Source organism: Grampus griseus, assembly GCF_964374135.1.
Source record: "Grampus griseus genome assembly, chromosome: 10".
In the NCBI taxonomy this organism is placed as follows: Eukaryota; Metazoa; Chordata; class Mammalia; order Artiodactyla; family Delphinidae; genus Grampus; species Grampus griseus.
In genome coordinates, this window is record NC_139004.1 from 13572109 (window position 1) to 13860466 (window position 288358).

Below are 288358 nucleotides of genomic sequence, written 5' to 3' on the forward strand. Positions count from 1 at the left end.
AATATACATATATTTGCCCCAAATAGAAGGCATTATATTTAGGAAAGTGAATAAGCGAGCTAGGCTCAGAGACTGCATCCACAAAGTAGAGAGATTGTAAGAGCTGACTGTTAGAAAGATCTTGGTGATCACGTGGTCCAGCCCTCATTCAACGGACAAGACAGGGGTCCAGAGAATTCAGGTGGCATACTGGAGGACACTAAGCTGCACAGTCAAAGCCAGGACTATAACCCAGCTTTTCTATAAGAGTTCAAACAAGTAACCAAATGATTAGGGAGAAAATCTACTGTGAAGAAACATAGGCTTAATGTTCCATTTGAGACAATTGGTTTGAAAGCTTATAAATAACTTCGGAGTCAAACAGACTTAATTTAAAATCTATAACTTACTAGCTGTGTAGCCTTGGGGAAGTTACTGATCCTCTTTCTAAGCTTCAGTTTCCTCATCTGCAAATAGAATGAATATTAACCTCAACAGGTTGGTGGTTCTGCTGAAGGGATTTATGTATCTCTGTATAGTTCATAATAAATGCTTAGATACAAAGCATCTAATATCATCCAGTTATCAGATACAAATAACTAACTTCAAGACTTTTATACCATCTCTACCACCAAACTTCACTCCAATATTCCAATCACTATATAAATCATGTAAGTCAAAAGGTGAAGCCAGGGCTTCCGGGGTGGCGCAGTGGTTGAGAGTCCGCCTGCCGATGCAGGGGACACGGGTTCGTGCCACGGTCCAGGAAGATCCCACATGCCACGGAGCGGCTGGGCCCGTGAGCCATGGCCGCTGAGCCTGCGCGTCCGGAGCCTGTGCGCCGCAACGGGAGAGGCCACAACAGTGACAGGCCCGCGTACCGCAAAAAAAAAAAAAAAAAAGGTGAAGCCAAACTTACAGTACCTTGGAATTTGTAGTACCTTCCAGCACCTAAGGAATCATGCCCTATAAGGCATAGGTTTACAGAACAAATGGCACCTCTGACCATAACCACCAAGACTATAAAAAGTTCCCAAATAGGATAGACAAAATTAATTACCTCCTTTTGTGCTTCAGTGTCCCCCTTCCACCACTAACTCCCCACTAGACTCTCCAGGTATACAAGCTCTTCGCCCTGAAGCACTTCATCCTTCTTCAATACAGTTGTCTTTCATGATTCTTAGCTAGGTATGTGACAAGCAGAGTAAGGTAATTCGTAATAAGCCAATTCCCAGGAAAGATCTGTACCTGAATCTCTAATTACACTTCATATATAGGAGACTGAACTGTAGCCACATACCATTTGCCCTTTTCACCCTACCAAACTCAAAATTTCCAGCACAGGAGAATAAACTGTGGCTCAAAAATCATTCCTTTCTTGGGGGCTGTTATTTGGTGTATGAGACAGCATTCATATCCGAGCTCTGAAAGGAAAGGACATGCGAAAGAGCTGGACCACACTCAGATAAAACTTCAGAATAGAAGATTAGTAGGATTCAGGGAGATAAGGAAAAATCCACATCCTCCTTTAGCCTTGATCTCAGTTGTTTAACTCATTTTATGATTATTTCTTTGAGGTAAAATAAATGTGAGGGAACAATAATACTTTAGTCCCACATTCAGGTAACTGAGTTATTGGAAACTTTACCAATCTTGACAGCAGAGAAGGAATAAGAAGCAAGAAGAAATCTGCATCCTAAACTTTCCACTGACTAATTTTACCCTGAAATAGTATCAGCCTCGCTATGGGATGAAATAACTTCTTGTACATAGTTTGAGATTCTAAAATAATATGGTGTCTGTGCTAAAATTCAGTTTGGAGTTACAAATCACCAAATCTAGAATTCTTCACACACTTTTTGGTACAGAACTCATGGTTCAGTTAGGAATTACTAGTAGTTGAATGGGTTATAATAAGTTATTCTGATTATAAAACTTAATCTGCCACCTTCAAACATACAAATAATTACTGAATATTTCTCTAAGAGATACTATATATAAGTTGGGAAAAATATCAAATGGCATGGAATAATAATATGTATTCTTGAAATCCTTCCAGCCATATTAAGAGTTGTTTTGGGGGAAGGGAATAATATGTATTATTTAGTACGTGTAAGTAAGCAATTTCTATAAATGATACAATTTAATCCCTACAAAACCTATGATATTCTGTAGTTCACAGAATTGGAAGCTATCACTTGCAGATTTTCTATTATAAAATGGTTATCTTCTTTATTCATCCTTTATTCATTATTTCTATTCCCATCAGTCTTTAGGTCTAGACAAAATTGAAATAACTCTGAGAAGTGATCTTGTGTTTTGGGTTGTTTCACTGGGAGTATTTTAATAGAAACTAATTTCTCCCCTAATAGGTTTTAAACACCAAGATTTTTCTCCTCACTGCTATAATCTGAGCACATAGAACAGTATTGACACATAGCAGTAGCTCTACATATACTTTAGCTCATTTGCCCAACATCCAATTACTACCAATGCCAACTGTTTCCATTTTATTGCAATAAATAATACAATGATGAATACAGCTGAACTACTTTATATAACCTTTCCTAGCTTGCATACATTCATTTTCTATACTGCATAACAAATTAATATTTCTCAAATTCATTTATTCATGATACAGCATTCATTAGCATTGTAAACAGATCCCTATGAAAATATTATGCAGGAATTATTATCCTCTTACCTTTGCCATCACTCTGCCATTTTTGTAGCCAATTTAGGAACCTAACTACCACTTAAACATTTTTTTAAAAAAGTTTTTTTTCCAGTTCAGTGGAGAACTCCACACTTTAGAAATCTCTCTCTGTGATAGCCTTCATGTTGACTAAAATGTTGAGATCCTAGTACTGTCTTACTGCATAGTGAGCATAGACATTTGCCAGCTGTATGATATGATAGCCATTGGAAAGACTAGACTCAAACAGCTGGCTTAGGATCACCTGGGAATTCCAGGACTCCCATCATGGCATGGGGATATGAGGATATGTTGAAGGATGGGAGTGAAGAGTACATCAACAGGTGCATTTGGGTGGAAAGGATATTGTACATCAGACCTCCAAATCACAGAGAGAAGCCGTGTTAGCAAAATCAATAGAATTCAATGTATTTGTCTCTATGAGGATAAGGGAAAAAAGACAGCTATTCATATTCAGATCAAGTGGCAGAAATGGACACAAAACACAGAAGGACAGAAATTCCGTCTCAATAAGTTGAAAAAAGAAATTAGACCAACTTCACTTAAACGTGGATCCAGTTTTTTTCAGCCAAAACAGATGGTGTATTGGAAGAGATCTTAATTTATGAAAAGACTGTTACTACTAAAGTCCCTCCCCACAAAGAAACATCTTTATTTTTCCCCATATAATATGGTATTCATCTGACAATTATAAATTAGCAAATAGAGAGGCTTCGACCTTTCTTTAGAGATAAGGAATATCCACCAATTACAAGTGAAATACAATTTGGTCTACACCCAACCTGGATTGAAAAACAGCCTTTATATCTTCTTCAAAAGGTAAGACAATTCTGGCCAAAGGAGTATTTAGAGATGACAATTACAAGAAGTTAGAAAGGTATGTATTTACCCTACCTACACAAAATGAGGTATCTGCTATGATGTGTATTGAAGCAAATTATTTTATTGAGAGTAGTTTTAGACAGATCTCCTTGATCTTCCAACAGACATTTCTATGTGATAATTATTACCAAGCATTTCATTAGATAGAAAAATAAGGTTAAACTAGTGTTTTTTTAAAAAAAAAAATGTATTATAATGATATAATGAACTTCAATCTCAGCTGGAAAAACTCAAAGTGGGGTTGGGATTCTAGAAAAGTATTGGGGTTTTTGTCTGTATTTTAGGGACAGAGAGGCCACAGCATCGGGAAGATATTTAAAGATGTACATCATTATACTCTCATTAACTTACTGTGTTCTCTGACTTTTGGGAATAAAGTAATACTTAAGACTAAATGAATTAACTAATATAATCAAATTTTGATTAACTATATATATCACTTAATTCCAACATGCCATATAACATTTTTCTTCTTCCTGACTGCGTATGTCAATATATAGTAGCTTTTGGCATATATGTGTTTATGTACCTTCCATTATAATTGAAGGCACATTTTAAATTCATCAATCCTAAATGGAAATTCAGTTTTACTGAATGAAATAATAACCAAATTCAGGAAGACCAGTCCCATCCTAATATTTAAGACAGTTAATGAATCGACAAAGATTAAACATATATTAGCCTATAGGCAAAATGTAAACTAGGATAAACATAAACAATTGAGATCAAGGCTAAAGGAGGATATAGATATTTATAAACAATTTACAAACATAATCTAAACATTAACACCTACTGTGTTGAACCTACTATGTGTTGATTTCTAATCTCAGCATTTAGTATATATGTCAGTGTACAAAACATTAAAACAAGCTCTGTCCACATAGTGCATTATACTTTATCATTTTACTGAATTCTCTTAAAGTTTACTGTATTATGCTCTTATTAACCCCTAGCACGTAACACTAATAATTACTCCCAAATTCTACTTTCTAGATTCGAAACACCTGCTATTGAATTCATCCCATACAATAAATCTAATGGCTTAGTTTATTTTTTTTAATATAATTCCTCAGTTTCATTAGAAAACTGGCCTCATCATTAAGGTTCCAATCTATGTAAAACTATAACGTTTGCAAAATTCAATTTGCTCACAGTGAGACCAAGCATTTTCATTTTTTAAAAGCATTTGTAGAGAATGCTGGAATTTATTAGACCCTAACTTATTAAGACTTCTTTTCAAGAGCATTCTACTAACTAACATGTTAACAACCCTACTGTACACATCACCCCACCACCACCAGAAAGGTACAACCTACTTAGCTTAAAGGGTGTCTTTTGGAGCCCTCGCTCCTCAGGGGCTAGCAGCACCAGTCCTTGGGAGCTTGTTAGAATAAAGATCATCCCAGGCCTACTTAATCAGAATCTGCATTTCAACAAGATCGCCAGGTGATTCCTATGCACAGGACATCTGAGAAGCACTGTTTTAAGAATTAACCATGCTGTAGAATTCATAAAGCACATCTGAAATGTTAACAGTCTGAAACTAAACATCAGTTATGAAATACACTTGAGCACTTTAAAGAGCACTTTGCTAATTCCCAACTATCCTTCTTTATTTATACAAATTTTCTTTTAGAATTAATTCACAAGAAACAAAAGACATGGATGGAGAATAAACCACCTCACAATCCCAGAAGCTGTGAGCAGAGAGAAGTTCTGAAAAGAAATATCAGACTACTTCCTTAGAATTGCTGTGGCTTTTCTCTTTTCCAAACACTCACAAAACCAATGTTAAGGTAGGAACTCTTGAGGGGGAATATTCTTGGTACTGGGTTAGCAACTAATATCTAAAATGTTGGATAAGAAGTCAGGCAACTTGGAGTAAAATCTATAGATTTTTTCACTTTCCTAAACTGTCAGGACACGAATGACGGCAGCTTTCTACTTAACAAATTATAAAAGCAATTACATAGATTACCTACTAATAGCCTGACCTCCTACGCAGGTGCTATGAAGTCAAGACAAAATTCAGATACAGTATTTTCTCCAAAAATTACTTCTGGAAAAAAATTAAATAGTAATGGATCTTTAGAGTAAAAATTCCTTCCCTGACATTGGTCATCAAAAGTATTCTTTCCACAGCACACCTATAGCTCTTAACTCTTACAATAGGGAAGGCCTAAAAAGTTGTGAAACACAAGAAATGAAAAATCGTTTTTAAAAGGCTCACACATACCTCCCCTCCTATAGGCCAAATATAAACACATTTGTTCATATGAACACTTACACATCAAGACATCAACGTATTGAAGTTAACCAAAGTTTCTGTAAAGAGCAGGCTTAGGAATCCCTGTTCTTTATTAGTCTCCAATCAACAATTTAAGTAAGAGTTGATGAACCTGCAGCTTATAGTGCATGTAGATTTTCCCCCCTCTTATTTAACATTTGGTACATTTCACCTTTACCACAATGTGAGCAGAAATGGAATTAAACATTTTTAATTCTCATTAGCTTCTTCTTCCAAAGGAAGCTAGACTATTACCTGAAATGAAATTCTGGATTTAGTACTTTTTGAGTGTCTATTATCGCAGATAGCAGAGCTGATTTAACAGAGCAACTAACCAAACATAACGGTTAACAAGATGATTTTAAACCCAGTACCTATAACCCACGGCCTGTCTTCAAACTATCTCACCTTGTTTGGGTCCATTATAAGGACAACAGCATATCATGAGTCCCCACAAACATGATTCTTCAAAACCAAAAAGCAAAAAGAACTCTACAAATATTCTCCAAAGCAAATATGAGTGAAGTTATACTATTCTACGTGTAATATTAAATAGGCAGTGTTGCCAAACAAAGGCAACTCTGCAGACATGGAGCAAAGCCTGTTAAACAGACCACCTCCGGTTAGAGAAAGCTACCTCTGCCCACAAAGGTTTAGATTCAGAATTAAAACATCAAGGCACGCCAAAAGTCTCCGCAGAGGCCCTAACCAAGCAACGCACAGCTTCTACCAGCCACGATTAAATCCAAGCCCCAACTTAGATGCTTTAAATTAGTAATAGTTAAACCAGCTCTTTTTCACTTGTGTGGTCATAAAATCTTGCCCCTTCTGCGAGGCAGCAGTAACTAAGCACTTACTATAAGAAGCACCTGCTTTTAGGCCCATGTCTTCCAGCTGAGGTGCAGAGATCAATGACCTTAGCTTCGTGCCTGCTCACATTGGAGTATAATCCCTTGTCTCTCCCAGATTAGATGGAGCCATGCAGAACGGCAGTTACTCTGCAAACAGATGGTGAGGACGCAGACCTGCAAAAGGCCACTAGGAGCAGACAGTTAAGAAGGAAAAGCCATTTTTCTCTTTTCACTGCTGGCCCTTGTGACCATGCCTCTCCTTAACTCATCATCTGGGCCTACCCTTTGCAGCTACGCTTCCTCAGATAACAGCCTCTTCCTTTTCTCAAGGTTTGCTTTGAGTTTACTAACAAAAAGGAGCTGACTTTTCCCCTTCATTTGCTCCATCGTTAACTTTAGAACGGGATTTTTTGAAAAGTCTTAAAGACTGAGATGGAGAAAAAAAAATGCAATAGGTCTTAGAAACTTTCTGTCCTAAATTCAAACTAAGGAAAATAAAAGTACAGCGGCCAGTTCTACATCAAGTCGAAACAAGACAAGATCATTTGTTTAGATTTTTTTCAGCAACTTTCACTGACAACTTCCTACCCATGCCAGCAATATGGAAAAAGAAAGGGGAAATGTTTAAGGGGTGACATAAGAGAGAAGAAGGGAGGGCTGAGGAGAGAAAGGAAGAGCAAATTTTAAATTCTGACAAATAGTCACGATGAGCAATTCCTGAAAACTCAGTCAAAACTTCTGCCAGGTCCACAGCCGACCTGAACTCACCTTTGGTGGATTGACCCTTCGTAACTCAGTCTCCTGAGTCTAGACTGGCTCCTTGTTGATCCAAATTCACACGCTGTAAAATAAACGAAGGAGGGATGAGGGGTACTTTGCAGGAATGGTGCTACAGACGTGCAGAGTATCACTTACTAACGTCGTAAATAATGAAGGACTAATAAATAATACATTAGAAAGAAAAGACCCTCGTTATTGCCACATCATGGTTTCCTAACATTTTATACCCAGAGTACCAGGTGCAAATTGGATAAATGTTTACTAGATGGCTGAATGCATATTCAGAGGTTCGTTATTTCAATTTGTAATTTCCCTCAACCACTTTTATGTGATGGAATTATTTTTCTCTGTATTTCAAAAATACTTTAGTTTGTTAAAATAATCTTTTATTATTAAAACACTTTTAATCCCCCCTTTCTTTTTAAACACAGTTTACCTTAGACCATGTACTACTTGCTGTGTCAGACGTAAACAGAAAAAAATCACTTTTATGTAATCGGATGAAGATAGTGCTTTCCCTCAGGGATTATACCAAAATAGGAACTACAGCAGGAGGATATATCCTTTCAAACCAGACCTTTGGAATACTATGCAACAAATATTTACTACATTCTTAGCCATATGTTCAGCAGATAGAAACTTGATGACAACATAGGGCCTGCCGTTTAGGGACAAGTAGAAATGGTTATACTTTTACTTTAAGTGTTTTGAATAAATACTTAATGCAGATAAATTTCCTTTTGGAAATATGTATTGCATAAATGGCTGTAAGTTTATATTCTTTAAACAATTCACCTAAACCAGCTTTGTCCCCATACCCTGGGCTCAGTGGAATTGTGATCAGGATGTTCAACTAAGAAATGAGTTGAGTATGCTATTCCTTTATTTATTTATTTTTTAAAATTAACCATTTAATTAATTAATTTATTTATTAATTTATTTATTTATGGCCACACGGCTTGTGGGATCCCAGTTCCCCAACCAGGGATCAAACCCAGGCCCCCTGCAGTGAAAGCACAGAGTCCTAACTGCTGGACTGCCAAGGAATTCCCTAGCCCTTTGTTTAGATGTAAATAAATTCTTTAGTATAAAAGAACAGGGTAAAAGAAAATACTGTAAAATGTAAACTCTAGACAGAGATACATAGCCCTGAGTTTGCAACGGGACAAATTGTGTCCCCAAGTAATTGCAATATCCAAGTAGGATCTTCCAGAGGAAAGGAAGAGACCAAGGAATATGATTTAAAGTTTCCCACACTCTTATTTAGTAATTAATTGCATGAAATAATAGCACTAAGGGGAGACTTCCCTGGTGGCGCAGTGGTTAAGAATCCGCCTGCCAATGCAAGGGACACCGGTTCAAGCCCTGGTCTGGAAAGATCCCTCATGCCACAGAGCAGCTAAGCCCGTGCGCCACAACTACTGAAGCCTGCGAGCCTAGAGCCCGTGCTCCGCAACGATGAGAAGCCCACGCACCACAACGAGAAGTAGCCCCGCTTGCTGCAACTACAAAAGCCCGCACGCGGCAGTGAAGGCCCAATGCAGCCAGAAATAAATTTATTAAAAAAAAATAGCACTAAGGGGTATCTACTGTGAGCCATGCACTTCGCTGTGTGCTTTACATGCACTCTTTTTCATTCTTTTTCATCCTTAAAACGTCTTTTAGGGAGTTGTCTAAAAGAGAAGGGTTAAGGAGTTCACTCAAGGTCACACGCTTGGTAGTTGACATGATGGGCTCTGAACTCACATCTAATTTCAAAACCTGTGTTCCTTTCTTTAAGCCAGGCACCATTCTAGAACTTGCCACAGCCAATGGGCGGGTGCAGGGAGTGGAGTCTGAGATGTTTACGGAAGCTGCTCAGCCCACTGACATTCCGGCCTCTTCTCACCGAGGTTTGTCCAGCTGCTTCTCAGCCAGGGCCTTGGCAGGGTTTCTGGAGTGGAGTAAGGGCTCTGCTAAACAGGTCGGGGACAGTGGGAGATGTCTTATTGGGCCCCCTCACCTGTGAGTTCCCCTGTTCGTAGGGTTGCCAGACAACCTAGAAGACACCCAGCTAAATGTGCGTTTCAGAAAAGCAACGAATAATTTTTGAGTATAACAACGTCCCCAGCTGTGCAAATAATGCAGAGACAACTTCTTTGCTAAATCTGGCCACCCTGCTTCTTGGCACTATTTCAGAATGTCTTGGATTAGAATTAGAGAGAGTTGCATGCATGCTGGAGTAATTTACCACTCTTCCCGTGATCGTTAGCTTAGAATGAAGATATCCTGGCTATTGACCGGAAATGGAGGAAACTCAACTGCAAGCACACCATCCCTACCCCATACCTACCCAGGCTGTTCCGTGGTTTATCATGGGATGCTGCCGTTATTCATTTGATTAGCTTCTAGTGCAGCAGACATGTCTTGACATGAGCAGACATGAGTGTCCATGACTCAGGTATTCAAGAAATGTAAATTCCTATTTCTTTAACTCAGCAGAATTTCTGTTCCAAAACCCCATTTTTTAGAGGTAGCAGAAACATAAACGATGTCAAGTCAGGTCTCAGCACCCCGCCTCTTCCTCGAGTCTTTCCTAGGGTGCACGTCACGCTGTGGGGAGGGATGTGTTTCTTGATGTTCCCTGTGCCTGCAACTTGTTGCCAAGGCACCTCGCCTTCCTGGCCCTCTGCCCCCTTCAGTCCAGGCCTTTGCATTCCTCCTGGTCCTCCTGGGCTGAGATGCACGGTGTAGCCCTTCCCTCTCCAGGGTCTCCTTGCACTCCAGGCCTCTGCTTTGGGGAGTGAAGCCTGAGGCTTTTCGCCATTGAATCCTACTGTCTCAGGTGGGAAGGGCACGTAGTTCCTCTGGAGGACTCCAGGCACCTGTGTCCTCTCTGTTCCCCTCCCCTCTCTAAATACCCTCTGCCTAGACAATCTTTCTCAATCTTTTATTTATTTATTTTTTTAATCTTTTTCTGGGCATGGCCTCACCCTCCAGCTCTCAAATATCTTTCCTGTGTATCCAATTCCCCTAAGGATCTTAGGTTTTTGGAAGGTTATTCCTTTTCACCCTGGCTTATTCTCCCCACCCTCACCCCCTGCCAGGCAATGAATACGAAACAGTTTTCTTGATAGGGGGAGAGAGAATAAGGCGAGAATAAAGGAAAGTATCCTAACCAACTGACTTTAAACATCCTCAGGCCCCATCCCTCCCTTTTTTTTTCCCCAATGTCAAAGCTAAAAGAATTAGATCCTGGTTAGTTTTAGGCACAAACTTTGCTTTTCCACAGTAGTCCCCAAATCTGGCATCAGCAGCAGATGGGAAGCATTTAAAACATGGATTGCCAGGGCCCCAACCAGATCTATAGAATCTCTAGGGTTGCATCTAGGAATGCACTTGTCCTCTGGCCTGCTTCTGAGAATGACTCCCCTTTTCTTTCCCACATCTTCGGCCTTCTTTCCCTTTCTTTCTTATCCCTGGAGTGGCAACATCCAGTTAAATGTTCCTTGCACAAAACCAACATCTAGTGTGGAGTTCCGTATCCATCTTTCAAAGGGAAGATGACCTGGAGGGCGAGAGGATGTTCCAGAGTCTCATCTCCTCTTATCTCTTACCTCACTTTTCTCATCCTTCAGTGTCCTGTCCACATTCCAAGAAGAAAACCTCAGTCTAACCCATCAAACAGGACCATCCAGCAACATATCTCCATCCTGTGTCAAATGCAAAACTATTTCCCAGAGACCTAAATGCTGCTTGGTTCTTAGGAAGAATCAGCAGCAGATCTAAGCATCCCAGTTTTTCAAGGCTTGGGAATACTTCCAGAGGAAAGGCCTAAGCAATTAAGATATATTCCCAACATGTGTAAATTACAAAGTAAGATTCTTAAAAATCGCTTGCATTGATTTGCTTACATTATTGTTAAACACCCTCTTAATTTATTTAGAGAGGCCAGTTCACCTTTTTTAAAAGTTAATATGGGGTTTCCCTGGTGGCGCAGTGGTTGAGAGTCCGCCTGCCGATGCGGGGCACACGGGTTCGTGCCCCGGTCCGGGAGGATCCCACATGCCGCGGAGCGGCTGGGCCCGTGAGCCATGGCCGCTGAGCCTGCGCGTCCGGAGCCTGTGCTCCGCAACGGGAGAGGCCACAACAGTGAGAGGCCCGCGTACCGCAAAAAAAAAAAAAGTGAATATGGCTAGGTAGGACATGTCAGGCTGGCAATACCATTGGCCTATTTTATTCTAAAATGAGGTTAGGAGTACTGAGCTAAATTGGGGCTTTTAAAGGATTACGTCCTAGGGAGTGATGAAAATCATTCGCAAGTAATGATTGGAAAGACTCAGCCCCTGGGATGGTAGTTGATATTTATAAAAGTCAGCTATGCTTATTGACTTAACAAAAAGTCATGTATTATTATTATGACATCAGAATACTACTCCATAGTAAGTAACAGGGCAAAGGGCCTGAAAAATTAGGGAGTGGGCAGGCTGAACAGGAGCAGAGAAGTGAATGCAGCCTGAGCAGCTTTCAATAATTCCTTTTTCTTTCTTTTTTTTTTTTTTGGCTGCACCTCGCGGCTTGTGGGATCTAGTTCCCCGACCAGGGTTCAAACCCAGGCCCCCTGCATTGGGAGCGCAGAGTCTTAACCACTGGCCTGCCAGGGAAGTCCCTTTTTTTCTTAGGAAAGTAAATTTACACTGAATATCTCACTCCAGGCTTAATTATTGAGAAATATATCTTTCTCTTTGAAGTTGATTAAGCAGGGACAGAGAAAGACAAATATTGTATGATTTCAATTTCAAGTGTAATCTAAAACATAAAACAAATGAATATAACAAAACAGAAACAGAGTTTTATATAACAGAGAACAAACAGGTGGTTGCCGGAAGGGAGGGAGGCGGGGGGGGGGGGGAGAAAGAAATAGATGGAGGAGATTAAGAGGGACAAACTTCCAGTTGCAAAATATGTGGGTCCAGGGTATGACATGTACAATGTGGGGAATATAGTCAATAACTGAGTAATATCTTTGTATGGTGACATATTGTAAGCAGACTTACGGTGGTGACCATTTTGACATGTACAGAAAAAAATCACTATATTGTGTAACAGGAACTAACATAGTATTGTAGGTCAAGCATACTTCAAAAACAAATATACATACAAACTCATAGAAAAAGGGATCAGATTTGTGGTCACTAGGGGGTGGGGGAATGGAGGGAGGGGGAATTGGATTAAGGTGGTCAAAGGACACCCTAAACTTCCAATTATAAGATAAATAAGTCCTAGGGATGTAGTGTACAACATGATAAATATAGATAACATGGCTGTATGTTACATATGAAAGTTAGGAGAGTAAATCCTAAGAGCTGTCATCACACACACAAATTTTTTTTCTATTTCTTTATTTTTGTATCTATACGGGATGATGGATGTTCACTAAACTTATTGTGATAATCATTTCATGAGTATGTAAGTCAAATCATGCTGTACACCTTAAACTTAGACAGTACTGTGTATCAATTATAACTCAATAAAATTGGAAGGAAATTGATTGATCAGGAAATATTATAACAGATGCCGACCGTCTACAGAGCACTCCGCTAGATGCTGTAAATAAAGAAAACTAGTTTTCCTGCACAGTGTCCTTTTCTCCTGAAAGGTTGACACAGGCATGGAGTTGAGAACCAAAAAATCAGACTTCACAGGTTGAAACGAATTATAAAGTTCTGCTAAGCCAGTCCCACAACTAACGCGTGAGTGACTTTTTCAACTTTGTAAGTATCCATTGTGTTGGGGCTTTATTGTCTACAGAAATGAAGATCCGTGCTTCCTGAGGGGTGGAGAGTGGTCCTGGCAGGTGACAGCTGTTATCTCCGGGACCTGCTCTGGGACTCAGCCTGGATGGAGCTAATCCCTGGGGAGACTTCATCAGCGAGTCTTGCCAATAAGTGCTCTCTTGGCCGAAAGCTGATTTTCTCTCAATACTTGTGTTGTTTTATATATTTGTACTTTAGATAATAACCTTGCTCTTTGTGATGGTTTGTCAGATTGTGAAGCATTTTTTCCATTTGTTACTAATTCGTTCATTTAATAAATTTTTATTGTTACTGTTGTGTTTCATTATAGGAAACTGAAGTCCAGAGTGCTTAGGCTATATACTCAAAGTCACAACTTTGTGACAGTAATAGAACAGATATCTCCTGACTCAAATTCCAGTGAGTTTTACCCTATTTGGGATGTGTTCTTTGTTTTCATTGACAGCATTGGTAAGTTTAGAGTAGTTACGATTATCGTGGTTATGGATTTACTTAGATTTGCCTTTTTTTTTTTTTTTTTTTTTTTGCGGTACGCGGGCCTCTCACTGCTGCGGCCTCTCCCGTTGCGGAGCACAGGCTCCGGATGCGCAGGCTCAGCGGCCACGGCTCACGGGCCCAGCCGCCCCGCGGCATGTGGGATCCTCCCGGACCAGGGCACGAACCCGTGTCCCCTGCATCGGCAGGCAGACCGTCAACCGCTGCGCCACCAGGGAAGCCCTAGATTGGCTTTTATCTTCGTATTTTGTTCATTCTGTCCACCCTGTTTTTTGTTTTTTTTGGCCGTGCCTCGCAGCTTACAGGATCTTAGTTCCCCGACCAGGGATCGAACACATTCCCCCTGCAGTGGAAGCGCGGAGTCTTAACCACTGGACTGCCAGGGAAGTCCTACCCTGTTTTTTTCTATGTTGCCTTCCCCTTCCTTTCTTGCCTACTAATGGTTAATGGTTTTGTTGTCCCTGCCTTTCCTCCCTTTCTGTTGGTTATGAAGCTGTAACACTTCCTTTCTTCCTTCCTTCCATTTTAACATGAATCGTCTAAAATTGATCAGCCTCTCTCCTCTTCCAGAACACTATAGAATGCTTTCTAGTCCAATCCCTCATCCTCTCAACTGTTGACCATATTTTTGTCCCACGTCATTTTCACACTTACACACAAGTTTTGTTCTGTTGATGCTTGTTTAGATTTAACCATATATCGACTGATTTCTTTGCTCACCACTCTTTCTTGGCTTTTATTCCTTCCATCTGCATTTAGTTTTCTTCTTCTTGAAGTACTTCTTTTAATAGTCTTTTAGTGGGATAGGTGGTAAAGTCTTTGTCTCTGCCTAAAATGTTATTTACCCTCATTCTGGAATTATTAACAAACCAGAAACTGAAGTACTGATTGACTTTCTCTCAGAATTTTGGAACTATTCCATTGGCCTCTTGATGGGAGAGCATGAGTCTTGGAGATACAGATAAGCATGGTTCGGATAGATGTTAAACATAGTACAGGGATCCTGGAGCAAGGGTATGACCAGTGAGAAGTAGACCTGGAAAGGTGCTTGGAGTCAGGTCAGCAGGATTAACCTGGTTCGATAGAAAGACGTCAGGCCTGGAGCTGCCCTTCATCTGCTGTCTGACCTTGAGCGATTTTAAACTAGAATAAGTTTGTCACTTCACGTTTTTTTTAAGTTGTTGGTTTTTTATTTTTTGAAGAATGATCCAACCTATCCCTTTACAGAATCCATATCACGGATGCCCCAACCTTTAGTTAAGGGCTATATTTCATTTCCTTAGAGGCTGGAGATCCCCCAAATGAAGGCAGTACGGACAGCAGAGTCTCTGAGCTAGGAGAAAGGAGGAATGCCTCTGCCTGCAGCTTTCCCTTCTCTGCTAGAAATCCAAAGAAGCTAAGAGTCAAGCGTAACAGCTGCAACCACTGAACAGGATTTTGAGACTGACAGACTGATTATGATCATCTTGCTGGATTTGAAGCTCAGCTCCATCATTTTCTGGCCCTTATGCTCTTGATAATCCTTAAACTAAGACTGTGCTTTTTCATCTACAAAGAGGGGGTAATGACAGTATCTACCTCACAGCGTTGTTGAAATGATTTCAGGAGACAGTGCATACGAAATCCTGTACACCCAATAATGATGCAATGGGGTATTTGTTAATATTAAACCTATGTATCATTTTGCCTACAAATCATGTTACTCTCTTTGTGTCAGTTCCACATCTTCCGTCACAGAGTGGTGGGTACTATCTTGAGCACAGCTTAGCTTTCAGACCTCACCTAGGTAATAAGTAACCTTGAGAGCCATGTTTTGTTGAATGAGAAAAGTGTTGTTTTGATTCCAAGAGCCTTCCTTTACATATTCAAGCAAAGTTTGGAAGTCTGAGCATTTTGTTAAGAGTCAGAGTATAGAGAGACCGGCTCTACGGTATAAAGGTGGTTCCTGTGAGACAGGAAGGGAAGGAGAAAGATGGAATCAAGAAAGGGGATGAGGGCTTCCCTGGTGGCGCAGTGGTTGAGAGTCCGCCTGCCGATGCAGGGGACGCGGGCTCGTGTCCCGGTCCGGGAAGATCCCACATGCCGCAGAGCGGCTGGGCCCGTGAGCCATGGCCGTTGAGCCTGCGCGTCCGGAGCCTGTGCTCCGCAACGGGAGAGGCCACAGCAGTGAGAGGCCCGTGTACCGCAAAAAATAAATAAATAAATAAAAATAAAGGGGATGAGAGAAGAGATAGAGACATTCAGAGGTTGAGACCATGGTGGGGATGCTTCCTGGTCTGTAAGAGGAGACCTAGTCCACCATGTCTTTGGGATAAGATGTTGGGAAAACCATTAGAAGCTAAGACAGCTTGAGAGGGAATTTGAGTCCGCCTAGGCTGAGGTCTGCTTCTCCCTGTCGGCATCCTCCCAGCCTTGCTTTGGTGGGATGGAGGGAAGGGATGGGCTCCAGAAAGCATCCACCTTGTCCCTCTTGTGGCACGGATAAGTTCTTGAGAGACACCATGAATGACGCAGAAGAATTAACAGCTGAGAATTAAGTCACCGTGACTGTTCAGGGTTTGCCACGCATGGGCACTCCTGTACGGAGTGCCACGGCAGGGGCTGCACTGCAGAGAGCCCAGATCTGCGGCAGGAAGAGCTGAGCCTCACAAGTACCAGTGCGAGGCCAGCAGGGAAAGCTGGTCAGCAGAGGACGCTTGCCAGGTTTGCTGGGAGCAACTGTCCTCAAAAAGTTTCTCAGAGGACAGACCATCACTGACATCAGTGGTAGTTGAAGACAGAAGTCTGTGCCCAAAAATGAGATGAGAAAAGCTACTCCTCAACCGGGGTCAGCAGGAGGCAGCAGAGGGCAACAGATTACGGGCACCTCTCCTGGCTGACGGGGACAACTAAAGGTGCCTTCTAGACCCATCCTGGGAGGCGAGGAGGAACAGAGAGGGGAAGAGCGCCCCAACGCTGAGTTTGAGTTGACTGAATATTTACCTGAGTCTAATTCTTTTAAAATTTATTTTTATTTATTTTATTTATTTATATTTATATTTATTTTTTCTTTGCGGTACGCGGGCCTCTCACTGTTATGGCCTCTCCCGTTGCAGAGCACAGGCTCCGGACGCGCAGGCTCAGCGGCCATGGCTCACGGGCCCAGCCGCTCCACAGCATGTGGGATCTTCCCGGACCGGGGCACGAACCCGTGTGCCCCGCATCGGCAGGCGGACTCTCAACCACTGCGCCACCAGGGAAGCCCATATTTATTTTATTTTTGGCTGCGTTGGATCTTCGTTGCTGTGCGCTGGCTTTTCTCTAGTTGCGGCGAGCGGGGGCTACTCTTCGTTGCAGTGCACGGGCTTCTCATTGTGGTGGCTTCTCTTGTTGCAGAGCACGGGCTCTAGGCGCAGTGGCTTCAGTAGTTGTGGCTCGCAGGTTCTAGAGCGCAGGCTCAGTAGTTGTGGTGCACGGGCTTAGCTGCTCCGCAGCATGTGGGATCTTCCAGGACCAGGGCTTGAACCCGTGTGCCCAGCATTGGCAGGCGGATTCTCAACCACTATGCCACCAGGGAAGCCCCCCGAGTCTAATTTTAGACAGGAAGAAACAACCCAGGAATCCTTTTCTACATATCTGCACCATGTTTTGTTCGCCTACTTTTACTTTATTTTTTAACCTGTTTTTCTCTTTTAAACTTTCTGTAAAAATCCCTTTATTTAGAAGTTTTTTCCAGTCATCCTCTTTTGGATTTAGAGTTTTATTTTACAAGCTTCAAGAGCCTTGAACCAACCCTTTTGCATAGTTCCAAACATTTGGATGTGTATGGCATTTTAATAGTAAAATAATCCTTTGTCAGTGTCTTCATTAAAAAAAATCCTATATTCATAAACTCTTCTTTTGTTGGCAGTTTTATTTCTAAAGCTAATCATTAATATTGCTTGCCTTAATAAGAAATGATGTGTTTGAATTTCCTAAGTTTCATTTTCTATTTTGCGCGAAGCCATCAAATCTATTCATCGTACCTCTAATGAACCAAATCTGAAAAGAATCAAATGTGAAAATATAACTATAAATAGAAGCATAGTTAATAGTTCCCAATCATTTGCCTCTACCAGAAATATTAGTGCAGTATGATTATTGGCTATAACTCACATATTCAGATAATCCTAGTATTTTCACTTTTTATTCCATGGAAATGTGGCTTTCCTTTTGACCTTACTGTTTGAGTTGGATTTCTACCTTCACTCATAGGTTCCAGTTAGCTTTGCTTTGGCCCATGGCCTCAGCCCTATAACTCCTAACAAATTACAGTCGTTTTAAAATATGTCTACAAATTCTTAGATGTTCTCTTTTCAAAAGGAAGAGCCCAATTCCCTCCCCTGCATTCCTGACTCACTTCTAATGAATAGAACATGGTGGAAGTGACAAAGTGTGACGTCTGAGATGAGGTCATACAAGGCTTTGTGGCTTGCGTTTACTCTCCAGAGCCGCTCACCCGGGGGAAGCCAACCATCATGTCACGAGGACACTCAAGCAGCACAGAGAGGTCTGCATGGCGAGGAAGCACCAGCTCACCAGCTGTGTGACGGAACCACCCGCAAAGTGGGTCCTCCCAGCTCCAGTCAAGCCTTCAGATAACTGCGGCTCTGGCTGATATCCTGACTGCAGCCTCATGAGCAGCTGGAGGCAGAAGTGCCTAGAACTGTCCACGCCGGAATTCTGGACCTGCAGAAATTGTGAGATAATAAATGTTTACTGTTGCTTTAAGCTGCTGCGTTTAAGGGTAGTTTATTTTGCAATAGGTAACTAATATTAATGCACTGGCTTTCTCACACATATATACCGCTACACATAAAAGGACCAGGAAATAAACGTTGGTGACTTGGCATTCTCATATCATCATTAAGACACCCCTGGATGCCAGTGGTACTGAGGTTAGATCTTAAATCATCATTCTCGGTGAATTGCTCTTTTCTTGGCTTTTGCTGTGATTAAGTATTTTAACTCTGGTGTTTCTAAGTAGCTTGTTTCTAAGTGGCTTATCTGTGGTTGGTATATATGCTTGGTAAAGATTATGCTGATTCAACAAGTGGACTACTCAATTACGTGAAGGTGTGGCACGCTAGACTAAGAAAAGACAAACAATAACAAAGAAACCTAAGAACATCTCTATATGATTTGGTTCAGGCAGATAAAGTTGTTATAAACACCAGTGTCTTCTGGTTTTAAAATGTAAATAGTTACCAGCGTTTTAGGTATCGTGAAAGGGTCAAGTTGGTTTGTACTACTCTTCCCCAAACCAAACTGGACCCCTTTCTGAGTTGATCTTCTTTCACAGACTCCAATTCTGACTTACCTTTTTCTTTGTGAAACATTCATTGTTCTATTAATCAGCCTCTCAATGTCTTCATAAATAGGGTCCCACAAAGATTCGAGAGTTCCTTTCTCAAGGACACAATCTGGCAACGAGAAACCTACAATAATCAGCTCAAAGATGGCGGCTGTTGCCAACTGGGCTCAGATTACAGTGACTGAGGCACTCCAAGCATCTTCTCGAGCTACAGTCTTCTAACTGAATGCAATGATACAGGCACCCCTCACAAAGGAGAGAATAACTTGTTTTTCCAAAAATACACAGCGGTGAGTGTGTGTCCCAGAACCTCAGAAAGATGAAGACTGAGTTTTATTTCAACTTAAATTAACTCACAGTGTCCGAGAAAAAAAAAAGACCATTAAGTGGCCCTCAAATCTACAATTATCTTTCCCCTCAGCTCAGGGGATTAGAAACAAATGACAAGCAGGTTAAATAGAAGACTCTGGGATTTTTCCACTCCTGTCAGCTCCAGTTCATAATGTATTAAAGGGGAGAACTTGTCTCCTGGCATTCTCGAGGAGTCTTCCATATTCCAGGTTCCCCCGCCAGCAGGATGCTGTCCACCCCCAGATGTCTGGGCATGAGAACAGACTGCCTTTCCCACAGGTTAGGAGAAAACCTGAGACAAACTGCTACGAATTACAGACTGACTTCCTGTTGCTGTTTTCTAATTTAGGAGGTAGGCGCAATATTACAGAAAGACACCTGTCCTAGTGTTAGTGCAGTAAGTTCAAGGCTGAAAACAAAAATCTCTCTACGTGGTTGTGTACTGGTAGCATCCTTTTCTATTGTTAGCTCTTGGTCTAGAAAAGAAAGCAAAAACTCTTATTCCATTACATCTTCTTTCAAGACTTCAAATTTACATGACTGGAAAGCTTTACTTTTTAAAGATTAATCATGTAACTAGTTATCTTTTTTCTCTCCAACATAGTTCTAAAGCTTGAATATTGTAACTTTCAAAATAAGTATTGGCTAGAGAAGGATTTTTGGAAGATCGTATCTGGCCCTTACCTACCCTGAAGGTATTTTTTATGAACAGTTTTTCTACCCTAGAAACGCACGGCTAAATTTTTGCTATGATAAACTGTGTGTCCAAATAATGATAAACAAATGCGATGACAGCAGTAATACCATACTTTGGAAATTAACTGGTAAACACACGCCTATATTTAACTATCCAGTATGTTCTAAAACCAGTGTGCTCTCCCATAGTCAATGACAAATGACAATGCCCATGACCAAATACCACTGATCTCATACTAGTAAAGGGAATAACAATTTGCTCATTTTGTCTTAAACTATATTTGTGGTTGTCATGATTTATTTAAACATTAAATAGCTGCTTTCCTGCCCCAACTCCCATTCCATAAAATTCAAATAATTTGGGTTTTTCCCCCACCTACTTTTTCCTGGAAGTCTATGTAAGTCACTCTCTTTCGAGAACAGGCTAGACCTAGTTCCTGACCACATCAGAAAGGCTCTTGTGAATCTTTTCTGAAAAGATTCTGGAAAACCATTTTTCGATAACTCTTTCACATTAAGCTACCTTAAGCCACTGTTTCCAGGGTGGCAGGCCCTGCTCCTTCCTCTAAAGAAGTTTTTGATTGTCATGACCACGTGTAACCCACCTCAGCCTGTCTGCTGTAGGTGCTCCCCGCTAATGTCAGTCAGTCTGGACTTGGGACACTCACCACCGCCTTCCGCTCTCTGAAGGCGCCCGGTCCTCCCTTAAGAGGCCTATCCCTCCATGACGCGTCACCAGACAGAACACCAGGAGACACTGACGGAAGCGTGGGCTGAATCCTGGCTCTGCCGCCTGCTGCCTGTCACCAACCACTCCACCTTCGTTTTCCTTTCGTCCAACACTTAATAACAACAGAACCTATGGCATCCGCTGCTGTGAGGATTAAGCGAAATCTATATCAAAAGTTGGGAACAGTGCCTAGTACACAGTAAACCCTCAGTGAATGTTTGCTGTTACTATTATTGTTTAAGCTACAGGGACACGCATATGAACAAATATGGAAAATTGATCTGAAACTAGTGGCAGAGTAATTAAAGACACACAACAGATGTTTTAAAATCGGAATTAGACAGTCTGTATTCTAAAACACACACACACAATCTGTACCAATTAAATACAATAAAGTTGAAAGGGACATAAATTACAGTTTTTCTTTTTTTTAAACAGACAATAGTAAAATACTACAGTCAGCTCACTATACACAAAAATCACAAACAGCAGCTTTGCATTAAAATCTCCAATATCTTACTCATTTACTGATGCTAAGAACTTAAAGGGAAAAGGTACAGCAGGCTGTACACACTCTCTCCCTCCCACGACACATTTATTGCTGTACATCCGGACCAACTGTACAGGCATCTACACAATAGGTACAGAAAGTACTTTTGTAAAAACTTCCACACACATAATCCTTCAGCGTCTCCATCGGTAACAGAATTTTACAAATGAAGACACGGACAGCAGGGTCATCTGTATTCAATCATCTCCTGCGAACACGGTGAAGTGGGCACCTGTGAACTTTACAGCTCATTTCATCTCTTCAGCATTTTTCAAAATTGAAGTAAAACAACAATGGCAAAACCACACCACAACAAAACCACAAAGAGACGAAAATCAACACCCCCTCCCCGCAACCCAACTCTTGGTTTGTCCCTGTGTTGTTTTACAGTAATACTGCTCTCTGCATCCCACCTGCCTGGATGGCCTGGACCAAGGGACCAGAAACGCTGGGGTCAGAGCCCCAGTCACTGTCAACGGTTCCAATTCCACGGCAAGTCAGCAGGCGGCGGGCCAGGTGGAAGACCAAAGAACGGAGCTGTGAGATTTTTCAGTGTGCTTACGAAACAGGACAGAGAACGGCAGCACGTGGCCTGGGAGCCAAGGGGCGTATGGCACCGAACTTGCAGTCAAACACGTATGTACACATAAGACAAGAGTGGACAGCAAAAACATTCAGTCTTATGTAAGTTCTTTGGTTATAAAGAACGGCATTCTGTAACCTTTGCTGCAAAGAGGGATTTACAACCTCATTCTTAGGCAACACAATCTTTTTCATCTGCTCCTGTTCTGAGAGATCGCCCAAGCTGCTTTGGAACGAAGTCCAGTACCTTCCAATTTTCTACAAACCACTTTTCTCCCCCTTTTAGTGTGCGGACTTGTCTGTCTCCAGACATACTATAGATACCATTTCATATACATAACATTTACTATTTATAAAAAAAATTAGAGCGTTGACTCCAGATTCTACAGTAAGAACTGATTAAAATTGTACAAGAATAAAGTTTGTTTGAATCTGTGGAGGTTTCTACACAGTGTGGGTGTGTAGTGAGTGCACACAAAAATACTGCCACTTCATTAAGCCGGGATTTTCGGTTCTCTGGAAGAAAGCAGAGGCTGCCGATGCAGCCGAGTGACAAAGCGCGGCTTCTGCCGGCTCGGGAGGGGAAAGGAGGTGGCTCCCGAAGCCACGGCTTCTCTGCGCTGGTGTGAGGTCCGGCTGGGCCGCAGCACGTTTTAAAGATGGGCTGGTGCTCTGGCTTGCTGCCTCTCACGGAGTGGTCGTGCTCCCCTGGAACACAGAGGCTGGTGAGTGCAGGCTCCTGTCCCTGCCCTCCCCACCCACGGAGACCATCCCCCACGAGGGGCTCTTCCTAGAGGGACCTGCAGGATCTGGCTGACTACGGGATCCAGTTCTAGAATGTACTCTACACAAGGGACGAACCCAGCTCCAAGGCTGAAGATTCTAAGAAAAGTAATGACAGACAGCAAGACCTAAAGTTAAAGTAAAAAAAAAAAAAATGTTATTGCTGGGTCTACACTCTAAGTCATACCAGGGTGAGAACAAAAGTCAAACCTGAGTGCTTAAAAAGTGCTCAGACTTTTAACACTGTCAAAACAAATTAAAACCAAGATAACAAAAATACGAAAGCAATTTTTAAAAAAAGAAAAAACCCACCATAGTCCCACATTACCCTGATACAACAAACGTTTTTTGCAAACTCCACTTTTAAACCAAGACCTTTGGCAGGGACACACTATTCTATTCTGGAACCTTTCGAAAGCAAAAATCAGGTAGTGTTCCTGTTACTGGGTTCTAAATAATCCAGGCAACGAAACAAGGCAGGGGTGAGGGGGAGTTTGCTGCCCCTCTTCCCCCTTTTGCGGGCCAGGCCGTGCTTCTAACAGGGCAGCCCTCAGACACTCTACCCTGTATCCCTTCAGCAGAGGGGTTTGTGAAAACCTTATCCCCACACCACCCCTCGCCCCGCTCCAACAGGGACTGAAGCAAAACCTTAGGTGTGCAGGGCAGCGACTCCTGGGAATTTGTATTTTTAAGAGGCATCTTCTCCCAACACCCCCCAGTGGGTCTATTGCACATTTAGGTTTGAGAAGCACTGTTCCAGGGTGAAGAATTAACCCCTGGACCACATTCTTCCTGGACTTCTTGGAAGAAGGACTAAAAAGCTCATGTAGGCCAGCAAAGCAGATTCTGCTTAAAATCAGTGTAAAGGAAGCTGAAGACTTTTAAACAAATGACTGTTTAGCTTGCAAGAACAGTAATGAGTAACTTTATTTTATTCTTATGTTGGGGGAAGAAGTCTTTTCTGAGTTGTAAGAGACCCCACTATTTGTTTTTTGCAGTTTATTTGTGAATATGCTGTATAAATGACCACACACTGAAATTTTAAGGGCTAGTATGGAAGACTTGGGGGAAGAAGCCAGCAAACTGGGATGATAACTTCCTCAGCAAAACAGGGAGGGAGACGCAAGAGGGAAGAGATATGGGAACATATGTATATGTATAACTGATTCACTTTGTTATAAAGCAGAAACTAACACACCATTGTAAAGCAATTATACTCCAATAGAGATGTTAAAAACAAAACAAAACAAAAAAACCCCAGAGAGACAGACAGCAGGCTGATTATCTGCTCCTTCACTGAGCTGCTTTCTAATTCTGTCAGCTCTTTGTTTTGCTAAGACTGGCGCTCCCATACTCCTTACACAGCTATGGCTGGGGTGTGGGATCAAAACAGTGACACTGAATGGGAAGAGATGGTGGTACTCTTAATTATATAATTCACTATATTCCTTAGGAATATTAGCAAAAACCCACTTTGTTCCAATACGAAAATTAAACACTGTAATAAACCAACTGGGTAACTTCCAAAGCCCACACTTAAATTGCTCAGGGAATTCACCTATGCTTCCCCAAAGCATTTTTTATCCTATGGGCACCAAATGGATGTATTTTCTCAAATCTGCGATGCATCTCTCCCTCACCACCACCCTGTGCTTTTTAACATCTCTGAAACTGCTGATATGATATAGTTTAATTGGAAGTATTTGCTTTAATGATACATAAAATAATAGCGTATCTAATAATCAAAGAAATCACAGATGTGATGAAATATGGTAGATGCTACCAGGATACCTTGGGAGAGCTCGTAATTAAACATCTTGGGGAGTGAACACGAGATTGACTGATCCTTAACGAGGTGAACACTTAATTCAACATGAACCCATATGCTGGTCCTACATATGTCATAACCCCACTCGGAAACTATGACAGCAGACTTGCTCCGCCATAGCCAGCCAGCTGGGCAGCATGTGAACTTGGTTCCCAAGTGGGCCCATTGTCCCTGTCAGAAACATCTGAATGAATCTCTCCTACTAAGTCACTGTGATGAAGGGCCTCTGGCAGTTGGGGCACAATTAGGTGCGCTCATTGATAGCACAGGACCCGAAAGACTGCCCCTGGAATTTATCACCTGGTCACTCTTTGCTGAGGAACACAGCTGGCCAGGGTCCTGTGGCCCATCTGAGACACTCTTACTGTCCATTGTATTTGGTAGGTTCCTCCTACTCGGAAGTTCTCCAGCAGAAGGATCTGTCAAACCATCAAAATCTCTCCCATCTGACACACCCATAAACTCTGTGAAAGAATGGTCCTCGAGGATGTTTGTGGTGTGTTCTATGGTCACCTCCCTGGGGCAGAATTCCCTGGCCGGCTGGCCATTTTTGCTGGAGCAGGCATCTTGTTCTGAACATGAGCTGGTCCTACAGCAGGTTTTGGAGTTTTTCTCAGGGATGCTTTGGGATGATGGGCTCCCTTTGGCTAAGGCACTGTTTTCCTTGAGTGGCACCATAGTTATCTTATCCTTTACCAAGCCTCTTTCTAGTTCTGTCAACTCTTTGTTTGAGGATGGTCTGAAGTCATGCACAAGTGATGCTCCGGGATGCTCACTGGAGTCTGCATCCTTTGTCTGAAGGGCCAGCTGATCTGAGCTGTCACTAGAAGGGACCACCATGTCAGACAGGGTGGCATTGGAGGCACTGTGGGAAAAGTAGCCACTGGTGATGCTGCTGGTGGTGGGGCTGCAGGACACTTCTTTCTCCAGGACCTTTGAGTTCGTCAAATCGACTTTAGAAGAAAACCACTCTCTGTTCTCCAAGCTGGCATTGTAAACGCTGAAGTCGGCAAACTCCACAGGTACGTAAGGCTGTGAACTTATCAGCTTCCGGTTAAGAGCTTCTAGATCGTTTTCCTCCTCTTCAGAGTCCTACAGAAATGAAGCAAAAGTCAGCCACGAGCTTCTTACAGCAACTGCATTGTTGAGACAGGCTGTAAACACTTTACTGTTAAAGGCATTCACCTTCACATGTTTCTAGTGTTTTTTGTTTTTGTTTTCTGAGTTTGGTTAAACCTTGTCAACTGTCCTGGACAAAGGTACATTATCCTCAGAGATCTGTGAGCATGAACCCATTACCATCCAAGATGAAAAGATTTATTTCTTCTGTGCTCACTCACTAATAATTAGAAACCTTTCCTCCCCTGGTTTAAAGGAAAGGATGGAAGGAAGTGCAGTAGACTTTTAATTAGTTCCTCATGATTAGTTTTCAGTTGGAGATGTTCTCTTTTCTAATTAAATGAGTAGAGGGACAGCCAGAGGCAGAGAAGAGCTGCTGTTTCATATGTTCTTACAATCCTCACCTTGGGGAGCAAAGTGCAGATAAACACGATGATTTGCAAAACGTTTCTGAGCTATTTTATGGGGAGGGAGGGCCGTAAATAAAGATTCCCCAATGGCAAAAGGGAAAAGAACGCGATTTCAACATCCATTCTCAGTATTACACTAAATATTGTAAGTCTGTAAAATACTGAATTAATCTGACAATTACTATTTTCTAGCATTTTTGAGAAGCATGGAAGAGGATTTGACTAGAAAGTGAGGAAGATAGTGAGAGTTAAATGAAAATCTCTTTTGTCAAATAGCTTTAGGATTCTGTTTATAAAGATTGGTAAATATGCAAGAGTGGCTGTTATCATCTTCCAATCTCTCTCCCTGAGTGCATGATTCTTTTAAATTTGGTGGAAAACAATATAAAACACATGGGCATTTTATTTTCAAATAAAAATAAATGATATTACTATCTAGTCATTTCTAATTAACCTCATATACATCTGATGACATTGCAACTATTCCTTTTCTCTTTTAAAACCTGACTTTCATTCAACAATATTCATCAAGCATCCTCTACATGCCAGTCATTGTCCTAAGAACTGGGAATACCAATGCTGAGCAAAGACAGGCATGGTCCCTACCCTTGGGGAGTTACGACTGTGGTCCTTGCTCGAAGGATAACCCTGGACACTGCTGGGTGGATGAAATTTCCATCAGTATAACAACAGAGTAACTGTAAAGACCTGGAACCAAAACATTAACATTACTCATTTCGAGAGAGAGAGAGAGAGAGAGAAAAAGAGAGAGAAGAGGTGAGAAAGAAAGAAGGATTGGGGAGGGTGAGGAAAAGCACGCTCCACGGATAGAGCAGATGGGAGTTTACGAATGAACATAAATTTCATCTGCTGAATTTTACAGCAATATTTTCTTTTCTATCTCATAAGATGCTAAATACCTAAAAAATAGCTTAATACTCTTTTTAGATTTTAAAATAGCTTGAATATAAATTAGTTAAAAGCAACAGTAGTCTTAATTCCTTGTCTATTAATTAAAGGTGACTATCAAATATCAGTGATAAAATTCCAGAAATCAGCAAAACAAAATTTTTGGCAACACTAACCTCTCTGTCTTATCTTTAGCTGTATTCTAATTAAATAGCACTGTTAAAAAGGGGGTGGGGTAGAGAGATCTCTCCCTAATGTTGAGAGGAAACGTTTAGTAAAGGAGCAAAAATTGGACAGAACTGTCGGAATCAGTAACCTGCGCTATATTTTCTAGATTCTCTATCTGACTTGTTTAGACTCAAAATTGGATTTCAGGTGTTTGTTTCTCTTATATTTCCTTCTAATTTAAGCTGGCAAAGAAACATAATCCCCAAGCCCAAGAGTCTCTGATGCAATTAATTACTAAAAAGTTAGCTGTTGCAAGGAAAACCAAATTTGAAGATGAGAATTTATAATTTGGGGCCTCCTTTTATGCCTGAAGTTACTTCTTCCTAACACTGAGGACAGGTCTGTCATCCTAAAATACAACTTTGCTGAGTGAAATGTTCAAGCATGAGTTTAATGTGTAGAAATAGGTATACACTAAAGGATTAGAATGACCTTAGTAAAACTGAAGAGTCTACAAAAACAAATAGGGATCAGTACCTAGTTATGCACTTGGGGTGGGGTTAAGGTTAGGGCAGTGACCGAAAGAGAAAGGCTAAAGGAGTGGGGACAACTAGTTCCAGAAGAAAGAAAACTGAGTAGAGATGAATCATGTTCCAACATGTAAACGGAGATGGAAAGTTTATGAAGTTATGCCTTCCAAGGAGAAAAGAGGACTTACTTGGCTTAAATTGCATTTTAAGGGAATTTGGTTAGATTTTTTTGGGGGGGATGGGGGGAGACAGTATCGCTTGGTTCTGTACCTTTTATTTATTATTATTTAAAAAAAATTTTTTTTCTAAAAATAAATTTATTTATTTATTTATTTTTGGCTGTGTTGGGTCTTCATTGCTGCACATGGCGAGCGGGGGCTACTCTTTGTTGCGGTGCGTGGTCTTCTCACTGCAGTGGCTTCTCTTGTTGCAGAGCACGGGCTCTAGGGCTTCAGTAGTTGTGGCTTGCAGGCTAGAGCACAGGCTCAGTAGTTGTGGTGCACGGGCTTAGTTGCTCCACGGCATGTGGGATCTTCCTGGACCAGGACTTGAACCCGTGTCCCCTGCACTGGCAGGTGGATTCTCAACCACTGCGCCACCAGGGAAGCCCCATTTTATTTATTTTTTAATTGAAGTGTAGTTGATTTACAACGTTCTGTTAGTTTCTGTTGTACAGCAAAGTGATTCAGTTATACAGTATATACTCTTTTTCAGATTCTTTTCCACTATAGGTTATCCCAAGGTATTGCATATAGTTCCCTGTGCTATACAGTAGGACCTTGCTGTTTATCTATTTTATATATTAGATAAACATTTTATACCAGAAACATTATTTATCATTTTACTTTAAAGGAGACTAAACTAAGAACCTTCCTACTGTGTCTTAAGGACAAAAAGAATGAAAACTCTTCCTAAAAGTGGGACATGGAGTCAAGTTCTCAAGCTTCTCTACAGCTACAATATTCATGATTTGATTTTTGAGATTTAGTTTATGCAGCTGATATTTACCTATAGACAAAACACCTTGATTTTAAGAAGGAATCAAAACCCACATTAAAACAGTGACCTTCTGGACTTCCCTGGTGGCGCAGTGGTTAAGAGTCCTCCTGCCAATGCAGGGGACACGGGTTCAAGCCCTGGTCTGGGAAGATCCCACATGCTGCAGAGCAACTAAGCCCGTGAGCCACAACTGCTGAGCCTGTGCTCTAGAGCCCGCGAGCCACAACTACTGAGCCCGCGAGCCACAACTACTGAGCCCGCAAGCCACAACTACTGAAGCCCACGCGCCTAGAGCCCGTGCTCTGCAACAAGAAAAGCCACCGCAATGAGAAGCCCACACTCCGCAACGAAGAGTAGCCCCCGCTCACCACAACTAGAGAAAGCCCGTGCACAGCAATGCAGACCCAACGCAGCCAAAAATAAAATAAATAAATTTTTTAAAAATTAAAAATACCCAAAAAAACAGTGACCTTCTGAGTGACTTTCACCTGATTAAAGTCATTTTCACTCCCACTCTAATCAGTTGTCCCTCAGAGAGACGGTCTGTTTTCAAAAAGACTCCATCAGCCAAGGGTCTCCAGTACTTCTGTCCATGGTACTAAGGGGAGGGCAGCCCCTTTTTAGAAACAGCAGCAGCAGGTAATGAAACTGCACTATCTTTGGGAGCCTCTGGAGTCAGCCCAATTCTGCCAAGGGATGGGGTTTTTGTTCTGATGCTCTCGTTAAGTGTGAGACCTTGGGCAAATCACTCAACAAGTCTCGTGTTTCCTATTCTGTAAAACGAGAGACAAAAACCATATGCTGTCTATGCAAGACCCAAGAGAGGGAGAACTGACTTTCTTTCTGCTCTTCTGTCTGCATCATGACTTAAAAAGAGAGACTCCAAAGGCATACTGTTGCTTTTATCTTATTCACAGAAGACACAAAGTGTATTTATCTATCTTCCCAAATTGATGAGACAACAAAGGAAAAAAAAAAAAAGACTCTTTTCAGACATCTGCCGCAGAGCTACATGAGAATAAATGTGTGTAGTTTTAAGCCCCCCCCCAAAAAAAAAAGTTAAGCACAGCTATATTTACTGTATTTTATGTGAAACGATAGGTTTCTTTGGTAACTAGATGGGCTGCAAAATAAAAGGAACAATGTCCCAATATCACTTCTCAAAAATGATTGCAAACTCCTTTGATCAGACTGAACCATTGATTCGCCCTCTAAGTTTCCAAGAGTGGAAAAGGAAAGAAAGTGAATAGGGAACACAGGAATAAAGCAGTTTATACCCATTTGTAAGAAGAGAAATAAAATGAAATCTTCCAAAAGATAGACTAGAGCCTCAGATCAAGCAAGTAATATTCTTATAATCTACCAAAACATCCTGGAAAAGCTGCTATCTGCAATAAATCAGACAGTTCAATAGTTTCAGAGATGAAGAGTGTGCAGTGCACTAGATTTCTACGGAGAGTAGAGGCAGGTCTCTCAAGTAAGATCGCAGCAGGAAAAATGGTTCCATCAAACCCTGCTTAGTGGGTTTCATGTTGTGTCTGATCACACAGAATCTAACTGCTGCTCAAAACTTCCTGGGTTTTTCCAAGAGAATCTGGTTCCATTCTACCCTCTGCTAGCTAAAAGTCGTGAGATGGGTTTTATTTTAAAATAATAAAAGGAAAGTAAAGAAAATAACTATAATGCAAATTGTGAACAGTGAGACTAGCTGCTGGGCAGCCCCAGAAGGGCCATCCAGCAGTCCCTTGACGGTGTGCTCTAGCAAAAGGTACTGTTAAAATAGGTTAAAATTTAGTGCCCGTGCAACATGGTGATGGGTACCACGTCAATAAACAGGCAGAATCAACCAGCCAGAGAATGGAAGGGGTAATAGATTAGCCACCTGGCCTTTTTAGCCCATGCCGAAGCCTTTATTAATTAAGCAGGGGGAGGTCACGTATGTGACTGAAGAGCTCACTAAGATTGGGGGTGGTGAGGGGCAGCTGTTGGCATGTAGGCTCTTCTCCAGCAGGGATTGGGGGGCGAGGGGGACTTTGGGAGAGAAGGACAGGGAGGACACAGAGACAGTGTGGGGGAGATGATGACTTTCCTTCTTTCCTCCATGGACAGGAAGACTGAGAAGGTCATTTCTTAAGATCCCCTAGTGCTCCAAGCATGCAGGAGCCTGGCCAGCTACATGTCCGGGTCAAGTTCTAGTCAGCTTCACACAGTGTGCATTTGCAGCATATTCTAGAACCTAGAGGTTAAAAGACCTCATGCTGATGACCCTTTGGAATGAGTCTGACATGGTGCAGCTGGGAAAGGAAAGGGCCCACACTCTGCCCACAGAGCAGACTGCATGCGGGTGTGAACACCAAGCAGCCCACTTCAGCTCCAAGCTGCACCCAAAGCGTAGGAAAGCACATGAGAGGGAAAGCGTAGGAAAGCACAGGAGAGGGAAAGCGTAGGAAAGCACAGGAGAGGGAAAGCGTAGGAAAGCACAGGAGAGGGAAAGCATAGGAAACCACAGGAGAGGGAAAGCGTAGGAAACCACAGGAGAGGGAAAGCGTAGGAAACCACAGGAGACGGAAAGCGTAGGAAACCACAGGAGAGGGAAAGCGTAGGAAACCACAGGAGAGGGAAAGCGTAGGAAACCACAGGAGAGGGAAAGCTGAGACACAGAATCAGAGAGTTCTTTCCAGGCATGAGAATACACACTTGCATTTTTGAACTGAGGTATCGCTTATGATCCCAAGTGCCTGGTACATAGTGTTTTAAAAACTCTCCAATTTGAAATGTGAAAACCCAGTGCTAGGGAATGAGGTTTTTCAGGTAGAGTTTCAACCTACCAGTGGTAAAATACAGGTAAGCCCTCCTGAAAGCAGGACTGACACCGAGGGAGCTGGAATCTAGTTTGCCAGCAAATTAAAAGAGGCTACCTGAGAGGTACAGATGATGAGGATGGGCAGTGATGGATGGTGGAGAGGCTACAAACTACAGGGTAATCTTGACAATAGCATCAGGCAACACAAAAAAGCTCTCAAACACCCACAGCTAAACGAAAGAATACTTACTCCAAGTAAGTGCAATTCCTCTATGTAGATTAACTTCAGAATCTGGGCAATATGCACAGGCTCATTAGAAAGATTCATTATTAGTTAAAGTGATCTCTGTGTTACGCTTTTTAAAGATAAGAATCATTAAAAGTGGCTTTTTCCTTTACACTAAGCAAAATAATAGTAAGTAAATAAATAGAAGGAACACTTAGAAAAATCACAGGTCACGGCCACAACCATGCAAAATTTCATTACCGATGATCACGTGTTTTAAAAAAAAAAGCCAAGACTCAATACAGATCTTAATTTCTTAAGTATTTGGATGACTGTCTGTGAAAGGGCCTTAAACCCACCACCAGGCAATATGACAGAAATGGTTCCAGGACTTACAATCTTCTTCCCACGTTTGCTATTGTGTTCTACAGGCATGCTGCTGCCATTGCTTCCCGAGGGCACAATGCAGCCAGGGTTATGTGCCTGAGGTGGAGACATGCTCTGCAAAGGTTAAGACACACAGATGCATCACACACAGAAGACAACGACGGCCGACATACACGTTAAGTACGTGCACGTTAGAAAAGCAATGCAAACACTTGTATTACATGTGAGTAGTGCAGCCAACAACTGTGCAGGCTTGAGTCAAACTACTGATGAAATCTGACAAGACTACACAAATTCTATGGCAAATAGCATAACCAAATTTATCAAATCAAAAAAAATGCCTTTCATATTTTCAAAACACCTAGGAGACATCTCTTTCTCACTTGAAATAAATACTCTGAAAAAAGCCATAAACACAAAGAAAACAACAGCAGTAACAACAAACAAAACACTCTACCATGACCCTGTGTGCTTGAGAAAGAGATGTTTACTCCAGAACAGGAACCATGGAGTGATAGCCCACACATGTCAACACGTGGCATCTGACTTTGTTAATGCACAGCGTTCCTTCTCCACAGGCATAACACGTCTATTCTATTGTACATGGTACAGACAAGTCAAGCATTTACCTCCTGGCTTAGAAGAGGCCTTGCTTCAAGCGCCATCCTTTTCTTATGCTCTTCTTTTACAGGCATTAAGGGCTTGAAAAACTTTGGTGGCTGAGGTGAGAATGCTTTAAAAGGGCTGACTGTTAAGGCATGAGGATTCTCTGACGTACAACCTGGGGAAGACAAAAGGCATGGGTTGACGGGCACAGGGCACCAACACACAAGAAGCGAGGCAGTGACCAAGCCAGAGGAATATCTGGCGTAACAAAGAGATTAGTATGTGAGTACAGTTGACCCTTGAACATCTCAGGTTTGAACTGCGTGGGTCCACTTATATGCTGTTCATGCTATGCTTTCTGAATGAAATGCTCTCTCTGCTTTTCCTTTTTTTCAATAAATCTACAGTCGGCACTCCATAGTCTCGGGGTGTTTTGGTATACACGGGGGCTCCTGGAACCAGTCCCCCGTGGATCCTCAGAGATGACTGTACTTGGCTGAGCATAAAACGGAGGTAGGCAAAAATGCAGATGTATCTACAAAGTTACAAAGAGTCATCAAAGGGCTGGACAGCAGCAAAGAAATCAGAAACCAAATTTTCTACCTTCTTTTCAAGATCCAGCTTAAGCATTACTTAACAGACCAATTTCAACTCATGCTGATTTTCTTTTTTTAAAAACTTTTTATTTATTAGTTTGTTTATTTATTTATGGCTGCGTTGGGTCTTTGTTGCTGCGTGTGGGCTTTCTCTAGTTGCGGCGAGCGGGGGCTTCTCTTGTTGCAGAGCACGGGCTCTAGGCACATGGGCTTCAGTAGTTGTGGCATGCAGGCTCATCAGTTGTGGCTCACGGGCTCTAGAGCACAGGCTCAGTAGTTGTGGCGCATGGGCTTAGCTGCTCTGCGGCATGTGGGATCTTCCCGGACCAGGGCTCGAACCCGTGTCCTCTGCACTGGCAGGCGGATTCCCAACCACTGCGCCACCAGGGAAGCCCCCATGCTGATTCTCTATCTCTCTGAATTCTCAGAGCCCTTATAAACTATACATGCATTTTGGCATTTTATCATTTCCTAACTTATTATTTTCTATGTACATGTCCACAGTTGGATTTTAAGATCTCGGCATCTGTCACTGCATACAGCAAGGACAGGCTCAATACATACCCAGTGAGTGAGCACTGTGTAAGTCTTCTTGCAAGTCACTTTTCCCTCAAGCCACCCTGCTCCATATGGCTAAGAAGGACGATTCTTCTTTCTTGCTTTTACTCATTTCTTACCTTTTTGGGCTTCTCTTTCTCCTTCTATATTTTCTCCTCAATTCACTGGTACAATGGCACACAGTAGGTAAAATATAAGGGATAAGTAAGGTAACAGAGCCGATTTACATATCCTAAGAATGCTGTTCCCTTCAGGGCATTGGGAGATTATATATTATATTTAGGTAATAATGTTGTCATCAAATTCATTTCTGGTATCAGTTTTGAAATTTCCTTAGGGACCAGAGACATGTTCTCCTAAAATATACTTTGATTCCAGCACAAAAACATGACGGAGGTGGATATTCTTTTGGTAAAGAATGAAATCTAACCATAACGTAATAAGATATGTGTGTCTCAAAACTGACTTCAAAATCAGGAAATGATACATGAAATGTGATTTGAAAATTACAAGTGTTGCACAAAAAGCCTATTATTAATTGGATGATATAATGTATACAAAGCGAAACAAAAAAGTGAACAGGATATGTTCTATTCAAGAAGACAGTTTTGGATCATCTAGCAAACTAGAATTTCAGTTTCCTACCATATTATATGTCATCTATAAAAAAATTTCCCCCCATGCCTTTCCTAAGAAATTATAAAGAAATAACATGGAAAAAATCTCACTACTACCTTCTTTACTCCTTCGAGGTGAATCCCTGGGCAAAGTTCCATAACACGATACATCCTGGTAACTGGGGCTGTAGTCAGACATGTCTAACTGGTTCTCTGGCCAACCCTACAAGGTAGAAACATGGGTTAACCGTAATTAAGTCCCTCTAAAATGAGAAATGGGGACTTCCCTGGTGGTCCAGTGGTTAAGACTCTGCACTCCCAATGCAGGGGATACAGGTTTGATGCCTGGTCAGGGAACTAAGATCCCATGTGCCAGGCAGTGCACCAAAAAGAGAGAGAGAGAGAGAGAGAGAGAGAGAGAGAGAGGGAGAGAGAGAGAGAGAGAGAGAGAGAAATGAAGCCTGATTTGAGGGTTGTTTTCTATTTTTTAATGGCAGTATGTGCTCTTCATTCATTTTTATTATTAAATAGATCTAACATGTAGAAAAGTACTGAACAATATGACAAGTGCTATCATACCCAAGGTATACCTGGAGTGAATAAATAATTTAAAGACCAAACAACAACACTTTTGAGAGTAAAACAGTTCCACCGATATTTTTCCTGGGTAGTAGGCATAAGCTTGAACTTCCCCAGGCAAACCTGGTGGTACGATTACTCTACATATACTTGAGATTTAAAAGTTTCAAGCTGGCATAAGATATTGGTATAGTAAAGGGAGAAACCTCCTCCTTTATATCATATAAACTTAGTTAATCCTACTCCAACTTCTCAGGAGATGTCTATCTCCAAGGACAAGATTTTAAACTTCTTGAAGACATAATCTGTGTTTATACTTTTTGAATCATCTACTGTCCCTAGAATAGTAATTTACATACAATATATGTTAAAGAAATATTTGAATATGAGAACACTGTAAAATGTCCTTAATTTCAAGGTCCTAATTTTCTGCATTTGAAATAATTTTGATTTTGCTGTGGTGGATGTAATACCTTCTTAGGTCATTTAGAGTTAGACCCATAAACACACAGATATTTATTCAATTATGTGTCATATGATCCTGATATGAAAGGTGTCATGCTAAGTAACAATGTAACACTCAGAGTGCACAGCAATTTCACATCCAGTATTTGAACTTGGAAATGGACATGTAGAGACAATGATCTGCATCAGGTTAAGGTGGGAAGTCCAGAGATCTTAAAAACACCAATATATCCTAACTTTCCAGACTCAGATTCTACTAATAACCTGGCCATGCCCACGGGTACACACCTTATCATCATCGTCAAAGCCAGAAAGGTCTGGTCGACTAGAAGAGACCTGTAAGGGATGAATGGTTTTATCAATGTGGTTTATATATTTAAGGTAACTAACTAAATAAAATATCACACATACAGTTGAAGGCTGTTATGACCTTCTCCTTCCCTCTTTCTTTCTTCTAATATTTATTATTTCCTTATTTATTTGAATTTATTATAATTCTGCTCTAATATTTATCATTACCCTCTTTAAAAATATTCTGATTTTCTTTTTCTAACTTAAAATATTTTTATCCATAAATATTTCTTTATGAATCTCTAAAAGATAAGAAATTCCTACGCCCTTTTTAAAACCGTAATACCATTATCACATCTTAAAAAAATTAAGTGATTCCTAAATAGCATCAGATGTCCCATTAGTGGTCAAATGTCTATAAACATTATCACAGTTAATTTTGAATCAGGATCAAGATAGTTAATATACTGCAACTGGATGATATATCTTGTAAGTCATTTTTAATTTACGAGCTTTCCCTTTTCTCTAGATCATTTTTTTCCTGTAACGTTTCCCACAGTCTGGATTTTGTTAAATGAATCCCTGTGGTATCACTTAACATTTTCCTCTGTCCCCTGTAAATATTAGTAGTTAGATCTACAGTCTTGACCACACTTAGGTTCAATTTTTTTGGAGGGGTAGAATACTTCATAGGTGGTGTTTCCTTACTTTTAAAAATATATGTTTTCCTCATTATTTTTAATATAATTAATATTTTAATAACATTTATAATATAAGATCTATAAATTTCCTAACAATAGCTCTAGCTCTTTCATTTTCTCTACCATCTAGTATTCTGCAGTATAAATGGAATAACAGGAAACTTAGGGCCAAGGATTTCCCTCTAAGTACCACTTTAACTGCATCCCTCAACTGTTGATATATGTACCATTTTTTATTATCATTCAGTTCTAAATACATCCTAATTTCCATTATGATCTCTTCTTTGACGCCTAAATTAATTAGAAGACTTTTTTCAATTTACAACTATATGAGTCTCCTATTATCAATTTTAAGAACTGAACTGTGGTCAGAAGTAATCTGCATGAAAGTGATTGTAGGGATTTGCTTTTCGGACTACTGTTAAGACAGCTTTCATAAGCGTTTACTGTGTGTTTAATCATTATCTGACAATTCTTGAGAACGGGAAGGCAAGTAACAGTTTTCCTTGAGAGGATCTGACTTTCTCTCTGCTGCTCCTGGGAAGAGGCTACTTTGCAGTGGTCCGCGTACTGCTCTATCCTTTCTTCCCATGACAACGCTCCCCTCCAGTGGACGTAGCTTCTGTCAGTTGGATTTCCTCTATGGAATGGTTGAGGAAGGTAATCAAAATAAAGACCAGGCGCTATGGAAGGGTCTCTACGGAGGAGTCTGGTGCCCTATCACCCTGATGGGCAGCACAGTAAGATCCACTGGGGCAGCTAGAAGGGGGTATGTAGACAGGCTCAAGAGCAGCACTCAGCAGCTCTGCCAGCAGGTTTCTACCTGACTCGACCATCCCTAAACCAACTACATTCTATTTACATCTCAAAAAACGTCTTTCAAGGACATAACTTTATGGAGAGAAATTTGCAAGATTCCACTAAGAGCCCAGGCACGTGACACGTAAGGGCTCTCTGGAAGCTTCGCTAGAAAAGAGGAGTGGGCCTCTGGCACCTTGGGATGCCCACACTGGTGCCGAATGTTCTATCCCCACCTGTAAACCCCGACCGGAGGTCCCCTGACCTGCTGCACCCCAAACCCTGAGATGCGTCACGCGGGCGGCAGCCCCTCGCGGGTGAGCTCACATTATGAACATTTGGTGTGCTGAGGCTTCGCCGCAGGTGCCGAGCTTTGGTGGAAAGCGCTTCTTTGACCGTGACTGCCTGCAAATTTGAAAAGGACATTTATTTTTCTTCCTCTGATGACAAAAGTAATATATGTTTATTGTGGAGGATTTAGAAAGTATAGAAATAAAGATCGTTTCAATCCTGCACTCCCTCTCCCCCCATATTTACAAAACTGTAATTGTATTGTATCTTTTTTTTTTTTTTTTTTGCTTAATTTATCAAAAGCATTCCTCATAACTAAAACCAGGAAAACTGCAGAACTAAAGACATTTATGGTGTGGACTTTTATATAGGTGGGCAGAGAAAACATGGATGAAATACCACTAACTATATATCTCACTTGGGAAATTACAATCAACTTTTATGCTGCTTGTGTTTCACTCGTGCAGCAGTTTAGGTGGGACTAAAGGAAGATTCTTCTGACAAACGCCAATCTTAGTCCTCTTGTTGTTCAAAGCACACTTTCCATTAACTTCAGCTACTGCCTCGACTGAATGACATCTCCTGTGCAGTTCCACTACCTAGTGGATTATTTTCACCTGAATATCCTGCTTTTGCCACAGAAGTTAATCTGGGTCCAAAAATTAGGGAGAGAATATGTGGTTAAGCACGTGGGCTTTGGAGTCAAGCTTTCTGGGTTTACATCCAACTTTGTACCCTTCTTAGCTGGGTCACCTTGGGCAGGTTGGCTAACTTCTGTCAGCCTCAGTTTTCTCATTTACAAATGGGAATTATGACAGTATTTACCTTGTAGGGTTATCTTGAAGATTAAATGAAATAATGTATCAATATTACTTAGGCGGTATTCAATAAAAGGTAGTCATTTGAATTTGTGTTACTATTTTGTCAAAGTAACTATTTTGTCTAATGAGAGGGCTACTCTCTACCAGTTTTTCTTCTCTGATAGATTGAGAGAGAAAGTGTTTGGGAAATACATTCATCTTTGTCCATTTGGGGTGAAGGCTGGTGATCTCACCCTCTGGTCCAGATGCTGCAGTTACTTGCCTGCCGGAGCCGTTCCAGGCTCAGGATGTTCTCCACCTGCAGCACGCCTCGCGTATACTTCTCGATGTACGTCTCCCCGTCTGCTGTGCCTTCGTTCTCACTCCTCGCTGCCAGGAGAGCCAGAGTCTCCCGGTCCTCAATCTCCTCTGTTGCCTAACGAGACAAGAAGGCAATTAGAATACTTTTACCTGAACAACATTTTTCTCAAAACGGTGGTGAGAAAATGATTTAAACGTTTTGAGATTTAACGCATTCTCCAAAACTCACATTTTGATATTTTTTAAAAGTAATACATACTTTACCTTTGGTATGTTGGATACTATTTCATAGGTTACACCACAGGAATAAAATATATTCTTCAGTGATATTCTCCTCTTTAAACTCTGGGTGAAACTCTGGTAGAAAAGGAAAGCTGAATTAAGCGATGTGGAAAACAGAAGTTATTTAGTATTTTACAAATTGTAACAGCATCATCAATTACTACGTTTTTGATATACACACAACACTTAGTAAAACAGAAAAAAACTGAATGGAAAAATCCTTGTCTCCAATCCTGAAGGACAATAACGTCCAGCTGTTATTTAGGGATCAGACTGCAGGATTTGCAGCCGATCCAGGGTTTTTCTGTGGTTGCTCCTTTTTCCCACTTGCCGTCTTTCTACTTGATCTTGTCAGGGTTTAATGAATCTATCCTGGCACAGTCAGAAGTCAACTCAGAGGATAAGTTTTGCTGACAGCACCTCTGAGATGAGATCGGGGGAAGCACTAGGATAGAGATTTATTGGGAGCCTACCTTTGTCCTGGTTTTGTCACTAACCCTCTTGGACCAGGCGCTTAACCTTTTTCAAACAATAAAATGTCATAACTCCACTGCCTCCTAAGATTATGGGCCACAAATCGGTCAAGGTGGAAAAGTCCTTTGGTGGATGACATTTACCCCTGCTATCCTCATACCCTGTTATCTTGGATAAATGAGAATCAGATTATAACCTGGTAGCGATTTGCACAGCCACTGTATTAACACCCCAAAACACTACTTTGTGATAGAGAGAAGGAAAAAACTCTGTGCTCATGTACGAAACGGCACAATCGGGCCCCGCTACTACCTGTTTGTTGTAAATATTGGCTGCAATCCGCTTCCGTAACACCAGCTCCATAGCAGCCGGGTGGCTGAGCTGGACTGTGGTCTTCACTATCAGGTAAATCCGTTCATTTTGTGGGGTGACCCTATTCAAGTGAACGGAGTCATGCACCGAGGAGTCCCAGGAGGCTGTGGCTGAAACCTAGGGATGGGGGAAGGATGGGGACATGGAAACAAGACAACTCAGGTGGAGCAGTTTTATGTCATGCACTAGAAAGAAAATAAATGCCACTCTACATTGAATCACAGAGGTTTTTCCTCGCCTTTTTAAAAAAGATATTTATTTATTATTTATTTTGGCTGCGAGGAGGGGTCTTAGTTGCAGCATGCAGGATCTTTAGTTGCAGCACGCGGGATCTTTAGCTGTGGCACATGGGCTTCTTAGTTGCGGCATGCATGCGGGATCTAGTTCCCCAACCCGGTATCGAACCCAGGCCCCCTGCATTGGAAGCACGGAGTCTTACCCACTGGACCACCAGGTAAGTCCCTCCTTGCCTTTTTGACAACACACACATTCTATTTTTTAAAGTTCCCAGTCCTCTTTCCCAAAGTCCAGACCACAGCAGTTTAATGGGCAGAGAGGCCCATAGGCATGTGCATTAATCTGAAGCCCTTTAAGAGATTCTTAAAGGTCAGTTACCTCCTCATCACTGTGCTTTATGATGGGCAGGTAGAAAAACTGGCTGCCATGCTCCTTGGGGAGGATGGAGTTCACGCCCGATGCATGGGGGCCCACAAGCTGCTCATTGGCACTGAGGTCATCCGCTGACCAAGTCCAGGGCACAGAAGCAAAAGTGGGGGAAACAGATTTTTTAAGCAAGCATCCAAAATTTTTAAATATGCTTTTTACAGATGAAGTTTACATGTAATGCAATTTTATTGAGTTTTTCATTCCTGCAGTTGAAACAGCAACTCCACTAACTACAACAGCTTCTATCCTTTACAGAAACAACTCCAGGAGCCAAAAAGGTGCCTTTGTGACTCTCCTATAAATGGACTGAATATATTCTATATGTAGTCCTGGGAGCAAATATTTTCACTACATAAACACACCTTAGAATTTTGCTGCTTTCTGTCAATTCCTCCTTTAACGTAGTGTTAAGTTTGTGGTCCTACTTACATAACTTACACTAAATTAGAGATGTGAGTGGTTATCGCTTCTCGGCCTTTTGGCTCAGATCAAGTGTAGAGATTCGGATGGTTAAATTATCAATTTAGAAACAAAGTTCTGAGCACTTGGGAGAAATGTGCAGCCCATCTTTTCCCAATGTCCTACCCAGCGTAGGATTCACCCTTCACAAATCTCTGTATATGGTCATCCAGTCTTTGCTTGTATAATGGAGAACCTCCAATAATGGGGAACTCACCACTTCATGAGGCAACGGTCTATTTCTAGGCTTTTAAAAAAACTGTTCATATGAAGAGCCAAAGCCAACCTCCTGTGTCTTCCATTCATCCATTACTGGTCTTCCCTCCAGAAGACAGGTTTTCAGGCTGTGCTTTGAGGATCCCAGGGGCCCTGCAGAAAGGCCTGCCAGAGCCTGCCCATCCCCAAACTCAGCAACTCTGCTTCCGTATTCCACACATGGGGTTCCATTCACAAGTTCATACTGAAAATGGATTTTACTGCTAAAACACATTGAAAACCCTTGTTCTGTATTCGCCCAGGTTCAATCTAATTTCTACAGTAAAGGACAACCCTTCATGCAGGGTTACAGATGATCGTGTTCTAGAAACAAAACAAATGGGGGTGGGGTGGGGAGCAAAGGGCACCAGTCAGAAATGCAGATTCCTGGGCACCTGCAATGCATAAAGATTCAGATCTCTAAGGGTGATTACCTTCTCAAGTAATTTCCATGTCCATTACTGTTTCAGAGCAATAACTGCTCTCATGCCTTTGTATGCAATTCTCAATCTCTCAAGTGCTGTCTTTTTAAGAATAAATTTCCCCATCTGTCTTCTACTGATTCGACATGTCATGGCTTTATATATTTGGTTGGAGTAAAAATGTCACCTAAATATGGCATGTGCGTGATTAGGCAAGTGATTTAATGATCAAAATACTGCAGGTCTGATTAGATTACAAACCTAATGCAATGTGATAAGCCTTGGAATGTCAGGTTCAAACTTACCGTTCAAATCAAGGAAGAGAACAGGTATGTGGGTTTCCATTCCAGGTGGTGGGATCCTAAATTTAATAACAATATTTAATCATAACAAAATATGTGTTTTACATCTTGTTAAATAACCAAACACGACAGAGGCATGAAAGCAGAAGAGAACCACTGTGGAGTCAGATACAGGTTCTACAAATGAGATATTTTCACAGATCTTGTCAGCCTTCTTAACACAAATCATGGGAATTATGTGACTTATATAAAGAATTATAGTCATATGAATTACATGTAATTAATTGAAACACAGATTATTTGAAGCCTTTCTGAGAATAATTCTAGTGATGGGAAGAAGGGTTAGAGGAGGAACAGGGGACGGGATCGATTTGCCTCCAGAGCCCAGGATCCCATGCTGTTTCTTCTGGGCATTAGGACTGACTGATCAATCCATTGACTGACTGATCATTGTGGATGTAGTGCTTAAGTGCTGACTCTCTGTTGAGTCAAAATAAACAGGCAGGAGGGCAAATAAGAAGACATATTTTCTGCCCTTTTCAAGTATGCTCTGGAAACACCCTTCTTTCGACCCAAGATATGAGAATGTCTGGAGAGCAGGTAATCATGTCCAAGGTGCTCATGCCAAGGGCTGGAGGGCTGTCTGTCTGACTCCTGGCCAGTGATAAGTGCTCGCTGGCTTCCTGTGAGTGGAAGATGGTTGCAGTGGGCAAGAAGAAGATGGAGGGGAGTACTAGGGCTGGGTGGCCCTTCCCTGGACAGCTCACAGTACTTAACATTTTCTGTGACAGTCCTGGCAGGTCACTTGCATGACCCGCCACAGACCACGGCACCATCGTCAGGCCTGCCCAGAAGGAAGGGCGGACTCACCAGTCGGCAGGCGCCCCGGGGATCCCGCTGCCCGGCGCAGGCACCAGCACGGCATTCCTCTCCTCTGTCAGCCCCACCCACTGCTCCACCAGACGGGCTTCCCGCTCTACGTCGTCCTCTGTCTTCTCTGTGGGACAAAACGAGGACATGAGCGCCAAGAGGGAGAAAGGACAGTTTCTAAATTTAAATCTATTTGCACTCAGTGGTACCCACAAGTGCCTTAAACATCCACGGTGTCCCAAATAGGGAATTGAGGCTTTGAAGTTTAAGACGGAGCACGCAGACAAGCTCAGAGAGGCTAGGACACTAGCCTAGCAGATCATAAACCCAGGAAGAGTGGAAAGAGCGTTGGAACAGGGATTAGAAGACTTGGGTTATTTTTCTAGTTCTGTAATTTTGGAAGGTCGTTCAACAGATGAGTCTTAGCTTCCTAATTTGTCAAATAGGGTTAATACAAGTCATGTCTACTTCAGGCACCTGTCAGAAGGATCAAGTGCAATAATGGATGTGACATTGCTTTATAAAACCACACATCATTTTATAAGGATAGAGGATTAAAAAACACCATATATTGCACTCTGCAAAACTAACTTGTTTTCCTTCATGCTCGTTATGAAAGGGATTTTATTTGATCTATTTTGCAATCCTCTTAGCCTAGTTCAACTCTGGAGTTACCTGGGCACAGGCAAAGTGAGTTTTCATTAGCAGGTTGAGTACACACATACACACACTGAGGCCAAGAGCAGAACGCGGAGGCAAGATGTTTTATTGGGGAAGGACTTTCGCCGACTTCTGCATGAAGTGGATTCACATTCAGAATATGTCCTTCGGTGGAGAACCAACCACACTGAGTGAATCGTTCACTCAGGATGAGAAACCGGGGTTTTACTTTTTGTTTTTAACTCATTTTTACTTATTTATTTTTGGCCGTGTTGGGTCTTCGTTGAGCTGCACGGCCTTCTCATTGCAGTGGCTTCTCTTATTGTGGAGCACAGGCTCTAGGTGCGCGGGCTCAGTAGTTGTGGCGCACGGGCTTAGCTGCTCTGCGGCATGTGGGATCTTCCCGGACCAGGGCACGAACCTGTGTCCCCTGTATTGGCAGGCGGATTCTCAACCACTGCGCCACCAGGGAAGCCTGAAACCAGGGTTTTAAGAGCAGATTTCTGCTCTAGAATCCAAGTGGCCATTGCCAGCGTAAGCAAACTGAATCCTCGGAGCTGGGTGGTGGCGAGTGGACCTGCAGGCCGGCTTCAGGCCATCCAGAAGGAGCCAAGAGCATGGCTACCACCCAATGGTAGCCACAGCCCACCTGCCAAGTGTCGTGGCTTCACAAGTGACCCTTTAGCTGCTGTCAGTCCCAGGTTCTGAGCCTGGAACACCTCATGGGGAGATGTCGATATTGATGGCATTTGAATTCATCAAAACAAAATCTGAATTTAACGTTTAATGTCAGTTAACTCAAGTAATGAAACATTACTTTCAAATTCAGAGCCTGCTTAAACACTGTACACTAATGATTCACTAATATCTATAATTGTCATGGGGGTCAAAAAGCTAAGACACAGCAGTCCAGCTAAGGGAGGAAAACAGCCTACCACTACTGTCTAGAAGTGAAAAAACTACTCCCAGCCAAGAGTTTAATCTCACATACCTTTTTTTTTTTTTTTTTTTTTGCGGTACGCGGGCCTCTCACCGTTGTGGCCTCTCCCGTTGCGGAGCACAGGCTCCGGACGCGCAGGCCCAGCGGCCATGGCTCACGGGCCCAGCTGCTCCGCGGCACGTGGGATCCTCCCGGACCGGGGCACGAACCCGCGTCCCCTGCATCGGCAGGCGGACTCCCAACCACTGCGCCACCAGGGGAGCCCTCACATACCTTTTTTATTGCTGACTTTTTTAATCTGTTCATCTAGGTATTCTCGCCGTTTAATGAGGGCATCAGACCACCTCTCTCTCACACAGTTTAAGTCTTCTTCCTGGCATCAGGGAGGGAAAACATTTTCCTGTAGAGTACACAGATAACTATTTCTTTTCTTAAAAAAAAAAAAAAGATGTTTAAATTGATTAGGAAACTTTTCATTAGGAAAGGCCATTGAACATTGCCGTGTGATTAATATGCAAGAAAGCAAAGAGCCCTCAGGAACACTGCATGCTGACTGAGGATCCCATGACTCAGAAATCAGAGCCCCTGGATTTCCAAAAAGATAATTATACTTAAAAGCAAGAGAAGCTCAAACTACACCAGCTGTTGGATGAGTCTTATATGGTATGGGCGTGCATGTATGTAAGTTGTAGCTATTCGTTTGAAGGGTTTGTGATTCTAAGCAGAAGGACACCAGAAACACAGCCCGAATCACAAAGCAGCAAATGGAATGGAAAACGACAGGCATTTTCATCATTCAGAGCTCGATGGCTGGATAAGATGTATTTTCTGAAAGGCAAAGAATAGATCAGTGGAGAACTTTTCAAACTTGCTGCAAAGGTTTTACCTCCAACCGCTACCATGAGGCTAACCGAAAACTTCCCATGCAAGAAGCCAACATGCAGTCAGCCATGCTGAGAACTCCCAGAAGCAGCCGCTGGACTCAACTGTGAACCACGTGGCAGCAAGCGCACAGACAGCCACAGGACGTTAGTTAATGGCGTTGCTGAGATCCAAGGGGATACTGGTATCTCCCCTACCATTTGTTTTTACTTGCTTGTTTTCTTTCTTAGTAAAATTATGAGGTGGGAAAGCCACCTACCAATTCTATTCAGGATGCTCTTTGACTTGCCTAATTCCGGCCTAACCCTTAAGACGTTACATTAAGAGCAGACACCTGAGAACTTCTGAGGCTTTACCTACAATGGACCCACATTTTACTTATAGGAAGGCACACCAGGAAAATATGCTTTTAAAATTTATGTAGAGAATCAGTACAAAGACTGGGAACCAACCCAGAAAAGTTCATCTTGGTTTGCCACCTTGACCATTACTGTTATCCCACATTCCATGGACAGTAGGCCAGTCAGCCCTGACTAGGTAAAACTTCACGTTTGCACATATTTTTTCTCCCCTAGATTTCCAAAAAGAGATTAAAGCTCAGAGCTAAATTCTCCAGGTTATGAATAAGATTGGCCTTAAAGAGAGAAGAAAACTGGCTAAACAAAACCATGGGCTTAAAATGTCGTCAGTTTTCCTAACCGGCAAAAGTCTTTAAAGATACAATGGCACGTTAGAACAGTACTACTCTCTTAGATGTAAGGAGCTAACTGCAGGTTCACATAGGAAAGACAGGTCTACTTAAAGGTTATGGATGATAACTACAATTCGTAAGATCACCAATTTAATACAGCGAGAGTGGTCTTATTAGAAAGGCTTTACGAGCCAGCAATTTGAGATGGCGTAGCAGAAGTGCAGCATCTGCTTATAAATTGTGAACTGACGGGGAAATCTATGGAAATAGTATTGTATCCCTGATTACACTGAAAGCAAATCAAAAGCGAGTGAAAACTGCCTATTCTTGCTCTCCGGTCCTCCCTTCCTCCTCCCTGCCCTCGGCTTTGCGAATGCTGGCCATTAGCAGCAGCTGTGCCCCATGCCACAGGATTGACAGCAGCAGGAATACCTGATAACTATCCATATCATCACCATCCTCATCATCTCTCTGGGAGGGAAAAAATAAACACAAAGGACATGCATTTTTTTTTTTCTCAAACAGCACATAAGGAAAATAAGTCTTTAAGCTTAACACACACATTACAATGGATAGCACACACAACATCGGCATAATAAAACATTTAACCGAATCTCAAAAAGCGGATGTAATTCACTTGTCCATAATTACTTAAAGAATTTAAGATTTAATTTTTTTCTTTAATAGAGAAAGCAGTCATTTAAAAATGGGAACGCTCTCAGATTCTCTTAGCTGGGGGTTGGATACAACCCCGCTGGGTCAGGCCTTATGGCACCGTTATGCAAACAGTCGCTATTTGTTTCTGGGTGAGCTATTTGACTGAGATTTAGAATGGGCAGAACTAGAAAGGACTTGAGGGAGTCTCTTGGTCCACCTCCTGGTTTTAGCTGTGAGGCAGCTAAGGCCTGAAGGATGAAATGACTGAAACCAAGGTTCACACAGATAGTGGCAGGGTCAGGACTGGAGGCCAGGTCTGCGCCCTTGTCCCTGCACCACACCACTGTCACTGTGAAATCATCACAGGGGAAGACCCACCGGGAAGCTAAGACTCCACGTACAGTCAGCCCTCCTTATCTGCAGGTTCCACATCTGCAGATTCAACCAACCACAGAACTTTCCTGATCGGAGGGCCGAGTGTACTAGGCCATTTTATATAAGAGACTTGAACATTCTCAGATTTTAGTATCCAAGTGGGGGAGGGTTCTGGAACCAATCCCCCCAGATACCGAGGGAAGACTGTAGAAGGTTCTGTATACTGTACCACCGCAGTAAGAGCACAGCCCAGTATTTTGAATACATGGCTCTATCATTATCCACTGTTGGATATGTCAGTATCCATGCCAATCAGGTGAGAAAAATCAGAACTGTCCTAAACCCATGGCAACATTTTACAATAATTACATAAACTAAACATTTTGGCAAAACATTTGCAAAACAAAATCATTGTGTGGGAATAAAAAAAAAGGGTTTTAGTTGAGACAATTTTCCTTAGAAACAAGAATAAAGAGGGAACTCCCTGGCGGTCCAGTGGTTGGGACTCTGTGCTCTCACTGCGAGGGCCTGGGTTCAATCCTTAGTTGGGGAACTAAAATCCCACAAGCTGTGCAGCCAAAAAAAGAAAAAAAGAAAGAAACAAGAATAAAGAAATCCCCATTTGTAGAGAATATCCATCTCTATGGAGGCAGGTTCTACTCAAAATGAATACTGGGTCATGTAACAACCTTCTTTCATTTTTCTACGGTTATTGGAGGGTTAATATTAAAAAAGGAACTGGAGTGGCCTAGTCAGACAAAAGACAAACTTTTTTTTCAAATGCCTTAAAAAATATAATTACATTATTTTCATATCTAAGTATACTTCAAAATATACTGCCTTTTAAAAGTGCTTTAAAAATACTGTTAAGATTATTCTCTGTGTAGACTTTAAAATAAACTTTAGTTTTAGTTTGGTAACGATCATTTTCATTTGGATAACTCTAACTTCAGTAGTAAGCCCACTACTGAAATAATTTTTCTCAAATTAATTCCTCCTATTAATGAATAAAGTACAAACAGCTCTAATTTATCATTATCTTTTAGGCTAAGAAGATACTTCTATTCATCAAAAACTAGCTTGAGCTTTCACGATGTAGAACTGTTGTGACATCAGCATATTCTGGATTGGCTCAAGCTACTGCATCAAAATAATTCTTTTTTTTTTTTTTTTTGCGGTATGCGGGCCTCTCACTGTTGTGGCCTCTCCCGTCGCGGAGCACAGGCTCCGGACGCGCAGGCTCAGCGGCCACGGCTCACGGGCCCAGCCGCTCCGCAGCACGTGGGATCTTCCCGGACCGGGGCACGAACCCGTGTCCCCTGCATCGGCAGGCGGACTCTCAACCACTGCGCCACCAGGGAGGCCCGCATCAAAATGATTCTGAAGTACTATGTCAACAACAAAAATGGTACTGGACATGACCTTGAGCATGGCAGCAAAGAAAAATAAAAGCTTTAAAACAGTCACAGTTTAAATTTGCATGACAGATACTATAAGAAGAGCATTCAGCACTGGGGGAAGGCAGATATCTGAGAGCTCAAATTTTGACAAAAATCAGTTTTAACTCAAGAGGTATAGCTGTTTTTAAAAGTGCAAATGATCAATCCTTGCAATGTTCATCAAACAGGAATAGTCAGCCAGTTGGCGATCCATGTTCATAGGTCATAATTCACACACACAGATTCAAAGTTTTATCTAAGATCAGAGATTTATTAAGCCACAAAATTTTATGGCAGAAAGGGACCTCAGAGAATTATTACGTCTACCTCATCATTTCAGAGGAAAGAAAAGGGGAACTCGAAGTTTAAATTACTCAGTTAAGTCAAACAAAACTTAAGAACCCAGGTCTCCTCACTCCAAGTCTGTGCTCTCTACCAGGCCCTGCAGTTGCCCCCGGGGCTGATGGCCAAGTCGGGGACAACCCAACTTCCCCTCCACATACAGCGAAAAGTCTGGTGGAGAAGCCTCCCTGGAAACAGCAGACTCCAGCCTCACAACTCCATTCATACTCTTCCCAGGCCTTGAGTCGGAGGCAGTTCTGGCCTGGGATGAGGAAGGCAGTGTCTGACACAGCTGTGCCTGCCTTACGGCCCAACAGTCCAAGCCAATGTTTCAGTAAAGTCTTTGCTGCCATGAAGCCAAAAGGAAACTGAGATGGAAGATGAACCCTTCTCAAGATAGGCTGGGCTTACGCCCAGACTCTACAGAGAAAAGTTTTCTCCCCATCATGACAGGGAGTGTGTTCCCCCTCATGTGTGGCAGTGAGAGAACCGGAATTCAATGGTCTGATTCTTCCCAGTCCCTAATTACATCTGATAGTAAAGTGGGGACTTGGTGAGGCACATGCGTTCTTTCAGGCCCCTGGGGACAAGTTCCTGATCTTACAGTTTATTGTGACTGGTAAATAAGATGAGTTCTTAGCTGGTTCCATCTTTTAATTTTTTTTTTAAGTGAGAAAAGAAGGTTTAGCAAAAGGAGATTTAATGAACAAAAAATGATCATGAGGACAACTTTCAATTAAAAAGTAAAGCTTTCAGAGAGCTGGTTAAGTATGCCAGTGTATGGGGGCAACTTTCTATTAATAAAAGTGGATCAGGCCAAAGCCAGCAATATCAAACACCCAACATAATTTGGGCCAGATATAAAATAAATCCTGCTTAAAGTAAATGAGCACTGTAGCATTGATGTGTGTTTATAAATAAAATTATTATTAATCGGCACTAAGCCAACACAGTAATTTAAACCTAGCAAAAAGGCAACGGACGGAAATATGGATGGGGTGGCGGAGGCCAATACGTGCTTAAGGCAAGGAGTTCAGTTATATTCCTGAACAGGTCTCCGTCACAGATCACTGACCACCTTAATTCTACACTAACCAATCTTTGTTAAATACTGTTTGCAATCTGTTGGTCTCACCTGGTAACTGTCCAGCCCTCTCTGGAGCTTGGTGGACCTGGCGGTCACGCAGCCAATGGAGATGGACAAGATAGCTTCGACCATGAGTGGCAGTGTCCCAGAACGCTGGACAGGCTTCACTGTGACTTGCACTCTCCGGGAATGACCCTGCAGGGGCGGGGGTGTGATGCGGAAATGGGGGCCAGGAATGGGGATGGGGAGGGATGGATGGGGGAAGAGGATCAAGGAAGGGGAAAGAATTAGGGAACAGAGAGGCAAATAACTAGAAAATTCCAGAAACTGTAAGAATGGGACAGAGAGAAAACACAAAACAAGCAAAGACAAACCTAGTACCTGTCTGAGTTGAAAGACACCCCCTGTGTTGACATCTTTTGCCTGGTGAAGCTCCACAGCGGCGTACTCCCCCAGCTCATTCAGCTCTAGTATGGAGATCCACATCTCTATTCTGCGAGTAACCTCGTTCCACCTGCAGAAACACGTTCCAACCAACGACCATGTCACTGTCCGGGACATTATTAGCAACAGGAAGAAGGCCCCAGTCCCTGAGCACTTACTATCCGTAAGGCACTGTGCTATGTGTGTCACATAGATTATTTTCTTGTTTAACACTCAACACAATCCTGTGGTATGGGTTCTTTTCATTTATTTTATTGATATATACCTTATATGCAGTGAACTGTCCCAATCTCAGGCGTAGACTTGGAGGGATGGTGACAAATGCATACACCTGTGCATACACCTGTGCATACACCCGCCATCACCACAGCAGGTCTGCTCAGGCCCCTTCCCACTCAATCCCCACACCACCTGCAGCAGCTGTGTAACCTCACAGACTAGTTTTACCTGCTCTAGAATTTCATAGAGATGGAATCATGCGGTAGTGTACTCTTCTAGGTCTGGCTCCTTTGATTAAGAACAATGTTTGTGAGATTCATACACAATATGGAAGAGTGGGACAGAGTCCTTTTTTATTGTTGAGTAATATTCTATTATATGACTAATAACGCAATTTGTTTATCAAACATTCTCACACTGCAGGACATCGGGTTGTTTACAGTTTGGGGGATATCATGAATAGAACTGCCATAAACATTCATGTACCAGGCTGCTTATGGACTTATGTTTTCATTTTTCTTGGGTAAATACCTAGGAGTGGGATTGCTGGGTCACGGAAGAGGCAAATGGTCAACTTTAAAAGAAGATACCCTTCTGTTTTCTTCTATAAGCTTTATAGTTTTATCTTTTACATTTAAAGTCATGCTCCATCTCAAATTAAGTGTTGTGTCTCCTGTGAATTAAGATCAAGGTTGTTTTCTTCCATAAAGGTACACAGATGTTTCAGTCTCATTTGTTGAAAAGACTTTCCTTTCCCCATCGAATTTTTCCAGGGCCTGGTAGTTCCTTTCACCATTCCCATTCACAAAGGAGGAAACAGGCTCAGAGAGTCCTTGTTCTTCAACCACTGTCCAAGGGTGAGCCTTGACCCTGCGTCTAAAGCCCTCAGCCAAGCACAAACCTGTCATGCAACGTTCTTGTCTTAGCATGAAGGGAATCGACTTCCCAGACAGAGCTGCCGTTCCCGGTGCACCGGTGGCCCCACACTTCGATGGCCAATGCTCCATCTGAAATGAACTCCAGGAATTCTTCCGTTACACTCACCACGTAGTCCTGGGATACGCGGGGGAGAGGAAAGGGTGACAGGAGTTAGGCAGAAAGGAATCTGTGAAATTTCCTTTTTAACTTTCAGCTGTATACAGAGTCATTTCAGAGCACACTAGCCTGATCCCAACCTTAAAACCATTGCTGCTGTTTCACAGAAAACCGCAAAGAAACCAGAATATTAGATGGGAAGTGATATTCTGAGGTAAGTTAACTGAACTCCTTTTTTTTTTTTTTTTTTGCGGTGTGTGGGCCTCTCACTGTTGTGGCCTCCCCCGTTGCGGAGCACAGGCTCCAGACGTGCAGGCTCAGCGGCCGTGGCTCACGGGCCCAGCCGCTCCGCGGCATGTGGGATCTTCCCGGACCGGGGCACGAACCCGTGTCCCCTGCATCGGCAGGTGGACTCTCAACCACTGCGCCACCAGGGAAGCCCTGAACTCCTTTCTTTAATAAATGAGGACACTGAGGAAAGCAGCAGCCCCACATCGCACTGCTTGTTGGCTGCAGAGCTAAATCTGTCCTCCCTTCCTCCTGGTTCACTCTCTTTTCCCTGGGACCACTCTGACTTTCAGACAGAACAGACCAATCAGCACAGCAAAAAAAAAGGAACTTCTGATTGTTCCTTGCTATGGCTTAGAAGATCAAAACGGAATTAAATTTTATACGATTATCTCCAAGATTCTGCACTCTTACTCTTAAACCCTCCCACTCCAACTGTTTGTTGTGAAATACAAACAGATGAGCATGAGGAAACGGGTGCTGAATAGACGGAGCAGTGAGGCATCACCTGGAACAAAGCAGCAGGCGAGGAACCATGTGGACTTCCTTCCCATTAGTGGAATCTCAGGTGACTCTAATTTCTCGAAAGGGCTGCGCTGTATTGGTTTAACCTTATACTACCTAACTTCTTATTTTATTTGGAGACAGAGCCAGAATTTTAAAAGGAAAATAAACTTCACGACCAATTAGCACAAACTACGCATTTTAGAGGTTAAAAAAAACCCCAAAAAGACCCCAAGGTTGGGCTTCCCTGGTGGCGCAGTGGTTGAGAGTCCACCTGCCGATGCAGGGGACGCGGGTTCGTGCCCCGGTCCGGGAAGATCCCACATGTCGCGGAGTGGCTGGGCCCGTGAGCCATGGCCGCTAAGCCTGTGCGTCCGGAGCCTGTGCTCCGCAACGGGAGAGGCCACAGCAGTGAGAGGCCCGCGTACCGCACCAAAAAAAAAACCAAAAACCCAAGGTCACACAGCGAGTCCAAAGCCTCTGAGACTAGCATCTATTAAACCAGTTGTTAACTAGGATGTACTTAAAATCCAGGTTTCATCCTTCTAAATAAGCAGCTTTTTGGATCCAAAGAAAGATGGGGAATATTTAAAAGAGTATTCAGAGAACCATAACGACAACAACAACAACAACAAAAGATTAATAAAGAATTAAGAAACAGACTTGGTGAATACAGGTAAAAATAAAAAGTGGGCTATTCTCATCAAAATAAAGACTTGACAGGGGACTTCCCTGGCAGTCCTGTGGTTAAGACTTCACCCTCCAATGCAGGGGGTGTGGGTCCAATCCCTGGTCGGGGAGCTAAGATCCCACATGCCTTGGGGCCAAAAAACCAAAACATAAAACAGAAGCAATATTGTAATAAATTCAATAAAGACTTTAAGAATGGTCCACATCAAAAAAGATCTTTAAAAAACAAATAAATAAAAACTTGACAGGGACTTCCCCAGTGGCACAGTGGATAAGACTCCATGCTCCCAATGCAGGGGGCCTGGGTTCGATCCCTGGTCAGGGAACTCGACCCCACATGCATGCCACTACTAAGGAGCCTGTGTGCCGCAACTAAGAAGCCCGCCTACCACAACTAAGACCTGGTGCAACCAAATAAATAAATATCTTAAAAAAAGAGAAATCTAGCCTTTCAAAAAAAAACCTTGACAGACTTTACATATGGGAAATTTTATAGGTGGTGATATGGATTTGTCTTCTAACTGTAGAACCAGAAAGAATAGGCACCATTTCGAAAAGAAGGGGTCTTGAATATCTATTGAGAATTGCCCAAAGAAAAACAAAATTACACAGAGGCTAGAGTCTGGCTGTCAGAAATGACTGGTTGGCAGTCTGATATGAAAGACAGGAAGAGTAGCTGATGTCACAAAATAGGTCCAACCAATATTCACCAAATATTTGCCTCTCTCATTTTGTATGATCTTTAAAAGCTCATACGGGACTTTAGAATGCTATGCTTAGAATTCAAAAGAATGAAAGATATCTACAGCAACTTATATGGTTAGATGCTCACGTATATTAAAATAATAAAAGGCAATTCTGCAATCTGTAAAATGTGATCACATTTTTGTAAAAAACTTTTTAAAGTTATGCATGCGTGACGGTAAGAGTGTGTATCTCTGGCCATTTATGTGTATGAACATATGTTTGCACACACATAATATGCAGCAAATTGTCACTGGTCATCACAGATTTCAGGTAGAGGTCTTTCAGAGTTTTTTATTTTATTTATTTATTTATTTTAAATTTTATTTATTTTTTGGCTGCATTGGGTCTTCGTTGCTGCGTGTGGGCTTTCTCTAGTTGCGGTGAGTGGGGGATACTCTTCATTGTGGTGCCTGGGGTTCTTATTGCAGTGGCTTCTCTTGTTGCAGAGCACGGGCTCCAGGTGCATGGGCTTCAGTAGTTGTGGCGCGTGGGCTCAGTAGTTGTGGCACACGGGCTTAGTTGCTCCACAGCATGTGAGATCTTCCTGGATCAGGGCTCGAACCCATGTCCCCGGCATTAGCAGGCGGATTCTTAACCACTGTGCCACTAGGGAAGTCCCCAGATTTTATTTTAAACACTTTCAAACGATCTGAATTTGTATTAAAGTACGTTTTGAGGTTAAAAAGCTCAATAAACCTATTATGTTTATGAAACATTCATATGGGAAAAAACTCTAAGTTACAAGTAGACTTTTGAACTGAGCCGTGGCCGGTTGTCTCCTAAGTAGCTCATTTTGTAATGGCATTTGTACCTTACAGTGAGAGAAGGTCACAGTATACTGGGCATCCTTGGACTGTGGGGAAGGCACCTCTGGGTCCACTACTGGGGCAGCCACTGTGGATTCACACTGGTCCCAGAATGTGTATTGACAGAAGACGAAATTTGAGAGGTTTAAGGGCAGCCCAGTTGCCTCTTTAATTTTTACCTGGAGAGAGAAAAAAATGCAAATGTAACTCTCATAAAGAAAACAAACTATGCATTCTTTTCATATCCAGCTACCTCAAATGTAAGAGTGGGTGATGAAATAAATAAATCAGTCATCCATTTGACAACTGAAAATATTTCATTAAGGGCTACCTACTTGTAATGAAATGTGTGCCACAGCTCCATAACTACAGTGTGTGAGCATGGTGACAAACGCACACACCCCTCTCAAACTTTCCTAATGACCGAGTTTCTGACACAGCTGTGACCTTTACTAGAAAAGCATGATTCACTAAACAATATGCACTCCTTGCATGCCACATACACAGACTTCTGAAATTTCATACAACTGTCATCAGAAAGTGTGCTGCACTTCTGGGAAAAGTACTGTCTGTTATTGTATTTATTGACAGAAAGTTTAACTTTTACCATCTTCTATGAAAAACTCCTAAGATTTTCCATAAAATTGTTTTGAATTGAAAAGGGCATTTATCTGAGCCTTCCCAGCCCTGCCCTCTCACCCGGCATGTCAGTTTTTTGACTCGGTGAATGATTTCCCCGCTGCTGTCTACGACTTCAAGACTCCCGCTTTCACTGGAGTTCTCCGAGGAGTCATCCTCCACCACGCGTTCCGGGACGGCGCCTGTAACTCGCATCACTTCCACATGGAGACGCCCGGCAACCTGGGTCAAGGAACCAGAGTGCCGTGGGGTTAAAAGACATCCCGTGGACAATACTGACCTGAGGTGGAAAGCATGCTACAACATCTCCGGCGAGCAGCTCCACTGTTATTGCTGGGCCACCTCCAGCAACGGGAAGCTCTCAGTACTTCCAGAGCCAGCCCACTCCATCGCCTGCCCTGTAATCACCCTGCCTTACTTTGAGCCAAATTTGCCTTTGTACCTTGCCTCCTGGAGTCATTTTCATTCTTACCCGTCTTCTACAGGATAGCCCATGAACAGCACAAAGGCAGCTATCACATTCTACCTGGAGTTATCTGTTTCCCTCGTTCACATATTCATTCATTTACTCATTTGATCAAATACCTGGCATCATGGGAACACCACGATAAAAAGACACAGGCTCTGCTGTCTGGGGACTCACAGTCAAGTGGGGAAAGACACAGAATTAAAAACGCAGTGTAGGGGGCTTCCCTGGTGGCGCAGTGGTTAAGAATCTGCCTGCCAATGCAAGGGACACGGGTTCGAGCCCTGGTCCAGGAAGATCCCACATGCCACGGAGCAACTAAGCCCGTGTGCCACGACTACTGAGCCTGTGCTCTAGAGCCCGTGAGCCACAACTACTGAGCCCGTGTGCTGCAACTACTGAAGCCCATGTGCTCTAGGGCCCGTGCTCTGCAACAAGAGAAGCCACCGCAATGAGAAGCCCATGCACCGCAATGAAGTGTAGCTCCGTGCGCAGCAACAAAGACCCAAAGCAGCCAATAAATAAATAAACAAACAAATAAGTAAATAAAAACCCAGTGTAAACTAGCTGCTCTAATAGAGATACGTGCAGGTTGTTAGGAGATAAATTTATCCACTCAACAAATATTTACTGAGAGTCGAGTGTGTGCCGGGAACTGTACTAAGTGCTGTGTTTACAACAGTAAACCAAACAGTCATGGCCACTGGGCTCATGGAGCCTCTCCCTTACCCTCTTGGGAGCAGAGAATGAGAATGGAAGTGACCCTAGGGCTGGGAGAAGGGTGAGGGGGTGAGACCTACTCCAGGAGGAGCGACAAAGTCACCAAGTTATAAGGAAATAGTTTCTTTGAGACTGTTTTTCTAAAAAAAAAAAAAAGGGGGGGCGGGAGAACTTAAGTTTCCAGATTATCCTGGTGGTTCTCTGCACTGGTGCTAGTTTAGCAGTGTCTCTCTTATGGCTGGTTTCACAGAACTGATTTAAGGATAGGAATGACCCTGACCTTTGCATTCTCAGAGTGTGGTAACTGGCCAAGTTTTCTTTGGCAACACAGTTTTAGGTCGTAATGAACGGACTTGTGAAGGGGACACATGCTCTGGCACTGCTGTGTCATCTTACATAGTGAGGCTTATTTTTAAAGGTAGCTCAGATCTAACTTCCACAGAGCAATTGGCCCTGACACCCAGGACCTGAGAGAAATTAGTTGAAGGTGTTTGACAAGTGAGACAAATATGGAGGAAGGAGCAAGAGAAGGGAAGAAAGGAAATATGAGAAAACGTTAGAAGACAGTGGCTCTTAAGCTTTTTTTCCCCAACGTTTTTTGAGACCCTAATACATTTTTAGTATAATTTCAGGGGATTAACGAAATACTCAAAGCCCACATGAACCCTAGCTTAAGAAACCCTGACTAGGGACTCAGCCACTAGATCTCTTTGCCATAGGAGTTGTGCCCATTTTTAACACGGGAAAAAGCAACTTAGCCCACTATTTTCCTAGAGCATAATGTCCACAGGTGGGTTACTACATGTGGAATGTGAGCTGTGCACTTACACATCACAGCTGGGAATCTAGGGTCTATTTTCTGGGTTCCCTTTGGGCAGAATGGCACCCTATTCTTAGTCTGTTCTAAGAATCACAAAAAATAACTTAGTATTTCCAAGTTTGCATGTTATTGAAGGATAAGCTAGGAAATAAGGATGTTACTAAATTTAAAATGAAAACATCAGTTGATGAAGTGGATAATATAAAAAAGTTTGAACTTGAACGTTTTCTGAAATGTTTCAGGCTGACAGAAGGCCAATATAATGAAATAAATGAAATATGGGGGCATTTTTTTTAAAAAGAGGAGGTAACAGTGGGATGCTTAAGCTTGTTTTCTTTGAATATTTTAGAATTTCAAAATAATCCTCCCAAGTTGTATGTTGTAAAGACCACTTAGGGCCAGGAAGGAGTTAAAAGTGTACTACAGAGGTGAGAGATTCAAAGAGAAATCAATATGGGGCACAGAGCTGAATCTGGTTTCCAAAAGCTTTCGAATTTGATTAAAACAAAGAAAATACTTGTGAACCACAAATAAAAAACATGTTCTAATAATCTTTTAAAACCATGCCTTAATTTTGATAGTTTCTTTTGATATTAGTAGAGAAAGAAGAATGTGATCCTGATGCTTCACCCTAGTTTCTTGATCCACCTCAAGAACAGAGCTTAAATCGAACTAAAAAATAAAAAATGAACTTGAGCTCGGTGCTTTGTGATGACCTAGAGGGGTGGGATAGGGAGGGTGGGAGGGAGGCTCAGGAAGGAGGGGATATTGGTGGTACATCTATACATATAGCTGATTCACTTCGTTGTACAGCAGAAATTAACACAACATTGTAAAGCAATTATACTCCAATAAAGATGGAAAAAAAAAAAACAAACTTGAACCATGGCCATTTTCTCAGAGGCTGGCTTGTCCTTACCTCCCCCTGCTGGCTGATGATAGGAACTGCATACAGAAGTTTCACATCACAGAACAGACACTCCAAGAACACATTAGCCACGCCAATTAGGTTGTGATTCTCTTGGGCTTCATAGAAAGGGTCACCTCGTTTCCCGTAGAGTCGCTTTGTCTGAATGGTAGGAGAGGTGGGGGGGGAAGGCGAGTAGGAAACAAAACATCAACTTAAACAATACTATTTAAAACCAGTATTTTTAAATGTTTTTAAAAAGAAAGCACTGGGCTTCCCTGGTGGCACAGTGGTTGGGAGTCCGCCTGCCAATGCAGGGGACGCGGGTTCACGCCCTGGTCTGGGTGGATACCACATGCCGCGGAGCGACTGGGCTGGTGAGCCAGGATTACTGAGCCTGCGCGTCTGGAGCCTGTGCTCCGCAATGAGAGGCCGCGGTAGTGAGAGGCCCGCGCACCGCGATGAAGAGTGGTCCCCGTTTGCCACAACTAAAGAAAGCCCTCGCACAGAAACGAAGACTCAACACAGCCATAAATAAATAAATTAAAAAAAAAAAAAGCACTTATCTAAATAAATTAAAAAGAAGTAAAAATAGAATCATGTCACACGAATAAAACAGAACTATCCCACGGGAGGGGCTTGTTAAGTGACATAAGGGCAGGGAGAGCTCTTCTTTGGCTACAGCCCCACCTATCACACACCGTCCTCCCTATCACACCCCACCGGCAAGGTTTCATTCCCTGTGCTTTGCCTCATTTCCTTCACCGAATCTTTTTTTCCATTACTGATGTAGAAAAAATGGATCATGCTTTCTAGAATTATTCTTAGCATCTACCTAGCCATGAACACAGCTAGGGGAGCACGAACACATGCTAATGAATACAAAATCCACACTGGCTCCATTTAAGCTGATTGTTAACAGCATTGACGAAACAGCGCAAGTTCACTTTGTCCTACTTCACTTCACTTGAAATGTAGTAGCAACCCAATAAGAACATGCTATGTGTTCTCTTCATTTAGTTCCTATCTGTGTGGGGATCACATGTTTTATGACCGATCCAACTGATCCTCTCAAGGTCACTTTCACTTTACATTTCTAATATAAACGTCCCAAGTAGCACGACAGATATTCACTGACGCACATATGTGTGTTCTGACGATTAAATCACTTATATTCTTGTCCTTTTAGCACAACCAAAGCTCCTTTACACTTTGTCCCTCTTACCTCAGGAACCTTCTCCTTCCATTCTTGATAAAGGTCTCGCATATCGATTAATTTATTCTCCAGCTTCTCGATGGTCCACACTTGGGTGCTCTTTCCTTTCCTCCTCACTTGAATAGCTGGCTCGCTCACTATGGCTCCTCTCTGCAGAATGAAGGAAAACAAAAACAAAAAACAAACATAACGCATCTTGTTACAACTCTTTTGGATTGTTGAAGCAATATGTATTATCATAAAGTAGAAAGTTTGAAAAGAAAAAACACATAATCTATACAAAAGAAGATGAAACCCTATCACCTAGGGAGTATTCTGGTTTATTTTCAACCTTCTTTGTATACCCATGCACACACAGTTTATTTTTATCACAGTCAGAACCAAACAAATATACAAATTTCCTATCCCAATTCTCTCTCCACAGTTCACCTTCTTGTGTGGTTAAATATTCTTCATAAACATGATTTTTCATAGCAACACAGCCATCCATTATAGGGATGTACCACTCACTTGACTAATTATTCTCTTGGTCAACATCATGGCTGCTTCAAATTTTTGCTATTACACAGGCCACTGTGATAAGTGTCCTGGTACAAAAGCACATAAATGTTTATGAACACGTCTATAAGTACAGATTTAGAATAAATTTCTCAAAGGAGAACTACTTGGTCAAAAGACTAAAATGCAAGAAGACTGACGAGATACTCTCTGACTCGTTTCTGGCTCGCTTGCTGGAGGGAAAAATGAATGGATGAAAAATTATTTCTTCCAAAGTTTCTCCTTAAATGAAAATTTCAAGTTGATCAGACAGGAAACTTCCCAATGGCTGCAAAGAATCCTGCTGTGTATGAAAAACAGGTATCATATGAGTCTTCCTTTCTCGAAGAATTCACTCTCAGAATGGTACTATCACAAAATATACACACATTCCCCCATTTCAGGAGGCATTTATATGAAAGAGAAAACCAGGAGGAATTACTTACATATATTTCTAGTTTCAATGTTTTATTTATTTATTTATTCATTCATTCATTCATTCATTTTTTGGCCATACCAGCGGCTTGTAGGATCTTAGTTCCCCAAACAAAGATTGAACCCGGGACCACAGCAGTGAAAGCACCGAGTCCTAACCATTAGACTACCAGGGAATTCCCCATTTTCACTGTTTTAAAGAAATAATTTATATTAGCAAGGCTTTTAGCCCCCCAAATTCTCATATTCCGATCATAAAATACCCAAAGGCATATATACCCAAGATCTCTAAAGGATGTCTTAAAAAGAACAGACCCTCCGGCTCACGTCAGGGTCTCCTCACGGATGTTCTGTGGATGCCAGGTTTACGTTCCACTTACAGTATCTACTGTTGTACCTCTCGCTCTCATCTTCTTTGAGAACATTCTTACCTTTCTATTGGCACTGAGGTTTGCAGCAGGGATCTGCAGAGTCACCTGGTAGTCGGTGAGTCTGCTCATCTCCTCAGCTAAGAAGTTAGCCTCCCTCACCAAGGTGTTAGCTTTGACCAGCTGCTCCCGCAGTTTTGCCAGGCTTTGGCGGAAGAGTTCATCCCTGTGGCACAGCAGAAAAGGACATGAGAATGTCCAAAAGAAAACGGCAGTCCCGTTTCCAAATAAGTCATGTTGTTAGAAAGTAGTAGAAAACCCCTCTCAAACAACTGTTTTTCAAGCTATTTTTGCCAATTCACCTCTTATCCTCCTCTCTTCCCACCAGGTTTCCGTGAGCTCTCCACTGGTAACCACAGATGAAGAGCAAACATGTGGGGTGACTTAACTTCAAACCATGTTTTAAATTATATAACATTTGAAAACAACTAGATTTTGATATGGTAATGCACACGTACACACAAAACCCAATAAAGCAATCCTTTAGGAAAAAGAAATGATTACGACTTCTGTGTGCTTTGGGGTGGGCGAGATCTGGAGCCAGTAAGGAGAAAGTGTTTTACGTGATTTCTTCAGTTGGTAAAAGGTGAGAAGTAGGGACTTCTGTGGCAGCAGAAATTCGTTTCTCAACTCTACACAATAGCACTTCCTGATAAAAGCTTCTCTAACAGCCTAACTGGGTCCGAACCCTATTATATGTTTTCCCAGCCCCACATCTTTTGCCTCAGTAGCCTTCATCATAGTTACAATTTTTCATTTATTTGTGTAATTATTTGACCAATAATGTCCGTCTCCTCTACGAAGCTGTAAGCACCCCCAGGGCAGGGACCATGGCTTTTTTGCTTGTCACTACACCTAAAGTGCATGGTCCATCATAGGATATGCGAAAATTACCCACTGAATGAAATAAAGGGTACAGCTGACCCTTGAACAACATGGGTTTGAACTGCGCAGGCCCACGGAGATACAGATTTTTTTCACTGTAATCCATGGTTGGTTGAATCTGTGGATGTGGAATGCAGATATCAAGAACCTACTGTAAAGTTATACTCGGATTTTCGACTGCTTGGAGTGTCAGCACGTGCTAAACGCTCAAGACACGTCAGGCGCCATTATTTTTATTACAACACAGGATAATGGGCTATCAACAGACCCGGGTTCAAACCCTGGCCTTTTCATTTACTTAATGGGTGAGTGAGGGAAGGTATTTAAAATGATTGTCCAAGCTACAAGACAGAACGAATAGTTCCCACGGCTTGGTGCCACTGGGAGCATTAAATAAAATAAGCAGCATTCCTAGACTGTGGTAAGACCACAACAGAACTCAGCAATACTTATTGTGGTTGTTTTTGTTACCGTTTCCTCCACCACTACCTCAGTTCTGATATAAATGAAGTCACAAGGTAAAAAAAATTCACATTTAGTAGATTTATTAACATTAAAATTGTATTTAAATGGGTTCCAACATAAGAGAAATAAAAAACAAGAAATGGTTTTATGCTGAAGAACTATTCAAATGTTCTCTACTTTAAGACCAGACCGTGGCATTCTAACTTGGTACCGTTTTTATTAAAGGGTAAGGGGGCAGGTGTAATCTTTAACAACTAACATCACAGTAAACATACTTAGGATAAATAATATCTCTGAAAGGAAAGGCAAGTGCTAACAATCCAGACACGGGAGTAAGATTTCCCTCTTTGCCAGGTCTGTCCCGCTTTGACGTGCCTCACAACCGCCTCGCCCAGGACCCCGAGGCCTTGACTCTGGGCCCCTCCACCCCCATTCCCCTTCGTACCTCTCCTCTGCCCACTGGGTCACTTTCTGCTGAGCTGTCTGGCTGCTATAGGCCAGGCGGTCAGGGCCGCTGCTCTGGGGCCGCCTCTCCGGGGACAGCTGCTGGCGGAGCTGCTCCAGTTCGCGCTCGTACATGAGCCGCTGCTCCTCAAGGGCGCTCCTCTTTTCTTCCAGGTACTGTTTCTCCAGGACCTGAACCACATTTTGAACTGGGTCTGGTGAGCCAAGAGACAAGGCGAGGTGCCTTCAGCGGTGGCTACAACAGGGAGCCCGTGGGTGTTCCTTAGGGCGAAAACCATCCCCGCCCCCAGAATCAAGCCTTTCAATGTGCTGCCTGTGAGCGGCCCGAGAGGCCCGGTGGGATGAAATTCTCTCCACTTCCTTTTCCTTAACATTTTAGATCAATGCCCTGGGGGGAAACATTCCCCACGTCTACTATGTGACTTTCTTCAATTTGATGAGCTCATCCTAATGTTTAGATAGACCACTCAATTGCGAAAAGCAGATGACAGGGGAAAGGGGGTTGGGATTCTATCCACCGAGAAGAAAAACTCAATGAAAGCTAAGACAACTTCAAAGACAGAGCCACATGAGATTTGATTTTTCTGATAGTCACTTTTTAACGCTCTTCTAGCATTGGTTTCAGCACATGGCAAAGGGTCTGTATTTCTGATTTTAGCCACAAATTTATTACTTCTGAATTTCTCTAATGTGAGAGGAAAATTACAGATCACAGCATGTGTTTGAAAACACTGATTGAGTATATGGTCTGGCAATTTCTCAGGTGTTAATAGTCAAGAAAGCAATTCACTTGCAACTATTTCTGATTTTTTGCATTTGCAGATTGAGAGATCACCAACACACAGGTGGGTGAACAGGTATTAGAAATACTAATGGGTCTTGTTGAAAGGGGCCACGACTGTGACGAGTGGTGGCTGTGGTGTAGGCAGGACTCGGTCCTAAAGAGCTCATTGGCTATGGCAGGACATTAGCTTGGTAACAACCAATGGCCTGGATGTAATGGAGAAAGATTAAGGAAGGCACTGACCACACGCACAAAAGAGAAAGTCATGCTGTCTCTAGGGAAACAGTATGTTAGACAATCTGGATGGTAAACAAAGAAATCACCATAATGGTAAATATTTCCCTGAAGTACATGGGACCTAGGAGATGTGTTCGTATTCTCAGACTAGCCTGAGATTCACACACTTGCTTATTACTCAGTGCTGCTCGTGTCGTATTTCTATATATTGACTCTCATTTTAATTTCCAGGATAAGAGAAGGAAATTAAGAGGAATTTTTACATCACCTCATGATAGCTATTGACTGACTTTACCAGAAGACCCTACCAATTTGTGAAATCAGCAGGTAAATTTCAGTAGTTTTCTACATGAGAAGAGGAAAAGAAAATAGCATGTTAGCTTTAAAAACAGGGTTAAATAATACAAAACAGAGTAGAAAGTACTTTTAAAAATCACTAGATACACAGAGTATAGATGAGTTGTTTTAAGAAAAATGACAACCACAGCAGCAATAATAATTCTACTGGCTGCTGGCTATATCTCAGGTAGAGGCACTATACGCTTTGCATGCATCATCTCATGAAAACCTTGCAACAAACTTAAGGGTGGATGGTGTTCCCATTTCAAAGATGAGACAAACTGGGACTCAGAAAGGTTAAGTAGCTGACCTAAGATTGCACAACTAATAAGCAACAGAACTGGGTTCTGAACTCAGATCAGAGCTAATTGTCTGGGGTAGGAAATAAACTTAGTAATAAACTGTACTCTTAGCTCCAATGTTTTCCTCAGAATTAGTACTCTGTTAAAGAGTAGATTTAAAAAAAAAATACTGTTCTTTGCTGATATAAAATTCTCAAATTCATTATTTTTTCAAAGCTGAATACTTTTCTTCATAGAGTCCTGACACAGAGTCCCTGAAATACGTTAACTTGAAAGGCCAATGGAAAATGGACTCTAAAAAAAAACCCTTTTACACAAAGGCAGACCATGGGTGGGTAAGACGTTTTCCACAGTGAAAACTGACATACTCCAAAGGATTAGAACTTCTAACGTAGCCCTAGAACTTCTGGCGGGGGGGGGAGAAAAGAATAATATGGTGATCTTTTTTGAGGGAGTTTAAAGAAATCTTACACGTAAGGGCTAGAGAAGAAAAGTTCTCTTGGAATTAAAAAATATACGTATTTCTCAAACAGTATACATATATTTTTTCTCTATTTAGGCTCTGGGTTTAAAAAAGAAAGGACAGGGTCCTCACCAACCATTTTTAGGGCCCTAACTGAGTGTTTATGAATCTTTTCCAGAGAGAGAAAACTGGGAAACACACCAACTTTTTTATAAAATCATATCCTAGGGTTTTTGCTAAAGGACACTGAATAAGATGTTTAATTCTTATTTCTGCTTGTTGGTCAGTGGTAAGTAGAAACACACATGACCCCAGATGGCTGAGGTAGGGGGTTCCATGCCAATGCAGAGGTAATGTGACTGAGGCCTTTTTAAACTGCTTTAGCAGCTGCCACGACACAGCAACCCTACTACTCACCAGGCTTTCTCAGTGGCCACAAATCACCATGCAGATATGCAAGAGAGAGCAACTCAAAGCATCCCTCCCCAAGCCTGCCACAGACCAGCCTGGGAAGCCTTGCCTGGAGACTCTGGGTCTGGCTATGCTACACACAAACCTGGTAGAGGTACAGGGACTGAGGTTTCTTTTTCTCCTCTGATCCCAACACAAGTCTGGAAACACTTTTCTCTTAGACATATTTGATAACACTTTCTTTTCGAATTAATTAACCTCTTTTAAGCCTTTATCACTATACAACATATTCTTAAAAAGGTCATCCTAATCAGCAAGTCACTCTGACTCTATATGGCATAGGACAGAAGCCGAAGATGATCTGGTCTGTTCTCAAACAACCAACCCACTTTACAAGAGAATGTTCACAGTTTCCTTTTTCTCCCTATCTTCTTTCTTCCTCTTGTATGAACTGTTTTAAAACTCAGTAAGCCTAGAGCCTCAGGCCAAGAAACCAAAGAGGTAAGTGTTTTAGGACGAGAGAAAGGACCCCCTTTCTTTTGGGCATAGTATCCTCTCTTCTTCCTTAGTTTATTCTCTGCCTGGTATGTAACTACACAATGAGCTCAAACTTCCTTATCTGTCCCGAGAATGGAAAAGAGAGAGGGGTAATGGTGTAGAGGTTGAAGGGAATTTATGTGACCCACAGAATTAGAATTAATTCATATCAAGATGCCCAAGGCACTAAATCAAAGGAAAGTAGATCCTTTGGGGGAAAAAGAGAACCTTTTAATCCCAGATGGAATAAGCTCTATGACCCTTCACCAGCCCCTTAATTGCTCTTTACTTTAGAGCTGCCATTGACTCTGTGAAAACAGTTAAATGTCTGATTCCTATTCTGAAGCCTCAGGAAGAACATATTATGGTCTACAGATACTAGGTTTGCTTTTCTTCTTAATTCAAATGAATTGGGAGGCTTCCCTGGTGGCGCAGTGGTTGAGAGTCCACCTGCCGATGCAGGGGACGCGGGTTCGTGCCCCGGTCCGGGAAGATCCCACATGTTGCGGAGCGGCTGGGCCCGTGAGCCATGGCTGCTGAGCCTGCGTGTCCGGAGCCTGTGCTCCGCAATGGGAGAGGCCACAGCAGCGAGAGGCCCACGTACCGCAAAAAAAAAAAAAATGAATTGGGTTTCAGATCATTATTTATTCTAGAGATTTGAAAATCCGTTATTCTAGTCTATTACTGGGATAATGCAGGTGACTATTTACCCAGAAGTACTACGTCCTGAACTGCTGTGCTGTCAACAGAAATAATAGTCGTCAGTATGAGGAGCAATAATACTAGTGACACTTTTGTGCTGTTGGATACACGGGGAAAAGAACAGCCACTGGATTTTAACCACTGGAAGGCAATGGAGTTGGGACATGGGGAGGAAAGGGTCATAATTGAAAAGCGAGCATCCCTCCATCAAGAATTCAGGGCAGGGCTTCCCTGGTGGCGCAGTGGTTGAGAGTCCGCCTGCCGATGCAGGGGACACGGGTTCGTGCCCCGGTCTGGGAAGATCCCACATGCCGCGGAGTGGCTGGGCCCATGAGCCATGGCCGCTGAGCCTGCGCGTCTGGAGCCTGTGCTCCGCAACGGGAGAGGCCACAACAGTGAGAGGCCCGCGTATCGCCAAAAAAAAAAAAAAAAAAGAATTCAAGGCACCTCAGGCAGAAAAGGCCAGGCAGAAAACTTCAGCTTCTTCCCCATCATGTCAGTTAGATTTGGCCAAAGCATGTAGCACAAGCACTGACGAGCAGCACTGCTAAACACCAGCCAAGCTCCCTCATGCTAAAGCCAATCAGTTAACCTTCATCCCAGTGCTTGTGGAGGAGCTCCGTCTGAAACCACATGAGAGGGAAGAAAATCTTCAAATAGGACCACCAAGGGGATGACCACCAGGCAGACAGGCTCATAACCGGGAAGCCACCTAGCAGTAGAGGTGAAGGGCGTGAACTCTGTCCGGCCACCAGCATTTCAGCATCATAACAGAGCACATCTGTGTGCCCCATAGCGGAGCTCCATTTATCAGTGGGATTGAGTAAAGCATAAGGAAGGGGAAACATTACTTTTAAATGGATAAAATCAACACTGGAGAGCAAGGCCTGATCTGGAACACAAACGGATACTCATGTTAACACCATGAGCCAGACCACTGATGATGAACTGCTGTGGCTAAGAAAGCTTGGAGAAATTAACAAATGAGTATTTAGTGAGTGCTAAATACTTACTGGTTATTGAGGGGGGTCATATATATATAAATATTTATATAAATATATTTATATATAAATATTTAGATACATGTTAAGATGGTAGCAATTGGAGAAAATTAGAAATCTGTGATGTGGGATGATACATGATTAAATGGATACCACCTGGATATGCCACAGAGATGTCTAGAATTCTGTAACCTCATCTGAAGAAATAATCTCTCTTCTGATGGGCATTCCTCCACCTGGAGTTTGGAGCTGCACCCTCCTGTCACACCCTGCATCCACGTGGGCTTTCAAAAAATCACTCCCAGGAGAGACTTGTTGCTCAGCCATGTTATTAAATGACCCATTAATGTGATTCTGATGTCTGAGCATCACTTTGGAATGTCTGTCGAGATTCCTCCCAACTTGGTAAGCAAGTAACAGAGGGGGATGAAGTTTGAGTTCCAACTGTGGTCTTCCCTGTGCTGTGCTGTCAAAAGCCCCAGTAGCTAATGTTAATCCCTAATCTTAATGATGTTCTTTTTCGTTGTTATTCTATACTCTTCAGAGTAATACATTACACTTGTTTTTCCATCTGGCCTTTTCTTCATACTTCATTTTTATAATTAAAAAGAGGGGACTTTGAAGCTAAAAATCCAGAGATAGAGATAAATAAAAAGATCAAAATCTTTATTCTTGCAACAGAATCCCCAACTTGATACACCAGAGATCAGACTGACAATTCTCTAGCCATGCTCAAATTCTCCTCAGGTTTATTTAAAGAGTAGAGTAAGAAAGTAAATGCCTAAGGGTCTTACCATTACTATTCAGCGTTTTCATGATAACTTCCATCTGTGCAAATTCATAGTTATAGTCTGGTTCCGAGGAAGCCTCACTGGCTGCATCCAGGTCATGCTCTGGGGGGCCCGTTTCTTTTTCAAAGTCTTTCAACCAATCTCGCCGTTTCCTCTTAGGTAAATTAATTCTGTGGGGTTTTTCACCATTAGAGAAAATCAACGTGTTTTACACTCAGATAAGAGAAAAGGTGTATGAGTGAACATACTAGTGAACACAAGCTGTTACCTGAAGAAGTGGTTATTTCCCCACAGGATTCTGTCCCCGTGCCACAGCTGGGTGGTGCTGCACACGAGGGTGCCGTTTACACAGGACCTGAAGGAACACCAGGGGGGCTACATCAGCTGGATGGTAAAGAGCAATAAACCTAGACCCAGGAGCCAAAGAGATAACTGGGGGAACTTTCTCTTAATAGGCATATTCGACTAATACCTAAAGAAGGAATAACAGAATTGTAAACACTATCAAAATACACGATCTAGGCAAAAATGATCAAGGGATGCTGATATCCCTCAAAGACAGACAAGTGGACATGATGTGCTCCTGATGGAGATGGGCAACAATGCCTATGGAACATTCTTGTCCATATTTGAGTTGAACCTGATCAAGCCTCTATATCTAAAACCAATTTAGGAAATAGAGAGGGCAGCGGAAGATGTTAAATGACGCCATGGGACGCAATGAGCAAAATGCTGACTATGGGAAGCAACTAGGTGCCTGCAGCAAATAAAATGCAAGGAAAAAAAAGTGGGGGAGCAAAGGAGGGGGACCCATGGGCTAAAAGAGTCCCAAGGGACATAACAATCAATGACAATGGTTAAATCTTATTTGGAGCCTGATTTCACGAAACAACTGAAAAAGAACCTTTATAAGACAACTAGGGAAATGTGAACACCGCCTCAATGTATGATGAGTAAGGAATTATTGTTTATTATTTTAGGTGTGATGGTATGGAAGCTGTGTTTAAGGATACTGGTCTTTTAGAGATACAAGTGGAGATATTTATGGATGCAAAGTTACAATATCTGGAATATGTTTAAAATAACCCAGAGGGGAGGGAGGAGGTGATGTGGAGAACATACAAATAAAAAATAAAACTGTCTGTGAGCTGTCATTTTTGAAGCTGGATGATGGCTGTACGGAGGCTTGTTATACCATTCTTTCTACTCTTATGTTTGAAATTTCCCATAATAAAAACTCAGGGAAAACATAAAAAGAATACCAGGTTTAAATCCTAAACAGCTCTACCAACCAAATGGTAAAATCAATCAAGGGGAGGGAGGTGAGGGGATGGGTGAAAAAGTTTAAGAGGGATTAAGAGGTACAAACTCCCAGTTATAGTGACATATAGTAACTACAGTGGTGACCATTATGTAATATCAATATGCTGTATACCTGAAACTAATATAATACTGTAAGTCAGTTACACTTCAATAAAAACAAACAATTAGAGGTGGGGAAGAAAATTCTGATAGTCTTTGTTATACTGTATATATTATACCATAATGATGTACATTGTGTCTGTGGGTTTATGTTGGTCTATGTATCCTGGACTTGCCTGAAACAAATCTTGAAGAAGCAACTGTCCAGCGGACGTTTGCAGGTGGTCTTTCAACAGTGCAGCTTTCCTCACATTGTAACTTTGCTACAGCTTACTGGCTATCAAGGGGCTGTGACATCAGTAGCCTAAATAAGTCACTATAAAAGATTTTGTAGGATTTGCTGCTTATTAGAAGATCTCAACAACCGATCCTTTGATACAGTTAAAGCACTGTCACTGTGAGTTTTTTTAGGGGGAAAGGAAAAGTCCTCCAGAAATTTTAGCATGGACAATTTTAGTCTTCTCATAAATGTTTCCTTTACCTAAAAAAGAGATTTTGCTGGCATTTAATAACAATACTCCCTAACATCATACAGAAAAATAAAGTCAAAATGGATTAAAAACCTAAATGTCAGGCCAGACACTATAAAACTCTTAGAGGAAAACACAGGCAGAACACTCTATGACACAAATCACAGCAAGATCCTTTCTGACCCACCTCCTAGAGAAATGGAAATAAAAACGAAAATCAACAAATGGGACCTAATGAAACTTAAAAGCTTTTGCACAGCAAAGGAAACCATAAACAAGACGAAAAGACAACCCTCAGAATGGGAGAAAATATTTGCAAATGAAGCAACTGACAAGGGATTAATGTCCAAAATTTACAAGCAGCTCAGGCAGCTCATAACAAAAAAACAAACAACCCAATCCAAAAATGGGCAGAAGACCTAAATAGACATTTCTCCAAAGAAGATATACAGATTGCCAACAAACACATGAAAGAATGCTCAACATCATTAATCATTAGCGAAATGGAAATCAAAACCACAATGAGATATCATCTCACATCGGTCAGAATGGCCATCATCAAAAAATCTACAAAGAATAAATGCTGGAGAGGGTGTGGAGAAACAGGAATCCTCTTGCACTGTTGGTGGGAATGTAAATTGATGCAGCCAGTATGGAGGTTCCTTAAAAAACTAAAAATAGAACTACCATAGGACCCAGCAATCCTACTACTGGGCATATACTCTGAGAAAACCAAAATTCAAAGAGTCATGTACCGCAATGTTCACTGCAGCTCTATTTACAATAGCCAGGACATGGAAGCAACCTAAGTGTCCACTGACAGATGAATGGATAAAGAAGATGTGGCACATATATACAATGGAATATTACTCGGAGATAAAAAGAAACGAAATTGAGTTATTTGTAGTGAGATGGATGGACCTAGAGACTGTCATACAGAGTGAAGTAAGTCAGAAAGAGAAAAACAAATACCATATGCTAACACATATATATGGAATCTAAAAAAAAATGGTTCTGAAGAACCTAGGGGCAGGACAGGAATAAAGATGCAGACGTAGAGAATGGACTTGAGGACACGTGGAGGGGGAAGGGTAAACTGGGAAGAAGTGAGAGAGTGGCATGGACATATATACACTACCAAACGTAAAATAGATAGCTAGTGGGAAGCAGCTGCATAGCACAGGGAGATCAGCTTTGTGCTTTGTATCGACCTACAGGGGTGGGATAGGGAGGGTGGGAGGGAGATGCAAGAGGGAGGAGATATGGGGATATATGTATACGTATAGCTGATTCACTTTTTGTACAGCAGAAACTAACACACCATTGTAAAGCAAATATATTCCAATAAAGATGTTAAAAAATTTTTTTAAATAAAAAGAAAACAATAAAAGCAAAACAAAACATTAGGGGGATAGTTAATCAATTAATTAAAGTTTAATTTGCTATAAGGGCTGTCAAGTGAAGTTTGATGGAGAAAAATAATGAGTATCATTTTGAGTTTTAATTTTTCCGTAAGTTACTTTTCTCATATACTCTCATTATCTGCCTCCTAATCTTTAGGGGGACTTTTAAGCTCAAAGTTATGGAATAAGGAAAATTCACAGATGAAAATAATCACTCTTCTGTAGTAATATTTCAAGTCTGGTGGCTAAGTTTTTATTGATAAAAAATACCCTGGAAATACCATCTTAAATGTTTTTAATCTGTCGTACACAAACACAGTAAAGCTTTGGTGTGTATGTTTTACACTAACATGCTCCCTTTATTCTTCAAAATGACTCTCAACATTGTGACTCAAGTTTCAAAAGTCTGTTTCCCATTTATTTGGAAATATGAACTGATTTATTCATCTGCAAAAATGGAAAATGAGATCAGAATATATATGTATATGTACATCTATTGTGAAAGTTAATAAAAGGAAACCTCAACTAAAGTTGGAGTCAAGAGGCCTGAAAAGGGAACTCTCATACCCCAACACTCATCCTCAATTATCCCAAAAAGGAAGATGTCAGTTACCCCAACAGGAAGAGACCTACCTTGCACCCCCAACAGGAAGTGCGACTACTTTACTACCCCAGCAGGAGGAAGGAAGACTTCCTCTGCGCCCAGCAACAAGCCCAGCCAATTAAAAAACACCACAGCTCAGTTAATGAGAAACTGTTGTCACCTAACTTTTACTTTCCTCCAATGAACTTTCATTTTTGTTCCTTGCTGATGACTTCCTTTCCTTGTCCCACCTTCCCTACTATAAAAGCCTTCCATGTTGTGTAACCCCTGATGAGATGCTGCCCAATTCACAAATCATTTAATACAATTACATCTTCAAATTTACTCAAAATTTGTTTGTTAACACTATACATATATAAATATGTACATACATACATACTTTTGCCAAAAAGATGAGTTTTTAAAAAAGTTTTATAGAATACTTATCTCTTCTACCTAAAACACAGACATTCCATAGTCAGTTTTTTTTTGTTTTTATTTTCATTTTGGATGATCTGTCCATTGGTGTAAGTGAGGTGTTAAAGTCCCCCACTATTATTGTGTTACTGTTGATTTCCTCTTTATAGCTGTTAGCAGTTGCCTTATGTATTGAGGTGCTCCTATGTTGGGTGCATATATATTTATAATTGTTATATCTTCTTGGATTGATCCCTTGATCATTATGTAGTTCCTTCCTTGTCTCTTGTAACATTCTTTATTTTAAAGTCTATTTTATCCGATATGAGTATTTCTACTCCAGCTTTCTTTTGATTTCCATTTGCATGGAGTATCTTTTTCCATCCCCTCACTTTCAGTGTGTATGTGTCCTCAGGTCTGAAGTGGGTCTCTTGTAGACAGCATATAGATGGGTCTTGTTTTTGTATCCATTCAGCAAGCCTCTGTCTTTTGGTTGGAGCATTTAATCCATTTAAGGTAATTATCAATATATATGTTCCCATGACCATTTTCTTAATTGTTTTGGGTTTGTTTTTGTAGGTCCTTTTCTTCTCTTGTGTTTCCCACTTAGAGAACTTCCTTTAGCATTTGCTGTAGAGCTGGTTTGGTGGTGCTGAATTCTCTTCGCTTTTGCTTGTCTGTAAAGCTTTTGATTTCTCCATTGAATCTGAATGAGATCCTTGCTGGGTAGAGTAATCTTGGTTGTAGGTTCTTCCCTTTCATCACTTAAGTATATCATGCCACTCCCTTCTGGCTTGTAGAGTTTCTGCTGAGAAATCAGCTGTTAACCTTATGGGAGTTCCCTTGTATGTTATTTGTCAGTTTTCCCTTGCTGCTTTCAATAATTTTTCTTTGTCTTTAATTTTTGCCAATTTGATTACTATGTGTCTCGGCATGTTTCTCCTTGGGTTTATCCTGTATGGGACTTGCTGCACCTCCTGGACTTGGGTGGCTATTTCCTTTCCCATGTTAGGGAAGTTTTCGACTATAATCTCTTCAAATATTTTCTCGGGTCCTTTCTCTCTCTCTCTTCTCCTTCTGGGACCCCTATAATGTGAATGTTGTTGCGTTTAATATCGTCCCACAGGTCTCTTAGGCTGTCTTCATTTCTTTTCATTCTCTTTTCTTTATTCTGTTCCACAGCAGTGAATTCCACCATTCTGTCTTCCAGGTCACTTATCCGTTCTTCTGCCTCAGTTATTCTGCTATTGATTCCTTCTAGTGTAGTTTTCATTTCAGTTATTGTATTGTTCATCTCTGTTTGTTTGTTCTTTAATTCTTCTAGGTCTTTGTTAAACATTTCTTGCATCTTCTCGATCTTTGCCTCCATTCTTTTTTCCGAGGTCCTGGATCATCTTCACTATCATTATTCTGAATTCTTTTTCTGGAAGGTTGCCTATCTCCACTTCATTTAGTTGTTTTTCTGGGGTTTTATCTTGTTCCTTGATCTGGTACATAGCCCTCTGCCTTTTCATCTTGTCTATCTTTCTGTGAATGTGGTTTTTGTTCCATAGGCTGCAGGATTGTAGTTCTTCTTGCTTCTGCTATCTGCCCTCTCAACAGTCAGTTTTTAAGAAATATATTTCCCCATTGTTTATTAAGGCATCTAAAAAGCCCTCCAGAAATTCTAGGAAAAGCAGTATGATCAAGAGTAGAAATGTGTCACTCAGTGTCCCTTATTATTTTAAACTCTGAATTATAATTTAAAAAATTCAGTTCCTCATTCTCACTGGCCATATGTTAATTCTGAAGAACACTATCTCAATAGTGGCTACCAAAATGGTCTTAGCAGATATAGAACTTTTCCACTATCTCAGAAAGTTCTATTGAGCAGCGTTATTCTAAAATAAAACTAAAAACAGTTCCAGAGCAAATCAGAGAGAAATGTAATAAGCTTCATCTCTCTTACTTACTGATTACTTTTGTGATCATCTGTATCTTTAGAGGACCCCTATCTAGGTGCTTACACACACACACACACACACACACACACACACATCTGAACATACATATGAACATATCACTTTGCCGTTTATAGTACACTCTTATTACAATAATATAAAAAAGAAAAACTTATGGAAACTGCCTGGTTTGGTAACATACCCAAGCCAAGAAATTAGCATTAAAAAGTCATTTCTACTTGAACACATGCCTGGGGTACTTGGAAGAAGCAAATATAAAATCTCTTTGCAGGAATTTATGTAGCCTCACCCAAGCCACAAGACTCCTACAGATAAACTGCTGAAGAGGAGCACATCTAAAAAATCATGAACTGCTTCAGGAAGCAAAGTTATCAGCAGATACAACAAATAGTTGGATTGAAGCCCCAGCAACTTCAGAGAACAGAATTTCCAAATAAAGGCAATAAAATAAGTAAAAATAAAATTATTAAAGCATACAATGGAGTAAAAACAAGCCTCTACCAATAGAGACCAGGCATGTCTAAAAAAGGACTTCCTAAACTTCTACAAATGAAAAACAGAGACACTGAAATTAAAACTCAGTAGAATGTGGTTAAGCAGCAGGTAAATCATGACAAGAGAGAACTGGTGGACTTGAGGACAGATCTGAGGAAATACTGACTATCCCTTCACGCCATGCCCCTCTTTTGCTGTGTCTCCAATCCCATTTCGATCTGCACAACCAAGATTCGGCCTGCTTCCTCACCTCCTATTCTTTTTTCTTTGCATTTTTTCCTTCCATACCCACAACTGCATGGTACTTAAACATTCCATGGTTGTCAATGTCTTCCTAACTGCTATGTCCGATAGAAGCTCTTTATCTTCTACTTTGACCTCTTTCTTAAATATTCTCTTCCCTTAGATTCCATCACTGTATCCTGCTGTTGCCTCTGTGCCTCTCTGACTCCCTTGTCTCACCCTACTTCATGGTTTATCTTCAGACCATCCCATAAACATTGGTTTAACCCTTCCACTATTCACTCTAGACCCACTTTCAAGACAGGCAACACTGATTATGCCCCGTCTGTATCTTTAGGGTAGTTCTCCTGCCCTAAATCCAATGTGCAACTGGAAATCTTCACATTGATATCCCAAGGACACCTCAAATTCAAAGTATTCCAAAGTGAACTCATTACCACTCATTGCCTATCATCCTCCAAACCTGTTCTTCCTCTTGTATTTCTTATTTTGATTTAGTAGTGCCACTGTTTATCTCGTCTCCTAAGACAGAAATCTAATATTGCTCACTTCTTTTCTTTTACTAAGTGAGTTCCCATCCTGTCCCCAAGCACATCGCTTAAACGTCGCTGACTCTCAAGTAATTCTGAAATACATTTTGTTCTTCACTTCTTTTGCTACTGCTGTGTTCCCACAACAATATCGCAATAATATCCTAACAGCTCTCCCTACCTCCAGTCCTTCAAACCCCACACACTTTTATAGTGATCAGATTTGCAGGTTATAAAGATCACTTTAGAAGGAGCACTTATTTTCCTCTATAATAACAATTTTTCTATATATTCTCCTCCACCAGGCTTTGAGTTACTATACTTGGGCATTCCCAGTACAGAGCTTAGAGGAAGTATACTGAATGAATGAACCACTGCCCTGAGGTTATAGGAAAGGAGGAGATTGGACAGGGTGGGGAAGGACGAAAAGTAGGATAAAAAGACATGGAAGTAAAATCAGGTATGAGGAAATCTACCAAATAAAATCATTTTCAGATGTAGTGTTAAAAGAGAATATGATCAAATTCTCATGCTGTGTATGTGTGTGTGTGTGTGTGTGTGGTGTGTGTGTGTGTGTATACACACATAATTCTGTCAATTTAAAAAAAAGTATGTAAAAAAAATCCAGAGCTTCTAATAGGGGGATACAGCATGAAGCTAAAATCTATTTGAACTTGGAATAAGTAAAAATTAAGGAATGGTATCATTTCACCATTAAATATCTTAACAATCTATACTATAACAGAAGGCCTACAAAATTCATGAACCATGTATGCTACTATTGCTAGTCTCCGTTTTTCATCACTTAGAAATGTATATGGGTGATATTAACAGAATAATTTGAAATGAATATAGTTTTCTTCATAAAAATGTGTGTTCTGAATATTGTGAGTTAAGGAATACTGTTTTAGGACTTCATTTTACACGTGATTATAAAATAATTCAAGACATCATTTAGTAGAAATTAAAAAGTAAATATATTATCCTGTCAATTCTCAAATTTTTACATATTATAGCCTAGTTTAGGAATTTTTCATATAACGGAGTTATCTGATTAACTGCTTTTCATACAAAGCATTACACTCAGTAATAACAAATAACTTTATTCAATAGTTATGTGTGTCAGGCACTGAGCCAAGTGATTTATATGTTTTGTCTACTATTAGCCTCATTTATCATATGAGGGAATTGCAGATTAGATAAAAGAAGTATCTTATCTGAGATCACCCAGCCCTCAAGGCAGAATCAGCCACCCTGAAGCTGGTGCTCGAAATCTTGCTTACACAGCTCTCTACAAGCAGAAAGCAAAAGCCAGTGTAGCCTTAACTCTGATATAACTAAGCAAACAGACAGAAAGGGTCAGTCTACTCCTAAAAACAAGGCACTTGAGCTACGTTAAGGAGCTGCTTCTTACCTTTAAGGGACATTTCTTACCTTGCATTTTCTTTTGGAGTGAGGGTGACCTCTCCGTCAGAAGCAATATCAATCTCACAGTGCTCAGGCTGAATTCCTATCCCAAAGAGCTGGATGTCCTGAGAGGTATCTGCACCTACCCTGGTATGGTCCTGGCAACAGATCATTAAAGAAAGAAAAACCTACCCTTACAAGTAACTCAGCAAAAGTTCATCACAATCAGTTCGAATAACCCAACAGCACATGCATGACAACATTAGATGAATCAGATGGAAAATGTGAGATCTGGCGCACTGTAGGTCAAAAGCTTACCTTAATACACTAAATGTAAAATATGATTAAACACTATAAAGAAAAAAAACGAAACCCTGACCAACAGTGATTAGCTATTATTTTAGAACGTAAAGAAGTCAGACTTGAGAGCAGAATACCTTGAGCTCCGGTTTTAACTTGACGACTTACTGTCTATGTAACCGTGGGCAAGGCATTTCACTCTCTGAGCCTCAGTTTCTTTTTTCTTTTTTTTTGCAGAACCAGAACAATATTATTAATATGATCTAATGAGCAGGATTCTTTCTCAAGGATCACCTGACTTAACGGTGAAAGTGCTTTGAAAACAGCTCTATAAATTCAAGAATCATTGAAAATAGTTTCATGGAAAGTCATATTTTCAAATATGTAACTTTTAAAGTGATTTAAAAAATAGCTGAGTTTCTAATACCAAATTACAGAGTACTGAAGCCTGTGGATTATACAATGTACAGATTAGCATGATTTTTAAGTCCCTCAAACCTCAGACATGTGAGGACTGTGACCCTTGGTGACTCTGCCCACTGCTCATCCTCTTTGTTTGTTCTATTGCTCTAAAAACCATGCAGTCACTGTGATAATAATACTTCCCTATTCAACAGAGAAACTGCAAGACTTGGTCTTTCAAAATTAAGATTTCAGAAACAATTCCTTACCCCTTCATCATTTCCTAAATGAATAGATCTTAAGTCCATTAGTGGACTCTCAGTAAGTCAGGGGCTATTTGTGCCATATTTGTTTCTGGAAAAAGTAGAATCAAAAGGATGACAGAAGCCTGAGGTTCCTTTCTTCACTTCTAGCTTATTCTCCACTGCCTTCTGTATATTCACGAGGCAGCTCAGAATCCTTAACGAAGCAGTCTGAGAACTGCTGCACTGAGCCCTGCAGCCTGGTCAGTGGCGGTACCCTGAGGCCGAAGCCCCGAACCCAAAAGGCCACGCCCATCTCCACACCTGAAGGTGATCACAGGACCAAGAGTTATGTCCTGAGCATACAGGCTTGGGAGGGATGGAGATGGAAGGACCCTAGCTGTCTAATCTTCCACAAGAGTCTGCTTTAGGCTAGTGATGATCTCGAGATCTCCTTAGAATTACTCAGAAGCATAATGGTGACTCTCCAGAGCCTCTCAGAATCCTGTCACCACAGCCAGGGATCACTGCGACACCTTCCATTGCTCACTTGTGCCCCTCTGATGGAAATCAGCCCAACTGCACAGCCCCAGTACAATGCAATAGAGCTGGTTTTCACTCCTAACGGTAACTTGACTGAACTACCAATCCTCTTACTTTTAATGAGAGCTAAGCTGGATACAAAAAGCAAAATCATGGGGACAGGCACCCAGACTCAAGTGGGAATCGTACGTGACGGAATTGGGATTGCAACTATCTATTAACATACTCTCTTACCTTTAAATAATAAACCAGAAGTTCGTTGAGAGCAGGGTCTGCATTCAGGTTGACTAGGTAGCACTTGTCATCCCCCACCTTGATACCAGACGTCTCCAGGGAAATCCCCATACTTTCAAGTTGTCGTTGCCTCTCCTGTGCACAGACACAGACAAAAGCAGGGAAGCTCTATTTGTTGCTCTAGTCGTGAGATGTATCCGTGGAAAGCTTAAGGCACTATTTCTGGGGACAAGGCCAGTGAAATTACACATTCTAATCAGCTCAACCAAGTTTAGTGAGATCCTAAAACGCATGACTTCTTGTGTCAGTGTTTTAGGGGCACCAAGGATGAACCAGGCACCATCCTGCCCTTAAGGGCTTCCTGTCCAGTGGAGGTGATAAGACCACACAACTAGAAGTAAAAGAGGAGAGCCCTGTGCCATTGGAGAGGAACAATGTGCTGCGGGGCTTCAAAGGAGGGAAATCATGATGGGTTAAGAGTCCAGTAAAGGCTTCAGGAAGAGAATGCATTTGAGATGGTTCTTGAAGCACAAGAAGAATTTCAGTAGGAAGAAATGGGAGAGCAGCAAGATAAGGGCAGAGTGTTCTAGGGGAAGGGCAGAGGAAAGCACAGTAAAGACTCTGGGCGCACTGGATGATTTCAGGTGGGAAAGTCAATGTGGGAAAGTAGTGGGAGATGGGGCTGGAAGAGCAGGCTGGGTCCCTTTTGCAGAGGGCCTCAAATTCATTCAAGTTATTCAAGAAATATTTATGTGTTAGGTACAGATGTAGGGCTGAGCATATAAAAGCAAACAAAACAAAGCTACTCCTTTCATGAAAACTTATATTCTAATAGAAGGAGAGAGACCATGACAAAACAGACAAGTAAAATACAGAATTTCCAAAGGTGATATGGGCTATGAAGAAAAATAAAGCAATGTAGGAGTTATAGAAAGTTAGGTATATGTTTGTGATATCTACAAGACATATAAGCAGCAGGCTGGACTAGGTTCCAGTTACTGATTTCAAGCTACCTGATTGGGATGGTCCAATACTTACAAGTGGTCAATGAGATTAAACTGTTCATGAAATGTACAGTGTAGAGGTTCATCTCTCTCTCATACACACACACTCACAGGATTAGTCCTTGCTTTTTATTTTCTCAAGTAAAGTTCATAACAGCATTTGCTAACAAGCTGAAGAATCAAGCACACTGAAAAAACTACTGATCTGCTGCATGTTGTAAATTCTCTGCCAATCAGGTAGCTGCATGCTTTGCCGGGTGATCTAAAACCACAGAACAGGTTTCTGGTTAAATGTGAAAAGCAGAACGTATTAAAGATGTTTCCTGAACCATGCCTGTACAAATTCAGTGCTCTGCAACACTTCTAGCAAATACAGGGACCAAACGGTAGTTAATGAAAAACAATGAAGCCAGTGTCTAAAGAGGATCTTTGCAGGCTCTAGTTCAGTAGAAAGAGGTCCTTAAAGGACTTTTTGAGGATGATAAGTGGCTATACAGAAAAGACAGCAAATGAAAAAGAATCACTGTAGCACAGGGAAATATATTCAATATCCTGTGATAAAACACAATGGAAAAGAAAATATATATATATAAAAAGAATGTCTACATGTGTATAACTGAGTCACTTTGCTGTACAGCAGAGATTGGCACAGAATTGTAAATCAACTCTACTTCAATTAAAAAATAAAATTAAAAAAAAATCACAATATTTTAGGCCCAAGTTATCAAGCTACCTGTGCAATTTCTTCTGTTTTCCTCAGCTTCTCTTCCCAAGTCACTGTGAGTTCTCTTATCAGCTTTTCAGACTCTTCGAGCTTCTCTTTCAGTTCAGGGGCCTTCATAGCCTTTAAAATGAAAGCAGAGAAATCTGATTTTCTAATTTTTTCCACCCTTGTGTACAAGACAATCCCTTATTGTCCTTCTTAAGCGGTTATCAACTGTCTGTTGGAAGCAATTAAGCCACACACTGTCAGGGGGTTTTAGACCTTTATTAATCAAATGAAGTGAAAGAGTAAATGGCTGCTACTCTTTGAGGGAGAAAGAGAAATTCCAGTGCCCTGAATTAAATTGATACAAATCATCCCAGAGTAATTTTACCCATCGTACTTAAATTTCACATTTAAAGACCTAAAAGATGCTAAAGTTCATCTTCAAAATAGAAAAGTATGAGAACAAATTACTTAAGTAGACTTCTTTTCCAATAAGACAGAGATCAACACACATCACTTATAAACACATTCCAGTTATATTAACCTACCAGGAAAGGTGGCAATTCTTCTCATTTATTTTAAGATTTGAGTCTGGGCCATTTGAACTACTTTTCTTATTGATGGTAATAAACTTAGCATATTTATTACTCACTTGGAAATAGGACTTCTGCTTAAAAGGCAGTCATTTCCCTCTGTGTTTGCTCAGTGAGAATAATTAAGGGGTCTAAATATAGCTATATGCAACTTAAGAAATTTGGGGGGCCTTTACTTGGCCACCACATATGCTTTTTTGACACCCTATAGTCACATGAGCTTCTGCAGAGTATAACCCTATGACCAAGAAAGATGGCAGAGCTCGGACAGGAAGCTGAAGTGGCGATGATGTGGAGGCCGGCTCAGGATGCTTGAGTCTCACTCTGTTAACAGAGCCTGGGAGTGATATTTAGTGCTGGGTCCAAGGGGACACACATGAAAATTCTACATGAACCTGCTGTGGTTCCTCTGCTCTACCCTTTGGCCAGGCATTGTTCTAGCTACCCGCCCTAGATTACATGGTCACAGTGGAAATGCAGATTCACAGAAAAGAGGGAGGATGGAGACCATCCACCTACAGACAAACTCCAGAGCTGTTATACTCTCCTCCTAGGATCATGACTCTCATCAAAGTTTATCAGCATTTTGATTTTTCAGGTGTTCTGCTACCCTTCTTGGCATCGATTTTTAAAAAAATCATGCTTGATGCACTCAATGATGATTATGACGATAATCACAAAAAGAGCAACATTTATCGAGCACTTACCATGGGCAAGTCATTGCGCTAAGTGCTTTCCAGTATCAATGTTGTACTAAGGGTTAGCAAAAAAAAATTAATAAAACACGCCTCTTGCACTTTAGGAGCCCATGGCCAAGAAGACAAGAAAGACATGTAAACAAATAGTTATAATGCAACTCCGTGATCACCAACAGATGGAATATTCAGATCCCTGGCTTTGACTCCCTTTTCTTTGTGGGGTCAGAAGACAGTGGTATGAAGGAATGTGAACTTACAAGCCTTAGGTACACATCTGAACACTGGCACGTGGAAGCATGTGACTGAAGTTAAGGCATTTGACCTTCATCTCAGTCCTGTTACTATTTCAGTGAGACAGTGCCTCTCTGGCAACAGCTATTTGGAAAGGGTTATGGTTATTAAAGTCTGGGTAAAGCCAAGGAAAGATGGTAACAATGCAAAATGATTTTGCTCCCTGTCAGGAGCTGATAAAAAAAGATAAAAGGAGATTTCTGAATTTTTCCTAATGCTAACTATTCTTGACCACCTTGTCCTCCACGACTTAATGAGGAGATGATACAGAACTAACTTCTCTGAAAATGGCAAGGCTGCATGGGAATGTAATCTACAATGTTAATCAAAGCAGCATATTTGGGTCTCAGGATTTCACATTGGAAGAGATCTGGGCTCAAGGGCCACCTGATTGACTGAAGCAAAGAGGCAATAGCAGCACCTCTCTTTCAATTGTCTGCTTCCTTGACTGTCAGTTCATGGGACGGAGCCTTGCATTATACACCTGTGTCTTCACAGTGCTTAGCACGGAGGAGATGCCCATCAACTCAGAACTACTGAACCACATGAGGCGACCCGGAAGTGCAAGTGAGCTCGATCTCGCCTCGCCACTCAGACACCACGAGCCGGGGAGCTTGGATCACAGGGAGAACCGGGCTGACCATACCTCAGCCTGCGAGAGTTGCTCTCGCAGTTTCTCCACTTCCTCCCGCAGTTCCCGGATGACTTTTGCGTTGGGATCCTCATTCACAACGGCATGGTTAACGATCCTTTTGGCTCGATCGGCATATCTTAGTGTGGAGAGGGTCTCTTCGTAGTTGTCTGCTGCTGGGCTAATGGTGGCGATCATAGAGGTCTGGCTGTTGCCCCCCAGATTGTCCTGCAAAATATTTCAAATAGCATCTTAGGAAACAAGGCCCATTCCACGCTCAACGCATGAGGGAAGCAGCACACGTGCACGGATGACCTTCGTGCTGAAGAAAACTCAGTGTGGAAATGGGTTTGTATTTCACAAGTAAGTTTATGACAGATGAAAGTGGTCTCTCTCTATTCACATCAATGCACAATGCCTGTCAAACAGCATTATTAATGGAAAGAAGGCAACAGGAATGAGTTTTCATCCTGCATGTTTAGGAATCAGGATAACAGTATTGTCAGGAGTACGTTGTGTAGTATTTTGCACACACTTCTCAGCTGTCACCACTGAAACAGCCAATTTCTAGTTGGAAAAGAACACGAGAACAATGAATTACCTTAAGAAGCCAAGTGAGGACTGAATCGCGATAAGGCACAAATTTGTTTTTACCCTTGCCAGCTGCCTGGTCAGCCAGCGATGAGATAACCAACCCCAAGGTTGTAAGTGATCTGCCAAGAGAAAAATTTAAAAATTAGTTTTATGGAGTATTTATTTAGTTTTCGTAAAATAATAATCCTTCTAGATAATAAGGATAAAATTATAAGTCCCGGGCTTCCCTGGTGGCGCAGTGGTTGAGAGTCCGCCTGCCGATGCAGGGGACGCAGGTTCGTGCCCCGGCCCGGGAAGATCCCACATGCCGCGGAGCGGCTGGGCCCGTGAGCCATGGCCGCTGAGCCTGCATGTCCGGAGCCTCTGCTCCGCAGCGGGAGAGGCCACAACGGTGAGAGGCCCGCGTACCGCAAAAAAATAAAAAATAAAAAAAAATAAAAGTCCCTAAAGCTGATATCATCAAGTCTACATTCATTTGTTAAGAAACTGAAAAAAAGGAAAACAAAAAGTAACCCCATTAATTTAAAAGAATGAATGTACAATCCCTGTAGAGTCTATTCCGATCAATCACAGAACCTGGAAACATACATTTCAGAACCTGGAAACATACATTTAAAAGATCGCACTAGAGGGCTTCCCTGGTGGCGCAGTGGTTGAGAGTCCGACTGCCGATGCAGGGGACACGGGTTCGTGTCCCGGTCCAGGAAGATCCCACATGCTGCGGAGCAGCTGGGCCCGTGAGCCGTGGCCGCTGGGCCTGCGCATCCAGAGCCTGTGCTCCACAACGGGAGAGTACACAGCAGTGAGAGGCCCACGTACCGCGAAAACAAAACAAAAAACAAAACAAAACAAAAAGATCGCACTAGAGAATTATAACTTACTTCAAATATTACGTTTAAAGTCTCAACCATTTACTCTTTGAGTCTAACTTGGACCACTCTGGCCTCCGATTTTCCCAGAGTAACAATGTAACTTGCAAAGCACCCTTCCACTACAGTTACAAGGTACATCCTGTTCATCTGCTTAAAGCTGGCAAGCTTATTTCAATGTGGAGTTGCTACAGTTTAACAAAGAACTACCCAAGCAGAATCTTGGAAGCCTTCCCGGGCCTGCTGAATCAGAACCAGTTAAAGGCATCTCCAGGTGATTCACATGCGCATTAAATTTTGAGAAGCCCTGGTTGAACAATACCCAAAGTGATACATACATTCAGGTGCCAGGCCTATGAGCCTCAAAAGTGGTCCTGGGACCAGCAGCACCAGCACAACTTGCAGCCTTGTTAGAAATGCACATTCTCAGGCCCCACCACAGACCTACTGAATCAAACATTCATGGTGGGACTCAGAAACCTGAGCTTTCACAAGTCTTCCAGGTGATTCTGATGCAGGTAGAGTTTGAGAACCACTAGTCTAGGCTAATGAGTGTCCTGTGGTGGTTAATACATGTTCTCTGCACTTGGAGAAAACATCACCATAGAAACAACAGATTTGTGGTATTGAGGGATGAAGGACATCCTTGTATCCTAGTTAAGTACCAATTGCTCTTTTAAAAGAAATCAACTGGATTCCAAGTTTAGCAGCCAGAAAAGAGCAGTCTCAGGACATCTCCCGGGACTGCAAGGAAGGTTACATGATATCATAAAGACAAAACCCTTTGTAAATGATTAAAAAATTGAAAGCTACTACGTATTTATAAAAGACAAGGAAGGACACAAATCAGCATGTGACTAGAGCTTAGCAACTGAAAGACTACATAGCTTTCTTTCTAATGTTAACAATAGATTTCCATTAAATAAGTTGAAAGGAGTAAAAGCGTATTTCCCACCACACAATATAATTCTCCAAAGGTGAGTCACTGGAAAAGTCATTGAAACACAAAGCAATTCCAAGAGGCAAAAATGAGTCAGAATTTTAATAACCAACAGCCATTACTGCCAAGTGACATAAATATGTGTATCATAATTGACAAATTTAAAAGTTAAACAAATCCACCCCAAGAGAAATGAAAACATATGTCCAAACAAAAACTTGTATAACAATTTTCATAGCAGCAATATTCACAACAGCCAAAATGTGGAACCAGCCCAAAGGTCCACCGAATGATGAAGGGAAGAATAAAATGTGGCATGTCCTTGCGAAGGAGTATTATTCAGCCATATGAGAGGAACGAAGTTCTGAAACATGCTACAACATGGATGAACCTTGAAAACTTATAAGAGAAAGAAGACGAACACAAAAAGCCACTGGCCTGGGTTGTATAGTGCCCACTCCCCACCCCCAAATTATGTCCACCGGAACCTTAGATGTGACCTCATTTGGAAATAAGGACCTTGCAGATGTAAATAGTTAAGATGAGATCATACTGGCTTAGGGAGGGCTCTGATCCAATGACTGGTGTACGTAAAATAAAGCCATGAGAAGACACAAAGACACACAGGGGAAAACAACTGGTGCAAATGGAGGCAGAGACTGGAGTGATGCATCCACAAGCCAAGGAGTGCCGGCAACCACTAGAAGGTAGGAGAGAGGCATGGAAGAGGTTTTCCCTCTGAGTCCCCAAGAAGGAACCAACCCTGCTAATCCCTTGATTTTGGACCTCTGGCTTTCAGAACTGTGAGAAAATATAGTACTGTTGTTTTAACCCTTCCAGTTTGTGGTAATCTGTTATAACACTAGGAAACTGATACAGCCATATACTGTTTGATTCCATTTATATATGAAACATCCAGAAGAGGCAAACCTATAGAGATGGCAGTCGTGGTTGCCCGGGGCCGGGGAGGTGGGGGGAAGGGGGAATGATCTGGACACCAGGTTTCTTTTGGGGATGATGAAAATATTTTAAAATTAGTTTGTGGTAATGGTTACACAGCTCTATGAATATCATAAAGCTACCGAATTGTACACTTTAAAAGAAATTTTAAGAAAAATGGCATGTGATATATATGAAAAAGAGGGAAAAAGGAGTTCAATATAAGGCAAAAACACATTTCTGCTTTAGATATAGAATACTGGGCATTTTTCATATTTTGCTACTATTGAAATGAAATTTTCATTTGGAAGCAACTCTTTGGACTATCCCCAATTTTTCATACCCAAATGCAGCAGATATTACTTTAATTCATACCAACTACAAAGAGCTCAGCGACTCAAGGGTCAGTATCGGCAATTCTGAGGTTAACAGTGGTCCTACAGCTCTATAACTGATTCAGTTAGAGAAGCTTAACACTTGTAGAAGCCATGCTCTTTACCTAACGGTGTGCATACAGTCAAAACAAGAACTTCATCCGAACCTAATATGGTCCTCTTGGAACAAAAAGAAATAAACTGCAGAATGAGTGGGACTCGGTGATGTCGGAGAGGTCACCAGGTTATCCAGTGACGAGGGGTCCATGCCACCCCCCCCCTTTCTGGGTTCCCCCCTGCAGTGATCCAAGGGCATCTAGGATGCTAAAAACCATTTGAAAGTTCAACGTCTGAAAGCTGAACACCAGGCTTACATATTTTAATAGGAATTTTATTTCCAGGGACCTTAAAAATATAACAAAATAACAAATTATGGACGCTGCTAGCCCTGCTGTTTCAGCCTGGAGGCAATCAGGCAGCTCATGGGTGTCAGAATGGGGTGGGAGTGTTTTGCCAATTTTAGGGGCTGAAAACATTACTCCAGGAATCATTCTCATTCTAGGAAAGCACCGCTCCTTTCCTGAACCTGCTGGAGGTGGAGACAGTGAGGAAGTTCCTAATGGTTAAATCTCTCACCACGAGTCCTGGCGGGGGGGGGGGGGGGGGGGGGGGTCGGGAGGAGAAAGGGGAGGGGCTGGCTGCGGAGGAAGGAAGACTTAGGCCAGGGGATAACATCTATAAACAGACAGCCAGGGGCTTCCCTGGTGGCGCAGTGGTTGAGAGTCCGCCTGCCGATGCAGGGGACACGGGTTCGTGCGCCGGTCCGCTGAACCTGCGCGTCCGGAGCCTGTGCTCCGCAACGGGAGAGGCTACAACAGTGAGAGGCCCGCGTACCGCAAAAAAACAAAAAAAGGACAAAAAAAACAGACAGCCAACTATAACAAGGGAGAATTCGGGATCAGAAAGAGAGTAAATAAAACTCAGGAGGATCAAAAATAAAACTCAGGAGGATCAAAATAAAAGTGGCTTGCTGAAAAAAAAATTGTCATTTATATGTATACATACAGCTGATTCACTTCACTGTACAGCAGAAACCAACACAACATTGTAAAGCAACTATACCCCAATTTAAAAAATTGTCATAATTCAACTTTTTTTTTTTTTGCTTTTCTATACCTTCCTTAAACCTACCTAGTTTCCCTTGAAACTCCAATCACCAGATTCCTTCTCTTAGGAGTAGATATGATGTGATGTGAGTTATCTATAATGTCTAGGATGGATTTCAAATCTATTTTACCTACGTTTCCAGTGATCTTTTTCTAAGATCATAACTGTAGGACTTATTAAACTTTATCAGAGTCAGCCGTGTATGCACTGCTCTTTCTACTTAGACTGTGACCACCGTGGCAGCAGAGACTGCTACGCCTGGCTTACAGAAAGCACGCAGTCAATATTTGCCAAGTTACTACGCTGAGTCTAGAATACAGTGAAGAACAGAAGACGAACCTCTTTCTACAAAGGACTAATTCAAGGCCGGTTTGGGTACACTCTGTGGGTGCTGGCCCAATATCCATTTTCCCCTTTCTTACTTGCTAACGGACACCTGATTTTGCTGGGAAGGATGAACTGAGCTAAAATCTCTACAGAGTCCTCTGCAGCTCGGAGAAGCCATGAAACACAGTTCTGGCCAATGAGATATAGGGAGATATTCCTGGGAGGGGCTTCCGAGCAGGCTATGGTTCTCCTGATAGAAAAGGTACATAGTCAGCTGACAGAAGCCGGTGGTCATTTCCCCATCTTGTTTGGAACACAGATATGGATACAATGCCTGGAATGGTAGAGCTGTCTTGAGGTCATGAGAACCGCATGAACACACACTAAGGTTAGTACATACAGCTGTGTGCCTCATAGCATTTCTGAGGTGCTGGGCCTGCCTCTGACTTCTTGTTAAGCGAGAAAGATGAACTCATCACTTGGTTGTCATTGCAGTGGTTTCTGTTGCTTACAGCATAATGCAATCCTTGGCTTTTACAGAATTAGTCAAAAGATGATGAAGTTAGTGGAACTGAGTTTAGCCCTCTTCCCCAGGAAGTCCCCACTCCTTACAGGAAAGGAGAAATGCAAAGTGGCAATTTATGTGGCAAATTATGGTGAAAGGACAGCACCATCACATGACAGGAGAGGAAAGAAAACAGTTATATCTACAGTATGGGCCTCATTTCCACTCACCACTGTTTTCCAGTGACTAATGCAAATCATTAAACTCAAATGTTCATCTAATGAGTATCATTCCCAATCTCATTTCCATTTCAATTGCTGTGGTATAATAAAAAAGCATATACGAACATTTCCCCCCCCCCCAAAGAAGTTCTTTTGCACATTTGTTCTGGAGACATTAATATATGGTATACCTAGAATTCTGTCATCAAGTAAGCTCAGGGAATCATGAAGTTATATGGGATTCATGACTACAGGATTTCTGAGCGCTTTTAGCACTGGGAATCTCCCAAGGAAGGCTTTATAAGTAACCTTTCTCAAAATTATTTATCCAGGGGTCTTTTTCTCCCCAGAGCCACTTGAGGAACTAGTATTTCACAAGAATGTTTTGGGAAACACTGAAGTAACAATGGCACATGTCCCAAAAGATGTGGCTACTGCATCCTCAGGAGCGAATTTTTGCTCTGTCCCCGTGGGTCTCTTGTGTTAAATACAGAGACATTTATTCAGATTTCTTTCTTCACATATGTGGACCCTGCAATGCACAAGTGGTAAATTAACAAGGACCCCCACCCGCCCCTGAATAATGGACAGAAGGCAGGCCACTTTTATTCTCCCCTGGTACAAGTTCACGTTTAGTTCTGCAGGCAAAACCCACTGAAATGAGGTTTCCGAGGGGAAACGAACAAGAGTCATGGAGGGTGCTCAAGAAGAAAAAAAGGATTGAGTCACATGAAACATTAGAAACATTGTGCTTATAAGTTATTAAAACAAATTATAGGGGCTTCCCTGGTGGCGCAGTGGTTGAGAGTCCGCCTGCCGATGCAGGGGACGCGGGTTCGTGCCCCGGTCCGGGAGGATCCCACGTGCCGCGGAGCGGCTGGGCCCGTGAGCCATGGCCGCTGAGCCTGCGCGTCCGGAGCCTGTGCTCCGCAACGGGAGAGGCCACAGCAGTGAGAGGCCCACGTACCGCAAAAACAAAAACAAAAACAAAAACAAATTATATGACAGAATCCTAGGAGTAACATATTAATATCCCTCAAACAAGTGTTCAGCAGAGCCCATTTTTGGATATGTTTAGTATATACTTTATTATTAACCACAGTGATTGAAATGGAAAGGAGACTGGGGAAGATACTCATTAGATGAATACTGTTGGCATTTAATGGTTGGCCATTGCTGAGAATAGAACAGAACCGTTTTCAATGACATTCCTAGGGGTATTAGAGAGTGTTCCATGATCTAAGTGAGTTCTCAGAGAAGTTGAACCAACCAGTCTCCAGGAGCAGAAAAAGGCTTCGTCCTTCCGCCCTCAGTAGACAGAGGAGCAGCAGACGGATTCCCAGATGCGTCCCCTCTGAAGATGGTCTACAGTTGACCTATCCCTCCCCAGTCCGGAACAGGCCTTGGCGGTACAGCCATACAGTGCCTTAGCTCTCCGCGTGAAGGAATAATGTGTGCTGTAAAGCTCTTAAGAGCTTAAGGAGAGATGAAGCCCCTAAATCCATAGCCCATTAAGCAGACACTAATGTCCGTGTGAAGTCCCTGGCAGGTCTGCTTAAGAGGATTATTAATGTTCCATATAAAGAAGCCCCAGTAGGAGGCTGAGAGAAAGCTTAGGAAACATGTCAGAGATTTCTTTAATTTTAGCCCTCCACTGGGCACTGATTTTAAGGCTTAAAAAAACCATTTGTGGAACTATCAGGCAGCAGTTTCAATACACTATTTATTTTACGAATACACACTTAACATAGAGCTTACTAGGGGTAGGCCTGTTCTAAGCATGCTACAAGTAGTCACTAATTTAATCCTCACAACAGCCTTACTCACAGTGTTTGCTCATCCACATTTTACAGGTGAGGAAACAGAGGCACGGAAAGGTCACACCCCTAGTTTCTGTAACTAAGAAGCTCCCGCGTCTCCTCTGGGAAGCCTCCCGCAAACCTGCCAGCTGTGTTGTCACCCATGTCCCCACCGCACCCTGTGTGTAAGTTTCTATGGCAGTTAACGTATTAATATCACTCCTCCAAAGGTCTCCTTCCCCACTGGACCTTGAATTTCCTGAGGCCAGGGTCTGATCTTACTCACCCCTTTCTTCTTATGCCCAGTCGGTGTTCAACACATATTTGCTAAACGGAACAAAAAAGTGCAGGTCCATTTATCTCTTATTGGATATCCTCGGGGCCACATGTGTTTTGAAATTCAGAATATTTTGGATTTGAGGAAGTTCAGTGCATACACTTACCCATGACCACTGGTGGGATCTGGGACAGCAGCCCATAGTAAAATTCATGAACGTTTCTGCAGCTAAACTTATGAATGGCCACACTAAATGAGTAAATAAAGACCATAAATGAAGATAAAGACCTCATCAGAGTTCAGGTGAGGGTTCACCAACAAGTGAGCTATGAAGAAAATCAGAAAAGCACTTGGTTTTCAGAGCACTTTGGATTTTGGAACTGCAGGTAAAGGACTATGGGCCTCTCCCTCTACAAAGGTCTCTAAGACAGCTGTGCAGACCACGGCATGGTCCTACTGTGAGAAGATGTCCCATCAGTTCAGTGACTAAGTACCAATGACCATGCTGAGAACTTGGAGGACACCTGGTGGAGACCTGGACCCACAGTGGGCTGCCGGCACTTATGCACCAACTCAGGGAGCTGAGAGAGATGTGTGGGGTAAAGAAAAAAGGCCTGGATTAAGGTTCAAGGGAAAGGGTTCAGAGACGGCTCCACTCCCTTCGAGCCAGTTATTTTGGGAAAAGCACAAGACCAACTTGGCAAACATCCACAGGCTGGTCAATGTGTCCTATAAAAACATGCTTCAATGCTGGGTGACGTAGCACTTCTCAACATCACCTGCTCGAGAAAATCCCCCCACCTCCTTTTGCTTTTTCGAATGAAGTAACTTACTGTATCCTAACCTATGTGCTCCTCGAGGGCAGCAATCATGCTGTAACAAGTAACCAGAGACACAGTGGCCTAAAACAACACAACTGTATCATCTTACAGTTCTGGAGGCCAGAAGTCCAGAATGTGCTTCCCTGAGCTAAAACCAAGGTGCCGACAGTGCTACGTGCCTTCGGGAGGCTCGAGGGGAGAACCGTTTCCTCGCCTTTTCCAGGTGCCCACGTCTCTCGGCCCATGGCCCCTTCCTCCATCCTCACGCGAGCAATGGACTGTGAGGTCTTTCTCACCCACGTCACCCTGACGCTGGCTCTGCCACTTCCTTCTTTCACTTATAAGGAGCTTTCTGATTACATCAGACCCACCCGAATCATCTTCTCATCTCAAAATCTTTAACTTAATCACATCTGCAAAATCCCTTTGTGAGGTAAAATGTGCACATGTTTTGGGAATTAGGACCCGGACATATTTGGAGGACAGGCAAGCAATATTCTGTCTACAACAATATCTAAGATCCTCTTGCATCCCCACATCCAAGGCAGTGCCAGACACATAGCAGAGGCTTAATAAACGTCTGCTCAGCTTTTATTCATACTACTTAAATATCTCCAACCTCATCTTTAAACAGAGAAAAAGATACATATAATGAACCTCACATGAAATAATGCATATGAAAGTGCTCCCAAAACTAAAAAGAACCATAAAAATGTAGATATCTCACAGACTAGTAGTAAGGAATACATACATCCATTTGTGAAAGAGCCAGTATATAACTAAGGAAAGATGATAGGAAGCTAAGAGAATGCCATTCAATCCATTAAGTCATAATGGAAAAGAGCCAGTAGCTGGAGTACCTAAATCATGTTATCATGTGGCCTTCAGGTAGTCCAGTTTGAGACACTACATAATTTAGTGTCCAAATTGAAGGGGGCACTATTAATATTTCCTCTGGGACAAAAGTATCAATCAGGACTCTTTCCGGCAAACAGAACACTTGGGCACCCCACTTACAGCAGTGGGGTGAGTCTGGGCTCTCGAGCCAAACTGCCTACAACCAAATCTAAGATCCACGCTTAGAGTTTTGTGACCCTGGATATATTATTCCAGTGCTCTCTGCCTTGCTTTCCTCATCTGTAAAATGGGTGTAATAGACCCATCTCACGATGCTGATGTGAGTTATTACATATAGAGCATTCAGAACAGTGCCTGGCATATAGTAAGAGGTTAAAAGAAACTAGTGATTGTTACACATGAAGGCCAGCCATACTCAAAATTTCCATAAATTCATAGCACAGAATTCCCAGTGGCTTCCCACAAGTGTAGATACAGGCAAAGGGCTGGCATGGCTTAGCACCAGTAAACAAATGTCTAGGAGGGGTGACACTCTTTTCTTTGGTACCTGCATCCTCACACCCTCATTTCTGCTTCCCCATCCTGGTTCTTGCACTCATTTTGGAATGCAGAGCTGTATGCCCGCCTGGGCTCCTATAATGCTTTGTCATGAAATAGAGCAAAATCCTTTGTTATTAGAGCAGGAGACAGAATGACTGGAAGTTAACCCCGTAAAGCAGCAGTTTGTGCAGTGAGCACAGCTCTGTCCATCTGATAGAGGGGGTGATATTTCCCTGCTAATTTTAAACTTTTGTAAACTTTTGTAAAATTACAATGTGCCGGTACCATTTTGAAATGCAAGCTGCACAAACATGTTCCTGACTATATTACCTCTTGTCACCTTCTGTCCTAAACAAAACCCCAAGTTATTATGTCTCAACAGAAAAGTTCAAGTACAAACTAAGCTACTTTCTACTCATGCTGTTTATACAGCTTATAAAAATAATAGCTACAACCGTTAATATTTATTCAGTGTATACTATGTGCCAGGCTTTGTTCTAAGCACATTATGGGCATTTACTGTGCCTTTGCTGTACCCTCTGAGTGAAATGCCTTCATCTCCTCGGCCACCGGGCCAACTCCTACACACCCTGCACCTCGGCTCTCCTCCAGCCTTCACCACATCCCTGGGCATGCTGCAGGCACTCAGGCAGAGTGAGATTTCAGGACGGCAGTTCGTCAATAAATGTTACTTTTTGGGGGGAGATATTGATGTTTAAACCGTATTAGCCTTACAAAGGGATTCGAAGCAGATTTTCTCTTCAGAATAAGCTCCTCGAGTTAAATTTAAGATATGATTTGATTTGCAAAATTGCAACTTGTGTTCACCTAAGACGATATTATACAGTGATACACTGGGTGTTCGTACAATGTTTGAGGCATTTTACTAAACCTCATGCATCTCAATAGAGGCAGGTGAATGTTCTTCTTCAACCCAGTTCATTAAAGCTACACAGACTCTGAACCATCTGTGATCAGAGCCATCTGACCCCTGGTAATGCGACAAGTCCCCCAGGCACACGAGAAGCTGGGTGGGGTGTTCCAGTTTAACGCGGGAGTTGCACCAGCCTCTTACTTGTTAATGTTGCTGCCTTCTTTCAGTCGCTCTCCCGCGGCTCCCGTTTTAGACACTCTCTCGCTACCCGCCAGGTCCACCAAGCTGACCTTGCTCACTTTCTCTCCCGAATTCTAGTCGTGAGAAATGAGAGAAACGACACACATGAGTGCAGAAACCACACAGGCATCTACATATATCTCAGCACCACAACGAAAGCCATCCCGCTGCAACAAGGCATACTCCTCAAGAAGATCTTAAATTGTAAGAAGAGTTCTTGGTCTAGCAGTTTCACGGGCAAAATTTAGGTTGGCGTAGCAGTGTGGCATTTTGTTTTGTAGTTGGGAAGCAAGTGCACTGGGCTTTCCAGAATACAGTCAGAAAGCTGGAGCTTTTATGCACCTATGAGAACATACCAGGACATGAGGATTCCTCCGTATTCAGGTCAAATCCTTCTTTTTTTGAAAAAGCTTTCTTTAGGCTAAATGTTGCGGTTTCCTCTTTAATATCCCTTAATGACCATGAAGTAAACCCAGTTGTTTTTAGGGGAATTTCAGTATGAAAGGATACATAGTAAAAGCTGTATGGTGACATCATCACGTTCTTTAGGGAGTTTATACAAGGAATCCGATTTTTTAAAAAATGTTATATATAAAGTAAGACCTAACAAATTTAATGATGTAAGCAAAGTAGCTCATCTAGTAAGTAGAAGAGCTGGCATAAAGTTCTCAGGAACTGAATCCAGTCACGAAACAGTTCACTCATGAAGGTAGAGCTCCTTCACTGCTACCGAAGGTTCCACCCGATCCCTCACCCCAGACTGTAGGTCATACAGCGTCTGTGTGATGATGATGTTGAACACAGCATGGGAGCGGCTACTTTCTTCATTCATGTTGGTCGCAGCTACCGTCCGAGACTTATTTCCCTCAGACATCAATGACTCGATATCCTAGAGAAAAAGCAGAGGGAAAATATTAGAAGCAAAAAACCCAAGAACAGCATCCTGCCCATCAAGCATATGTGTTAATTATGACGCATCTGTCACCACCCTTCCATATAAACCTCCTGCTTCTCCTCCACAGAGCCTGTTTCGAGCTTCCACTCCCTCAGTGCTTTCTAGTGGATGAAATGTTTCCCCCATTCTTTTTATTTATTTTTAAAAATTTCTATTGGAGTATAGTTGGATTTACAATGTTGTGTTAGCTTTTGCTGTACAGAAAAGTGATTTGGTTATACATATACATACATCCGCTCATTTTTTAGATTCTTTCCCCATAGAGGTCATTACAGAGTATTGAGTAGAATTCCCTGTGCTCAACAGAGGTTTTATTTTACTTTATTTTTTTTAATAGATCTTTATTGGAGTATAATGGCTTCACAATACTGTGTTAGTTTCTGTTGCACAACAAAGCGAATCATCCATATGCATACACATGTCCCCATATCCCCTCCCTCTTGAGCCTCCCTCCCATCCTCCCTATCCCACCCGCTAGGTCATCGCAGAGGACCGAGCAGATCTCCCTGTGCTATGCGGCTGCTTCCCACCAGCCAAATATTTTACATTCGGTAGTGTATTTACATCGATGCTACTCTCACTTCAACCCAGCTTTGCCCTCCAACCCTATGTACTCAAGTCCATTTTCTAGGTCTACTTCTTTATTCCTGCCCTGCAACTAGGTTCATCACTACCAGTTTTTTTCTTTTTTTAATTCCATATATATGCATTAGCATACAGTATTTGTTTTTCTCTTTCTGACTTACTTCACTCTGTAGGACAGATTCTAGGGCCATCTACCTCACTACAGATAACTACAGTTTTCGTTTCTTTTTATGGCTGAGTAATACTCCACTGTATATATATGCCACATCTTTATCCGTTCATCTGTTGATGGACACTTAGCTTGCTTCCATGTCCTGGCTACTGTAAATAGTGCTGCAATGAACATTGTAGTACATGTCTCTTTTTGAATTGTGGTTTTCTCAGGGTATATGCCCAGTAGTGGGATAGCTGGGTCATATGGTAATTCTATTTTTAGTTTTTTAAGGAACCTCCATACCGTTTTCCATAGTGGCTGTATCAATTTACATTCCCACCAACAGTGCAGGAGGGGTCCCTTTTCACCACACCCTTTCCAGCATTTACTGTTTCTGGATTTTTTGATAATGGCCATTCTGAGTGGTGTGAGGTGACAACTCATTGCAGTTTTGATTTGCATTTCTCTAATAATTAGTGATGCTGAGCATCTTTTCATGTGCCTCTTGGCCATATATGTATGTCTTCCTTGGTGAAATGTCTGTTTAGGTCTTCCGCCCATTTTTTAACTGGATTGTTTGTTTTTTTGATATTGAGCTCCATGAGCTGTTTGTATATTTTGTAGACTAATCTGTTGTCTATTGTTTCATTTGCAAATATATTCTCCCATTCTGAGGGCTGTCTTTTTGTCTTGTTTATGGTTTCCTTTGTTGTGCAAAAGCTTTTAAGTTTAATTAAGTCCCATTTGTTTTTGTTTTTATTTCCATTACTCTAGGAAGTGGGTCACAAAAGATCTTGCTGTGGTTTATGTCAAAGAGTGTTTTCTTCTAAGAGTTTTATAGTGTCTGATCTTACATTTAAGTCTTCAATCCATTTGGAGTTTATTTTTCTGTATGGTGTTAGGTAGTGTTCTAAATTCATTCTTTTACATGTAACGGTGGTTTTCCCAGCACCACTTATTGAAGAGGTTGTCTTTTCTCCATTGTATGTTCTTGCCTCCTTTGTCATAAATTAAGTGCCCATATGTGCACGGGTTTACCTCTGGGCATTCTATCCTGCACCATTGATCTATATTTCTGTTTCTGTGCCAGTACAATACTGTCTTGATTACTGTAGCTTTGTGGTATAATTTGAAGTCAGGGAGGCTGATTCCTCCAACTCCATTTTTCTTTCTCAAGTTTGCTTTGGCTATTCGGGGTCTTTTGTGTTTCCATACGAATTGTAAAATTTTTTGTTCTAATTCTGTGAAGAATGCTATTGGTAGTTTGATAGGGATTGCATTGAATCTGTAGATTGCTTTGGGTAGTACAGTCATTTCCACAATATTGATTCTTCTAACCCAAGAACATGGTATATTTCTCCATCTGTTTATGTCATCTTCGATTTCTTTCATCAGTGTTTTATAGTTTTCTGAGTACAAGCCTTTTGCCTCCTTAAGCAGGTTTATTCCTAAGTATTTTATTCTTTCTGTTGCAATGGTAAATGAGAGTGTTTCCTTAATTTCTCTGATTTTTTGTTGTTGGTGTATAGGAATGCCAGAGATTTCTGTGCATTAATTTTGTATCCTGCAACCTTACCAAATTCATTGATTAGTTCTAGTAGTTTTCTGGTAGCACCTTTAGGATTTTCTATGTATACTATCGTGTCATCGGCAGTGACAGTTTTACTTCTTCTTTTCCAATTTGTATTCCTTTTCTTTTTCTTTTTCTTTTCTGACTGCTGAGGCTAGGACTTCCAAACTATGTTGAATAAGAGTGGCGAGAGTGGACATCCTTGTCTTGTTCCTGAACTTAGTGGAAATGCTTTCAGTTTTTCACCATTGAGTATGATGTTTGCTGTGGGTTTGTCATATGTGGCCTTTACTATGTTGAGGGAGGTTCCCTCTATGCCCATTTTCTGGAGAGTTTTTATCATAAACGGGTGTTGAATTTTGTCAAAAGCTTTTTCTGCATCTATTGAGATGATCATATGGTTTTTATTCCTTAACTTGTTAATGTGTTGTATTGATTTGCGTATACTGAACAATCCTTGAATCCCTGGGATAAATCCCAGTTGATCATGGTTTATGATCCCTTTAATGTGCTGTTGGATTCTGTTTGCTAGTATTTTGTTCAGGATTTTTGCATCTATGTTCATCAGTGATACTGGTCTATAATTTTCTTTTTTTGTGACATCTTTTTCTGGTTTTAGTATCAGGGTGATAGTGGCTTTGTGGAATGAATTTGGAAGTGTTTCTCCCTCTGCAATTTTTTGGAAGAGTTTGAGAAGGACTGGTGTTAGCCCTTCTCTAAATGTTTGACAGAATTTGCCTGTGAAGCCATCTGGTCCTGGACTTTTGTTTGTTGGAAGATTTTTAATTACAGTTTCAATTTAATTACTTGTGATAGGTCTGTTTATATTTTCTAATTCTTACTGGTTCAGTCTTGGAAAATTGTACCTTTCCAAGACTTTGTCCATTTCTTCCTGGTTGTCCATTTTATTGGCATATAGTTGTTTGTAGTAGTCTCTTATCATCCTCTGTATTTCTGCAGTGTCAGTTGTGATTTCTCCCTTTTCATGTCTAATTTTATTGATTTGTGTCCTCTCCCTTTTTTTCTTAATGAGTCTGGCTAAGGGTTTATCAATTTTGTTTATCTTCTCAAAGAACCAGCTTTTAGTTTTATTGATCTTTGCTATTATTTTCTTTGTTTCTGTTTCATTTAATTCTGCTCTGATCTTCATTTCTTTCCTTCTACTGACTTTGGGTTTCTTTGTTCTTCTTTCTCTAGTTGTTTTAAGTGTAGGATTAGATTGCTTATTTGAGATTTTTCTTATTTCTTGAGGTGAAACTGTATTGCTCTAAACCTCCCTCTTAGAACTGCTTTTGCTGCGTCCCATAGGTTTTGGGTTGGCGTGTTTTCATTGTCATTTGTTTCTATGAATTTTTTACTTTCTTCTTTGATTTCTTCAGTAATCTCTTGGTTATTTAGTAGTGCACTGTTTAGCCTCCATGTATTTGTGTTTCTTACAGTTTTTTTCCTTTAATCGATTTCCAATCTCATAGCATTGTGGTCAGAAAAGATGCCTGATACAATTTCAATTTTCTTAAATTTTCTGAGGCTTGATTTGTGACCCAAGATGTGATCTATCCTGGAGAATGTTCCATGTGCACTTTAGAAGAAAGTGTATTCTACCACTTTTGGGTGGAATGTTCTATAAACATCAATTAGATCTATCTGGTCTATTGTGTTGTTTAAAGCTTGTGTTTCTTTATTTTCTGTTTGGATGATCTGTCCATTGGTGTAAGTGGAGTGTTAAAGTCCCCTTCTATTATTGTGTTACTGTCGATTTCTCCTTTCACGGTTGTTAGCATTTGCCTTATGTATTGAGGTGTTTTTGTGGGTCTTTTTCTTCTCTTGTCTTTCCTGCTTAGAGAAGTTTCTTTAACATTTGTTGTAAAGCTGGTGTGGTGGTGTTGAATTCTCTTAGCTTTTGCTTGTCTGAAAAGCTTTTGACTTCTCCATCAAATCTGAATGAGATCCTTGCTGGGCAGAGTAATCTTGGTTGTAGGTTCTTCCCTTTCATCCCTCTAAGTATATCCTGCCACTCCCTTCTGGCCTGGAGAGTTTCCACTGAAATATCAGCTGGAACCTTATGGGGAGTCCTTTGTACGTTATTTTTTGTTTTTCCCTTGCTGCTTTTAATATTTTTTCTTTGAATTTAATTTTTGTTAGTTTGATTAATATGTGTCTTGGTGTTTTTCCTAGGGTTTATCCTATATGGGACTCTCTGTGTTTCCTGGACTTGGGTGACTATTTCCTTTCCCATGCTAGGGAAGTTTTCAACTATAATCTCTTCAAATATTTTCTCAGTCCCTTTCTTTTTCTCTTCTTCTTCTGGGATCCCTGTAATTCAAATGTTGCTGCGTCTAGTGTTGTCCCAGAGGTCTCTGAGACTGTCCTCAATTCTTTTCATTCTTTTTTCTTTATTCTGCTCCTCGGCAGTTATTTCCACCGTTTTGTCTTCCAGGTCACTTATTCGTTTTTCTACCTCAGTTATTCTGTTATTGATTCCTTCTAGTGTATTTTTCGTTTCAGTTATTTTGTTGTTTATCTCTGTTTGTTTGGTCTTTAGTTCTTCTAGATCTTTGTTAAACATTTCTTGTATTTTCTCAATCTGTGCCTCCATTTTATTTCCAAGATTCTGGATCATCTTTACTATCGTTACTCTGAATTATTTTTCAGGTAGATTGCATATTTTCTCTTCATGTATTTGGTCTTGTAGGTTTTTACCTTGCTTCTTCATCTCTGACATATTTTTTTGCCGTCTCATTTTGGTTTTGGTTTTTTCTCTTTATGAGTGGGATTGTGTTCTTGTCTTACTGGTTGTTTGGCCTGAGGCTTCCAACACTGGAGTTTGTAGGCTATTGGGTAGAGCTGGGTCTTGGTGCTGAGATGAGGAACTCCGTGAGACCTCACTCCAATGAATATTCCCTGGGGTCTGGGGTTCTCTGTTAGTCCAGTGGTTTGGATTTGGAGCTCCCACCACAGGAGCTTTGGCCTGAACCCAGGCTTGTGAACCAAGATCCCGCAAGCCACCTAGGGCGGCAAAAAAAAAGAGGGGTGGCGGGGGGGGGAGGAAGGCCTTGGCTGTGGAGGGTGAGGCCTAAGCAAGGGCAAGGTTTGGGTGGTGGGTGGGGCCAATGCTCAGGACCCACAGGGCTGGAAAAGGCCCTGGGAGCTGGCGGGGGTGGGGGTGGGGCTTAGGCTCAAGGAACAGAAGGGTCCCAGGCGTGCCCCCACCCCTGGTCTCAGAGGGCAGGGGACCTCACCTGGGAGCCCAGCAGGCTCCCTGTGCCCGAGTGGGAGGAGCAATCGCCCTCCACTCCTCTCCCGCTCCTCCTGGATGGCTCCTCCTGCCTGCCTCTCCTGATCTCCCCAGCCTCAGGGGTGCCAATCCTGTCTGGCCTCTACTTCTCCTCCCCCCTCAGTCCCCCTACATCCTACTGGTTCACTTTGGGGTTCCTCTCATCTCCTTGTGCGTCAGAGTCCCCCACCAGTGGCACACAGGCACCCAAGTTGTGGGGAGACGCTAACTCCACGTCTTCCCACACCACCATCTTGACTCCGCCGCTCCCCCATTCTTTCCATCCTGCAATCGTCTTCTTCCTCTGTTAAGTACCTATTCTTCCCTTTGCAAGTTACTAAGGAGAAAAGAGCTAATATTTATCGAGCATTCCAGATACTCAATAACGGTAGTTACCTTGTTTTATTCTAACTCTCCTGCAAAGCTCTCTACTGCTTGATTATTTGCCTCCCTCCTCCAACACCGTGGCTCTCCCAGGACAGGAAACTTTCCTTCTTCGTCTCTGTACACCTGCTTTAGGACACCCAGAACCTAAGGCTCTTAAACAATTTTTGATGGATTAACTTTATAAAATAAGTATTTTCCTGATTTTACACACAAGGACACTGAAGTTCATGGAGGTCAAATAACTCTTCCCACACCTAATAAGAGGCAGAGCTGAATGCAAATCACAAATTCCTCAGCTCTTACTAACGAGTAACAGGAGGAGACAGACACTGATCCTTATAACACTGAGCTACGAGCCAGGCACCTTAGCAGAAGTGCTGACTTAGCATCTTCATGCCAGAGGGGTCTTCATTCATTTCAGGATCTCAGTGTTTTCAAAGTAATGACTGCACTTTATTTCTGATCTAAGCAATAATAGAACTGTCTATGTTTAAATGGCTGGAGAGAGTTATCTTGCAGATTAATTTTAGTCCTACTGAGCCTGAAATGATGCAAAGATAAACACAACACATAGATGGTACTTCTAAGTGGAAGGATATATTTGCTCATTCATTTATTTATCGGTATTCTTCAGCAACAGACAGCAGTTTCTTTTATGGGATTTCCAAAGTTATGACAATAAAAATAGGGACAAAACATAGAGCCAGGACATGAGAAAGCATAAAAGTCAAGGAGTAGGAAAAGGAAACGGGTCAATGGAGGAAGGATCGATTCAGAAAAATAGAAGAACCCGAAGAGTGAAAAGTAATGGAAACTAAGGCAGGAGACCCTGTCAAAGAGAAAGGGTTGAAATAACTACCAAATACTGTTTACATTTGTCCAGATTTGTCCAGAAGGACGTCACTGGAAACTTCAGGGAGAACTGTTTCAGCAGAGTGCTATGAGTGAAAATATTCAGCAATCGCAAAACACTGGGCCTCCCAACAATACTGCAAACCCCTCACAACCAAGCAGGCTGAAGAGTGTGATTAAAGCCCTTTCTTTCTGTTTGGGGTGGTTAATACTGGGTTTCTGAGACCATGAACGGCGTCAATATGCTATAAAGCGTTCACATAAAAATATATTCAACATTACCTATATACTTCAAGTTACTGTCAGTTTTTAAATGACTTTTTTTTTTAATGGCACTTACCTCAAAACTAGTGACAGCCAGTTGGGATAAACCATCTACATACGGTCCCAAAACTTTATGCTCTCGAACTTTAAGAGACTGTCTACTCCTTTGAGAGAAAGGAAAAAGGAATGAATGAGTCAGACCCAACTTGAGCTTTTCTTTCTAAAAAGAAAGTACTTTTAAAAGTACTCAGAAACTAAGATTGCAATTTCAAAGGAATTTTTTTTTTTAACAATCAAAAAGTATTCTAAAAGCTATTTTATTTGGATTAGCAAAACAGCATTCCTTATGAGGAATGTCTTTTATACTCTGATTTCTATTTAAAGTAACGTATTATTTAAAAAATTCTATCTCTACTCCCAAACTAAACAGCCAGTACACAGAATACTACGTTAGGCCAACTTGCTTTAGTAGATGAACTTGAATTTCATGTGGGAGGAGGGAAAAAAAGGAAATGAAGCAAAGAACATGCCAGAAGTGAACTTAACCTTCAGGCTATTCTATAAATAAGCATATTCTCAGTAAGTAATGTCTTAAGGTTTTGAGCAAGTAGTGAACAATATTAAAGTGTTTTAATTTACCTTTTCAGATCAGCAGCATTGATTTAAGCTGCTTCTGTGCTGACCATTTTATACAGAAAGTAATGTTATAGTACAGTAGCTGTTTGTAGTTACTGATATTTATCCTATATTTAGAACTGGCTCTGCTGGTGAAGATTTTAGGGCTCTTTTGAATTTTTAAATGGCAATCCCGGTTTGGGACCCATGTGAAGAGCTTATCAATAGATAATTGAGATGAAAAGCAAAGCTATAATATACATTATAGCCATATTGTATACGTCACCTTTTTCATCAGATACTAATCACTTTTCAAATCAAGAGTCAATGCTTGGCATCACTCAAGTGTGGAAAAAAGAAACTAAGATGAGCACTTCCCGAAGTCTCGACATTGTTCCCTAAGAACCTCTCAGTTATCTCACTGAATCTTAATCTCACAATTCCACAAAGTAGGTCTTACTAACGTTATTTTAAGGATGAAGAATGCAATGTGACAACAAGCAATTCTGCCGTACTCTAAACAAGGGCAGACCAAGTGCACAGTTTCAAGAGAGCTGATTTGATGCCCAAGGATCCAGAACTCGGCTCAGTCTGTTGGCACAACCAGAGATTCTTTAATGCTATTCATGAGCAAGAAAAAATAAATCTAGCACAATATCAAGTGCTTCTGATGGTGTCTAACATCTGGGATTCTTGTACACTGCTGGTGGGAGTGTAAACTGGTACAACTGTTGCGGAAAACAGGTTTGCAGTACCAAAGCTGAAGATGCTGTAGCTTCTGACCCACAATTCCACTTCTGGATGTATTCCCTAGAAACTCCTGCATTTGTACACCAGGAGGAATGTAGTACAAGAATGCTCAGAGCAGCACAGTAGTGGTAAAAAGTGGAAACCACACAAATGACAGGAGACAGAATAAATAAATTATGGTATAATTATACAGTGGAATACTAAAGAGCAGTAAAAATCAATAAGTTATTACTTCATATATCAGAACGAATGAATCATTGAGGGGAAAAGTAGCAAGTCACTGAAGGACACATGTATTATGACGCCACTTACACACAGTTAAAAATTGTGCAAAATTATGTGTAAACTCTTAAAGAGGAGGAAGATAATGAGAAATATAAAACTCGTAATAGTAAAAAAAAAAAAATTCGTAATAGTAGGAACGGTAGGAGTTGAAACAGTATCAAAGAGGAGTACACAGGTGGCTTCAAAAATATCAGTCATGTTCCATTTATTAAGCCAAACGGTGAGTAGGACAGTCATTGATTTTATTATTCTTTAAACCTTACATATATTGTAAACATTCTTTCATATGCATTAAACAGTTAATAACTAAAACTATTTCTGATGATTGGGTCACTTCCTTTCCATCTATAATTTTTATCTTATGCCTCTAATTATACCCTTGATTATACAGCTGCTAAAAACATTTAAAAATATTTTCATCATGTTATATAAAAAATTCAGGATATTGAATTGTATTTAGAGAAGAACCTAAACACGCATACCACACATCCACCCCATAGATTTGAAACACAGGATCAAAATGCACCAAAGCGTTAACAGCAGTTATTTCTGAGTGATGGAATTATAGGTCATTTTTATTTCTTCTTACATTTACCTACTTTCTAAATTTTTATATATATTATTTTTAAATCAATAAAAATTTTAATTAATAAAAAGGTAAGTGGCCCTCTCCTTCCTCTATGAAACAAACTCATCTGGTTTTTATCACCTAGCTTTTAAAAAATACAGATGCCTGGGTTTCTCCCTGGGTCTACTGAATCATAAGCGCTAGAGCGGGGGCTCAGGCCAGTGTATCCTTAAAAAGCCTCCCAAGTGATTCCAGTGTACATCCCTGGAAAAGAATGACTTGCTTAGGCTGGGTCATTTGAAACCTTCAACCACTTTGCCTCCAATTTAGAGGTGCTACTTTCCAACATAAATGGAAGGACCAATGTGTCATTTTAACTCAATTTTTATGAATAAACCATAGTGGCAAAAATAACAAAATAGTAAAAACATCCTTTTAAATGGCATATGTAAGCAACTTTATACACGAATATAGGATAAACTATGAATACTAGATATACCAACAGGCTTTGAGAAGCTGATGATTTCTCAGTAAATGAACTGAAACTCGAGTACCGACCAAGGGCGCAAATACATATACTCACCTGCAACTTTAACTTCAGGATCACTTAAAATTATTACCCCTACTACAAGGTTAATTTCAGCCACTAACTTACCCTTTGGGGTCTAAAAGATCCCGAACTTTCTCATTATAAATTTCCATATAGGATACTTCAACTTTAAAGGTCTGTGACTCATTTTGCTCCAGAGAGATCCTTTGAAATAAAGCACAGCAGAGCCTTGGAATGAGGCCCCGCTGCTCAGCATTGCCCATCATGGAGAAGGATTTTCCTGAGCCTGGAGAAGGGCAAGCAGAAAGAAAGGAGGATGGAAGAGGAAGCAAACTGTAAAGCTTCAGCTACACAAGTGTTTCATACACAGCAGCCAAGGTCACACAGCAGAAGCGGACAATTTGGCCCCCAAAGGCCAGTCCCTTGGACACCAAGGCTACTATTCTTTCTATTATACTCACGGCCTCCAGTTTGACTTTCACTGTGAGACCCAGAGGGCACCTCTCTTACAGATGGATACGTACAAATGTAAGCACTACAAATATGTAATCTTTAAAAGTACACATGGTAAATATCAAATATCACCATCAAGTAACATTAACAGTATCTTACCCACAAAATATCAATATTTCACATTTGTGAAAGTGCTTTGACATATATTCCCCTAATTGTCCTGTGATGTGACAATAGGCAGTATTGTTATGATTTATTGATTTATTCCAACTTTATAATTGAAATGATGGTGGCTCAGAGGGCTAATGGCTGAGCCACTAGCCTGTTTTTGTTTAACATCCTGGTGAAGTCCTCTAGATGATACTAAGAGGACGATACTAAGAGTTTTTCTACAGTTTTTCACTATAACATTTATACCGAGAAACTGGTAATTATTTTCTTAGTTCAGATACAGGTTAAAACTGTAATTTAGGAAAATGACACTTAATAGTTTAAAACTAGCTTTGCTCATTAACACTAAAATTACTCAGTTACCACAACTGTCAAACCTTCAAAATGAAGATTACTTTTGATCATCTAATTCAGCCAAACCCGTGAAGTCAGAAGCGTTTTTCTATGGTTTCCCAAAGTGTTTTCTATATCTATGTTTTAAGAAATGCACATTTAATATCACTGACTGTAAGTGGCTACTTACCTGTCTGTCCATATGCAAAAATGCAAGCATTATACCCCTGAAAGGCTTTCTCAAGAATTCCTTCCCCAAGGCACTTGAAAACCACTTCTTGACCTAAAAAACAAAACAAACAAAAAAACTAAAAAGACTGATTTTTCTTGACATATTTGTAGTAATAACCGAGCCCCAGTCATTAACACATTCTCTCAATCCAAAAAGACGTTAAGTGTATTGCATATCTACTCTGTGTAGGGCTGTGGATTAAAGAACTTATTGTGTACAATTTTGCTTATCTACTCTTCTACACTATAGCTCAGTACCTGGATCCGTTTATGATTCTACCCACTGTTTCCCTCTAAGACATTTCTCTAGGCCTTCAAGTTTCCTGTCCATTGTCTGTGGGCCGTATGGAAGCATCATTTGAATTTGGTTTAGTTTCTTTTCCTGAGTTAGTAGGAAAGTGTCATTCAACACAAACTGTCTTATCTCCCCATGTGGATTCTGAGCTTCTGATGAGCAGGAACCTCACCATCCCCATCTTGGTATGTGTGTGCACCTCTGCCCCTAGCACGGTGCTAAGTCCGTGCCAGATGCGGAGCAGCTGTTCACCGCTGGTGGAGGGGATGTGCTGAGCACAGGCACCTCTCACCTGTGTTCCCAGCGGGGATTTGGGGACAGGTTCCCGTCTGTGAGCCTGTCTACAGCTCACTGTGGCTCTTGGGGGAGTTCTGTCATGTACCATCTATACTACGGTAGTGCCCAGCTAAAGATCAAGGTGTGAAAATCTTTTTAAACGCTTAACGAGGCATTTACTACCCTTTGAAACTGTTGCCTTTCTAACATTCAGTCCCCACCATTAAGACAATTAAAGTGATTTTCTCCTTCCTCTGTGCAGAAACTACTGCTTTAAGTACCTCTTTCCTCTACTGGAATGAGAAGCCCCTGATGGATGTCAGACTATAATCTGTTTATCTTTGTAATCCTAGTGCCTAGTACAAAATGCTTAATAAATGTTTGTCCAAAAATGAGTCCGTTTAATCTTTTTATCCAAATGACAATTCCTTTTACGTTTGGAAATAAAGCAATAGAACATAAGCTTTTGGGTATATGTTTTTCTTTGATGCATCTGATTTTAGCAGTCTCTTGTTATATTATGACATATCATGGTTGCAGAATGGGACTCTTAAAAGTGTAAACATGAAACAAGTAATAATATTTCCGGGCTTCCCTGGTGGCGCAGTACTTAAGAATCCGCCTGCCGATGCAGGAGACAAGGGTTCGAGCCCTGGTCCGGGAAGATCCCACATGCCGCAGAGCAACTAAGCCCGTGCACCACAACTACTGAGCCCGCACTCTAGAGCCCACGAGCCACAACTACTGAGTCCATGTGCCACAACTACTGAAGCCCGTGCACCTAGAGCCTGTGCTCTGCAAGAGAAGCCACCGCAATGAGAGGCCTGTGTACCGCAACAAAGAGTAGCCCCTGCTCGCCGCAACTGAAAAGAAAGCCCAGGCTCAGCAATGAAGACCCGACACAGCCAAAAATAAATTAATTAATCAATTTAATTTAAAAGAAAAAGAAATAATATTTCCAATCATTAGGTTGGCCAAAAAAAAAAAAAAAAACCTTGACAGTATCAAATATAGCTGGATTGAAGAAATAGGTATTTTCATAAGCTGCTGGTGGGAGAATAAACAAATGCAGCTGTTCCAAGGAAAACCTCACAGCACCAAGAAAAAGGAATATGCCCAGGCTCTCTGACCCACTGTGAGGCATCTGCCCTAGAGACTCACTCCCACAAGAGACCCCTGTAAAAGGATGTTCATGGCAGCATTATTTATAATACTGAAAGCTGGAATCAAGTTAAATGCCCATTAGCAAGGGAGTAGATAAGTAAAATGTATTTTATATGATGGAATATTACACACCATGTTTAAATAAACAAGCAAAACAAATCTATGTGTGTAAACAATGTAGAATTCAGAAACATTGTTGAGTTTTAAAAAAAGTCATGTTCAGACTGTACATATAATGTAAAAATTTATGTCAAATAGTATGTGTAATATCTATGTGTGTTAAAGTAAAAAAAAGAAAAAACTGGATCAGAAGAAAATATACCAAATTTATATAACATTATTTCTCAACTATGGACTTCTACCGAAGAGGCATTTAAAACATGTTAGTGAAATATGTGGATATTTTTAAAAGGGTATAACTGTAAGAGGCTTCCTAAAAATATGGTTTGTTGTGAAGACTACCTAAAGATGTGTGTGTATGTGCACACACACATAAACTCGGAGGATAATAAAGTATTGTCAAAATTCTTATCCACTGAAGACACACCTTCAAAAATGCTTTTATGTGGTGGGAATGTAAATTGGTACAGCCACTACGGAGAACAGTATGGAGGTTCCTTAAAAAAACTAAAAACAGAACTTCCATATGACCCAGCAATCCCACTCCTGGGCATATACCCTGAGAAACCATAATTCAAAAAGATGCATCACAATGTTCACTACAGCACTATTTACAATAGCCAGGACATGGAAGCAACCTAAATGTCTATCAACAGAAGAATGGATAAAGAAGATGTGGTACATGTATACAATGGAATATTACTCAGCCATAAAAAAGAACAAAATAATGCCACTTGCAGCAACATGGATGGACCTAGAGATTGTCATACTGAGTGAAGTAAGTCAGATGCAGAAAGACAAATATCATGATTATCACTTATATGTGGAATCTAAAAAAGGGGGTATAAATGAACTTATTTACAAAACAGAAGTAGAGTCACAGATGTAGAAAACGAACTTATGGTTACCAGGGGATAAAGGGGGGTGAGGGATAAATAGGGAGATTGGAACTGACATATACACACTACAATATATAAAATAGATAACTAATAGAACCTGTTGTATAGCACAGGGAACTCTACTCAATACTCTGTAGTGACCTATATGGGAAAGGAACCTGAAAAAGAATAGATACATGTGTATGTATAACAGAATCACTTTGTTGTACACCTGAAACTAATACAACATTGTAAATCAACTATAGTCCAATAAAAAGATGCTTTTATGTTATAGTTAAGTATGAGAGTCTTGTGCTAAGAAAATATCTGACCCATCCTGTTGCTGATCTTTGATACACATCGATATTCTTTTCTCACGTGTTTTCTCAAAGGACCTTCCTTATTCCACATGTATTCCCAAGGCCTATGCCAAAACACAGGCTTAAATCTGGACCTAAGCCCTGTAGTGCAGAAGATGGGGAATTAAACACAGCCTGTGCTCAGGCTTGTGAGGATTGATGGTGGTCCTCAGCCAGCACCCAAATGCCATCAAAGGCACTGAAAAAACACCACTTTCTTGGCACAAACAGATGAATGGAGCAATCTCGTTTGATCTTCCACACTGGTTAACCAGCCCCCATAAAGGGAGTAGGGTGAGGATGGGGACAAGATGCTTTAAGACTCGGCTAGGTCCAACATCCTGACTGTAATTCATGATTTTGATTCATATTTAGTAACTTGGAAAAAAGCAAGAGCTTGAGTTGATGAAAGGACTCAACTGCAGAGAAGCACTGTGGTCAAAGAGCTTTTCACCCTGGCTTCACAGAGCCTGAAGTCATTAACCAATCAAGGATTTATATCTCTTCTTTTATCAGGTAATGAAATGGATTACTTTCTGGTTTCTGCTTCTGATGCTGAGTAGGCTGGAATTATGAGGAATTATTTTCTCAATGTTTTTGCAAGGGCAAATCACAAGTCTTCTTTTTCCTTGGTAGGAATCATCTTTTAAAACCAAAGATCATTAACTGAAAAAAACCAAGAATGAATGCTATAGAGCTACGTGAAATAGGTTTATGATGTGTCAGGTGAAAAAACCAACACCATCACCAGCCAGGGTGTGTATACTAAAATTGCACGAAAAACAAAAAATGATCAAAGAATGCTCCAGGATATAAAAAATACAAGAATGAATTTCAGCTTGGCCTGTTTCCAAATTATTGCAGATACTAAATAGGATACGAATTAACCTGTTTAACTTGTATACTTTTATTATGTATGCTGCTAAGAAGAAAAAAAGTATTTTTTTGTCAACTGCCCCGTTTGCAGTGCACTTTCCGTATTCTATACTGCTGAATCCTTGCAATGACTTGATATGGACTGTGATCAATAAGGAGATGGGGGGGGTGGTGAGGGCAGCACTCTGAAAGAGTAAGTCATTTGCCCAAGATGGGGCCACCAGCGAGTGGCAGGGCCTGTGGGTGTTGACTCCCAGATGGACTGAGGCCCAACCATAATCAATGATTCAGGCTTCATGACACTGGGAATCAGTTATTCCCACCTCTGGTCTCCGTGGTATGTTTGTTTTTTTTAAAAAAACAAACTCCCAGAACTCAACACACTGCAGTATTTTTTTTTTCCCCATGTCTGTCTCTACCACTGAATTGTGAACTCCTTTGAAAACAGGAGCTGTTGCATCTTAGCAGAGTACCTGGCACACAGTACACACTCTTATTTACTGAATTGCTCTGGTGACACTACTGTTTTTAGACTAATGTGTATTTAATTGGGCGTCCCTTTCCTCATTAGTGATGACGGAGGCGTCAAAATATTGTTGGTTGAACTTAAAAAGTTAATTGTAGGGTTTACACTTTGGATAAAGTATGGCTGTTTTTGAAATTCTAATGAGCCCCTCAAGATTACAATAGTCTTTGTTAAATAAGGCCCTGGGGTGTGAACAGACGTGTCAACATAATATGTAACAACTAATCGAATAACTTTGATAAAAATTACAGATTACACTTTTACTGACATCCATAGTTACCTCCTAGACATTGAAACAAAATATATGTGACTGAAAAAAATAAACCAGTCTCTTTGATTTCCACTAAATGTACAAATATGCTTTCCAAAAAGTCAAGTTCTTTTACTTAGATATTTACGGTTACATTTGACAGACAGAATATAATTGAGATTTACTGTATTTAATAAAGTTTTAGTTGTAACTAGTAAAGGAAAACATTCTGGGAAACACAAAATGGAATATGAAAAAGTAGAGGACAATTATACTGTGTTTCTGGAAAGAATTTTTCTCCTTTCCATCCTTAAATAGCTATCCCAAAACACAATTTATAAAAGGGAAAATACAAAGAATTATATTGTAAAGTTCATGTATTTTTACAAATCTAAGCAAGACTGGATTCTAGAGAGAATGGAATCCATTTTGTCTACGACTTCATGTCTCAAGGGAAATTTATTATCTTTTAAGAAATAATGAATACTTTCCCACCTCTACAAAGATTCATCAACATTAACATTTTTAATAGCTCTGCTTAATTTCCACTGCATACTTAACATGCAATTTATTAACTGATACAACCTATTACAGATACTTAGATTATTTCCTTTTTCTTTTTTTCTGCAATATTTATTCTTACACATTTATCTTTGTACACTTTTCTAATGACTTTACTAGGCAAAACTCCAAAAAAAATCAAATCACTAACTCTCCTAGCAATGCATGAATCTTTTTTCTACACCTTCAACAACACTGGCTATTATCATTCTTCCTGGCTTTGACGAACAGAAAAAAAAAAAAAGGCCTTTTGTTTTGTTAAATTTAAATTTTCCTTTCCTTAGGTTATTGTCCATTTGTATTTACTCTTCAGTAAACTGACTATTTGGGTGCTATGTTTATTTTTATAAATCAATTGGTTTAGTAATTGATTAAGTATTAATTTTAAAATATCCATCATATATTAAGGATATTAACCTTTGGTCTATTATATATTGTACATATTTTTCCCCAATCTGTCATTTACCTTTCAGTCTTATGTTGTTCTTTGTTATACAAAAGCTTTTGGTCTTTCATATTCAAATCTCTCATCTTTTCCTTTATGATTTTCATCTATATGGTGTATGTTATGCTTCCAAAATCATTCTGGATTATTATTACCCCAAATTACATAGTTATTCACCCATACTTTCTTCTAGTTTTGTTTTTGGTTTTTCCAGTTTTATATCCAGATCTGAATTCTACTTCTTATCAGCTATGTAATCTTGGGCAAGATATCCTTCACTAGTAAAACAGGAATAATAGTTGCTCTCTTACTGGGTTGCTGGTATGATTAGATAAGGCAGTACAGTAAAGCACTTGCCATAGTGCGTGGCCATTAAAAGTCTAGAATATATTTTAGCTAATATCCATAATTAATACCATCTCTTAAATCTTTAATCAACTATAATTAATTTTGGTGCAGAAAAGGAGGTAATCATCTAATTATTTTTCCTTCAATAGTTCCTCTAACTTTGCAACAGTTCTGTGAGGCAATCCAATTTTAAAGATAAAAGACACTTACTCTTAGAAAAAAAAATTAAAGGAATCATTTATTGCTATTTCTCTAGCACCTCTAGTGGTCCCACCTTTAAAATTCCACTGACCAAATGTAATGGTGGTATACTCACACGTGACAGAAAGAAGGGTGTGTGTGAATGTGTGTGTATGTGTAGGGGGGGTCATGATGAGAGGAAGAAGGAACAGTATCATTAATTATTATCTGGGCCAGAATACGCCAACCCATGTTGTCCAGTGGAGGAAAAATATTTACCATTTTTTTATAACATTAAGATATCTCAGAAAGGTAGAGGGAAACAAACAACTAAATAAATCATATCAATAAAACTGAATGCAAACAGACTCTATAGAGCTCCCCTTATTTTTTTATTCTGGTGCCTTTGTAGCTCTATGAATCCCTGGCTGGGGTTATACTTAATCAACTCTTTGGTTTGCTGACTTTCAGCCACCACTGGTAAAACAAATGATTATTTGAAAAAAGTGAAGACTGTCAACCAAAGCCTAAAAATGCCCTGTAGACGCTATACGGTCTTCTGCCCTCCTCAGCATAACCAGTTTTCCATGAAACATGAACAGTGGCTACACTTCACTCTGTGATGGACAGAAAATATGAACCATCAAAGACCCTTATACAGTCTATTAAGGAGAGTCTGGTTTATCCAAAAGACTGAAGGTGTTTTTGTTTGTTTATTTGTTTCTTTTTACTTTGTTCCTTTTTATTTTTTAAACACAGCAGTCCCTTTTTTCGGCATAGAAAAAAAGCAATTTGTCAACTGCTTTTAGAAGCTTAGTTCACACACACACACACACACACACACACACACACACACAGAGCTATTTATGCTGGAGAGTGGGAATCAGGGAATCCATAAAAGATGCACTATCCCTACCCTAAATGTTTCCTGACTCCAGTTCACACTCAAATGGGACGAAGTGCCACTCGTCTAGGGAAATACGTACCAGCCCAGAAGGGAAACAGAAGGGCAAGTTCAGAAGTCCTGAGGGGAGCAAGAGGACCTATGAGGATCTGTTTCTATCCCAGACAAACCGCACAAAGGCACAACACAGTCCAACCCAAGAGCCTGTGACTTTTCCGCAGGACCCCTGCCAGAGGGGAGATGGCCACTCTACAGAAGTCAGCTCCACGTGCCTGGCACGGGGAATCCACAGGGTCTCACTTGTTCATAACCATGACCAAGATGCCAATTTCCTCTGTGGGGTTTATGATTAGACTCCTATAGCTGTGTGGACAAATCTTAAAACCCAGGCATGCCCAAAGCAACCACAACACAATGTCAGAACAGTAGAGAAGGTTCCTGTATGGAATTTCTGCAAGCAAAGTCACAGACCTGACCCGCCCAGCCCTGAGTCACACATGATAGAGCTCTCTGAAAAGCTAACACCCTGAGTCTCCACACTTGTGTGTAACCTGTCCCTCCTGGGAATAGCAGCAATGGCCTCAAAGCTACCAGGTGTGTGCATTGGGAGCTCAGTAACCAAGGTGATTCTCTCACTGCAGCAGGGCTCTGATAGCAAAGCACAGAAGAGAAACTAGGGATGGGAGGGAAAGTGCATATCATGCATATGCTGACACCTGACTGCTTACGAGGAACAGGGTGAAACATCACAGTGGGCTATGCTCTAGGAAATGGGAGAACAAAATAAGAGGGCATAACCTTGTTTTATTCACAATCTGCATGAACCAAGGCAGTCTCACATAGATCATGGCTGATCAAAGCACTAAATATGGAGATACGAGACTGGACGTGACATGTGCACAGAATATTTCTAAGGTAGCGGCGTGGAAGAGCAGCCGGGATTTTAACACGATTCTATCATTTTAAACAGAATCCCCAGTTTTCCTTCTTTTCCCCATCTCTTTTTTCACTGGAGTTAAGAGTGAAAAAAAAAAAGGTTAAGCTCAATATTTATGATCTGGAGTTCCTGGGCATGCGCGTCTGGGAGGGTGTTTTTCCACTCCTAACCGGGCTGACAGCACTAGCGACTGTGATGAGTCTGGACTTGGCAGGTGGCCCAGCTCTAAATCCGAGCACCTGGACGGTGCAAGGCCAGTCAGGCACCTCACACATACCTGAAGGGGCGAGGAACGCCGAACCTGGACGAGGTTTCAGGCAATCTCTCCCTCAAACAGTGCAACTCTCAGAAACTGTCACATGTGGTGACTTTAAACCTGGTTTAAGTTAAATGACCCAAAACTACAGAGCTTAGATAAAGGAACTAGGGCTTTAAAGGCTTGACTTGATGATAGGAGATTTAAGTTTTAATAAACTATAGAAGATTGCCATTAAGGGGCTTGGTAAAACGACCCTGAGAACCTGGGCCTGGAGGGTAAAGGTAGACACGGGGCCATTTTCCACAGTGGCATCTGGGAGCTATCAGCACTGCAGTCCTCAGGAGTTTTTCTTGCAGCACGGCCTGGGTGACTCGCCCAGATGGATGTTTCCACCCCCTGACAGCGCTGGGGCCAGTCATGAGCTGGCAGTGAACCTCAGCTCCTTTCTTTGTTGCCGTGTAAAGTGGCTGAGTCACAGAGGAGGGGTCAGGCGTCGGGGCCCCGGATGAAAGAGCTGTGAGGACTGTCTCACAGAGAATGCATTTTGGAGTGATTCAGGAAGGTACTTTCACATATAACAACTGCTGAAAAAGGAGCCGTTCTTCACCTCTACCTGCTCGACAGTGTTTGCCACTGTGTTTCTCTGACACAGAGGCAGACCTGACTCAATATCTCTTCTGGACTGTGGGGTGCACAAGATTGACAGCACTTGAGGGAAGGTGAGAACAAAGCCCAAACCAAACACAGGCATTCAGGACTCTGGAGAACTTCTGACAGGAGGGAGAATGTTAATAGTATTATTCCTGGCTAGCTTCCAAGCCAGAGTACTCCAATAACATGATTCCCTAGGCACAGCCTCTTGTTGGGATGAGAGAGAAGAGAGGAGGGCCTGGGATTGCAGTAGAATCTATAAAATCTTCACACATAACTGTCATTGACCCAAATCCACATTTACCACCGCTTTCAGCTCTCTTACCAGTAGCAGGGCCTCTCTGAACCTCAGTTTCCTCATCTGTAAAATGGGGGCAATATCAGTTTCTACTAATTTGGTGTTTTGACAATTAAATGACCTGCTGCAGATAAAGGGATGAGCACAGTGCTGGGAAACTAGTGCTCAGAACTCCATTGTCTATAGTTGTTATTATTATCCACCCCTCTAAACACACTTAACTAAGTTAAGTGATGTCTCTGGGCGCCAAGAAATACTCTAAGGAATAGATGTCGACAAAGAAAGGAAAGTGGAAGAAGGCAGCGCTGGGTGGGATTAAAAAATCTGGGAGTAGAGGTGAGAAGAAAGAGAAGCATACCCACACACTCTTGTGAAAAATTTAACAGTGTCAGCCTAGCTTACTTTATCTCAGAGAAATTTTTCTTAACTGACCTTCACTTACCCGATTCTCTCAACTAACATTCTCTCTTCCATCTGTAAAATACACTGATGGCTTACTGCACACTAAATCACCCAACTGGTAGACAACTCTCTGGACTCCCACCAGCTGAGTCAGGTTCTCACAAAGGGTCAGTTGTGTTTGCTCCTGAACTGGTTTGTGTCAGTTACACTTCTCTGTAATTACATAACTAACAAATGCAAAAAGAGAGTTGCTGGTTCTACGAAAACTAGTCTGGATGCTGAGGAACAACTGGATAAAGGTGAGCCCCTAAAGGACTGTCAGGTTAGGTATGGGTAAGAATTTGTAAGACTGTAAAAGAGAAAGAAAAATCTAGAAGGATTCTGCAGTCAGTGTTTCATAAATGTCTTTTAAGATGGCATGCACCATTTATAGTGAATCTCTAACAAACTTTTCACATAGTCAACTACTACTGCTTCTCATAACCACAGGGAAAACTTCCACAGTTTTGATAAACTTAACAGCTAACAATTACTGAGTATTTATTCTACACAAGACACTTGCTGAGGTCTTCATATACACTTGAATAGTAAAATAATGAATCAATACAATATGCTCTAACAAATATTTTGGAAGTCTGCTTAAAAAACTGGTTCTATTTTGGCTACTGTCAACTTTTAGAATGTAAATTTTGATGCACAGTTAAACAATATGAAACAGAAACCATTTCTACCTCTGAGCCCATAAACGCTCCCATCATAGGAACAGAAACAAACATGGCTATTCTCCCCACGGCAATAGCCATAGCTAGGAAGCACTCAGCTGTCCCTTCACGGTACAAAGCAACGTTAGCAGAACAAGAATCAGACGTAGAACGTTTCTCCTGAATTGCAGGGTATTACAATGCCTGAAAACACAGGTTTCAGCAAATCTGAGCGACATACCATATGGTGAGAACTGTCATATAATTTGTAAGTCAACAGTTTAGAATCTCTCAGGTCAGGAAATGTTCTTGTCCATATAGATACCCAGATATGCCACCACTAGACTGATTTTTATTTTTGGTATGAAGATTTATAGAAAAACAGGTTTATGAAAAATATTCTCCTGCTAGGAAGAAAAGCAAAACCAAGGTAACTGGAAGTCATTGTTATTTAACCAACATGACACATTTTAGACAGTGATAAAAAATGTATTGATTTATTATCGAGAAGGCCTTAAATGAAATTAGTAGTGATTTAAACATTTTAAAAGGCCTATTATCTGTTATGATGCTCTCAAGTTTATCAGTATTCACTATAATAACATTATAATCCTAAATGTTGATCTACGGGTTTTTTTGTTTGTCTGTTTTTTAGTGGGCCTCTCACTGTTGTGGCCTCTCCCGTTGCGGAGCACAGGCTCCGGACGCGCAGGCTCAGCGGCCATGGCTCACGGGCCCAGCTGCTCCGCGGCATGTGGCATCCTCCCGGACCAGGACACGAACCCGAGTCCCCCGCATCGGCAGGCAGACTCTCAACCACTGCGCCACCAGGGAAGCCCCTGATTTATGTTTATGTGTATGTATATATGGGCTTGGGGAGAGGAAACGGATTTATGTAGAAATCCCATGCTGTGGGTGCCTAATTTTGCAGGTTACTTCTGCTTTTTCTTAGCCCTGGCACAAGGGTTTTTGCTTAAAGATTCAGAATTATGCGCAGACTTGCTAACCGAAAGGTGGTAATAAGAGATAATATATTTAAATTGTGAAATGTCTCAAAGCATGATTCAATGCAATTCAAATGGCTTAACAAACAAGCCTTTGATCTGACTCTGAAAAGTCCACTGCAACAGCTGTGTGGCCAGCATAAAATGTCTGATTCATGTTTAATCTGAGAGCTGGAAGAGATCTGAGATCATTCTAGGCAATATATTCTCCTTCCACAGATGAAGAAACAGACATCCCCAAAGTTTAGCAGTTTGTGACAAAACCAGGTCTCATAAATACCAGCACACACAATGCATTTTCTCTCCAAAGGACTGATGCTACTATCCTTACTACTGCTACAACGTGACAGTGATAAAGATGATGATAAATATTTCTTAAATTTAGTTATTTATTTATTTTTGGCTGCATTGGGTCTTCGTTGCTGCACGCAGGCTTTCTCTAGTTGCGGCGAGCAGGGGCTACTCTTCGCTGCGGGGCGTGGGCTTCTCATTGCAGTGGCTTCTCTTGCTGCGGAGCACAGGCTCTAGAGTGCAGGCTCAGTAGCTGTGGCACACGGGCGTGGCTCCCGGGCTCTAGAGCGTAGGCTCAGTAGTTGTGGCGGAGGGGCTTAGTTGCTCCGCGGCATGTGGGATCTTCCCGGACCAGGGCTTGAACCCATGTCCCCTGCCTTGGCAGGCGGATTCTTAACCACTGCACCACCAGGGAAGCCCCATGATAAATATTAAGTGAGCATTTCCTGTGGTTTAAGTACTTTACATGAACAGGTCATTTAGTCCTCAAATCAACCCTATGAGATCAGAACTATTATCAGCCTTATTTAACCTAAGAGGAAACAAAACTCACCAGACCTTACATAGATAAAAGGTGGGGGAGGCAGGACTGGAACCCAGGCAGTTCAATTAAAAAGCCCACATGCTTCCACCACTCCACCCAACCCAATGCAGTGCCATTACACCTACTATAGAATTATGGGTTTCTAAATCAGTCTGAGAGTGGAAGCTCTTGCTTGCTATAGCTTTTAATGAGTAGAGTAACATAAAACATAATTGAGAATTTAACATTTGACACACCCCATGAAACTGAGAGCCTCTCTTTGCTCTTTCAATCCATGCACTCATCTGTTTCTCTCCCCTCTCCCTCCTCCTCTCTGCTCCCCAAGTTTTGAGAGCTGCCTCAAGAGCTCTGATTCAGTATCAATGATGCCATTATTCATGGAGTCTGACAAATAGGTCAGTTTCAGGAACTATGTGCTTCCCCTTCTCTGTTTCTTCTATGTCCCATCAGAGAATGAATACTTCTATCTTAATGTTTCTATTCACAATTAAGAAGGAATTGCTTTTTTCTTTAATTAAAGAGAAGTTTAATTAAATCAAACTACACTCCAATATAAAATAAAAATTAAATTTAAAAAAAGAGAAAGGAAATCATATTAGTATAGAAACCAATCAACTAATCTACTAGTGATATATTCACTAGGCAAATTATTTACAATGAGTGCAAAAAACTCTGAAAGAATAATAAGCAAGAATTTTACTTTTTGCTGAGGTGGTCACAGAATTTGTACAATAATGGCGATACCTAAAGAGTAAGAAACTGTCTCCTCACCTTTTGTAAACAGACTCTGCTCCATCGACCAAGAGAACCCTATTTCAGGGTTAATACCAGAAACATGGTATTAGATGTGATCACGCAAGCTAAAATTTAGTAAAGTTTAAGCTATCAAAATGTTTAAAAATCATTTTTATCTTTTAAAATACTTCGGCACATACTATTTGTAATGAAGAGCTACAGAAATCGAGTTTCACATTTTAGTTTTATCATCTGTGCTTAATAAAATTATCTCTAGTTAAAAAAAAAAAAGTTTGTCCTACATTCAGAGGTATGAGTGATACACTGCAGAAAGCTAGAATGGTCTCTATGGGCAGTAATGGAGGATGTGATTGTAGAGATATGGAAAAGAAAGAGAAAAACAATCTTCCTAAAGCATTATTTTAACCCCATTACTCCAATAGCCCCTCCCCTATTTTTCACCATATCATCTACATTTCTTAGTCTAGCTTTTAAACTTTCTTATTATTTGGCCTCACTTAACACGTAAAAGTAGGTCTCCCACTGATTCCCCCCCAAAATGCATCTTTTGCTCAGACCAGTGTTATACACCATGCTCACTCCTAATTCTGCATCCTCACTTACAGAAAAGCCAAACGAAGTATCATTTATGGGCACCTTCCACTGGTCAGCTCATTAAGTTACCTACTGAACCCTTATAACAACATGTAAGATAGGTATTATCACTGCCATGTTTCCCATTTTACAGGAAAGAAATTGTAACTCAGAGAGATTAAATTGTCTAAGAGAACCAAAGCAAGCTTCCTGAGACTTAAACCCAGGGTGGAGTTCAGAGTCCGTGTGCTTTCCTTGACACTGTATTGCTTCCTCTCGTCTGGATGCCCTCCATACTGCCCCGTGGCTAAATCTATGCTAAACTTTTATGTCCAGTTTCAGTCCCATCTCCTCTATGATGCCTTCCCAGGCAACTTCAGTCTTTCCACATTTTGCCTCTCCTTGGGTTTTCTGTAGTACTTAAAACCTGTAAAATTTAGAGTTTAAATATCTCAAAATGTTTACTGTTGTTTGTCATGCATTCTTCTGCTTTCCAACTTAGGTTATAATTTCTCAAGGGCTTCCGAGGCTGCACACACAGTAGAAGTTTCATGAATACTTAAGGAACTATTCTGAGACTTTCTGGCTTCCTAGGTTGAATAAAAAGAAACACTGGGCTGGAGCATAGAAGGGGTGGTGGGGAGTCAGGGAGCAGAGGGTGGGGAAGGTAGATGGGGTTATAAAATAAAGGATCTTAAATGTCATCCAAAGAGTACAGATTTTTATCTATAAGGGATGAGGAGTCCTCTGAAGTATCTGACAATTGCCTAAGAGTTCTAATACAGGGAGCTATATCTGACTATATCCTGAATAATATCAACTGAACAGAGTGAGAGATTGGACTTTGTATAGCCATAGCATTTGTCCTCATCTGGTTCTGTCACAGTATGAAGTGTTTTACTTTTGTTTATTTAAATCCAAAAGCACACACCCAGCACAAAATTATACTGTGCTAACAGTCAAGGCCGACTCTCCTAGACTCTGTAGAATTTATTATATAGACTCCCAAAGGACGGATAAAAAGACAAATTAATTACAACCAATATGAAGAACTATTTACTCACATTAATAAAATACATCGCTGAAGTTGCAGGAATGATGTTTGGAAAGAAAGGCTAATTTACCCAATGTGAGCAATGGAAGGAATCTTCCTAGCTCCAGCCATTAACTTTTGAAAAAATTATACATCAAATAATTTCTCAACGGATTTGCTTTATGCCGCAAGGAAAAGGCTATCAATAAACAAAATTTCCTGTAAGCAAGTAACTTCTTTTACCCTCTAATCTTTTAAGATCTACATCCTCTCCATCACCCCCTCACTGTTTTTCTTTCTTCCTTCCTTCCTTCCTTTCTCTTTCTTTCAATATTTCTTTCTCTCTTTCGTAAATGGTAAAGTCATTCAGCTGACATTCTTATAAGTAGAAATAAGGAGAAAATGCTCATTAAGACTATATATCTAAGAAAAAGGGGTCACAGTCAGAAGGGAAGGAACGAAGACTTCCTCCACTAAAACAAATGCTTCCCTCTTGAGCTAAAGTAATTTTAACTCCTAGGAAAGGTGAAGATTCACCTGTGATCACAAATAAAATTCAGTCTTCTGTATCTAATGGAGTAGGGATAAAATGCCTCAAGGAAGGAACAATACCAAAATGTGGGGCCTTGCGGCAACGTTTCCCCGAGGAACGTACGGTTTTAGTTCACATCACCACTGACTACTTCAGAACACTCAGGACGCGAGGGGGCCCTGGAAACCAACAGCATCTGCGCTTTGCTTGCTTAAGCGGAGCAGTGCCTTCCCTGAAAGTTAGAGGCAAGGGAAGGCACAGCACATTAAACCTCCTCTTCGTGTAAGAACCACAACAGCTTCCGCTGACGGCCTGAGGTGGTTCCTCGTTATCTCTAATCCTTGGAACACCTCTGAGGACACTTCATACCCCCTTTACAGGTAAAGAACCTGAAGCTTAATGAGTTTGGGAAAAAACCTGTCCGAGGCTTCTCAGCAAGTAAATGGCTGAACCAGATCCTAAAACCAAACCTTACTGACTTCAAAGCCCACGTGCCAGAATTGGAAAGAATGAGTGCGAATTTTATGGGAAAAACAGAGCTCCAGAATAATTAAAGAAAACAGACATAACGGAAGAAGAGGCCAGAGGCCCAACCGTCAAGTGCAGAGAGAGCGCCAACTTACCAGCATATTTTGTAGTGTTAGATTCATCCATGGACCAAAAGCAATAATCAAACGCAAATACCTGAATGAAAGAACAAAACGTTAAACTTAAAAATTAATTAACTTCCATGAGTAAATCAGACTGAAAAAAAATTCACTGATGAAGATGAGGGTGCCTGATACCGTCTTATTAAAAAAAAACCAAAAAAGCGAAAAAACATCATAGGTTTGATGCTTTATTAACCCTGAAGTTTCTTTCAAACTAAATTGATGGTTATTTTCTTGTATTAGACTCAGTTGCATATAGAAATTGCTACTTATCCATAATTCAAACAAGGAGATATCTTAGCCAAAATTTTTTAATGATACATTTAGTGAGAAAGAATAATGGCTTCTCTCCCAAGTCTATGGTTCCAGCGTCTACTGAAACTCTCCAGCCAGACCTTCCGTGGCTTCACAAGAAACACTAAAGTGATCAACTTTCATTTAAACCAGTTCCTTCTAACTTTCCATGATGCTACCATTTCTAGCATAGCCAAAACTTTGTCAAAACTCCCCACGTTCCCGGAAATCTTGGACTCCCAGTCTTGGGCCAAGTATTGTTAATAAATCAATAATTCTGGGGCTTCCCTAGTGGCGCAGTGGTTGAGAATCCGCCTGCCAATGCAGGGAACACGGGTTCGTGCCCCGGTTCAGGAAGATCCCACATGCCGTGGAGCAGCTGGGCCCGTGAGCCATGGCCGCTGAGCCTGCGCGTCCGGAGCCTGTGCTCCGCAGCAGGAGAGGCCACAACAGTGAGAGGCCCGCGTACCGCAAGAAAAAAAAAATTGAGTAAGATTTTTTTAAAAAAATCAGTAATTCACTCTCGCATGCTTTAGTTTTCTGCAGTAGTTACTGAATGCCTGCTATGCACTAGGAATGGCTGATGCTGCCTCCATAAGGACACACATCTAATGTTTTCCATGCATATGACCACCACTCATGTTCCAGCCATCATTAGCAAATGCGTCGGGCAACGTTCCCCAAAGTGCACACCAAGGAACAGCAGTTTCATGAGACAGTCCATGAAATAAAGATTACATCATCCAGAAATGGTACATATTTTACCCTGCTTAAGATTTTCTATGCGATTCTCAATATTAAAGTCTCTGAAAAGTCCTCCAGCAAATAAACCCATTTAGTTGTGTAACTTTTTTTTTTTTTTTGCGGTACGCAGGCCTCTCACTGTTGTGGCCTCTCCCGTTGCGGAGCACTGGCTCCGGACGCGCAGGCTCAGCGGCCACAGCTCACAGGCCCAGCCGCTCCACAGCATGTGGGATCTTCCCAGACCGGGGCACGAACCTGTGTCCCCTGCATCGGCAGGCGGACTCTCAACCACTGCGCCACCAGGGAAGCCCTATGTAACTTTTTTATTTCTCAATTACTTTTGGTGAGGAGAGTAACACCTATTAACATGCCTTGAAACTAGTGTTTCTCAGCATACTCCTCAAGCAAACTGGCTCAGGTGACTCAGAGGTGACTTTCACAGGCTCCTTGTTACAGCCTTCCCCGCTTGCAACTCTAATGGTAAATTACAATCCTAAAGGGACAGAGACCCTTTAATGCTTAATCATTGCCAAGGGATCGTAAGCACTGAGCAATCAGAATCCAAGCACTTTGACCTGGCACTTGAGACTGGCCATATGAGACCCTTCCAGCCTATGTCCCTGTCCCCCAACTTCCTTAAGCTTCAGCTGAACTTTCCGTACCTTGGAGTTGCTAAGGACAATTCCACCTCTGTCATTTTCTTTATTTCCACCCTTCAGAATGCTTCATACTCCTTAAGGCCCAGTTCAATATATTTTTCTTCCAGGAAGTATTCCTTGGTTAAACCCAAAGGAATTTGCTTTCTCTTCTCTGAACTCTCACAACACTGTTTAATCCTTTTTTGGTGTGACTCCTATCCCGATTATTTTATTTTTCACTTATCATGTATATGATGTGTGCATATGTTTTATCTCCCCTGGTAGACAAAGATCCTTAAAAGCAGGAACAATACCTAATTCATATTTGTATCCTGCAATGTCCATAGTAGTTGCTTTGTAATTATTTATTAAATGATTACTGTCATTGAGAACTTGCAAGAAAGAAGGGACTTTTCACATCATCAAAAGACTAAATTATGCTCTGAATAGTTTCAGCACTACATGTACTTTGATGTTTTTAAAACTGATTCAGGTACACACACAACTTACATCGTCAACGTCAAATCCAAATTCAGTTTTGTTATTTATACAAACATTCACTCTGGTCTTATGACAACCAAGGTTAAAACGAACAGCTATGAAACAATAGTTTCAGCCAACAGAGTGTGAAATATTTACTGCATTCAAGGGCTCTTCCAAAGACTTGAGAGACCACACAGGCGTAATCCAGTTAATCTTCCTGCCTCAAGGCAGGACTGAACTTCAACACTTCTGAGAGATGAAGATCTGTCGTGTTTTTAAACATTTCCAGAAAAGGAGATTCTACAACCTCCCTTTAATGGCATCTTATAACACTTAACTTTCAACCCCAGGACATTTTCCTTTCCTTTTGACCTAAATCAACTTTCCTTACTTTAAATGGCCAACAGAGGCTACTTTCCAATTTCGAGGTATGTTCATTGTTTCCCTCTAAAGTCTTAATGAATTCCTCTTAGTAGTTGCTACATACAGTGAAATAATAATTTATTTCCTGTAGGTTAATTTTTCCTACCTACCTAAAACCTGTATTTACCAGCTTGCTATTTTGCATACAAGCTTAGAAAGCTAGAGGTTTACATTCACAGTAATGTTACTTGAAATAAAATGAAATCCACCCCAAAACTGGGGGGTCTACCCTTAGTAATAATCATTCCAAATTCTGTGCCAACTTTCATTTCTAACAGACGGTTAATAGTCTAAAGTTGTTTTTGCTCGTAAAAAGGAAGATAACAATTTTTCATTTTAGGCATTCACCCTCCCAAATTCAGACAAATGTTAAAACTCTGCAGAGGAGAAAGGGCCCTGATAGTACTGGCAGACATAATTGTTCTTTTCTTGCCAAAAACTGGCCTCTCCCTGAACTGAATTATGTCTCTAATTTCAAAACCTTTGATCACAAGCATTTCAGAATGGTCATCTCCCTCAAACCAGTCATGGAGTACAGGTTATGCTTTTACTCAACATTTATCAGTAAGAAAGTTGAAGACCAGATATCTGAAGGATTTCCCTAAAAACTCAAAGCAACTGAAAAGATTCTTGTTATCATTTTTTTATTTAATGCAGGTTACCAGTGATCCCCCTCCTCCTATGAAATTCCACTGCATTCTATAGCTCCCGTGGCACTAGTTCACATGTGCTCCTGTTTTATGGCTTAGTTCAACTGGTGTGGGTCTCACCTCCACTCAAAGGTGAACCCGTTGGGGGCAGGAGCTTTGTCTCATGCTAGTGCCTGGGTCAGTACCTCATACAGAGCAGCCACTGTATGTAACATTTTTTCAATAAATAAACATAATACCAGGAGAAGAAGTTGGAATGCAGATAAGAACACGGAATGAACATGATAAACTGTTATGAAAACGTAGAAGTTCAAACTGCAAGATAGATTTTTAGTGTTGCATTACTTTCAGATGCACATTTTCGGGAAACTTGATTCCTTCAAGGGTCAAATACAGTTTTGGTCACTAGATGAGTCCTCTTCAGCACCATCATTCCAGGGTTCATGTGGATAAACAAGAATGGCCACATCAAGTATAATTTGTAGTTTGCACAGAATTAGAACAATTATCTGTTGCTAGAATAATTATTTGGTATGACTGTTATGAAAACAGTGTTAAAGATGTTTAAAATAATTTCTTTGTCTTAGGTAGCCCAATCATTTCCCTTGCAATCTTCTTAGTACTATAAACTAGTATTCACAAACTATTATCTTTCTTTTCATGGCTAAAAATTTAATTATAATTTAATCACAAAGATTTGTAACAAAAGAGGACATGATTTTCTTATTTTCTAATACAAAATCATTGACATTTCAAAAGAGATAACAAAACCATTTTCTTGAATTATTCTTTAGAAACTAAACACTTCAAATAAAATAATTTTCTTCAAAGCCAGCACATTATACTAGAGAAATATATTTACTCAAGACTTCTAACTAATTTCATTAGAATTCCTAAATGTTTATTTCACCTATTCATTATGAAGTCACTAGTATCTTAGACTATGGCAGACGAAGGACTTCTTTTTTTTTTTTTTACACATCTTTATTGGAGTATCACTGCTTTACAATGGTGTGTTAGTTTCTGCTGTATAACAAAGTGAATCAGCTATACATATCCTCTTGCGTCACTCTCCCCCCCTCCCTATCCCACCCCTCTGGGGGTCACAAAGCACTGAGCTGATCTCCCTGTGCTATGTGACTGCTTCCCACTAGCTATCTATTTTACATTTGGTAGTATATATAAGTCCCTGCCACTCTCTCACTTCATCCCAGCTTACACTTGCCCCTCCCCGTGTCCTCAAATCCATTCTCTACGTCTGCATCTTTATTCCTGTCCTGCCCCTAGGTTCATCAGAACCATTTATTTTTTTTAGATTCCAATTATATGTGTTAGGATACGGTATTTGTTTTTCTCTTTCTGACTTACTTCACCCTGTAGGACAGACTGTAGGTCCATCCACCTCACTACAAAGAACTCAATTTCGTTTCTTTCTATGGCTGAGTAATATTCCATTGTATATATGTGCCACATCTTCTTTATCCATTTATCTGTGGATGGACACTTAGGTTGCTTCCATGTCCTGGCTATCGTAAATAGAGCTGCAATGAACATTGTGGTACATGACTCTTCTTGAATTATGGTTTTCTCAGGGTATATGCCCAGTAGTGGGATTGCTGGGTCGTATGGTAGTTCTGTTTTTACTAAGGGACCTCCATACTGTTCTCCATAGTGGCTGTATCAATTTACATTCCCACCAAGAGTGCAAGAGGGTTCCCTTTTCTCCACACCCTCTCCAATATTTATTGTTCGTAGATTCTTTGATGATGGACATTCTGACTGGTGTGAGACTGTAGTTTTGATTTGCACTTCTCTAATGATTAGCGATGTTGAGCATTCTTTCATGTGTGTTTGTTGGCAATCTGTATGTCTTCTTGGGAGAAATGTCTATTTAGGTGTGCTGCCCATTTTTGGATTGAGTTGTTTGTTTTTTTGATATTGAGCTACATGAGCTGCTTGTAAATTTTGGACATTAATCCTTTGTCAGTTGCTTCATTTGCAAATATTTTCTCCCATTCTGAGGGCTGTCTTTTCGACTTATGTTTTCCTTTGTTGTGCAAAAGCTTTTAAGTTTCATTAGGTCTCATTTGTTGATATTTGTTTTTATTTCCATTTCTCTAGGAGGTGTGTCAGAAAGGATCTTCCTGTGATTTATGTCACAGAATGTTCTGCCTATGTTTTCCTCTAAGAGTTTTATAGTGTCTGGCCTTACATTTAGGTCTTTAATCCATTTTGAGCTTATTTTTGTGTATGGTGTTACGGAGTGTTCTAATTTCATTCTTTTAAACGTAGCTATCCAGTTTTCCCAGCACCACTTATTGAAGAGGCTGTCTTTTCTCCATTGTATATTCTTGCCTCCTTTACCAAAAATAAGGTGACCATATGTCCGTGGGTTTATCTCTGTGCCTTCTATCCTGTTCCACTGATCTATATTTCTGTTTTGTCCCAGTACCAGACTGTCTTGATTATTGTAGCTTTGTAGTATAGTCTGAAGTCAGGGAGCCTGAATCCTTCAGCTCCGTTCTTCTTTCTCAAGATTGCTTTGGCTATTCGGGGTCTTTTGTGGCTCCAAACAAATTGTGAAATTTTTTGTTCTAGTTCTGTGAAAAATGTCATTCAAAGTTTGATAGGGATTGCATTGAATCTGTATATTGCTTTAGGTAGTATAGTCATTTTCATAATGTTGATTCTTCCAATCCAAGAACATGGTATATCTCTCCATCTGTTTGTATCATCTTTAATTGCTTTCATTAGTGTCTTATAGTTTTCTGCATACAAGTCTTTTGTCTCCTTAGGTAGGTTTATTCCTAGGCATTTTATTCTTTTTGTTGAAGTGGTAAATAGCAGTGTTTCCTTAATTTCTCTTTGAGATGTTTCATCATTAGTGTACAGGAATGCAGGAGATTTCTGTGCATTAATTTTGTATCCTGCTACTTTACCAAATTCACTGATTAGCTCTAGTAGTTTCCTGGTAGAGCCTTTAGGATTCTCTACATATAGCATTATGTCATCTGCAAACAGTGAGAGCTTTACTGCTTCTTTTCTGACTTGGATTCCTTTTATTTCTTTTCCTTCTCTGATTGCTGTGGCTAAAACCTCCAAAACTATGTTGAATAATAGTGGTGAGAGTGGGCAACCTTGTCTAGCTCCTGATCTTAATGGAAATGGTTTCAGGTTTTCACCATTGAGAACGATGTTGGCTGTGGGTTTGTCATATATGGCCTTTATTATGTTGAGGTAGGTTCCCTCTATGCCTACTTTCTGGAGGGTTTTTACCATAAATGGGTGTTGAATTTTGTTGAAAGCTTTTTCTGCATCCATTGAGATAACCATGTGGTTTTTATCCTTCAATCTGGTAATATGGTGTATCACATTGATTGATTTGCATATATTGAAGAATCCTTGCATTCCTGGGATAAACCCCACTTGATCATAGTGTATGATCCTTTTAATATGCTGTTGGATTCTGTTTGCTAGTCCTTTGTTGAGGATTTTTGCATCTATGTTCATCAGTGATATTGGCCTGTAGTTTTCTTTCTTTGTGACATTTTTGTCTGGTTTTGGTGTCAGGGGGATGCTGGTCTCGTATAATGAGTTGGGGAGTGTTCCTCCCTCTGCTATACTTTGGAAGAGTTTGAGAAGGATAGGTGTTAGCTCTTCTCTAAATTTTTGATAGAATTTGCCTGTGAAGCCATCTGGTCCTGGGCTTTTGTTTGTTGGAAGATTTTTAATCACAGTTTCAATTTCAGTGCGTGTGATTGGTCTGTTCATATTTTCTATTTCTTCCTGGTTCAGTCTCGGAAGGTTGTGCTTTTCTAAGAATTTGTCCATTTCTTCCAGGTTGTCCATTTTATTGGCACAGAGTTGCTTGTAGTAATCTCTCATGATCCTTTGTATTTCTGCAGTGTCAGTTGTTACTTCTCCTTTTTCATTTCTAATTCTATTGATTTGAGTCTTCCCTCTTTTTTTCTTGATAAATCTGGCTAATGGTTTATCAATGTTGGTTATTTACTCAAAGAACCAGCTTTTAGCTTTATTGATCTTTGCTATCATTTCCTTCATTTCTTTTTCATTTATTTCTGATCTGATCTTTATGATTTCTTTCCTTCTGCTAACTTTGGGGGTTTTTTGTTCTTCTTTCTCTAATTCCTTTAGGTGTATGGTTAGGTTGTTTATTTGAGCTTTTTCTTGTTTCTTGAGGTAGGATTGTATTGCTATAAACTTCCCTCTTAGAACTGCTTTGGCTGCATCCCATAGGTTTTGGGTCATCATGTTTTCCTTGTCATTTGTTTCTAGATATTTTTTGATTTCCTGTTTGATTTCCTCAGTGATCTCTTGGTTACTTAGTAGTGTACTGTTTAGCCTCCATGTGTTTGTATTTTTTACAGTTTTTTTCCTGTAATTGATATCTAGTCTCATTGCATTGTGGTTGGAAAAGATACTTGATACAATTTCAGTTTTCTTAAATTTACCAAGGCTTGGCTTGTGACCCAAGATATGATCTATCCTGGAGAATGTTCCATGAGCACTTGAGAAGAATATTTATTCTGTTGTTTTTGGATGGAATGTCCTATAAATAACAATTAAGTCCATCTTGTTTAATGTATCATTTAAAGCTTGTGTTTCCTTATTGATTTTTATTGTGGATGATTTGTCCATTGGTGAAAGTGGGGTGTTAAAGTTCCCTACTATGATTGTGTTACTGTCAATTTCCCCTTTTATGGCTGTTAGCATTTGCCTTAAGTATTGAGGTGCTCCTATGTTGGGTGCATAAACATTTACAATTGTTATTATCTTCTTCTTGGATGGATCCCTTGACCATCATGTAGAGTCCTTCTTTGTCTCTTGTAGTAGTCTTTATTTTAAAGTCTATTTTGTCTGATATGAGAATTGCTACTCCAGCTTTCTTTTGATTTCCATTTGCATGGAATATCTTTTTCCATCCCCTTACTTTCAGTCTGTATGTGTCCCTCGGTCTGAAGTGGGTCTCTAGTAGACAGCATATATATGAGTCTTGTTTTTGTATCCATTCAGCCAGTCTATGTCTTTTGGTGGGAGCATTTAATCCATTTACATTTAAGGTAGTTATCAATATGTATGTTCCTATTACCATTTTCTTAATTGTTTTGGGTTTGTTATTGTACGCCTTTTTCTTCTCTTGTGTTTTCTGCCTAGAGAAGTTCCTTTAGCATTTATTGTAAAGCTGGTTTGGTGGTGCTGAATTCTCTTAGCTTTTGCTTGTATGCAAAGGTTTTAAGTTCTCCGTCGAATCTGAATGAGATCCTTGCTGGGTAGAGTAATCTTGGTTGTAGGTTTTTCCCTTTCATCACTTTAAATATGTCCTGCCACTCCCTTCTGGCTTGCAGAGTTTCTGCTGAAAGATCAGCTGTTAACCTTATGGGGATTTCCCTGTATACTTGTTGTTTTTCTCTTGCTGCTTTTATATTTTTTCTTTGTATTTAATTTTTGATAGTTTGATTAATGTGTCTTGGTGTGTTTCTCCTTGGACTTATCCTGCATGGGACTCTCTGTGCTTCCTGGACTTGATTAACTATTTCCTTTCCCATATTAGGGAAGTTTTCAACTATAATCTCTTCAAATATTTTCTCAGTCCCTTTCTTTTTCTCTTCTTCTTTTAGGACCCGTATAATTCGAACGTTGGTCCGTCTAATGTTGTCCCAGAGGTCTCTCAGACTGTCCTCAATTCTTTTCATTCTTTTTTCTTTATTCTGCTCTGCAGTAGTTATTTCACTATTTTATCTTCCAGGTCACTTATCCGTTCTTCTGTCTCAGTTATTCTGCTATTGATCCCTTCTAGAGAATTTTAAATTTCATTTATTGTGTTGTTCATCACTGTTTGTTTGCTCTTTAGCTCTTCTAGGTCCTTGTTAAACATTTCTTGTATTTTCTCCATTCCATCTCCAAGATTTTGGATCATTGTTACTATAATATTCTGAATTCTTTTTCAGGTAGACTGCCTATTTCCTCTTCATTCGTTAGGTCTGATGGGTTTTTGCCTTGCTCCTTCATCTGCTGTGTGTTTCTCTGTCTTCTCATTTTGCTTAACTTACTGTGTTTGGGGTCTCCTTTTCACAGGCTGCAGGTTCGTAGTTCCCGCTGTTTTTGGTGTCTGCCCCCAGTGGGTAAGTTTGGTTCAGTGGGTTGTGTGGGCTTCCTGGTGGAGGGGACTGGTGCCTGTGTTCTGGTGGATGAAGCTGGATCTTTCTGGTGGGCAGGACCGCATCCGATGGTGTGTTTTGGGGTGTCTGTGACCTTATTATGATTTTAAGCAGCCTCTGTGCTAATGGGTGGAGTTGTGTTCCTGTCTTGCTAGTTGTTTGGCACAGGGTGTCCAGCACTGTAGCTTGCTGGTCGTTGAGTGGAGCTGGGTCTTAGTGTTGAGATGGGGATCTCTGGGAAAGATTTCACTGTTTGATACTACGTGGAGCCGGGAGGTCTCTGGTGGACCAATGTCCTGAACTCAGCTCTCCCACCTCAGAGGCACAGGCCTGACCCCCGACCCAGGGAGATCTCCTGGCTGGTACTGTAGGGTCAGACATGAATAGGGAGGTCTCCTGTCTCTCTTGATCCAGTGTTCAGTGTCCTTTCTGGCAGACAGGTGGCTTTGATCTCACCCATCAGGATCTCAAAGGAATCACTCTTCTCAATCTCAACAGGCCCAAAATTTGTTCCACCATTAATCAAGATTAACCCTGTTTCTCTCTCCCAGGCTTCCAGCTCAGTGATGTTCAAGCTGCAATGTTGGCTCTGGTCACAAAGGTGACCCTTTCCTCTACTTTTTAAGTTTCTTCAATAGACATCCATGTTTTGCTAAGCTAGTACAATTCTAAGTCAGCGGAGGATCTTTATGCACATCTCTATAGGAGACAATCTGGGACTCTGAGGTGTCTAGAGAAATCTGTAATGATGGAGAGTGGAGGTGGCTCACCACAGCCAAGGAATGGAGTGGCTTTTGACACTCAGTTTGGATGCTACTTCCAACAACTGAGGGGAACCTGAGGGACTTGGGTCCTGAGCCTATCCTCCCTGTCTCCTGCTTCTCCGATGCTTGCCATGAGTGTGCCGCCACAACGCTTAGTTCCGCAGACCTGCAAAGGGCAAGGGTGGGGGCGGGGAACTTCTTAATGCATACAACTGAGCAAAAAAATAAATCAAATTTGGAAACCAAGTATTTTTCATATTTCATCAATGCCAATCAACATCGTGAGAACTTTTTTTGTAAAGAGACCCACAGCTTCTAAGATCCTTCAACTAGAAAAAGAGCCAAAGGTACAGATGCTCCCCAGTTGTTTTTAAAATCTGAAAGTCATTGTCTTCACTGTTTTCAATAAAATGTAACTCCACCTTCTCAGAATCCCATTCCTTTCTCTCGGTTTCCAACTTGTAAAATTCAGACCAGCACTTAATTCCTTGCAGCTTGCTGTACATATCTGTCCCACCTTCCACACGCTCTTAAAAATGTTAGCTTTGCATCTCTGAACTGCTGAACATCCTGTAAAGTTATCACAAGCTGTTTTTAATAAGGCAAATGTGCTGGGTGATATACACTCTGAGGCAAACGAGCCTCAGGACTTAGGAGCAGGATGCAGCACAGAGAAAGTCCACTCTTATCAGGAAGTCCCATCTCATTGGCATTTCAGCAAAATTCACCTTGCCATTTTTAAAAAGGAAAGAAAGAAAGCATATTCTATATTCCTTGAAGAATAAGAGGGCATTGGTGTTCTAAGAAATGTGATCTGTAATCATTTTCCTGATCCATAAAAACCAAATGTAAAGGTACTTTCAATTGCCTTACCTCTGTATCCTTTCATTCGTCCTTTCTACTTGCACACTTTCACTAACATGTTCTCCAGTTATAAAACATTTCATCCAGAAAGCATTCAACCAATACGTAGTTGCCACCCCCTCTCAGTTTTAGGTACTACAGGGAACTCAAATATGCATTAGGCATGCATTTTTGTCCTCTAGTCACTTTTGGTCTAGTCACAAAGAGAAAACATAAAAGAATTATTCTTGAAAATTAAAAAGCACATTTTTTTCCAAAATCATTTTCATACCCTTCAACTCCTCTCCAGGCAGAAAGTCATTAACCCAATACTTTTCTCAAGATAATTTAATTTTAGGCAAAGAAATATCTACAAACATACACATCAGAGATTTTGCCAAGTGAGTCAAAGACTACTCCCTTTCAAATTTCTCCTTATTAAACTATTTCAGCATCATCTCACATGTCACTCCCTTATGAAACCTTTCTTAAGGACACTACTTCTTACTCTGAATTTCATATCTATCTGACCAGATTGTGTGTGTATGTGCATGAGAAAGAGATAGAGAGACTCCCTTTGCTCTATATAATTAATTCTGAGAGGTCAAGACCTTGGTTTTCCTAATGATTTTATTGCCCATAATTCCACCAAACAAAAATACTCTGAGAATTTACTTTTTAAAGCAACATCATGGTGAATGACCATTCACTGAAACAACCTTGTAAATCTGTGTTATCCCACATGATGGCTGCTTAAAATAGCCCACACGGGTGAGTGTGAATCCTCCCACAGTGCTGCAGGGTAGCAGATAACACAACAGTCCTTGGTCAAAGCCCGTTTCCACTCAACTGTGGAAGTGACAAGACAGGTGTCACCATACAGACAATATTTGTGTGTTTACTGGATTCCCACCCCTTTCCCAAAAGACAGGAGCAAACTCCCCTATTCACCTACATATTATGTCAAGAGTCAACCATCTCTTCAGCTCTGAGAGCTTCCACAAATGACCAAGAAATCCTCTGGTGGGAAGTCCGGGGGAAAAAAGAAAAGAAAATGTAGAAGTCTAAGAAAGTCTCCCCTTCCTGCAGTCCCTGCTTCTCTTCACCTCATTGGCCATTCTTCAAGACCTGCCTAAATGTCACCTCCTCCAACGCTTCCCTGACTTCCCTCCTCTGTGCTGCCTCAGTCAATAGCTTCTCCTCTCGAATACACACTCTACATATGTAATCACATATTTTATATTAAATTAGAACTGTGGGCATTTTAGCAAAGTGTCTACTGATACGATGCTTGGTGCACAGTAAAACTCAGTATGCGGCAGCTACTGTTATCAGTTTTGATGGTATCTACTGAGGGGGTCCTCTCCCCAGTTAACAGTACAGCTGCCATTTATAGAGTGTTTATTATGTACCAGGCACCATCCTAAGTGTGTTAACAGTCTGCTCAAGCTGGGAGGTTTCCCGAGCCAGGGCCTGTGCTAATTCATTTCTTTAATCATTACAGGCATAGACACTGTAGATACGTGCTCAGTATTTGCTGAATCAAATGAAGAAAGAAAAATGAAAAGGCGAAAAGGTTCATATGGCCATGACAAGAGAGTTGCTATAGTTCATTGAGTTCTGTGTCAAAAGGATCAAAACAAAACACACTGTGTACTTCCTAGCCCCCAAATCCAGAATCAAACGGGCTTCCCGTGGGGGAGAAAAGTCCACTCTATGTGGGCTGGCTTTGCTTTGCACGAAGGAGTGTGTCTCTCTGCACTCATGCTATCCTGTCATCCTCTTCTCTGGATACAATTCATCCACTGTTCACATCTGCAGACTCAGCTGCAACTTAACTGCCTGTTCAGGCCACTACTGATTTTGGAAACTGCTCCTGAGATCCCTCTACAAACACTATTTCTCTGGTTTTATAAATGTCGGCGAGCCAATGTCCTGTTGGTGGTTACTTTTCAATTTTGTCCATTTGAAAGAGTACAATTAACATGAAAGACATATGCCAAATGTGGTCATGTGTCCCCACACTGTATTATGAGAACTGAACCAGACCAAAAGGAATTAAAGTCCTACATTTCATGTCACGTCAAAATTTTCCCTTTAACGCCAAGTTTCAACATTTTTTGCTTTTTCATCTCTTTCTCCTAATATCAGAGATGTGAAGCGTCACAAAAAAAGAAGAGTTACGCTTCATTCAACTTGGAGAAGCGGGACTGAAATTGAAAGGAGAGCCTCTGTGATCAGAACTGTCTTCATCACTGCTATTTGCAAAAGCATCTCTGCCAGCGCTAACTCCAGCCTGTATTTGAGCATATCTGCTCCTGGGCATCAAAGAAGGGACACCAGCCAGAATGATCATTCTTATTACTGGTGAGTTCTATTGATGGACACCAACTTCACATTTAAAAAGCTGTCAAGTAACTGCTATCCTTTTGCAAGGTGATCAATCATTTCCTTTACAATTGCCTATATATGCACACCAAACAATGTCAATATTGCCCAACTGTAAAGATGTCAAGCATCTTAAAGACTCAAAGCAAACTGACAGCATCTGTTGCACATCTACCAGCAATGAGGCATGGGTCCTGATCCCAGGGACCTCACAGCTGTAGGAAACAACTATGTCATGGAAAGTACTATTCTATATGGCAGCTCAAATTTCTAAGAGCTCATGAAGCAGTGTGTCTTCAAAGAATTAATTTACCTTTGCGTGCATTTAATAGGCATTTACTGAGTATGTATTATGAGCTAATTGGGACAGAAATAAGAGCCAACTAGTTATCAGGCTCTCAGATTCTTTTAGAGGAAAGTAACCAGGAAAAGGAAAGAGTACAATACGCAGAATAGTTGTCCCTCGATACCCCTGGGCGATTGGTTCTAGGACGGCCATGGATACCAAAATCCAAGGATGCTCAAGTCCCTTACATAAAATGTTGTAGTGTTTGCATACAAGCCATACACATCTTCCCATATACTGTAAATCATCTCTGGATTACTTACAAAACCTAATGCAATATAAATGCTACGTAAACAGTTGCTGGAGTGTGACAAATTCAAGTTTTGCTTTTTGGAACTCCTTGGAATTTTTTTTTTGGCCCTGAAAATTTCAGTCTGCAGTTGGCTGTGGGACCCGTGGACACAGACAGTTGACTGTACAGGGTTTGGCAGGAATACAAAGATGGAATAATTACACTGCGGAGGGGGGGGGGGCGAGGATCAGGAAAGGTTTCCAGAGAAGGCAAAGCCTGAGCTGAATTCTGAAAGACAATTACTGAGAAGACAAGTAGGAAAAGCAGTCCAGGGAAAAGCGGAGCTAGCCAAGCAACAGAGGTAAGGAGCTGGGCGTGATGGGAGTAGTGTGCAAAGAGCAGTTGGGAGGGGAAGAAAGAGAGAAAAACGGGGGCACAGGCTGAGGTCAGTGCATGTACGACTTATGTGCTTTATTATTAAGAAGGCTGGACTTTAGCTTGTTGGCAACTGACAGGATCACATTCTCACTTTGCAATGATCACAGTGGCAGCGACATGGAAGATGGACTGAACTGGTGTAAAACAGGAGAAAAAGAGTCCAGTAAGCAAATCATTGTGATGAAGGTGAAAGCTTCTAATACCCAGGCTCAGTGGGGGCAGAGAGGAGCTGTAGTGAATATAGGCACTCTTTTCTTTAGTCCAGAACCCCACTCCTCATTTATTCTAGAAACAGCACCTTTTCTTTGGAGAATTATACTAACCTGCACTCCAGCCATTTGGTTCCCATGGGTCGTTGCTATATTTTTATATGGCATATAAATTCACACGTTATATATATGATTTCTTGGGGTGGGGGAGGGGAAGGCAGGGAAGACACACGTAGGGGCTCAGGCTGGACCACTCACAGTCCCACGATCCCTTGACCACAGTTAACTGGTCTCAAGTGGGTGCCTGATGGGATTTCTGGATTTGCGACTAAGAAAGTCAAACCAGTCTTTCTTTAATGACTGTAAAATCTTAATGCTGTAAAATCTGGGACATGTCGAGGCCATGTTTCTAACCATGTGGACCAGAAAAGCAGACAGAGCTGGTCTGCAGTGAGAGAGAAAGAAACGAAAGGGACACACATGGGGACAGAGAAGGAGATGGGGAGACAGGAAGAAGTACTTGTATTTGAACGCCAGCCACTTCCTGCCCTTGAGTTCTTTGATGCTTCCGAGAGTCCTTCTAACACATTTATCTTACGGCTCATTTAGTTTGAGTTCCTGTCACTTTCAGCTGAAAGACCCCCAGCTACTGCAGGAAGAAATATATAAATATGAGAGCTGCTAAAGGAAGAAATAACGAGGCTTGATCATCCATTGAATGGATTGAAAGTTATGAATATAAACAGTCCCCTGCACAAAGGCACCCCCGAAAAAGTGCTCTGAAAACCATCCAGAGTTTCAAAAACTTGAAAATAGGAACTAGTTCTCCCAAATCCCATACCAATATTTCGACAGAGCATAGAGCTTCCATTTAGCACTAACTCAACTCCAACTCTTTCAAATACTCCATTCCTTCCACGTTTAATCCTTCATCATTCAGCTTTAAAATCTGCTTCACTGGTTGCTGAGGGGCAAGGGTGGTGGTGTCACAAATACACAATCTGTGGCATTACTTTCATGGTTCTTTCATGCCCTGGTTACTTCTCCTCAGAAAAACTAGCCACCCAAATAACTTCCAACAGCTTATGCAAAAGGTAATTGGGATGTTTTCACACACAGACTATTTCTTCTTCGACAAAAACAAACCAAACAATCAGATGCAGATGTCTAAGCATATACTGTATGATCCTAGATTGTTTCCAATAAATGATTAATGTTGCTCATTAAGAAGGAAAAAAAATTAAACCCAGATCGAATTTGAGTCACCCTGATATCACCTACTACGAGCAATCTCTGGGTCTGGTTCAGAACTTCCAGACCAAGGCCTCACCTCAGCTGCCTACCACCCTCTGCTGGACCAGGCCTGGTGGTCCAGCATGTAGAGGAGGCTGTGCTGACTCCAAGGCCCCAGGTCACAGAAGCACCTGAGGTGGTCCAGGGGTTGCAAACATTTATTGTGCAGTCAGATCAAACTGTAAAGGGTGACAGGGTTCACTGCTGGAGATGATCTGTACTCTACCAAAATTTGCACTTCCCAAGACATCTGTGATGTTATGAGAAATATATGTTTGGTTCCTGACACAGAGCACCTAAAGCTCTTGGACTTTTGTGAGTGATAGGAAGTCTTTTATTCCTGACACTGAGCTCCATTTAGGAGCTCTATCACCTTGGAAGCTCCCAGGTGATAGAAGCCTCTTTTGTTCTAAATAAGGCGACTTATTGCGGAACTGTAGATAACCTCAGGATGGGGGCCAGCTGCCAGAAAGACAAGTCTTGACTAGAAACCTAGAACTGTCAGCCTCACTCCCACCATCTCTAGGAATGGGAGAGGGCTTGGAGACTGAGTTAATAATCGATCGTGCCTCCCTAAAATTCCCTCAGTGAATTTACAATAGCCAGGACATGGAAGCAACCTAAGTGTCCATCCACAGATGAATGGATAAAGAAGATGTGGCACACATATACAATGGAATATTACTCAGCCATAAAAAGAAATGAAATTGAGTTATTTGGAGTGAGGTGGATGGACCTAGAGTCTGTCATACAGAGTGAAGTAAGTCAGAAAGAGAAAAACAAATACCATATGCTAACACATATACATGGAATCTAAAAAAAATGGTTCTGATGAACATAAGGGCAGGACAGGAATAAAGACAGAGATGTAGAGAATGGACCTGAGGACACAGGGCAGGGGAAGGGTAAGCTGGGATGAAGTGAGAGAGTAACATTGACATATATACACTACCAAATGTAAAATACATAGCTAGTGGGAAGCAGCTGCATAGCACAGGGAGATCAGCTCGGTGCTTTGCGACCACCTAGAGGGGTGGGATAGGGAGGGTGGGAGGGAGACAAGAGGGAGGGGATATGGGGATATACATATGCATATAGGTGATTCACTTTGTTATAGAGCAGAAACTTAGATAACATTGTAAAGCAATTACACTCTAATAAAGATGTTAAAAAAAAAAAAATCCACTCAGTGACAAGGTTCAGAGAGCTTCCGGGTTGGTGAACACATCCATGTGCCAGGAAGGTGACGTGACTCCACAAGGACAGGAGCTCCTGTGTTCGGGACACTTCCGGACTTCACCATACATACCTCTTCCTCTGACTGCTCACCTGTACCCTTTCATAAACGAGTAAACCTAAGTAAGTGTTTCCTGAGATTTGTAAGCCATTCTAGCAAATTATCAAACCTGAGGAGGGGGTCTTGGAAAGCCCTGATTTGTAGCAAAATCAGAAGCGTTTAACCTGGAGACCCACTGCTTGCGATCAGTGTCTGAGGGAGCGCAGTCTTGTGGGACTGAGCCCTTTATCTATGGGGTCTGTGCCAGCTCTGGGGAGTTACTGTTAGAACTGAAGTGACTTGTAGGCTACCCAGTTGGTATCCAAAGAGAATTGTTTGGTGTGGAAAACCCATACCTATGGGGTCAGATGTGTTATGAACAGAGAAAGTTTTCCTTTACCATCAATTACTTTGTTTCTGTTCCTGGCACACATCTTGATTCCTATACCACATTTCTGCCTTTTGAAACCTTCCCCATACTTGAAGGCCCTCCTCAAGATCCACTTTTAGCTAGGAAGCTTTTCTTCCTCCGGAGTCACAAAATATTGCAACAATGAATGTTGATGTTTATCATAATCTATTTTCCACTACTTACAGTGCTGTATATGTTTAATCTTCCTCACCACACTGTGAATTCCAGAGAGCAGGAACCACTAGTTGAATCACCTCGAGCCCCACAATACTTCCTGCAAACGTTCTCAATTAATAATTGTCTAATTAATGACCTTTGAATGAATAAAGTAAAAATGCTTCCTAGGGAAAACGCATAGCAGGAAGGCTATGTTGCCATTCACTTCATGCAGCTGCAACACTCACGGACTCAGATATAAAGGCAGAAATGTAAGGGGTGACAGCAGAGCGGCTGTATTTAACAGGGTAAAAGAAATAAACAAAAGCCTCAGGACGGATGCCGAAAAGACATTCCGTACTCAGCCATGTGTTTGGCCTGAAACAGTGCTGCCTGACAGAAATATGATCCAAACTACATATGTCATTTAAATTGTGTCTACAGGCACATGAAAAAGTAAAGAGATAAAACAATTTTAATAATATTTTAATGTACCCTAATACATCTAAAATATTTATCTTTTTTTTTTCTCATACTAATTCTTTGATGTCTGATGTGTATTTTAAACTTACAAAAATCTCAATTTTGACCAGCCACCTAGCACATGCTCAAAAGCCACATGTGGCTAAGAGGCTGCTGTATTGGACAGCGCAGGTCTAGAACTCATCTCGTTTGAGGTCAACACTTAGTTTTCAGAAATGCACAAAGTGAGCGATGAAAATGATGGTGGTCACACACTGTAAAACAAGTCTGAATGAAACTGCCCTTCAGATGGCCCAGGCTGTACAGAGTAAGACTTCCCGCTACTTTTTTCTGAGTAATTTTTGTAAAGGCAGGTTTTTGGTATGGCAGCATGACTCTTTAAAGGAAACTGCCTTCAAAAAGTAACAATTTTATTTTGTTATGATGTCATTTTCTCCTGCTCACAATTTTGCCAACAAATTTATGTAACTAGAAGAGGGATTAAACACCTTGAAGTTCAGCAGTTCCTAACAATGCTTGTAAATAAAATAAAAAACATTTAAAGTGAGTTTAATTAACAAGATCAAATTGTTCAGATGGCTCTTACCCTAGCTTATGGAGATATGAGAACGATGATCATGACTTTAAAAATGAGCAAACTGAGTAAAAAGGGATATGATCCTTAACAAAGTGATCTTGCAGATATTTGCATTTTCCCCAAACTCTCCCTTCTTACTCTTTCCCATTTTCTTTACTGCATAAAACCCAGCAAATAGAAAAAACACTTTACAACCATGTACAGATAGTAGCGGCAATCAGAAGGCCTAGAACTGGGGCCAAAAAGCTCTCTCACTGGATGGTCCTGGCTGATTCATTCCTTAAGCCTCATTCTCCTTGGTCTTAAAGAAGAGGGTCTGAACAGTCTGAGTTCAGAAATTTCTTCCAGCTCCAAACTGCTCACGTGGCACATGGAAGGTGCTCAGTAAACACTGAGGGGTGAAGAAGAAAACAGAAAAAGGAGGAAGAATTCATTTGTTTTTCTCTGCATGTATTTCAGTGTCGCTCTGGGGGAAAGTAAGACACTTGTGCCAGAAATGACAAAAGCAGGAAAAGTGAAGGGTCCTAGAACATGCCTGATATTCTGAGGGCCATCGGGGAAATCCAGAACTGGGCTTCTGAAGGCAAAGCTACGGTGACTGGGACATTTTCCTGTTTTCCATCAATAAAGCATGCGTAACACATAATTAGATAGAGATCTTACACATGTGTCTTCTCCCTCTGTACCACCTCTCTGCCAAAATCCAATGTTTGTGAGAAGAAGGTGGCTAACCAAACAAGCAATGTCCCCTTTTTACCTCCATCTGCAATACCTCTCAGACAAAAACCTTAGACTCAAAACTACAGTCAGACCAATAAGGAAAAACACACCTATTTCAACTCTGAAAATTATGAGAAAAAGGCTCTGCTTTATTTATTTATTTATTTTTGGCTGCATTGGGTCTTCGTTGCTGTGTGCAGGCTTTCTCTAGTTGCAGTGAGTGGGGCCTACTCTTCGTTGCGGTGCACGGGTTTCTTACTGCGGTGGCTTCTCTTGTTGCAGAGCACAGGCTCTAGGCGTGCAGGCTTCAGTAGTTGCAGCACATGGACTCAGTAGTTGTGGCTCATGGGCTCTAGACTGCAGGCTCAGTAGTTGTGGCGCATGGGCTTAGTTGCTCCGTGGCATGTGGGTTCTTCCCGGACCAGGCTCGAACCAGTGTCCCCTGCACTGGCAGGTGGATTCTTAACCACTGCACCATGAGGGAAGTCCCAAGGCTCTTTGTTTTAAACTAACGAGGAGGCATAAAGCAGGTGTCTCCATGTTTGTCTAAAGCTTATTTTTCTTTTTAAGGGAAGTAGAACACACTCCAATAAACACTGCATAATATGCTACTGGTAAAAGGATTAATAGGTATGCACTCAGCCCATGTTAAAATAAATGTTTCTCCGCTCTGGAGTACAAATTTACAAAATGTAACACCAAAGAGAAAAATCCAAATGTATAGTACAAAACAATTTATACAAGGATAAATTTGTGTAAATTTTCCTTTCTATTCTAATATGCTACATATCCATGCAATATAAAAAAATGTTTAATCTCACTTTTAAATGTCAACCAGAAGAATTTTTTTTTCCCTGTCCTAATACAACACTAGAAAAAATAACTTTTAAGAACAAAAGAAACACAATTTGGCGAGTGTACGTATGTGTCCTCAATGCCATCACGGGCAGCAGTACCACATGAGTACCTGCTTTCTCTTCTGAGTTTTCATTGGTTCTTCCCCATCTTTCCATTCCCTAGAGCAGGATGGGTCCCAGGGTGTTAGCCTCTACTCTCAGGTCTTCTATTCCATTTAATCCTTTCTTCCTTGACAACATAATCAATACCTCTTCCTTTACCTCCTATCTCCTTCCCACAAGAATTTACCTGACCTTTCTAGGGCAGACTACAAACCCTGTACAACCTGCTAGGTATCTCTATCAGATGCTTTGCCATCATTTCCAATTCAACCCACTCTAAACCTGAATTCTGACTCCTCTTGCTGTATTGTCTTCTCCCACATGCTATAAGCACCCAAGTCCTGGATACTTTAGTTCTGCAATGTTTTGATCATTCTTCCCTTCCTCTTCTCCAGTCTCATGGCACCGTGCCAGCGCAGGCCCTCATTACCTCCTTCCTGACACATTTTATTGAATACCATCCCAAGCCCACCCACTGACCAAACCCAATTTATTTTATGCTCTGCTTTCAGATTAACCTTCTGAAAGGGAACCTGAACTATGCCATTGCCTTGTTCAAAATAGGCAACAGAGACAGTGAATGTATCAAGGTCCAACCCTGGCGTCAAGGTCTTCCACAGCTGGATTTGGTTTCAACCTCCTTCTTTTTTTCTTTTTTTTTTGGCCACACCACATAGCTTGTTGGATCTTAGTTCGCCGACCAGGGATTGAACCTGGGCCCTTGGCAGTGAAGTGCAGAGTCCTAACAACTGGACTGCCAGGGAATTTCCTCAACCTCCTTCTGGATGTGTCACCCAGGACTCCCCTTCATGTACCAGTAGTCCATCTCTATGCTATGTCATTCTCTGAATACAGTTGATATTTTCTCCATCTCTCGGCACATCTGTCTACAATCCAATGACCAAATGTATGTGGGATGTTAATAAGAAGGTCTTGTGCATTTTTCACTAAGTATATCCATAAGTATTTAATGTTCTCGAAGCTACTGTAATTTATTGGGTTGTTTTAAATTTTTATTTTCTAATTATTCATGCTAGTGTAAAGAAGTACAATTTGTATTTTCACCTTTTTCTTGCCTCGTTGACATTTGTTAAGGTCTAGAAGTTTACTTAGAGATTTCTTAATTTTTTTCAAATATATGACCTTATTATCTACAAATAAAGATGCTTTTGCTTCCTCCTTCCCAATCTGAATTTCTTTTTTTTTTTTACATCTTTATTGGTGAATTTCTTTTTTTTTTCTTGCCTAATTACACTGGCTAAGAACTCCAGTCAGTGTTGCATAGAGGTAGCTAGAGCAATATCCTCGCCTTATTCCCCATCTTGGATAGAAAGTTAAATACGATGACAGCTGAAGATGTGTAATGGATGCCCTTTACCACTTTAATTAAGATTTCTGTCTACTACTAGCTTGCTGCAAGTTTATATCATAAATAAGTGTTGAACTTTGTCAAATGCTTTTTTCTGCATCTACTGAGATGATCACATGGCTTTTCTTTTTTCTTCTATATGAATTACGTTTATTTTTTCATAATAACTTTTTTTTTTCTTCATAATAACTTTTTAAAGGAGTTTAGGTTTACAGAAAAATTGAGCAGCTAGTGCAAAGAGCTTCCATATACTCCCTCTTCTTGAACACCCCCTCGGCAGTTTCCCATTACTAATAACTTGCATTAGTGTGTTGTATTTGTTATAAATAGATAAACCAATATTGATACATTATTAATAACTAAACTCCATACATTAAGGTTCACTCTTTTGAGCTGTACAGTCCTATGAGTTTTGATAAATGCATAATGTCATAATCCACCCTTAAAGTATCATACAGAATAGTTTCACTGCCCTAAAAATCCTGTAATGCACCTATTTATTCATCTCTCCTCTCCTCTCGCTCCTCCTGGCAACTACTGATTTCCTCTCTGAAGGCATCCAAGTATGCACTGAATTTTAATTTGGATTTAAAGTGGATTTGGCAGGGACTCCTCAGGTGGTCCAGTGGTAAAGAGTCTGCCTTCCAATGCACAGGACGCAGGTTTGAGCCCTGGTCGGGGAACTAAGATCCCACATGCCGCAGGGCAACTAAGCCCGTGTGCTGCAAACTACAGAGCCCACGTGCCCTGGAGCCCACACGCCACAACTAGAGAGAGAAAACCCGCACACCACAACTAGAGAGAAACCCAAGCAGACCACGCGCCATAACGAGAAAGTTCCTGCATGCCTCAACAAAGATCCCGTGTGCCAAAACTAAGACTCGACACAGCCAAAAAAGATAAAATAAAATAAAAAATAAAGTGGACCTGGCATATTGTAAGTGCTGAATTAAAGATAGCTATTATTAATTGTAACAATGAAAACAGCATTCTAAGAGTACAGTTCCAGGGATGGATATAAAGAATGTGAGATTTTTTTCCTTCATAACAGTTGGGTAGGAATAGTGATAACTCAACCAAATTTTCAAAATGACAGCCCCTCCTTTCTCCTAATCAGCACTTCTACCTTAGAATATTTTTTAGTAAAATGTACAAAATCCTTACACATAATAGAAACAGTAAATATTGCAGTTAGGTGATGATTATTTACCATCATCATATAATTAGACATAATTTCAACAACTGCCCACACAGAGAATAATGAAAAGATATTCCTTAGGTAAACACATATTAATGACAAGAGAATCCAAGTTGGTGGAGAGATTTGTAAGGTCCAGTGGGCACTTTCCCTTTGGGGTCAGGCCTGAGAAAAGCATCAGGATCATGACCACAGTTTGCTTATCCATTCCCTTACTGAAGGGAATCTTGGATGCTTCCAGTTTTTGGCAATTTTGAATGAAGCTGCTGTAAACACTCATGTGCAGGTTTCTGTATAGACAGAAATTTTCAACTCATTTGAGTAAATACCTAGAAGTATGATTGCTTGGCTGTATGATAAGAATATGTTCAGCATTACAGGAAACTTCCATGTTGTCTTTCTACACTTTCTACACCACTTTCCATTCTCACCAGCAACAGAGAGTGCCACATCCTCACAAGCTTTGGTCTTGACAGATTTTTGGATTTTAGCCATTCTAATAGGTGTGTAGTGGTATCTCAGCGTTGTTTTAATGTGTAATTTCCTTATGACATATGACGTTGAGCATTTTTTCATGTGTGTATTTGCCATCTGTGTATCTTCTTTGATGAAGGGTCTTTTCTGGTCTTTTGCCCATTTTCTTCCGTTGGGTAGTTCACTTTCTTACTGTTGAGTTTTAAGAGTTCTTTGTATATTTTGGATAATTGTCCTTTATCAGATTAGTTTTACAAATATTTTCTCCTAGTCTGTAGCTTTCTTTTTATTCTCTAAACAGTGTCTTTGCAGAGCCGAAGTTTTTACTTTTAATGAAGTCCCATTAATCAATTTTATTTTTATGGATAGGCTTTCGATGTTGTATCTAAAAACTGATCACCAACCCCACGTTTTCCAAGATTTCCCTTATGTTATTTTCTAGAAGTTCTATGGTTTTGCATTTTATATTTAGATCTATGATCCATTTTGAGTTAATTTTTGTGAAGGGTATAAGGTCTAAGTTCATTTCTGTGCATGTGGATGTCCAGTTGTTCCAGCACCATTTGTCTCCTCTGTACTTCATTTTGATATTTTCTGCTAACCTATCTTCTAATTATTTAACTCTCTCTTCAGCTGGACCTATTCTGCTGCTAAACCCTAAGTTCTTAATTTTGGTTTGGGGTTTGTCAGGGTAAGAATTTCTGTTGGGTAATTTTCCAAATTTGTTTTGTCACTTTATATAATTTCCAGTCCTCTAACATTTTAAAATCTTGTCTTTTATCTCTTTGAATATAATAAGCATAGTTATTTTAAAGTTCATGCCTAACAATTTGAATATCTGAAGTATCTGTGATTCTACTTCTTTATTATTTCTGTTAGTTCTTTTTTTCTTTTTTACATCTTTATTGGAGTATAATTGCTTTACAATGTTGTGTTAGTTTCTGCTGTACAACAAAGTGAATCAGCTGTATGCACACATATATCCCCATATTCCCTCCCTCTTAAGCCTCCCTCCCACCCTCCCTATCCCACCTCTCTAGGTCATCACAAAGCACCGAGCTGATCTCCCTGTGCTATGCAGCAGCTTCCCACTAGCTATCTATTTTACATTTGGTAGTGTATATACGTCAATGCTACTCTCTCACTGAGTCCCAGCTTCCCTTTCCCCTCCATGTCCTCAAGTCCATTCTCTATGTCTGCGTCTTTATTTCTGCCCTGGCACTAGGTCCATCAGTACCATTTTTGTAGATTCCATATATATACATTAGCATAGTTCTTGTTCACATTGCCTTACCTTGCAATGCACCTCTATCTTTGATAGGATGCTGCACATTATATTATTTAAATGCCTTGTAGAATCATTAGAGACAGGATTACATTTGCTTTCCTGCCAGGTGAGATGGGGACCTGCATTCTAGGATCACTTTGGTCCATTTTTAGTGCTCAAGACTTCCTGGATCACACAAAGAAACTTGCAATCACACAGCAATCCATGTGAGGACTGGTTTACTTCTGTTTCACCCTTACACCCCACCCAAGGCTGGGTTGCAAACCATGTTGCCAACCAAAACCATAAGAAGTTTGCCAAGGATTCCACCTCTGGAAGACCCTGAATTCCAACACTTTTTCCCCCTAGGTCCCCTAGACCCTACAAGACTGTCAGAAACACAGCTCTGCCTTTAAGCTACTTTTGTCTGAATGGCAAACACCCAAATACCAGATTCACCTCTCTACATTTCCACCTCCTCTTAGATCTTGGTCTGGTAATTGTCCATTAACTTGGTATTTTTCCAGTGTCTACAAGTAGAGGTTTTTAATATTTTGTCCAGTCTTAGCTGCCAGTTCTGCAGAAGTCAGAACAGGACTCTTCATCCTATGAGTTCCACAAATATTTTCCTCTTGTGGCGTTTAACACAACTGATTTTATATTGTGCATATGTTCCTTACCCCAACCGTTTTAGAATGCTAGGATCAGGTCTGATTCATGCAGCACTTGGTCCCTACCCAGAATATTTGTTAAATCGAAACAACCTGTCTTCTTTGATGCTTTTGCTAATTATTCATGTTCAAAATCTCATTGTTTTAAATCAATAAAATTTCATGCTTATATAATCATCATTAAAAATATCTTTCCATTTCCCATTTGCTTTCAATATTTACAGTTTCTGCAAGAAAAGGCCTTATCTATTTTAGTGTCTTTTTTAAAAATCTGACTCTATTATGTCATTTATTTTATTTCAAGATGATCTTTACACTTTCCAGATGTGTCTTATGGCATGCACATACATATTTAAATGTGGTGATTTAACATTCATTTTATTTGGATAATTTCATGACACTTCTTAGGAACTATCAGTAGGATACCTAGTGAAACCACCATACTATAGATACTGGATAGAAAATAACCAGAACATTTTCTGTGTATAAAGCAATTAGCGATTTTTTAGAAAATGTGTTTTTGTGCCTCTTTTTCATTTCACTGTTTCTCCTTCACTAAGTAACCATATGTGGAATTGCTCAGGATTTCATTGCCTTTTTCTGTAGGGAAAGAATGAAATATATCAAAAGGTTGACTGTCTGTTCTGAAACCTCTAGGAACCAACAGCAAGGGAAGGAAGAGCTACTTAAGGGGAGCTCCCATCTTTCTGAGTAGCAGAGACATTTTTGGTTGCAAATTTTAGGGATATATCCACATCAATAATTGCTCAGGGAGAACCTTCCAATCCCCCAGATTTGGCCAGGATGCCAGTGCTGATACTTCTAAACATCATATATTTCCTCTTTCTTAAAAAATTTCGTATTATTTGTTCAATGTATGCCTTCCTTCTTGGAGCTGGAACTCTTAGCGCCAAGGACCATTCCTATACTGCCTTCAATAAACATAAAGGCTAACATTTAGCAATTTCGTGGCTTTCAATACTTCAAAAGCTAAGTTAGATTTTCCTTCATAATCCCAGAGGTAAGTAAACCTAATCTATTCTGGATTTCTTCCCCTCACCCAACATGCCTTAGATTCTGACCAGATAATGTGTGTGGGTGTAGCCTGACTTGATCCCATCTCAAAAAACAAATCTATAACCAGCATCATTGGTCAGGGGCTTGTTGCATTTTTCCTTCCTTTTGGCACCAAGTGTCCCTTGGATACCCAATAAAATACTCACCAGTAATAAAATCAGCCTTCAGTTATTTAGGAGTTGGTCATTCAGATGCCCTGCTTCTCATTTTCTTCTTTTCCTACCTACTCTCTAACTTTTGGGCTTCTCACTGGCACACATGCCATCAAAGGCTGGCCACAACAAGGGGGCTAGCTCTAATGAGTGGACTTTGTGATTGGCTAGAAATTCCAAAAAAAGCACATAAAGTTGGTAGATGGTTGAAACCCTAAAAGTTTGGAGAATTTTTCTGATGATATCAATTATTCTTAGTAGGACCCAGAAAAGATAGTTTGTGCAGTCAATAACCATAGTTACTAACCTATCATTATGTTACCGTTTTTGTTTCTCCATTTTCTAGGTGGTGATATTATCTAGTTCTCTGCTTACCCAATCTGTGAATTGGGACATTTTATTTCATCTCTCTGAGCCTCATTTCATCATCAATAAAATAGAAACAGTAACCAAACAGGTTTGTTCTGACCCAAGCATTAATTCCCAGAATGAAATAATGTATGAAAGTGCTTTGTAAATGTAGAGGACCACTCGCATTTTATATCATTACCAACATTAATTGTTTGCTCACGGTTTAAGTTTTACACTAGAATGCCAATTTGTCTTCTCAAAAGCAGAGGTGTTTCACACAGGTTATTGTGATGGATACAATTCAGGATTTTGGTGCACCTGGCCAGCATGCATGCCAAATTCCGTATCAGTGCTTACCTTGGGAGGTTTCCTGAATGATGGAAACAAAACATTCAGCAGCAGAAGTAGAGCGGGTTGTCAACACAGCAGCCACACGTCAGAAGGAAGCAATGAAAGAGAAAAAAAACAAGGGAAACTCAGCATCTTGATTACGTGATCTGAAAGATATTCTACTTCACAAAGATCTGGAGCCATATTCACTTCACTGCCTGAGGTGATAAACTTTTATATTTGTTCAAAAATATAGTGTGGGCCTCAGTTTCTTTCCTGGTTTAATAGAATGTATCCAGTCATTAAGAGGTATTTTTAATGATTCTTAAAAAGCCAACAAAAAGAGCATCAGAATAAAGAAAGATGCTGCAATCATACTGCATGCGGTCAAATACTTTAAAATCAATTTTCACATTTAAATTTTTGCTAAATTCGCCTTAATATATATGTATATTTCCTTTGAAAAATAATAAATATGGGATTTTTTCCCAATTAAAAACCATGGTTTAGATGACAATTTTCACATATTTCAACCCTGAATAAAAATTTAAAAGCAAGTTACATCCTTCCTTATCATCAACAACACACGCATCCTTTATCATTCTTTTTTTTTTTTTTTTTTTTTGTGGTACGCGGGCCTCTCACTGCTGTGGTCTCTCCTGTTGCGGAGCACAGGCTCCGGACGCGCAGGCCCAGCGGCCATGGCTCACGGGCCCAGACACTCCGCGGCATGTGGGATCCTCCCGGACCGGGGCACAAACCCGTGTCCCCTGCAGTGGCAGGCGGACTCTCAACCACTGCGCCACCAGGGAAGCCCTATCATTCATTTTTTGCATTCAAAAATGACTGAAACTGCATCCAGAAAAAACTCAGAAAAGGAAATAGTTTTCAAAGTAACAAACTGTTAGGCTTACTTGCTTTGTAAATGTTTTGATCATATACAAAATTGAGCTGAACTATGATTTTTATGGTGTGTAATCCTATCACAGGGTCTTGGCCTTCTTGATGTGGTTTATTCTTAATCAACCTCCAGTATCATCAATTCAGAAACTGCAAAATTATTGTTGAATAGAAATGGGGGAATTTTTCCAGTGGCTTTAATCCTTCTTCACAGGGAACAGAATCATGAGAATAAGAAATGGATTTTCCAGGGCAGAGGGCATGGAAACCAAAAGGTACAGGCAAAAACAGCATGGTGCTCTTTCTCCATCATTGTGTCTAACACTCCCCACAGAACTTTGAGGGCCCCCCACAAAACCCAGAGCTCAGAATCAAGGAAAGAAACTCCATGGATTCCACAATCAGGTAGGTAACTCTAACCTTTAAATCTAGGGAAAGAAAATCATGACATTTCTTATAATGATGAAGATAAAAAATTATCTTCTTGAAATTCCATAAATTAGCTAAAAAGTAAATGAGTCCTTATGTTGTGACCCCAGGAAGGCACAACAGGAATGTGATTTTTGTCTTCAGGTTTTAGAGAGAAACTTCCTAGAAAAACTGGTATCTCTGGCTGCTATTAAGCAAGTCTCAACATTCTGTGCATCTGTCCTTTAAAACAAGATAAACATTTATAGATGTTGTTATAAAATTGTACGAGTGTTTTTAATTCTAAGAAAGCCATGGGTCTTTGCTCTGTGCATAAAACTTGAGGTTTCTGCCAAGAAAATGTCCTTAAGCGGAACAACTGCTCTAGAAGGCATCTGTGCTGAGCAGGTAGAACAATGATGAAAACCTCACGCCTTCTCTTATTTTGCTTGCTTGATTTTTTAAAAGCCATTTAAATCATGGCTTTATTTAACAGGGTAAAGAAAAGCCACTTGGCTTGGCTTGCGATAAGGCAACCACATGACACAGCATGGGCCAAATTAATAAAATATATGCTTCGCATTTAGGCTGCAATGAACCAAGTAACCTAATGGGGGTACACGCTAACAGAAATCCCAGGGGTTTCTCCAGGGTTCTCATGTGCTTCAGGACCGTACAATAACCGTCACCGGCGGCACAGAACAAGTGCTGGTTTGTAGCCAGTAGTACACGGACCTCCTTCACTGTCCAATAATAGAGCTATCCTTTCCTTATTGACATTTCAATACAGTTTTCTTTATTCCTATCAGGAAACCAGTCCTATTTCAACATTTTAAGTACTTTGTAAGTGTACGCCTCTTTCTTAGAAAGATAGCACATAATATGGGAATGCCAATGTAATTCTGCTACCTTCTTTTGTGTTTCTAAGGATGGTTTGTTAAGAATAAAGGGAGACTGGGATGTACGGGAAAAAGGCGAGCCACTAAGTGAAACCGCCACTACCCAAATTACTCATCGTTTAGTTGAGAACAAGGATCCTGGCTACAGAAGGAAAAGTAGGTCATTTAGTTGATCACAACTGTACTTCATTAATTGGTAAACAAACATTTCTTGAGGTTTGAATTAGGTGATAAGCAACTAAGTTATCCTAATTCAGAACCATAGTTTACTGCCCCAATCCCCAGAGGCTATAGATCATTTTGGGGGGCCTGTAAAGAAAAATTTTTCCAACATGAGTAATACTGATACTACAACCAAATATGGCATGCTATCCTTTGGGAAAAAACAACTAATGTGGTATTGCAATGTAAAGATAAAAATTCTCACACGTGTATCTATGAAAGAAAATAAATAATATAAAAATCCATCAGAAACATAATCAATATTAAATACATTTTTTTTAAGTTACAGCCTTTGTTGATTATATCAATAAAGTCTTATCAACAAAGAGTTCCATCTGACTCTGTTAGGTCCAGCCTATTGCTGATACCTGCGTGGCTCACTTAGAGAAGGAGGCGATATTCCTGGCTAACAAACATCCAATGAACTACAAAGAACATCCCTTTGCAAAACACCAAAGGTTCCTTCCTCTCCCAGGACACGCAAGTTGATGGACCTCTTCAAGGTCACCCACACTGTGTGCATTTCTCACACAACTCATGTAATTTCCATGCCTTTCACCCCCTTCTGCCTGCTAGAATTTTCTCCTCTCCAACATCCAGCTCAAGGCTCCACTCTCTCAATTCCCATCAATTGTTTGAGAGCTCCTTGGCCTTCACTACCTCTGATACCCCAGGATTCCTATGGTCAACAAAACAGCTTAACACTCACGAGCACACATAAAGTCCTGCAGCCTTCAGTGATTCTGTCTGAATTGGAATCTAGTGTATCCTTAAGGCCTAAACCCCTTGAAAGCAGAGGCTATGCCACATGCTACTTGCATGTTCTCAGTCCCCAATGCCACATATTTATGTAGAACTGAAATCATTATAAAAACTCAGAAGTAATTTTTTACATTAATGGGTTAAACATAATCTAGATTTGAGGATTTTCTTCCACCACCACCTCAATCCCACAATTCCAAAATTTGGGGGCAAGATTTTTTTTTTTTTGGCCATGCCATGTGGCTTGTAGGATCTTAGTTCCCCAACCAGGGATCAAACCTGGGAATTCCCACGGGGGCAAGATTGCTTGCATTTAATAGCAGAGAAGATGTCAAGGATTGTCAGAAAATGTAGACTGTTTCCAAGGTCTTGTTTTAAAATAATTATTTCTCTAGATCAGCATTCATACAGAGAAGTTCAAAGGGATGCCAACGAGGGTCAAGCCCTCAAAACCTTCGTAGGTCAACTAGGTTCAGAAATGCAGGTTCAGTCTGATGACAGGAGAGGAGACACACACACACGGAAATGGGGCTGTGAAGATAAGCTGGATCTATATTGGGCCAGGTCTTGAAATGAACCGTCAGTACTTAATTTAGTAGACAGTACAAACCTGAAAAGCTTAACAAGAGAGTGAAATAAATAAGGCAGTATAAATAGCATATTACAATGACAGCAATCCTATATAGCTGTCGTTCTTTCCTCACACCTCACACTGAAAGATTTCTGGGACAAGGAGCCTTTTGGCCATTATTTACAGCCTACTGGCTACAGTGAGCTACTTACAAGTTAGATGGCCAAAGACCCTGATGTCCGCAAGCCCTAACTCCAGTCAGTGCTTCAAGAGACATGAATGATCAGTGACTTCTTCTGAAACAGAAAGTTCTCTTCCATGTGCTAATGATGTCATTGATTGATGGTTGGAAACTGCCACAACCTATATCAGAAAGATATAGAGCTAAATGACATTTGACTCCTGGAGATTACTCTAAGGACATATACTTTATAAAGCCCTTGATTTTCACTTCCCACTTGGAGAGCTAAACATTGGGGCACAACAGAGTCCAAGTAATCCTGTTAACCAGCAAGCGTTTAATAAGTACCAGTTCCTACACTGCACATCATAGGTGCTCTGAGGGATATTAGAGGAATGAGGCATGATCTCTGACCTCAAGAAGCTTAACACCTTGTAACAGAGACAGATACATACGTGAATAACTAACATTAAGGGGACTGTGATGAGTGTCAAAGTACAGGTAGAAACAAAGAGCTATATTCAGTCAATAAATATTTAAACACATACTGTGTGCTACTTTGTTGAGGTACAAAAATAAATTAGACATGCTGCCTTTCAGACAACAATAAATAGAACTTATACACGTTCTGTGATGTGCAGAGACGCCCCAAAGAGGGAAATATGAACTGGGAAAGAAGAGAAGTTTCTCAGAGAGGGAAATCTAGAAGGCTGAATAGAGGCACCCAGCTGACAGGGTGAAGAAATGGCAACCCAATAGGGAGAACCGTGTGTGCAAAAAGCATCGGAGTACACAGCTCGCTTGAGGACCAGAGCATCATAGGACTGTTCTGTCACCCAGCTCAGTAGTTTGTCCACAGAAAGAGACAGTGGGACACAGGATGATACAGGGTTGGGATTTGGTTGGATAGGTGGGTATAAAGGTTCATCTTCAATGACAGTTGATTAACTTTAGTTTGAAGATACGTTTATATACTTGTATACCAACAAATGAACATATTCATATATTTAAAACATATAACAAGCACTTCTATGAGTTATAAAAAGCAGATGGGATTACATATTTTGAAGAGCCTCTGAAACCAACCACAAGAAGAATGCAAATGCCAAAAGCATTAAATTCCATGACAAAGCCTGGTTTTAAAACCTTTAAAAAGAGGTATTAGAGTCAGCAGGTTATAAAGCTTATATGAAGCTACAGCAAAATTTTCTGAACACTGATGAAGCCGATTCATTTTTTTTAACTTTTTACTTTATATTGGAGTATAGCCGATTAACAATGTTATGATTTTTCAGGTGCACAGCAAAGCGATCCAGCCATACATATACATGTATCCATTCTCCCCCGACTCCCCTCCCATCCAGGCTGCCCCATGACACTTAGCAGAGTTCCCTGGGCTATACAGTAGGTCTTCGTTGGTTATCCTTTTTAAATAGGAAGCTGATTCATTTAAGGGGAAATGTTACCAACCAGAGCAGACTTTTAACACCAATATATCTGGTTTGCTTGGAAGAGTATGTCCTCTGGAATCTACTGGGTTTAAGGTATGTTTAATATTGTTTTCCTCCTAACCTCCTATTTTCTAGAAGACTTTGATTTTTCTACCTATGAATTTTTCTGACGGTGGTGCTTTCCAAGAACTCAAATCCCTGTGGTTGGACGGAGGCTGAGATGGTCCAAGGGGAAGATCCAATAGAGCACAGGCTGGATCGAGAAGGAAGTCAAGTCAGGAGGAGGATGACAGACTGGGGGAAAGCAAGAAACTCGTGGTCTGGATAAAGTGAAAGAGCAAAGATGGTGTAGTGGCAGCAAGAGAAGATGTTGCAGTCAATGATTGAGGTGTAATATTTCAAACCGCAGCCTGTGTGGTATGTAAGTTGGCACAGAGGCAAAGGCAAGAGAAAAAGTAGGATGGAAAGGAGAGAGCAAACAAGATGATTTGAAGGAAGATTCTGTAAAATGTGTTGACTGACGTGCCCCACCACCTGACCTCCCCTCTACATCTGCAAGGATGGAACCACCGCTGTGTGGTGTGGAATGACTTCTTATGGTCCTTCCGTTGCAGACCTTGGAGCCGCCCTGATGAGATGAATGAAGGAACAAATGGTTTCAATTATCTTCATATTTTATATGTTGTTGAGTTTAAAAATTCCAAATGCATCTGCAATTAAAAAACCCAATCATCCCAATATTCCTTCAGTGTGAACTGCTTCTTTTAAAAATTTACCACTCCATTTAACTTGCTCTCATTTTCAATAAAACTCAAAAAGAAAAACTGAACTAAATTGATACCGGAGTGGAAAGACTTGTGGCTTAATTTTGGCAGGGCGGGGTGTATATTTTGGACTACATCTTTCTACCATAACTACATTTGGCTGGAATTTCTGCAAGAAGTAAGACAGGATAGTGGTGATGATTTAAGGATTTGGAGCCAAACAACTCTGGCTCTGCCATCAGCTAGCCATGTTGACTTGGGGCACATTTATGTAACCCCTCTGAGCCTCAGTCTCTGTGTTTATAAAATGGGGAAAGAAGGGGAGTTCCCTGGTTGCCTAGTGGTTAGGGTTTGGTGCTTTCACTGTGGAGGTCCGGGTTCGATTCCTGGTTGGGGAACCATCCTGCATGCCATGCAGCGTGGCCAAAATACAAAAAATAAATAAAAATAAATTTAAAAAAATAAAATGAGGCTAGAAAAGCACCCCTTCAGGACCACACTCAGTGGCCAGGATAATGCTACACACCACTGGCGCATAGTTATTGTTCAATAAATGTTACATGCTATTGTTGGTGCTACAACAAACAGCCCTCCTGGATAACGAATGCAAAATGTTAACATAGCTCCAACTAATTTTATCTAGGAAAAAGTTACTGGGAGCTGAAGAACAAGAGCACTTTCTTTTGGCAACAGAGAAAACTTATGTTCATAAAAATGAAGAGAAACATGATGTTTAAAATACGCTCTTCAAACAAGGACAGCTGAATGTCGACCATTGTTGGAACGTCGCCAACGGATATATGGATGGTGTTATATTCTTTAAAAAAAGTTCAAGGGGCTTCCCTGGTGGCGCAGTGGTTGAGAATCTGCCTGCCAATGCAGGGGACATGGGTTCAAGCCCTGGTCTGGGAAGATCCCACATGCCGCGGAGCAACTGGGCCCATGAGCCACAACTACTGTGCCTGCGCGTCTGGAGCCTGTGCTTGGCAACAAGAGAGGCCGCGACAGTGAGAGGCCCGCGCACCGCGATGAAGAGTGGCCCCCACTCGCCGCCAACTAGAGAAAGCCCTCCCACAGAAACGAAGACCCAACACAGCCAATAATAAATAAATAAATTTATTTTAAAAAAAAGTTCAAGATGTTCAAAATGTTTCGATGTTCAGAAATGAGTTTTAGAGGAAAAAAAGAATACACCAGCATAAAAGTGAATACAAAATATTCTGAGTCTCGAGTGTCCTTGCTGGGAAGACAGGAATGACTGAAGGGGTCGGCAGCAATGAGGACCACCTGGGAGCAACAGAGCGGCAGCCCAGGACTGGGAGGAGACCCCAGTCCCAGAAAGGTGCCTTGCATTCTATTTCCTTCAGGGATGGCATACCTTAAGGGGATGTATAATAGTAAACTCGTGAGGGAAAAAACGCTCACTATGTTGTCAATGACACAGTGAGTTCTGGCTATGACAGCACTTCTAAAACAGGGGCTTTTTTCCCTTAAGGAAAAAAAAAAAGGTTTTTAAGAAAACACGTATGATAAAGGAAGGAAAAGAATAGAGAGAAAAAACAAACCTTGGAAATAATTAGATAAACATATATGAAGTTGAACACCTTTATAAGAACTAAACTAGGATATTAATTTTTGTTTTAGCAAAGAGCCAAGAGCAGGTGCATAATGGCCAACACTTCAGCATACATCATCGGGCTGATCTCACTTGACATCTGGCCCCATGCACTGCTACACCCACAACAGCTGACAAAGTGACCACAGGGATAATGATTTAATTTTAAAGGTAGCCTTTATTTTAAAATGACCTAGTATTTTTAAATTTGTCATTTATTTTCCCAGTCTGAAGCTGAAGAATCTAGAAGTACTATTTCAGGACTTGGAAAGCTGGCATTAAAAAAGTCAGGGCAGGAATAAAGACACAGATGTAGAGAATGGACTTGAGGACACGGGGAGGGGGAAGGGGAAGCTGGGACGAAGTGAGAGAGTAGCACTGATATATATACACTACTAAATGTAAGACAGACAGCTAGTGAGAAGCAGCCGCATAGCACAGGGAGATAAGCTTGGTGCTCTGTGACCTCCTAGAGGGGTGGGATAGCGAGAGTGGGAGGGAGACGCAAGAAGGAGGGTATATGGGGATATATATATATATGCATACAGCTGATTCACTTTGTTATACAGCAGAAACTTACACAACATTGTAAAGCGATTATACTCCAATAAAGATGTTAAAAAGAAAAAAAAGGTCAGGGGTCAGCATTAGAAACAGAACCCAAAGGAGCAAACAGTTTTGGGCCCTTTCCCAAAATAACACCTTGAATTTTCAGCTGAGTACCAAAGCACAGAACTGCATTACCCAAGTAAGATATGCCCTATAGGCCACGAAGAACATTTACAGTTTGAAAGCTTCACTACTGTAGTCCACTGAAATGAACAGCGAGACAAGGTGATTTAAAAAAAAAAAAAAAAGTGTCGTTTTGTTAGTCTTTGTCAAAAACATTTTCTGCTATCATCAAAAAGAACACAATTAAAAAATGCTGGCAAAGGTGTGGAGAAAAGGGAATCCTCCAACACTGTTGGTGGGAATTAAACTGGTGCAGTCACTGTGGAAAACAGTATGGAGGTTTCTCAAAAAACTAAAAATAGTACTACCTTATAACCCAGCAATGCCACTCCTGGGTATATGTCTGAAAAAGAACAAAAACACTAATTCGGAAAGATTCATGCACCCCAATGCTTATGGCATTATTTACAATTGCCAAGATAAGGAAGCAACCTAAGTGACCATCAACAGACAAATCGATAAAGAAGATGTGGTGCTATATATACAATGAACTGCTACTCAGCCATGAAAAAGAATGAAATGTTGCCATTTGCAACAACATGGATGGACTTGGAGGGTATTATGCTGAGTGAAGTTAAGTCAGACAGAGAAAGACAAATACTGTATGATATCACTTATATGTGGAATCTAAAAAATAAACATACTAGTGAATATAACTAAAAATAAACAGTCACAGATATAGAGAACAAACGAGTGGTTACCAGTGGGGAGAGGGAAAGCGGGGAAGGGCAAGAGAGGGGTAGGGATTAAGAGGTACAAACTACTATGTATAAAATAAATAAGCTACAAGGATATATTTTACAACACAGGGAATATAGCCAATATTTTATAACAACTATAAATGAAATACAACCTCTAAAAATTGTGAATCACTATGTTGTACACCTGAAATTTATATATTATACATCAACTAAACCTCAATTTAAAACACCTGCGTTTTAAAAGTATATGAATAGCAGTAATAAAAATTTTTTAATTACAAAAATATTTTTCTGAAATAAAGATGTATCAACTTTATTATAGAAGCAAAAAACTTCTGAAATAAAGTGAGTAAGAGCAAAGTCTTAGAATTCCCACTGGAGGTTTTCTAATCACTTCAAGTTTTATAAATTAATTTTATTATTTTACAACTCTGATGATCCCCCAAACATGTTCTAGGGTTGTAAGAATGTATAAATATAATAAAATTGCATTTTTAAAAATCATCATTTTTTTCCTGCACAGATATACAATCTCTCTGCCACCCAGCAAGACTCAAGTTTTAAAGACATAGGCCAGGGCTTCCCTGGTGGCACAGTGGTTGAGAGTCCGCCTGCCGATGCAGGGGACACGGGTTCGTGCCCCGGTCCGGGAAGATCCCACATGCCGCGGAGCGGCTGGGCCCGTGAGCCGTGGCCGCTGAGCCTGCGCGTCCAGAGCCTGTGCTCCGCAACGGGAGAGGCCACAACAGTGAGGCCCGCATACCGCAAAAAAAAAAAAGACATAGGCCATACCATCTCCACTGACTAGGCAGGGACACACAGTGATGACAGTCTACTTGAAACTGACTGAAGCCCTCTTGGTGTGCATCAAATGGCTTGCAAATAATTTGTATTCAGTGAGCTCTGGTTAAAGGACCCAATCAGCCAATCAGTGAGTTACCAATCTCTCCTAATATCAGGTTTATTCTATTACGACACTAATAACTACAAATACACTTCTAACGAAAATTTTGTATGCTAAAATTATTTTTCTTAATAAAAAATTTAATGTCATTCAGGTTGAGCCTGAACTCTAAGTACCCCAACCTCAGAGGCGGGGAGAGGGATTGGAGGCTGAACCAATAACCAAAGGCCAATGATTTAATCACTCATGCCTACATAATGAAAACTTCATAAAAATGCTAACAGATGAGTTTCAGAGAGCTTCCGGGCTGCTGAACACCTGGAGGTGCTGGGAGGGTGTGGTACCCAGAGAGGGCACAGAAGCTCTGCACCACTTCCCACACACCTCATCCCACGCATCTTCTCCATCTGGCTGTTCCTGAATTGTACCCTTTTACAATAAACCAATAATCTAATAAGTAAACTGTTTTCCTGAGTTCTGTGAGCCACTGTAGCCAATTATCAAACCCAAGGAGGGGGCTTTGGGAACCTCATATTTATAGCCCAGCAGTCAAAAGCAAAACTAACAACCTGGGAACTGTAAATGGCATCCAAGGGCGGTGGGGGCGGCGGGGGCAGCCTTGGGGGGCTGAGCCCTTAACTTGTGGGATGTGATGCTAACTCCAGGCAGACAGTGTCAGAATTGGACTGAACTGCAGGACATCCCGCTGGTGTCTGCAGAGAATTGGAGAAGTGGTTGGTGTGGGAAAACCCCTGCACATTTGGTGGCCAGAAGTATTGAAAGTACTGAAACAGATTTTCCCCTTTACAGCGGTTACTATCTGGACGAAATCTGGAAATATCACCCAGTCCCTCACTCCTTACATTGTAGTTTGAGGGTTGGTGACAGGCAGTCCATGTTACAAATGGTGGCAGACCAGTTTGTTACTGGTCCTGGAGGAGGTAAGAATCTGTTCCAAGGTCCTGGCCAGTCTCACCTTCCTTTAGAGGTAAAATGCCACAATGCCTCCCTCCTCCGACATTTACAAAAGTATACATCCGTGATGGACTGGAATTAAAAAGGAAAATGAAACGATCCTTCTGAAAGTTTTTTTTTTTAGCATTGCTGCCCAGAAGCCAAGTAGAAGTTTTGTAAGAAACTTTCATTTCTACATAATGAACTGGTTAATAAAAAAAAGATTGCTACAGTAAAATGCAAAACTTGAGTGGAATACATGAGCATATCCTCAATAACTATTAACCCAACTTAATAATGTTCATTCAGTATATATATACTTCCAAAATTAAAATGGGTACACAAAGCAAACAGAATGTTTAGCAAGCTATGGCATTATTTTACATAATTACTATCCACTGATAATAGCTTCCCTGCCTTTTCTTTCCCTCATATTGTCAAGGAAAATACCTGAATTGCTCCCCCTAAGGAAAACACAGCCAACTACAGCTGTGGGTGTCAGGCCTCTGAGAAGGCCCTGGTGGTCCCTGTGGAGCGTCCTCCAGGCCACTGCACGGAGCTCCAGTCTCTCAACGCCACGGCTGCATTTCCCAGTGGCACGGGGGAGCCTGGCAATAACTCACACTAGATGAACCAAAACAAAGTTGAGCAGAGAAAACATGGTTCTTGTGCAATTTTCTTGCTGTGTCTTCAAAAGTACCATGCAGTGAAGCTCTCAAAAAAAAAAAAAAAAAAAGAAGCAAAGCAGCAGTAAGCACCAATGCCTGATTTTAAATCTAGAATTAAGCACCTCTGTGAGGCCATTCTCAGAGCAGTTCTCGGCTGCCACTACTAGACAAGACCCCAATTAATATGCTGTTTGGAAGAACGATACATTTAACTATCTGGTTTTACTCATATTTCCAGGATTAATTTTCCACTTATGTGACAGTCTGTACCTTGACAGCATATACTTATGATACCATGCTTTTAATTACATAAACAATATTTACATTTTCTACATGAGGGAGTCAAAACCAAACATCACGCTACACGCAACAGCTTCACGAAAGCAGCAGTATCAGCTGAACAGTAGAGACAGATAACAGCCTTTTATGAGAGTCAGTCCAGGGAGGAGCTTCAAGATGGCGGAAGAGTAAGACGTGGAGATCACCTTCCTCCCCATAGATACATCAGAAATACATCTACACGTGGGACAACTCCTACAGAACACCTACTGAATGCTGGCAGAAGACCTCAGGCCTCCCAAAAGGCAAGAAACCCCCCCACGTACCTGGGTAGGGCAAAAGAAAAAAGAATAAACAAAGACAAAAGAATACGGACGGGACCTGCAACAGTGGGAGGGAGCTGTGAAGGAGAAAAGGTTTCCACACACTAGGAAGCCCCTTCGCGGGCGGAGACTGCGGGTGGCGGATTGGGGAAGCTTCGGAGCGGCGGAGGAGAGCGCAGCCACAGGGGTGCGGAGGGCAAAGCAGAGAGATTCCCGCACAGAGGATCGGTGCCGACCGGCACTCACCAGCCCGAGAGGCTTGTCTGCTCACCGGCCGGGGCGGGCGGGGCTGGGAGCTGAGGCTCGGGCTTCGGTCAGGGCGCCAGGAGAAGACTCGGGTTGGCGGCGTGAACACAGCCTGCAAGGGGTTGGTGCACCACGGCTAGCCGGGAGGGAGTCCGGGAAAACGTATGGAGCTGCCGACAAGGCAAGAGACTTTTTCTTCCCTCTTTGTTTCCTGATGCGCGAGGAGAGGGGATTAAAAGTGCTGCTTAAAGGAGCTCCAGAGACGGGCTCGAGTCGCGACTATCAGCGCGGACCCCAGAGACGGGCATGAGACGCTAAGGCTGCTGCTGCCGCCACCAAGAAGCCTGTGTGCGAGCACAGGTCACTCTCCACACCCCCCATCTGGGGAGCCTGTGCAGCCCGCCACTGCCAGGGTCCCGTGATCCAGGGACAACTTCCCCAGGAGAACGCACGGAGCGCCTTAGGCTGGTGCAATGTCATGGCAGCCTCTGCTGCCGCAGGCTCGCCCCACATACATACCCCTCCCTCCCCCCGGCCTGAGTGAGCCAGAGCCCCCGGATCAGCTGCTCCTTTAACCCTGTCCTGTCTGAGCGAAGAACAAACGCCCTCAGGCGACCTCCACGCAGAGGGGGGTCCGAATCCAAAGGTGAAACCCGGGAGCTGTGCAAACAAAGAAGAGAAAGGGAAATCTCTCCCAGCAGCCTCAGGAGAAGCGGATTAAATCTCCACAATAAACGTGATGTACCCTGCATCCTTGGAATACCTGAATAGACAACGAATCATCCCAAATAGAGGGGGTGGGCTTCGGGAGCAATGATATATATATATATATATTTTTTTTCCCTTTTTCTCTTTTTGTGAGTGTGCATGTGTATGCTTCTGTGTGTGATTTTGTCTGTATAGCTTTGCTTTTACCATTTGTCCTAGGGTTCTGTCTGATTTTTTTGTTTTTTTTTTTTTACTTAAAATTTTTTCCTTAATTATTATTTTTATTTAAATAATTTTATTTTACTTTATTTTATATTCTTCTTTCTTTCTTTTCTCCCTTTTATTCTGAGCCATGTGGATGACAGGCTCTTGGTGCTCCAGGCAGGTGTCAGGGCTGTGCCACTGAGGTGGGAGAGCCAAGTTCAGGACACTGGTCCACAAGAGACCTCCCAGCTCCACGTAATATCAAATGGCAAAAATCTGCCAGAGATCTCCATCTCAATGCCAAGACCCAGCTCCACTCAAGGACCAGCAAGCTACAGTGCAGGACACCCTATGCCAAACAACTAGCAAGACAGGAACACAACCCCACCCATTAGCACAGAGGATACCTAAAATCATAAGGCCACAGACACCCCAAAACACACCACCAGACGTGGACCTGCCCACCAGAAAGACAAGATCCAGCCTCATCAACCAGAACACAGGCACCAGTCCCTTCCACCAGGAAGCCCACACAACCCATTGAACTAACCTTACCCACTGGGGGAAGACACCAAAAACAGTGGGAACTACGAACCTGCAGCCTGTGAAAAGGAGACCCCAAACACAGTAAGTTAAGCAAAATGAGAAGACAGAGAAACACACAGCACATGAAGGAGCAAGGCAAAAACCCACCAGACCTAACAAATTAAGAGGAAATAGGCAGTCTACCTGAAGAAGAATTCAGAATAATGATAGTAAAGATGATCAAAAATCTTGGAGATAGAATGGAGAAAATACAAGAAATGTTTAACAAGAAACTAGAAGAAGTAAAGAGCAAACAAACAGTGATGAACAACACAATAAATGAAATTTAAAATTCTCTAGAAGGGATCAATAGCAGAATAACTGACACAGAGAAACGGATAAGTGACCTGGAAGATAAAATATTGGAAATAACTACTACAGAGCAGAATAAAGAAAAAAGAATGAAAAGAATTGAGGACAGTCTCAGAGACCTCTGGGAAAACATTAAACGCACCAACATTCGAACTATACGGGTCCCAAAAGAAGAAGAGAAAAAGAAAGGGACTGAGAAAATATTTGAAGAGATTATCGTTGAAAACTTCCCTAACATGGGAAAGGAAATAGTTAATTAAGTCCAGGAATCACAGAGGGTCCCATACAGGATAAATCCAAAGAGAAACACACCAAAAAACATATTAAACTATCAAAAATTAAATACAAAGAACAAATACAAATATTAAATTTGTATTAAATTAAATATTAAATTTGTATTTGTATTAAATTTTAATACAAATATTAAAATCAGCAAGGGAAAAAACAACAAATAACACATAAGGGAATCCCCATAAGGTTAACAGCTGATCTTTCAGCAGAAACTCTGCAAGCCAGAAGGAGTGGCAGGACATATTTAAAGTGATGAAGGAGAAAAACCTACAACCAAGATTACTCTACCCAGCAAGGATCTCATTCAGATTTGATGAAGAACTTAAAACCTTTACAGACAAGCAAAAGCTAAGAGAATTCAGCACCACCAGACCAGCTTGACAACAAATGCTAAAGGAACTTCCCTAGGCAGGAAACACAAGAGAAGGAAAAGACCTACAATAATAAACCCAAAACAATTAAGAAAATGGTAATAGGAACATACATATCAATAATTACCTTAAATGTAAATGGATTAAATGCTCCCACCAAAAGACAAAGACTGGCTGAATGGATACAAAAACAAGACCTGTATATACGCTGTCTACAAGAGACCAACTTCAGACCTAGGGACACTTACAGACTGAAAGTGAGGGGATGGGAAAAGATATTCCATGCAAATGGAAATGAAAACAAAGCTGGAGTAGCAACACTCATATCAGACAAAATAGACTTTAAAACAAAGACTATTACAAGAGACAGAGAAGGACACTACATAATGATCAAGGGATCAATCTAAGAAGAAGATATAACAACTGTAAATATTTATGCACCCAACACTGGAGCACCTCACTACGTAAGGCAAATACTAACAGCCATGAAAGGGGAAATCGACAGTAACTCAATCAGAGTAGGGGACTTTAACACCCCACTTTCACCAATGGGCAGATCATCCAAAATGAAAATAAATAAGGAGACACAAGCTTTAAATGATACATTAAACAAGATGGACTTAATTGATATTTATAGGACATTCCATCCAAAAACAACAGAATACACATTCTTCTCAAGTGCTCATGGAACATTCTCCAGGATTGATCATATCTTAGATCACAAATCAAGCCTTGGTAAATTTAAGAAAAACTGAAATCGTATCAAGTATCTTTTCCGACCACAACGCTATGAGACTAGGTATCAATTACAGGAAAAAAAATCTGTAAAAAATACAAATACGTGGAGGGTAAACAATACAGTACTTAATAACCAAGAGATCACTGAAGAAATCAAAGAGGTAATCAAAAAATACCTAGAAACAAATGACAATGAAAACACAGTGACCCAAAACCCATGGGATGGAGCAAAAGCAGTTCTAAGAGGGAAGTTTATGGCAATACAATCCTACCTTGAGAAACAAGAAACATCTCAAACAACCTATCCTTACACCTAAAGCAATTAGAGAAAGAAGAACAAAAAACCCCCAAAGTTAGCAGAAGGAAAGAAATCATAAAGATCAGATCAGAAATAAATGAAAAATGAAGGAAATGATAGCAAAGATCAATAAAACTAAAAGCTGGTTCTTTGAGAAAATAACCAAAATTGATAAACCATTAGCCAGATTTATCAAGAAAAAAAGAGAGACGACTCAAATCAATAGAATTAGAAATGAAAAAGGAGAAGTAACAACTGACACTGCAGAAATACAAAGGATCATGAGAGATTACTACAAGCAACTATATGCCAATAAAATGGACAACCTGGAAGAAATGGACAAATTCTTAGAAATGCACAGCCTTCCGAGACTGAACCAAGAAGAAATAGAAAATATGAACAGACCAATCACAAGCACTGAAATTGAAACTGTAATTAAAAATCTTCCAACAAACAAAAGCCCAGGACCAGACGGCTTCACAGGCAAATTCTATCAAACATGTAGAGAAGAGCTAACACCTACCCTTCTCAAACTCTTCCAAAATACAGCAGAGGGAGGAACACTCCCAAACTCATTCTACAAGGCCACCATCACTCTGATACCAAAACCAGACAAAGATGTCACAAAGAAAGAAAACTACAGGCCAATATCACTGATGAACATAGATGCAAAAAATCCTCAACAAAATACTAGCAAACAGAATCCAACAGCACATTAAAAGGATCATACACTATGATCAAGTGGGGTTTATCCCAGGAATGCAAGGATTCTTCAGTATACACTAATCAATCAACGTGATACACCATATAAACAAATTGAAGGAGAAAAAACATATGATCATCTCAACAGAAGCAGAGAAAGCTTTCGACAAACTTCAGCACCCATTTATGATAAAAACCCTCCAGAAAGTAGGCGTAGAGGGAACTTACCTCAACATAATAAAGGCCATATATGACAAATCCACAGCCAACATCATCCTCAATGGTGAAAAACTGAAAGCATTTCCACTAAGATCAAGACAAGGTCACCAAGTCTCACCACTATTATTCAACATAGTTTTGGAGGTTTTAGCCACAGCAATCAGAGAAGAAAAAGAAATAAAAGGAATACAAATTGCAGATGACATGATACTACACATAGAGAATCCTAAATATGCTACCAGAAAACTACTAGAGCTAATCAATGAATTTGGTAAAAACCATAATTCAAAAAGAGTCATGTACCAAAATGTTCATTGCAGCTCTATTTACAATAGCCAGGACATGGAAGCAACCTAAGTGTCCATCAACAGATGAATGGATAAAGAAGACGTGGCACATATGTACAATGGAATATTACTCAGCCATTAGAAAGGAACGAAACTGAGTTATTTGTAGTGAGGTGGATGGACCCAGAGCCTGTCATACAGAGTGAAGTAAGTCAGAAAGAGGAAAACAAATACTGTATGCTAACACATATATAAGGAATCTAAAAAAAGAGAAAAAAGAAAAAAGAAATGGTCAGAAGAACCTAGGGGCAAGAAGGGAATAAAGATGCAGACCTACTAGAGAATGGACTTGAGGATATGGGGAGGGGGAAGTCTAAGCTGGGACGAAGTGAGAGAGTGGCATGGACATATATACACTACCAAACATAAAATAGATAGCTAGTGGGCATAAGCCGCATAGCAGAGGGAGATCAGCTCGGTGCTTTGTGTCCACCTAGAGGTGTGGGATAGGGAGGGAGGGAGGGAGGGAGATGCAAGAGGGAAAAGATATGGGAACATATGTATATGTATAACTGATTCACTTCGTTATAAAGCAGAAACTAACACACCATTGTAAAGCAATTATACTCTAATAAAGATGTTTAAAAAAATAAAATAAAAAGAGAGCCAGTCCAGCATCGTGGCTAAGAGCAGGGATGCAGAAACCAGACTGCGGGGGTTCTGTTCTTGCCTCCACCACTTTCTAGTAATGGAATGCTCCCCCTTTCAGCTGTTTATTTTACCCATAATCTCCTTCTTTCCATCTGCCATAGAAACAGCTGTGATGCTGACACCAGATGCCTGTGGACTTTGAGAGCCTGCAGGACCCACCTCCCTGAGGGCTGTGAGGTCAAGACACGCTGACTCAGCAGCCCACACGGGCTGTAAGACGTCTGTGCAGAGCCATTGAACTTCAAAGTCACACTGAGTTGAATCATGAAGGCAGGAAAATTAGAATTCAACCTTCATTGTGGACAGCAAACTAGGAACAGTTTGATTCTAGAGCCCAGGTATATCTAAAAACATTCAAGGCAGGAACCATGGATCGATATTAAATTATATCCAACCACAGCACTAAAAAGAAATGACCTATCAAGCCAGGAAAAGACATGGAGGAAACTTAACTGCATATTACTAAGTGAAAGAAGCCAACCTGAAAAGGCTCCATACTGTATAATTTCAACTATATGACATTCTGGAAAAGGCAAAACTATGGACACAGTAAAAAGATGGGTAGGTGCCTGAGTTTGGGAGGATGGGAAGGGATGAATAGGCAGAGCACAGAGGATTTTTAGGGCAATGAAAATATCCTGTATGGTACAATAATGGATATATGTCATTATACATTTGTCCAAATACATACAATGTACAACACCAAGAGTGAACCCTACCTAATGTAAACTACGGACTTTGGGTAATTATGATGTGTCAGTGTAGGTTGATCAACTGTAAGAAATGTACTGTTCTAGTGCAGGATGCTGATCATGGGGGAGGCTCTGTATGAGTAAAGGCAGTGGGTATATAGGAAATCTCTACCTTCCTCTCAGTTTTGCTGGGAACCTCAAATGGCTCTAATAAAAGTTTTTATTAAAAAAGATTTTTTTAAGCTAAGCAAAAAATAAACAAATAAACCCTCTCAAAAACAAAACAAAAGACAAAGTAATACCACTTAACCACACTCCACATGTAATCTCCCTACAATGCCGGTCACCATCCCAGAGCAGAATCGACTACAGACAAGTCTGAGACCAATTCATGAAAGTTTAGGATTATTAACACACGGCTGTAATCATACTACCGACTCTCTGAGGACAGCTGCTGCTTTCCTGTATTATACGTATTATGCCCACACCACTGAACAGCATTTTCTTTGCATGTACTATTGACGTGGTTAAAAAAACAAATCTTTTACCTACTAGGCAAACTCACATAGGAACCCAGTGAAGACCATTATGATGGAATTCTTGAGAATTAAATGTTCTCCACACTGTAAAAAAAACTCATTTGTGGATGATGTTCAGAGATGCCAGACAACAAGAAAGTCCACGAAAATTAAGTGAAGAACGTATCTTTAGTCTACATGAGCATGCGAGATACAAACAAGAAGCATTAAGGTTCGCAGATCCTCCTGATAGAACTCTGAGAATTATCAGTAAAGAAGCGATAGTAGTACTGCGTTCACAACTTACTTCTCTCCTTCAGAAGGCATCGAGAAAAAAGGGGGAAATCTGTTAGACTAAACTCATCATCTCAATTGGAACAAGCCATTAATAAAGCCATTATTACTAATCCAGTTCTTGAATGGGTCAGATCAACCTCAAACAGAAAGACAAAATGCTCCACAGCTGGACACGGGACCCATCCCCTCACAGCACTGCCACCGGGCCCCGTGATGCTGTCCCCAAGGCCACCAGAGACTGATTCCAGAGCACTTTCCTCCTGTATTTTACTCTATGAGAAGGAGGGAGCACAAGGAGGGTAATGATGTTATTGAGCATATTCTGGCCATTACACGATTCTTGACACCTTATCTTATTCACTCAATCCTCCCCACAACAAGAGGTGGAATTTATTAGCCCCATTTCTCAGATGAGTAAACAGCCTACAAGACTAAGTAAATGGCAAAGCTAGGATTAAGACCAGGCAAAACTAGGATTAGGATCTTTTTGGTGTATTCCATTAACACCACATCTAACCTTGCAACCAGAATGATCTTTTGAAAATAAATTTCCTACCATTCTCCTGGTTTAATACCCTGCAATAACTCCCTGTCGCACTTGGAATGTCAACAAATTCCTTAATGTCATCTATAGGATTTGGCCTCTGTTCACCTTTCCCACCTTCCATCTCCTCCTTTCTAACCACCATGAACTCATAAAACTCTTCTCTGACTCAGAGCCACCACCCATGCTGCTCTGCCAGGAATGTCCTCTCTCCTGGTTCTTTTTCATACTAGACTTGACTGCCACCTCCCCAGGGAGGCCTTCCCTGACTGCCCCATCTTGAACTCCCTTGCTATTCACTATCGCTTTTCCTCATGGCACCCATCATACTTTGTCAGTGTTGGGATTTATTGTCTGTCTTGTCCACTTAAAGCTGAGCTACACCAGGACTGCGCCCGGGTCTGCTTTGCTCATGACCACCTACCCCATACCTGGCACTTGATAAGCATTTGGCCTGGTCACAGACACCTGTCTCTTCCCACTCTGAGTGCCCCCCAGGCAGAGGCTGGGTCACAATAGTCCTGGTTCTGTCCTGTCCAGTTTGCACAGTGCTTGCTACACAGGACAGAACACATGTTTACTGAAGAAACAAACACACGCATAAAAAATAACCTCAGAACTACATCCCAAAAGAACGCAGATATCCCATAAGGCCATTTATGATGGTCATACCCGAAAGGCAGTCTATTTTTATACAAGTAACTGGGTACATTTATTTTACTACTGCAGAAAAGTGACTGCTTTGTTTTGGTTAATGACTAATTTGAAAGTCCTCTTAATAAGGATATGTTTACTGGCTTATTTACTGGATTACTCGACAGCTCTTAGAGTTGCAGGTATTGATTCTGGGTGTCAGTGGGCATGTGTGTCAGATAAACTGGCTGGACTGCATGTTCTCTGGGGCCGCTTTCCTAAAGGTGAGAGGCGCCCCCCAAAGAAAGCGTTCGTATCCCAGGGCACCTGCACAGAAGCTCCCTCCGCCTGGGGTGCCCTCCCCCCGCACGGCCTGCTCCCCTCGGGGAAGCCTCCTTTCACTCTCGTGTTAGCGCTGCTGCTGCCTGCACCGCCTCACCTAGGCTGCCTCGCGTTACTCAGCTCTTTTCCTCACGGTACCTTTCACCATTTTAAACCATCTCCTTTACCTGGTTACTTATCTACAGACCTTCTCCGCTGGATCTAACAGTTATAAGATCCATGGAAATAAGGGCTTCCCTCTATCTTGTTCTTAGTGCCTAGAACATTGTCAGGCACCAGATTAATAAATATCTGTTAAGTGAATGAATGGATATATGAAGTCCGTGGCTCTCATCACTAGGTTACTAGTACCATTTGAGACAACGTGATGTTTCCCTGAGTAACTCCACTCTTTGAGGTTTGTCTGAAAACCAGTCAAATGTATATGCAGTGTTATGTTTTTACAAATCTTTATTAGGGGAAATTTCAAACACATACAAATGCAGAGGGAATAGTATAATACAGCATCACACAACATCACACACCACATCCATCGTATAACAAGAGAATACAACGAACCCATCCTCAACAAGTATACATACATGGCCAGCCTTGTGCAGATAAGGAATAGCTAATGCTCCTGAGATAAGGCCATTGGAGAATTTCAAAAGTTATATTAATGTCCGAGCCAAGGTGGATTCATATTCAGTTCTGGAAACAAACAAGTAGATTACAAACTTCCAAAGGGCTCATCTAGGTTTTACACGGTACTAAGGATAGGAAGCACTCCTTTCCCCAAGGACCTCAGTCCTCCTGTATCCAGACGAAAGCCTACGAGCACCAGAAAGAGATGATCGACAGCCCCAAGGGGTCAGCCACACCTCTACTCCTGACTAGGTGTTCATTCTGGGGCTGCTGTACTCACTCCCATTCGACCTGCTCTGTTATCTAGTCTTCCAGCACACAGCAGGCAGGACAGCCACCATCCAAGGCTAAGAAGGGAGGCGACAGCGGGACTGGTCTCCTGACAACCCAACACTGTGACAGGAGATGGGAAGCTCAGAGCAACCCAAGCTCCTTTCATCACACGGACAATAATAGCCGCTCATGATCACGTCCAGTCACCTCTGCCTCTGCTTAAGACAGAGTGGAAAGCAGAGCAAAATGGTTAAGGTCTGGCGTTTGAAGGAGTAAGCGTCAGTTATCTGGAAATTTTACTTATATTAAAATACTTATGGGTGGGAAAATCTAAGCAGCAGGGAGAGCTGAAAATTTTTTTTATCAGAATAAGAAATATTTTAGATAAGGATTATACCCAATTTTCAGTTATTCAGAATTGAGCTTCTCTGGGCTTCCCTGGTGGCACAGTGCTTAAGAATCCACCTGCCGATGCAGGGGACACGGGTTCTATCCCTGGTCCGGGGAGATCCCACATGCCACAGAGCAACTAAGCCCGTGTACCACAACCACTGAGCCTGCGCTCTAGAGCCCGTGAGCCACAACTACTGAAGCCCGTGAGCCACAACTACTGAAGCCCGCGAGCCACAACTACTGAAGCCCGTGAGCCACAACTACTGAAGCCCATGAGCCACAACTACTGAAGCCTACATGCCTAGAGCTCGTGCTCCACATCAAGAGAAGCCACCACGATGAGGAGCCCGCACACCACAACGAAGAGCAGCCCCCGCTCACCGCGACTAGAGAAAGCCTGCATGCAGCAATAAAGACCCAACGCAGCCATAAATAAACAAACAAAAGAAACAAATAAATAAATAAAATGTATAAGAATTGAGCTAGCTTCTCTGCTTTTGGTTTTAGTATTTTGGTAGAAGACGTGTCATTAGATGCAGTTTTCATTTCAGTCTCCATCTCTTTTATATGTTCAAGGCCAAGAGAATATAGAACAGTAACCAACAGAAGAAAACATACTCCTGACAAGGCCCAAAATAAAATCTATCTAATGTGCCCAAATCAGCAGACCTTGTACCTGTCATAAAACAAGTCTTTTAAAAAAAGATAACTCAGTGTCCTTCGCATCATCATCTTCACTTCTCCCCACTCACCAAACAGGAAGGGAGGGAGGGACAGAGGAAGGAAGGTAGGAAACTTTTTTTGTTTACAATCATTGGGAAGATAATCGTTTTCATCAGTGTTTTCATACACAAAATCTTTCTTTGCCTGGAGACATTTACAAAAAGATAATTTTGGTTTGGGCCCTTTTTGTCACTCTGCTACTTTCGTAGAATATAATTCCAAGGGCAATGAATATCCTTTAAAAGCTGAGACCTTATTCTTCTCGTCAATTTACAAAACTCCCTCTTTGCCCTACTCTTATTCACTCACACACACACACACACACATTTGATCATTTGGCCTATAAACACTGTATACATAACACTTTCTAAATCAAAAGTGAACTGAAAATAAGTTTGCCCTTAAAGGTTCACATCCTCCCTCAAGACAAATGGACATATCTTAAGGTACTAGAAGATTCTACCGCAATCCTGAGATCTAGGTAAAAGGAGCCAATGTAAACGATGGAAAATATATTAATGATGCCTTTCCCAAGGAGTATTCAGGGGAGGATTATTACTGCGAGATACACTAAGAGGGAGGATTCTATAATCAAACATGTTTTTGAACTCCTGTCTCTACTAGCTCCCCATTTAAATATTCACAAAGCACAAAAGTGTATTGAAGGCTCTGAGAACTCCTGTAGCAAAGAAACTGATTTAACTTTATTTTACTGCAGAATTACTTTTCCCTATGTGGCAACCGTTTATATCAGTTCAGGAGAACACAGTTCAAGGAAAGTTGAAAAAAATCTCAAGTAACAAAACCCAGTTAATATAGAAAAAAACACTCACAGGCTCCACTTTATGAAAGAGGAAAAACCTACTCACTCTGAGACCTACCTTCAAAAGTGTCATAGGACCGTAACGATGACACCTGTAACTCCTTAGAACAATCTTTCCAGAAAATGTTTCTAAATTTTAAAACAAATATAACCTGCTGAGCTTTTTATTAGAGCTTTGGTCATTTCCACAGAGGTATCTGAAACTAAACAATGGGAGTGCCCCTAAAGTGGCTCCCCCGGTAGGGGGCACAACGGAAGAGAACACCTGCCAATTCCTGAGGAGACACAAGGTGGGGAAGGGAGCGGAAGGGAGGAGAATGCCTTTGGAAAGCCGAGCACAGGAAGAAGAACACGTCTCAGTATCTTCCTGTGCTCTGAAGATTAGCCTGCTTCTAGCTAGAGCATCTGGGTTTCAGCTGTCCCTCCACCTCCACAAAAGATCAGCCCTTAAAGGGAGTGTGGTTTTCACAGGGAAGGACACATACACAAGATCCTGCAGAAACAGGGCTGTGATTCCAGACCTAGGAGAGTCAGGTTAAGAACTAACAACCCCTGGAGAAGGCACAGCAAGTCCATTCTCTAGAAGGTCTCCCGAAATGAGGACAGTCAGTATTCCCACAAATGAAAGCAAACCACTTGGAAATTCCCCACGCAGACTCAGGGAATTTGACCAGAAAGGGGTCAAACTCTGAAGCTTTAAATGGCAAGTTGACTTGCCGAATTTGGGGTCCATATTGCTTTCCAAATAACCAATAAAGAAACAGACCTGAAGAATGGAAAAAGACATGGTGGCGATCCACACAATGCAATCCTTTATAGCTGTGCAAGAACGTGAACTACAGTTATTAATGCTACACATCAATGTGGAGGAATCTCCAAAACATAAATGCTGAGAGAAAGAAGCAAGTCCCCAAATAATATATTGTGTATGGTTCCATTTCTATAAAGTTCCCCAATAAGGGCAAAACTAAACAAAATATTGTTTGGGGATGCACAGTTAAATGTAAAACTGTTTTTAAAAATAAGAAAGAAAGAAAGAAAAAAGCTAAGGGACACAATGAACACAAAAATCAGGAAAGTGAGGTTATTTTGAAAGCAATACTGCCTTCCGTCCACTCTCCTTTTCTTAAGCACAGGTAATCTGTTTCTTCAGCTGAATGGAGAGTATGTGGGTGTTCATTTTTATTATTATTAGTCTTTATGTATGTTTTACACACTTTTGTATATATGGTATATTTCAAAATTTAAAAAAAAAAAACAGTGACTCTCCTTAAGTCTTAAAAAAAAAATTTTTTTTAAATGAAGTGGATGAATCAGGAGACTTCTATTAGGAGAGACTCATCAACCATGGTAAGGTCAAGAATGCCCCTGGAACTCAACTGGTCTTTGCAATTAAAACAGGAAATTCCATGACATCTTCCTCGTTCCAGAGACGTGGAGGCTGCCAGACGCAAGCCCCTGCATTTTTTTGGTAGTTGGCAGTCTAGGTTTTTTTCATTTTTGTGGAAAGACAATATACGGTGATTAGGAGTGACCCTCCACACAATTACGGCATTAATGGACACAAATTTTCAAATGAACCACTTAGACAAATGACAAGGGACAGCAAAAAGGCAGCAGACCCAAATCCTCCATGAGCTGCACTTGAAGGTTCACATAAAAGCTCTTTAACCCTTTCCAAACTTCCCCCAATTCTCCAGTCACCTTTTCCCAACATTGCAGCTGGGAATATGCCAGCAGTCTTTGTGTCTGACCTCAGGTGGCAGGAAGGGCAAAACTCTCAAAACTCTTTCCCTAAGAGTCATCTAGCATAGCAGCTCCAGGAGGACAGTCACCGGTATGTACACAGTAAGCTCGTCAGGTCAGCCATGTCTCATCCTGTAATATCTTCTGCACCTACTTCAATAGCTAATACCTGGAGTTGCTCAAAAATCTTTCACTTCAGTAAGTCAGAAAGAGAAAGAAAAATACCATATGATATCACTTATATGTGCAATCTAAAATATGACACAAATGAATCCATCTATGAAACAGAAACAGACTCACAGACATAGAGAACAGACTGGTGGTTGCCAAGGGGGAGGGATGGCGTGGGAGGTTGGGGTGAGCAGATGTAAGCTATTATATATAGACTGGATAAACAACAAGTTCCTACTGTATAGCACAGAGAACCATATTCAATATCCTATGATAAACCATAATGGAAAAGAATATTTAAAAAAAGAATGCATATATATATATGTATAACTGAATCACTTTGCTGTACAGCAGAAATTAACACAACATTGTAAATCAACTATACTTCAATAAAAAAAAATCTTGTACTTCAAAATAAGATTCCAGAATTTAAAAATTAATTCTATTTAAAACTTTTGGGAAAAAAACTCCCATGATCACTGAATAAATATCTGTTAAAACTGAAAGATACCATAGTGAGCAGATTATATTTCCAGTTACATAATATTTGAAATATTAACATGCTTAGAAAAGTCACATCTGTAGGTTCCAGCAGGACCTGTATTTGATTTGGAATATTTTCCTGCCATTAGCTACAGTGCTTGTTAGAGCTGCTTACAACAGACATTTTAGGGGTTTTCTGCACAACTTCCAGTCTTGGACTTGAAATAAGTTATGCTATGTGCCCACAGGATGCTCTCCGTGCTGTTAATTTACAGTTCAATGTGTGAGTGTGCCTCATGGTCCTTTTGTCTGATTTAAACGTTTAAATTTCTTCTCGGATTAACTGATAAAAGTACTTTTATAAATAAATTGCAGATTTTTTTAGTCACTCGAGTAATAGGACTTGGCAGGTGAAATGAAAAGTCTACAAGCAGTAAACACATTTCTACTGAGGACAGACTCTCTTCAATAAAGCTTGCATTTAGGCTGGACTAAATATTCTTTCTTTGCCCAAAGAAAAAATTTGTCTCCCTTACAGAGAATAGAACAAGGACAAGAGTTATAGGAAGGACAGCACTGTGAGCTGAGAAGATCTGGATCAGAAAGGGCAAAAGCCAGAGAAAAAGGAATCTTCAAAGAAGATTAAGCAGCGAAGTCTCCCACGTGTAGATGGAAATACACTTACTATAATTATTATGTTCCACGCACAGTTTTTTTCTCTTGTTGCTGGTTGTAGGTGGGTATGAAATGAACACTGGGCTGCTTCAGAAGTGACAGCAACAAATGCCTATAAAACATGGGTTAACTGGCCTCCCCTACACCTTATGATGTACAATAGCTAAGACAGGAGATAGATTTGGATATACTCTTTAAGAAAGTGTACTATCTTTACACAGGATCTCCATATTAGAATCAAATCAAATTCACCCCTCCCTCTAAACGTGCTTTCCAAAAGAAAAAACAAATCAACAAATACTTCAAATCCATCCATCAGGTACCTGGGAGGAGAAGATTCAAGTTGGAGGGACTGACAAGAGCAAAAACACTGAGGCAAGTGTGTGTCTGGGGACCGAGATGTTAAGAGGTCTTCTTCAGGACGTGTTCTGAAGTTAGAGCAGAGTCTTCTTGCCTGGGCCAGCCTCCCCTGGATTATCACCAGGAGAAATCTTGGTGTTAATCCTTCTAGGAGAAATCTTGCTCTCTTATCTCAGAACCCAGTGATTATGAAAGTAGGTAATTATCTATACTCAGACTGTTTATTGTGGCGAAATATACATAACATACCATTTATCATTTTAACTTTAATTTTCAGCGTGCTCATGAACTGATGTGAGGTGTGCGGGTAAAAGAGGAACCAATGAGAAAGCCAACTGTTCAAGAGGAAGACTGGAATCACCGTCTACTAAAACAGTAAGACTGTGAGAAGAGCGAGTTTGGGGGGGAAATCAGGAGTTTGGTTTTAAACATGCTAACTTTGAGAGGCCAATGAGACATCTAAGTGGAGAAGGCAAGTAGGCAGTCTAGATACACAAGAGGTCAGAATAAAGATGATGCTTAAAGCTACGTACCTGGATGACATTATATTCTATCTCGTGTAGATGGTTTTTCCATCACTTTAAAGAGACGGTTTCACGACAGAAAGCAGAACATTTCCCATGCACTGAACTTAGGAGAGCACATAAACAACACATCCCTGTGGGTAGGGGCAGATCGTCCATAGTGTGTGCATATGTGCCCACTGCATTCAAGTGAAGTTCATCACCTCAACGCTTAATTAAGAAATAGGTTCAGCGCTTCCCTGGTGGCGCAGTGGTTGAGAGTCCGCCTCCCGATGCAGGGGACACGGGTTCGTGCCCCGGTCCGGGAAGATCCCACATGCCGCGGAGCGGCTGGGCCCGTGAGCCATGGCCGCTGAGCCTGCGCGTCCAGAGCCTGTACTCCGCAGCGGGAGAGGCCCCAACAGTGAGAGGCCCGTGTACCAGAAAAAAAAAAAAAAAAAGAAATAGGTTCAATTAACTGCAGTCATTCATGGAGAGTGGCCATGAGAATAATGACAAAGACAGTGTTATCTCTTAGAAGGGAAAAGGGACACTTAGTAAAGAGACACTTAGCTGTCAGTTTGCTCTAGAAATTACTTACTTAAAATAAAGAGAATATTTGGGTAGGAGAGAGGCAAATCAGAAGGAAAACTGTTTGGTAGTATAAATAGTGACATTTACTAAAGATGTCAATTATTTCTACCCTGCCCCTAACCCAAATCTTATGAGAATCTGCTGTGCCCATAGCACCGAAGAGGCAAGCATATTGATGACACTCTCAGGATAACTGCTCATCTTACAGTGAAGATGTCCGACAAGCATGTAATGGAAGTGGTCATTACATCCAAGTATCTATTAATTCTGAAAAGAAAAGCATTGTTTATCTTTTGTTAAACTATAAGCCTGCCAAGAAATTCAGTTCTTATAATGTTCCATGAGTTCCTAAATTTGTCTATCTCCTTGTGTATTTGAGAACACATCTAGATGGTTTTCCTGGGATTCAAAACAAAGTTTAGCTAGCTGCTTCTTGACTAGACAACATCCCCAATTCCACACTCACTGAGAAAGCAGAGGACTAATAAGAAGGAGACTGAAACTTTCTTTGATGTAAAAATTACTTGTAATTTAGGTGTGCAATAACTGGAGAATGCTTAAATAAAAGAGGGCGTATGCAGAGGAAGACTACCTTATAGTCAGATCTGAAAGTGCTGCCTTAAAATGTAATCAGAATCCAGCAATTCCACTTCTGGGTTATCTACCCAAAAGAACCGAAAGTAAGGGCCCAAAAAGATATTTGTGTATCCATGTGCACAGCAGCATTATTGGCAACAGTCAAAACACGGAAACAACCCAAATGTCCATCAACAGATGAATGGATAAACAAAACGAGATATATACACACAGGAAATATTATTCAGCCTTAAGGAGGAAATTCTGAGGCATGCTACAACATGGATGAACCTTGAAGGCATCATGCTGAGTGAAATAAACCAAAACCAAAAAGACAAATATTGAAAGATTCCACTTATATGAGGGACTAAGAATACTTAAATTCATACAGACATAAAGTAGACTAGAGGTACCAGGAGCTAGGAGAAGGAGAAATAGGAAGGTATTGTTTAATGGGTACTAAGCTTCTGTGTGGGATGATGAAAAAGTTCTGAAAATAATGATGGTTGCACAACACTGTGAATGTACCTATCACCGCACTGAGAATAGTTAAATGATAAATGGTATGTTATGTATATTTCACCACAATAAACAATCTGAGTCTAGATAATTCCCTACTTTCATAATCACTGAGTTCAGAGACAGATAAAAAAGCAAGATTTCTCCTAGAAGGAACAGGGTGGTGATCATCCAGGGGAGGCTGGCCCAGGCAAGAAGACTCTTGGTATCAACAAGCAGTGTGCATCCCCCCTGCAGCGCTGGAGCCCCAGCCCCCAAACACCCGGGGGGCAGACGCTGTCAGAGGAGCGACAACACCTTAACTATTCATAATCGACAGCCGGGTGATACGTGAAAGTCAGACTTTAAAGAGAAAAGCCATTCAGAATCGTCCTATTAGGTACACTGGGTAAAAGTGCAGGCTGTGAGAAAATACAATGTATGAAAGCTGTAAATCTCCTGCCAAAGTTGAGGTTTCTACTTCCCAGGCTGGTTTAAGGATGAAAATAAACCAAGATCAGGGAGCGACTGAGCTGGGCCAACTCATCTCACTCTCAGACTTGGTAAAATATGGTTTGACGAACCAAAATGAACACCACTCAGGTATATATTATATGCTTCTCTACAGCTTGGGTATTTCGTGTAAACATACTCTTGGAGTTTCATTTTTTTTAATTGAAGTATAGTTGCTGTAAAATATTATATAAGTTACAGGTATACAATATAGTGATTCGCAATGTTTAAAGGTTATACTCCATTTATAGTTATCATAAAATATTGGCTATATTCCCTGTGTTGTACAATATATCCTTGTAGGTTATTTTATACATAATAGTTTGTACGTCTTAATCCCCCATACTGCCCCTCCCCACCTTGGAGTTTCTTATTCTTCAAACTGTTTGAAGTGCTCCAAACCAGTCTTGGATGAAGTTCAAAGGAATCTTTTCACACCAGTTAGCATAGATAACAGGAATCAGGATGCTCTTAGGAAGCCTGGGGGGGGGGGGGTGGTGACAGTAGGTCCAGGTAGCTAAAAACCTGGGGATTTGGTGAAACAAGTTAGAACCTGGCAACACCAATTTGCTTGCTATATCAGAGGCCACCCCCAAAGGACACTTTGGGAAACAGAGGCCACAATTAGTTCTACTTCACTGACCACAAAGGAAACGACAGTTCAGGGTTCATTTTATGCTGCTATATACAATCATCCCTTGGTATCCTTGGGGGATTGGTTCCAGGACACCCTACAGATACCAGAATCCGCAGATGCTCAAGTCCCTTATATAAAATGGCACAGTACAATCAGGCCTCCATATCCGTATGATTCAAGTAGACTGTAAAGCAGTAAGCGCCTCACTATAAATACCTCTTCTTTGCTGCTCTGTATCATGCTGTCCAAGACATCTTGCTATTACAACAGTACAACGCAAGGAATATTTCCCTGCTCCAAGGAAGGCCACGTGTGCTGAAGGACAGCAGATTATGCCACCCGAAAATATGTTTCTTCGGCGTAAGGATTACTTGAGAAATAGCAGATATTGGAGAAGCTCAGAAAACAGAGAAGTTACCCTTTTTTAAGGGACATCTACATTTATAAAGGAAATAACCATTGTAATATTATCCCTCTCTGTACCAGGAAAAGAAGGATGACTCTAAATCACAAGAAACTCAATGGAGATGGCACGGACTTCAATCTAACAACCCTTACCCTTGTTTATACTGTTCTTGTTCTTTTCCTGGTAAATTCATGTAACTGCCCCACCACACACACACACACACACACACACACACACATGTAACTGCCCCACCACACACACACACACACACACACACACACACACACACACACACACACACACACACACACACACTCACACCCCTACCTTTCTTTTGTCTTTAGCTGAAGATGATATTTAAAGGTGGTGGCTTAGGCCCCCTCAGGGAGTTACTCATTTTTGCTTGGGTCTTTCTCATGTATACATGTTAATAAACGTGTATTTTTCTCTTGTTAATATTTTATTACAGGGTTCTCAGCCATGAACTCAAGAGGGTAGAGGGAGAATTATTTTTCCTCCCCTACTGTGTTAAATGTCATCATAAGATAACCATCCAGAAAGTTATAATGTTTAAAAAGACATTAGCAAAAACACATAATAGAGGTCACATCAAATCCTAAACTTCAACTTCACAATAATTTGGGTCACACTAATATTTTAAAGGTGAACTTAGAAAGATCAGTATGCAATGGAAATGCTGACAAAGAATTTAAGGTAAGATCACAGACACTATAAGTAGATGTAAAAGCTAAACACAAGATTACAAATAATTTGATCATATGAGCATTCCAGAACGAGCTCATGTCATAAGCAGTAACTCAAAAGAATTTCTCCAACAAACAGAGCAGCTCTTCAAGAAAAAGGTGCAAGACGCCCATAATTAATTTTCTAAATCATTAACTGCTTTGTAGAGATTAGAATAAAGTATGCTTTGGGCTAAAAACCATATTCCAGTCACCTGGTTTTACCTTTTTGTTATTTTTTTTTTTTTTTCGGTACGCGGGCCTCTCACTGTTGTGGCCTCTCTCGTTGCGGAGCACAGGCTCCGGACGCGCAGGCTCAGCAGCCATGGCTCATGGGCCCAGCCGCTCTGCGGCATGTGGGATCTTCGCGGACCAGGGCACGAACCCCTGTCCCCTGCATCGGCAGGCGGACGCTCAACCACTGCGCCACCAGGGAAGCCCGGGTTTTACCTTTTTGACCTCCTTCTCCAGCAGGAATGAAGCACTACACATGCGTGTCTTAGTCAACCTTCATGATAGTACCAATCCCACGACCACAGACAACAGTCAACGGCATATCGTTGAAGGACAGCTGACAAGTGGGGAGACTGTTACATGAGCCTCACTAACCCTTAAGGCAAAGAAAAGGAACTATAAATGGGGTTACGGTCTGCTTGCAATGCTTAAAAAGATGGTACCATTCCTGAAGTGTATTATCCTTCTACTCTTCGAAGGGTAAAATGAATTAAGAGGTATCCCAAACTTGTCCGGGTGCTATGGGAACCAGAATGCAGAGCAAAATCACCCCTTTCTTAGGAATTCACAAGTTATTTTGAAATTTTCGTCAATACACATCAAACCATTCTGGGGTATTTACTTAGGAAGTAGACAGAGTAAGTGTAAACTTAGCTGGAACTGCAAAGAACAGTAAGAACTTGTAAGGGAGGTTACAAAGGCCTAGTTCCTTAGCTTCCTAAGGGAGGCAGTCAACAACGGAGTGACAAACAAATTCCTCAGGTGACAGATCATTTTTTTATATAACAGATTTATGGATTTCCATAGAGACCATAACTACTTTAACTTCCGGGAGACATCTTAATTGGAAAGGAACTTGATGGTGTCATCAGGAAAAACACCCTTCAGAAAAGGTCTTGCTTTTCCTAAAGCTGTCTGACTCCAGAGGTCATACAAAGGCCAATCCACGCTCCTGCCAAATTGGCTGGGCAGGATGCAAGGTGGACAAGAAGAAGCTGGACCTGCCAAACATTGCCTCAACGTTCTCTACAGCCCAAGGACCAAGAGTCACGGAAATTTCACAGGAGACCACAGGGTTGGGGAAGAGAAAGGGGCACTGACGAAATCACTGCTCAGATCACACCACTGCCTTAGAGCTGTAAAACATTTCTAACCAGGTTTTCTGAGAGTTGACTCACTTGATCACAGTTAACAACCCACGGCGTTCAGAGGGTCAATATTACCACTGACACGCTAGGGCTTAATCCAAGGGGCTAAGTAATATGCCTAAAATTTAATAGACCTAGAAACTAGTTCTCTGGATTCTAAGTCCTGTGGTTTCTCAGCTAGTCAACATCTAAACATATTTTCAATTAAGAGAGGTCCTTCCTAAAATATTAATGAAACTCACATATATGCATAATACCCTCGCTATTCTTTCATGGGAAAGCACTGCATTCTTGAGGTTTTGTTTTTCATGTTTGGTGTTATGCACATATTACTTTTAAAACTGTAAGGGGTGAGGGCTTCCCTGGTGGCGCAGTGGTTGAGAGTCCGACTGCCGATGCAGGGGACGCGATTCGTGCCCCGGTCCGGGAGGATCCCACGTGCCACGGAGTGGCTGGGCCCGTGAACCATGGCCGCTGAGCCTGCGCATCCGGAGCCTGTGCTCCACAACGGGAGAGGCCACAGCAGTGAGAGGCCCGTGTACCGCACCAAAAAAAAAAAGGGGTGAACTACGGAGAGCCTTTATGATGAAGTGATAGTTCAGTGCCGAGACTTTTTTGGTTGGTGGCTGGTTGATTTATTCTGAGGTCAAGAGAGTTGGATTGTCATTGTGGTCTTGACTTACTTTGGTTGCCTTAGATAAATTCTTTACTCTTCTTTCCGATTCTGAGGAGAACTTCCTCTATCAAAGGCATATCAAATACAATCTGTATTCATGAAATAGGATCCCGTGGGGTCTCAAAGAGAAGTGATGTGGCATAAAAGAATCTGATATTCTAACTAACTGAGCTGCTGAGAATCTACTGAACACTTCATGTTTAGCACCACAACAGAAATAAGAACTCCATGTGACAAATATACCCTTCTAAATGCTCACATCTTGGGAAGACAAAATAAAAACAAGGGACACAAAACACTGAGTTCTCAAAACTTTTTTAAAATAATGGCAGTAGTAAAAGACTAGACAATGGAGAACAGAAACTACATGTGCTCATGAGAATAGAAATACTAGAACTTCCAAAAAATTTTTAAATGCTGTTTCTTCTGATGATATCTGTAATACTCAGTTATTGGGGGGGGAGAGAAATACAGAAAAGCATAAAGATAAAAATAAAAGCCCTTGTAATCCCATTACCCAGAAATGAGGTAACTACTGTTAACATTATGGTGCAGTATACTTGTAGACTTTTTTCTATGCCTCTCTTTCCCACAATGGGTCTCACAATGTGGTCCCCAATTAAGAGCATCAGTATCTGGAAACTTGTTAGAAAAGCCAATTCTCAGGCCCCAACCCAGACCTACTGAATAAGAAATTCTATGGGTGGGACCCAGCAACCTGTATCTTAACGAGACCTGTAGATGATTCTGATGTGTGACAAAGTTTGAGAACCTCTGACATATGCCACACACACACACACACACACACACACACACACATTTCTCTCCCCAAAATGGGGTCATGACATACACATTGTTTAAAATTTTAAACCCATATCGGGCACCAAGCTTATATTTTGTAAATTAACTAAATACTGCATACTCTACTGTATGCCTGAATGTCTTCTGTAAAAGTGAAAAATATCACAAAATGGTTCATATAACAAATGCAATTAAACATCAGAGTCAGCCAGACTAAAACACTGATGGCTGAATAATAAACAAGTCAGTTAGAAATGTGCGAACCTATCAAAATCCACTTTTAAAAAAATCCCTAAGTAGTTTCATAAGGTTTTTAGATCTTTTTTTAAGAAATAAGGAACATCTGTAATAGCTTCTCTATCCTGTCCATGAATCTATTTTGGGGTTACTTAGGAACCCTGCTTTTGTTTTCCAACATACCAGGGCCAGAAACAGTTCCCTGACCCACCAGTCTGCCCACACTGGAACTGTCACCCAAACATCCTTGTGACGTAGACCACTATGGCACAAATTCCAGAAAAGCGATGCAAGCTCTGGAAGCCTATGTACAGGCCAGGGGCCTTGAGTGGGATAACGGGGTTGAAGCAAGGAGGAAGTCTGTGAGAAAAGGAAGAGAAGAAAACTGGAGTAAGCAGTTCCAACATCCCACGAAGACCTTGCTTAGTTTCACCAAGTTATTTCTCGAGTCCTGGAACATATACATTTCGAAAATCTTTGCCAGCTCCAGGGAAACCACAATGGAGTAAAGCAGAGGAAAAGTCAAGCTTTTTATTTGCTCAAGGTTATCCAAAAACTGAACTGGAAAAAAAATCAGTTCATGGTAAGATTAAAAATATCTGCAATATATCATTGTTACTTTATAAAACAGATAAGCTTTGTGACCTTAGGCACATTGTTAAATCTTTCTGGGCCTCAGTTTCCTCTTCTATAAGAGTGATACGATTGGAGGAGGTGACCTTAAGAGTTGTCGAGTGATGGCAACAAAGGAAACCCGAGACAGTGCGAGTATAAGATTTTGCAGCATCTGTAAAAGATTTTTTGGCTTGCCCTCTCTCCCCTCAACAACAAAGAAAATACATTCCAAATACATTCTTCTTGTTAGAAACTTCACAAGTACAGCTAGACAAGGTATCGCAGGCACAGGATGAAAGGTGTTGTGGAGAAACAGTTAACCTGCAGACTGAAGCCAGGATGCCCAGGCCCGAGTGCCAGGTTCACCACTTACCAGCTGGGTGACTTGCCCAAATCACCCACCACTGAGCCTCGGTTCGCTCATTTAGAAAATGGGATTAACAGAGTCTTGCGAGGATTAAATGATTGTGCAAAGTGCATAAAACAATTTCTTATCTGTATGTTTTAGCTATTATTATGATCAATAATATTGTTAGTCATACTGGATGTTATTAACAGGTAGAAGCTACGAAGTAGCTATGGTCTGGAAGTACCACTGAAATGTAATATGTGTGCCAGAAACCATAAAATATGTACCTAGATGACCTGGGGCCACCAAAAAGGCCGATGATGGATTGGGTCAGGTAAGTGAGCATGTTAGTCCTAAATCGCGGAGACTACCTACCCTGTTGTTTACTACAGCAGTATCTTTCAAAGGGCAACTTTTCAACCCACAGGTAGAGATCAAAGTAGCTCAGAGAAAAGACTCAAGGCTACACGTCAGAAGAGAATCGAGTTCAAACCCCAGCACCTCCACTCCTGAGCTATGTGGCTTCCAACAAATTGCTTAAACTGAGATTTATGGCCCTCATCTCATAAAATGATATACTTTCATCCACCCTACAAGACTGTTATACACCTAGCACAGGAACAGCCGTACAACAAGTGATCGATAAATGTTAGTAATAATGGTGCTGTCTTAAAAGGGGAGGAAATACCTCAAATAAAAGGTCCAGTGAAAGTGCAATGACTGTGAAGGAGGAAAAATAGTGAATCAGATCATCCATCCTTTTTCCATTTTGATGTAGGAAGAGTGTAGGTAAGATCTGCAGGCACCAGGAGGGTGAAAGCACCCTACATTAGGCAGAGATGACCCAAAGGAGGCAGAGAGGTACTGACCAGACCCAGGCCAAACCACAGAATTCACAGATTTGCTCAGAGGTCACCCTCCTTGAAAACAAAAACCATGCACCAAAATATTTTTTGTCTTTGGGTTACAAAAAGAGCTCTGTTTCTTCTGTCTTAAATGTTTTGTTTTGCTTTAATTACAGACTTTGTTTCTTTAAAAATTAACCATGTCACCTGTATTAATAATAATAGCAATTTGTGTATCAGAATCCATACGTTGGGGCCAAAATTAATGAAGCCATCACTTCTCATATCAAGGAACTAGGAAACATAAGACAGAACACAACTTCTCTCATGAATGTTTGCCCCATCCATAATTTGGTTGCTTTTCTTACCAGGAAGTGATGTGACATAAGAGTTTCATTCAAAAAAAAAAAAAAGTTTCCTTCATGGAAAGCCATCTTATTTGATCCTGCAATAAAATCATTTTTCTAATGGCTGTTTTTCCTGCAGCAGACAAATGTCATACACAGTTCACAAGAGGAAGGCTCCTGAAAACAACCTTCAGTAGCAATCCCTGGTAACACAAGCACAGTAAAAGGGCAGAAAACTAACAAGATTAGCCACAGGGAGAATTGCTTTACAAGAATGACAGAAAGTTAAAAGGAATGGAACCATAGTAATTAGGCTCTTGCCCTGAAAATAAAACCAGGTTTATAATACAATACATTTTATGTGAAAAAGATGAAAAGTTCTGGTTTTAACTCCAAGCAGCTACTTCCTGAAATTAATCACAGAAAAGAAAAAAAAAAAAAAAAGAGGGGGATGGAAGAAATTTTATAGTCTTCTTCTTAGGAGAGTAATTCAATCAGGTTTTCCAACCCCATTTTTTACCTTTAGACATTTTATGTTATTAAAATGTCCTTTTAACTTGATGACATGGATAATAAATGGTATCCTTCCCCGGCTTAGGGGAGAGGGATGTTTAAAAAAAGCAGGGTCTGTTTTCTTGTGAATTAGAATAACTATTCTCCTACCGAGCATATTTTTAAGGAAATGACAATCGATGAGATCAGAAACTTCATGAATGGTAAAATCCCACTAATGGCCTATCTAAAGTTCTGCTCCAAGTTCCAAAAGCATCTTCAGAGTTTTTTACGTTCTTATATACTGAACACAGCAGGCTGAATTGTGATACGTCAAACAGAAAGAGATTCTATGAATCTCGGAAAGCAGCATAAGCTAATCTATAAACTACTGAGAGTCATGAAAACGAGCATTAATTACCAACTCTCAGAGCAGTGTATTTGCACTGGTCCATTAAAAAGTGAGTTAAAGGCAATTTACAACTCTACAGTGGAGACTATTGATCACTATTGAAATTTTTATACCTAATCTTGAATCTACCCTTTTTCAGTTCCTATTAAATTTAGAAAATGAAGCAAATATCAAACAACTTGGATGACTTCACACTAGTTTTACTGTTAAAAAACAATAATAAACGCTTCAAATAGAGAACATTATTATTGGATTTTTTGGACCATGTACCATTTCCTCACCCCTCTCCCACTCCGGGTCTCATCAAGTAATCTAATCACAAAAGCACATTAAACAACAATTTTTAAAAAATTAATGCCATTTATTTTTTAAACTTTTATTGAAATATTGTTGATTTACAATGTGTTAGTTTCAGGTGTACAGCAAAGTGATTCAGTTATATATATGTATGTATATCTCTATTCTTTTTTAGATTCTTTTCTATTATAGGGTATTATAAGATACTGAGTATAGTTCCCCATGCTATACAGTAGGTCCTTGTTGGTAATGCCGTTTAAATAGGCAGAATAAAAGAAATAAAAAGTCTGAACCCAGTAAAATATATACTCAGCCTAAAGTCTCCAGGATTCTTGGAATAAAGAAAACAATGAAATGAATGGGAGCTAAAACGGAGTAGGAACCAGAATGATCAAGCTGGCAACCTAGACTTTTAATTATTGATTTCCTGCATGGGGGAAAATACCATGTACAGTTCCAAAAGGAACAAAGTTAGTAAATCATGTTTCTAAGTATTGGTAAAATACAAACCCCCAACACAGAAGCAACGAACAGTCCAACTTTCCTTGATCCATTTTTACCTTAAACACAAAGCATTAGAAATGCCCTTCGTCCAATGGGAGATTTCAGGCAGTTCAACCTGCCTGCCGAGCTCCTGACTAAAAACCTGGTACAGCTGCTTTATAACCACATTTATCTCAGTCAACGCATGGAGTGCCTTGCGGATCTCTCTTTCAGTTTGACTTTTATCTTATTACCATGCAATGTAACTATGGAAACATAGGACTTAGAGTTACACTTTCTCTTATAAACAAAAAGAGCTGCTTTTTATAACTGAGTTCCATGTAAATTATACCATTTAGGGTCAATTTTATTTTATTTTTTAAAGAATGGAGGAAACAAACAAACAAACAAAAAGAATGGAGGAAACAAGCATATAAGTGGAAAAGAATAAAAAGAGGGAAAAATTTTTTTATAAAATCCAGGACAGATTTTCATTGTAATTACAAAGGAGGCTATATTTTGGTCATGACTGCCTAATGGCCAAAGGGTGCTGGCCTCCTTCAAATCCTTAGGTGACCCCGGTGGGGTCAGAGCAGAGCCCAGGCTTTGGCTCTCACTCCCTGGCAGGTGGTCATGGGAGAAACATCGGCCAGCTGCTTACTAGAGAAAAAGGAGGCTGAACACCGCCCCATTCCTAATTTAGGAACCCTGAACTCTTCCCATGCTACATGCTTCCGCGGCCAGAAAGTCAAATGAGATATTCTGGCAATATTCTAATATCATAAACACAGACTCCCCAGTAATGTCATAATAGAAAGACAACACCTAAAAATAATACTCCTGTGCTAACTGCATGTCATAAATACGGCCAATGTCCAATGTAGAATGTGACCCAATTTTTTTTAAAGCAATACACAAACATAAATATTTCCATCTCCCAGGGAATAGAACCCCTCACCTTGCAACCAGGTAGATCCTGTATTGGCTTATCAGCTGCAACACCTGAAGCAAATTTCTTTACACCTCGAACTACAGGTTTCTTACCACTCTAAGGGCAACAGCAACTTCATTTGTTGGCCCAAAATGAATATTCAATAAATGAAAGTTTAATTTTGGCTATTCTTGTCATTTTCCTAATTTACCTGGGCAAGATGAAAGGGCATTAAAAGACCAACACGTTAACAGTGGTTCTCCTTCATGGAGGTGGGATTGCAGATATTTTTTTCTTTTCTTGTTTGTGCTTTTCCACAGTTCTCAAATTTTCTACAATGAGCATTTTAACGCCTTAGTAATCTTTCCTTTTAAATTAGTCACTCTCCTGAATAAATGTCACAAGCAGATGCTGATGAAACATTTATTCTCTTTAGGGGAAAAAAAAAAAGGTTCCTGCTAACCTCCTCCTGTCTTTCGCAGACATTTCCTGCTAAGGACAGCCAGTTTGAGACCCAAGGCAGTAGGAAGCAGAAAAACCCCGAGTCCCCAGGGACTCAATGAGGGCAATTCAGTACCCCTGACCCCTGGCTCAGCTGCAACTCTGCTGGGGGGAGTGGGTGCAGGGAAACCTGGGCATACAATCCTGCCGGAAGCTGGGTCCTCAGGGCGCCCGACCTTGTAACTTTCTCTCCTCATCAAGTGATCAGAAGCTCAGAAGCTCTGGAGATGGGCCGTGCAGAATATTTTTTTTAAAAGCACCCAAGTGATTTTAACATGTAGCCAGGTATGGAGAATTACTACCCTAGCAGGTCCATGAACCTCCAAGTACCAAGCCCCAAAAGGAGAAGACATTTCAATTCTCTCAAAATTCAGGACTCTCACCCTAATCTATAGAAGAGGGGAAGGGGGAGAGATGGAAGACTACCCTTGACAGTTTTATAAGACTATCTTGTAAACAAAAATGTTTATCTTCTTAGATTTATACAGGTAATATAACAAAAAACTGGCTCATTTCAAAATTCAAAAGTTGGTTTCTACTACACCGATTGGTATAAATGAGGCTTTTAAAAAGATAAATTACTCATTTCCAAACCGATTCTTTTTTTTTTTTTAATATATTTATTTATTTATTTATTTATCTATCCTTGGCTGCGTTGGGTCTTCGTTGCTGCACACAGGCTTTCTCTAGCTGTGGTGAGCGGGTGCTACTCTTCGTTGCGGTGCGCAGGCTTCTCACTGCAATGGCTTCTCCCATTGCGGAGCACGGGCTCCAGGCATGCGGGCTTCAGGAATTGTGGCGCACGGGCTTGGTTGCTCCCCGGCATGTGGGATCTTCCCAGACCAGGGCTCGAACCCGGCTCCCCTGCATTGGCAGACAGATTCCTAACCACTGCGCCACCAGGGAAGCCCCAACCCGATTCTTGAGTTAAGACAGAATCTGCTGCTTTACTTGGCTTTAAAGAGATCTTAAAACCACAATGACTCTTATTTTTTAAACCTCACCACCTTTCATCTTAGTGCACTGACTGTGCAGAGGTTGTTTTTTAAAATGAAAACAGAAATTTCCTTCAGTGAGAGTAACACAGAAGACCCTACACAACCAACTCAAATGAATATGAATAACTAATCTCGACTTCTTATCACATATGTAAAAGTCCATGTTGAATTGACACTATTAGAACAGTTCATCAGCCAGCGGAGGAGAGAGGGCTGGGCTACCTCTTCATTGCCTGTCAAGAAAAAAACACACCGTTTGCCCTTTACTCTCATACTCACAGCACTTCTGACACCAGATCTGTGAGTTTCCCCACCAAGCAATTCTGACACCATCTACCTGGAGTGAGCATCAGACCCTGTCGTTAAGGGCTCAGTCCCACAAGGCTGCCCCCCACCACCTCAGATGCCAGCTGCAAGTCCAGGTTATCACCTGTGCTTCTGAACAACCATCTACACACCAGAGGTTCCCAACCCTCCTCAGGTTCAGTCATTTGCCAGAAAAGCTCACAGAACTCAGGGAAACACTTACACGTACCAGTTTATTATGTAATAGAGGGTATGATAAAAGATATGGATGGGGGCTTCCCTGGTGGCGCAGTGGTTGGGAGTCCGCCTGCTGATGCAGGGGACACGGGTTCGTGCCCCGGTCCGGGAAGATCCCACATGCCGTGGAGTGGCTGGGCCCGTGGGCCATGGCCGCTGAGCCTGCGCGTCCGGAGCCTGTGCTCCGCAGCGGGAGAGGCCACAACGGTAAGAGGCCCACGTACTGCAAAAAAAAAAAAAAAAAGATAAGGATGAACAGCCAGATGAAGAGGTACAGAGGGAGAGGTCCACAAAGGTCCCAAGTGCGGGAGCTTCTGTCCCCGTGGAGTTGGGATGCGCCACCCTCCTGGCACAGGGATGTTTGCTCACCAACCTGGGAGCCCTTTGAACCCCACACTTCTGGCTTTTTTATGGCGGCTCCATCACATAGGCATGATCGATTATTAACTGCATTTCCAATCACCATTCAGGAGAAGAGGGAAAGGGGCTGAAGGTTCCAAATTTCTATTTATGGTTTGGTCTTTCTCGTGAACAGTCCCCAACCAGGGGCCCACCAAAAGTCATCTCATTACAACAAAAGATGTCCCCATCACCTAGAAAATTCCAAGGGATTCAGGATCCCTGCATCAGGAACTTGGGCAAAGGCCAATATATTTACATATTTCTTTTTTTTTTTTTACTAAATTTATTTTATTTTTGGCTGTGTTGGGTTTTCGTTGCTGCACGCAGGCTTTCTCTAGTTGCGGCGAATGGGGGCTACTCTTCATTGCGGTGCGTGGGTTTCTCACTGAGGTGGCTTCTCTTGTTGCGGAGCACGGGCTCTAGGTGCACGGGCTCAGTAATTGTGGCTCGCAGGCTCAGTAGTTGTGGCTCATGTGCTCTAAAGCACAGGCTCAGTAGTTGTTGCGCACATGGGCTTAGTTGTTATGCGGCATGTGGCATCTTCCCGGACCAGGGCTCAAACCCGTGTCCCCTGCATTGGCAGGCGAATTCTTATTCTTCCTTATTTCACATTGCCCTAAACTTTCAGTAAGGCAGTGAGATGTCCCCCTACCCCACCCACTCCCCAAACACGAGCCTCACATCTTTGAGAGGCTTAAGTGTATGCACTGTTCTATGCCTCACAGTCCCAAGCTATGTTGTAAGAAGAAAAGGCAAATAAAAATTTTTTTAAAAAAGTTGAAGGTATGATGTGCCAGGCCTGGTGCCAAGTATTTCACACATATTGTTTCATCTGTGCACAGTGATCCCATGATGTCACTACTATCACCCTAGTTCATAGATGAGGCTCCTGAAAGTTAACAAACCTCCTAAAATTCAGCAAGGCAACAATCTCAATTGTATTCACAAGTGAAATTAATGAGCAATACTAACGTATTATTTTAAAAAACATATCATTCATTTTGACACACACAGTAGGATTTCTATGAAGCAGATTTATGTGTTACATTTCAATGTGTTCTTATTCCCTCGGGGGAAAAAAAACAAATAGCGACAACTAGAAAATTTGTTAGGGGAAAAGAATAAGGAGTCTGGATTTTGCACTGGCCACCAACAATCCAAAGTCGAGAACAGCAATTAGACGTCTCTGGTAATTCCAAGAGTTGTTCTTCCTGGCTGGCCCTAAATCCTAGTGAAAGCACACTCAGTATGGAGTACCCTCCGAGGTAGCAGTGACCTCTGACTGCCTTACTCCATCATCCTGGTAGATGTTTCTTGCAGCTGCTGAGCATAGCTTGCAAGAGCTTACTCCATAGCCCTGAAGACGCAGTATGTCTAACTGTGTTGTTTGGAAAAGTGACAAAAGGTCTCTTCATGTAGTTATGGGAAGCAACGGTGCCTTTAAGTGGAGAACTGGAGTGATTTATTCAGGCTTTTGATAAGTGAAATTAGAAAATTCTAGAGATAGACTCAGCACCTCAAGCATTGATATTTCTTTGACTATTAGTTGTACAATGTAAGAATGGATGAGAGCCTATCTGCTTTTAAACGGATGGCAATCCAATGGACACACCTACTATGTGTCAGGAAGCAGGGTGCCTGACACATAGTAGGTGCTCAACAAAGACCTGTTGAAGGAAGGAATGGGGGGAAGGAAGGAATGAAGGAAGGATAATAAAACAAGCATACAAAAACATGGTAAAATAACATAAGATGTGATCAATGCAATAAGAAAGGGATGAAGTGATCCTGAAGTTTGGAGGGTGGATACATTGCTCCCAGCAGAAGAAATCATGAAGGTCTTCAGGAAGATGGAATATATACCCTGGCCCTGAAAGATGAGGGAATGCGTAAGTCTACCATTTCACCTAATGAAGAATAGGGCTTATTCTATTACGGCAGCCTTGAAACACACACTTATGACTTGATCTAAAATAAATTCCATTCAAAGAATAAAGATGCACTAACTGAAATATCTTTCCCTCGAAATCTGGCAACTAAGTCTCACCTAAATGTCAGAAACTAGTATCTTAGTTTTCTGAGCTAAATTGGATTCAATATGGTACTTAAAAAAAAAAAATCTCTGGGCTTCCCTGGTGGCGCAGTGGTTGAGAGTCTGCCTGCCAAAGCAGGGGACACGGGTTCGTGCCCCGGTCCGGGAAGATCCCACATGCCGCGGAGCGGCTGGGCCCGTGAGCCATGGCCGCGGAGCCTGCGCGTCCGGAGCCTCTGCTCCGCAACGGGAGAGGCCACAACAGTGAGAGGCCCACATACTAAAAAAAAAAAAAAATCTCTTTCCTCCATCTCCTTGCCATGTGTAGGTCTTCCTTGAACCATTATGTTGGAACTGAAAGTCTTTAGAACCTAACTCCTGTAGAGGCTACATCTTTAACCAGCAAAGGCAGTGTTTTAATACGTAGGATGTACTCAGTTAATTTTTATTTACTCATTCTGTAAAACCAGTTCAATTTAGTCAACCAATCATGTGAAATTTTATAGTTGTGCATGTCAAAAACCCCACAATGATAAAGACAAGAGTCATTTAACTCTAATACATACTCAATTGCTATGCACGCAAGTTGGCACAAATTCCTTCTTCTTTAAGACCTCCATTATTTGTTCCAATAGAATAAAAATTCAAAGAGAACCAAATTTAAATCTTGGAAAAACTCAAAGGTGCTCTAGGATGCTTTCCCCCTCCCCATGCATCTGTTACGTATTAACACTAAAACAACAGAAGACATCTATAAACAACATTTCCTGCAAGGAAGACATAAGACATTCTGGTGCATATCTTAGTAACAGATGTTTTAGTACATCTGAAATCCAATATTCAGCAAAGCAGCAATGATATACTTCATCATAACATAACAAAGAGATATAAGTTATACTTGATTTGTTATTTATAATAGCTCCTCAAGGCCATTCTAGCAGAAGCTTATCATTCAACTCTTTTGCTATCAGGGTCTGAGAGTCTAACCATTTGAAATGGAAATGAGTCTCATACAGACTGTACTGGAATGTTACATACATACATGTTATGTAATAATCATGTTACATACATGATTCTCAGAATCAGAACACTAGCGATGATGGAGTTCAATCTCATTTCACATGTATGTAATTTGCTCAGGTCAGCACGGCTAGTCAGTGGCAGACAGGACCAGAGCCCAGGTTTCTGGATTGCCAGCTGTAACAAATACATGTGCCCAACAACTGTTGCCTTCAGAGCTTTTCTGGTGAGGATACAACGATTTCTGTAAAACAAAGAAATCCTGACCAAAACACCGAGCTTGAGTTTCTTCATGGTAGACAGGCAACAGAAAAATGGATGGTTCATGCACACTTTTTCTCCACCAAGCTTTTAAATATTTTGTTGTCATTTTGTATTTGTTTCAAAGAGGGGTTTAAAAGTTTGGGTGAATTATTTGATAGGTTGGTATGACATTTGTATTCATGGTAGGAATTGCTCTTCATAAAATAATTGTGACATTTATTACTTCTGTAGTAGGCACTTTACTAGACTAAGTAATTGCTGTTTGATTTGGTTATGGTAGTGGTAGTGGTGACTGGTAGTAATAATTAATAAGAATAATGATAACAACAAAAGTTGCTGGGTTCTGAACTCACTGTGCCCAGCACTGTTCTAAAAGCCCTACATACATTTACTCCTTTAATCTTTCCACACTAAGGTCTTATTTTCTTTTATAAACGAGGAAATGGAAGGAAAAAGAAGGTTATGCAGCTGGTAACAAGCCAGAGAATCCTCCAGAATTCTGCCGAGACCAACTGGATATAACAATGGAACGGAAACAGAGACGAAACACATTGTAGGACATTCTTTTATTAAAAAAATTCCATTAAAGTCCTGTTGTTATCACCATCCAAAGCAGTGCTTCTTAAACTTGAATATGCCTACAGCTTACCTGTGAATCTTATTAAAATACAGGTTTTGATTCACTAAACCTGGGGTTGGCGGCTGAGATCCTACATTTCTAACAACCATCACACTGAGTAATGAGAGATGAGGGCACAGAAATTATTTGCTATGAAGAAAGCATTACTGTTTAACAGATTTTACACATGGGAGGAAAATACTGTTAGTGAACCTAAGATTCAAACCTAACTAGGGGTCAGAATTCAATCATATACTGCGTATACTTTTTCCTTCCAATGACTGTTTCCCTTCTTTCAAGATGCACCAGCAGAATTCAGCGAGAACTCCCATTTCTCCTTACCAGACAAAGCTGACATGTTTTCAGAAGCAGCTCTCACAGGAGGGACATATGTAAAATGCAGCTGAAGGCGGGACTTGTAGTAATGGCTGTGTAATTAACCTGATGTAAAACAGGATTATTTACATTTCAAGTCCTACAAGTTTTTTCCCCCCATAACAAGAATTCCTGTAGTTAGCAGTTTTTATGACGAACTTTTAATTGGTTAGCATTAACATATGTGATTCTAAATCATCAAAGAAGGTTTAATTGGTCTTTGAAGGATGGAATCCATTCTGCTACCCAAATATATTACTCTCCTAAAACCCATTAAGAAGCTGGTTTGCTCTCACCTGGATTTCAAATTAGCCTGGTTCCGTGAACTCTGGTCTAATTATGTTTTAAAAAAAGAGAGAAGTCAAGGACATTCAAATCTCAAATAAAAGATCTTGACCTCCTGGGAAAACTCTGATTAACCAAAAGCATCTTAGTTGTTGTTATGGGCTTGTGTCTCCCCCAGACTCTTATGTTGAAGTCCTAACCCCCAGTGCCTCAGAACATGTGTAGATTTGGAGGTGGGGTCTTTAAGTTAAAATGAGGTCATTACAGTGGGCCTTAATCCAATATGACTGATGTCCTTATAAGAAAAGGAGATTAGGACACAGATGCACACAGAGGGATGACCATGTGAAGACAAAGGGAGAGGACAGCCGTCTACAAGCCAAGGAGAGATGTTTCAGAGGAAACCAACCCTACCCACACCTTAATTTCAGATTTCTGGCCTCCAGCACCGTAAGAAAAGCAAGCTCTGTTATTTAAGCCATCCAGTCTATGGCACTTTGTCACAGTAGCCCTAGCAAATGAATACATTTGTTTTTTGCCTTGACTCTCAATTCAGAGTGAAATACAGCAGAAACTCACCATACTCCCTATGTGTATGATTCAGGAAAATATGGGTTGTATAGGCTATTCACTAGGAACATTATTATTGGAAACACTGGCGCACAGGGAGCCCATGGTGAGAATTAGAACGCCTTGCCATAGATACCAAATTACTAGTTCTCTTTCTTCTCAAAGAGCCAAGGTACTCTATATCAATATACATATTTCTGTTCACCGATATTTAGACTATGCCACCAGCAGAACAATCTAGATTTAAATTTTGGTGCTGTCATTTAATTAGCTGTGTAACCTTCAACTTTGAGCCCCACCCATCTCTAAAACGGGTACCTGCTTCGTAAAGTTATGATAAGGATCAAACGACACAGTATGTTTCAGAACAAATTCTGGCTGACCAGCTCTTCCAGTACATACTGGATGCCTATCAGCCCTGGTTACTAGATTTATCAAAGACAGTCAAAGCTCTCCTCTCGTATGGACTCGCTTCAGCAGCTGGACAGTAAGTTGAAAGAACAGATTAAAGCAGAGAATCATAAAAACTGATACTAGTACTTCTAAACACTTTTATGTTAATTTATATCGTATGTTCATTCATTCACCAATCTTTAGATGTGAGGCAAAGGACATTTCTTTGAAAATGGTCTGCTGAATGGAGTTCTGGTTGTTTTTTCTACGTAAACTACACCATTACCCGTTATCAATTTTTGGTTTCTGTTTCTTTAAAGACAATCAAGAACTAAAAGATCTTTGAAACACAATCTGAGTGCAGAAGGCTCCTGTACTTTTATAATCCCTCTTCCTTCCTGTACTTAGATCAACTGCAATATTTTTTAGCACAGTGGTTCTCAAACGTTAGCATGCTTCAGAATCACCAGGAGGGTTTGGTATCTGGTGGGGCCCAAGAATCTGCATTTTTAACAGTTCCCAGAAGATGTTGATGCTGCTGATCTGGGAACCAAACTTTAAGATCTCACCTTCACTGATTCTACATTTCATGGAAGTTCATCTTTTTACATTCATATTTCATTGACTTACATAATATTTAATTAAATTCCGTAACTTAAGGTCAAATACTATTAATGCTTGGTACCTTACAACTCCATTGGGAGGGATGGAAATGCCTGGGGATCCAACTGGAATGTCCATGAACATTCCACCCACCATGGACATCAGTTGATTTGTGAGCACCAGTTAACTGGTTAAATGGAGATCACTTAAGAAAACTTCAACTGCATTAGGGTGATGCTTATCACTTTCCTGCATCCACCCTCAACACGTAAGAGAAAAGAATCACGAGCTAGAAATATGCTTTTCTCATCATCACATACTTATTAAAGACTTTTCTCACTACTCAGCATCTCAAGCTATAATTATATTACTATACAGTTTTAGTCGGCAGGTATAAAAATTCCCTGTTGAGACTTCATAGGTGAGCCTTACTGTCTTTATCACTGTCATCTTCTGAGAAATCACATGGCAACCTGTGATTCAAGATTTTTGTGACTTTCACCTTCTTTTAAAACCTCACCCTGTCTTCTCAGAGTTTCAATTAATCCATATACACTAGAGTCTTACAGATGCAGACCCAGGAGAGTAGAACCTACTTGTGCCTTTCTGGGTGCCGTGTGCCCCAAATCTATTTCATTCAATTAAGTGACAAACTTCTATGCTAGAACACAGATTACCACTGCCCCTACAACCTTTGGCTCTCCAGCTGCACTGGTAAACCAAGAAGAGATTAACCAATTGTGACAGCCTGTCAAAATCCCATGAAAGAGATTCATTTCCAGTTGCACACATGTGAACCAGAGGCCAAGGGCAAAGAAGCCACTGGCCCTGGAATCACTCCTCCCAAACAAGACTCCCCTGTTCAAACCACAAGGCACTAGACAGTAGCAGAACCTTAGAGTTGTTAAAAAATACACTAGAAATTCCAGCTCAATTTCTCTTCCAAAATCTAAGGAAAACCTGTCTAATTTATTCATAAAATATTTATCCCATGATTTTTTTGCATCTGGCTTGTTTTATGCTTGTCTCTTATCTTGATCAAAAGAAATGAAAGATATGAGGATCAGAAAACAAAAAAACCTGAAACAGTACATTATTAGCAAACAATATGACCAACTATAAAGAAAGCCCAAAACAATCTGCAAAGAGATATTAGAATTAATGAGAATTTAGCAAGGTTACTGCCTATAAAAATCTGTGTATACTAAAGTCAATAGCAGTTCTCAGCTACAACAAAATGACTCAGAAAATGCAACTTAAAATGACAACTTGTGGTATATTCACACAACTGAATACTACACATCGATGAGAATGAACAATCTACAACTAGATGATCACAAAAATAACACTGAGCAAAAGAAGCCAGTTAGAGAAGAACACAGACTCTCTGATTCATTTACATGACAAGTATATAAACAGGCCAAACTGACCCATGCTTTTGGGACTCAGGACAGTGGCAGCCCTTGGGGGGACGTCAGTAACTGGGAAGGAAGATGAGAATGGCTGCTAGGGAACGGCTAATGTTCTGGTTTTTGATCTGGGTGCTGGTGTTTAGCTTTAGAATTCAGCAAGCTGTTCATTTATACATACAGAAAAGTGCACATATCATATTATACACTGCAATAAAAAGTTTTTTAAAAGATACCCACTTAGCCAAAAAAAATTTTTTTAAGTACCTAGGTGCAAATCTTACAAAAGCTGTGTAAGAACTTTATGAAGACTTTTTAAATTTAAAATTTCTATTGTTAAAGAAGAAACAGAATACCATATTCTCAGATTAGAAAATTCAGTACTGTAAAGATGTCAGTTCTTTCCACATTTAGCTATACACCTAAGGTGATCACAACATAATTTCTTTTTGTATATTTTAGAAATTAAGCCCTTGTTGGTTGCATCATTTGCAAATACTTTCTTCCAGTCTATAGGTTGTCTTTTCACTTTGTTTATGGCTTCCTTTGCTATGCAAAAGCTTACAGTTTGATTAGGTCCTATTTATTTATTTTTGCTTTTATTTCCAAGGCCTTGGGAGATTGACCTAACAACACAGTCTCTTAGTGGAAATCTATAAGAAGGACCAAGCTACCCTGAAGCATAGCAAAGAGAGGAAGCTGGACCTATGGTTATCAGTAATACAGAGGACAGAGTACTCAGGGAAAGACACACAGAGCTCTGAAACAGAATCAAGAGCTCAGAAAGTGATCCTTGGTTATCTGGAAACCTGATATGACAGAACTAGTATCACAGATGAGTGGGAAAAGCTGGGCTAGTCAATAAACAGTGCTGGGGCAACAGGTTATCTATATAGAGGGAAAATTAATCCCTACCTCATACCATATTTTTAAAAATCGATTTCAAGCATTTAGATCAAAGATTTAAATGTGAAATGTAAAACTTTAAAATTTACAGAAGAAAATACAAAAGAGTATTTTACGGCCCTCAGGTAGTAAAGGACATTTTAAAACAAGACATAAAATATTAACCTTAAATAAAAATAAAGAATAAATTTGAGTATTTTTAAAATTAGAACTTCTGATAATCAAAAGCAATTAAAACCAAGTGAAAAGAGAAATCACAAGCTGGTGAAAAGATATTTGTATATGACAAAAGAGTAATATGCAGTCTGAAAATAACTTGTAGGGCTCAATTGGAAAAAGGCAAAAAATAAGCCAAGTGGGCACAAAATGAGCAAGCACTTTAAAAAGAAAGCAAATCAACAGCCAATAAATATATGAAAAGATGTTCATCTTATTAGTTATGTAGGAAATGCAAATTAAAATCACAATTGAGATAGTATTTCACACGCTCCAAATTGATAAAAATTTTAAAGTTGGATAATATTAAGTACTATCATTAGCACAAGTAGCATCATTATCCTATACTACTGATGGTGATGTAATCCCTTTGGAAAACAATTTTATACATATGTGGTAAAGTTTAACATGCACACATCCAGCAATAATGCACATAACAGCATTGTTCATAAAAGCCCAAACCTGGAAACTACCCAAATGGCCATTGACAACAAAAGGATAAACTGTAGGATATTCACACAATAGAACACTGCACAACAGCAAAAGTGAATCAACTGCAGCTACATGCATCAACATGGACTAATAGATCTCCAAAAAAAAGTTGATCGTGGAGATGACTGCACAATGATATGCATTTACCAACGCTCACCAAACTGTATGCTACATGGGTAAATTTTACTACATGCAAACTATGCCTCAATAAAGCTCTCCCCCGTAAAAGTTGAGCAAATGAAGTGGAGGAAAAATTGCAAAGAGAATCAATCCATTTACAAAAAGATCAACACCAGGCAAACATAGAAGTAAATGTAGTTAATAAAGAAAATTAAGAGAAAGAAGTACACAAAAGTCTGAAGAGTAATTTCCTTTCAGGGGCAATGGAAATGAAGGGAGTCAGGAAAGTCATACAAGGGGCTTCAAAAGTACAAACTGGGGCTTCCCTGGTGGCGCAGTGGTTGAGAGTCCGCCTGCTGATGCGGGGGACACGGGTTCGTGCCCTGGTCCGGGAGGATCCCACATGCCGCGGAGCGGCTGGGCCCGTGAGCCATGGCCGCTGAGCCTGCGCGTCCGGAGCCTGTGCTCCGCAACGGAAGAGGCCACAACAGTGAGAGGCCCGCGTACCGCAAAAAAAAAAAGTACAAACTGGGTAGTGATACAGGGTACTTCAATTTTTTCTTAACTGTTAAAACCAAACATATAAATGATATACTCCTTTGTTACATATGCAATGTTCCAAAATTTTTTTTAAATAAAGGAAATGTAAATAGTTCTGTTTTAGAGAGCTCAACTGAAAAAGAACAAATTTATTTTAGCAAAATGTGATAACAAATAATAATTAAGGCTAGCTACTTTATTTTGTTTCCAGGTTCCTCCTTAACTTCAAAATTTCAAAATTTGATTAAATTTTCTAATTTGGGTTATCATCTTAGAAAATACACCCTTAAATATTAAGGGCTAAAGGGCTATGATATATGCAAACTACTCTCAAAGAGCTAAAAAAATAATTTTTTTTTCGGTCGCACCACACAGCTTGCGGGATCTTAGTTCCCCGACAAGTGACTGAACCCCGCCCACAGCAGTGAAAGCGCCGAGTCCTAACCACTGGACCACCAGGGAATTCCCCCAAGATAAAATTTATATACATATTTATAAAAATATGTGTTATATATATACAGAGATATGATTAAGCAAATGCAGCAAAGGCTTAAAAAGTGGAAGCTTGCTATTCTTGCAACTTGATATTTTTACAAAATTTAAAAAAAAATTTTAACTCTTGCCCAAGGAGAGACTAAAAAGTCAGCATAAGAAACATCACTGGATACTGAGAACACCCTTTTTATGCCTCTATCCTATTCTAGTCACGTTGGATTGTAATGAATCACAGAACTGCATTACCTGCTCCCTCCCACTGGTCTCAGATGAAGAGGTTCTGGAATAACCAGACTGAAGCATCCGATAGTACACTATTAAAGGGTCCTGGCCTAAAATTGTCATCCAGTAGCAAAGTGGTTTCTTATGACACCGCAAGTGCTGGCACTTGGCGAGAGGTGTAGATTCACAAATTTCTGTTTAAAAAGAGTACTGCTTTCTTCGGGGACTAAGAAATACAAAAACACAAATGTCTCCCAACTTCTGAAAACAGTGACAGAAATCAATTCACCCTCTCAAGCACTGTGGATTTTCTTTTTTCTTAAAATAAATTTATTTATTTATTTATTTTTGGCTGTGTTGGGTCTCCATTGCTGTGTGCGGGCTTTCTCTAGTTGCGCCGAGCAGGGGCAACTCTTCGTTGCGGTGCACGGGCTTCTCATTGCGGTGGCTTCTCTTGTTGCGGAGCACGGACTCTAGACACGTGGGCTTCAGTAGTTGTGGCTCATGGGCTCAGCTGCTCCACGGCCTGTGGGATCTTCCCCGCCCAGGGCTCGAACCCGTGTCCCCTGCATTGGCAGGTGGATTCTTAACCACTGCGCCACCAGGGAAGTCCAAGCACTGTGGATTTTCTAAAGTACCATAAGCTATGCTGCATAAACACTGAAGGGAAATGCTTTTGTTCCCAAACGACACATATTCAATCACATGTCCTCTTTCACAGTACAGAAGGGCTGTGCAGGAGAGAATATAAGCTCTTTGAAAGCAAAATCCATACTCTAATACATACCTTTCAACTAACGATAAACAGCTTCCTGCTTTACAATATTATATTCAATATGAATACACAAGTCAAATGTACAATATACAACATGACTTAAGGAAAAATAAGACCAGATGAGATGGGGGTGTATGACATCTCAACAGAGGTCCTGAAACTCGCCTACCACCATACATCATAGTTCATTAGAAATTTACATTAACCTCCTCTGGGTCAAAAAGGCACTTTGCATAGATAAATTTATCATGCCCTGGTTTGCTGTTAAGTATAAATCTTTTAGGGAAAAATCACCAGAGTGTGCCATAGCTCATTGATAAGTTAATTACTAGTGAGACAAAGCATGTGACCAATGGCTTTTGGAAAAAGTCCTGCTTAATATATATGATAGTAACCACAAAGGTATTCCTGCTATGAGTTAAAGCCAGCCACAACATTTTAATTCTGGCTACTGAGTGATTAGAGAAATAACAGGCAGCTGCTGTTATATTTCAGCACTTTTGTATAAACAACAATGTGACCAAGGTCTGGAGACCTTGGCTCTCTAAATGTATTCTGTTGTTAGTGCAGTTGGGATAGGAAACCAGTTAGGATAGGAAAAGAAAAACATGCTTTTAAACAGAATCATAAAATATACCTGACAACAGTGTTCTTAATTTTCTAGAGCTGCGGAAATCTTTGAAATTTTGATGAAAGATATGAACTCTCACCCTTGGAAATTGCACATGCCTCCATAAACACACCATTTTACATCTAACTGGAGGGGATTCACTGACCCCAGTTTAAAATACCCTGCACAACACAGATTGTCATAATACTGCGATGAAGGAAGGAAGGAAGGAAGGAAGGAAGGAAGGGAGGGAGGGAGGGAGGGAGGGAGGGAGGAAGGAAGGGAGGGAGGAAGGGAGGGCGGGAGGGAGGGAGGGAGGAAGGAAGGAAGGGAGGGAGGAAGGAAGGGAGGGAGGAAGGAAGGAAGGGAGGGAGGGAGGAAAGGAGGGAGGGAGGGAGGAAGGAAGGGAGGGAGGGAGGAAAGGAGGGAGGGAGGGAGGAAAGGAGGGAGGGAGGGAGGAAAGGAGGGAGGGAGGGAGGAAAGGAGGGAGGGAGGGAGGAAAAAGAGTGCCAACTCAGGCTTGGATGCCTAAAGAATGACAAACTAAGAGGCCAAAACTAAACACCGTTAAGAAATGACAAATACAGTACTGGTGGACTTCAAAAGTAATCATTATAATGGTTTTATAATGATTCACATTAACCAAATAAAATTCACTGATTAACCAAAATGATACACTTCTACAAAATGCAGTCACAAACTAATTTTAGCTAGCTCCCTTCTTCCTAAACAAAGACTTGCACTAAGACAATTATTAATTACAACCAGTTTATTGGGCACTCACAATGCAAGAGCCTGTTGAAAACAAAAACTATTGACCCAAATAGTTTTCCTAGGATATAGTATGTAGCATACTGCTCTAATTGTTTAACTTAATCCTTGTTCTTTTGTAAATCCTTGTTCAAATGTAAATTACATCTGGCAGAGCCTCAGAGTGTGGGTCATCTGATCTTTTCTGTTGATCTCTGTAAATACAAAATTACAAATCTCTGCTTCCTAATGTACAAGGAAAAGAAGGGCTGTGAGCAAGCTGATTCAATTCTAACAAACCAGAGGGGATATGAACAAATCTGAGTGCAAACCTAACTTCTGATTAAAGAAACAGAAGATTAAAAATATAATTACTCAAATACATGTGATGTTACAAAGTAATTTATTAATGGATTACCAAATAAAGCACTGTAATTATGGATTTCACTGGTCAAATTTACCTTCTTACATTCTTTAGGACCAACAGATAGTAGAACATATGCACGCAAACACGCATCCCTTTCTTATACCCTATTTTCTGGATGAGAAAAATTCCCATGGAATTTTAACAAAAGCATTAATTCAACAGTTGAGCATTTGCAAAATCACAAGCAACAGCTATCTCTCCATCTTAGAAATTCATCTTTATTCCTCTAATAATCCTCAAGTACACTTTTAATTGTACCTAACCAAATCCAAAAGAAACATTAAAAAAATACTTAGATTATAAATATCCCTTAACCATCCACCTAGAAAAACTTCTACCTACTGAAGGACTTGAAAGTTTTTAATTTTAAATATCTTAAAAGAATACTATTGGCTGTGAATAACTAAATACGTGGGTTATCACTAACCCACACCAAAGGAGCTCCACACTGCCAGAATCTACTTTCCATGTCTGCTCTGAGGCAATTCTCCACATACTTCATTTTTTTAAATAACTATTGAGATATAATCCATATACCATACAATGCACCCATTTAAAGTGTACAATTCAATGGGTTTTGATATACTCACAGAGTTGTACAGTCTTCACCACAATTAATTATAGAACCTTCTCAACACCCCAAAAGAAAATCCCTTACCCATTTGCAGTCTCCCCATTTCCCCCAACACCCCCACCCCCCAGGCCTAGACAACCACCAATCATACTTTGTCTCTATGGATTTGCCTGTCTGGACTTCTCATATAAATGGAATCACATAATACGTGGTCCTTTATGATGGGCTTCCTTGACTTAGCACCACGTTTTAAAGGCTCATGCATGTTGTAGCACACATCAGTACTTCATTTCTCTTTATTGCCACATAATATTGCATTGTATGGATAGACCACATTTTTTTTTTTTTTTTTTTTTTTGCGGTACGTGGGCCTCTCACTGTCGTGGCCTCTCCCGTTGCGGAGCACAGGCTCCGGACGCGCAGGCTCAGCGGCCACGGCTCACGGGCCCAGCCGCTCCGCGGCATGTGGGATCTTCCCGGACCGGGGCACGAACCCACGTCCCCTGCATCGGCAGGCGGACTCTCAACCACTGCGCCACCAGGGAAGCCCTAGACTACATTTTATTTACCTAGTCATCAGCTGTAGAACATTCAGGGTCTCATTTTCATCAAATCTTTCCTTCTTAAAAAAAAATTTTTTTAAGCATAAGGGAATATAGCCAATATTAAATGACAACTTTAGAGTATAATCTATAGAAGTTTTGAATCACTATGTTGTACACCTGAAACTAATATAATATTGTAACTCAACTATACTTCAATTTTTTTTAATTTAAAAATAGGTTTTTAAACAATGTTTTAAACTTCCAAAAATATTTTATATACAGCTTTTCTAGAAGCAATTTGACAGTCTGTATTTAAATTTTAAATGCTCATATCCTTTTACCTAATATAAATTTCAAAAAAATTTATATTAAAGAAATAATTAAGAAGGCAAAGATAAATATATAATGATGCTCATTGGAATAAACTTGACCCATTTTGTAGTCTGGTGGAACACAATTCAAGTGCTTCTTGGATCTGTGTCTCCTGGGCTGCAGTGCTAACAAACCCCAAATAAACTCATTTTTTGGCCTCAAAAGAAAAAATGATGCTCACTGGAGTACTGTTTATAGTGAAAACTTATCCAGCTATATCCTCAATAGGAGAATGAGTAAATAAATTATCATTCATCCATACAATGAAATGTAGTTAAAAAAGAAACAGTTAGAAAGAATGAGGTAGCCACATATGCATTCACAGGGAAAGGAAGGCATTATTCTGTTAAATTAAAAAGCAACTTAGAGAACGCTTCATATGATCTGATTTAGGTAAAATTATATGCATATACATACATACACAGGTGCCTGAATACACATCCATATTCCCTCTCTTTCTCAAAGGATACAATCCAAACTTTTAAAAATGATTGCCCTTAGGAAGTAAAAGGGAAGAGGGAGGTTTCTTGTTTATCATTTATTCTCTTAATAACCAGGGGGAAAGGCAAAAAAAAAAATTTTTAAGCCCCTATGATAGGTATCATTTAACTGAAATTGAAAAAAGTCCTTAAAACTAAATAATTAGATCAGTATTTTTGAACAGGTAATAAACTCCTGTGGTTCAAGGACAACATCTTACCCCCCTTTTTTGGGGGAGGGGTGGCTAAGGTCTTCACAAATCCCATCATTCCTCAGGTTTGGAACAGCTGCTCAATAAATGCAGCTTACTAAACATGCTACCAGTATTACATTTTAAGTATAATATACAGCATAATTTAAAATACAGTATTAGGCTTCTTCAGAAAAACTTTTCTTAGTTTTCATTCTAGTTACCTGATTTTGCCTGCTTTGCAATATTATATCTTCCTTTACATTACATTTAAGACATTTTCACAACAGGTAGAATTATACTGATTCTATGACCAAAGTTCAACTGGTTATTACATGCATGTTTACAAGGACTTTTATACAATTCTTTAAATTCAGAATCACTGAACACGAGAGTCAGATGAAGCCTTAGGTATGATCTGGTCCAACCTCCTCAATTTACAAACTGGGGCTGTTTCTGCAGATGTTAAGTTACTTGCCCAGGATCTGGTAGTCAGCAGCCAAGCCAGGACTAGCATCTGTTTTTATTTAAACACAACTACAATAACAGATCTATTCTACCGATTCATTTAACAGCCACTCTGCTTTCTTTCATTTCTGAACCACTCAGGTATATAAATAACTGACTGGACAAAGTTTCATGTGGATTTTTCTCCCTGCACGCCAATCTGGACATCTGGCTAAAATAATCTTCCCTATAATTTCCACAAATATACTTGAACAAGTGCCTTTCTTGAGCAAACACAACAAAAGGCGTTCACTCGTTGTTTGTAACACAAAAAGCACCCATTTCTGGGTCAAAATTTATCTCATCTTACTTCAGTACACCAGTGGAACTAATCTTAATGATGTGGCCATTTGGATGTGATAACAGCTGAAAGCAAAGTCACAGTTTATTAAACCAAAGAGGCTGTGTGCTATGTATAAGCTGGCAATTCCCTGTTTAGTGTGACTTCTTACAAAGTCCCAGGAAAAGGTTATACCAAATCAGTACAGTTTGTTTCCATGCATTAACCTGTACAGTTAATTTATACCAACTTGGCGTTCGCACATCTACATAATTGCTTAAATACATGCAAATTTATTCATCACACCAACCAACTATTGTCTTTTACAGTTAAAGATGACACCACTGATAGTGACTGTTATCCTTGTGTACAGATTTGCCTGAAATGACTTCCATCTGTTTCAGATCATAAATACAATTTTTTAAAGTAAATATTACTTTAAATCTTACAGTCCAGCAATTTGAGGGTAAACGAGAAACAAAGCAAGCTGCTGTAGGTTCACTGCCAGGCACTGCTCTAAGCACTCTTCAAGCATTAACTCACGTAATCCTTACATCCACCTCAAGTAGGTCCTGTCATCCTCATTTACAAATGAGAAAACTGTGGCATGGAGAGGTCAGGTAACTTGTCCAGGGTCCCACAGCAGTATGTGAAAAAGCTGGGATTTGAACTCAGACAGTCTGGCTCCAGAGTCTGTGCCTACAACCACTGCTCTACGGGTCCACTGTGAAGAAGGTCCATAGAAGTCCAGAGTGTGCACACTCTTTCAAAGACTATCAGCCACCTGCTGAGTGCCACCTGCTTGTGGTCCTGCCTTTGCAAATGAAGTAGCAGAGTCTTATCCATCATCTACTTCTTGCCTAGCACTGTAAGAACAGCCAAGATAGAAACATGAAATCCAAGACAGGATCTCAATATGCAAGAAATTAACAATCTAATTAGGGAGATAAGTTATGCCTAAATGAAATAATTAATGAAGGTAGTATTAGGCTTATCACAATATTTGAAGACATGATGTGTATGGAGTATCTAACAGCCTGGTAGAGGTTTTTTCCTTCCCGTTCACACTATCACGAAACTGGCCATCACAATGGCTCCCATAGTTTTACAAAAAAGCTTTTAAAGAACACTCTAAAGTCTTGCACCAGTCTTCCTCCAGGAAATACTCACAGAGAAAATTTTCAACCATGAAATGTCACCAAACCCTGCTATTGAAGCAGCCTTCTGTCTGATAACCTGACACAGAAATAGAAAGCTTTTTATATAATAGACACCTGCCTCTACAAGCCGCTATGCTTTCATCTAGTTACAATTATACCTTGTGCACAATGAGGGATTTAACCAAAGCACCCACCAAGTCACCACCCATTCTAATCAACTGTAATTTATCTTCAGCGATACTGATTTCATCTACTATCTCCAGATGATCCATCACATCACCTAAACTCTAAATCCACTGAAGTGTGGATTTAGCAAAAACTGTTCCCTGGAAGATGTTATCTCTGGCCCCTCTTAGCAGAAAAATTTCTTGCAACTGTTCTTTAAGAAAATCTCTATTTGCATAGGGGGGTTCTGCACAGCATGCATCTAACCCTGTATCTGGTGAAAACCAGATACATCAGAATTCTGAGTATCTAAAATTGTGGAGTAAAATGTCTATAAATATCCTAATACATAGTTTGTTGCTTTTAACATTGGTTCTCAAGCTATAAATAGTAAAGACTATTCTCTATAAATGTAGTACAGCTGTTATTTGAATTTTGAGAGGCAAAGACAATTGGATATTCTAACAGCAATTTACTTTTTCCCACCTACTACCCTCATAGTATTTCAAATTTCAAACTTTTATTCAACTGCTTCACAGTCACCTTGAATGTATAATGTGACACTTTCAATTAATTCTTGGTGTATGACTTATTCTTGTATTTTAATTTCATTTACTCCATCTAACCCACTGTCATGGTTTTATTCACCCCAACAACTAAACTGATTTTCATCCCCTATTTATTTTCTTGAATGGATAAAAATTCAATTATGAACATATTTTGGCAATGCTAATGGTTTTGTGTTACTTATTTCTAAATGAAAAATTAATATGTTGGTAAGCTACATACAAGTCACTGTTTAGGAGCTATATACATCTTATCACTCATTCAATGTTTACTGTAAGCCTTTCTGCTAAGTACACAATGACGAGTAAAACTGACATGATGCCTGAAGTTCATGAGAGCTTCTAGAGAGACATTCTCATTTACGTTCATAGAGCATGCATGGGATATTCAGCCATATTCATACAGAACCTTGAATTTTATGTACATTTGCAAATTGCTCTTTATTAACCGTGCTCCATTATGCTTGGGAACTAGATACAATGCAAGTACAGTAATATTCAGTTGCCACCAAAAATAAAATTCTCGGAATACCAGATGTTTCTCTGTATGAACACATACAAGTCAAGAGTTGGAAAGCAGGAGAGGAAAGAATGTATTCTTAGAAAAATAAACTGGCTGGAAACAGGCAGTCACTAAACAATCCTAAAATAAGATGATTCTAACACCTTTTGTATCAGTAGTTTTCTCCCCAGCAAACAGAGGTCTACCCCGCCTGAAGTAGATGGGACTCCTCTTCAGGCAAAATAGGTCATTTTCAATTTATACTTATTAAACCACCACATTAACCCCCAAAATGAATATGAACGTCGGGGACATCTAATGGTAGGTTTCCTCGTGCAATTAGAAGTTCTCAGTTCCCACCAACTAACATGCCCTCCCCAAGAGGCTGTGGTCAGTCTAGGAAAAGCTGCATTATGCATTCATTCTGGATGGCATTTGTGATTCCCCAACCAGTAGAGAAATGTTAGGAGTTAAAAGTTACCAACATGGTAGAATCATAAGAAAAGAGTATGAGTCAATGGAAATTAAAAATAAAAAATTCTTCACAACAAAAGAAACAATCAACAAAATGAAAAGGACAAAAATAGAGTGGGAGAAAATATTTGCAAACCATATATGGGATAAGGAGTTAATACCCAAAATACATAAAGAACTCATACATATAACTCAATAATAAAAAGCAAACATCTGATTTAAAAATTGGCAGAGGAATGAAATAGACATTTTTTCCAAAGAAGGTATCCCAATGGCCAACAGGTACATAAATAGATTCCCAACATCACTAATCATTAGGGAAATGCATATCAAAACTACAAGGAAATATCATCTCACACCTGTTAGAATGGCTGTCATCAAGAAGGAAAGAGATAACAAGCATTGCCAAGGATGTGGAGAAAAGGGAACCCTTGGACGTTGTTGGTGGGAACGTAAATTGGTACAGCCACTATGGAGAACAACATGGAGGTTCCTCAAAAAATTAAAAACAGAATTACCGTATGATCAGGTAATTCCACTTCTGAGTGTATACCCAAAGGAAATAACAAGATATCAAGGAGAAATATGTGCTCCCATGATTACTGCAACACTGTTCACAATAGCCAAGATATGGAAATGGAAACAACCTAAGTGCCTGTCAATGGATGAAAGGATAAAGATGACGTGTGGTGTGGTGTGGTGTGGTGTGGTGTGGTGTGGTGTGGTGTGGTGTGGTGTGTGTGTGTGTGTGTGTGTGTGTGTGTGTGTGTGTGTGTGTGTGTGTATGGAATATTAGTCAGTCATGAAAAAGAAGGACATCCTGCCATTTGTGACAACATGGGTGGACCCTGAGGACATTATGTTAAGTGCAATAAGTCAGACAAAGACAAATACTATCTGATATCACATATGTGGAATCTAAGAAAAGCTGAACTTACAATCTGGGTTTTGTTTTTTAATTATAAAAAAGTAAATGAACAAGTTCATAGCATAGTTAAAATTATCTAAATAATGTTAAGGGGGGTTGAAGTTAAAACAAGGGTCAGAGAAAGGAGGATGGATTTTTGAATCATCTAAAAAGAACTAATGAACATGAGTTCGTGGAGAGGAGGCTAAAAGGACATTTCAGACTGGAGAAGATAAGAATGTAAGAATTTCAACATGCAACTTCGTAAGATCTGGACCTGTAAGGATCAGGACTTTGCTGTAGTGGCGGGGGGACCTGATAAGGAGCTGAGATTACCAAGGTGGGAAGTAGCAATTGATGCGGAGATAATCAAGCAAGTTAAGACATGAGCCTAACCAAATCCCAGGAATCAAGTTAGGGACTTGAAATCACCATAAAATTGGCCTAACAAGCACCACATATATTTTAAGCCCTTTATATTATCCCTTAATTAGGTCAGACCGAGAGAGACAAACTGCAACTACAATATTTTACCAACCAACTACTGTAAATTAAACAGACAAAAACAGTCCAGTCAAAGTGACTGCATTTAAAGTCTGGGGGATCTAATGCACAGCATGGCAATTATAGTTAGTACTACTATATCATATACTTGAAAGTTGCTAAGAGACCAGATCTTAAGTGCTCTCACCACAAAAAAGAAATGGTAATTATGTGGCGTGATGGAGGTGTGAGCTAAGCTAAGGTGGTGATTATTTTTGCAACATACAAGTGCATCAAATCAACACATTGTATACCTTAAAGTTACACAATGTCCTATGTCAATTATATCTCAATAAAGCTAGTGGAGGGGGAAACGTGACTGCATTGATAGTAAAGATGCTGTTGAGGATATTGTTCACTAAATGACACTGTATGAGGATACGGGGCTTCCCTGGTGGCGCAGTGGTTTGGAATCCGCCTGCCAATGCAGGGGACACAGGTTCAAGCCCTGGTCCAGGAAGATCCCACATGCCATGGAGCAACTAAACCCATGTGCCACAACTACTGAGCCTGCGCTCTAGAGCCCGTGAGCCACAACTACTGAGCCCACACACCACAACTACTGAGCCCGTATACCACAACTACTGAGCCCGCGTGCCACAACTACTGAAGCCTGCAGGCCTACAGCCCATGCCCAACAAGAGAAGCCACCACAATGAGAAGCCCGTGCACCACAGAGTAGCCCCCGCTCGCCACAACTAAAGAAGAAAGTCCGCGCCAAGCAACAAAGACCCAAGGCAGCCAAACAGAAATAAATAAATAAATAAATAAATAAAAATTTTTTAAAAAAAAAAAAGAGGAGATGGAGATTTCATCCAGGGCTTAGTAACAGCAATAGCTATTTTACTTTTGAGCAACTGGTTTGTTGTCTTCTTATAGACATATAACTCACAGTGCTTTTCTTTTTGCATGGGCTTCTAGAATATTCCAGCCAAATATGAGGTCCACCTCCAGAAACTACACGGACTTTACAATGGACACTGGGCATCTTACTCCTAGTTTCAAACTATTTCTCTTCTTCTCCTTTTACCTTGGATATCCTCCCCAAGCCCTGTGTTCCAGTCTGTGCTCTGGAGTGCTCAGTGTTTAGTTGGTGATACTACTTTTTACCCACATTTTAACATTTGGGAATTGGGACACATCTTATAATCAAGGTTTAATGGCTCAATTAGTAACAGTTTTTCCTTCTTTTGTGGCACCTCACTACTGACAAGTCTTACAACAGACAGCATTTTTGCTTCAGAGAAAATATGGTAATAAACTGAAGTACAGGCTTGAAATAGCCGTAAAAGGTCAGGCTTTTCCTGCAAAGGCCGAGACACAGGAGAGAAGCAAGCAGTAAGCCATAACAAAGGCTATAAAGGGGAAGAGTACAGGAAAGATCTGTGAAGGCACCTGGGGATGGAGGCAACAAACAGAAGACACTGACTACAGAGATGCGCAGAGCCAGGAAGAGGCAGGAGGCTGAAGGTGGAGCCAGACGGAGCCGTGGTACCCTGGCCCTGCCCTCAGGGAAAAGCTGATGCTGGTGTGGGAGCTGAATGAACATTTACCTGAGTCTGGAGGTCATTCCCAGGTACCCTGAATGAGACCCTGAGACAGCTCAGCCACAGCGAGCTCAAGACTCTTAACGTCTATTTGACCTGACAAATTCCCTGTGGCCCTTTCTCCCCGTCTCCCCTTGGAGCCTCCATTGTTGTAGGTATAAACACAGCCACGCTACATCTTTCCATTCAATTAGAATCTTCCTCATGCTTGACTCAAAATATGATTTCTCCAATTAGTTCTGGCTTATTAATGACAATGCAATGAGTAGGATGAAGTTTATGTTTTCAGGCAGTCCCAAAGTATCTTAACATCTATGCATTTGAGTCAATTATTTAGACTGCAGGTCTGTCTGTCCTCTCTCCTACTGCACTGTAAACTTCAAGTTCACAAGGAAAATCATTTATCCCATATAGTATAATTATATGACCAGTGGGTGTAGACATCAAAGGGTTTTGCTTCCCTTTCAACATTGTGACCAATAAAAGTGGGATCCAGAGAAGGAGGAAGAGTGGCATGTGGATTAACATGGGGAGAAAAAGTTTTACGATATGAACTATATATTACCAATGACTGCAAGAGGACCCAAGAGAACTATATGATGGAAATGTTCTGGATCTTAATGGTGGTGGTTACACAGATGTATGCAGTTATTACAACGCAAGAACGTGTACACTTAAAATGGGTGCATTTTATTGTAGGTAAATTACACCTCAATAAAGTTGATTTTAAAGAATGTTATCCAGGAACTAATCATTCAGTTTAGAGTAAACCAGCTCCATTAACTCTCTTCCTCTTCTTTTAGCCGCTCATATTGTAGCCACCTCACTCATTCTCATAAAATACATTTGAAAAATGGTAGGCAAAATGCAAATAATGTTCAAATAAGTCCATTTTCCTACTTGTCAGAAGCTATGATGATTCACTGGCCTAAAAGGATGTTTTAATAAGTCTTGTCTGTGGTTCTCAGAAGTTGACATCAGGAAACTGTACCTTATTCCCTATTGCCCTCAAATGTAGAAAAAGCAAAGATAATAAGTATTGAAGCCCATTATTAATAAAGTGGAAGTAAATCAAATCATTAAAATAGTAGAAAATGTCTCTATTACATGGAGGAAGAAAATAAAAGTAGAATGCTGTCAAGCTGAGCATACCCTGATGCTGCTTTCTTGAAAAGAAACACAGAAGTTTAAAGTTTGGGGTATTTTTTGGTTTGGGGGTTTTTGTTTTTGTTGTTTTTTGTTTTTTTGGTAATAATGTGTATTGGACAAAAATGATACTAGCCTGGCAAATTTTTCACAGACTTGGGTAAACACCATCTGAAGATCTTCAAAGTTGACTTGATTTCGTTCCAGATAAATATTTTTAGAATTCTGAAACGTTTATTAAAAAAAAAAAAAAAAAAATCAAAGGAAACTAAGGTGTCCCAACTGAAAATGTGGGATTAGTTTTCTCTGATAGTTTTTAGTTTGGGTCATGTTTAATCTCTAGATATGGTCTGTCCACATATTTAATTTGGTGATAATGTTTCCATTAAGGCTAGATATACAAGCATCTAAAACTTGACTAGCTGAGAACAGTGTTCAAATATTAAAAATCATAGGTGGGGAAAAATAAGGCTCTTGTTCTATTTGATTCAAATCTAAAGACCATTTTATTGGTCAATATTTCAACAGTTATTGAGAGAAACTCAGTTCAGACATAGAAACTCTTTCCCTGGTCCTTACAAAATTTCACATAGCTTTTACTGAGTCAAAAGTTCCATTCTCTTTTTAGAAGCAGGAAGGAAAAAAAATTATTACAAATGACTCAAAACAAAGTAATTTAACTGTGCTTCATTAGTGAGATGTTTTCAGAGCACAGCCATCGGAGACATCTGTGATGTTAAATCTTGTTACTTATTTAGTAGCTTTCGTATCAGGATTGATATTGACCTTGTTTTATTTTCAGTTTCTCTTTGTGGTGATAAAGAGCACATCAGCTTTAGTCACAATTTTAGATTAAGAAATAATCACAAGCTCATCAAATTAAAAAGAAGTACAACCGTGGGGTTAAAAACTTTCAAATAGGTAAGTAGTATGATAAAGGCAAGGTTAAAATTAAAATTATCAATGTCAACTCATAAAAATTATACATGTGCATATTTTTAACTCTCTCTAAAGTGACCTAACATAGCAACTTTAATACATACGAGATATAACCTGGTGCACCAACTGGACTTTGTCTCTAATGTTCTTTTCCACTAAATGGATTTATATCTTGACACAGTAAGTATTCAAGATTCTGGAACATAGTTTTGCCAGTGAGCAAGAATACTTTCAAAAGTTCTGAAGAGCAGCTGAAAGAACACAATTAAGAAGATTCTTATTGGTCAAGATGTGACAATTTGAGCATTTACATAAATGGAGGGTATGAATAAAAACTAGACCTAATCCAAATACGGTACAATGTTTGATTGTTTCCACACAGACCAGGCCTAAACAACTGCATCCTCCCATCAAATAACTGAGAAATTATCTAAAAGTATTTTTGTTCTTATCGTCATTATTCATCAAACTACTTCAGCATCAGCCCTGTCTTATGGTTCCTACTAGTGCATTAATAACAATGCAACTACTGCATTAAAAACAATGCACTGATAAAAATAGCTAACACTTAATATTTTCCATGTGCCACAAATCATTTTTAAGTGCTTTATCTATTTTAAACCAAGCTGAAAATTATAGCTTGGTGAGGTTAAGTAGCTTGCTCAGGATCACCCAGCTAGTAAGCACCGGTGCTGAGACTTACACCCAGGGAGCCTGGATTCCAGAACGAGTGCCGCTAAGGCTGCCTCACCAGTGAGGGAGGGAACATTCCAAATATTCCTTAGACCATGCTTGGCTGAGTAGACATTCTATTCCCTTTGGTGCTGAGCACTTTCTCAAGGAAAAAGTAGTCTGAGGAGGGGAAAGCTTTGGTGAAGAGAGAGATTAAAGATAAAGCAACAGGGCTTCCCTGTTGGCACGGTGGTTAAGAATCCGCCTGCCAAGGCAGGGGACACGGGTTCGAGCCCTGGCCCGGGAAGATCCCACATGCTGCAGGGCAACTAAGCCCGTGCACCACAACTACTGAGCCCGCGTGCCACAACTACTGAAGCCTGTGCACCTAGAGCCCGTGCTCGGCAACAAGAGAAGCCACCGCAATGAGAAGCCCACGCACCACAACGAAGAGTAGCCCCTGCTCACTGCAACTAGAGAAAGCCCGCGCACAGCAACGAAGACCCAACGCAGCCAAAAATAAAACTGATTAATTAATTTTTAAAAAGATGAAGCAACACACACACACAAAATGTCCGTGAGAACTCTGACTTGGACTAATGCTGAGCTGAAGTTAGTATTCTAAAAGTTTAGATAGTGTTACAGCCTAGATGCAGTATGCAATTGCTGTGCTTCCATAACCTTAAGAAATAAGTTCTTCGTTCAGCAGTATAAAATATCATGCACAGAAAAAGGGAATTGCATCAAAATATTAATAGGATGATGAGCAAATTTTATTTTACATCTCTCTAATATCCTATATTTTCTAAGTTGTTTAACAGTGAATGTGCATCATTTTTATAATTAGAAACAAAATTATATTAAAAAGTTATTTAAGATTTCAAAAAGAGAAAGAATGATACATGCCTCTTGCTTTCCTGCATTTGGAAGTCCTAAGGCAAGCAAAAGTTAGCTTGAGTTCCCAAAAGGTCAGCCACACAGACCCTTGGGTTAAAAAATACTAATAATAAAAGTAGAACTGTTTTGTTTGTTAGTTTGTCATTTTAAAAGTGCTGTGAAGAAGGAAAGACAGCAGGAGTCCATCTCACACTCAGTTGCTCAAGGATTGGAAAACTGAACTTGCCTAAAGCGGAGAAAACTACCCAAATTCCAAAGCTTTTCTAGAAGCCTGCAGGTTCCAGGAGCCTGGATGCCTGGCTCTCTCCAGAGTCAAGAAATACCTTACCATACAAACTACTATTGGCAACAACTCCCAGTAAAGTGTCCCGTATCTTTCACCTCCCCCTGGTAAGACCTGCAGCGAGGGGTCTCCCCTGCTCTCAGCTGGCTCCCCACTGAGCCTTCTGCCTTCCTGCTCCGATTTCTGGACCCAACAAGCTCAGCCATGGGACTATTACTAGTGAATGTTTGGCAATCACTGCGAGATGTATCAAAAGTAACCTGTCAATAGCGTGCTTATTAAAGTCTGCAACGGCTGTATAGTCTTAATAAAGTCTGTAATAGTTTACTTTAAAATATAAATAAAAACAGATTCAACGCTATCCCTATAGAGTGCCATTCTCACATGACTCCCACTCCAGTGTGCATTCTTGGACAATACGCTACAAATTGCCCACCACCCTCAAAGAATCCCTGGGAGAGTGACAATCTTAGGAGCACCATTTGGTATGTGTGCTTCAGAATTAAAACAACAACAAAAACACTGCCTCGAGAACAAGTAAAAGATGCCGTATCAACCCAATTGCCTAGGAACCAGAGGATGAGAGGTGCCCTCACCCACCAGGAGGAAGAAGAGTAAGTGGGCCTGGGCTTCCCTGGTGGCGCAGTGGTTGGGAGTCCGCCTGCCGATGCAGGGGACACGGGTTCGTGCCCCGGTCTGGGAGGATCTCACATGCCGCGGAGCGGCTGGGCCCGTGAGCCATGGCCGCTGAGCCTGCGCGTCCGGAGCCTGTGCTCCTCAACGGGAGAGGCCACAACAGTGAGAGGCCCGCGTACAGCAAAAAAAAAAAAAAAAAAAAAAAGAGTAAGTGGGCCAGCAGCCCCTAAAACCAGGGAGCTGACCCAGGGTAACAGGCACCGGACTCCAGATGAAGGTGGAGGAAGATGCATGGGCAACTCCCCACCACTCCAGCATCTTCCCTTCCTCTCAGTTCTGTGCCCCCAGCCGGCTCTCCCCATAGCACCTCCTCTCTTCTCATATTGACTCACATCAGTGCCAACCAAGTCAGCTTGCTCTAGGATCCACCCAAGTCTGGGACCGCATACCACCTCTGGGGCAGACAAAGGCTCTAGCACTACAGGGGGTGAAACATACCTAAGCTCATGACTTTGCCCAGGACAGCATTCTCTTCTGCTAGTTACCTGTACAGAGCTTGCTGCTGAGGCTGCCACATATGTTACGCAGCAGACATTAAAAATGTGAACTTTGTCAAAGTCTGGGTGACCCCTTGGCTGGATCGACCTTTACTTAAGTGACACTAAGCAGCTACGGCCTCTAAGCACCCGGGCAGTGGTAGTCAAAGTTGTAAGGCTCAAGGGCCACACTTGTACTGCCATTATCAAAGACAAACAAACAGATCACATAACAGTGCAGAGCCTATAACTCTGTAATAATAGAATGCAAAAATTAGAGGTCTCATAGGGCCCAGACTAGAAGTGGCAAAACCACAAATGACATGACAGACACAGCCTGAGAATCAAATAAAAACACTCCACCCACAGACTCATGGACCAGGCACAGCTCTTCTTGTAAAATGCACATCCATATCTTTCACAGTATCCAATCATAAACATCTAGGAGGCGCCTACTATGTACGAGGCATGTGCTGGCTCCTGGGGGAAAGGAACAAAGAAACCGAAGATAAATAAAACCAGGGGTTCTGCCCTAAGTTTACATCTAGAAGGGGCAATAAGCCATTTGCACAAATTCTCCAGGGCCATGAAGTTGGTTATTATTATCTTCCTCTCAAGTATTTGGAAACATTGACTCAGCACTCCATGACAGAACTCACAGAGCTATAATGAACTGTCAGTAAACGAACACAAGGCACTTTACAAGTATCATTCTGCTTGCAGATAAGCTAAATAAACAAATAAGCAAGTACGCAAGCATGCACACATGCACTAACAAAATGTTCACAGTAAGCCACGCCTCAAACCTGTAAAACACTCTAGAAGCTAGTGGAGAAGGACCAGGAGCCTGGAATAGCTCTTCACAGAGCTAGGGTTCCTGAGCCATGTAACCAGAAGCCCCGGGCGGCCTCTTCAGAGCAGGCCTGTCCAGATGTGCCCACCCTCCAAGGGGATCAGCTGACCTTCGGGGTGGAGGTGGCAAGTGGTCAGAGCACTTGGACTAAGGTACCCACACGATGCCTACATGTGCTCTATCTCCTCTCCACCACCCACAGAGCTCCCCAACCACCAACAGAGACAAAGAAGACTGGACAGTTTATTAAAATATAAAATGCCAAGCTTCTTCCCGAAAGTCCAGCCCAATGTCAAGGCTAGAGCCTGGCCAAAATGAGAAACAAGTGCTTCAAGTTCGGAAGACTGACACACCCCAAAGATCATTCACTAAACTGTGCAAAACAGCAAGGAGCCCTGTTATCTGCCGCCCCCGTCAGAGCGAGTGTAGGAGATACTAGGCAGTTCCCACCTGGCTGGCCTCCACGCAACAGCCCCCAGACCAGGTGGCACCAGATACTGGCCAGGGCCTCTGCCCCCACTGACAATTTTCATACAGGGACATATTTACAGTCAGGACACCAGTGCCACGTGGCTGTGTGCGCTGATGTGATACCCTGCTGTCAAAGCACAAGTCTTTATTAAAGGGCCACATACTGCAAGCGAGAAGCCACAAGCAACTGAAGAGCTTTCGCGAAAGACAGCTTTTCAGAAAACTAGAAACGTGAACGGTATTGTTTTTTCCCAGTGTATAGGCCCCGAAATGCACACCAGTTCCTAAACTACAGCTTCTCTCAATTCCACCTTGCTCAGAAAAGGGCAGCCCACTACTTCCTAATGACATGGGGCACCTGTGGGACGAGCAGGGCAGCGGGTGGCTTCAAGAACGGGACCACGGGGCTCCGGCTAGCAAGCATTTGCACTGCAAACATCACAAGTGAGGATACTCTAAAATTACCTCATTCTACCCAGGGGCTTGGTGATCTCAAGCAGGAGATGCCAGAAAGAGGTAGCTTTGGCTTGGTTTTCTACACATTCAAATCCTAACGAGTTTTCAGTAGCCCCCACAAATACCACATTACTCCTACTTAACTAACTCCAAAGCAGATCAAGGACCACCAACCTGCTTGCACGTTCACAGCAGCCCACTGTAGGCAAACACATGTGAACAAGCTGGCCTTCTGCAATACTTATTTCTGTCTTTACTCAGGGCCACAGGTTTTGGCCACATGGATGGAGGAAGGGCACCAGAATGATCAGGGGAACTGATTCAAGGCTTCTGAACGGCTATAACCTATTTCTGCTCAACACTCCTACCAGGACCTATCAGTGACATCCCTAGAAAGAATTCACTAAATGAGAGGCTTAGGGAGGAGTTTTCAGAGCCAGGCTTATCCAGGATCCAGACTTTCAGTCAAAGACCGCATTGAAATTGATCAGAATCACACACACACACACCAGTAACTGAAGCAGGCAAATTGCTGTAAGCGTGTAACTGATGTGAAATCGCTTCACTTTCATGTTGTCATTAGATCCCCTGTCTCAGAATCCTGAAATAAAAATGTTCCTCTGCATTCAGTGTCCCACCTGGAATGACACTTTCTGACAGGCTCTGATTCGTGCCGATTAACAGCCATTTAACCATGAAGGTTGACTAATCAAGTAAAAAAAGGCTTTATCTTCCCAAATGAAAATTGAAGATACCTAATACATACCTCAGATACTTTAAAACATTCCAGCTATGGAATGGGGCACATGTAGTCTGACCCTGTCTCCCCAGTCTCAGCCTAATGCTGACTCCAGATCACTGAGACGGCTTTGACGAGGGCCAGGAAGGTCAGGGCCCAGGTCAATTCAATTCCTTTAATTCTTCCTCCTCCCACCGCCCCATCAAGTTCTCTGCTTCCAGGGGTGGAACAAGGGCAGCAGCACCAAACTCTCAGAGCCTGGAAGACATCAAAGGACACAGCAGAGAGAGGGGGAGGCAAACGGGAGGAACACGCCTGTATTTTCCCCACTTACAAAGCCACAGGCTGGGAATGTTGGCTGAGGTGTCTGACACGCAGAGGGAGAAAGGAGAAAAGCAAAGCACACTTGATGATCATCCACGTAAATGTACAAAGAATTTAGTACATCAAAATTTTTCTTTATCTTCCTCTTTAGTTTTCGTGTATTTCTGCACACAGGAAATTGGATAATCTGACCAAAATTTCTGAGAAGGCGTACATCACTCCCATATTAAAAAACCCCACAAATCTGCATGCATTTAGGTTTCCATATTTGTATATCTTTTTGCAAAAAATGTTTAAGAAAATGACTAGTAAGTTCAAAGGAAACTCGAATATTTCTGTGAAATAGTCTAAATATATTTTCTAAATTTTAGTGTGTCAGTGAAAGACTACCAAAACCCAGAAGATTACCAACAAACAGATAAATAAATAGGAGAGTTCGGGATAATGCATATTCAGTTAAGGGGCGCCAGAGAACCAGATATACAAGAAAAACTGTATGCCTATTTTGAGTTTTTAGAAAGGCCCTGAGTCCATGACTCCAGTACGGTAAACATTGGAAACAAGAGTCACCAGCCCGGGGACCTGGGATAATAAAGTCAGTTTCCTCAGACAGAAAAAAAAAAAAAAAGCACAGAAACCCAATATTACTGAATACAATGTTTCGGTAGCTCCAGATGTTCATTTCCTCAGAAGTTAGTCTATGACTAGGTAGTACTGACCATCTACAAATCTCCTATACTAACTACAGCCTAGTAACCATATATCCAATTAACAGAAATACAATCAACACAACAGACATTTACTGAGAACGTACTGTGTCTAAGGAAACAATGGATGGACACCCACTACCTGGAACACAGCGCTGAAGCTGCACAATTAGGGCTACGGTCCCATCCCTATGCAGGTCTCCAAACAGGCTCTCTTGTTATTCAGATAGTTTGGCAATGCGTCAAATTCCAGGGCAAGCTCTTTGCACTGCGGGTTTTCCCCCTCAGATCTTGTCCCAGGGCTTTGGTGCACCCTCCCATCGCCAGCCCCCCATTCCTCCCAAACATACTTTTACAAACATGTCAAAATTTTGTCAAAAAATTACACTTCCCAATGTGTTCACATACAATTTATGGGCATATATTCTTTGCCCAAATGAATGACTGCCAAATGACCAGACTGGTGAACACCTGTCATAGAAGGAATTTCCCTTTCAACAAAATTCAACACATCCATCTCCAAAGAGCAGTGCTCCTGTGGTCTGTCAGCTGAGACATGGCAAGTGTCTCATTTAACACCACAAAGTGTCACCACATACTGCATGAAGTGTCCACATTTAAATCAGAAAATTCATAACAATAAAAAGCAAAAATTTTGAGACGTCCTTCTTTAATTGCTCTTCTTGGGTGTTAAAAAAAAAAAAACTTCATTCATTAAACTTGGAATGAGAAGCAAAGCGTAGGTCAACAAGCTTTAAGTGTTCCGTGTTAATAAAAATATTAAATTGTCAACACTTAATGTGTGCCCTGTGCAAGGTACCCTGCTATTATAAACAGATGGGGTAGGGGGTCCCTGGAGGAAGTGAACCAGGCACGGCTTCCTTGACAGAAGAGAAGCCATTTTGACCTAAGCCATTTGGGGATCTAAGCCTGGCTACAGTGCTTGCCCTTGAACAGGTCTCAGTAATTAATGCTCTTAAATGAAGCCAGGGGATGCAGGAACAAAGGGAAAGCAGTCAAGAAACACAGTTCAGCGATAAACAGAGCCCTAGTTCCTCCTCAAGGGCTATACACAGTCATCTGATACATAGTTTTGAGTCTGTAGGAAATAAGGTCCCCACCCTGGTGGAGGACAGAATGATGAAGTTGACCTTTTGTGACTTCAATCAACTAAAGCCTGGGCTCTGTTGACCTTTGCCCCAATTCTACGCTGAATTCTCCTGGGCTCAAGCCCCTTCATGAATATGCAGGTACCCTTAGTTTAAAACTTCCCCAATTCTGCTGCTGGGGAGCCACAGCTCTGAGAAAGATCCCGGTGTTTTCCTTATCACTTAGTAATAAGTCCTCCTTCTCCCTCTCTGACACCCACCAAGAGGTGAACCCAGTTTTTCAGGTAATCCTCACAACCGCTATGGGTCTGTAATTTTATTATTCCCATTTTACTGATGAGGAAATACAGGCACAGAGGGTTAAGGGACTTGCCAGACATTTTGCAGCTAGTCAGTTGCATAATCAGTTTCAAATATAAGCAGTTGGTCTCCCAAGTCCTCTGAGTGGCTCTGGACCACTACATCATTCTGTCACAATACTTGATAGTGTTTTACAAAACTACTAGATATTTACACCCAACTGGATGGCCACAGAAACATACGAAAGGCAAATAAAAGATTTCCTTTCATTGAGTAAAAGCTCTGGCTCAAATACAAAGTAATTCAGGGCTTCCCTGGTGGCGCAGTGGTTGAGAGTCTGCCTGCTGATGCAGGGGACATGGGTTCATTCCCCGGTCCGGGAAGATCCCACATGCCGCGGGGTGGCTGGACCCGTGAGCCATGGCAGCTGAGCCTACGAGTCCAGAGCCTGTGCTCCGCAACAGGAGAGGCCACAACAGTGAGAGGCCCATGTACTGCAAAAAAAAAAAAAAAAAAAAAAAAGTAATTCACATACTTATGAACATTTAAACTTTATCTGGGCTAACTTTTAAATAGATGGGTGAGGTTATTTCAATGTATCAAACTACAAAAGCAAAGATGTACACTGCCATTCAGAAAAATTCATTTATACACACAAATAAGGAAGACTCTTTGTTCAGTATTTAAAAGAAAAACAATTGGGAAAAATTATTTCCACTGCATAATTCATCACAAAAACGCAGACTAAGTTGTCATTGTGTGTGGGGGGGGATACTATTCTATTGCTAACTATCAAAGCCAGCAAAACTTAAAGGCTTCAAAAACAAAAACAAACTTAGTTACATTACCATGCTAATGTTACCTGTTTGTTACAGTAACTCTAGATCAAAAAGGCAGATGTTTAAAACTGGATAAGGCTGCTCAAATTTAACACCATTATCTTGATAAGCTTCCCCTACCACACTCCTTCCTCCTTACTCAAAGCATTACCCTGGAAACAGTAATTTTAAGGCTCTTTCTTAACACGATAATGTAACCATCCCCTGTTACAATTTGTACAGGGAATACTAAACTTTAATTAACAATCTAAATAGAAGTCATTAAAGATAGAGAGCAAAAGACAAAACAAAACAAAAAACGCTACCAGTTTGTTATCCAATTTTAAAAAGAGCAGTTACAAGTTCAGCTCTACATCTTGTCACATTCTCTACTGAGCTGGGATTATAGATAGGTGGGCACACAAAGCATCAATTCTGAGGACTTCTTTTATTAAACTACAAAGTGTAAGTATGTTTAAAGGCTTATTAATCTGCTCAACAAACTACATGAGGCTTTACTGCATGACCCTTCCAAAATTGGGGATAAATCCACTCAATATTGCAATAGAATGCCTGAGCAGTTCAGCATGGTTTTGCCCTTTCTGATTCTCCCCTGAGGCTCCCAGCTTGAGATACATGAATAGTTGTGGTCATTCATGGTGGGTGTACAATCTAGGGAGTGTCTCTTCAAGACAACACAAAGAGCCAACAACAAAGGGTAAAGCTTCCCTTTCCTCAAAGCCTTCCTTCCTGTTCCCTGTCTTTTAAAAAAACAAGGCTCCGAACTTCTTCCCTCAAGGCAACGGCACACAGATGCTTTCCTCACACCTCTTCTAACAGTAGCAAAGCTCATCACACCTACAGACCAGACTCTAAAGGGTCAGAGAGAATCAATAACTCCACTCTGCTTTCAAAAGAATGGGTAAGAGGACACAAACCCGAAAGGAAACACTCTCACTCTCTCCCCCCTTTCTCTCTTTCCCCCTTTCTTTCTCTCTCTCTTTCTTACTAAACAGAATTCATCTCACAGTTGAAGATAAGAAATATTGGGAATTAACCACACTTTTGGTTAGGTTATAACAGAACCCTCAGAAATAAAACAAACTGCCCAAGTAAGTTTTAGGCTAACAGCTCTGGAAATGTCATTTCTCCACCCCCATACATACAGACTTATCACATAAAACAGCTGTATGCCTTTAAAAATCACTGGTTCCCCAAAAGAACACAACTGTACAAGATAAAAACTAATTGAAAGGACCAAATCAGAAGATTTATAATGCCCTGTAGGCACGTATAAAAGCCGCTGTCCTAGCTGAAACAGGAGGCATGTAGAAATGTCTGTAAGGAACCCAGGCTCCCCGGCTAGCTGATAATGGCTTCAGCTATCTGGAGCTAGTGGCTGTCTTATTTCACTTGACACCTTCAATTCTCGCATCAGCTACTGCAGGCAAACAGAGCCTCCCAAGAACAGTGACCCTTCCTCCCCGGTTTTCCTCACACTCTGACAAGAAGTAAATTACAACCCAACCCATTTCAGCCCCTGTAAGTGTTACCTATTACTCTATTTGATTCAACTCTACATGTAAGTATAGTTGGGATAAATCTAAATTTTAGAGCTTAAAAAACCTTACCGGTTACCTAGTTTAGCCCGCAGTTTGACAGATGATGAAGTGTTCATGGCTAGCTCAAGGATACAGACCACGTTAGTGGCAGGACCCTGCAGCATCCAGTCTTCCCATCCAGTCATCACACCGTCCGGAGCCTCCACACAGATGGGGTCCCTAGGGCTCTGCAATGGTTCAGGAGTTGAGGTTGGGACTGCCACATAGTTCCAGGGCCTGAAGCAGGGAATTGTGGTCCACAGGCCATTAGAAAGCTGAGAAACCTGTGCTTCCCAAGAAGTCAGGTGGAGGAGTCAGCTGAAGGATAAGCAAGTACCCTGCATCTAGATAATCGAGGTAATTCCTTCCCCCTCTGCCACAATTTAAGTAAAAACAAATAAGAAGAGGTATTTTGATTAAATACACCTGGATAGAGAATAGGAGTCTTTTCTCAAATGGGAGAGAATTTATTTGTGAGGCTTAACTTTCATAATAATACGAAGACCCTATTAAAGTTCCATAAGTCGCCTTAATAAGGTAAATATTTAGGCTGATTTTATGAGGCTTTCAGACTTTAGTTTTGAGAATGTTAATGGTTATGAGAATGTGCATACATGATCACAATCAGGATGGTAAAATAAACCAAAGGACAAGCTGTGAAACTGGGCTTTAAAACCTGCTTTATTAAACTAGATCAGTGTTTGTCAACCTTCACTACACATGAGAATCAACTACCAACCATGTGTGTTAACCACCTCCGACATCCAACCTGGTCAAGCCCTCCAATGACTACACCCTCAGACTTCTAGTCTTCAAGATGAGACCCCAGACAATGAGAAGCAGAGACAAGTCATATCTACTTTGTCCAAATTCCTGACCCACAGAGGCCAGGGGCATTAAAAAATGGTGGTTTCAGACCACTAACTTTAGGGATGATTTGTTAAACAACAATCCTAACTGGGACATCTGGAAAGCGGCTAAAAATCCCAATGCCTAAGGTGCCACTACAGCCCAATTAAGCCAGAAACTCTGGGGGTAGGACCCAGGCATCGATTTTTAAAGCCCCCCAGGTGATTCTAATGTGCAACCAAAGTTTAGAACCATGTCCGGACCCCTACTGTCCAATACAGTAGCCATCTGCAGTTTAAATTTAAACTAATGAAAATGAAATAAAATTTAAAATTCAGTTCTTTGGTTGCACTAGCCACATTTCAAGTGCTCAGTAATCATGCATGGCCAGTGGTTACCATATTGGACAGCAGATGTGTAGAACATTTCCATCATCACAGAAAATTCTATTGGACAGTCCTGGTCTAAAGCAGTGATTCTCAAAGCTTGGTCCGGAGCTAACAGCATCAGCATCACCTGGGAACTTGTTAGAAATGCAAATTCTCAAGCCAAGCTACTGGATCAGAACCTTTTGGGTGGGACTGTTTTCTTCTTTTTTTGACATTTATTTATTTGGCTGCATCGGATCTTAGTTGCAGCACGTGGGCTCTTCATTGTGGCATGTGGGCTTTTTCTCTAGTTGTGGCACACGGGCTCAGTAGTTGCGGCAGGAGGGCTCAGTAGTTGCAGCATGTGAGCTTAGTTGCCCCATGCCATGTGAGATCTTAGTTCCCTGACCAGGGATTGAACCCACATCCCCTTCACTGGAATACAGATTCTTAACCACTGGACCACCAGGGAAGTCCCCTGATGCACTCTTAAGTGTGAGAACCCCTGGGTTGTTACTGTCCACACAAAATCATTTTTTCCATGACCTAGCTCATACTTAAATCTGAAATTTATCAACTTTAACTCCACTATAATATAAGGGAGTATGTTGTCATGCAATTTATGTCGTGCAAGATATGTTGTCATGCAATTTCAAAGATGTATTTTTGTAGTAGCAAGCTTGCTTGGGAAGAAATGCCTTGCAACTAGCAAAGGATTCTTAAAAAGTTCCTCGAAGATGCTCTCAGTTATTTACAATCATTAAGAGGAACAACTTTCAGGTCCAGAAATATAGAAATATGGTTTAAAATTATGAAACTCAACAAACTACTCAATTATTACAATTATGAAAACTATGTTGCATGACAAAATATAAATGCGAGGAAAGCAAAACACAAAATTGTAATTACAAATATTTATATTATATGGACAAGGACAAAATGAAGAAAGGGGAAAAATAAGAATAATGGATTTGTTAGGTTTGCCCAGACAATGACACCTTCCCCCTGCCACCACCCCCCCTTTTAAATTTCTGTCATGCTTCTTATAAAACATTTTAGAGTATCTAAGGAAGCAATCTTTTTAAAAGATACAATTGCGCTTTGACGTGAAAAGTTCATTTCAAGAATGATTTGGTAAAACAGTTCTACTGCTTCATCAATGATTCACTGAATTGTTCATCTCGTAGTAAAATGAAATCAAGACTGCATTCAAGCAAAAGATGAGGCTTGGACTGGTTGTCCACCTAATTCTGAGAGTCTCCAAGAATTTCTCCTGTCTACTTTTCTTTTTTTAACCTTAGATCCTACAATCAAATAAAAGAATTACTCATTTTTACAATAAAATTTTAGAGATGTGAAAACTTGACATTTTTCCCATGCTTATTTAGTTTCCACATAGTTGTTGGGCGGTAAAATGCCAAATAAACTAATTTTCCAAGGAAGAATTTCTCATATTTTCTTCTTATATTTGCAAATCCAAATTCCCAGAAATACTGTGTAATCTTTGAAAAGATAGCTCTTGAATCCCATATAAATCAACTCTTGATTGTTTTAATGTGAATTTTAGCATACTTCCTTTATTGACAGCTGTGTTGTTAGTAAACTTCATTTCCTATGTTGTGAAGGTACAAAGTTCTCTTTCTGAGCGTTTCTGTATGTCTTGTTGGTTTCTCCGTTTCATTTGCCAGTAATGTTCTCCAAACTCCTTTAAACTCTAAATAGCTCCAGGGAAGATTTGAGAAAGGGTAACTGTAGTTGAATAACTGAGAGACCTTGATGTCTTCAGAAAGCTTACTATGTGTGAAAGACTTTTTCTTATAAAGTTCTTTTTTTTTTAAATTATTTTTGTCTGTGTTGGGTCTTCGTTGCTACATGCGGGCTTTCTCTAGTTGCGGTGAGCAGGGGCTACTCTTTGCTGCAGTGCACGAGCTTCTCACTGCGGTGGCTTCTCTGGCTGTGGAGCACAGGCTCCAGGCGTGCAGGCTTCAGTAGCTGTGGTGCGTGGGCTCAGTAGTTGTGGCTCGCAGGCTCTAGAGTACAGGCTCAGTGGTTGTGGCACACGGGCTTAGTTGTTCCACAGCATGTGGGATCTTCCCAGACCAGGGCTTGAACCTGTGTCCCCTACACTGGCAGGCGGATTCTTAACCACTGCACCACCAGGGAAGGCCTATAAATTTCTTTAAAATATGAGTGCACAGCATGTGTAATTTTATTGAAAATTGGAAACAATCCAAGTTATCCACTTATCTCTAACTAGATTTTGCCAGAAGCAGCCAAGTGGTAGGATGATAAACTGGCCAGTTTGGTATCATTTTGAAAAATTTCCCCAGCCCAACAAGCATACATATTTTAAAATTAATGATGACAAAAAAAAAAATCTCCTAACTAAAATTTTTGCAATAGTGATACAAAAACAGGATTTTTCTTATTTTTCCAGCTTTTGTACTGACTACACTGATTATCTTCATTAATGTGGGTAGCTAAGAGTTGTATAAGGCAGCTACTACCTTTAATTCTAGCATTTACACGTGCTCTTAAGAAAAAGAAAAGCATTTTTATTTCTATTGTTGGAAGCTAAAAAGAAAAGGGAGTTGACAGAACCGTTTATTAATAATCATTTTTTTAAAACAACAAAGAGAATTTACAAAATGCTTTCTGTGTGCTGGGCATTCTTGAATCTAGGCCCTAAGAACACAAAGATAAATCATATATAGTCCTTGTCCTAGAGAAAGCCCAAAATCTATACATTTGAGATTCAACATAAAAGACAGACACCAACACCAACAAAACTATGCACTAAAAAAAAAAAAAAAAGACCGACTATATAGAGGAAACTATCATTAGTGTCCTCAGAAAGACACAAAAAATGCCACAACCAGAAAACAAGCATAGGATGCTATTTTTAAAACAAACAAAAAAAAGACTATAAGAGTTCTTGGAAATGAAAAATATAATAAAAATTAAACATAGGGTTGAAAGATAAAGTGGATGAAATCTCCCAGAAGGTTGAATAAAAACAAGAGATAAAAAGTAGAAAGGAGGGCTTCCCTGGTGACGCAGTGGTTGAGGGTCCGCCTGCCGATGCAGGGGACACGGGTTCATGCCCCGGTTCAGGAAGATCCCACATGCCGCGGAGCGGCTGGGCCCGTGAGCCATGGCAGCTGGGCCTGCGCGTCCGGAGCCTGTGCTCCGCAACGGGAGAGGCAACAGCAGTGAGAGGCCCGCGTACCACCAAAAAAAAAAAAAAAAAAAGTAGAAAGGAAAAATAAAGTAATTAGAGGACCAGTTCAGGAAACCCCATGCCCAAATAAGTGTTCCAGAAAAGAACTGAGTAAATTTAAAAAAGTGTTTGCTAATGAATTAATTCAATAATTTTTTTTCAGAACTGAAGGATGCAAGTTTCCAGGTCCAAAAGGCCCACCATTGTGATTTCACAAAAATGGGGAAGAAAATATTCTATAGGATTCCAGAAAGGGAAAATCTAGGTCACGTCTAAAGGATTAGAAATCCAAATAGCTTTGGACTTCTCAAGAGAAACACTGGAAGCTAGAAGACATTAAAGCAACAATATCTTCAAAATAGAATTTGATACCCATCCAAACTATTAACGAGGTAAGTGGGTGGAATGAAGATATTTTCATGGTTTTAAAACCCCTTACTTCCCAAACATTCTTTCTCAGGAAGCTACCAAAGGATATGCTCTACAAAATTGAGACAGTAAACCAAGAAAGAAAAAGGAAACAGAAAAACAGATTCCACACAGAAGAGAAATAAAAGGAATTCTCAGAATGATGTGACAGGAACCCCAGGATGACAGCTACATCAGGCAGAGAAGGTTACCAGTTCATAAAGGAACATGTTAGAAGGATCAAGGAGAAATGTCTCTAAGAAGATGAAATCAAGAGAGCACTTGATAATATCCAAATGTCTTGAAAGGAGATGTGGGCAAGGGAGAGATAATTTAAAAGTTGAATTAAGGGTAAGTACATAAAAAAGAAGCAAATTAGAGAGAAAGGAAAAAAATTAAAACATTTATTAACTCCAGGGAAAACAAAAAGTGTTGTATGATAGGAGAAATCATGGAAGAGACATGGCTCAACTGTAAATAATGTTCTATACAGTCATTTAAATAATGGAAGCACTAAATACTGATACATTATATAACTATATTGGGAAAACGGGGGATGGGGAGAATTCGGGGATGGGGTGAGAATAAGGCACAGAAAGGAAACAGAGAGAACGAATTAAAAACTAGCACTACCAGCATGTTACTCAGAAATATGGAGGGAAATCCCAAAAGAATAAGCTAAAATCACTATATGTGGCTGCCTCTGGGACTAAAAATGAAGAGGATTCTTCTTTTTAAACCATAGCCTTTATAAATTATAAAACTACTTCACACTTCAAACTATTACACTGATTTTAAAATATATATACAAATATATGTATGCAGAACCCAACCTCTTAACCATTAAACTTGTATTTTTCAAATTATAAACTTGTGACCATTTAGCGGGTTGTGAAATTAATTCTGTAAGTCACAACCATCATTTCTAAAATGAATTAAAACAAAACCAGGTAGGGCTTCCCTGGTGGCGTAGTGGTTAAGAATCCGCCTGCCAATGCAGGGGACACAGGTTCAAGCCATGGTCCAGGAAGATCCCCCATGCCGTGGAGCAACTAAGCCCGTGTGCCACAACTACTGAGCCTGCGCTCTAGAGCCCTCGAGCCGCAACTACTGAAGACTGCGCGCCACGAGCCGGTGCTCCACAATGAGAAAAGCCACCGCAATGAGAAGCCCATACGGCGCAATGAAGAGTAGCCCCTGCTCGCCACAACTAGAGAAAGCCCACGCAGCAACGAAGACCCAACGCAGCCAAAAATAAATAAATAAAAATAAAGTTCCCTTTATAAAAAAAAAGGTGGTAGAAAATAACAGAGACATTGCACATAGTAAATTTTTTCATGAACCTTCATATACGTACACACAACAGTGCATAATGTAAAATGTATGTTTAACTGTGAACAAAATAATTTTAAAATTACTATCTATACAGCATTGTAATTACTTTTAGTCCTGTTTTTTAAAGTGAGAGATGACAATCTATCTTTATTGTAAAGCAAAGAAATGGAAAACGTTGACAGCTAATGAAAATATTCCATTGTGACACTCTTTAAAATGCCACTGATATCATGCATGAAGAATGCTCACTCCTATATTACTGAAATCTAAATACTCTGCTTTCTTACAATCAACTTTGTAATATTTGAACCAGAGAGAAGAGTAACAACACAGAAAACACAATAAAACTCAAAGTCAATCAGATAATGTGGAATATTACTGCTTCTTAGGTGATGGATCTTTTTCATTTTATATGATTTTAACTAATTTTTAAATTTCCAGTCTACGGATATACTCGAGCAGAAGGAACCATCCTAGACGACTTTGGAATAGCAGTGGAAGCCAGTCTGGTGGAAGAAACGATCAAAAACTTGCAACATATAATGCATAAACTAGAAAGTATAGATGCAGTCGACCAAGATGTAGTTTTCTTCCACTGACCCACCCTCATATACTTTAAAAGCTACACTACCCACCTTGCAGTATGGAAAAATTGGGCAAGTTAAAACTTTGATGCTCTTTTACTAAAACCCTAAATTTAGTCCAATTTTTAACTTAGCTAGGTTATACTGACATATGCACATTGCTTTGGATGCTTACCCTACAATTCACTTACTTTAAAATGATTTAAAATAAGAACAAACACGTCTGCAGAAAGCAAGTTCCATTATACTCTCATAATAAAGCGTCACTTCTTAAAAGTTATAAAGATCAGATTCATATACACATGGGTATGTATATTTTTAAAACCACTACTACCACCCATACAGGATATTAAAAAATAAAAAAATATGAAGGAGTCAATATACTGGTATTTAATTATAGAAAAGATATTTGTGGAAATATATATATATATAAAATGTGTGTGTATTTGAAAATATGCATGAGAAGTTAATGACTGTGGTTACTTTTTGGACAGGTGAGGGGATGGGAAGAGTAGGGATGACAACCAGGGTGAGAGGAAGGCTTTGCACTGTACATCTGCTTCTACTTTGATTTTAAAACTATTACCGGGCTTCCCTGGTGGCGCAGCGGTTGAGAGTCCGCCTGCCAACCCAGGTGACGCGGGTTCGTGCCCCGGGGCGGGAAGATCCCGCATGCCGCGGAGCGGCTGGGCCCGTAAGCCATGGCCGCTGAGCCTGCGCGTCCGGAGCACAGGCTCCGTAACGGGAGAGGCCACGACAGTGAGAGGGCCGCGTACCGCAAAAAAAACCACTATTACCTATTTTGGCAAATTAGGGGTTCTCATTCTATTCTCCCTTCATGAATTGCCTGGCTTCCGCACCCTATGCCACATCCTGCACGCACGCACACACAATCACCCATAAGTAATTTGAGGCAGGTGTGCTTTCACTTTGACAAAAGACTTTCTCCCGATCTTGAAAAAGTGAACCTGTACTCTTAGCACCCACGTGACAGGCACAAATGCCACCTGTCTTTGCAGGACGCCAGGACCCCGGGTCACATCCACAGCCCCTCCTCAGCACATCCATCACACTGCAAACCATCACACTGCAGACATTTGCTGAGGGCCTGCTATGTGCCAGATGCTGTTTGGAAACATGGGACACAAAAGTCAGTAGGACAAGGTACCTGCCTTCCCAGATCTCAAAGCCTCGAGGAAAGGAGACAGAAGAGCAAACAGGTAATTTCCAAATGATACGGTATATATAGTGGGAAAAGTGTAATCTACATAATCTACCACATTATATTTTAATTATTTTTTCCCCTGTTTTCCCACGTCTCTCAAAGGTGAGAGTCTCTGGCACAGGCAATGGGTCCGTAGTGATCTTTGGATCCCCTGAGCTAAGCATGGTACCAGCATGATCTGAACTTCATAAATGTCTCCTGCATGGTAATGCAATGGTATTTTAAGAAATACATTCATATATGTCTTAATGTTTCAGAATGGTGATTGATAAACACATCAACTATTAACCTGGACCTCTGTGGTGTATTATAATCTTAGAATTTCAGAACCAAAACAAACATCTTTAACCTCAGAAGACCTGTGATCTTTTAGTCCTTAACATGTAGTTTTGGCTTTGATTCCATAAAGGGGGAAAATCATGAAAGCTAAGCCTATCTGTTTCTTTTCCTGGAAACCAATGCACTCTTGTTTGTTTTTACTGGTAGGAGTGGAAGCTTTCACCCAGTAACTTAAAATTCCAACCATGGTTAATACATTAGTAATTTCTTGCAATATTCAGAAAAAAAAAGTGATTTTCAATTTGACACAGGTTTGCCAATATTAATTTAAAACTTCTTACACTTCAAACCTTGGACTTCTAGGTAAGAAAAATAATAGTCTTGCCTTGCTCTGAGCTCTATCCAAAACAAATGATAGAAATGAATTGCAAACATAACATGAAGCGTTGTTGCAATTAATCAACCCAGAACCCAAGGGAGGAACTGTTTCTATTTTTAAGTGCACTGTTGCTTTAAGGGAAGACCCACTGGAGAAACATAAAACCAAGCTGCCTAATGAAAATCAAAATGCATTTGGTGTCTCCCTCCTTGCAAAGACAGTAATCCTAACCTGCAAGCAGCACTGCTGTGTTCACTCCTCCCAGTGCGTCTGTAAACTGAATGACAGGTACCCAGGCAGAATCCCACAGAAAGGGCCCATCCACCACTCAAAGAATCATATCTGTCAGGAGGTCAGAACAAGAGAACACCCATGTTTCAGTGCTATTCTTATAGTTCCAGATAAGGGGCTATTCCAAGAAGCAAGCAGATGGATAAATCCCAAAGTCACCCTTCAAATCATTACTTAAAAGATGCTGATTAGTAACCGCAGTGGTGGCCCTAAAAATGATCAATTGATTATTTAGCAGTTCCAACCATCTACAGTTGTAATTTCTATCCAAATTCCACAACACTAAATCTGTGTCTGCCCACAAATGACAAAGCTTCATTTCATTAAATAGTAGCTAACAGTAACACTCCTGATGGTTAAGAGTGACAAGGAGCAGGTGTCAAACCAGCAAGGGAAACAGAAGCCACAGCTACATAAAAGGAGTTAACATTCTACCTGTTCCCTAGACAGCTTTGAAGACTCTGACCCAGCAGAATTTTTTTCTCAAACAATATTCAGGTTGGGGGGGGGGGGTTTGGGAAATGTTGGTGATGTGGGTGACTAATTTAATCTGTAAATATCTTAATTTACTCAATGAGTTTACTTACTATCACTAAGAAATACACAACTACATTGCTATAAATGTATCTAAAATCCTATAAATCTCTAAAATGTATCTAAAAGTATTATTCAAGGATACATCCATTACTGAAAAGTATTTAACATATTTTAAATACAACTCAGCTATTTACAATAGCCATAACAATCTGCTACAGGAAGCAGAATGTTTGCACATTGGATAAAAATTTCTAGCCTCAGCACAAAAAGCAAAGAATCCCCAAACTTACCTCCTGATAATTTCTCCCCCCCAAATTTAGTAAAACTATGCCTGAACACCGCATGATTATAGAATGAAGGCAGTTGCTTCCTTTAGCGATAAAGTAACAAACCCTACTTCAGAGTCTCTCTTTAGTGAAAAAAATCTCTGAAGAACAACAACAAAAAAATCACTAAATTGTAACACATCAATCAACAGGTGACTTTTAGAAACACAAACTCTCGTCAGAGAGGAATTAATTTTGTCAGATCTCCCTGATTTCTCTTTCCTATTTTTACAAGCTACTGTATTGCTATGCTGAATGAATTCCAACCGTTTTCTTCTCAGGGGCTTACCAAAAAAATGCCAAATATTCAAATTATTTTAGGGCATTTTCCCATACTGTTGCGTGGAATAGAGCAGAATTAATAAGGATCCAACAGTTACCACTTTTCAAATGCAAATGTTGCCATCTAGTAAATGCAGCCCCTTTTAAACATCCCCCCAGTGTCTACACAGCTCCAGGCACTACTTTTGTTTCCTTGAAAATCGAAATTCGCGCATTACATTCAGGCATTATCTCAACTCAGCACCAACAAAAAAATAGATCTTAAATGGTCCAGGCCTGAGCCTGCATCGTACAAAACTGTTCTGCTTTATTGTGCGGAGGTGTTCCCCCCCACCTCCCATTTTACACACAAAGTTCCTTAACAATTCTGCCAAGTAAAGCAAACAGTACAGTGGTGGAAAGAACCAGGGGCACTGGGTTCCACGAACTAGGCCTTGGGGTGGTCACTTGCTCGCCTCAGGCCTCAGTTTTCTCATCTGTAAAATGTGGCTATTGGACTAATCATCTCTAGGGTCCCATCCGGCGCCCTCGAAGCCGGCCGGGGACACAGCGGACTGGTCCTGGTTCAGGCCGGGGTGCCCTGCCTTGATGCCGCTCTAGATGGGAGGGGACAAGGGGGAGGGGGGCAGAGGGAGGAGAGAGAGGAACTTGGACTTGCAACAGCTTCAGACAGGAGCGTGCGACAAACTTGAAGCCGTCCTCCTAACAATAGGCAAGAGCACTCCCATTTTCCTGGCTCAAACTTGCAGGAGGCAGCGGGGCTGCACCCTCCTGCCCGCCCTCTCGGCACCCGCTTTACCTTTCTCCCTGTTTGGTGTTAGAAGGAGGAGGGTGCAGGACCGTTTGATTCCCTTCCATCTCCACCACGCACTTGGTGTTCAGTTCCAGTTCTGAAAGCAAAAGGGAAAACGAACGTTGCCAAGCCGAGCATCCGTGCCCGCAGCCCGCCTCTGCGCGCCGCGCGGGACTCCCCCGGGAGGCGGCCGAGCCCGGAGCCGGGAGCCGGGAGCCGGCGCACCGGGTCCCCGCGGCCGGTGCGGGCGCCGCCTCCGCCCCGGCGCTCCGGCTCCGCTCCCGCCGGTCCAGCCCCGCGGCCCCGCAGTTTCCAAAGTTGCCCCCGCCCTCATCCCGACCACAAACGAAAACGAGCGGAAAGCTCCTCACCTCGTCGGTTCAGGGGCCGGACCCGGACGGCAACTTTTACCTTGGTATCCGACATGTTGGCGGCGCCCGCTCGGCCCCAGGCGGCCCCTCACGCGCGGCGCCGCCGCCGCCGCAGCCGCGCGCCCCCCGAGCGCGGCCGCCGCCGCTGCTCCGCCGTATGCTCCGTAAGGCAGCGCCGAGGCGCGCGGGCCATCCCGGGGGAGCGCGACGCGGGGCACGGCCGCGGCCCGGGGAGGGGCGGGCGCGCGGGCGGGCGCGCGGGGCGGGGCGCGGCGGCGGCGGCGGCGGCGGCGGCGGCGGGCGGGCGGGCGGGGAGGAGGCCGCGCCGCCCGGGCCCAGGCGCCGCTCTAGCCGCGCCGGCCCAGCCGACCGCAGAGCGCCGCGGCCCCTCGCGGCCGCCCCGGGCCCGGCCGCGCCGCCATCTTCCGCGCCTCGCCGCGCCCGCGCCCCCGCGGCTCGGGGAGGCTCGGCCCGGCGGCGCGCGGCGCCCAGCGGAACCCGGAGGGGACGGCGAGCGGCGCGGCGCTGGGGGCCGCTGCAGTCTGGGGCGGGGCGCCCGGTTTCTCCGGGCCCGGCCTGCACCCGCGCCGGCGGGGACCCCACGGGTACCGCCTTGAACTCGAGTCACCTTGTGGGGCCGCTGTCACCGCAGCCCCAGAGCTCTTGGGCGTGCCGGGTGGGCAGGCCTTACCCACGGAATGAAATACGCCTCAACCGAAATGCCGGCACGCCGCCCCCTCCGCCCGCCCGGCACCGCACGGAGCGCGCAGCTGCATTTTCAGATGCGTGTGGTGAACCGAGGCTGGAAATCAATCTGTGCCTCTGCCACCGAAAGAGTGTGTGTTTGCAAAGACTGCTCTCACTTCCTTCCCTTGCCCTTGCACTTTTCTTGAGGGAGAGCTGTCAAGTGGGCTGGAGGGTCATTCACTCTTACATAAGAATTTAATAGCCATGGATTCCGTCGTCCTGCCATAGGCCCACCTCGCTGCCAGGGCGGAACCGGGGGATCTGATTTCTTCTGTGCGGTTCAACAAGTGCTTCTTGGGCGCTTACTGGGAGCCGGGCATGTTGAAGCGTACCCAAGTCTAAAATCCCGAGTTTACATCTGGGGAAATCTTTCCAATTTGCTTAAGTGTAGAAATTCAATCATTCACAAGGTCACTGGAAGTTGTATTGGGGACCAACTGTGTGCAAAGTGCTGTGGAGGACACACAAAAACATGAATAAAGTCATGCATCCTGTGCCACAGACACACACTCTGTGGCGGGAAAAACAGCCCCGAGTCAGGTATAACTAGACTGCTGGCAGGTGCTATGAGGTTTAATTCTGTCTCCAACAGGTGCCAAGTATGGGCTTGACACCATCACCTTCCCTGTCATATCATGAAAGCCTTGAATACCTAAGAAATTTCAACTTTATTCCAAAGGCAGTGAGAACTGAATGAAGGCTTTGGTCTTGGAGCCCAGGACTGCCTCTTTGGGGTGTTTTTTTTTGTTTGGTTGGTTTGGTTTGGTTTTGGCTTCGCAGCGCACTTGCCCTTGGCAGTGAAAGTGGGGAGTCCTAACCACTGGAACGCCAGGGAATTCCCAGGCCTGACTCTTAAAAGAATATCATCTAGATAAGAGGTGATGATGGCTAGAGCAAAGCCAATGGTAGTGCAGATGGAACGCTAAGAGCAGAGGCAGGACTTACTGTGGAGATAAGAGTGAAAGACTTAGCAACCACTGGGATGTGAGAATTGAGGGTTGCAGCTGACTGGAGAGGGTCTGGGAGGATGATGAGCCATAACACACCATACACAGATAAGAATAGGTTTTAAGGTGAGAGGGCCATGATTAATTGGGTGTTGCCGGTTAAATAGTTTCCACTGTTTTTTGTTTTTTTTTTTTTTCCTTTTGGGTTCGCAGGCCTCTCACTGTTGTGGCCTCTCCCGTTGCGGAGCACAGCCTCCGGACGCGCAGGCTCAGCGGCCACGGCTCACGGGCCCAGCCGCTCCGCGGCATGCGGGATCTTCCCGGACGGGGGCACGAACCCGTGTTCCCTGCATCGGCAGGCGGACTCTCAACCACTGCGCCACCAGGGAAGCCCTCCATTGTTTTTTGTTTTGTTTGTTTTTTGGTTTCGCTGGGTCTTAGTTGTGGCAGGTGGACTCCTTAGTTCTGGCGTGCAAACGCTTAGTTGCAGCGTGCACGTGAGATCTAGTTCACTGACCCGGGATCGAACCCCAGCCCCCTGCATTGGGAGTCAGGAGTCTTAAGTACTGTGCCAACAGGGAAGTCCCTTCCTTTTTTTTTCTTTTTTTGCCGAGTGGTCCTTCTGCTTTTCACCTTTCCCAACCCTCTCCAACTTCAAAGACCCAGATTAGTCCTCACCTCTTGTAAGAAGAACTGTTTCTTCTTCAAAACGGTTTTAGCCTTAACTCGTTTGAAATTACATCTTTTTAGGCTGCGAATGTGCCTTTGGGGGCTTCTGGACCCTTCTACAGCCTCCCCCAAAGCGGTCATCCCTCTGCTTGGGTATGTTTGCTGGCAGAGTGCTCACTAGTGGATGGCTCTAAACTTCCACAGTTAGAGAAGGGCTCTGTGAAGAATCAAATTTGCCTCCCTGTAAATTCCACCTGTTGATTTTAGTGCTGCCACCTAGAGCTTCCCCACTCCAGGTCAACCTCCTCTTCTACATGACAGCCCTTCAGATACCTGAAGATGGCTCTCACATTCTTGTGAAGACCTCTGCTCAGAAGAAGAATATGCTGTTCTGGTTATATAACACATCATCTCCCCCCCCCCCCAAATCAGCAGCTTAAAACAATTTGGGAAGGGCTCATCTGGTTCAATCATGAGATTGCAGTCAGATGGGAGCTGGAATTGGCTGGAGGGGGGCGCGGTGCACGGTGACTTGGAACAGCTGGAGCAGGACAGGTGTTTCTCTTTCTCTAGGTACTATGTGGTCTTTCTGCATGGGCGGGCTTGAGCTTCCTCGCAGCATGGTGGTTAAGTTCTAAGCATGAGCATTTTTTTTTTTTTTTTTTTTGCGATACGCGGGCCTCTCACTGTTGTGGCCTCTCCCGTTGCGGAGCACAGGCTCCAGACGCACAGGCTCAGCGGCCATGGCTCACAGGCCCAGACGCTCCGCGGCATGTGGGATCTTCCCAGACCGGGGCACGAATCCGTGTCCCCTGCATCGTCAGGCGGACTCTCAACCACTGTGCCACCAGGGAAGCCCTAAGCATGAGCATTTTAAGAGCACCAATGTAAGTAAGCTCTTTCAGCTTTTATGACCTTACCTTAGAAATTCTGTAGTGTCACTTCTGTAGTCTCACTAGCCCTCTCCAATCCCAGGAGAGAACTATAGTCCCCTTATCTCAGTGGGGGAAATGTCACAGTTAATCTTGTAAGATCATGTGAGGTGGGAGATATCTGTTGCAGCCCTTTTTGGAAAATACACTTTGCCACATAATGCATTCTCTCAACTGTCCTGGGTATCCTCCTATAAAAGTATATTATGATAAAGTAAGGCTTAGGAATTAGATGAGCTGTATTTGAATCTTGTCTCATGCGTAGCCTGGAACAAGTTTTGCACTCCCCACTGCACCCCACCCCCCATCTTCAGCTGGTTCATGAGTAAATGGGAAATCTGAACTTCTACCCCACAGGATGTAATAGACACCTTTCTGAGTAAATGCCTAGCATACAATGTTCCACTTTTTCTGAGAACTGCTGTTCCCTCTCCCCCGACACCCCACCCCTTGGCTTCTGGGCCTCAGCTACCATGTTTGTACTACATAGCCCCACATTCCTGATACAGTTCATTGGACCCCAAGGGCTATTCCTGCCACAAGCTGGATGTATCAGATTCTTCCCCCTGGAAATCTGGGCTTGGCATTCATAGGGTTGTGACTGAGGGTGTGACCCTTGGAATCAAACTATCTGGTTTGAATCCTGAACCTTCCCTTTCTGAGCAAGAAAATCTGTATTAACTATTCTGGACATCAGTTTCCTTATTTGTGAAATAGGATGGTGGTGATTGATGATGGAAAAAGTCCCTACTTCATAGGGTTGCTATGAGGATAAAATGAGTTACTACCGGTGAAGCTCTCATCACAGCATTGTAAGTGGAAGCTGGCACTCCCTGAAGTCAACCTGAGGGCTGTGGAGAGGCTGTATTCTTCATGCTCACAGGCAGTCCTGGAACACTGCTCTTAAAAAGAATTAGGAAGCCATTGTGAAGGATACTTAGGGAAGTGAGAACTGTTTGGGTTTGGGTTTTCAGGTTTTTGAAAACCTTCCAGGTTCTGCTTCTAGTCTCTACCAAGGCTGAGCTCCATTCCCGCTCCTAGATTCCACAGTGAGAATAGAATTAACCTGGGAAAAGTGCCAGTGGGACTGAAAAGGCAAGAAGATGCTCATAGAGCAGTAGCAATGGTATTTTGTCAGCTTGGAGAATGTCGATAAATGACGCAAAATACTGCTCACATTGCCCTTCATCCACGAGTCCCTTTAGAAGGGGAATATATAGAGTTGGACATAGATTATAAACACGATGAAGAATGAAAGGCAGCACAGTGCAGGGAGTGAAAGCATGCGCTCTGGGGTCATGCAACCCGGGTTCAAATTCCAGCTCTGCCACGTGCAAGTGGCAATCCCTCAAAAGTACAAATTACCCACTCAAGTCCACAAAGGGAACCTGTTGTCCTGCCACCGTTGGCTCTTCAGGCTGATTTGCTATGAAGGGATGGCAGGGGGGGCACCCCCAGGGCCCTTCTATGGAAAGAAGTTCCCAAAGGGTGGGGAGGGGAGCTTGTGGGAACCCCAACTTCAGACATTTGGCAAGCAGAAATACCAGTGGTTATCCATCTAAGAAGGTGCCACAGGCCGTAGACCAGGGATTTTAACTGGATGGACTTCTTAAGAAGAATCTGGACACTTCTAAGGCACCCAGGCTCAGTTTTTTGTTTTGTTTTGTTTTTCTTCTCTCTCTCTACTAAATTCAAGTAAGCAGGAAAAAAAAAAAAAAAGCTAATAAAAGGATGGACATGCTTTTTCTCCAGCAGCAGCAAGGGGAGTTCTGGGAACCAGACAGACAGTGTGGCATTCTGGAGTCAGTCTGAGGAAAAAGAAGCTCAGGGAAGAACAAAGCAGCTTGTTGAGGTCCCGGGCCTGCTGTGTAGACGTAAAGCCTCATCAGAGAGCTGACCTAGACTGAGAAGATCCTCGTCGTGGGCCTGAGCTATGGACAGGCTGGGAGGGCTTCCCTGACAGCACAGCGCGGCCGGATGTTCTTTTCAACCATCTCTACAATCCCCAGAGTTCAGCTTAAGCAACGAATGCAGCTGCTGCACCCACGAGCCACTAGACGCCCACCCCCACCCCCTCCAGTCTGTGCACTTTACACATATGCTCTTCTTTAGGAAGAGCTGGTTAATAGAGTTTTACTCTAGAAACCGGAAATGCCATGGGTTCTGAAGATCCGACAGACACCTGATCAACAAACATCCCAGAGACTCTGGAATCATCCGATTTCAAGCTATTTCAGCCGGAAGGGGGCTTCCAGGCCGATGTAGAAACTGCTAATGGCTTAAGTCTACAGAGGATCAAAGAGTAATGATGGCGCAGCAAATACTTAAATAAGAGGCTTTCTATAAATCTACTTTAACAACAGTATCCATCAGCCTAGCCTAAGTTACGCCATGGTAACCCAGCAACCTTCGAATCTCAGTGGCTTATAAAAACAAGGCTTTATGCCTCACTCATATGACTTGTCCATCCCAGCCTGGCTGTGGCTCTGCTCCACTCATTTTCATTTCCACTCCCAGGCCAATGAAACAGCCCTGAGCCAGGACAATGCCAGTTTTGTGGCAGAAGGAAAGGAAAAGATGGAAGACCACACAATGGCTCTTCAAGCTTTTGCTCAGAAGTGATGCATATCACTTCTCAATTTTCATTGGCCAAAGCAAGTCACATGGTCAAGGCTAGCATTGATGGGGCAGGGGAGTAATTCTCCCCCAAGGTGGGTGTGATGTTGTCATATAATAAGAACTATATACGCATCCAACTTTAAACTTATAAAAAACACACATAAATTAACATCTTCATTCATGCACCTTCTCCTGCATTTTGTATTATTAAACCCAGGAAGGATTCTCAGAATGTTGATTACCAGATAGGAATGTATTTATACCTGGTGAAAAATTGTTTCCCAAATGAAATTTATAAAAAATGTATTGCCATCAATATAAAAGTGTGGCCATTCTAATGCACCTTTTGTGTTATCGTTTTCTATCAAAAATGCAAAATGATTTTTTTTTAAAGAAATATATATTTTGGTGTTCATTGTGGTTCCTGACTCACAGCTCCTAAAACTCTTGTAATTACGTAAGTGATTAGAGCATAGGAGCATCTTTCACTATAATATTTGGTTTTAATCCTTCATTCCTGAAATAGCTCCAGAGCATTAAAGGGGAACCGAGGTGATTTTTGTAAAGATAACCACAGGATGAGGGCTGGTTGCCAGGGAAACTGACCATGTGCTTACAAGGTTGGAACTTAAAGCTCACCTACCCCCACCACCCCTATCTCAGAGGAGGGGAGAGGGGCTGGAGGTTGAATCAAACACGAAGATGGGGTTTGGGAATCTTCCAGGATTATGAACATATAGAGGCGCTGGGAGCGTAGTGTACCTGTGGAGGGCATGGAAGCTCTGTGCCGCTTCCCACACACCTCCCTTCCACCTGGCTAACTGAGTTGTATCTTTTTATAATCAACAAGTAATCTAGTACGTAACCTGTTTTCCTGAGTTTTGTGAGCTGCTCTCCAAATTATTGAACAGAGGAGGGGGTCATGGGAACATGTAGGATGACCTGGACTTGGTATTGATATCTGAGGTGGGAAGGGAGAGCAGTCTTGTTGGACTGAGCCCTTAACCTGTGGGATCTGAAGCTACGTCCAGGTGGATAGTGTCAGAAATAGTTAAATTTTAGGAAATCCAGTTGGTGTCTCCTGAAAATTGGAGAACTGCTTGGTAAGGGGGAAAACCCCACACATTTGGAGTACAGACGGATTCAGTGAGTAGTGAGTAGATGGAAAACAAAGTGAGTTTTTTCCTTTAAAGAAGGGCTCCAAACCATCTACCACAATAATATTTATATCTCACAATAGCTCAAAGTAACGAATATTTATTCAGCATTGCCTACTTCCCAAGCACAGTTTTATTATTTAATTCTCGCAATAACTCTCTGAGGTACACACTATTATTATTATCCTTCATTATATGATAGGTAAAAAATAAAGAGAAAATTTAGGTAACTTGTTCAAGGTCAAATATCTGGGAAGTGGTGGCCTTGGGATTTCAATGCACATACAAATTGGAACATGCATGTGAGTGATTTTCCTAAGAAGGATAATAGATTTGCCCTGACTCACCTATATTTTTCTGGCACAAAAAAATAAGATAGGCAATATAAATAATAGTCTGTTACTATTATGCTTTACAGTTTAATGCATTATGCAGCTTCCATAAAAGAGTCATAAGATACTATGGGAGATAGAAAAGTGGGTTATGATGGGCATTATTAGTAACATTATCAGTAATAATGTTCAGTCAGGACAATGCTCTTGTCAATGAACAAGCACTGATACATTTGTTTGAAAAAAAAGCAACAATTTTCTTTTAGTCAAATTAATATCAAGACAGACTGAAGGCAGTGAGAATTCCATGGGAAATTAGCAAACTAATCTTGTCTGGAGTCAGTTAAAGCCATCTGCAATCCATTGGTTTGATTGTTTGTCTCCCTCTTGGATTGTGAACTCCTTAAGGAATTAGAATCTAAGAAGTGATGGGCACTTCAAAGGAACCCAGTAAAAGGTAGATAATTTTATTCTTACTGTTGTTCAAGATGGTAGAAAACTTGCCCTGCTCATCTGATTATGGCTAGCCCATGGCACAGAACCTGACACCCAGTATCTTCTCAGGGGTGTCCATTGAATGAATGAATTGAGTAGTGGGATCTCTGTCCTTTGCAAAATAGCATGGAAGTAAATGCACAGGTTATCATGATGTTTTTAAATTCTTTTCCCTTCAGAGGCTGTGACACATTCTTGTGAACATTCTCAGCGTTGTCAGGTCTTCATTTGTCACCTGGTCCTGGGATTTTCCAGCTGGAAAGGATCTGAGAGATCTTTTAACCCAATTACTGCCTTAGAAAAACTGGCACCTGAGACATTAGGTGGTGTGACTGAAGTCACACAGCCGGTCAGTAACAAAGCCAGGAAGATGGGCTTGATTTTTTTTTTTCCAGTTCTATTGAGAAATAATTGACATACATCACTGTATAAGTTTAAGGCGTACAGCATGATGGTTTGGTTTACATGTATTGTGAAATGATTATCACAAAAGGTTCTGCGAATATCCATCTTCTCATATAAATACAATCTTAAAAAAATGAAGAAAAGGAAACAAAATTTTCTTCTTGTGATGAGAACTCCTGGGATCTACTCTCTTAACAACTTACCTATATAGCATACAGCAGTGTTAGCTATAGTCATCATGTTGTACATCATTTTGCATCCCTAGTGCTGATTCATCTTATAACTGAAAGTTTGGATGTTTTGACCACCATCCTCCTGTTCCCGCTCCCCCCACCCCCACCTCTGGTAGCCACAAGTCTGATTTATTTTTCTATGAGTTTGTTGTTGTTGTTTTCAATACAGTTATTTATTTATTTATTTATTTATTTTGGGCTGCATTGGGTCTTCTTTGCTACACGCGGTCTTTCTCTAGTTGCGGCAAGCGGGGGCTACTCTTCATTGCGGTGTGCAGGCTTCTCATTGCGGTGGCTTCTCTTGTTGTGGAGCATGGGCTCTAGGCACACGGGCTCCAGTAGTTGTGGCTTGTGGGCTCTAGAGCGCAGGCTCAGTAGTTGTGGCGCACGGGCTTAGTTGCTCCGTGGCATGTGGGATCTTCCCAGACCAGGGATCAATCCCATTTCCCCTGCATTGGCAGGTGGATTCTTAACCACTGCACCAACAGGGAAGTCCCTGTTGTTGTTTTTTGTTTTTGTTTCTGTTTTTTAAATCCCACATATAAGTGAGATCATACACTATTTGTTTTTCTCTGAGTTATTTCACAGGATAATGCCTTCAATGTCTATCCATGTTGTCACAAATGGAAGGATTTCCTCATTTTTTATGGCTAAGTAATATTCCATTGTGTGTATATACATACATATATATATATATATATATATATATATATATATATACCACAACTTCTCTATTCATTCATCCATTGATGGACACTTAGGTTATTTCCACATCTTGGCTATTATAAATAATGCTGCTAAGAACATAGGGGTGCAAATGTCTTTCCAGTTTAGTGTTTTAGTTACCTTTGGTTATATTCCCAGAAGTGGAATTGCTGGATCACACAATAGCCCTATTTTCAATTTTTTGAGGATTCTCCATACTGTTTTCCATAATGGTTGTACCAATTTACAATCCCAGCAACAGTTCCCAAGGGTTCCCTTTTCTCCACGTCCACATCAGCAGTTTTTCTCTCGTCTTGCTTTGATGATGGCCATTCCAACAGGTGTGAAGTGATATCACATTGTGGTTTTAATTTGCATTTCCTTAATGACTAGTGATGTTGAGCATCTTTTCATGTGCCTGTTGGCCTTTCTTATATCTTTGGAGAAATATCAATGTAGCTTCTTTGCCTATTTTTAAATTGTGTTATTTGGTTTTTTGCTATTGAGTTATATGAGTTCTTTCTATGTTTTGGATATTAACCCGTTATCAAATATGATGTGCAAATATTTTTTCCCATTCTATAGGTTGTCTTTTTAGTTTGTTCATAAACAGCTTAAGGTCATTTGTAGTTAAGTCTAGAGGTAAAATGCGTGAATCTGCTGGGTAATGCTGGTTGGTACAAAACCAAAGTATAAGTGAAAATAAACTAGTCTGCTTGCTCTCATGAAAGTGATGGCAATTCCAAGAGATGAGACCCCAGAGTGCTAAGATGTCATCACTGGAATGTGTGAACTTGCTTTGAAGGGGACTGTCCACCCCATCTCCACGTACTCCCTAACACCTTTCAGGATGTTAACCCTTGGCCAAGTCACAGGTTTTCCATTCAAAACTCCTTTTCCGTGAAGCTGCAGGCCTGGAGAGTCTAAGGTCTTACTTGTCCTCAACTCCAGATGTTGTTTCAAGCCTCTGCCTGGCGCTCTGCCCACGCCTTTTAACTTGATGCTTTGTAGACTTTCATCAACCCAGGTTCCTCCTCCGAACCACAGAACACAGAAAATGATTCCAGTGACTCTTTAATCATTTCTCCCAAGGTTAGCACAGAAGTAGCCCTGCTCTAGATGGCTGGGAGAAAAGTTAATTCAGTACACACAATGGATGCCTTGGGGCATTGGGCTTAATTCCCTTGCAGAACCCAGTGAAGAAAGGGTTCCTATTGGCTTTCCCTGTAATTCCTGTAATGTGTCAGACTCCAGTGTCTTTGCCTTATGCCACCAAAGATACTAATTCACCCTGTACCCAGCCCCAACTCCCCCAAACCCCTGCCTCCTTGGGATGTTCAGTAAAGACGATGCTCTTGGCAATGAACAAGCACTGATATATTTGTTTTAAAAAAAAAAAAACAGTTTTCTTTTAGTCATGTTAATATCAAGACAGACAACTAGTTGTTAGCTATGCAATTCTAGACAATTTAGTTACATTCTCTGAACAATTATTACTTCAATTGATTAAGATAGATGTAATATGCCCTTTGTAGAGGCCTGAGTAACTTGTGTTATAATCCATTTACAACACTTAGCATTGTGCCTAATACATAGTAAATATTAAAACATAAAGTATTAGTAGTGATTTAAAATAATAAAATAATATTTATTATAATAGTAATTATTTAAAATACATATTATAAATTCAATAATTCATGTACACTGAAACCAATAATATGGGAAAACAGATCAGAATAGAAATGCAAGAAACAGAGTCAAATATAAACTAAAATATAATATGTATAATAAGGGGGTTTTATAAATCAATAAAAAATAATTGTTCTAGAATTGTGACAATTATATATTTGAGCAAATTAATACAAGTTTTTCATATTAAAAAAAAGACAGATGAGTGAAAATTCCATGGGAAAGTCCCAAACTAATCTTGTTTGGAGTCAATTAAAGGCAGCTGTAAATGAAGTAATATTTCCCTCCCTGTGGAAGTGAAAAAACCCTTTTTCCTTCACTGAAAGATTCAGAATATGCGTCTGCTCCTTTGACTATAATTTCTAGCCTCCTAGGGCCTCTTAAACACGTCTATAGATCTTTGCTGACAGGGATTGTAGTTGTCTCCAGAAGGTTTTTAAGATGGAAAGAAAAGAATAACCTGCAAAATCTTTCTCCAGGGAAGGTGCTTTCATGGGAGCTAGGAGGACTTCAGGTTTCCATACGAAGCCCTTGCTGAGGGATGGTTTGGTTTATTCCCTACTCCCTTGCTCTGCTTTCCAGGTAGCACTCCTGGTACAGCTTTGTAATTTTAGAAAGCATTTCCTAAAGACTTTGCCAAAATTCTGAGACAAATGGAAGAAATATGGCTCTAAAAATGACTGTTCCCTTTTGAATAAGAAAACCCCACATTTCTGTGGAGGAACTAATGCACTGTAGTGGCCGTGGACAGATGTGTTTCCAAAAATAGATTGTAAGGCAACACTTGTAAGGCTGTTGAGACCCTCGCTGGTTATGTGAATGCTTTCTCCAGAAGAGCTCACTGAAGTTCAAGCATCTATTGACCTTGAAAAGGCTCTGGATACGTATGTATTTATTGCCTCCACAGTCTATGAAATCATTATTATAAAAGGTCAAGTATCTTCATATGTTTGACGAAGGGAGAAAGGAGTGATAATAAATTTTCCTGTAAAAGCCTTTAAAACAAAACAACCAAATCCAGTGTATGGAGCATTTGATCCTGATTCAAACAAATCAACTATGAACAGATATTTTGGGGCCAGTCAGTGAAATTTCAATATGGATTGGATATTAGAAGATAATTAAGTAAAATGTGCTTAAAATTGTTACTTTTGTGAAGTGATAATAGTATTTTGGTTATGTAATTAACATCATTTTTTAAAAAGATGTATGCTGAACTAGTTAAAGGCAAATATCATGATGTCTGGGATCTGCTTCAAATATTTTATCAAATATGTATCACAGATGATGCAGAAGTGGCTTCACGTCAGTTAATATAAGTGCTTGTTATGTTGGGGTTTATTATAATATTCTCTTGATTTATAATGTTTAAGAATATTTCATAATAAAGTAGTCTAAAAATAAAAATAGATACAAATAAAAAATTTCTAAAGAAAGGCTCTAATATTAGAAACAGGTAATTTCTCACAAAACAAGTAGATGCATTTTGCAAATGGAGATAATAATGAACCTAAAATAGGTCATTTGCAAACCTAGTGCAAAGCAAATTAGGTTTTTAAATGAACTTTGTCAATAATTCACGATCAGATACAATGATGGTATTGAACACAGGAGCATGACCATGATAAAGAAATCAGAAGGTTAAAATAATACAAAATGTTTCACAATAACCCCTGACCATCTGTCTTAAACAGTTACCTTTCTCCAGGCACCTTCTGTCCTCTTACCCTGGGATGTGTCCCCTTATTCCTGGGCACCTGAGACCCCTGACCTGGGTGCTCTGCTTTAAAGGATGGCCCTGCTCCAGCCATGCCCATTCTCATAGGGTAAGAAGTCCACAGGGCCAAGGGGATGTGACCACTGAGCCCACACCTTTGAATTAGGGTTCAACCTGAGAAGCAGAATGACTAGGGGATGTACATATCTACACATACACACACACACGCACACACATTTGTGGGGAGGGTTGCAGGGAGAGAGAGTTGTTGTAGGGCTTTGACCTTGCACAGTAATGGGAGTGATTAAGCAGCCTCTGTAAGGCTGTTGTCATCATGTCTGATGCTGTTGCTTGAAGTCCACAGGGCAGGCAGTGGGAAGGGAAGATGGACATAAGTGGGAAGATCAAGGGCAAACTGGAGCCCAGGAGCCCCATGAAGATAGACTGAAACCCATGTCAGTTCTTGTTGACTCTGACCTTAATGGTATGGGTGTCCTGCAAAAGCCAGGGCCCCTGTCACGGAGCTAAATACACACACACCTGCACTAGGAGTCAGAGAAGCTTGAGGAGGACCCCCGGGGAGATGCAGCGTTTGCAGGCTCCTGCCCCGTGGGCGTGAGGTGAGGCAGCCCACTAGCAACCGTGCACGTGATTTACACAATGGCTGCTGTTCCTTTCACCCACCAGGTCTGCCACAAGACACCCAGGTAAGGGACTTCTGAGAAATAGCATCCAGCCCAGCCAACCTGACACATTAGAAATCCACCACCCCAGTTGTTGTCTGCTCTCCAGATACCTGATACCTTGAAATTCCCAAATGGCCTCAATGCTGCTTCCAGAATGCATCTCTTTCCGGGTTCCATCTTTCTTTGGGCTGCCCATGCTGCTGCCCTGAGGGGTGGTCAAAGGATGAACGTTTCAGAGGTGTAAATGAACTGTGAATATGCAGACTGGTCCACATGTGTGCGGGGGAGGGCAGTTATGATTCAGGATGGAGTGGGACGTGGCAAGAGAAGGGGGAGGTCACCGGCCAGCTCTCTCCCAATATTACATTCCTGAGTGAAATCCTGAAGGATGCAAAACTCTGAAATGTGAACACTGCATACCATTGTGAAGGCATATTTGTCAAGGTTGATAGATAAAACACGTTTTATTTATGCTTTTTATATTGATTTGTAAATTTTAAGTATTTAGACTTTGTGAGGGGAGAGTTTCTATGTCAGTAGCTGGGAGACTGACCCAAGGTAACTTATGCTGAGTAATTATCCCCTAGGGACACAGTATCCACTTCTCATTTATTGAGGATAGTAACAGCATGCATCCTCAGGAAGACACATTCTTTTTAAATTTATATTTATGCAAATAAATTTGTGTTTATTTTCTGAATTCACATGATACTCAAAAGGAAAACATGATAATCAGTGAAAATTGTCCCTCCCATCTATGGCCCCCAGTAGCCGGGTTCCTCTCCTCCGGACAAGGAATGTTTCCTGTTTCTTGTGTTCTCCAGAGATATTCTCTGCATTTATAAGCAAATTTGTACATCTATACCCCCCACCTAGAAACTCTGAACCCAAATTTTCACATACTATTTGTACTGTTCGTCACCTTGCCTTTGTCACTTAACAGTGTATCTAAGGATTGTTTCATATCAGTCCAGGAAGATCCTTCTTCTTTGGTTATAGCTGCATGATGTTTTATAATTTATTTAATTAGTTCCTTACTGAATGCACATTTAGGTTGTTACCAATCTTTTGCTATTACAGACCATGCCAAAGCAAATGTTCTCAAACACACATATGTCTCTAAGAAAAATTCGTAGAAGTGGGATTGCAGGCTCAAGTGGCTTTTTGTACATTTAAAATTTTGAGATGTGCTGCTCTTCTCCTCTATAGGGTTTATACCAAGTTACACTCCCATCAGCAGTGTAGAATGCCTATTTCCCTCTACCTTTGCTAACAAAGCATGCACGATGGCCTTGAATATGCACCACTCAGACTTCATGCTGCAGAGAATGTAATTATTACTGCAGTGTTTGGAATCCACCACTGCATGTGCATTGAAGCCAGGCTTCCCATAGGCTCCTCCCAGCCGGTGGCTAAGCGCAGCCAGGACTTTAAGGAAGGTCCATTCCTGCAAGATGTGGGATTCCTCTGTAGGTGACTTCAGCTCAAGGACTCTCTATCAGCCTGGGCAAACTCTCTTAGAACTGCTGAAGCCTGAGACTCTCCCTATCCAACCCTCTCTTCTCCTTCCTTCTCGCCTTCCCAGGGGTCAGATCAGCATCATTGGCTGAGGCTCTCTTTTGCCTTCACTGGAAGGCCCCTAATCCACCTCGTGCATATCTAATCCCATCTTGGTCCCTGCTTCTCAGGAGACGAAAGCTAAGGCAGCATGCTATTCCTCTCTGCCAGTATGATAGTAAAAAGCTGGCATCTCAGAAAAATTCTGCTTTTTCACTTTTTAGCATAATTTTAACTTCCATTTTTCTTATTATGAATGAAGTTACATGTTTATAGATTGAAGAACCATTTATATATTTTTTTCATGAGATAGCTCTTCATCTGCTTTGCCCATTTTTCTATTGGTTGATGGTCTTTCTTACTGACTTATAGATGACTTATCTCTTTATATTTTAGGGAAATTGGGCCTTTGTATAATATAAATTGCGAAAGTATTTTTATAGCTTATGTCTTCCATTTTTGTTTAAGGTGTTTTTCCCCATGCAAAAACTACTCTTTTTTTGTCAGATTAATATTTCTAGTTTTTCATGGCATGTGGGTATTGTTTCACATTTTGAAAGTCCTTTGCCACTCAGAGAGGATTTTTAAATTCTCCCAAGAGTACTTTTATTTTATCTTAACATTTAAATGTTTAATCCATCTTTAGTTTATTCTGGTGTAACATATGAAGTAAGAATTCAAAATTTTTTTTTCCAGATGGCTACCAGTTGTTCCAACACAATTTATCAAATTATCTTTTTCCTGCTAATTAGAAATGCCAACTTAACCATGTAGTAAATTTTCATTTGCACTTGGGTCTTTTTCATGTATTTCATTTGATTTGACTGATCTGTCTCAGAGAGATGTTTTGGCCTGTATTTTATTAGTCTAGTATTATTCAAAATAAACAGGCAGATATCCAAGATTCTGGTATGAATTTATTCCAACTCCATCCAGAGCAATATATTCAACAGATCAGTTGTTCTTTGGGGAAAATATTCTAAACTCCAACATCTGGTTAAATCCAATCTTCTTCGTCTTTTGAGGCTAAAGTCCAAACCATAACAACTGTCAGTATTAGTCAATGAATGTTGACTTTTCTATAGCAAAATAGCTGGCCAGTGTCAATTTTGTTTGTTTTTGTGGGTCAGGTTAGCAGGTTAGTAGGCTACGCTCATAGTTAAGGTAAGAAATTGATCCTGCCGTTTCTCTGCTTGCCTTTTACTTTCTCCCAAAGCTTGGTTCTTGGTTTTCTTGTTTTGTTGTTTTGTTTTTGTTTTCCATCCGCTGCCTATATTCACAATCTGTATCCTTACCCAAACCACCCTTTCGTCAGTACTAGTGGGGTTTTGATTTGTAGGCAACTTGGAGACAGCTCTGAGACTGGGCTTTCTAGACCTCCGGTTTTGGGGAGTGTAACTAAGAACCCCAGCCCTGTGCTCTGAAATCCACTGAAGTATGTGTGCTGAGGGGATGCCCCCCAGGGGCTGCCGGGGACTGAGGAAAGCAAAGATGCTAAGGCAGGCCATTCTGTAAGACAGGGGATGCCTCTACAGCGGACTGTGGTTTGGGGCTACCCAATGGCTTGCTGAGCCTTCCTTTAATTGCACAGCAGTTGAGGACGCTTCTACCCGATCTCCCTTCCCTCTCGCCTTCCCTTAATGTTAGATTTGCGTGATGGTCTGATGGTCCTACGAGCCTTGTGTGGCTTTCTCCTCATTTTCTACTTTCCCTCCATATCCATCATAACTGTAATTGTATGTTGGATCCTTGTCTCCTGGCCTCCTGCTTTGGGCTCTGGTTGTGCATTAGGAATCACTCCTTTTCTCAGTTGAGCACATCATCCTGCCTCTGAACTACAGAGATCATTAAATCTGTATGGCAGTAAGTTAGGGCTTTCAGACTTGAGCGGTCACATGGTAAGGATGAATGGAATACTCATCTTAAAAACAATTGGTGGCTGACTAATAATACAAAGAAGTAATTTCAACCTGGGCTTCATAGGGGCTGTACCCAGAGGACAGAGCTGTTCCTAGGGTCTGAGATCACCCTGTTGTCTGTAGGTGAAGCAGCACTAATGCATTCTCTTGATCCACCCAATGAATAGACACACCCTTGAATTTAGTTCAACATCCACCCATCTGCCTTTGTAAAGGAAGTTCAGTGTTTCCAAAGCTATTATTTGACTGCAAACATTCTTCCTCTTTTTTGTCTTCAAGGATTTGGATATTCTGGAGAAACTAAGTGTTATCTGAAGGTTAAACCTCCATCATTAATCTTTTCTCTGAGTTCCAGGATAATGTTATTAGTTTTTAAGCATGAAATGCTTCCCAGAAGAACTGCTGACTCCTAGCCTGACCAAATCCTTTCACGTTGTGGCCTGTATGATGCACAATCATTTTGGAATGTCTCTGAGATGACTTCTGCAGGTGAGTCTTCCCTCTGAGTGTCTTTGGGGCTAGATTGGTCATGTCCATTGCATTGCTGATGAAGTGTTGGTATGAAAAAGAATTTTTTAATGGTTTACTTAACAGCTCTGATTAACATTTACTATTTGGATCCTAGTGTGTTGGTTATAGACATTTAATTTATCACCATTAAAATTCCTGCCTCTTTCACTGTGCAGAGAAGAACGTATCTAAGCAACATATGGGTGGGGTTAATCTGAGAAAGAACTTAGGGAGGATAAAATTAAACAATCTCCAATTTGGGGGGAGAGCCTGAATTTCTACTAGGCTACTTTGCTAATTTTTACTAAGTTTGCCTCAAAGGTTCCTATCTGTTTATAGACCATCCCAGTTTGGTACTCAGGCTGAAATGATGTGCAAATCAATCCCATTTTTTTGTTTCCTGGCACTTCACACTCCAATGTCAATGGGATGTATTCATCCCAAATTAAACTCTCTGGCAGGTGCATAGCACAGGGAGATGAGCTCGGTGCTTTGTGACCACCTAGAGGGGTGGGATAGGGAGGGTGGGAGGGACGGAGATGCAAATGGGAAGAGATATGGGGATATATATATATGTATAACTGATTCACTTTGTTATAAAGCAGAAACTAACACATCATTGTAAAGCAATTTTACTCCAATAAAGATGTTAAAAAAAAAAAATTCTCTGGCAGGTTACTTTTGACATGAGACCTCTTGAGAAGCCAGAGCTGTCATGCCCAAGACTGGCACTGCTCACTGGGGTGAAGAGCCATTGCCACCTATAGATATGAACTTGAGTATTAATGAAGAGACCCACCATCTAGAACTGTCTCAGAACTTTAACAGTCCACCATTTCACCAATTTTAAAATGTTGCAAAGAAGAAACTCTGATAAAAAAAAAGAGAGAAAAAAATCCCCACCCATTCTCACACCACTTTAACTTTGCATCTATTTTCTAACTATGAAATCCATTCCAACCTGTACTGATATATGCATGTCGCTTTCAAATAGTTGGATCATAGTGTATACAGAATTGTAGCCTACATCTTTTACTAGTTTCAGTGTTAAGACGTAACCATCACATTTATTCTTTTCAGTAGCTACATAATATCCCATCATTCATATGTAATTTACTCCATCACTCTGAACTGTTAAACATCTAGGGTTTTGGTTGGGGGGTGTCTTTGATTTTTTAAATATCCTATTGGACTTCCCTGGTGGGGCAGTGGTTAAGAATCCGCCTGCCAATGCAGGGGACACGGGTTCAAGCCCTGGGCCGGGAAGATCCCACATGCCATGGAGCAACTAAACCTGTGTGCCACAATGACTGAGCCCGCGAGCCACAACTACTGAGGCCTGTGCACCTACAGCCTGTGCTCCACAACGAAAGAAGCCACCACAATGAGAAGCCTACGCACCTCAGCGAAGAGTAGCCCCCGCTCGCCACAACTAGAGAAAGCCTGTGCACATCAACGAAGACCCAACACAGCCAAAATAAATAAATAAATACCCTGTTTTTTTAAAAAAAGAAACATTAAAAAATATATATATTCTATTAAGGCCACTATAAACATCATTATATGTCACTTTTTCATAACGAATTTCCCTTGTGATCAATTCCCAGAAATAGCACTAGTGAATTAAAGAAGGTAAATATTTTAATGACTTTTGAGAGGTAGACAAACAGTCCTCCAAAAAATACAATAGGTTTACAAGTCTATTAGTATGAATAGCATATGACATATATTAAAAAAAATAAATCAATATGTGTTGCTATCAAGTATAAAGCAGAATGTAATAAATTGCCAATGAGTAGTTCAAATTAGCAAGACTTAAGGAGCAACACATAGGACAGGCAAAAGGCTTGGGGGTGGCTGCTGTGTCTTGACTGAGGAGGCTCTGAGGGTAAGAATGTCACGTGTGAGGTATTAACCAGGCTGTTGGCAGTTTCCTTTCGAAAAAGATCACGGTTCGATTGGAATTGGGAGAAGGTTGTGGTAGTCGTAGCAAGGAAACTCATATCAGGGGAATTAGAGCAGTGGAGTGTAACAAGGATGGGTTTTAGATCCAGACAGACATAGGTTGAAATCCCAGATCCATTTTTTTAATTGTATGGCCTTGGGCAAGATACACATCCTTTCTCAGGCTCACAGAGAGCTTTGTAAGGATGACAGATGGAATATGTGAAGAGGAAACGTCTGATGACTGTCATCATCATCATCATCAAGAACAGTCTAACCTTGTTAGCGGTAGAAGATGGAACAATCTAGAGCTTGTCACAACTTTGATTATAAGATCAGAAAGCATACAAAGGGCTGTGGAGGATGAGGAGATGAAGAGGAAGAAAAAAAGGATGAGACAGAAAAAGGAGGAGAGAAGGGGGTGAAGGAATGGGAGGTAGAAGGAGGAGAGAAGGAACTGAAGGAAGAGGAGGAATAAAAAAGATGGAAGAGGAGGAAGTAGAAGAGGAACTAGAAGAGAAACTAGAAGAGGAAGCAGAAGAGGAAGCAGAAGAGAAGGAAGAAGAACGATGATCTGGAATGGGGTGAAGATAAGCCAATGAACTGGGCTCTGAGGTTTGTTCTTTGTGATAGCCCTCCGCTCATAGCCCTGCAGAGGGTGTTCTAAAAGTTGTGGCCATTTGAGTTTAGTGTCGTGCAATATCTATATCTGATGTGGGGAGAATAATCTTGAGCCAGTTATTAAATAATCTTGAGTCAGTTATTAAAAATCTTGAGGGGTTTTTAATAACTGACAGGTCTGCATGTGTGATAGGGCTCACTCCCCAGAGTGGATCGTGGTGGCTGGATAAATCCATTACATTTTCAGGAATCAGACAAGGCGACTGAAACGCAGGCAGACTTCAGTCTCAAGAGGAAACTGGGGAATTAATTAGGAGGCTAGGGCAAAAATACCCAGGTTTACAAACTGGATAACAAAGACAGGGATTAGGGAGAGGTAGCAGGCCCTAAGCAAGAGGATACCAAGGCATTGCCCCGCACAACACACTGGTTAAACATTGAAAAACTAATTTCAGACATTATCTGCTAGTTCATTCATTCATTTCTTCAACAAGTTTTGACTGAAGGCTTAGTACTGGGAACATAAATACGAGGAAGTAATTGTATCACATTTAAGGAGATCTCTGGTGTGTGAGACCGATATAGAAATACAGAGTGACCAGTGCAAGGACACAAAAGATGCTATGGTGAACTTAAAAAGTAAGGGAAATTTATTATGGATCTCACTATATTTGTGTTGTATACTCTTTCTGGCTTTTTTTTTTTTTGCGGTACGCGGGCCTCTCACTGCTGTGGCCTCTCCCATTGCGGAGCACAGGCTCCAGACGCGCAGGCTCAGCGGCCATGGCTCACGAGCCCAGCCGCTCCGCGGCATGTGGGATCCTCCCGGACCGGGGCACGAACCCGTGTCCCCTGCATCGGCAGGCGGACTCTCAACCACTGCGCCATCGGGGAAGCCCTCTGGCTATTTTTTGATATGAAATAACTATTAAACTCATCTTGTTACAAGAAAAAAAAAGAAAAAAAAGATGCTATGGTGAGCTTTACAATGGAGATGAAGCTTGAGCTGAGTCTTAAAAAAGAAAAAATAGAACAGAAAGAAACTAGAAACCTCTTACACTGCTGGTAGGAATGTAAAATGGTGCAGCCATTGTAGAAAACAGTTTGTCAGGTCCTCAAAAAAGTTAAACAGAATTATCATATGACCCAGAAATTCCACTCCTAGGTATACACCAAAGAGAATTGATGTCTACACAAAAACTTGTAGGTGAATGTTTCTAGCAGCATTATTCATAATAGCCGGAAAGTGAAAACAACCCAAATGTTTATAAACTAATGAACAGCTGAACAAAATAGGGTCTATCCATACAATGGACTATTCTTCAGCCATAAAAGGAACGAAGTACCGAAATTATGCTAATTGATAGAAGCTAGTCAAAAATGTCACATATTGTATGATTTCATTTACATGAAATATCCAAAATAGAGACAGAAAGTAGAGTAGTGGTTCTAGGGGCTGAGGGGAGGCGGGAAAGTAGAATGGCTGCTTACTATGTACGGGGTTCCTTTTGGGGTGATGAAAAAGTTCTGGAACTCGATAGAGGTAGTGGTTTCACAACATTGTGAATGTACTAAATGCCATCAAATTGTATAGTTTTCGGGTTTCCCTGGTGGTGCAGCAGTTGAGAGTCCGCCTGCCGATGCAGGGGACACGGGTTCGTGCCCCGGTCCGGGAAGATCCCACATGCCGCAAAGCGGCTGGGCCCGTGAGCCATGGCCGCTGAGCCTGTGCATCTGGAGCCTGTGCTCCTCAACGGGAGAGGCCACAACAGTGAGAGGCCCGCATAATGCAAAAAAAAAAAAAAAAAAAAAAAAATTGTATAGTTTTCAATGGTTAATTTTATGTCATGTGAATTTTATTCCAATAAAAAATGAACAGAGATTTGCCGAGTGAACAAGGTGAAGGAGGTTCATACCATATGCTAAGGCCCAGAGGCACAAGGAAGCATGGATTGTTTGGAAACACGAAAAACAGTAGTGTGGCTGGAACACACAGGACATAGGAGGAGATGAGACTGGAAATGTGGGTGGAGGCCAAAAACGAAAGGGGTATGGGGGCTTTATTTTGAGGAAATAGGCACCTCCTAAATTAAGGCTCAAGAACTGGGTGGGGCTGAGACTGTAGGTGAAACACTCTGTCCAAAGTTGGGGTGACCAAATGGCTGCTTATCGTTATTCACAGAATGTTAGAAATGGAAGGGACTCAGAGAATATTCAGCCTAGTCTTCCCCAAGGTGGAGTCATGAAACCCGTGTCTTGTATGCTCCTCTGGGGGAGAAGAGGTTCTGTATCATGTCATTCACTCACTGCTGTGTCCCCAGCATCTAGAACACTGCCTGGCACATAGTAAGCACTCAATAAATAATTGTTAAATAGAGTAAGTTTGGGAAAAGCTGCATGCTATATTTCCCTCTTGGAGGGCAACTGCGCACGTTAGCAAAATAAAGCCCCTGAAGAGACCAGTACTAAAGAAATCAGTTTTCACTTTCATTCATCCAGCATTTCCAAGCTAATGTGTCCACGCGCCTCTTTGTCACAATGCTTGTACACATCCTGTGGGTCTAATGCTCTGAGGAAAGGTTTGGGAAAAGATAACCTGGTTCGTCCTCTTTATTCTACAGGCAAGTCACAGAACATCAGATATGGAATTTTAAACCAGGCCCAACCGCAGAGAAAGTCAGAAATGTCCAAACTGCAAGGACCTGAACCCCAAGGAAAACAAGACCTAAGATCGTAATAAATGTTTCAAGGGGTCTTATTGTCCCCTGTTTGGATGGAAGCAGAGATGTCTGGGCAGTATCTTGTTTTTCCTGCCAGCAGGATCTGAGCCGCGCCTTGGCTGTGGAAAACCTGTTTCCACCTGCATACCCTCCAGGCCTTGATTATACTCCCTTGGATTGAGGAGCAGTGGAATGCTTAATCTTACGGACCCCAATTCAGACATTGTCTCATGCAACATCAGTTTTTTGTATCTGTAAAACTGAGATAAGACACTACCTACCTCCCCATCAGAGGATTTACTGTGAAACATTTGAGATGGGTTTTTCACTCAGATAGGCCTCTTTTATAATTTTTTGTAATTTCTATATTCATTCTAAATAAATATTTGGCATAGTAAATTTATATTTTCTTTCTTTCTTTCTTTGTTTTTTTTTTTTTGACTGCACAGTGCGGCTAGCGGAATCTTAGTTCCCTGACCAGGGATCGAACCCACACCCTTGGCAGTGAACAAGCCAAGTCCTAACCACTGGACCGCCAGGGAATTCCCCCTATATTCTCTTTCTTAAAGAGCCACTCCTCCCATTTCTGACCCCAAGCAACTTGGATTCCACACTCATGAGGCTGTTAAATGACCAGACTGGAAGCTCCATGAGGGCGAGAATCCCCTGCACCCAGCACTCAGAGCCTATCAAGAAAGATATGTTGAGGTTGACTGTTTAGAGATCATGTACGTTAAGCATTTGGCAACTGGTCCTAATTACATGGAGTTTTTTTAAAATGAGTATCAAACAGAGGCAGAAAGGAAAATTGCACCCAAAGATATTTATACGCAGAAATATGTAAACATCATTGGTTTTGAACGAACCCACAATACTTCTGAAGAATATTCAACAACATAGAAACAAATTGCAGGTTTGGAAATGTAAACTTATCCCTTTGCTCCAGAATTTATTTTCTCTTTCCATCGTTTACTGTTACAGAGTCTATCCCTTCTCCTTTGGAAGGTAGCTGCTGCAGGCTGCCCTTATCTGCAAGAGCGTGACAAAGGGGACTTTGATGTCACATGAATCATATTCTAAGCTCCATCCAGTGCAGGTGAAATCATTAGAACAGCAAACACTCTGTCTGATGTTCCTGAAGAGATGGGTGATTTTCTCACTCAGTAATGATTGACATTCTTTATAGTAATGATGGGGAGCCTGAGGGCTTCCAAGGAAGCCAATCAGGAGAGAGTTGGAGGAGTAGGAATAGTGGCATGTGTGTGTGTATAGTGTGTACAGTGTGTGTGTGTGTGTGGTGTACATATGTGTGTGCCCTCTTTGTTAGAGCTGCCTCTGTAAATGGAAACTCAGCTGAACCCTCTGGGAATAGCAATTAACTGCAGCAGTCAGCGCCTGAGCTATTAATATAGTGAGCACTAAGACAGTGCAGGCATGAGAGGCTCTGCTCTCTTTCCTCCTCCGCGCCTCCCACCCTCTCCAGAATCCTTCCTAGAAGGCACTCACCCTTCTCATCATTATCCTAAAGAATGGCTGGCATGCGAGGATGGCTGGAACTAACCCCCGCCATTTATGAGTTCTTAAACACTGCTCCAGTCTAGTCAGAGGAAATGAAAGCAGAGGGACAGCCCAGCTTATAAACACTGAGGACAAGACGTCAGTGCCATCCGCTGCTGGACTGAAACACTGGGTTATTTATCACACAGAGCCCCATCTGTTCAAGGCAGAGGAATGCTATTTGCTTGGGGAGGAAAGGAAGAATTGATAGCAATATTCCCCAGCTTTTTCATTAGAGGGTTTGAAAAATAGCCTTTCAAATGAGAGATGCCTTTAAAAAAAAAAAGAAGAACTATTCCAATTGAGTTATGAATTTAAAGCATCACGTGGCTGAGGTCTGTTAGCTGCTTTAGTCAACCCTAACGTGCAACAGGACTCCAGACCTTTCCTTTGAGAATTCTGCTCTGTGAATGAGTCCCCCGTATATTTGACAATTTTCTGCTGGCAAATAAAAAGAGATTTGGCTTATTATTTTATGGTGAGCAGAATGCAAAGGGCAAAAGGAAGGGAAATAATAATGGCTTTCAAGAAGAGAAGAGAGCATTTGCAGAAAACATACCATAATCATCTCAATCCTCAGCAAGGAGCATATTTGAAGATAATTATCCAGAATTAACTAAATCCTCCCTTTATCCCCAGTTTTCAGAAAATTCATGATTAAGTGCCTTAGTGTGGGCCTTATTATCACCCTCATCATCATCTTCATTATTATGCTGGGCTTTTGTAGTATAGTAAACATGTTCTTATTTACCAGTATCTTTCCTTGAAGAAAACCACCTCACTCTACTCTGTGTAGTACCAGCGGTGTAGTACCTCCTCCCTGACTCTAAGGGTATATGGACTCCATCCAGCCACAGTGACTGTTTCAGGGATGGTTTGTGACCCCAGCTTCACTACTCAGAGTCTCTCCTGGAGACAGAAGCTTGTTTCACTCTGGAGTTGTTAAGCTAGAAAGATGTGAGCCTGGGGTGCCTGTATAAGTTATTTTCTGTTGTGTTTCTGACATCACAACGAAAAAATTCTGACAAATACAGTCCATTTCATAGATTCAGAAACAATGTTCAGAGATACCAAAGGATTTGACTAAGGTCCTATAATGAAGCAAGTATTTAGGTTCTTACTGTCTAACCAAGATATTTTAAAATTGAGCAAGCTAGCACCCAGTGTCTTATTCTAATATAGGCAGCTTTTCTTGGAAGTGTTGGGAATAGATCACAGGTCACCAGATTTTTAGTCCATGTTGACCTCAAGGGAGAGTTCTTGGATTCTGGTATGAATGGTCAAGGCCAAGGTTATTTTATGGCTCTGGTGTGAGGGAATGGAAATTTGGTGGGACGAACAGTAGAGCTGTTCAAAGTAAGTGGCAGGTCCTTTTCTAGGATTGACCCATTTGGATCGGTTTCCCCTAGATAGCTGACTGGCTCGAGGCTGTCTCCCACCTGGGGGACCCAATGGATAATTGGGGGAAAACAACTTAGATAGGTTTTGCTCAAGGCTTTAGATTCAAGTGGCTCTCTTCTTTCATTGATGCACTTTCCTTAGGCTTGTCTCTCCTTGTCTCTTCTTGCCACTAGAACACTAAGATTTAGAGAACTGATATTAAAATGAGGGCTTGGGGCAGGGATGATAAACGGGTTTCAACTTGTTTATCATCCAGTCACTTTTTGTAGTTACGTAGAGGTCTATTTTGAGGACCCTTAAGATTTATCCCTGCTCAGCAAGAAAAAGCAAGCAACATGATTGATTAGTAACATATTCCGAAATGGCCACTGTTCTAGGTGGATTCCACGAAAACTAACTCTGAGATTCAGAGAGTTGCTTGCAAGAAGCATCTTTGAGAACAACACTTGTAAGGAAATGAGGGAAGCAATATGAGACGTTGCGATGGCAACAAAGGTCTTAGCCAGTTTCATGGGGGGATCTCTGGACCTAGGTTGTCCCAACTCAGGCAAAGTGACAGGCTTGAACACTATTCCCTTTCTCCAACCCTCCCTAACAGTGACCCTGGAGGGCTGTAACCTTGGGTAAGGCCATTCTTGGAGAAGGATGAAGTTGTAAGCCATCAGCGGCCAACACTCCTAGCACTTGGGAGAATGCATGCATGGGTCCTGAAAGGGAGATCTGGGTAGCATACCACAGTAGCCACTACAGCCACGGAAGTGGGAGTGGCTATGCATGTGAGAGATATTTGTTCATTCTGGCCTAGGGAAGAGCCTTAGCCAGAGAAGCAAGATAAGACAATGCAACAAACAAGGTCCAGTTTAGCTCAGTAGAACACAATACTGACGCTCAGGACCCAAAGTCATTTTCATAAAGTGTTCCTGAGCCTGTGCATATATGTCCCTTGAAAAACTCACATGGGAGGATAGCTGCTCAACTGGAGAGGATTTAGGAATTTGGGGTCCTGAATTCTGGGGGTCATTTGAAGCCTAGAGGTTCTCTCCAATTCTATTTATTCTCAATTCCCTCAACATTCCTTACACCTTCTCCCAAACTTTTTTTTTAACTAAAAGAAAGTCCAGATATAGCTTGTCTACAGGACCAGAGTTAGAATCAGAATGGGCTATACACTCACAAGTCAAACAAAATAAAGAACACTGTGCTTATAACAATATTTTTAAAGGAAGAAGGAAGCAGTTTCTAAAACTTAAGTGAAAATATTACTCTTTCTTCAAAAGGAGTACATTTCTAGGTTTTTTTTTTAACATTTAAGTAACTGTTTTCAGTGTTGGCTACCAATAGCCTAATAAAAGTAAAGGAATTACAGCTGATCCATTCTTACCATTTATGTTTCTAAGAGTTAGGGATGTTAACAGGAGTGACAGTAACTGACACCCCTGGGAGTCAGCTTTGATTCCCCTCCACCCCTTCTCTCCCATTCCAAAGGGGGTTGGGAAAAAGTCCTGATTTGCAGCATTTGCCTATTTCCGTGGTGTAAATACTCTCACCATCATGACTGATTCCAAGTAACAGAACAGAGCTGGGAAGCGATGTGCCCAGCCAGTCCTCTTGAGCTAGTACTAGCCGACTCCAGCTCAGCAGCGCGGTTCTGACTCTTCTCCTTTCCCTCTGCTACTGGCTTTGCTTAGGCTCAGACTGTTGGCCAAAGAAGAAGCCTAAAGAAATATTTTGTTTGGCTGCCACAGTTTTGTTTTGTTTTTTTGCGGTAGGCAGGCCTCTCACTGTTGTGGCCTCTCCCGTTGCGGAGCACAGGCTCTGGACGCGCAGGCTCAGTGGCCATGGCTCACGGGCCCAGCCACTCCACGGCATGTGGGATCTTCCCCGACCGGGGCACGAACCCGTGTCCCCTGCATCGGCAGGCGGACTCTCAACCACTGCGTCACCAGGGAAGCCCTAATTTGTATACTTTTAAAAGGGTGAATTTTATGGTATGTGAATCAAATCTTAAGAAAGATGTCATTTTTAAAATACAATGGTGGGAATGTAAATTGATACAGCCACTACAGAGAACAGTATGGAGGTTGCTTAACAAACTAAAAATATAACTACCATATGACCCAGCAATCCCACTACTGAGCATATACCATGAGAAAACCATAATTCAAAAAGCCACGTGCACCCCAGTGTTCATAGCAGCACTATTTACAATAGCCAAGTCATGGAGGCAACCTTAGTGTCCCTCGACAGATGAATGGATAGAGAAGATGTGGCATCTATATACAATGGAATATTACTCAGCCATAAAAAGGAACGAAATTGGGTTGTTTGTAGAGACGTGGATGGACCTAGAGAGTGTCATACAGAGGGAAGTAAGTCAGAAAGAGAAAAACAAATATCATATATTAATGCATATATGTGGAATCTAGAAAAATGGTAGAGATGATCTTATTTGCAAAGCAGAAATAGAGACACAGACATAGAAAACAAATGTATGGATACCAAGGGGGAAAGGGGGGGTGGGAGGAATTGGGAGACTGGGATTGACATATATACACTACTGATACTATGTATAAAATAGATAACTAATGAGAACATCCTGTATAGCCCAGGGAACTGTGCTTGGTGCACTGTGGTGACCTAAATGGGAAGGAAATCCAAAAAAGAGGGGATATAAATATATGTATAGCTGACTCATTTTGCTGTACAGCAGAAACTAACACAACATTGTAAAGCAGCTAACCTCCAATAAAAATTAATTAAAAATAAATAAATAAAATACAGTGAAAAGCCATCATCAGAAAGGTTTAAGCAGGAGAGTGGCATAACTTGTGCTTTTAAAAACCATGCATCTATGTGGTAAGGAGAATGGGGATATAAGAGTAAAAGTGGAGAAACCAGTCAGGAGATTAGAGCAATAGTCAGTAAGAAACTAAGGTGTCTAAAACGATAATAGCTATAGCAAGGGAGACAAGTGGAAAAGCTTGAGATATATTTTGAAGGTTGAACCTACTAGATTTGTTTTTGGATTGAATGTGGAGAGTGAGAGAGCAGGAGGCATTGGGAATGATTCATAAGTTTCTTGCTTGAACAATTGAAAGGACAGCAGTGCTATTTACCACCGAAGAAAATTCACTTATGTCTCACCAAAGCCCTGTGACTAAGTCATACTCTAAACATTTCATAAAGAAATTGAGGATCAAAAGTTATTAACTTAAAATTTCCCCAACCAAACAGCCAGTAAGTCTCTTTACTATACCTGAAGATTCTCATTAACATCGGGAATTTGCATTTAAGAAGATAACATTTGGGAGGGGAGGGATAAATTAGGAGTTTGGGATTAATATTTACACATTACTATGTATCAAATAGAGAACCAACAAGGACCTACTGTATAGCCCAGGGAACTTTACTCAATATTTTGTAATAACCTATAAGGGAAAAGAATTTGAAAAAAAATAGATATATACGTATGTATGACTGAATCGCTTCGCTGTACACCAGAAACTAACACAACATTTTAAATCAACTGTACCTCAATAAAAAAATTTTTTTTAATTTAAAAAAAAGAAGATATTTTCAGAAGATAAAACCAATTTTTTAAAAAATAAATTGAGGTACATCTTTGGCTTTTACGGCAAAAAGATGAATGTGCACACATTTGGAGACTGATTTTGACTAAGTTGAGGAACTTTTCACCGTGGAAGAAAATAAATTAGATTTTAGCATTCATATGTGAAAAAAGAAAACAAGAGAATCATCATTTGTTGAGTTCTGACATTTCCAGTCATTAAATGTTAGAAGTTAGAGGACAACTCCATCGTTCAGTGGGTGAGAGACGCAGTTCTTGTTCCTTTGACAGCTGAAAGTATCTGTTCTCTCTAGATGCTGGGTTTTTACCGCTTCTTTGGGTGTGTCACAACCAGCTTCTGTTATTAACCTTCGCAAGCAATTTTGGACAAATATTTCATTCTTGGACTAATCAATGTCATTAACATAGAAGAAAGATCGTGCAGATACCCTAATTTTGCTCGCCAATATCAGCCAAAGAGAAAGGCATCCATACGGGAAAATAAGGGTCAGGATTCGGAGAATTGATAAGATGAGAAGAAAGTGCAGAGAAAGCATCACACAGAAGCAACTGAAGTAAGCGTCCACCACGTGAGGGTGTTTGGAGAGGCCAGAAAGACCTGGGACTGTACTGAAACTTGACATTGTGACATCTAAGTTATACCACTTAGGTTAAGGCAGGGTTTCTCGATCGTTTCAAGCCTCTGCTCTCTTAGATAAAACTCCACTTCCATTTCTCACCGTCTCCATCCTGTACTAGCTGAGATTCTCACATAGACTCCTGAGGTTTATCGTACTCAGTGCTTTGCCACCAGCCAAGATTAATTGAACTTCACCACTGGGACTTTGAATTACTTAAAATTTTTTCCAGTATAAATGTTTGTTATAATATTTAATATGCCGGGCTTCCCTGTGCAGTGGTTAAGAATCCACCTGCCAATGCAAGGGACACGGCTTTGAGCCCTGGTTCGGGAAGATCCCACATGCCGCAGAGCAACTAAGCCCCTGAGCCACAACTACTGAGCCCGTGCTCTAGAGCCCGTGAGCCACAACTACTGAGCCTGTGTGCTACAACTACTGAAGCCCGCACGCCTAGAGCCCGTGCTCTGCAACAAGAGAAGCCCATGCACCGCAACGAAGAGTAGCCCCCGCTTGTTGCAACTAGAGAAAGCCTGCACACGGCAACGAAGACCCAATGCAGCCAAAAATAAATAAATAAAATTAAAATTTATATTAAAAAAAGTGACACGTCACTTTAACAAAAAACAAATTTAATATGCCTTTCAAATAGCAATCAACCCCTGCCTCTGCAGCCTCATAACAGAGGCTATTTCTCTTACTTTTCCATTGTTTGTTCTCCCTCTCCCTCCAGTTTGAAAACCAAGAATTAAGGAATTATCAGTAACTTCAATCTTGATACAACATTGAAGAGGAGAGAACGTGAAACGTGTCACTTGCACGTTTAGCATGGAGGAGAGTATCAGAGAAGATCTAAAAGGTGGGCTAGGGAGTGACAGCAAGTTCTGGCTGGAAACAAGGAAAAGATGGCAAAAGATATGAGGAAGTGGGGCTGCAGGTAGTGGAGGTGTTCCTTCTTCTCCACACCTACCAGACCGGTGCCCTGGACAGCTTGCCACTGCCAGTCTTGATCTCCAGGCGTTAGGATTTGAGGTTAGGTGTTCTGTAGAGTGTGAGAAGCTCAGTAATTTCCCAGAAGGGTGGGCTGCCATGCACACCTCCTGTTTCTGGTATAAGTCAATGTGTCTCAAATGCTCTCCAGTGAACATAGACTGTATGTTACTGAAATCGGCCAGGAATTTAGGCTGGAAAAAGAAAGCACAATCCAGCATACTATGAGGCTGAGGGAAGATTATAGTATTCTGGGTTAGATAGTTTGGATGCAAGAAAGTAAAATTATCTTGAGAAAAATGGGAGCTATTATAGCAATTCATAGGCACTGTCCCTAAACCTGAAAAGGAGCCAGGAATGGGGGCTGGTCCAGGGACCTGAGCCTCCTGTAGTCCCTCAGGGGACACTCGGTCCTTCTTATCTTTGGATGGCCTCATGGCCACAAAGCTACCTTGGGTATCTGTCTCTGCATTTTTTTGGCTTCTGTCCTTCCAGCTGCCAACTCCTTTTCTTGCTGCTTTTTAGTTCAAATTGCTGGCAGAGAGCAGCTGCCTGGCCATGTTCAGGCTAAAAGTCATGGCCAGCCCAGGAACAGCCCATACCTCTTTGGGTCAGGCACCCCTTCCTGGTCCTACCAGCCATGTTCAGGAGAGGCCGGTGGAAAATATGACTGCCTGACTCCATTTGGGGTGCCCCCGCTTCCCCAAAGGTATGTCTATGTTCTAACCCTGGGAATCTAGGAATGCAACCTTATTTGGAAAAAGGGTCTTTGCAGATGTAATTAAGGATCTTGAGAAGAGACCATCCTGGATTATCCAGGAGGCCCTATATCAAATGACAAGTATTCTCATAAGAAACAGAAGAGAAGACACAGACACAGGAAAGAGGCCATGTGACCATGGAAACAGAGATTGGAGTGATGCAGCCATAAGCCAAGGAATGCCTGGAGCCACCAGAAGCTGGAAGAGGCGAGGAAGGATTCTCCCCTAGAGGCTCCAGAAGGAACGTGGTCCTGCTGACACCTTGATTTCAGACTTCCAGCCTCCAGAATTGTAACAGAATAAGTTTCTGTTGTTTTAAGCGCCCAAGTTTAATTTTTTGAGGCAGCCTCAGGAAATGAGAACACCCCATATACCCATCATGCAGATTCAAAATCACAATTTTTTCACGTTTGATTTATCTATTCTTTTTCTTCCTTTCTTTTGCGCTCTCTGTCTTTCTTCTGAAGTGTGTTAAAGCAAATTCCAAATATCATGTCCTTTCACCCCTATATACTTTAGGATACATCTCAGAATTTATGGACATTTAAAAATTTAACCACAATGCCATTATAACAACTAACTAACTAAAAAGCAACTAAATAACTAAAAATAAGTCTATGGTGTCCAAAATGTCTTTTAATATTTTCCTTTAACTCGATCACTGAAATAGTGTTAGACATTACACCTCTTTGAATTACCCTCTGTTTTCTATCTATCTTTCTAGAAAAGAATTGCCTAGGATTAAATGCATTATTACAGGTTTTGGCTTGTAGATGTGTGGTGTTCTTCCCCACTCAATGACGAAAAATTCCTGGAATTTTTTCCCTTGTTAAAAATGAAGATTTCGTTTTTCATTTACAATATGAGCTTTTGTCCAGGACTGACATTCAGAAGTTCCACTTCAGAGTCATATTGGAGGTGGACAAGAATAAAGTCATGATAGAGAAAAGTAATCTGGATTCTAATATTTTCCCCAAAATATAGAAGAGTAGTGCTTTGAAAAATGAAATAAGGGAAAAAGGTGAAAACTAGGAAGTTACTCTACATTGGATTTTAAATAGTTTTTTCACAAGTTTCTCTTTTCTCTGAAAAACTTCTCCATCAGTTTCAAAATGAAAATTTTATGCTCTGAATAATGGCATTTGGCTGTCCTTTCAAGGAGAAGTATGATACTAATGGGCTGTATTCCAGTGTTTTCTCTTATAGAGATGCACTCCTTTGGCACTTTTCTTGTGTTCCTAAAATGACGTTTTTTTCTAAAGAGGTTATTAAACTTTTCCTCTGCCCACTAATAAAAGGGATTCAGGGTAAATAATTTTTATGAAAAGAGAGGACACACAACCATTTAGGGGGTATGGTATGAGAGGTACAGGTAGGATCCTTTGCCTGAAAAATAGACTCTCTATATCCTGGGTTGTTATCTTAGAAGTTTCTTCATGCTAAGGTACCCCTTGTCAAAATCTGCATACTCCTTGGGAAGGTCATACCTTTGCATGTTCTACGATGCAAGCAAGAAGGTCAAGATTCCTGTGGCTGACCACTAGCTGAGAGTTAGACTTTCAAAAATTGGGTACTGAATATTTCAGGGAGACAGAAGAGAGGGTTGCATCACAAGAAGTAGAAAAAGGCAGCCTGGATAACAGAAAAGTGTGAGAATTCCAGAGATAAAACCCTCCAGATTCTTCTCCCGTTTTTCCCCCTTCAAGCTCCATGTGCTGGGCTCAAGGCTGACTTGGCCAACAGGGTAATTGCTGAGTTTAACTTTTTCTGTCTGAAAACAGTGGAACTTCGCCATCTGAAGTGGGTTTGGTCAGATCTTGAGATCTAGCCAAGTGACTCTCCCTCCCTTGTCTCCACTCACATATATTCCATGAATGGCTTTCTTTCAACAAGGCAACTACACCTCCCTCCTCTAGACTTTGAAGCCCTTGGATTTACGCGACTTGTTTGTGCATGCTTAAATGAAACCCTTGGCAGAGTAGAAGAGCTTGTTCAAATCTCTTTTCCTGGTAGTATTTTCTTCTATCATAACCCAGTCAAGAGGAAGGAGGAGTGTATCTGACAAGCACACAGTTTATAGCATAAAGGGTTAGGAACTAAGAATGATGCAGCTTGAATTCCATCACTTGTCTCCCATCCTTGGTAACTTTCTGCTTTAGTGTTCTCAACACTCTACCAGAAGGAAGGGGAAAATAGATCAGTAGACGTCTTTCTAAATATAGGGGAGGGCTTCCCTGGTGGCGCAGTGGTTGAGAGTCTGCCTGCTGATGCAGGGGACACGGGTTCGTGCCCCGGTCCGGGAGGATCCCACATGCCGCGGAGCGGCTGGGCCCGTGAGCCATGGTCGCTGAGCCTGCGCATCCGGAGCCTGTGCTCCGTAACGGGAGAGGCCACAGCAGTGAGAGGCCCGCGTACTGCAAAAAAACAAAACAAAACAAACAAACAAAAAAACTACAGAAGGCAGAAAAATAGGATAAGATTTTTAAAAAGAACAAGTGCAACAAACAGAAAACAGTGACAAACATGGTAGATATTAATCCAACTATATCAATAATCACTTTATACATGAATGGTCTAAATAACACCAATTAAAAGATACAGACTGTCAGAGTGAATTAAAAAATAAGATCCAAGAAACCCACGTTAAGTATAAACACAGAGACAGGTGAAAAGTAAAGGGTTGGAGAAAGACAGACCCATGCCAACACTCACCAAAAGAAAGCTGGGGTAGCATATGAATTTCAGACTACAGAATAAGGGAAATTATCATGGATAAAGAGAGGTATTACATAATGATAAGGGGGGGTCACTTCTTTAAGAAGGCATAACAGTCCTTACTGTATATGTGCCTGACAACAGAGGATCAAAATACATGAGGCAAAAACTGCCGAGAGACATAGACAAGTCCACTATTATAGCTGGAGGCATCAACACCCTCCCATCAGTAGTTAGTAGACCCAGCAGGCAGAAAATCGGTAAGGACATAGCTGAACTGAACAGCTCCGTCAATCAACTGAACCTAATCGACATTTACAAAATATAGGTAACCTGACTTTAAACAAAATTGGAAATATGAAAAAAACAATTAGGAAACCAGTAAGTTTAGGTGCAAAATATACAAAAGAATTCTTCAATTTACTGAAGTATGTATGTCTATTCTTTATTGCACCTAATAATTTTTACAGCTTTCCTTTAAACATTTAAATTATGAATCCATTTAGAATTTTCCAGTTTACCTTATCAAATTGTGAAATAAATCATCATAACCCTCTAAAGATATTTGGAAAAGTTGACTCAGAAGCACCAGTGGATGTCACTGGTGATGTGACCAGCATACAACCTCCTAAGCAGCTCTCGCCAAAAGAGCTTCTTGTAATTTGTGGGGTTTTCCCCTTCCTAAGTCTGAAGGAGAGAGTGACAAAGGGGTGCTGTTCCTCCAGCCTGGAAGTCCCACTCTTTAGCGGCAATTAGGGTAGAGAGTGCTTAGGACGGTCCTTCTCCAGGGCCTCCCTGCTTGCCAGGCTGCTTTTGTCTGGTTAACACCTGACCTTCATTCATTCTGCCAATAACATTTACTGAGCACCTGCTCTGGGCCAGGCGCTGCCCCAATGGACCCCGACATTCAGATCAATTGGTGGGTCACTAACGTCACTATATACAGCAAAACGACGACAGGTTTTAAAAAACTGGAAATTCTCAAAAAAAAAAAAAAAAAGGAAATTCTCAGCACAAGTTGTTCGCTCTATTTCGCATCTATTATCAACCATACAATTCTCAGGTGGATGGAATGAAAGTCACAGCAAATCAAGGCCAGCTTTTTATCTATTTCTTCCCCTCTTCCTGTTCTCTGGCTGCACAGAAGCAGAAGCTCCAGTTAGCTAGTTGGGCCTTTTTTTCCTGAAGAACTTAATGAAATTTTCATTAAACTCTTTATTAAACTTTTCTTTCATTAAACTTCCAATAAGTTCTCCCAGCCACCTCAATTCCTTGGCAAGCTTCCTCCAGGACTTTAGGTAATTGTACTCATTCATTCTTTTATACATTCAGTACTCAGTGGGTGCAAGATGCTGTGTTGGGGATTATCCAAAATGCAAAAATAAATAAGCCTCAGTCATTGCTCCTTAGTGGTGTGCAATCTATCATATTCCTTCCAAACAGTTCTGGCAAGATTCTTACCTGTGTCCTGCATTTCACAAATTTGGTTACTTTCACTCAATTATGTTTTCTTCCTCGCTTTTCACATCTTTTGGAAGCACTGTAAGGGAATAATATAATAATCTATCTTTGTATATGTATTTGTAATTCCATAATCATCAGAAACCAGAGCAAACCAAAACCCTCCTTAGCACAGTTTTAAGAATTGGGAGGTCTGGGTTTGAGCCCCATCCATGCCTGTGTAGCCTTGAATCAGCCACTTAACCTCTCTGAATCTCAGTTACTTTGCCTGTCAAATAGGACTAAATATTTCTGCCTTACCTACTGCATAGTTGTGTGTGTGTGTGTATCAGATGAACAAATGTACATGCAATCATTTTCTACAATATAAAATGATCCACAGACGTAAGTTGTTATTAAAACTTTGTAATGGAATCAACTTCAGGGTTTGCTTATGTGTACAATACAAATGCCATAGAAATAGTAACTAAGGGCAGAATTTGACCCAGGGCACTTAACTACAGCATTTTTGTTTTAAGGGCAGAAGGAAAAGAACCAAAGACTTTTTATTCAAAGCAGAAAACTTTCAAACAAGAGTCAACACCAGCCAAGGACATGGTTACTAAGTGGCTCTCCTTGAGGGAAATTCAGAGCGTGAAGGCAAGCTTCAGAGAGCAGGAACTGAAAGAGAAAAGTCTGTAATGTTATCATCTTCCTCCTCCACCCTTGCTTAGAATTCCTTATCTAATCAACTGGAGACACAAATCTTAACAGGCAAACAATAAAACTGGGATGCAGTTTAAGTATGGATCATGACGGAGGCCAAAACACATTCCGGTCAGGTGACTATCTTCGTGCCCAGAGGGCAGTAGACTCCACTTTTGCTTTAAGGGAACCATAAATCAAATGCCTTCTCTCCCAGATTTCTGAAGTGTTTTGTGGTTAAATCTGGCTAAAATACAGTGCTAAAAATGGCATTTTGTTCACAGAAGCTAACAAAGAAGCAAAGTTTATGCTTAATTCCCCTGACATGAACCAGCAAGCAAAAGGGAATGCAGTGAAGTGGGGGAAAGGAAGGACTGCAGCCACTCCTCATTTTTCCAGCTTGACTCCTGTGTGTTACGACTGGTTCCAGAAAAGTAGAAATAGAGAGGTTAGTGGAAGTTTGCTTGGTGTAAGAGATAAAATGAGAAGTGGTGAAGAGAATCGGAAAATATTACTTCAATTAGAAACAAAGACGAGGGACTTCCCTGGTAGTCCAGTGGTTAAGAATCCATCTTCCAATGCAGGGGACGCAGGTTTGATCCCTGGTCAGGGAAGTAAGATCCCACAGTCCATGGGGCAACTACTGAGCCCATGCACCACAACTAAAGAGAAGTCCATGAGCTGCAATGAAGAGTCCGCACACCGCAATGAAGGATCCCACATGCCACAACAAGGATCCCATGTGCTGCAACTATGGATCCCATGTGCTGCAACTAAGGTTCCCATGTGCTGCAACTAAGGTTCCCATATGCTGCAACTAAGACCCGATGCAGCCAAATAAATAAATATTTAAAATAAAAAAAAACCACAAAGAAGAAAATCTCAGACCCATTAGGATGGCTACTATCAAAAAACCAGAAAATAACAAGTGTTGGAGAGGATGTGGAGAATCTGGAACCATTGTGCATTGTTGGTGGGAATGCAAAATGATGCCAGTCCTATGCAAATAGTATAATGATTCCTCAAATATTTTAAAATAGAATACCATATGATCCAGCAATCCCACTTCTGGGCATATATCCAAAGAACTGAAAACAGGAACTCAAAGAGATGTTTGCACACCTATGTTCACAGCAGGATTATTCACAATAGCCAAGAGGTAGAAGCAACTAAGTGTCCATTGATGGATGAATGGATAAACAAAATATATGCTAGATACATACAATGGAATATTATTCAGCCTTAAAAAGGAAGGAAATCCTGTCACATGTTATAACATTGATGAACCTTGATGACATTATGCTAAGTGAAATAAGCCAGTTTCACTGGCTTATTAAGAATAATAAGAAAAAAGACAAGTACTGTATGATTCCACTTGAATTTGACTGTACCTAGAGCAGTCAAATTCACAGAGACAGAGAGTAGAATGGTGGTTGACAAGGACTGGAAGGAAGGAGCGATGGGGAGTTGTTGTTTACTGGGTACAAAGTTTTAGTTTTGCAGAATGAAAAAGTTGTGGAGATCTGTTGAACAACAGTGTGAATAGGCCTAACACTGCTGAGTTGCACACTTAAAAATGATGAAGACGGTAAAATTTATGTTACGTGTTTTTAACACAGTTAAAAATAAAACATTATTTTAAGAAAAAGAAAAGGAAAACCTAAATGAAACCTCACTGCCCAGATTAACCTTATACTAATGACCAAGCTCTATGCTTATACAGTCTGATGGTTTCCCATGCCTGTAAGGTCCAAACCTTTTAGAACAGCACCGGTAGTCAACAAATGTTTAATGTCAGGCAGATCACGTCACTCTTCTGCTGAGAATCTTCCAGAGGTCTTCAAAGGACTGGCATTGTCTCCCCAGCCTGCATTCCCACTTCTCTGTCCTCATCTCCTTTCACTTTCCTCTCAGTCACTCCACCCCAGCCTCCTGGCTTCCTGACTGTTCCCTGACCCACTGGGCATGTCCTCCCTTTAGGGCCTTTACAATGGGCTGACACCTCTGCCTGGAATTTTCCTCTCTCAGATTCCCACCTGGCTCACTACCTGACCTCCTTCAGGCCTTTGATCAAAAGCTCCCTTTCTGGAAATGCCCTTTCTTAACCATCCTTGGAATTGCACCCCAGTCCATCTCTACCCCAGCACCCACTAACCCGTCCCATCTTTATTTTTCTCCATCGTGCTTACCACCAGGTAATATATATTTTATTTATTTGTTTGGTCTTTGTCTCTTCACTGGAATCTAAGCTCCATAAGGGCTAGTGTTATTTTACTCTTTTATTCACTGCTTTAAAAAAAATCCTCAGCACCTTGAACAGTGCCAACCCATCGTGGACTTCCAATAAATAGTTGTCCAATTAATTAAATGATTGAGTGATCACAGAAAGCACTTGCAATCTAAGATTATTGAATACTTTCTAATTATAATCCAAATCTTTTTCCTGTGACCACTATCCTGGGCTTGGGGGAAAAAAATTGCAGTACAAGCTCTTTTTTGTCTTCACTGCCCAGAATGTAACCTGTACTCAGTAGCAGTTGATTGCTGTTTTTTGGTTGGCACAGTCTCATCATTTCCTGTCGGAAATTAAAGCAAAGGTCATGTTGGATAAGCACTCAATTAAGTCTTTAGATGACGGCAATATATAAACAGACGACTTAGTCCGTGTGTGTAGTTAATTCTCACATTACTTTGCAGGTTGCTTTAACACTGTGGTAACATGATTCCTGCTAACTTGCTACCTGTATTCCATTATGAGTCTCAGTGTTTTAGTAAGCCCCCTCCCAACATTTGATTGTGAAAACTTTTCAACAGTATAGGCAAATTGAAAGACTTTACAGTTAATCTCTATATACCTGTCCCCTAGATTCTACTGTTAACATTTTAGCATACTTGTTTAACAATTAACTGTGCATCTATCCATCTCTAATTTGGGGGAGGGGGGTGGGTACAGTGTACTGCATGGATGACACATGACAAGGTAGGGCTCCTCAGCCCCTCCGTGTCTTCAGGTGTCTGGAATGGGAACTGTGTTTAGGACGGGAGATTCTCAGTGTGTTGGGGAATCCAGGTAGGGCAAGGAACCCCCAACAGCTGAGGGCCTCTCTCTTGCTCTCATGATCTCACTGGGGCTGGTGGTCCAGGGGGCTCTTACTCCTCAGAGGCCCCATGGACTATAAGTCCTACCACTCTGTTGCTGTAGCCAAATTCATTGTCATACCAGGAAATGAGCTTGACAAAGCAGTCATTGAGGGCAATGCCAACCCCGGCACTGAAGTTGGGAGAGTGGGTGTCACTGTTAAAGTTGCAGGGGCCAAACTGGTCCTCAGTGTAACCCAGGGTGCTCTTTAGGGGGACCTCTGATGTTTGCTTCACCAACTTCTTGATGTCATTTTGGGCTGCTTTCCCTAGATGGCAGGTTTGATCCGTGACCAACATGTTGGGGGTGAAGACACGGAAGACCAGCCTGTGAACTTCCCATTCAGCCCCTGGATGACCTTGCCCACAGCCTTGGCAGTGCCAGTAGGAGCAGGGCAGCCCCACAGCCATCACACTACAGCTGCCCAGAGGGGACGTACATGGTCTTCTGGGTGGCAGTGATGGCACAGATGGTGTTCACGAGTCCTGGTTTTCCTTAACCCTAGGGCAGTAGTTCTCAACTAGAGATGATCTGGGGCCCTGGGGGACATTTGGCAATATCTGGAGACACTTTTGATTGTCACAAGTTAGGGATGGGTGCTACTGACAGCTAGCAGGAAGAGGACAGTATGCAGTACACATCCTAAAATGCTCAAGACAGCTCCCCTTCCCCCAGCCCTCAGTCCCCACAAAGAGAGCCCAACAAGTCAATAGTGCCAAGGTTAAGAAACCCTACCCTGGGGCATAGTCCTTAAGATTCTCAACTGAAAACTGGAGTATTAACCATGGCTCCTCCTCCCTGGCAGGTCTTGAACTGCAGTTTTTGTCTCCCCAGGGCTGTAAGCCTGCCAATCCTTTGTTTACCCTTATAGCCTCGCAATAGCTACTTTCCGCTTGGCGGTTTTGCCTATTGTCCTGTGTACACACAGTTTACGAATCAGCCTATGTTTTCAGTGGAAAACACAGTGTTGAATGTTGGTATCACCTATGCAGGATCTTGGCCTCTGAATGCCTGCCTGCTTTGGTTGGCTTCTGATGCCTTAAAAAACCTGTTGTCTGTTTGCTTATTTATCCATTTTGGTTGTTGTTATTACTGGTTTGCATTTTATCCAGCTTTTATATTTTTTCTTGTTGGCACGGTTATTAGGATCCAAGCTACTCTGTCATAACCAGAATTGTAAGTCTGCTATGCATACATGCAACCGAGTTTAACTTCATTTTGAAAGTCCTTCAGTTAACAAAATCTCCAGATTATTCTGATCACCAGTTATTTGAATAAAAACATGTTTAGGTTTTATTTTCTGCCCAGATATATGATAGGTGAAAATATTTAAATGATAATATACCTTTCCAATATTTGCTCGGTGTAGAAAATTTAGAAAAAAACAGAAAGGGTAAAGAAGAAAATTTTTAAATATATATTTTCCATCACCCAAAACAGCCATCAACAAAGTTTGTTATTGTTCCTTTCAGTGTTTCCTCTGTACCTTCCTAACAATGTTTTATTCAAGACTAACTCATAGGCCCTTATTAATTTATTTTGCATTTTTAAACAGTTTTATTGAAGTATAAGTTATGTACCATAATATTCACTTGCTTTCAGTGTGCAATGCAATGATTTTTAGTAAATTTACAGAGTTGTACAACCATCGCCACAATCCAATTGTAGAACATTTCCATCCCACCAAAAGGAATGTCTATTTACAGTAACTCCTTGTTTTAGTAGGTTGGCATTTCTCCCCTGGTTTAGCCTGTAATTTCTGGTCAACTCTGGTTTTCTGTTTCTCATGAGCTCTTACAGAGGTGCTAAGGGAAGGCAAGAAAGAGGTGGGCATCTTCTGGGAGGGAAAGGCCAGCGACAGACCTGTGTCTGACAGCCAGTGTGGCAGCCATGGAGATGCACTGGTCAGGTCTCCCTTTGGGAGAACACATGGTGGGGAGTGTGGGTGGCTGACAGCCCACAGCTGTGCAAGGTCCCCTGGGCTCCTTCAGCCAATGACTGAGCATGTGGGGGTGATAGAGCCAGCGGATGCAGGACTTCTCGAAGGCAGCATTTGCTGCCAACCCAATCGGAAAATGGGCAGAAGACCTACATAGACACTTCTCCAAAGAAGATATACAGATGGCCAATAGGCACATGAAAAGATGCTCAACATCACTAACTATTAGAGAAATGCAAATCAAAACTACAATGAAGTACCATCTCATACCAGTCAGAATGGCCATCATTTAAAAGTCTACAAATAATAAATGCTGGCGAGGGTGTGGAGAAAAAGGAACCCTCTTACACAGTTGGTGGGAATGTAAACTGGTGCAGCCACTATGGAGAACAGTATGGAGGTTCCTCAAAAAACTAACAGTAGAGTTGCCATATGATCCAGCAATCCCACTCCTGGGCTTATATCCAGACAAAATTATAATTCAAAAAGATACATACACCCCTATGTTCACAGCAGCACTCTTCACAATAGTCAAGACATGGAAACAACCTAAATGTCCATCAACAGATGAATGGATAAAGAAGATGTGGTGTTTATATACAATGGAATACTCAGCCATAAAAAAGAATGAAATAATGCCATTTGCAGCAACATGGATGGATGTGGAGATTATCATACTAAGTGAAGTAAGTCAAAAAGAGAAAGACAAATACCATATGATATCACTTATATGTGGAATCTAAAATGTGACCCAAATGAACCTATCTGTGAAACAGGAACAGACTCACAGACATTGAGAACAGACTTGTGGTTGCCAAGGGGGAGGGGGGTTGGGAAGGGATGGACTGGGAGTTCGGGGTTAGCAGATGCAAACTATTACATACAGAAGGGATAAACAACAAGGTCCTACTATATAGCACAGAGAACTACATTCAATGTCCTGGGATGAACCATAATAGAAAAGAATATAAAAAAGAATGTATATACGTGTATAAGTGAGTCACTTTGCTGTATAGCAGAAAGTAAAACATTGTAAATCAACTATACTCCAATTTTTTAAAAAATAGGAGGGATATTGTAACATGGAAAGCAGTATGTGACAAGAAAGAAATAAGACTTTTCCTATCGGTGGCCCCTTACACTAGAGCAGATGACCCCTTGGGTCAGGAGTACTTCAAGTGTGGCTGATGTGAGGAAAGCCATAGACCGATCCCTTTAAGACTCACACTAAATTCCATCACCAGCATGGGAACAGTCCTCTCCAGCCAATATGGCAGATGCAAAGTTTAAAAAGCTTGGGTTGGCAAGAATGTGAGTGAAAAATAAATTCCAGCAGAGTCCTGGTGATTGTGTCATTTGTTGACTGACATCTGAAAATCCTTGGCAGTGTTTTAGGGCATATTTTGCTTTAACAAGTAGGGAAGATGCTTTAATTGGTGCCCTTTATTTATAATTTTTGTCATTCATGTCTGTGGAAAATTCCAACATCTTCCACGTTACATCATTTCTGGACATTTGGCAGTGTACCAGACCAGCAACTGTTACAATAGAGAGAAATCTCTTCCCTCACTCAGCAAACATATTTTACTGCTTGGAAGATTGCTCTCCATGAATACTACCTGATAAATCTTAATATGATTTTATAGATTATAGTTATCCCTCTCATAACTGGTTTTTCTATCATCCCATTTTTAAGGGTTAGTCAACATTTAATGAGTGCTCATGGATGTCAAATTCCATATGAAACAGGACTAGGTTTGCTCAAGGGTGATAAGAAACAGATGTGGTCTTTGTACACAGAATGTGTTATTTTTATTTTTTGAAATCAGAATTTAAAAATTAACTTTACCAGGGTGACCTATTTATTTTTTTATTTATTTTCTATTTATTTTTAAATTTATTTTCTATTTATTTATTTTCTTTTCTTTTTTTTATTGCGGTAAAATATATATAACATAAAATTTGCCATTTTAACCATTTTAAAGCATGCAGTAGCATTAATTATATTGACAGTGTTGTCCAATCATCACCACCATCTATTCCAAAAACTTTTCATCACTCCAAGCAGAAACTCTGTAATCATAAAACAATAACTTCCCATTTCCCAGGCAGCCACCATTCTACTTTCTGCCTCTATGCATTTGCCTAGTCTAAGTATTTCCTATAAGTGGAATCCTATAATATAAGCTTCTGGCTTATTTCACTGAGCATAATGTTTTCAAGGTTCATCCATTTATGATACATGTTGGATCATGTATCAGGACTTCATTTCTTTTTATGGCTGAATAATATTCCATTGTATGTATATACCATATTTTGCTTATCCATTCATCTGTTGATGGACATTTGGGTTCTTTACATCTTTCGACTATTGTGAATAATGCTGCAATGAACACTGGCATAGAAGTGTCTGTTTGACTCCCTCCTTTCGATTCTTTACGGTATATGCCTAGAAGTGAAATTGCTGGGTCTTATGGCAATTCTGTGTTTAGCTTTTGAGAAACCATCAAACTGTTTTCCGCAGAAGCTGTACCATTTTACATTCTTACCAGCAATGTACAAGGGTCCCAATGTCTCCACATCCTCACCCATGCTTGTTATTTTCTGTTGCTGTTGTTGTCATTGCCATCCTAGTGAGTGTGAAATAGTATCTCATTGTGGTTTTGATTTGCATTTCCTTAATGGCTGGTGATGCTGAACATATTTTCATGTGCTTATTAGCCACTTATATAGCTTCTTTGGAGAAATATCTATTCAAATCCTTTGCCCATTTTTTAATTGGCTGTTTTATTGTTGGGTAGTAAGAGTTCATTCTATATTCTGGATACTAGACATCTACCAGATACATGACTTGTAAAAATTTTCTTCAGTTCTGTATGTTTTCTTTTAAATTTCTTGATAGTGTCCTTTTATGCATAAATGTCTTTAATTTTGATGAAGTCCAATTTATCTATTTTTTCTTTTGTTGTTTGTGCATTTGATGTGATATCTAAGAACCTACTGCCTGAGAACCAACTGAATAGCACAGGGAACTCTACTTGATGCTCTGTGGTGACCTAAATGGGAAGGAAATCCAAGGAGGAGGGGATATATGTATATGTGTGGCTGATTCACTTTGCTGTACAGCAGAAACTAACATAACATTGTAAAGCAACTATACTCCAATAAAAAAATAAAAGAATCCATTGCTAAATCTGAGGTAATGGAGATTTACTCCTATGTTTTGTTTGAAGAGTTTTATAGTTTTAGATCTTCCATTTAGGCCATTCATCCATTCAGAGTTAATTTTTTTATATGGTGTGAGATAGGAGTCCAGCTCTACTCTTTCACACATGGATATCCATTTGTTGGAGCCTATTTTTCTCCCACTGAATGGCCTTCACATTCTTGTTGAAAACCACTTGGCCATAGATGCATATATTTATTTTTGGACTCTCAATTTTATGCCACTGGTCTATGTGTCTATCCTTATGCTAGTACTGCATTGCTTTGGAAATTGTAGCCTTGTAGTGAGTTTTGAAATCAAGAAGTGTGAGTACCTTAACTTCGTTCTTTTTCAATATTGTTTTGGCTATTTGAGATCCTTTGCACTTCCATATGAATTTGAGGATTGGCTTTTCAATGTCTGCAAAAAAAAAAAAGCCACTGGCATTTTGATCAGGATTGCACGGACTCTGTCAATTTGGGAAGTATTGACATCTTAACAATGTAAGTCCTCCAACCCATGAACACAGCATGTCTTTCCATTTATTTAGGGGTTCTTTCATTTCTTTGAGCAATATTTTGCAGTTTTCAGAGCACAAGTCTTACATCTTCTTGGTTAACTTCATTCCTAAGCATTTTATTCTTTCTGATGCTGTTGTAAATAGAAGTTTAAAAATTCAGTCTTTTTGAGTGGACAGTCTGATGAATTTATAAACAGTAAATTTATACTGTTATGCAAGGCTCATCACAATCTAGTTTTAGAATACATTCATCACCCCAAAAAGTTCCCTTCTGTGTATCTGCAGCCAATCCTTGCTCTCACCTCCTTATCCCAGGCAACCTGTGATCTGTTCTCTGTCTCTATAGTTTTTTTATGTTTTAGACATATAAGTAGGTGCTTATATTTATATAAAATGCAGCTATAAACAATGCATCATCTGCCTCTCTGTTCCCTTTTTCTCTCTCTTTCACCCAGGACAAAAAACCATCCAGCTTAGGACTCAAAATGAAAAGCTGCTCAACATCACTAATCATTAGAGAAATGCAAATCAGAACTACAATGAGGTATCACCTCACACCAGTCAGAATTGGCATCATCAGAAAATCTACAAACAACAAATGCTGGAGAGGGTGTGGAGAAAAGGGAACCCTCTTGCACTGTTGGTGGGAATGTAAATTGATACAGCCACTATGGAGAACAGTATGGAGGTTCCTGAAAAAACTAAAAATAGAATTACCATATGATCCAGCAATCCAACTACTGGGCATACACCCAGAGAAAATCATAATTCAAAAAGACACATGCACTCCAATGTTCATTGCAGCACTATTTACAATAGCCAGGTCATGGAAGCAACCTAAGCGCCCATCAACAGAAGAATGGATCAAGAAGTTGTGGTACATATATACAATGGAATATTACTCAGCCATAAAAAGGAACGAAATTGGGTCATTTGTAGAGACATGGATGGATCTAGAGACTGTCATACAGAGTGACATAGTCAGAAAGAGAAAAACAAATACCGTATATTAACGCATGTATGTGGAACCTAGAAAAATGGTACAGATGAACTGGTTTGCAGGGCAGAAGCTGAGACACAGATGTAGAGAATAAATGTATGGACACCAAGGGGGGAAAACCACGGTGGGGTGGGGATGGTGGTGTGCTGAATTGGGCGATTGGGATTGACATGTATACACTGATGTGTATAAAACTGATGACTGATAAGAACCTGCAGTATAAACAAACAAACAAACAAAAAACAACAACTAATACTAAACTTTCTTTGGGTTATTTGTATGGAAATATGTTAATATAAATGTTTCAGATATTACATGAAATTTCTAAAAATCTTAAAAAAAAAGGGGGGGGGCTTCCCTGGTGGCGCAGTGGTTGAGAGTCCGCCTGCCGATGCAGGGGACACGGGTTCGTGCCCCGGTCCGGGAAGATCCCACGTGCCGCGGAGCGGCTGGGCCCGTGAGCCATGGTCGCTGAGCCTGCGCGTCCAGAGCCTGTGCCTCCGCAACGGGAGAGGCCACAGAAGCCCGCGTACCGCAAAAAAAAAAAAAAAAAAAAAAAGGAATTACCCAGTGGATGTGACCATTTTAAAGAACATTCAGTCAAGTGAGCATTTAGTTGGTAATCTTGAAATGGGTCCTTTACAATATCATATGAACTGTAATGAATTTTGTCCTATGATAAATTAGTGATAAATGATCCATTTTAACAGAAGGAGAAGAGTCATTTTAAGAGTCATGCCTTTTAGTGGCCTCTTTTCCTGGAAAAGTGGATACTAAATGCTTTATTCCAGAGATTTACTGTGATGCCCTGTTTTATCATGGATAATAATAGATGACACCCTATCTTTATAGTGGGGAATATATCTTGTTTTTTTCTGGCTTAATATTTAATACATTTTCTCTTCACTTTGGATGTGATGGCCATGATGGGTTAATGCCCCCGCAGAGCTGGGCCATTATTATTTGTAGTAGCAACAATAACAACAGCAGCAGCAACAACAATAATAATAAATGTCCATTTATTATGAGCCATATACTATGTTAGGCACTTACATTTATCTCATATAATCTATATAACTTTAGAAGTAAGTATTCTTATCCAAATTTTACAGGTAATTGAAGCTCAGGAACCTGATGTAACTTGTCCAAGGTCATACAACTAATCAGTGGAAGAACTAGATTTGAATTAAGAGACATGTGCTTCTAAGTCTCACGATCCTCATCGCTATAAAACACTGCTCCTTGGGGCTTCCCTGGTGGCGCAGTGGTTGAGAGTCCACTTGCCGATGCAGGGGACGCGGGTTCGTGCCCCGGTCCGGGAAGATCCCACATGCCGCGGAGCGGCTGTGTCCATAAGCCGTGGCCGCTGAACCTGCGCGTCTGGAGCCTGTGCTCCGCAGCGGGAGAGGCCACAACAGTGAGAGGCCCGCGTACCGCAAACAAAAACAAAATCGAAAACAAAAACACTGCTCCTCAATAGTGCTAACAGGGATGACACTAGGCAAAAGTAATGAAAAGACAGAATTTTACCTTTAATATGACTCCAGTGCCTCTGCTCCCATATAAGGAAGAGGCAGACCTAATGTCTTAAAGCAAAGAAATGGCTCTAATAATGGGCAGATAGTTGGCAGCATTCAGACATGTTGGTGTATCTCTATTTTCACGCCATGCAAGTAGCCACCATTTTGGCTATGATGAGAAGCATCCCTGGGTTACTCTTCTTACTAAATAGTAGGTTCTGGTTACTAGTTGCACAATGGACTTTTGAATAGCTGAAAAGAAAGGTCTCTCTACAGCTTCACAGGAGGGAAGACTGCTGGATGTTGCACAAACTTTTCTGAATCAGAATCCACAGGTTCCCACTTTAATGTTTTCCAATGTTGATTTCCATTTCAATTAGGGAACCCAAGGTGGTTGTTAGGCAAGGGGATTTTCCCCATAGTAGTATATTACTGTCATATACTCTCTGTACTTGTCGAAGTTGCTCAGAAAATGGTGCAGAGTAGTGGTGATGAAGATTTACTTCATGTTTAGCAATAGTTTGTTACAAGGAGGAATTTCAGATTTCAAAGAGTTTGTTACATAAGAATTTCAAATTGTTTCATGCACAGTAAATCTTCCAAATAATCCTCTGTGGAAGCCAAAAAAACCCCCAAAACAACAACATACATCCTGGCCTGTCCAAATGACCTCATCTCTTACAGCATCGACTAGTTACCAAATAAGAAAATCCTGGCTCATCCTTATGTCAGAGGAAGATATCAATAACCAGGCTAACCAGAGCAGCTCTGAGTGGGTTCCTTCTTGAGAAAACACCAATGGGTGTGTCTTCCAGGTATCTGAGGCTGGTGATTATGTGCTGAGTTTCTATTGGACAAATCTACTGCAAAGAGAGACTCAGAAGGACCGAGGACTGTTATGGGTTCTTTCACTGCATTGAAAACCCCAAATTACAGACATTGTCCAGCCACTGTTTAGAATCCATTAGAAACTGCTGTGTGTGGCTAGCTCATTAGAATAAAGTCATGCTGGGAGTGAGGTTCAAAAGCTGCAATTGTGTGAAATGTGAGGTTGCATGATTGTAAAGTGAATGAAATGAAAATAGCAGCTGAGCAGAGGATGAGAGCCAATCACCAGCTGCCAATACTGGATTTAAATACAGCTCCACAGTCCAAACCTAAACCCTCAGGATGATGGCCCAGGCATCATAGTAACTACACAGTTTCCTACACTCCCCTTTCCCCTGGAGCCTTTGTTGATCTTCCCTTTGAATTCCCAAGACACCATATTTTGTGTGTTTGCTCAACAGTTCTCCTAAGGAGGTCCAATCCATTGCTAATAATGACTCAAAGTGCTTTCACTGGCTCAGATAAAAAGCTCAGTTACATTAACCTACTTCTTCCTGCCAAATACAAAGGCAATGCAAGGCTCAGATGTTACTAGGAGTTGCTAAGCACTTTGCCATTCAAAAGAATAAGACCAGGTTTCTAAGAAGACATCAAAACCTCTTATCCTGAGGTTTATAAATTGTTCAAAGGGTGGGAGATGGGGTTGTACTTTTCATTGGGATGAGGGACTGAGAACCTGGAAGTTTGAATTGTCTGAAATTAACTGGGTAAATATTGAATCAGAATTCATTTGAGTTGTTGCTGTATCCTTGTCAGCTCTCAAGGATACAACAAATATTTATTAAGGACCTGTTATTTGCCAGGCTCTGTTCTAGGTGCTGAGGATAGAGCAGTGAACAAAATGGACAGAAGATCCCTGCTTCCCTCTCATTCTGGTGGGAGAAGACACACAATAAATGAAACAAATAAATTAAATATAAGTGGTACATGGTACTAAGGAGGAAACTAAAACAGGAGGGACAGAGAGTTCTAGGTGAGGAGGGATAATCAATGGCTATGATTTTAAATAGAGTGGCCAATAAATCCAAAACAATTAAGAAAATGATAATAGGAACATACATATTGATAACTACCTTAAATGTAAATGGAATAATGCTCCAACCAAATGACACAGACTGGCTGAATGGATACAAAAACAAGACCCGTATATATGCTATCTACAAGAGACCCACTTCAGACTGAGGGGCACATACAGACTGAAAGTGAGGGGATGGAAAAAGATATTCCATGCAAATGGAAATCAAAAGAAAGCTGGAGTAGCAATTCTCATATCAGACAAAATAGACTTTAAAATAAAGACTATTACAAGAGACAAAGAAGGACTCTACATGATGATCAAGGGATCAACCCAAGAAGAAGATATAACAATTGTAAATATTTATGCACCCAGCATAGGAGTACCTCAATGCATAAGGCAAATGCTAACAGCCATAAAAGGGGAAATCGACAGTAACACAATCATAGTAGGGGACTTTAACACCCCACTTTCACCAATGGACAGATCATCCAAAATGAAAATAAATAAGGAAACACAAGCTTTAAATGATACATTAAACAAGATGGACTTAATTGATATTTATAGGACATTCCATCCAAAAACAACATAATACACATTCTTCTAGTGCTCATGGAACATTCTCCAGGATAGATCATATCTTGGGTCACAAATCAAGCCTTGGTAAATTTAAGAAAACTGAAACTGTATCAAGTATCTTTTCCGACCACAGTGCTATGAGACTAGATATCAATTACAGGAAAAAAAAAACTGTAAAAAATACAAACACATGGAAGCTAAACAATACACTACTAAATAACCAAGAGATCACTGAAGAAATCAAAGAAATAATCAAAGAATATCTAGAAACAAATGACAAGGAAAACACGATGACCCAAAACCTATGGGATGCAGCCAAAGCAGTTCTAAGAGGGAAGTTTATAGCAATACAATCCTACCTCAAGAAACAAGAAAAAGCTCAAATAAACAACCTAACCATACACCTAAAGCAATTAGAGAAAGAAGAACAAAATAAACCCAAAGTTAGCAGAAGGAAAGAAATCATAAAGGTCAGATCAGGAATAAATGAAAAATAAATGGAGGAAATGATAGCAAAGATCAATAAAACTAAAAGCTGGTTCTTTGAGAAGATAACCAAAATTGATAAACCATTAGCCAGACTCAACAAGAAAAAAAAGGGAGAAGACTCAAATCAATAGAATTAGAAATGAAAAAGGGGAAGTAACAACAGACACTGCAGAAATATAAAGGATCATGAGAGATTACTACAAGCAACTATAAGCCAATAAAATGGACAACCTGGAAGAAATGGACAAATTCTTAGAAAAGCACAACCTTCCAAGGCTGAATCAGGAAGAAATAGAAAATATAAACAGACCAATCACAAGCACTGAAATTGAGAACGTGATTTAAAATTTTCCAACAAACAAAAGCCCAGGACCAGATGGCTTCACAGGTGAATTCTATCAAATATTTCAAGAAGAGCTAACACCTATCCTTCTCAAACTCTTCCAAAATATAGCAGAGGGAGGAACACTCCCAAACCCATTCTACGAGGCCACCATCACCCTGATACCAAAACCAGACAAAGATGTCACAAAG

At 41.1% G+C, this 288358-nt stretch overlaps 1 protein-coding gene across 5 annotated transcripts; it reads right to left on the reverse strand.

The window, feature by feature from the left end:
* Positions 1–21223: 21223 nt before the first annotated feature.
* KIF13A (kinesin family member 13A) lies at positions 21224–237270 on the reverse strand. 5 transcript variants are annotated; one of them, XM_082662895.1, is made up of 41 exons: positions 237152–237270; positions 236787–236877; positions 149426–149438; positions 121976–122036; positions 106149–106241; positions 105107–105287; positions 102310–102397; positions 94947–95081; positions 94154–94266; positions 83449–83560; positions 82863–83075; positions 80659–80769; positions 78922–79056; positions 77228–77358; positions 68538–68624; positions 68273–68439; positions 67070–67189; positions 62683–62896; positions 60891–61053; positions 59497–59637; positions 58284–58433; positions 55419–55580; positions 54725–54898; positions 51551–51702; positions 50368–50500; positions 50035–50181; positions 46519–46557; positions 44787–44886; positions 42914–43040; positions 42047–42102; positions 40555–40679; positions 39880–40056; positions 39076–39168; positions 38770–38926; positions 37727–37800; positions 35898–35945; positions 34683–34788; positions 32818–32969; positions 31826–31867; positions 24938–25729; positions 21224–22734 (listed from the first exon to the last, which is right to left on the reverse strand). In XM_082662895.1, exons 1-41 carry the CDS (start codon positions 237204–237206, stop codon positions 22714–22716), a joined length of 5451 nt encoding a protein of 1816 aa, XP_082519021.1. In that variant the 5' UTR covers positions 237207–237270; the 3' UTR covers positions 21224–22713. The 5 variants fall into 5 exon arrangements, with proteins under 5 accessions (XP_082519021.1, XP_082519020.1, XP_082519023.1 ...); XM_082662893.1 differs by lacking the exon at positions 21224–22734 and having other exon boundaries at positions 22835–25729; XM_082662894.1 differs by lacking the exons at positions 21224–22734; positions 31826–31867 and having other exon boundaries at positions 22834–25729.
* Positions 237271–288358: the final 51088 nt, after the last annotated feature.

Excerpts from the sequence above, each read along its gene's own strand:
- KIF13A (XM_082662893.1), bottom strand. The coding sequence starts at position 237,206 with ATGTCGGATACCAAGGTAAAAGTTGCCGTCCGGGTCCGGCCCCTGAAC. Across the intron at positions 54,899-55,418 it reads TCAAAAAACTGACATGCCGG|GTAAAAATTAAAGAGGCAAC; the intron begins GTGAGAGGGCAG and ends TTCTCTCTCCAG. Across the intron at positions 37,801-38,769 it reads GGAACGGCTCCGGCAGGCAA|TCACGGTCAAAGAAGCGCTT; the intron begins GTAACTGCAGCA and ends ATTTGCAGGCAG.